Source organism: Stegodyphus dumicola, chromosome X1, assembly GCF_044657685.1.
Source record: "Stegodyphus dumicola isolate Sdum_Otavi_A_Nest chromosome X1, ASM4465768v1".
In the NCBI taxonomy this organism is placed as follows: Eukaryota; Metazoa; Arthropoda; class Arachnida; order Araneae; family Eresidae; genus Stegodyphus; species Stegodyphus dumicola.
In genome coordinates, this window is record NC_140780.1 from 222,234,778 (window position 1) to 222,509,650 (window position 274,873).

The window sequence follows — 274,873 nt, forward strand, 5'->3', positions numbered from 1 at the left end:
CTGTGATGTCAGATTTTTATTGATGGCTTCAACTCTAGAAATCGCCAATTTTCAAGATAAGCCTTACAAGTGCCAAAATCCTTTTTCTTGTTTGGAAGTGAAACATCACAAACTTTGAATATATATTGTTTAAATAACTTCCCATCATTGAAAGCTTTATATTACTTTTAGCTACATTGTATGCAATAATGTAACTTGCATATCTAGCTGCTTCATGGGTACTGTTTCTTTTCTTAAAACAAATTTGTTGACCTGAGAAAGATTTTCTGCTTTTTGTTTCCTTTTGTTTTTCAGACATTGTTTCATAATTGGAATTCTTATGCTTTGAAGTCATTGCTTATGTTTGTGAAGTGACAGTAAATGTCACATTCTTTGAAGAGAGCTATAGCTTCGTTGCAGATGAGACACTGGTTTATCCTGGTTTTTTAGACACTTAAACCTTTAAACATTGGTTTTATAACTGCAAAAAATGCTTTCAAGTCCATTTATTTTTAAAAGCAAGACATACTTTTTTGGGGTTGAAATATTTTACGAATATCCACAATAACCATAACAAACCTATTCACAGCAACACTACCTGTCTGCCATCTTTTCATTCAACAATCAGTAACTCATGCCCACGGACAAATATAGGAAGACATTTAGTTTTCGCTGTGTGCGTGCCATCTCTTATCCTTCTTTATCAATATCTACTATTAGAATTAGTGAAGATGACGATTGTGAAATTAAAATTTACATGTTCATTAAAAAAGAAAAGAGTGCTTTTATTCATTTAGGAAAATTATCAATAAATATCATTTTCCAGAAAATTTTCAAGGGAAGATGTTGAGTCATAGTACTAGTCTGTCTGTACTCGTACCACAACAGAAAGGCACTGGGCAGAGCTTAAAATGCACAGAGTAAATGTCATTTTTGGTTTATTTAATTACGGCAAAGCACACTAGGACTATCTGCCTAAGGGGAGGGATGTCTTCATGGAGGACTTTCTAAGCAGTGTAAATGTCAATGAAATGAGACTACATGAACTTATTTTCCCACCGTTCATGATGTGACATCCCTTTCTGTTTTGATACAAGCTCTATAATAAAATATATATTATATCTTGTAAATATATAGATATAATTTAATTTGCAGTGGGCTGGGTAGAACTTTCAGTTGGGCAGGTGGCCATAGTTTTCCTGTGACTGGTCTAGCAGATAACATTGAATAATGTAATATCTCACTATTCTCTGCATTAAATAAATACTGAACACTACAAAAATAAGCAACTAATACAAACATTTACTAAAAAAAAAAACACATCAAAAGAATTTTAGAAACATGAAAAGTATTTAAACTATGAAGGAAATGTATGGCATAGTTTTTTCTCGGGTAGCATGTTATCAATCATTTAGATAAAAGGTGTGTTCAGCTTTCTGACAACCTATAGTAAAACTTCTGAAGAGCTAGTGCATGAATGACATTGTGGCGAATAACAGAGAATATTGCGAGTGAGGTACCTGCAAGTCACGGTTTCCAAGCTTTTATGATGTGTCACGCAACATGGCTCTAACATCACAGATGCAATAATTTGTTCCAGTTGACAGTACAACAAACATAACTCGCGACCAGTGTCGAGATTTTAGCGTTCTGCACTGTGTCTGTTGTCAGTCTCTCGATTTCATGAGGGCTGACAAACCAATGATCTTGTTTATCCTCTGATATCGTTCCAGATATAATGATAATCAGGATGTAAACTACTGCTGAAGAATTAAGGAGGTGTGGCTAAGTTTGAAGATTTTTTAGATCGGAACAACACGTGAGTATGCTCCCGAGCTCTCGACTAGAGAGACCCTCATTAACAGGTTCCTCACATCACAAGGACTATTAACTGTTCAATGCTATCCACAAATTATACGTATTTGTAAGGAGCTACTCGTAACTATAATAAATATTTTTTTGAATTCAAAATGCAGTTATTATTATGCAACCTCACAACTGTACCAATCATATACGGAGTCAGATGCGCTACCTCCCACTGTGTACACCATAACATTATTACAGCTTTATAAATTGCACATTATGCATATCTTTTCAGTTAAACTAATATTAAAATGTTACAATCCACTGGTATAAAAAATTGAAAAACTCTTCTAAATTATGTGCACATTAAATTTTAATTATTCAAGGAGGAATAATAATGAAAGGGAAATCATAAACCATGTATATTTAATTAGATATAAATAAATGGGTATATTTTTCCTTCTATGAGTTACCATATTTAGTGTTTGTTACATTAGAAGTTTTCTATAATTAAACGTTTTCATTAACAAGTCATTTACAGTTTCAAATTTTTACATTTTTTTCCCATGTGTTCAATTGCTGTATTTACATATTTGTTTTTTGGACTTAGCCTGCTCAAAATTAAAAGTAAGTTTTCAAAGCTTATGATATTGATGCTATAATTTTGCACTACTTACTATCATCAGTATGGGTTGAACTGATAGAATTACTTTTATAAGTATAAAAATTAAATTATTTTTCTGAGATTAATCATAAGTATTAAAGCTATCATGATTTTTTTTGTCTGTTGGTTCAGAAACGTTATGTTTGCTTCTTTCGAAACACCTACGCCCCGATGACAATGCTTTTTGATTTTGGAATATTTTGTGTTTATCATGCAGTTTGCCACTGTGCTTCTGGCTTTTTGCATATGGTTTGTTCTAGATTAAATATGGGATGGATTTTAAATACACGCACACAATGAAGAGTCAAAACAGTATGACCACCTATTTAATGTGTTGGCATGAAACAGCTGCAACTCGCCTTGGCATGGATGCTACAAGTTCTTGGTAGGACTTGAGACAGGTTGTACCAAAATGTCTAAGCACTGGTCACACAAAGCCAAGGTATTATGACATGGCAGTCTTTGAGCTCCAAGCTGCCGCTCTATTGAATTAAGATCTGTTGAATTAGGTGGCCAGGATAGGATATTAACCAGAATTCATCCTTATGCTCTTTGAACCACACACAAACAATTCGAGCCTTGTCCATTCCATTTTCAGTTATTTTTTATAAATCCACAGTTTTAGAGAAATTTCTGTAGAAACTATGGAGAATTTGTAGTAGTTGGTATATGTGCGGTTAAACCTTTTGTAAATAAAATTTCATATAGATATACGAGTCAGGTTGGTAAAGTAAGTTCTTCAAATACACTCTTAGACAATCATCGAGAAGATATAAAGCAAATTGGACACAAATTGATATGCATACAGGTTTCGACGGAAAATGCAAAATTTTTACATTTTGGCTGCCAATGAATGAATGGTTGTCACCCATTATGTTGCCCTTCATGTCACGCCACCCTGGACTTGCATTCCATCAAGATAATGCCCACCTCCGCACTGCACACGTTTCTTCTGCTTGCTTAACATAACCTTGGCCAGCAAGGTCGCCGGATCTCTCTCGTTTGGAGCATTATGGGCAGGGCACTCCAACCAGCTCGGGATGCTGACGATTTAATGTATGAGATTTGGACTGAATTTGGCACGATATCCCTCAAGAGGACATCCGCAACTTCTATCAATCGATGCCAAGCCGAATAACTGCTTGCATAAGGGCCAGAGGTGGACAAATGCGTTACTGACTTTGCAAAGCTCTATCACTTTAATAAGTCATCCAATTTTTCTCAAACTGTAATCATTTGTTTTTCTATACATGTACATCACTTCTACTGATTTTTGTCTCATTCGGATAACTCTTTCTTGGTGTGTCCTTTTTTTGACCAAGAGTGTATAAGTTTCTTTTTTAAAAATATCAATGTACTAATGTCAGAGAAATTGAGGATGTTGACAGAAACGTTAGTGACATACTGATGATGTCTAGTTTTTCTGTCAAAAGGGTTAATCAGCAAAAATCTAAAAATGTAAGTAAATGTATGAAGTAAGAAAAAGTATGTTACAATGTATATTAAAAAATTTATTTTAAAAAACAGGTACTAAAATAAAAATTTACAGATGCATGTTGTCAAAGCAAACACAGTGAGCATTAAGAAAATGATTATTCCAATTCATCCCATGATATATCTTCATTCACATGTAATCTCTGGGACAGCATAGTTTCCTAAAAGAAAAATGAGTATAATAAATTAGTAGCAATAAAACTTTGGGGTATAAAGCATGGGACCATTACAATGCACCCATGCTCCAGTATAATGTAAACCGTACAAAATACTTTGTATATTTCCAATTATTCACCAAATGAATAACATATGACCTGCTTAATTACAAATGATAAAAGTTAAAAAATATTAGTTACAATACACTTATTTCTTTTCATATTCTCCCTTATTTTTTTCAGTGCCATTTTCTAAAAATTTAAATATTCACGTAATGTTCCCCTGCTATGAATTGAGAAGATGAGCTCTCCTAAAGCTCTGAGTTTAAGATGGATTCGTGTATGTAGTGATTGTTTTTGTATTACAAAGACAACCCCTAGCAAACTACTTGCAAAGGTAATGCCAAACCTCTCCCAAATACTGACCTTTATTGCAGGTGTATACAAGTAATTACCAATACAGTTAAGCAAACGTGAACTGGCATTCACTATACATTCACCACCTCTAATTATTAATGGATTATTCAAGGCCTAAAGAATAGCAGAGACAATAAGAAAGGGCGATATACAAGTTACAGGGAAGTAGAAATGAAGATATGTTATTAGATATTGTAATTCTAATATTACTGTGTTGGAATGTAAGTTTCTTTAATAAAATAGTATTGTGATAGTTATCTGTGGTTTATTATTGACTATTTTTCATTTGTTATGTTCTTAGTGTAAACGTGACCATCAGAAACTAAATTATTTGCTTAATTTTCCCCTCTGAAATTTCAGGATATGACGAGAAAAAATATGTGAAGAAATACTGTACAAGTTAAAATCCATTAAAATGCATCAGGATATTTTCAAGCATACAAAATTTCAGTTTTAGAAACAAAGCATTCACTGGCAACTAAAGCTAAGAAACATTAAAATATGTCCATTAAAATACAGACAGAACATAGAAATGGGCATGCTATGAATTCATACATATTTGTGCTAGCAGATATTGATGCACAGGTACTGAATGTTAAATTCATAAATGAATCAAAGAATTATACCTATGTGTCTTTGAGTCTTGATTAGTGAGTAAAGAAAATTAAATCCACGTTTCTTACTGAGCTTTAGTTTTTCCAGACTTTCAAGCCATTACAGACATAGTTGAGTACTCTCAGTAAATCTGTAAATTAAATTCTTTCCACTGCTGCAAAGATATGAGTACAAAAAAGCATTCACTTCTGATGTGAACATTAAAGCAGGATAATGTCTGCAGCCTCTCATAGTGTTTTGATAAATAAAAACTTTATGTATGCAATCAATTTACTTTAAACTATAGGTAAAAACTGAAATAAAGTTGTATTCATTTTTATATTGTTCAAATAAATGTGTTAGATTACATCACTTGTATGGTAAATATGGAACATATTTAAACATAGATTTTGTACTATATTCATCATAAAGAGGGATATTTTCCAATCAGATATGCCATATTTCTCAAATACACTAGAGCTCTTTGTTTATCTTGAGGGTTTCATAATATAAAGCTGGGTTTCCCAGACTGGGTCATCACAATCATTAATGCCCCCCTATCAGATAGATGCTTTGTTGTTCACAACAAAAATACTCTCCTCTCAAACAAATTCAACTGGATTATTCGCTTATTTCATCCTTTGTATAATTTTCAGCCAAGCATTTTAGCACTAGGTTTCGAAATTGTTTAACTACTTATCTAATTTTCAGCATTTGCAAGGCATTGAGAAAGACAGTTGTCCTTAATTTTAAAATAAATTTGTTCAAAAAGTGGTTGTTTTCATATTACTAATTGATTTGCTCATGCATTTTGGATGCATCGGCTCTGATGGATGAAGCAATGATAGAGAACTGCTTCAAGAAAATGGTCAAGTTCTGAAGATCATGACACATGGCAAACCAGACTGAATAGTGCAGATTTTGCAAGTATCCTCATTTTTTATAGCATTCCCTATTTAGGACTTCTTTTGTTCATGGAAATTGTGTACATCTTTTGAGCACACATCTTAAGCACACATAATTCAAAAGATGTGTACATCTTTTGAGCACACATCTTGGGAAAAAAAGTAAGTTAGAAGAAATACATGGCACGAATATGATCGGAAATCTCGAGTCTCCTGGGTACATGGTTTCTACATAAATTAAAATTCTCAAAAAGTGGTCCTTTTTCAATTCTGTGTTAAAGACCTTTAAAAAGTCCTTTTTTCTGGATTTCATCATCATCTGAGTGAAATTGAAATCTTTAGAAAGTCCTTATCTTTTAAAAAATATTCTTTGTTCTTTTCTGATGAAAAAGTTCAAGGAAAGTAATCTAAATGTTTTTTGAAAAGTACAGAAGCATTAAGATTGCAAATTCTTAAGAACTTCAACAAGCACGTGAAGCTCGCACTGTTTAGCTATGTCAGAAATGTGAGAACTGCTTTCATTAGTATTATGTGTCTGATGTGCAGCTGATGACCTACAGTTGCAATTAATGCATACTGGAGAATTAGATCAGGATGTTTTCAGATAAATCTATTGCCATGTGCATAATGATACATGAAACTATTTTTTAAATGGTAATGAAATGAAAGCTAATGACTTCAGATGCCAGAAATCCAGCTTCTTGGGTGAAAATAATGAATTCACCTGAACTAAAAATTTAGAGAAATTTTAGGAATTGGAGAAAATCCGGAAAATTATACTGTGAAACTGAACAGGGAAGGGTTGGCATACCTGCAATGTGATGGTCCAATTTATAAGATACTGAGCACCGCCTGAGATAACCACTGACCTGACTTTGTTGTAAAAGTCTTACAGTGTTAATAGTCATCCTGGCAGAAGGGAATATTTCCTCCGTGTAAAAATATAAATATTACATGGGCATACAAGGCCTGTGAATAAGCAACATTGTCTTGTACAAGTTACATATGACAGTTATATAAAATCATGACAGCTATGTGTACATTTAAACATTATCTGAATTCATATTTACAATACTTTTACTGACATAATCTAAGTAAACTTGTAATTCATTTACACACGGACTGGATTTTCAATATCATTTAAACTGCTTTACAATATTATTTTTATCAAGTGCATAGACACTGGATAGTAATATGCTTACATTACAATAGTTTTGCTCTTACAGTCCTGTTACTATTCTATTGGGTGAGCTATTTTTCTAGTGTTGATTTTCAGTTGTTATAGTATTTTGAATTGCTATTAAAATTATGCTGCGAAGATACAATTCTCAAGGGAGGGGGAGAATTTCTTAGTACCTTGCTGAGCATACCCCGATTATCTCCTCTATTTTAGTTTTCGTCTGCTTGTTGTCGCAGATATTCTCTGCCTATTGCGGCCAGTATTCACTGCTTAGCATTTTTATATGCAGTTTATTGGTTTGTGGGCAGTTGAAGAGAAAGTGATCTGCACAATTCTGATGCTCGTTCGCCGAATCTCTTAAGATAATGTGGGAAGGGACCATGACCAGTGTAGAACTGAGTTTGTGCTCCGCTGTATGTATTAACTGAGCATGTAACTTTCGGAAAGAACTTGTAGGTTCTCCTCCCTTTCCCTTTCCCATCTTTTTTGCCATTCTTGTAAAAAGGCTATTGAGCATGATTTTTTTTTAAAATAGGACTGCGGAACACTTACTGCGTTTTCCAATCTACTGGAGTCATTGGCTGCAGATTTCGCAAGCATGTCCGTCGCTTCGTTGCCAGTGATACCAACATGAGCTGGAACCCAGATCAGGATAGGACTGTCACCTGGTGGGATACTTAAAAGAATTTTCTGAATATCTTGCACCAAAGGACTCCTTGTCTCGTGCCCTCGGATGGACTGCGGCAGAGTCGCTATATATGTTGACCTTTATTCCTAATTGATATTTTGCCAAATAGATGGCTGTTTTCAATGCAAGAAGCTCTGCCTGAAAGACCGTATTTTTATCTGCCAGTCGTTTTCCCCAAGTTTTAACCAATTCTCGTTCTTGGAGTACACAGTAGGCGAGCATGGTGCCTTTCTCTGTCTTTGAGCCATCTGTATAAAGCTAATGCTTTCTCATTTGGCAAGGTGTATTGCATGTGTATTGTGTGCGATGATAAGATACTAACATATCAAAATTTAGATAATTTAAGCTGTCAAAAACAACAACATGATGACAGATACCAAAAAAGGCAGTTTAACATTGGAGCATCTATGCGGGTTACAATGCATATTACTTTGAAGATGACTTTATAAAAAAATTATTTCCACCAGGACTGTCCAATAAACATTTCCAATTACTTTTTAACGTATTAATATTTTTCTGCTATCAGTTATAATCAGTTAATAATTATTCAACTATTCAGTTGAATTTGTGCTATTCAAGATGCAATTCAACCTGACAAAGAAACATAGTTCTAATTTCGAGCTACAGCAGAATGCATACTTTCCAAAAAGCATTGTGCTATTTTTTTATATTTATGTATTCAATTATATAGCTTATATAGAAAATTTTAAAATAATTTTCTCAAATAATATTGATTAATATTTACAATGATATTACTAGATAAAGCTATAAAAAATCTTTTACCTTTTCCTGCTTTGTATTTCCAGTCATCATTTTAGGCTCAGCCTTACTTTTATATAACCTGCAGAAAAATATAGAAAATGAAACTTGACTGAATAGAAAAGTGCAATGTTACATTATCAGTAACACATTTTTAAAATCAAGCTATATAATTTAAAGGTTTGCACATAAAGATGTATTACAGCAAGATAACGTACCTTGATCTTCGTAATGAAAGTATGCAATATTTTGTGTCATGATTAACTTCCAGAACATGACACAAGATAAATCTTAGTTTCTGATATTTTGTTAGCAAAGGTTCAATAGGGGCATCACTGTCTTGTAACTCTTTCAGTTCTACAACACCATGGTAACCATGAGGTAATTTCAAAATCAGACCTCTATCTGCACAAGCAATTTGTACCAAACCAACTACATTCTTGCTAGTGTCTGGTATACTGATTCCTGAAATACCAATCATTAAAAAAATTATATATACATAAATAAGCAAAAGTGTGTTGAAATAGATTACAGAAACACTAAAGCTTTCCAAATGTTTCCAGAAAAACAGATGACAAATACAAGTATTTTTTACCAGGCCTTAGAAGTATAAATTTTTCTTCTTTATTGACTAACTTTTCAGATTCTGATATTATAACCTTCAATGAGAATCCAGCTCTAAGTTTTTTCTTTAATTTTCTCAAGACCTGAAATAAAAATCAATACCTTACAAAAGGAAAATTTTAACTATTATGTGTACAATAGAGTAATTCAAAGGTTTGGTGGCCATTTGAAAATGGCAAAGCACATGAATGCTAACTCTCTAAGTGAAGGGTTATCTCTGCGGAGAATTTTCTAAGGAAAGCTGGCTCATATTTACGTTACACATAGGGAAAATCAACCATGCAACCAGCCATGAACCCAGACTGAATTCCCATCATGTAGCAAGTCTTAGCCACTCAGCCAATGGAATAGGAAAATAATTGAAAGATCTCTTTTGGAAACGAATTTCCTTCCTCTAATAAAAACCAGATTGAATAAAAAATTAAATTCTGAAATCATTATACATTATAAAATTAAATATATTTTAGCGTATGGCTTTCATCAGTAAACTTTAGCACTGAATAAATATGCTTAAGACTGGTATCACACATAAATTTGTTTTGGACAGATAACTTTTCTACCTGCTTTCACAAAAAATGTACAATAACCACTCAGCTTTCAGCATCGCCATCATCAACCATCACTTGTAATGGAGAATTAGTTTCCCTTTTACATGGTGACAAGGCAAAAAAGTCAGTTCTGAAATATTTTGAATGCATGATATGACCTTAAAGGCCAACTTTTCCCCTTTCTGCCAACAACAGAGACATAGTAAATAAAAAAATATGGTGCTTTTAATGCATCAGCAGAAATATTTACATTTTCCCCACAGCTGTTCAGATCTTTTATTTGTTATGGAAGTTCAAATTTAAAAAATGTAACTTTATAAGTAAAATTTAAGCAGCATGTTGATGGCTACCACTTGCATGATTTGGATTCACATGTAGAAATACAAACTTGATAGCAAGTGCCCCTCAATTACAGCGATGATGATCAGCAAGAGTTTTTTAAAATGGAAATTTCTTTTGGAAGCGTCCTCGTGGAGAAGAATCATCATTCACCACCTTTTAGTTAGGGCACCAATGTAGAGACATTAGGTAATTTCGAAGCATGACATATGAAAAAGGAGGAATGCCCTTGTCTGGACTCAAACTACGCGTCGAGCGTGCTGACCACTACACAACGAAGGAAGGCTAAGAAAGCGGGAGAAATACCTTATAATGCATTTCATATCTTCCAACAGGATGGCCATATCAATATATACGTGCAGTGTAGATACAATGTGCATTGCTTTTCCACTTTATCTGGTTTGTTTCAGTTTTCTTTTAGCAAAAGTAAATATACATAATGAACCCTTTGAAAAAATGTAAAACCTGTAATGAATGTCATGTGTTTAATGGTTAGGTTTAGTTATTTAATTATGGCAAAGCCTTGAGGGCTATCTATCTGCCTAAGGGGAGGGATGCCTTCAAGGAGGACTTTCTAAGGAAAACTGGCTCGTATACATGTTACACATGGGGAAAACCACGAAAACGCTCATCCAGCCCGTTCGCGGGATTCGAACCTTGGGCTGAACTACCAGTGTTCAGCGACTTTACTGCTTGGCCGCTGGCGGGTGCATGTGTTTAATAAAGAATGGACAAATAGATATTTCTTTGGTAATACAGGGAATAACATAGCATGTTTATTGCATTATGAAACGATAAGTGATTTATTTAAGTAGCACAATTTGAAACAAAACAGAGATAATTTGACTGGAAACTTTCAAAGGAAGAACACAAAATAGAAGCTGCAGAGTGTGTGAAAAGGCTGAAGAAGCAATGGATATTATTTACAAAGCAATCAACACCTCAAAAGGGCATTACAGAAGCAATTTTCATGGGAGCCTACAACCTTGTTAAACACAATAAGGCTTTTTCAGATGACAAGTTTATTTAATGTATAGTAGAGTGTGTAAGTGCATTATGTCCTGACATGAGAAGCAAAATAGAAAGCATTTCATCATTAAGGACTTTAGTGTAGGCACTGACTGAATTAGAACAGCTGAAGTCTGTGAGCAAAAGATTTGGTTTGATTTGGTTTTGCAGTTGTATGACAGTGCAGAAATAAACACATTGCACAATTAATCATCTTTATTGGTGGAATTAATGAAAATTTCACTTTCACAGAGGAATTACTTAGCCTAGAATCAATGAAAGATGGGACCATTGGTCAGGACTCGCTTGTGTGTGCTCTGAACTATGTAGAGAAAAGTGGTTTGTTTTGGAACAAAATGGTTAAAGTATTAAAATAAAATGATATTCATTCAAGAAAAGAGTCTAATTCACCACTCCAACCTTTTAATTTTGGACTCCTGAAGAACTTAAAGCATTGTAAAATTAATGAAAGTAGCACTAAAAAAATTAATTTCAAACGTTTTCTCAGGTCTCACATGAAATGAACTTCAAGTTTAGTAAGTAAATTAAGAGTAAAAATTAAATACAAGAGAATTTTTGGACGGACAATATACATAGTACTGTTTCTCATTAACAGCAACATATCAGCAACTAAATGTAAGTTATTTGAATACGGCGAAGTACATAAGGGCTATTTGCATAGGAGGAGAGATGCCTTCATGGAGGGTTTTATCTCAGAAAAAAGAATTGGCTCATATTCACATTACACATGGGGAAAACCAACCAGGCCATTTACCTGGGATTAAACTTGGCAACAGATATACATATATTGTAAACCTATTAGACATAGGGCAAACACATAAAAACAGGCCATGCAGCCAACCAATTTGCCTGGGATCGAACCCAGCAACAGAGATATACACAAATTATAAAGTTATTAATATTAGTTTACTGTAGTACAATGTACTTCATATGCAGCATAATATATGTAAATTGAAATAAATATAATAACTGAATTATAACTTAAGACTAACTTCCTAAATTTACTCTATCACATATTATCTGTGAATTGCAAATTGGACAGTTAAATAAAAAATATGTTAAAACATATAAAACGGAGGAAGGGGAAAAAAAATAGATTTAAAACTAGGAACTTCATACCTTAGGTTTTTCTGAAAAATGCAAATACTCTAAAGTTCCACTCTGATTAGGGGAAAGCCATAAAACTGCACAGACATCGTGGACCTAAAATGGTAAGTGAAAAAAATATACTTAAAATGCCTGAAGAATTTTTTATTGCATCTTACTAAAATAAAAATATCAACACTTACTTCTTTTATAAATCCCATAAGTGACTGACCTACATGAAAATTTGCAGGTAATAAAACTGGTGGAGGGTAATGAACAGCACATTCTAGAAACTTAATCATTTTTCTATGGGTTATGAGCAGAAAATTACCACATTCTCTTTCACTCTTTCCAATAACATAAACTTTAAGCTTTTGCCCCACGTGAAAGCATTGCAAAGGGTTAATACCCTGTTAATAAAAGGAGAAAAAAATAAAAACACTGAATAAAAAAAAATCTATGGAAAAGCTGAAAAAGTATATAAATAGCACATAAAAGTGGCTAATACATATACTTGTAGAATATGAAAATATTAAAACTTTGAGACATTCCTATTCCAAAACTTTTAATGTACAAAAATCCTGAAACAAAAGTTTTTCACCAAAACACTCAAATTTTCACTCATACAGCTGGCTCACCCATTTTCAGCTGGTTTATAAAAAAATAAATAAAAGCAAAACAATGGCTCAGCCGTTTAAATTCAACAAGTAAGCCCCTGATTCTCTATCAAACTGAATAAGCGACTCATGAAACTACACAAAAATGCTGATGTAACAGCTAACACTGGAAATAATTAGTAATAAATAATAATTAAAGTAGGTAACTCATTCTTTAAAGCTCACTCACCTCATAGCACCTTAAAACTAAAATCAAAACAATTCATAGAAGGCAAATCATAGACTTCGATCATAATAATAAGGTTTATAACATCCTACTGATTGTATTATTGGAATTTTAAAATTCACAATTCAAAATATATGAAAATACCACTTTATCTGTATTCTAAAATAACTTAAGTCTTAAAAATTACATTTCCACTTTAAATTGCTTAATAAATCATTGCCATCCTTTTTCACATCTCCAAATTGTAACAATTTATTACAGGTGAAGATATCCAGAGCAATTTGGATATCTTCATCAAGTTATATCTCAAATGTATATAATATAGCAAATACATACAAACGGTGACCAGACAAAAGCCCACAAAAAAGAACCCACTGTGATTATTGCCCACGTGAAAAATAACCACACTGATGAAAGCCCACATAGCCCACGCTGATAACAGCCCACACCGGAATATATATGTTATGTTAAAATTAATAATTTTTTCTTTTTTTCTTCAGCTGCACAAAGCAGATTCATGAATAAAGATAAAATAAAAAATAAATTAATAATAATAATTACTAAAAAACTGTAAGCCACTTTCGTGCATTTCAGGATTTAACTCTACATATAAATACTTATGAATTTTAGTTGAATGGGCTAAAAACATTTATTTAGAAGACAATTATATGATAAGATGTAGTTTTTATTCTTATCAATAGAAAACAGCACTAAACAAAATCTGAAGGCTTTCAGATTTTAAATTACGTCCAAAGGGGCTTTTTTTTTAACGTTTTGTGTGTTATCTTTATTTACTAAATATCATGTTGTTCGCACTTAAACCATAAAATTCAGTTCAACAGTAATGTCACAAAATAATTTTAAAACGAGCATATCTTTAGAATTTCCGATACACAGTTCTGTGGGTTGGAGATAAAAAGGTCCCCCCCCATAGAGTGTTGCCATTGCTCGCTTTTAAATCATTTTTGTTAATAAAAAATTCATTAAAGTTTTACAAAATATGAAACTGATAAAACAAATTCGGCTTTAAGATGCCCATATTTGCAGTAAGATAACATCATTAACATTGGCTCTGGGACAATGCAAGAAACATACACACATTTATGCAAATTCTTCAAATATAATACAGGGTAATAGTATTTGGTGGCAATGATTTGAAAAGTGATACAGCCTTTAAAGTTTTCAATGCAAAATTGCAAAACGAAAAGATCAGTCCTTCAGGGACAAATCCCCTTTGAACTAAAAAGTAATTGAACAATAAATTTAAGTAGCGGAACACATTTCATTTCGGGCTCCAGCTGAATTAAAACCCTGTATGTATATAGAACAGTAATTCAATCAAAATAATGTAATTAAAAACATAAATGCATGTGTAACTCTGCTATTATATTTACACGACAAAGGGAAGTGACTGCGTATAAGTCGGACAAAGGAAGGTGCAAGGGAATACTGGCGACACTGGTTCTTTTAATTCTATTAAATTATAAGGATAATACATTGTATGCTAATTTTCATCATATATATAGAATAATTTATGAATAATTTAACAATTAAAAAAATGTTGCATATAATGAATTTGCTATGGAGATTTAGAGCTAAACTTTAATTTCATCGAAAGAGATAAAAGTACCGTATTCTATTATGATTAAGAAAACATTTGTATGCCGTATCATCAATACTGTTTTAATAGTGAATTAAAAGCATGGTTTCAAATAATTAAGTTAAGTTTTGACAACTTCGAATTTACATACATCAATTTCATTCACAACTGAAATTTTATTTTTAATCAAAATAATTATTATATTAATAATTATTATTTTTAATTAAAATAATTATTAATTTATTTTTAATTAAAATAATTATTATATATCAAAATAATTATTATTAGCGTTTTTCAGAAAGTTATGAACTATTTTGGATTTCTGAAAATGTGTGCTGCTTTTAAGCGGGCATTCGTCATGAAGTTTTCTAACTGGCCACTGGCTATTCAGGCAGGAAACCATCGTCCTTTTCTTTTGCCCCGAGTTGAGTGAAAAGCAGTTAAAGAGAGGACAGCCTTGTTTAATTGCTTTATCCCTATCGAACCTGGAGTGCCAAAGAATAGCCTCAGAAGGGAGAGGGTGGTGAGAAAAAAATTTAAGAGAATTTTAGATATTTTTTGTTAGCTACTAGAAAATAAAAATATTGAAAATTCGCTTGTAATAGAAGTTAACCCCTTTCTTGCATTTCCTTTAGTCTAATTCTTGAATAATTTTTATCTAAGGTAAATCCTTAGATAAAAATTCCTAGAATTTCAATTACTTTAAAAATTTTCAATAAGTGGAAAATGAAAGGAATTCAATATTAATGAAGATGATTTGAAAATATTTTTAAACCATTTTAAAGGGATAATTCATTGTTTTTGCAGTAAACCTGCAGAGTGGAAAAAGATGCTAGTTCATGATTGGATAGTGTCTATAACAACTGTTCCATGAACTAATTAAACATGTCTGTTATATCAAAGCAAAACCATTGTTTAAAAGTAAAACTATTGAACTATTTCTAAAAAATAAAATAAATTACATACATTAAAATTTATGTAAAAGTAATATTTTTCTTTTTAACTTTTGTATGGTTGAAAATGGATTTAACAATTTGAATAATTTAAATAATGAAGGATTTATTAGCAAGAACAAGAGGATTTATTAACCATAAGTCCAGCGTTGTAAGAAAAGTAATATTGGACATTAAAAATAAATCTTATTTCAATAAAAAATGTTATGTTACTCAATTAACTGTAAATGCTTAAAAAAACAGTTCATTTTACTTTACCATAATTATTTATATACAGAAACTTTCACTGAGGCAAATTTAAAGAGCATTTAGAAACTGAATTTCACTGGAATTCCGGGATTGAATTTCACTGTTTAACACTTCTTTTGTGGGTTTTATGCTGTAATTGCATATTAAATATTACTTCGCGTAGATTAAGAAAAGAAACGCATATAATGTAAAAATTTATTATTTAGAAATATCAAATTAGGGTCATTTTCATCATCTTGAAATGCATTGTTTTCCTTATACGAATTTCATATTCTGACAACACAGAAATAGCGGCCACATAAGTTGTAGGAGATATTTCTTATAAAAATCATGTGTTGGTGATCCAGTAGAAAAAAAATGTGTGATTATTGAACTACGTTTTAAATAATTTTTTCCCTTACTGAATGAGTTCAGAAGTCTGTAATAACTTGTTTTCTAGCATGAAATGTTTCACCAGTTTTTAAGGTTCGTTCCTAAGAATAATTTATTAAACAGAAGTTAGTAAGAACAAGTAAGGTATAATTTAAATTTGATCTCTTAGGTTTATTAGGTCTGGCTACCAAATAAACGTTTTTGAATTCAGTATCAAATTTTTTTTAAATCTGTATCTTAATTTTTATTCTAAAAAATATGCATGCAATCTGAAGTTTCATATAATAAAAGTTAGTATAAAAAAAAAGGTATGACAAATTAAATTATCTGTATATTCAGTCACTATTAAAAACCAATTCAGTCTAGACTATGGGTCCTCAATCAGGAGGAATACCCCTAAGGGGAATTTCATAGTTTAAGGGAGTAATCTAGTTACCTTTTGTTTACCTGTTAAGTATTTAGTTTTAGTTTATGAATATAAAAAAATCACTTATGACCACCAAATTTAAATCCTAACATATTAGATGTTATTCTTAAATTTCGAGAACATGATATCGCTTTTTACGCTGATATAGAAAAGGCATTTCTAATGATAAGTATTGCCGAGGAAGATCGCAAATATTTAAAATTTCTTTGGTTTCAAAATGACAACAGTGAATCGTTCAAAATTATGAACATGACACATTTACCATTTGGTATTAGTACCTGTCCATTCATTCTAGCAGCCACAAAGCACCATATTAAAAAATACATCACTAAAAATCCTGAAAGTTATGAAATGTTAAATTCATCTTTATATGTCGATGATTTGTATTATGGAACGAGTACAGTAGAAAAGGCCTACCAATTCTCATTTGATGCAGTTATGATTTTAAAGCACGCGAATATGAACCTACGTAAATTTAATTCCTACTCTAAGGAGTTAAAAGACATGTGGTTAAAAAACAGTTTATCAATGAATGATTCCTTTGCGCAAGCTAAAATTTTAGGTTCTTGATTGGGATACAGAAAATGATACTATTAAACTAGATTTAAAATCTTTAGAATTATCGTCAACTAGTTGTGTGTTATATACTAAAAGAAGAATAGTACAAGTTACTGCTAAAATTTATGATCCAACTGGATTTATATCACCATTCGTGATCAGAATTAAAATTCTACTACAGAAGATACGGGTAAAGGGTCTTGATTGGGACGAACAGCTTCCAAATGATATTGAAACTGAATTTAAGAAAAGGCTTTTGGAAATAATTCATTTACAAGAAATATCGATAGACAGAAAATATTTTCGAGATATTGATAAGCAAAATAGTGACATTTCACTACACATGTTCTGCGATGCGAGTAATAACGCATATGGATGTGTAGCACATTTCAGATATACAAATAAGTTTGATGAAGTAAAAACGAGTTTCGTTTTATCAAGGACCAGAGTAGCTCCTCTTAAAAGCTTAACATTGCCCTGATTGGAACTGATGAAAGACAGCTAGAATTGCAAAATATCTAACTAAATTATTTAATCATATTTGTCAACAGATATATTTATGGACAGATTCGCAAATCGTATTACACTGGATCAAAGAATCTTCTAGCAACGGGAAACTTTTCGTTTCTAATAGAGTTGCAGAAATTCCAACCTTGACAAATCCCAATAACTGGAAACACAGTAGTGGTAAGAAGAATCCTGCTGATTTATTAACCAGAGGTTTGAGTGTAAATTCTCTGAAGACTTGTTCAATTTGGTGGTTTGGACCAGAATGGTTACAAAACAAACGTATAAGCTGGCCAGTTCAACCACAGTTTGATGTGGGTAACAATGAACAACTAGAACGCCGTAGTAAGATATCTGTTTATGACATTGTTGTGAAAAGAGATGATCAACTACTGGATATAACAAAATCCAGTAATGTGCTGAAATATCTCAGAATTGTGGCATGGATTAAACGTTTCGTTGCTAAGGCAAGAAAACTGACCACTAATAGTGGAACATTAAGTGCTTCTGAACTTCAAGACGCTGAAATATTTTGTGTTCGTAAAGCCCAGATGGATATCTTCACACCTGAAATTAAGGCTCTTCAATCTAACAAGTCAATTGCTTCAAGCTCTAATATATTCAGTTTGGCACCGTTTCTTGATGAAAATAAAATTTTTCGAATTAAGGGAAGATGAGAAGAAACTGAATATTCAGTTCACGAGAAACACCCAGTTCTTCTTCCTAAAGATTCCAAATTTACTGAATTAATTGTAAAAAGGGAACATAATAACGTTCTGCATGCGGGAGTCGCAGCAGTTGTAGCCAAACTACGAGAGAAATTTTGGATTCCTAAAGGCCGTCAGTTGGTAAAGAAAGTCTTGGGAAACTGTTTAATTTGCCAAAAATATGCAGTAAAACCAGTGAAACAAATGACAGCTCAGTTACCTAAAGACCGAATTGTTGAAACCCCACCTTTCTATGTTACAGGTGTGGATTTCACAGGTCCTGTTTACATCAAGTCTGGAAATGACATTCAGAAATCATGTATCGTATTGTTTACTTGCGCGGTTACACGAGCATTACATCTCGAGCTCATTTCCAATATGTCTGCAAAGAAATTAATTTTGGCTCTCGGACGTTTTATTTTGAGAAGAAACTGTCGCATCTTTTATTCGGACAACGTGAAAACTTTCAAATATGCTGCCAAAGATTTACAGTATTTTTACAGCATAATTAAAGGTGCAGACTTTCAAAATTTTCTAGCAAACGAAGGCTTGACTCGGAAATTTATCGTCGAGCTTGCTCCATGGTGGGGAGCTTTTCATGAACGCCTTATGAAAACCATATAAAGGAACCATTGAAAAAGATATTAGGCAGAGCTCAACTGAATTTTGAAGAATTTATGACTGTGTTGACAGAGGTCTTTCGCCGGCTGATTTTCTATTGATCGGACATAGAGATGTATATCCATACAACTTTGCTGAGATCCTGAACAGCTCTCCAACAAGAACGAGTCTAATAAAATGAAAAGAATATCAGAGAACAGTTATAAAACAGTTCTGGAAAAAATGTAGTTGCCTTGAACTAAAAAGCATCAGCTTTGTATAATAACTTTATTGCTATTCTAAAAGATGAAATATTTAAGAGAAAAATTGCCTGCAGCGCAGTGCGGCTAAGAACGCTATTCTACTGAAACATAAACATGAACAACTGTTGCCACTCACACAAACTTAATAGTAAATAAAGCACGTTGCCAGTAACAAGATTATTGCAAAAATCATAACATAAAATTAAGCAGTGAGGAAATAAAATATACAAAGAAAAAAAAGGAATGAAAATATTAGATATGCATCCAACATTAACTCCCACCCTTGCCATTGCATTAACAATAGATCATTCCCGATGCAATGGCAATGGTAAAAGTTTTACTATAGGTCTTTTAAAATAACCATTAACAGTTTTTACTGTAACAACTCTAACATTGCCATCCTTTCCTGGATGGATTTCAACATTGCGACCTAAAGGCCAAACACCAGGAGGCATGTTGTCCTCCTTAATTAATACAATATCACCTACAGACAAATTTGGAAGTTGTTGCTTCCATTTGTATCTTTGTTGTAAAGAATTTAAATACTCCTTATAATATCTCTTCCAAAAGCCTTGTTTCATTTGTTGTAATAATTCCCATCGTTTTAATAAAGTGGGTTTGAGAATATTAGAAAAATCCTGTTCTGGGATGCTAGTAATAACATCCCCAGTTAAAAAATGTGATGGAGTCAAAGCATCTAAATTACCTACATCATTGTGATTAGTTTTAGATAAGGGGCGTGAATTTAACACAGCTTCAATTTGAGTTAGTAAAGTAGTTAATTCTTCAAATGTTAACTTTGTCTCTCCTATCATTCTTTTCAAATGAAATTTTATGGACTTGATCCCTGATTCCCACAAACCACCAAAGTGGGGAGAAGCAGGTGGAATCATTTTCCATTCCATAGTATTTTCAGTCAAATAATTTAAAATCAATTCATTGCTGTTAAGTGAAAGTAGCAGAGTTTGCAATTCGGACAATTTTCTTTTTGCACCAACAAAGTTCGTACCATTACCCGAAAATAAGCATCGAGGTGTACCACGCCTCGATACAAATCGCCTAAGAGCAGCAATTAAAGAATCTGCAGTTAAGTCGCTAACTACCTCAATATGGTAAGCTTTGGTAGCTAGACATACAAACAAAGCTATATAACCTTTAGTGGTCTTAAAGCAACGACCTTTATAACATTTAAAAATTACAGGACCGGCATAATCAATACCTGTGCTAAAAAATGGTCTCTCAAGTGTTACTCTTTGTTTTGGCAAGTTTCCCATTAACTGATTATTAGATGACAATTTATATCTGTGACAAACAAATGGATAAAAGACTGAATAAGTTTCTTACCATTTACAATCCAATAGCTTTGCTTTAAAATGTTAGCTAGTAAACTGGGCCCTGCATGCATATAAGTTACATGATATTGTTTAACAAGCAACAAAGCAATCCTGTGTTGACCTGGTATAATTATGGGATGCTTAGCATTGAATGACAAGTCAGAATTTTGCAGCCTACCTCCCACCCGTAAAACACCATCATCATCTAGAAAAGGAAAAAGTGAGCTTAAAACACTTTTAGGACTTAAAGATGAATTATTTTTGAGATCCTTTATATCTTTATGGAAGTGCACAAACTGGATCCATTTAATGATCAACTTCATAGCTGCTTGCCTTTCATTAGATGAAGGTACTACTGCAGGACTTTTTAACCTATTATCTTCCGAACCAAAGACCCGTTTTTTGCACTTAGAAATAAATCTTAAACAAAAAGAAATTACATTAACTATTTTAGATAAAGAAGAACAGTTCTGAAATAAATTGTCCAGAGTGTCATTAGTCAAATAAGCTGTTGTACAAAAAATTGATTTTGTCCTTTGTTCAGTTAAGACAGTTGCATCACTGTTAGTCTCATTACTGACAGAACATTGTAGAGGCCACTTTGAACTGTCGAACGCTAAGAATGATGGCCCATGCCACCATAGGGATATGTTCGGTAGAACTTTAGGATCGATTCCTCTAGAAGGAAGATCGGCAGGATTTTGTTTCGACGAAATATAGCTCCACTGTTGATAGGAAATAGCATCTAATATTTCTGAAGTCCTGTTTGCCACAAAAGGCTTCCATTTTCGAGGATGAGCTGCTAACCAACAGAGAACAACCTTAGAGTCAGTCCAAGCGTGAAAGGAAATTTCAGTACTGGAGAAGGCTTTACAGACAGCTTTGATTAATCTGGCAAGGAGCAATGCACCTAGGAGTTCCAGTCTAGGTATGGACACTTGTTTAATGGGAGCAACTTTGGTTTTAGCAACCACCAAATTGACTTCATTTCTGTCGTGAGATGTTGGTTGAACACAGTAGATAACAGCAGCGTAAGCAGATTCTGACGCGTCACAAAAACCATGCAGATAGATGTGGTTAGACGTAGTTTGAAGCCACCTCGAAATTTTAACATTTTTGAGAGCCTTAAGATCTTGAAGTCGCTGCAACTTCTCTTCCCATTCTTTAGGCAGTGGGGCATCCCAGTCAAGTTTTAAAAACCACAATTGCTGATAAAACATTTTCAACTTGACTGTACATGGTGATAGCAAGCCAAGAGGATCAAAGATTTTAGAAGATTGAGAAATGAACCTTCTTTTAGTAATTTCAGTCCCCAAATCCATAGAAATGTTAAATAAAAATACGTCTTCTGTAGAGTTCCAAAACAGCTCTAAAGTCTTGGCACATTCATCTGAGTGAACTTCCAGGTCACCTTCTTCATGATTATCAATGGATAAATTTTCGAGAAGCTTTGAGCAGTTTGATCTCCATTTCCTTAAATTAAATCCACGTTTCTGTAATAGCTGTAAAAGCTTAGAACATAGGTCAACTGCTTCCTCTAAACTGTTTGCTCCAGATAAACAATCATCTACATAGAAATCATTTTTAAGAACGGAGGATATATGAGGATGATCCTGTTCTGCATCCAAAGCAATTTGCCACAAACAGCGTGTTGCTAAAAATGGTGCAGATGCAGTGCCATATGTAAGTGTACATAATTTATATGTCTGCATTTTTGAATTAACAGATTCTCTCCAAACAAGTCTTTGTAAATGTTGATCCTCAGTATCTACTAAAATCTGGCGGTACATTTTTTCTATGTCAGCAGAAAAAGCTATTTTATGTATACGAAAGTTGAGCAATACTGAAAATATATCTCGTTGTAGTGTTGCACCTACCCCTAAAACAGAGTTCAAAGAAACTGAATTTTTAGGTTTACATGAACCGTCAAATACTACACGAAGTTTAGTGGTAGAGCTAGTCGGTTTAACAACAGCATGATGCGGTAGATAATATACTTGCTTATTTTCTTCATTCTCAACAACTGGAACCATATGATTTAAAGTTTCGTATTCTTGCACGAACTCCTTGTATTGCCTACAAAGTTCTTTATCTAAATCAAATTTTCTTTCCATGGATAGAAGACGAGAAATAGCCAAAGGTTTGGAGTCGCCTAACTCTTCAGCATTACTGAAAATGGGCAGACGGACAACAAATCTGCCATTTCCGTCTACTCGATAATTTTCTTTAAAATGATTCTCACAAAACTCTTCTTCAATCGTTGACTTTAAATAATAGAACACACATTCTGCGATGAACAAAATTTTAATTGATGATTTCCGAAACAATTGAAGCATAATAAATTCTTGCGAATGATATTTTTCCTAGTCGTAATATCTGCACCTTTAAATTTATAACACTTTGATAAAAAATGAGAACCATTGCAATGCTGACATTTTAGAACAGAATTTTTATTATTACGTGAAACATTCTTCGAAACAGAGCATTGATTTTTATGCGATACTCGCTTTTCATTATTATGAGTGTTTAACATTTCAAGTGAAACACATCTTGAGTTTAAGAATTCCAAAAAACATTCTAAGGTAGGAAATTCTTCTTCACCATTTTTTGTGACCATAAATGGCGCGTTTCCGGATCGACTTTTTCTGACAAAAAATAAATTAGCCAAACATCTCTAGACGAAGCCTTTTCGCCAAGAGATTTTAATCCACGGATAACTTCATCAGATGTATCAGATAGTTTTCTTAGATTAACAGAATCAGCGCTAGTAATTTTGGGTTGCTCAAGAAATGTTCTGACAAGCGACATTACAATTTGATTTTTTCTATCATAACGATTCATCAATTTGTCCCAAGCCTCATCGTATGTAGTTTCGGAAATCGGAATGTGCTTAATAATAGCAGCTGGTTCGTCTTTTAAAAGTCCTATCAAATATTGGAATTTCTGAATTTTCGCTAATGACTGATTGGTATGAACTGTCGCCATGTACAGATCTTTAAAATTAAGCCAATCCGTATATTTACCATTGAAACTCGGAATGTTTAAACACGGAAGTATAAAGCTAGCCTCAACTGCAGTGGGATTTGAAATCAAAACATTTCTGGCCGTTACGGATTCAATGGCGGATTGATACATTACTTTCGTTTCAAAATATTTAGCTTCGAATTCAGCAATTTCAGAAGCTTCTTCGGGTAAAGCAGCATCATAGTGATCAAATTCTTTAAATATTTGTTCAATTCTTTCTAATCGTGCTTTTAATTCCGTTAAACTTAACCGATTACTGTAACTATTGTGAAGCCGCGTTAAGGTAGATTTCGTTCATCCTCTTAATCTTTTAAGATCAGATTCACTTAATTCTGTCATTATTACCATGAATAATGATTAATAATCACAAATAACTTCAACAAGATACTTAAGCAGCAAAAATATTTCCGCTTATCTTTCTGACGTCACGCGGAGGATTCGCAGTACCAGTACTTAAAAGTTCGTTAAACACAGTTCTAAAGCATATAATAATAACACATTAAATAGCATTAAATGCCTCACCTGGGGAACCAAATAGTTGCCTTGAACTAAAAAGCATCAGCTTTGTATAATAACTTTATTGCTATTCTAAAAGATGAAATATTTAAGAGAAAAATTGCCTGCAGCGCAGTGCGGCTAAGAACGCTATTCTACTGAAACATAAACATGAACAACTGTTGCCACTCACACAAACTTAATAGTAAATAAAGCACGTTGCCAGTAACAAGATTATTGCAAAAATCATAACATAAAATTAAGCAGTGAGGAAATAAAATATACAAAGAAAAAAAAGGAATGCAAATATTAAATATGCATCCAACAAAATGGAAAAGTCGGTATCTTATTGATTTAAGAAATGCTCACTTCTTCGATACACCAGAAGCCAAGAAAAATCTTAAAATTGGTGATGTAGTTTTACTTGAAGGAACAACTAAATCTAAGTTCTTCTGGGATTTAGGTCGAGTAATTCAAGTTTTTAAAGGATGGGATGATCTTGTGTGGTAAAAACTAAAAAAGGGGACTTTAAGAGATCTGTGCATTTGATATACTCCCTTGAACTATCTGACTGAAAATGAACTAATTTTGAAACTTTTAATTTTATTTCTTATATTTCATGTTCACTAATATTAATTTTAGATAATTAATTTAGTTATTACTAATAATTTACTGTTTGTAATTCGAACTAATATTTACTTATTGAGTAACATTTGAATTGTATGCTGTTAATTATATTTGTTTATTTTATAGAATTTCCTTTTGTTGTTTACGTTTACATCAGGTAAATGTACTTGATATTGATATGAAAGTTGCTTTCGTACATTTGAATTATTTTGTATGCTAAAATAATGATAATTTTTGCAAAAATTATCAGGTGGGGAGTGTTGAAAAATCACAGAAACGATTTTTGTATTGCCGTTAGAGGGCGCTTCTCTTCTGAGAAAAGAATGTTATTTAGTTCAGTTTGTGACATAGTAGATAAATGAACCATCGGTGCAATCCAGGTTGTTTGTAAATAAAATGATTATTTTTGTAGATTGCTGAAGTATTGGCTTGAATTACATTTAAGTATGATCAGCTCTCTTAAGGAAGTCAATATAATATAAATATAATGTTTTTTTATAGGTGTGAGCTGGGTTAGATAGATAACACTTATCACATTACATTTGAATACAATTCTGCCAGTAACAATCACATAAGAAACAGTCAAAACGGCTTTTCCTTTCTTCCAATACCAAATTTAAACTTTATAAATGTTTTACTTCTTATAATTTTATTTATTTATTTTTTTTATTTTCTGCCATTACTAAATTTCTTGTGTGTTCTTGAGTAAGTGAGCACATATTCCCAGAAGCATACATACTACAGCTTTTCAAGAACAGCTGCACTGGATGATGCATCATAAACGTAAGAAAGTCTGAAATACAAATTTATGTATATAATTTAATTCTAACAATAAAGTAAAATGTCATAATAATATATACAAAATAACTCCAGCATTAAACTTTCAGAAATTATGAATTGCAATAATTTTTTGTACTGTTCTGTTATTGGGACTGGATTCAGAAGTGTATGAATGTATGCATGTGTGTATGTATGTGCCAAGTTGAACCTCTAATATTATCTTTGTTTGGCATAATTTAGAAAATTACATATAGCAACAGTGGAGGCTTTCTATATTTACATTTTGAGCTTGTTCTTTTTGTGAGAAAAGGAGAAAAATTTCTTTGAGTTGCATTTCACACGTATTTTGAGAAATTAATGAGTATTATGTCATTTATATTTTTGAGCGTTGTTTTGAGATGTTGAAGCTAGAGTTGTCACTTATTAGATTCATACATAAATGGTTTGTGTTGTAACGAGATGTTTCATTTAATAATTAATTAATTCATTTCCATTACTAACTCTTCTAATGTTTGAAGGCAAAACGAGACATCATGGCATTAGAGGACAAGGCACGGATGTTTTTTACAAGTGAGTAAAAAATATTTTTATATTTTGTTTTTAATCTTCATTCATTATGGAAACTGTATTGAAAGATAGAAAACAACTTGGAAGGTTGTTTAATCAAGCACGTAATTCTTTTGATGAGGAAAAAATTAAACTGAATTATGTTGGGAAAATTAATAAATTAAAATGAATTGAAGAGAAAGCTTTATTAATGATAGCACAGGGTTCGTACACATTTCTGCACATGGAAATTAAGCACTTTTAAGGACATTTAAGGTCCATTAATGAAAAAATTAAGGACCTACGAGCAAATGGGAACTGAATAAATTCAACTAAAAATATTATCTATGCCTGAATTTCGCTTTTGTAATACCATCCTAAAAATAAAATAGATTCCTAAGTAGTATGCATTATTACTAAATATGAATACACAATTATTAATAAGTTTGATAATAAAACAAACTTTATGCAATTTATCAAGTAGCATTAAATATTTTACATTTGTAATAGTTGTACATATTTGAAAGCAGATAAATGACATTTACGTTTTACTAATAGTTAGCTTTATGTTGATTTTTTTATGTCTCATTTTGTCACATAGTTGGTCAGTCTCATTTTGTCACATTTTTGGTCTAGAGGTTTAGTAAACAGCAGGTAGATTTTATGTCAAACTGCATAAGTTAAAATAAGAAGTACGATCATAATCAGCACGATTCATAACCAATAGACTGAATGTTGTCACCGCTGCTGCTTTTCTAGAGAGAGACCTGCTGATTCGAACAAACCTGAATGGCTTGATGTAGGCACAGTTGGAAGTGCCGAAAATCAGTCACGCTCTGTTTGATGCAGTTAGTGTCGTAGCTTTGTGCTGAATTCCAGGGGTTGTAACCCAGTCAATATAATTCCAATAAGCCGTTAATGTACCAGCGGTGATAAGTTGTTTTGTATTATTTTAAGTCTCACTAGATGCAAAGAATAAGTTTTACTTGAATTTTTTACATTTTTGTATTTTATCTTGTGACCAACAGTGAGTATTAATGAAAGGCAATTACTCGCTTTAATATGTAGAGATAATTTTTAAGGGTAAACATTTAGTTATCAATAATTAAATTAGGTAGTTTAATAACATTATTCATTACGGATTTACATGGCCACTATTAAATTTTATTTTTTAATAATATTAATGTTTAAAAAGCCCTATTAAAATCACAATATAATAAAATTTCACAGTTTAAAATACATGTAATTTATGACATTGATTCTTAAACGATATTAGGATAATTACACATTAAAAGCTACAAAACATTTATGTTTTGTAACGACAACACTCAACAAAATATTTATACGTCATTTTAATTTGAAGCCTTCCCAGACATTTTGGCTAGTTTATATCGATTTCCTTCTCTTTAAGCATCTTGTCTCTATATGGAAGTGGTAAGTTGAAATTAAGAAGCGATAGGAAAGGGAGTTTAACTCAAAATGTAACTGTTAATAAAATTAATATAATCCTTATAAGGCACTATGCTGTCGAATTTAGGATCCACAGAGATTGCATTAGATGGGAAAATGCCTAGTGGCAGCTCTGTGTATGATGCATAAAGACATATTAGACGGATCTTTTAAATTTAAGTTTTCAATTTCTTTATTAATAAAAAAATCCCTTTCTATAATGCCTGCCCAAGTGATAAGATTAGAAGCATTTTTTTATATTTTCCATGCTTGTGTCTAGTGAAAAGCAAAGAAAATAAAGGGGAAAACAGGTTAAGATTCTAGTATCAGAAGTAAAACATTCAAATATTATATTTTCATTTTTCTTCCAGGCGTTCTCCAAAAAGTAAGAAATTCATTGCAAACTTTCTGTAAAATACATCCATTACATGTTGATACCATGGAGACATTTTTCATTTTGTCACATATTTCTCGAATCTTCTAGAATCGTAGCTCTATGAATCTCGCCTTCAAATCCTTCTAAACTTTCCAAGCTGCAATGTCTAAAATCCTAATGAAAAATTATCCCTACCAATTCTGTAATAGCAAAAGGCCAGAAATATCTTGGAAAAAAAAAAAAAAAAAAAGGAGGGAAAAAGTGTAAAATTAATTTTATAGAGAAAACTAATGCATATTCTGAGACAATTGCATGAGAAAAGTTCTTACTATGAAAAAATTAAAAAAAGAAGACATTTTTAATTAATTACACAGCTAATTTTGTTTTTGCTAAGAGCTGTTTCATAAATTGTGCTTTATCGAATTATACCTTGTTTATTTTTCAGATTCAAAATATTGTATAATAAGTTGCCAAAATGAAACTTTATAATGTGATGGCGAAAAATAAAAATGCTTTATTTTAATGTTATTTTTTAATATAATTTCAATATATTACCATTATTTTAATGAAATTTAGCAATGTTACAATGTTTTAAAAAAAATCGTCGAAAAATTCTCAGATCTCAGAATTAAAAATTTTCTATAGAAACCGATCTTATATCGCCAAAATGTTGATAAGTCGCCAAATTTAGAAACGTTTAATAAAAGAATTCACATCCCCAAAAGCGAAAAGTTTTTTAAGAGTATTAGAAATAGTATCAAGTATTACAAAAAAAAATTAATTAAGCTATGCTTATCTTTCACTTCTTGCTTAGAGCCTCGAGTATCCCATCATTTATATTAGAAATAGAAACAATTTATAACCCATGAACCCATTCAAAAGGTAACCCATACACGTCCACAAAATAACAAAAATATTCCTCCCAAATGCTAATTCACACTCAAAATGGCAGTCGTAAAAACAGATAGAAATTTCAGATGATTAAAATTAAGGACCTTCTGCTGATTTTGGCCAAAATTAAGGACTTTTAAGGACCAAAAATGGATTTAAAAAAATCTAAGGACTTTTAAGGACTCTTAAGGACCGTATGAACCCTGTAGCATATGAAGATAAATATAAACAATTGTTGTATTCTGAAAATACTTCTGATACCGAAATAGAGAAAGTAGTAGATGAGTCCGAAACATACATAAATCGCTGGAGATCTTTAAAACTAAAGCTAGAAACATTAATGGGCAAACAATTATCTTCTAAGATTGAAAGTTTGAATGTTATTTTTCAGCCAAAAACTTTATTGCATTATCCAAAAATACAATGACATACTTTTGACAGTAATGTATTGTGGCTCTACTTTTGGGGGCAGTTAAAAAAAAAATTGACGAGAACATTAATATTGATTTTCACGATAAATTTTCCTATCTATCTCAAGCAATGGACAAAGGCAGTGCTGCCAAAGAATTAATTAAGTGTCCCCTTGAGGTGGTGATAGTTATGGAAAAGTTTTAAAACACCTAAAAATGAATTTTGGTAGAGAAGAATCATTGATTCAAGTATACATCAGAGATTTATTAGCATTAGCTCTTCAAAAACAGAACTGTCCTAAATATTCATTAAGAAAATTGCTTGATCAACTTGAGAGTAAACTCCATTCATTTGAACTATTAGGGGCTACTAGGAAAAGTATGTTGCCATGTTATTTCATCTAGTTGAATCATTGTTACCAGAAGAAACTCTTGTTGCTTGGGAGCGCTATAGATCTGTTCATCGTAGAGTTCGAGAAGTGAGTTCAGATGATTCAAATCAAAGTAAAACTATAATTGAGAAAAGTGATTTAGAATGCATTTTACAATTTTTACAAGATGAAGTTAAAACTGAAGAATGCATTTTTTAGCCTCTCGAAGTTTCAACACTTCAAAGTCAAAAGCAGAAGTAACATGTAATAATTTTACAAGTGAGAAAAAAATGATACATAACAAATTTAAGAGTGGAAAATTTTCAAATGTACCTAGTGCGACAGGCCTTCTAATTTCATCTCAAGTGCCAAAGCAGTGCATATTCTATTCTAATTCACATGATTCTGGAGATTGTCCAAAAGCAAGAAAAATACCTTTAAAGCAGAGGGAGTCACTTGTTCAACTACCTCAGAAATGTTTTTTATGTTTAAAGAAAACTGTTTGCTTTTGTTGTGGTAAAAAATACCATATTGTTCTATGTAGAAAAATGCACCAAATAACTGTGCCCAAACACGAAGAATCACCGGAAGTTGGAAAAAAAACTGAGATTAGTGCTGATATGGATAGCTCTTTCCAACTTATCTTCTACTCCAGATGTAATGCTGCAAACATTCAAAGTTATAATTAGAGGTAATAGGAAAAACATGCTGCAAGAGCTATTATTGATACAGCTTCACAGCGATCGTATTTATTAAGAAGTACAGCTGAAGAAATGAACTACAAACCTCAGAATTGGGAATATTTGCAACTCTTTATTTGGAGGGAAAAATTCAGGGCAAGCAAACACGACTTTGTATTTATCAAGTGTGCACAAGTATTATAATTTTAAAGTTCATAGGCAAAAAATTATTTGTAAGTCAGTGCCATCTATGATCAACAAACTTTGTTTGAAGGAGTTAGCTATTTATAAATATTGTGGATGATTGTGAAGATCCTATTGAAATCCTTATTGGGGCTGATGTAGCTGGAAAACTTATGAAAGGTGGTTGTCGTGAGATACCTTGTGGTCTCGAAACAAAACTTGGATGGTCAGTTATGGGACGAATACCCAATACTTCGAGAAGCGAGTGTACATCATCATCATTTGTTACGTCCCTGTTGTCTACAGTGGAGACAATAACAGATTTATGGACCTTAAACACACTTTGAATTCCTGACCCATCAGTCAAGAAAAGCCAGATTAAACTGCGAGAAGCTGCTTGATTACATTTCTTAAATACAGTCCATGCAATAGGTCATCATTTTGAAGATCATCCACAACTGCCATATTATTTTGATTTAGCCGATAGGAGACTGAACAAAACTGTTAAATGTCTTAAAACTGAGTCCAATTATGAAAATGTTTTTAAGGAATGGCTAGAAGAGGGAGTAATTGAAGAGATGAAGTTCTTTACCTTCCTCATTGAGAAGTTATCACAGAGAACAGTACTACAAAATTCCAATTGATGTTCGATGCTTTGGCCAAAGTAAAGGGGTTTCCTAGTCTCAATGACTGTTTAGTAAAAGGTCCAAATCTAATAGACCAGATGAGTATTTTTACATGATTTCGAAACAAAGAGATAGGTGTTATTGCTGATATACGAAGAGCCTATAGTTTTTGGTGTAGCAAGTAGCCCTTTTCTTCTAAACTCTACTATTCAGCTTCGCTTACAAACTGCTTTAAAGAACTAGTGAATCCTCATATGCAAAAAGTATCATTTAAAAACTTATGCATAGTTTTTATGTTAACAACTGTGTCAGTTGTGTCAAAAATAAAAATGAACACAATCTTTTTATGAATGTATCAACTGAAGAAATGGCAGAGAGAAAATTTGACCCTAGAGGGTGGGAGTTCAATGATATTAATGATGCTTCTGCTGATATGAATGTGCTCAGTTTAATATGGAATAAACAATCTGACACTCTATGAATAAATGCTAGTAGTATTAAAGAGTTATGTTTTGAAAAAAGTAACTAATCGGTTAATCTTATCTATGGCTTATAGACTGTTTAATCCTCTTGGTTTATGTTGTCCTGTCATCCTTATGCTTAAATTATTGCTTGAAGAAACGTGGAAGCAGATGATAACGCGGAATGAAGAAGCCGGTAGCTGTACGTGAACTGCATTTTTAAAATCGCTGAAAGATACTGACTATCTAGAAAAGATCCGTTTTTCCAGACATTCTGATTCAAGGACTATAAGTGAAAATACTGCAGTACATATTTTCTGTGATATCAGCAAGCATGCTTACGCCATGCCCACTTTCATACAAATAAAAACTTTTGGTTCTGTTAAAGTAAAACTGATAAAAGCCAGGAGTAGAGATGCACCAACTAGAAAAGAAAAAATTACTGGAATAACTTGCTACTATAGCATCATGACTTTCATCCTCAATTTTATCCGAGATACAGAGTGAAGAAGTTTACTTCTAAACCGATTCTTTCACTGCTTTAGCATTGATAGCGAGAGAAGAAGCCTGGAATGTCTTTGTCTATAATAGAGTGAAGGAAATAAGAAGATTAACATATAAAAATTCATGGACACATATTCCTGAATCCGGCTGATCTCCCGAGTAGAGATTGTTCAGCTCTAAATTTATTGAAATCTAACTTGTTGGCTGGTCCAAGTTGGCTTTACTTGCCCGAAGAAGATTGGCTGAAATGTAACTTAAAGTTTGATGAGACAGATTGTTAGAGAAAAGAAAAACAGCCCAGTTTCATCTGTAACAAAATGTTTAGTTTCTGCATGTTTGGTTATCAAGAGAGATTGGTATTAAAGTACAAAAAGATAGTTAATCTAACTGCCTGGATCCTAAGATTTGCCTACAATTGTCAATCTGAACAAATTGAGAGAAAACATGGAAACCTTGATTCTGATGAAAATTTCGAGGCTGAGAAGTTATTAATCAAAATGGTTCAAGAAGACTGTTTCGTGAATGACAAGGAGGAGAAATCAAAAACTTCAGGAGTATTCAAGGATGAAAGTGGAAATCATAGACCACGGGTATCTAAAGTGCTGCACAAACACAAATTATAAATTATTTAAATTCACACATTTTTATTAAAAAAATAAATGTTTAAATTTGATTCATATATAATCGATTCATTGACAATTATTTTAAAATAAAAATATCCTAATATATCATGATGTATTAAAACCTTCCATGTAGGGCTCCCATGCAATTTCCACAGGATGCAAAATCCGTTTCAGAATAGTTGTCACGTGAAAATAACATGCGCAAAATTATTTTTATTTTCAATACAGATCCCTCTTTTTCTCCGTGTAGGCTAAGAATATTATAATATTCATATTTCATGTTTTGTTTTGCACCTAGATGGCACTACAGGTTTATATCATTGTAAGGGTTTGCTATTGCTTCTTTCATTCTTGGCGGGAACTGTCTTTGTCATTTGCAGGACCAGAATTTCAGATTTATAAGTAATAATAAGTAAGTACAAGTAATATTATTAGCTATACAAATTAGCATGTAGTTAAATTTATACTTTTGCAATTCAAAAATGTTCACAACTTGTAAAATATTTAATTACATTCGAAACCGTTCTATGTGGTATATTTTAACACACATGAGAATTATGTTTTCAATTATGTGTGTATTCACTCACTTTTATATTTTCAAAAATAATCAACCGTTAATTGTCAATGTCTTTTTGCCATCGTTAAACTTCCAACTTAAGTTCTTAATTCTTGTATCAAATTCTTAAAAATGTATGAATAATTCATATTCATTATGAATATTTGCTTATAGAATCAAAATATAGAATTTTTTAGATGGCCTCTATATCATTAAAAAAACAAGCAGAACATAAAAAAAGAAAAAACTGAAGATGAAAAAAAAAAAAAAAAAGAGTTTTTAATGAAAACTGGACGGAGATACTTTTTAATTGAGGAGAATAGTAAAGCAGTTTGCTTAATTTGTAGGGACTTTGTGCCAGTTTTTAAAGACTACAATTTGAAATGACATTATAATCAAAAGCATGCCGCAAAATATGATTTATATCTCAGAATTTACCGTAAAGATAAAATAATAGAACTAAAAAAAGGGCTATCGTCGGAACAAACTTTTTTTTTTTAAAAAAAGACAGCTACTCAAAATAATAGTATTGCAAAAGAATGTTATGTCATAACAAATTTAATAGTGAAAAAATCAAAAACCTTTATTGATGGTGAATTTATAAAAGAATGCACGGAAAGTGTAGCAAACATAATTTGCCCTGAAGAAAGTTGGATTTTTCTAAAATCAGCTTATCACACCAAACTATAGCTACAACAATTGAAGAGTTGGGGAATTCAGTTGAAAAGTCTTTAAAAAGCAAATGCATCAATTTCAACAAAATAATTCGTTAGCCCATGTTAATAATTGTTAATAAATTCGTTAGCCCATGGAATCAATTGTTAATAAATTTGTTAGCTTATGGACAAAAGCACTGAAGCTTCCGATATGGCAGAATTGGCAATCTTTGTCAGAGGAATCAATGAACATTATAATATCATGGAAGAAATGGTTGCTTTTGTATCGTTAAAGGACACAACCAAGTCTGTAGATTTATTAGATGCATTAAAAATGACGATGAAAAGATTTTCCTTATCTATGAAAAATATATCAGCTATCATAACCGATGGAGCCCCTGCCATGATTAGCAAAAATGGGGGACTAATTAAAATGGTTAACCTACCATCCCTACTGGTAATATGATCTTAATGGCATATCATTGTATTGTGCATCAGGGTAATTTGTTTGGACAAATTTTAAAAATGGAAAGTGTAGTAAGCATTGTTAATGGTTCAGTAAGGGGGAAATACTCAAAAGATTTTATGATTTAAGAACTGAAATAAAACAAAAGGGAAACCTGTGGCTGAATTTGAAGATAAAGATTGGGTTTTAGATTTAGCTTTTTTAGCAGACTTAACAGAACATTTGAATGATTTAAATTTGAGACTTCAAGGAAAAAAATCAACGTATTAATAGTATGTTCCAAACAATAACAGCATTTGAAAGAAAGTTAAAATTTTGGCACAATCAAATAAAAGTAAGATTTGACACATTTCAGTACTTTGGCTGCACATAAATCTGTGAGTTGCACAAGATATGTAAAATATGCTGCATTACTTTTTGATTTAATTCAAGAGTTTGAAAGTAGATTTCAAGATATTCAAAAAAATTAAGAGTATTTCAATATATTTTCTACTCCATTTTCTCTGGAAATAAGTAAATTACCTTCAAATCTTCAAATGGAATGCATTGAACAGCAAAGTGACATTCAACTAAACGAAAAATTTGAAAATGTTTCTTTACTGAAATTTATAAAGATTATGTACCCCGCGATAAATATCCTAATTTTCACAATCATGCTTTATATTTCTGAACAATTATTTTCAAGAATGAAGCATACAAAAAACAAAAATAAGACAAAGATCACAGACAAACATCTTTAAAATGCATTAAGAATTGCAATCTCATCTATTGAACCCAATATCGATTTGCTAGCTCAAGAAAAGCAAATTCATCCATCTCATTAATTTGAGAAAAATATGTAATTCAAATTTTAAAAAATAATAAAAAGTTAATTTATTTTAATAAAACAACATAGAGCTAATTTTTATTTCAATTTGTTAAAAAATATTGTATGTGTGGCCCTGCAATTTTTTTTTTCTTTGCAATGCAGCCCTCAAACAGTCATAGTTTAGACACCCATGCCTTAGAGTGAAAGCTAAACTTACCTCTCGTGAGGATAACAAAGACTTTAAAATGCCAGCAGTTCTTCCATCCAATCATGAAGTGGTCAAGATTTTAGTGTGATATTATCATAAGAAAAAAATGCACATGCTGGCACTGAAATTTTGATAAATATTCTATAAGAGAGATTTTAGATTTTGAATGCTCATAAAACTGCGAGATCTCTCGTTAATTGATACACGATGTGTAGAAGATTTTCTGCAAGAAACTTATACTATGCCTCCTCCAGGAGTAAGATTACGAGAAGCAGCTTTATTCGAAATCTGTAGAGAAAATTGCTAAGACCAATTCAAAGATTACACCCACTTGAAGTATCCAACAATAATCCTATTACTGACAGATTTTCAACTGAGAAGGTTCCAACCTTCTTGTGAAAATTTTGCCACAGATGATGCACGTGAACCTGAACCTCAGATTCAAGAGCAAGTCGTACAATCAAAGTACCTAAGAGACTGGACCTACGAATTATTTATAATTTTCTTTTGCAACTTATGAAATATTTATAATTTTCTTTTGCAACTTATGAATAATTTTATGAATTATTTAAAATTTTCTTTTGTAACTTATGAACTATTTATAATTTTCTTTCGTAAGTTAAATTTTTAAGATAAAAAGTTAACTTAGGTGGAAGGATGTCCAGTTGAACCTCTATCTAATATTACCTGTGTTTGAAGTAATTTAGAAAATTACGTTAAGGCAACAGTGGAAGTTTTTTATATTTACATTTTCAGCTTGTTCTTTTTGTGAGAAAAGGAAAAAAAAAATGGCTTCAAGTTGCATTTCATACATATTTTGAGATATTAATGAGTATTATCTTACACCATTTATATTTTTGAGTGCTGTTTTGAGATGCTGAAGCGAGAGTTGTCACTTATTAGATCTGTAAATAAACTGTTTGTGTTGTAACGAGATGTTTCATTGAATTAATTGATTACACTCATTTCCATTATTAATCCTTCTGATGTTCGAAGGCAAAATGCGACAGGATATGCATATATGCGTATATGCAAACACACGCTACCCAATTTTCTTTACTGATACAGGGCATTAAAACATTAATTATTTATTAAAAAAGAATTGACATAAGAGTGGGAGGGGGTACTGACAGACTCCCCTAAAGACAGAACATTATATTAATAAAAATATTAAAAGATATAAAACATTTTCAAAAATCAACATCACAAATCTAATTTTCTCTCAATTGATCTTCTAACAATCGTCTTAATCCTGAATTTCTTCCAAAATTATTTCCTAAACCTAAAAGATATTTCATGTAATTCAGACACATTTTGTTAACCTTGTTAGTTTCTCAAATTTTTGTGCACTTAAAATTTAAACAATAATGGTGCTAATATGAAAGATAAACAATACAACTTCAGCAGAATTATCACTGAAATAAATTCAAGAGCTTTTATTTATTCCAAGTGCCCAATCAGTTAATTAGGCATGTATAGGACTTAAAATCCTTTTTGAATAATACAGGAATTATAGAATTTTTTTTCAGCATCAGTGAAGCATTGTAATGTGTTAAATAAAAAAATTCAAAATTTATGTTTAAAGTCGCTTTCTACTACTAGGTGAGGAAACAGAACTGTAACTTAATATCAATTAAATTTACCATGTTGTTTTAGATATTGCAAAAGATGTTTCTAGAGATACTGATATTGGGGATCAAGGTAACACAATTTTAAAATTTCGTTTGCTTAAATTCTTTCCTTAGTTTATATTATTATGAAATTTTCAACAGTATAAGTAAGCAAAATGATGCAGAACCTAAAATATGCAAATTTTTAGAATCTGTGAGCCTTGCTAAGAAGGACCAAAACATTAGTATTGCAAACAAAATAACAAATAATCTCAGTATGCATTCTGTTTTCTAACAATATACAAAAAAGAATAAAAAAAGAATTGGCTATAAATCATCAAATATGGTTAATGATGATGATGCTAAACAAAACTTTGAAACCCACTTCACTCAGTTTTACATATCACACAATGAATCATATCACACATATCACACAATGAAGATTTTAGACTTATCCATAGCAAAAACAAATCAAAAGATTAAGGTGATAATGATTCATTTGAACACTGCTAAGATTCATAGTTAAAAATGAGCAGCTGTAAATATTCTAATGATTGAAATATAATGGTGTGGCTTGAGCTGAGGAATTAAATTTTTGTAAAAGATCTCACACGATGTTTTAAACTATATAAATAAAAATAAATTATCAAATACTTTTTGAATACATTATTATTGAACTACAGATAAAGGTAACATTAAGTAATATTAATTACTAATGTTATTTCTACCTGCAGCTCCAGAGCAAAGCCATTTTCAAAACTAAAATTAATAAAATATTAATTGAGATCAACAACATCAAACTTAAGTGTTATACATTTGTCAATGCAATAACAATAGGAAATGATAACAGACACTTTAGACATAAACAGATCTTTTAAAAGATCTGATTAAGAATTCTGCAGCAGTTAAAGAAGGAAGAAATAAATGCAATGAGTGATATATTATGTAAACTAGTCCAAATTTCTATTTTTTTGGTGATAAATATGTGAAAATTGTTTTTTAGGTGATTTATATGCATATATATAGATAGATATAAATGAAAGCTTCTTGGAATAAATTTCAAATTGTAAATTATTTTATTTGATAGAGATGCTGAAATACAACCATGCACAAGGGTGTCTCTTACCTCTGTAGTAGTCCTGACTATAGGACAGAAAAAATGCATCAGTCGTACCAGGTAAGCAAGCTTATCTCAAGCCTTTTTTAAAAACAAATTTCAACTGTTTGTATTTGATCAGGGATGCATCACATCAGAATATCTTTTACACAAAGCGAATGTGTTGGCTTAATGGTTAGTTTTCGTGATTTACCTCATGTGCAATGTAAATACAAACCAGTGTTCTTTAGAAAGTCATTCACAATTGCATCTCATCTCTTAGTCAGATAAGGCCTTGTGTGCTTTGCCATATTCAAATCATCTAACTTAACCAATATGGAAGTACTGATCAATTAAATGAACTATGGAAGAGGGAACAGGTACTTTTGCCGAGATGGATATATGTCTTGATCTGAGACTTTATCAGGGTAAAGGACAGTTTTTATATCATACACTGGGAGATTCAGATGCAGTCAGTGATTCATGTCAGGAAACGAACCCACTGCATACCATGTTTCATAGCTTTAATGTGTTTCACAACTAATAATTTTTACGATACCTTTTTATCGAATGATATTTGTTTCATTTTTTTAAACTAATCTTACTGAGAAAACTTACCACACATCTATTTTTTTAAAATTTCAGTTTAATACATTATTTTGACTGAAAAATGAAACATTTTAAAGAAACATTTATCCTTCCAACATAATTTCGATTCATCCAAATTATTCAACACAGCAATCAATATATTTCAACACCATCTGAGATTTTCACATAAAACTTTCAGAAATATTTAAGATAGCTTGCAGAATACATACCTCTTCAGAACAACCAACTTCGGTAATATGAACACGACCCCTTGCTATACCATTCACAAAAATATTCAGTTGATCTTGGGATTTTTTTTTAATCCTGAAAAAGGGAAAATGAGCTTAGAGCAAACACTATGAACAAGGAATTTTATTTAGCACTTTACACGACAAATGTTAAGCTCGGAAACAGACTTTATACATATAAAGAAGGATCAGATTATTATTTTCACAACCGATAAATTTTCATGTCCAGTAGTTGTCATCATTTGTAACTGATCTATTATTTTTGATACTAAAGTATCCTCTTAAGATGTACATGTTTAGTACCTTCGGCTAATCTTTGGAATATGGTAACAGGTAGTTTGGTGAAATTTTGGTAAGGCGATAAAGGTTACTAGCTAGTACTTTAGCAGTGTACACGGATAAAGTCAAGAGTGTGCGCAATGCCAATTTTGTGCAATTCTGAGATCTTTTTTTTAAGTGAAAATAGGTCGACGTGTACATGGATGATGCCGTGTATGTGCAATTCTTAAAAACGCAGCAAGCAGTTTGTGGTTCTGCACTTTGTCCTAATTTTGCACCTAATCTTCGTCATGATTAAGCATTTTGTTCCATAAAAGTTCTAGCATAAGCATAATTCGGCTAGCAGATTGTTGGAAAAGAATGTTGAGTAAAAGAAAAATGCTTTTACTTCGTGAAAACAAAAACTAGCAGGTTGCTGTAGCAGGGTTGGTTGCCAAATTTTCGCCAAAAAAATTGCCAAGTTACCATAATCCAAAGATTAACCATACCTTCTTTTAGCTAAATGCTGCATGCTAATGGTATTTTAAATAAATGGAAAAAAAATACTTTTTATAGCATCGTCACATAACATATTTGTTCAAGTGTAAAGTGATAAATTGAGAATGATTGTATGCATGAGTATGATTTTAATTACCTTTCATTTCAATCTTAAATATGTATGAGTGTAAGGTTTATGCCAGTGGTTGGCAAATCGTGGCTTGTGAGCCAAATGTGGCTCTTCCACAAAATAGCACGTGCGGGCGTGTTATTTTGTGGGATAGCCAAGCTCACTGTAAAAAAAATCTTTCTTGTTATCATCCTTTTCCTTAGTTGGTACACACACAATAACAATAGAATGGTTCATAAAATTTCTTCTTAGACATAAGAGCACAATCTCAATGAAATGTCTCGAAAATCCATGACCAAATCACTGACTTTTTTGCTAAGGATGAAACCAGTCCCATATAATTTCATGACAGCTATTAAAAAACAGGGTATGTTTTGTCTGCTCCCAAACCCCACTACCAGTCCATCATATTTACTGGATTGTCAATAAGTCTAACCCACAAGAATCCATTTGTTCAATACACATTTGTAGAGTTTTACTCTGATAAAGTGCACACATATTCCAGAATCCAAAAGTTTAGTCCTTTGATCATTTACCAGTCAAATGTTGCAAAGGTGATCCAGTATTTGCTTCTTTAGACTTCATAAGAGGATGTTTTACAAGGTAAAGTTATTAGCCCTACGCCCAACCCCCATCTCAAGAAACAGACCCGTGATATAATGAGCAGGGTACTCGGTTATACCCCTGCACCCTGAGTACCCATTTTAGTCACCTTTTACGACATGCACGAGCTACACTGGGTCTATTCTTTCAATCCTGCACACTATACGGATGTTTACATAACATATGTAATGCATAAACCACTTATGATTAAATAAAGTCAATATTTTTTTTAAATTTCCTCTAATTTACATGAATTACACTGAAAAATCAAGCAAGAAATGAAGACTACACATTACAAAACAAAATAACTATTGCTTTCTTAATTCTCATACAATTAAAATACTATTTGCACATTTCCATCAGCATACAGAGGAAAAAGTTTAAGTTATCGGTATTTAAGTTAAAATATACCTAAATTTCATTTCATTTCACAGAATATTTTAATGAATGGACGGTTTTCTGTGATTAACCAATTTCTAAACAGCTTGTCTCTATTCTTGGTTTGCTGGGATTTTTTAGAATGTACAACTAAAAAATTTGACTGTTAACAGCTATTACTACTATTTTCGTGTTCTATACTCAGTCTATTCATACTCCATATAATATATATTTTCCATACAAAATAGCCAGTAGCTGATCTGGAAGATATACATAGTAGGCATGGTAACTCTTTTCAAATATTTTCTCCAAAGAAATCGACAAAATATTTAAATGTGAATTTTATAAACTGAACTACAAACATATTTCTCTTCTGAAAAGAAAACTTTTAACTCACTTCCAGAAGTACAAATGAATTTGTGGAAATAATTGTTTTTGAATTAAGCAAAACTCTACATGTATTGTGTTTCAAAAGTGTATATCTCTTGAATAGTCATGGACCTGAGGCTTCAGTTTCAGAAATAAACCTGAGATTTTAAACTAGAATAATTTTGACAATATTTTGGCTTAAGAAAATAATTTACATACTTTTAAATGATTAGAAAAATTGGAAGATTTCCTATGCAGACATATTTCATTTGCCATCTCTTCAAATTTGAAAATGTACTCTTGAAAGCAATATTAAAAAATTGTATGCCATAGCAATTCACTTCATACCAGTAGTACTTCATACCTAGTAGACGCAATTTCGCGTCTACTAGTTAGTTTTAATTTATGAATACAAAAACTACTTTCATTCAAGTTTCGGTACGTATCAACATCTTCTATTCTTTTCCATTTAATTTATATAGTACATCAAAAAATATTCTTAATTTAAATAAATGTACATGTATTTTTCAAGTTTTAGAAAAGAAGGGGAAATCATTGTCTAGCAATGGGCAAAGGGATGTGCATGGGGCAAAAAAGGGTGAGAACTAAATAGAGATTAACTAACTAAACTGTTAAAACTAAATAAAAATACATCAGAAACAATTGCTAATACTTACACTGCTTTATAAGGTTTACTGGACTCTCTTATGGTATCATAGTGAGTGTCACAACCTTCTTTGTTTATATATATTTGAGATAGGGTGGATTTCTCTGCAGGTAGTTCTTTTACAGAATTACTACTTTTCTCTAATGCAGTTCCAAAATAGATCTTACATTTCTTTCCTCCTAGATGTCTTTCCTCCTCTTTTGAGTGCAATCCAATATCCTGCATTAAAATTTAAACAAAATAACATATTACAGTTAAAAAAAATAAAAATTTCTTTTGCATTTTTGATAAATACGTAAAAATGCCTTTTCGAATCAAAAATCAATACCTCGATAATAGCAAACTTAAGAATTTTATTAATTGTAAAATGAGGCAATAATTAAAATCTCTGATGCATGGGTAACAAGTGTTGTAAAAATGATGTTATATGCTTATTTTTACTATGGAGAATATGAAATGAATCTATTTTGCTAAGACTCCTGCCATGAATTGCTACATATGGAAAGATAGTATAAAATAACATTACATACATGGGGAAGAAAATATACATACAGCCAGAACTGCATAAGGAGCAAAATTAACATTGTTCAGTGGTCTTAATCCCTATGCTGCAGGCAAGCAATTATAGCAAAAACTTTAATTCTACATAACAGTACACATAAAATGCTCTCTGATCTGTTAAATAAATATCAGAAAGTTGAGCAAAAACGTCAGAATTAGTGAAGAATGTATAAACTCAAAAGCATTTGCAGTACCATGAAACCACATGCTAAAAAATGTCAGCACACATATGTATTTTATTGAAACTTATTTTCACTATAATTTGCATAATGACCAAACACAGTGAAGATTCAAAACCAAGTGGATAAATATTGTAGGCATATGACATTTACAACTAGATTCTTATAACATTATAATTAATCAGTTTATCAATATATATAGAGAGTACTTGTAACAAAGAACCTGATACACCTGAAAAAACATCTTAAAAGCCTGACGACATATTAACTTTTAGTTTCTATGCAGTTGCAAGACTAAGAACAAAGTACAATTGCAACTCATATTTTCAGATGTAACTATTAAAGTTAAAGAGTTTTGACAGAAATTGTATGCAAGAGCTATTGAGTTTCACAAATTCTATATTCTTGGAAAATAATTCAACAAAACAATGTGCAAATCTTTTGGAAAAACAAAACTGCTGCAAATGGACATTTTTTAGATCTATGCTACATACCTTTAAGCATAATTTCAGTCTCTTTTTTAATGGATTGCAATGAACTACTTCACAAGTTACAGTTTGTCCTTCAAAAAACACCGAGGATTTAGGAATAAGATGAGATGAAACCATTCCCTAAAATAATAAATAAATGTTATATCAAAGCAGTTTCACAGAAAATTGTAATTAATAATTGCACAAAAACATTTTTGTATACTAACATAAAAATAATAATTTTATAGCTATGCAGACAAAATTACAGGATCAAAAAAACAAATGCATTGAACTTCATATCCTCATACATATCTAAACAATAAAATCTTAATTTATGCATTTTTCCATTTTATTTACATTCATCATTTATATTTAATTTTATTCTATTTTACATTTATCATTCATTTTTTATATCCATTTCATTCAGATTAAAAATATATAGAGGGTATAGTACAAAGCAGCATACAATGAAAATGTACATATTTCATATGTTTATGCAATCACATTTTAAGAATAAGTCTCAATTAAATTTCATGCACTTTTTTAGTGGGGAGGCAGGTGGGCTCTTTGCAATGTGTTTATAATCAGTGTCAATAATACACGTAATTTTCTTCAGGTTTTTTTTTTAAAACAAAGGGAAAATATTTCATATTAATAAATCTTTTCTATTTTAATCCACTGTTTCATATAGTACATTATAATATTTAAATAATAACATAGAAAAGACTCTCCCCCAACTACCTCAACCATTCAGGGTTGGCAGCCACATTTTAGTTAAAAAAATAAGCACTTATAAGCACTTTTCAAGCACATTTTAAGGAAAAAAGTAAGCACCTGTCTATTACACTATACACAACTGCATAACCTTAAAAGAAAAATTACAATTCTAATTTAAAATATGGGAAATTCAGTATTTATTAAGAGAGAATGAGCATTACAATTACATTCTTTTTTATTTTATTTTAAATAACAGTTCAATTTACAGAACTAGTTTACAATGAGATGGAGGAAAACTATGCAGAACTAAATTATATTACAAGATTTAATGATGAAATTTCAGTTCAAAATAGAGAAAATAAATAATAATAAGTCATATTTATTATATTTGCTTGGCACCTAAAAATAAATACAATTTATTTTTCCACTCATATTAATATTTAAATAATTTAAATCAAAATTCTGACCATTTTCTAAATTTTTATTGTATAACAGTTTTCCCTTAACAGATATTGCAAGCAGAGTAATTTAAGTAAAAATAAGTAAAAAGAGGAACATTTCTGAAATCAGAAGACGGGAAATTGTTTCATGCAGTCATCAGTTTATTGTATAACAGTTTTCCCTTAACAGATATTGCAAGCAGAGTAATTTAAGTAAAAATAAGTAAAAAGAGGAACATTTCTGAAATCAGAAGATGGGCAATTGCTTCATGCAGTCATCCTTTAACAGTAGGAGCTTAACTAACCGGCACACTCGGAAATTGCCGAATATATGAAAATTCCAGATAGTTGAGCGTAACAGGAAAAATAGGAGCAAGGGGGGGGATTGTAGTTGTTCTTTAGATTTTTCGGTGAAAAAATGCTTTTGACATTTTGATATGTGCATCACATAAAAATGGCCCAACGAAACTGAAAAATATTCTGCTTAGCAAGCACAGTAAAACTCTTTCATAGTTCTTCAAAAAGTGCTCATAAACAAATATCAGACTGAACATCAAAATTAAGTATCGGTGGAAAATATCGCAAATGTTATTGCACAATTTGCGCACCTTATTTCTTCCATGCCTGATATTATGCAATCAGAATCAACAGCAGCTGGTATTCAGAGAATAAAGAACTAAATAAAAGAAGAGACTTAACAATCTGGGGTGTTTTTCATTCTAATTTTGAACAGCCTGCGTTAAATTTCCGGTATAGGGGGGGGAATTCTGTTGCTTGTTTTGCTGTGAACTGTAACCATTTTAATATTCAAGATTTTGCGAAGAAAGCGGAGGACTCCTCTCCCCAACTTTCCTACCGTGTAATGCACTGGGGGAAAAATTAAACTAATTTGATTATTCAATTACTTTATTTAAGCTATTCCAAATATTATTCCTTAGAAAGCTAATCTGTGTTACACACTTACCCATTTTTTAAGTTTATATATACTTCGGTATAGTTTATAATAGTATAGTAAATCTATACTATACTATTATGATCATATGTTTGAATATTTATAATGATATATTTGCATATATATACTATATCATATATATACAAATATATCATTATAAATATTCAAACATATACTCATAATATAAGCATAACGATCATAAATATGAACTGACCATGCGGAACGAGAATGCAAATTATTAAAATCTTGATAGAAATGTAAACGTATGTAGTCTTGGGTGGGAGGAAAACAATATGGAATGTACCGGAATTTTCTACCGCTTTTGCAATTCCTTGACCAAAGGACGACGTGCACCTGTACTCTTTGCATCAAAGGTTACATTAATGCAGAGAAAGGGGGGGAAAGCTATTTCCAGGAGTATGATTCACCATCTGACGTTCGAGATAAAAAAGAAAAGTGTTTTTTAGTTTCAGCTTTGGTATGGGGAAAAATGTGCTTAAAAAAAAAAATAATAAAAAAAAAAACCAGTAACAGCAAAAAAATAAGCACAAAAAAATTAAGTGCTTTAGAGCAAAAGTAAACACCTATAAGGGCCTTTATATTTTATTCTCAAATATAAGGACTTATGAGCACTTGTAAGGACTGCTATGAACCCTGTCATTGTTCTTTTTTAAACCAATCTAATCTTAACTTGCAGTTACTTCCACCTATAAAAACAATTACATGCTTCTCCTTTAGGGAAAAAATTGATTCATTTCACGACTTCTTTTAGAAAAAAAGGTGCGAAATCTTTGCTAGAATGCAGTCCCATAGACAAGGGACTTTTCAAGAATGAGGAACTTACATTAACTTTGGCTGTCTGCTGTAATAAATCTACCCAGAGTGACCGTACACAGGAACCCAATACAAAATGCTTCAACTTCCAGAGTTCAGGCCCTCTCTGTTTGGTTCATTTAAATATGACAAAGCTCTGTTTGATTTATTTAAATATAACAAAGCACTTGGAGGCTATCAGCCTAAGGTATGAAATGTTTTCGCCAAGGATTTCAAGACAACTGGCTCATATCTACACTGCACATGGAAAAAACTACGACACACTCATGGAGCTAGCGCATTCGCCTAGAACAGAACCCAGGTTAGAGCATTGAGTGTTCAGTGGCTTCTCCATTCAGCTACTGATGGGCCATCTATGATCAAAATAAGTTTAATTAATCCCATGCATTTAGATTTTATTTATTTGTATATTTTGATGGTTTAAGTAAGAAAATACCACAAATACTATTTATAAGGCCCATAAAATCAATCAAGAGAAAATGCATAACATATAAACAGCTCTATAATGTTTAGAAAATACAAAATCTGTAAACACGAATAGAAAAAAAAAAAAAAAAATTATGCAGTATAGAGTCTGAAATCTGGATGCAAAATATCCAGATCACCAATCCAATAAGTAAATAAATATTCTCTGCCATATAACAAAATTCGATCTTTACTTATTTTCATAAAACAAAATATAAACAAGTTAAAACGTATCTTCAAGCATTCATTACATACCGTAATTTCCGGAAGAAAGGCCGCATCAGTGTAAACGCCGCACTCGAGAAAATTGGCGGGAAAAAAATTAAAATTACACAGAAACGCCGCAATAGATTAAATTGCACGTCACATCATCGTGGGCCGTATAGATGAAAAAACTCAACCTAAGTCCTGATATATGACATACCAGTTAAGTTTTTAATAATGAACTATAAATAATATTTTTAATTATCGATGTATTGTTTTTTAAAAGATTTACAAGTCTTAAGCTTGCGTTCTGTTGTGTTAAATATATTCTCTTCATCTTAAATCTTCTGAAGTTTAAATAGATAAACGCGGATTATAAAGGTAAATTGTCTATTTGCCCTCTATCAGCAAGCCGAAAAAACTGCCTAATATTTCCCTTATGTAACCGTAGAAATTAAGGCAATCCACCTTAGCAATTTTTTGAACTTCCAAATGTAAGCAAACATATAGTCCACTGCCGTTGCATTCCTCAGAAAACCATTCTAACTCCCCTACTCCCCTATGAAAATAATAGAATCGTCTCTCTCGTAGGCTGCCGTTTTGGGATGTAGACGCTAGTCTTAAAAACTATCCAACAAGTACTTGTACCCAAACTGATGGGATCTGTATCTGGCAGAATGCCAAAAAAAATCCATTCATGCTGAAGGGGAAATACGTCAGAGTTCGTTATTGCGAGGCAGGTGGAGTCGTGTCCGCCTTTGAAAAAAATTGCAGAAAAGGCAGGGGTGGGGAGAGGATGGGTCCCGGAAGATTCATCGAATGGCAGAGGAGAGAGACTATTCGAACTGATGAGAATGTTGATTTGAAAGGGGGAAGAATGTTATTGTTCTGAGATCTCGTTTAGGGTGAATAAGGCATGTAGGTCCGTTCAAGGGAAAAAATGTAAACAAAATAACGTTCGCAAAAAGCAACTGAGTGGTCTTTTGTGCGGGAACAGCACCAGTGTATGCACAATGACCATCATAGAAAATATTTTATTTTTAGCGCACCTAAATGCCGCATGGGTAGAAATGTCGCACCCGCTGAAAATTTAAGTTTTAAACACGTAAACACCGCGGCGTTTCTCCCGGAAATTATGATAAATTTATTCACATACTGCTGTAGAAAATACTATTTTCTTTTACATTTCTTAACCAAAATCATAGAAGTGGAAATCATGGCATGGCTGCTAAGTGTATGAAACAAATTAAAAAGTATTCTCAAGCTTTATTTACATAAATTTGTTTCAAATTTGGAATTTATTCACATACTGCTGTAGACAATACTATTTTCTTTTACATTTCTTAACCAAAATCATAGAAGTGGAAATCACGGCATGGCTGCTAAGTGTATGCACTAGAAGTCACAAAAATATGATGCACAAAACTTATAAAATATTTATAACATTAAAAAATATAGTTAGATGAAAATTTCCTAACCTTCACATTATTGAAAAATAAGACAATAATATACTTGTCTGTAATCTGCACAATAACACCTTTATAATGTTTGCCTTCATGAGCATCTTCATATGACTGCAGAATCTCATCTTTTGGCAGATTTACAAGACTGCTTTTACAGGTCAAATAAAGCACAGAAGTATTATCTGTATATACAACCTAAAAGAAAGAATGGGAATGAACCATATTACTTATGGGAACATCAGAAACTTCTATGTAGCTTATGTTATTAACTCCTCAAGAAACCCCGAACAGTTAACAATGAAAATATACAGAAATACCTTATTTATTTATTATTTTCAGTAGAACCACATTCCATCTAATATAATACAAGCAAAAAGAGGTTAGTTTAATGAGGTTTAACTAATCACATTAATTTCTTTATTGTTGGCATTACACTGAGCATGATGTAGGGTATAATTTCTAATTATATTAATGAAATATTTGTGATCTTTGTCCTTAATATGATTTCTTGTCCAATATCTGTTATATTTTGGTACCGTATGATTTTATTTCTTTACAGCTCAGTCAGCTGGTATTCTGGCTAAATAGCAGAATATATTACAATATGATTGCCAGAAACTTAATGAAATGTGTATCTGGGTAATAATTTTTCCTAGCATTGCAAATCAAAATTTTATAACCTGACATACTTATTGAAATTCACACTGCAATATTGCACAGCAGTATTGTAATAAGGTAGTAACTTAAAACTAGTTATGTCAATAGCACAACATTCCTAGAAATGAAATAATTTATGTACCATAAATATGCTTTGCACTCCATGATAAGTCTTGACATTTACTCGTGAATATGACATTCTTATTTTGCATATTTCTATGATATATAATATACTGGTAGGCATCTGAAATGCAATATCGCTTAGGAAGTACGCCAAAGGAAAGGTATGCTTGGTGTACCATGTACAAATCTTGATACAGCATGCAAAAGATTACTATTGCAGCACACATGAAAACAGTAGGTGCAGTAATGACACATACAAAAACTATAAAAAGGTATAAACAGTAGGTTAAATATTAGAATTCTGGCCTTTTTCCAATGCTTCTCTGCATGAGCAGCTTCAGTGTCACTCATTGGGAAAAATGAATGCCATTTGAGAAGATTCTGATTTTCACTTAGAAAGAGCATAGCTTATAGAGAATGCAGATTATCATTCATAGAAACTGGTGCTCCTCTTTAATCCGTTCAGGACCAGCATCGTGTATATGCGATGCAACGATTCCACTCCTAACAGTCCAGCATCCTGTATACATGACGCAACAATTGTGCTCCTACGAGCCCACGTCGCATACATATGACACGGAAATGGAACGATTTATTTGAATTTTTAAAAGCCAGTAAATGGAGCTAAGAGGTAATTGTTGTCACATGGATTTATTCATACAGCATTTGCTCTTCATGTACTGGCATTAGTTTCTGTTTTGTGCTTCTGGTTGTGAAAAATTTATTGAAATAAACAAACTGGAAATCATAGCTCTTTATAAGTATGCCTGTGAATTAAAGGGGCACAGGCATTTTTGTCTATTTTGTTAAGAATTTTTTTTTGTTTTGTTTTTCCATTTATTTTGAAACTTAACATAAGTTTTCTTGGTTAATTAAAAAGTAACAACATTATTACAGAAGAGGAAAGACTGTCAGCATTCTTGACGCGTAATGCGTCTTGCTCGCATTTTTCAGGCAAGAGGTCATTATATATGATACAGGCGTTATATTTTGGTATACAATGTATTTACTTTTAAATAATGTAATTATATATACAGTACTATGTCCGTAATCTGGACGTCCATTATCCGCAATGATCTATAATCCGGACCTCAAAGCCACAAACTTACGCATGCACGAAACGCGTTTATGCATGTGCATTTGATGCGCACTTCCACTTCGCATGCGCGTAAAGCATTTACCCATGTGCACTTCCAACGGTGAAGAAAGTAACAGAGAACGTTATTGAAAACAAAAAAATTTCGTTTGACAAGTTAGTCGGTGTTCTCGACACAGCAATTATAGGATTTGAACAGTGGAACTTTGTAACTGAACAAGAAATCATGTCTGTTTATAGAATTAAAAAGAAAGTATTAGCACAAAAAACAAAGTAACTTAAACAACTTACATTGATAGAAATGTTTACTAAATAAATAAATAAATATTAAGCTTTCTTTTTTTTTTGTAAATTTTGATACATTTTATTTAGATCATAATTGCTCTTTATTTCATAAATTACAGTTTCATATTTTTAATTGTATAATTTCTGCATGCCATCTTACCAGATTTAAATTGATGATCTATAATCCGGAAAAACCCCTAATCCGGAATCGCCGAAGTCCTGACAAGTCTGGATTACGGACTTTGTACTGTAATGTATATCTTGACGTGATCAGTAATGGATATCCCACCAGTGGGGGGGGGTCTTTCCTTGATCGCTTTCCGGTCATCATGGACATTGTATTCGATTTAGAAAAACAAGAAGTTATCTAATATAAATCTGATGTCACACAGGGTTTGAGGATGAAATATTTCTGAGTGTCTTTTGAAGAAGTTTTGGGACATGTGTCGGGGTTATATTTAATTTCATTCCGTTAGCCATGGCTAAGAGACTTTACTTAAAAACTTAAAAATTTGTCAAAAATCACCGGACACTATACCTTTCCATCTAAGTGGAAGACAGTTTCTGAAAATTTACTTTGACGGAAAAGTAATAAAGGTAGGAGAAATGCATTGTGTGCCCGAAAAGCGAAAGCAAACGACGTATTTTGAGTGCGAAATATACAATATAGGACTGTGCATCGATCCTTGTTTTGAGTTATTTCACACACAGCAGAATTTTTAAACTGGAATTTAATTACCTACAGGTAATTGTTTTTTTTTTTTTTAATTTCATTTTTTTAGTTTTATTTATAATATTTATTTCTGCATGTATAGTTATGATTTTAGTATTTTGCCTGTTTAATTTATTTCTATTAATGTCATATTCTTTATATTAATACCCATTAAAAACTAGTACATTAAATACGCAACTTCAAAAATTGAAGTCATAATATCAAAATGCTGATTTTATACGATTTTTTTTGTAAAACTAGGCTTAACTGCTGAAAATGCACAGGCTGCTAGCGACGATCCATTTCCGTGGGACCGGTCCCGTGACTGTGATGTCAATATTGAATATGAGGACACAGAGGGAATACATCAATTGACAGAAATGAAAAAATATACCTTGTCAAACCCCCTAATAGAAAACGGGCATGTTCTGAAACCAAAATAGTAAATTTATGTCAAGAGCTAGAGTTCTGTTTAAATATAAATATGAAACTCACAGTAAATTCACAGAGTATATGGTAATTTGTACAAGGCCAGTACTAAACCAGTTATGCCTGAAAAAATAACAGAACTGTTGCTGAAGCAGATAACTCCTTTTTGCAGTTACTTCATTAGAGACGGGAACATCAAGATAAATTTTATGTTAGGAACATTCTTGGGAAGAACTGGGCACTGAAGGGCCATTTGACAGTAAACTATGTGAACCATGTGTTTAAGGTGAAGCACACAATTTATCGCTTGGCACAAGAAAAATCCTGCAAGACCAGTGAATTTATTTCAGCTGACATTTGAGAGCCTTTCACTGATGCTTTCCAGAAGATAGTTACATTTAAAGACAGCTATACAAAATTCAGTATAGATATTTTATCATGGAAAATCTGAAACTGCGAATATATTAAGGCATTTCTCTTTGTACATGCTAGGACCTTGGGCCATTCAATTGAAGAATTTCATAGTGAAAATAGATGCGAGTTTTACACAAACAGGTATGCAACTTTGCATTCTGAAAGAATCGCTCAAAGACTTAACCTTCTATCAAAATTTTTCTAGTGAACAAGATATGCACAAAATAATCAAAATTGGTAGAACATTTAGGAGCCATATTCAGAAGTTCATTTTTCTGCATCATGGACTGAATTAATTACCACTGCCTTATATATCTATACTAAACAGAACTGGAAAATCCTTATTTTTCATAAGTTCTCCAATAGACTCATACAATAGCTCATTCAGAAAGAGGTCATACAAGATATAGATTAAAGAAAAAAAAGGAACGAAGTTTAAGTAGACTATCTTTACATAATAAGTTACGTTTATTATGCCCATATTCTTATAAAAAGAAAAGAATTAGATATTAAAGCTATAAAGGCTTATTTAATTTGATATGACGGAGATGAGAATTACCAACTGAAATGAATAGCTGTCTCAGGATTAAAAAAATCCATCTTCATTGACTTGAAGTGTATATTTTATGTTAATCTTTTACCCGTAATAAACTTTTAACTCTTTAAATGAATAAAATTAGATGACATGGTGACTTAAGAAAAAGAACACTACTAGTTTATTTTTAATCAAATCAAATATAAAAATCTATCAGATGTTGCTGCGTAACAATTCTATGTTGCCATATTATAAAAATTAAAATGTACAGAAATTAAAAATAAGATGAGGAAACATAGAGGGCGCTACACACTCAGTAATTCCCAGTGAAAACGATTATGAGACATAATCCTTTAAATGGGCAGAAACCTGATGGTCCTTCCACTGCATGTGGTATAGTTGTAATTGACTGACAGTGAAATTATCCCCCAAGGTTCGCATTGTGTGTGTGGATTTGTATAATCCATGTGCCTGTAGGTTTCAAGAGGCTACTCATCTTTGTCTTTTATGGCAAAACATGGTTTCAGTCTACCAATTGAAATTCTTTTGACAGTTCCGTTATATTCATAGTTAAAATACTTTGGTGCTCGGTGTTTGACAACATAAGGCCCAAGATAAACTGTTACAAAGATGATGTTGCCTTATTATTGTAGACGAAAATATGTGAGCAATTCCAATGGTGTTTTGAAATGAATATGTTTGTATTGTCATGGGCAGTCATTGCAAAAGATTTCATGTTACAGATAATACTTTGTAGCCTTCGCATGAACTCTGTGTGTGACATTAGAGATTGTGGTGATGAATTCTCTGGGTAAACAGAGGGGACTTCTGTAAAGAAGCTCGGCTGAAGAGTATCCTATATCTTCTTTAAGTTCAGAGCGTAATCCGAGAAGAACCAGAGGTAAAATGTCTATCCAAGATTCGCTTTGTTGTAAACGACATTTCAGGTTTGCATTTATAATCCTGTGTTGTCGCTCAATCAATCCATTGGATTGTGGATGGCATGCTGCTGTTCTGGATTTTTGAAAACTGAAGTATTTGTTCAAAAATGAGAAGAGTTGACTTTCAAACTGACATCCTTGATCGGACATAATACGTTGTGGTATTCAAAAACGAGTAATCCAGGTTGAAGTCAACCCCTTTGCAACTGTTTCTGCTGATTGATATGCCATACAAAGAGCTTAAACCCATCTTGAAAAATATTCAGCCATTGTTAGTAAGTATCTGAAACCCTCACATGAAGGCAATATCAATGTGAATGCGTTAAAAGTGTTCAGGTGGAACCTTGAAGTCCATAAGAGCTGACTTGGTATGTCTTTGAACCTTAGATCGTTGGCATTCCATGCATTCCCTACACCATAACTGACAATTTTTATTGGTATTTGGCCATATGAATCTTTTCATGATTAATTTTCTTGTGCTTCAAATTCCTGTATGATAGGGTATGAACAGAAGAAAATATTTGTCAGCAAAAGTTTGAGGGGATGTATGTGTGGTTACTGTTGGTGGAGACATCACAATTAATTTGTCGGTGCCTGAAATGGGAATCTGAAATGTTCTCAGCCTTGGGTTGTTTTTTAAAATTGTTAATTCTTTATCATCTTGAAATTCTGCAATAGTTGCATAATCAATTAGAGATGGTATTAAATCTGGAAAGAGCATTTCCAACAAAGTTTTCTTCTCCCTTGACGATAACAATATAACTCAATTATCTTGCTTCTTTGGGAGAGACTTTGTCTAAATTTTGTTGGAAAGTGAAGGCGATAGGTTTGTGGTCCATATAAATGTTGAAAGACCTTCCCTCTAATAAGTGCCTAAAATGCTTCATTGTAGCGTAGATGGACAAGAGCTCTCGATCATATGCACTGCACTTTCCTTGTGTGCCAATTATGGTGCATGAGAATAAACTTAATGGAAGGATCTCTTTATGATTCATTTGACGAATGACAGCCCTGATAGATATACCTGAAGCATTGCACGCAAGAGATATAGTAACATCAGTTGAGGGATGAACCAGCATAGTGGCATGACAAAGTGCATTTTTGAGGTTTTTGAATGCATTGCAAGAATCTTCGGTCCACATTAACGATATTTTACTATTTTTGCATCTTCCACTAAGTAATGAGGTTAGAGGTTGTTGAAGCTTGGCACACTTTGGTGGAAGCGGTGATAAAAATTGATCATCGCTAAGAACCTGCACAAACTGGTGGATGATGTGGGTTCGGGTATGTTTTGTATGGAATAACTTTCGTCGGAAGAGGTCTTATTTCTTCAGTTGTGATTTTATACCCCAAATGATTAAGTTTAGAAGTGCCAAATATATATTTTGCAACATTAATGCATAAGCCATAGTCGTTTAACCTTTGAAAAACTGTCTGTAAGTCCTTACGGTGTGACTCTTCGTCTGGAGAAGTCATTAGTATGTCATCTAAATAGCAGAATAATAACTCTAATCCTGAAAATACCATATTCATACCATTTTCATGAATCGCTGAAATGTCTGTGCCGCATTGCGTAAACCAAATGCCATAAATGATAATTCAAACAGCCCAAAAGAAGCCACTTTATAAAAACTAAAAATTCATAATAATAAATTTTATAAGTAAGTTTGAAAACTTAAAATTTTCACAAAAATTCATAAAAGGTGGAAGATATGCACTATTCTTAAATTCAGAATCTCTCCCTCCCCTTTTTAAAACGTCCTATTCATGTCTTTTATTCACGCCTTTGATGAATTTTCTAATTCATTGATAAAAGTGGAGGGAATCATGATAAATTTTATGAAAATGGTCCACAAATCTTCACTTTCTCCACAGCATGTTGAAGCACAGTTGTAAGCTCAAGGTTCAAAGGCTATAAAACTTTCTCCCCAATGTTTGATAAATAACTAAAAAGGCATCCCAAAAATTTCACTGTGCGATGGCTGATTGTTTACTTACAAGGCTAATTTGTGCTCACCCCATTATGAGCCTTGTCGTTTAAACTTCATATTCACCTAAAATGACACTCAAAATGGTTGTTTCTAAGTGTCATTTTAGGTGTCATTTCAGTCATAGAAAAGTAATATAAATGTCAAATAAGCAAAATTAAAGACCATTGGCTAGTTTAGAACTAAATTATACAGTTTTATGGACCAAAAATCATTTTAAAAGAGACCTCATGATTTTTAAGGACTACACAAACCTGTTATAAGACACTAATTTTTTTATGTTCTATAATTTCAATCATGTTACTTTATTATTTTGCACTGTTTGCCCTGTAAATCTGATTCTGACAGCTTTTGTTGCTGATGATATGCATTATGTATGGCCAGTGGAGTACTATATTCATATATTTCTGCTTTCTGTCATTTAAATTAATATTACTATCTAATACCATTATTTAGTTCCACAATACAGTTTCAAAGAAAATGATGGAGGCAGTGTATGAATAATAAATATTCTGCAGAATGCTTAAGACTCAAGAGAGGTAAAATGCAAATAAATCATTTATAAAGTAGCAGAAAACTAACTCACCCTACATATTAATTTTGATCCTACAGGAAATAATTTTTCAGGTTTCGTTACATAAACATCAGACATGTGTACATAACGTATGTATCCATTTAAACCAGGAGAGACAAAAGCAATCATTCCACCTTCAAGATGCCTTTTCACTGTAGCCTATACAAAAATGGTAAAAACATATGCATAACAAACAATAATAATTCTCTTAAGCTGTACAATTTAAGGATCTGAAACTTTAAAAACATTTACAATAATGAAAGGTCACACATTTATTTTCCTTACTTCAAAAACATCCCCTATTTTGATTTCCTCTATTCGTTTTATATCTATATCAGTTATATACCTAAAATAAATTGAAACTTTAAAATACATAGGAACAGCCAAAACTTTTAATATTTTCTAACATACTAAAAATCAATATATATACAGTGGTGGCCAAAATTGTGAACACTTTTGGAAATTTTTATGTTTTTGAACTTTGTATGCTTACAGAAAACGTTACGTTTCACAAAATGCAAACTTGTATATATGATTTTAAAGAGAATTTATTACTGAATTCAATACAAAACACAAAATTCAATTGTTTGCAATACAAAAAAGTTAAACGATAATAGTTATCGATATACATTAGATAGTGATGATTGCAGTGAGTTATCAGTACCTAGTAGGGTACCCTTTATTTTTTATTACAGCTTCACATAGACGTTTCATTGAGCTGACAAGAGTTTTAAGCACTTCTTTCATTATTACATGATGCCAGGAAACAATTATAGCCTCAATTAGATCCCTTTTATTTGATGGGCGCCTCATTCGGACAAGAGTTTTCAAACAGTGCCACAAATTTTTGATAGGATTGAGGTCAGGACTGTTTCCTGGCCACGACAACAATTTAATGGTCTTTGTACGAAACCACTCTTTCGATATTTTGGCCATGTGGCAAGCAGAATCCTGCTGAAAAATAAATGAAACGTTGTTGGGAAAGAGATCTCTGATGGAAGGTAGAAGTTTTGGTTCTAGAATAGTGTCAATGTATTTTCTGGCATTCAGTGTCCCATTGATGACATGAAGGCGAATAATACCATCTGCTGACATGCATGACCAAATCATAACACTAACTGGGTTCTTCACGCTTGCTTGAATGCAGTCAGGATGTAGCTCTTCTCCTATTCTACGTCTTACATATTTTCGTCCTTCACTACTGAATGACGATATCTTAGTTTCATCACTCCATATAACTTGTGACCACTGATCATCTGTCCAATTAAAGTGTTTCTTTGCCCACTGTAGTCTTTTTTTCATTGCTGAAAATTAAGATACGGCTTTTTTCGTGGAATTCTACCTCTCAGTCCAACATCTGTTAATCTTCTCCTGATTGTTCTTGAACTGACAGAAACACCAGCATTATTCAGATCACTTCTGATGGCTGCTGAGGACATTTTTCTATCTTGGAAACATAGTCTTTTTATTCTTCTGTCATCAATAGATGTGGTGCACTTTTTTCGGCCTTTTCCTTCTTTGTCTCCTGATATCGTAAACAAAACTTTTAGACTCCAGATATAGTCACTGAACCACCCTGTCTTGCAATTTCAGGATAGGAAAGACCACTTTCTCGTAACACAATAATATTACATCTCTTTCTAGGTGTGCAATCTACTCTTTTATTTGATGCCATTGCTTTTTGACTAAGTATTAAAAATTTTTACAAAAATTCCTACTTGTAATTGAAGTGTATAAGAAACAGGTCATCCTTCTACAGAACAAAGCAAAATAATGAATTGTTTCAAGTGTAAACATGATGTCAGCTTCTACTGGCAGTTATTCACATTTGATTGGTTCTCAGAACAAGAACAGTGATTGGCCAGGAAAGCTAGACATTACAAACCACTACATAACTGTGTTTTTTATTTATATTAAAGTACATATAACTTTTTTGTATTGCAAATAATTAAATTTTGTGTTTTGTATTGAATTCAGTAATAAATTCTCTTTAAAATGATATATACAAGTTTGCATTTTGCGAAACGTAACATTTTCTATAAGCATACAAAGCTCAAAAACAAAAAAAATTTCCAAAAGTGTCTACAATTTTGGTCATCACTATATATGAGTATCTGTTTAATAAAAATAGGTACTTACGGTTTCAATGACAGCTGTACAAGATTGTCAATATAATGCAAGAAAACTGCACGAGCTCTGAAAGCAAAAGAAAAAATTCCAGACCTAAATTACATACTCTTTTAATTAGGAGTTTATAAAAAAATTATGTTTCAATAAATGAGTGTTAAAGGGGAAAAAAGGCTGCTGTAGATTTCAATGAGCACATTAATCATGTTCATGACAATAAAAAGATTCAGTTATGTATTAAATACTTCTAATAAAATCTAAATTATATTTAACACATAAAATAATATAGGTGTGCCATGTTACAACATATAAAGGGAAAAAAACTGATACAAAAAATACTTAATTTTTCAAAACAGAATTTTATTTTTATGATATTAACAATAAATATTTTACTATATTATATATCACTTAACATTTTACTCATATTGAAGTTTTACATTACTTTAACGCTAAAAATGCTTCGTGATATTACTTTAACAGTAACTGCACACAACTACATTAAAATACCTTAATACATTAAAATATGAAATTTATAAAAATGTAGTACAAAACAAAGTTTTAAAATCTATATATACTCTACATGCATTTTTTGAGCTTAACCTTCCAGCACGCGAGCTCGGCAATTTTATATGAGCACGTGCGTGTCATACTTTTTACGACATCCGTTATTTTATTGTTTTTGCCACGAAAAAAAAACAGAAATGAGTGAATATTGATAATAAATTTGTTAAGAAATAAGATATTAATCTTATTATTGCAAAATACATTCAAATATAAGTAAATTATTTTAAAGTTCTTAGTGAGATGGAAATGCAATGATGTATTTCATTATAGAAAATTTTAATTTATTATGTAATGATTATATTTTAAAATCGAAGCTAATTTTAATATTCATCAAAGATAAGTATAGACAATAAAAAAGGAAAACACCTTGGTAGGGAAAAAAGTAAGTTTAGCAATACTTACTTCTGCAAGGAAATTTACTTCTTACTATTTACAAAAATGCACTTTAAACCTAATTTAATGTTTTTATTTATTTCTAAAAAATAGAAATAAAAGAAATAAGGAATGGAAATCGCTATTGTTCTCCCACCCAAAGATTTCCTTGTCTTGCTTTTCTTCATCAGATAATTCCTGAAGATTACGAGCAAAATCAGCTGTTTGCACATATGTTTTTGCCATGAAAACTGATATAAAATTTACAGAGCCAAATTTATTCAAATTAAAATAATACACGGCAATTAATAACACAAAATTAGAAAATATTTGAGGAAAAAATATTTTCCAAATTTTTAAAACACGATTATGCGCATGACGTAAATTTTGCGAAAAAGCTGCCACGTAGCACAAAATCTCATTTAAAAAAAAAAGTCAAATGACTTTCTGCTGACACATTCCATGATGTGGGGAAGGGTAGAAAGGAGGAATAGAAATGACCTTCAGACGTCTCAGCTTCGATATGCGAAAAAAGTGCATTAAAAACTGAATTTGTCGTAAATTTTGCACATATGCGCATGCTGGAAGGTTAACCAACCTACTCCCCCAATTTTCCCATTGCATTTTATATTTCATAGAAATCACAAGTATTGCTTTTAATAATCATCATCTTTGGTAGTTATTTAGAAACCTCAAAACTGCAACCATAAGACAGAAATTTCTAATTGCAACATAAAGTTATACCTTAAAAAAAGTAATAACTAATTATATCTTTATATAAGCAGGAATTGCCCGAAAATAGCAGGAATTGTCCGAAAATACAAGACAACACCAAAAAAAGTATGACAAAGTATCACATCTCCACAGTCCAGTTTAAACTCAGAACTTATTTCCCTCAATACGTCAGACACTTCTTTCATTCCAGATATAAAGTTTCCTACCTGAGACATACTAAACATTTTTACCTGTGAATCTTGCACTGTCATTAATTACTAATAGTAAATGCATTAACTCTGTTTACAGCTCTTGCCTTCTCATGCCACCTTACAATGCTCAAAAGCCTACATTCAAAATTATATAAAATTTCAGATGAGAAAAATTTAGACATCAGCCATAAAAGCCAATGTATTTTGTAGGTCTAAAACATGAAAGTAAATCATCTATCAAATTACAAATTTCTGCTGAACGTGAAAGTTGGCAGAGATGTTGCCAAACCTGCACCAATAATTTTGGCAGAAGTGTTAATGGACCAGGTCATTCTTTACATAAACAGTAATCAGTAACCTCAAACATTAATCATTTTTTTCAAAATGTGATAAAAAACAGAACATATATTCCTGCTTACAGAAGTTAAAACAGGCTTACCAAAAAAAAAAAGGGTTTACATAAAACGAAGGTGAAATTCTTACAAAGCATGCTATCTATTTCTGTTGTAAATTACACTATTTGGCAACAACGTTTATGTGCTAATAAGATTTATAATGATGTTAAAAATGTCTCATTTATTTAACCTTTTGATGGTTATGAGATTAAGGAACTCCTTCTTACCAAATATGTGCTATATCTGTCAGTAATAACTTGGTTATGCTTGTTAATTTGTACCCACTGTGGTGTGTAACTGGAATGTGAGCTAAGCTCATTTCATGACCATCAAAGGGTTAATTTGGAAAGGGGAGATTTTTCTAAAATTCTTAAATATTCCAGTTACTTCAGCTCTCCAGTTAGTTGAATGCCAGATAGTTAATCTTTCACTGTTATTTCTATACCAACAGATTATTACACTGTAAATATGCATCCTGAAAATTACAAGCTGCATTGACAAAGTTGCATTTTAGGAGCCACGAGTTCTGATTGTTGTGCATAGGGTATTGCAAGTATAAGTATCTGTGTTTAGAGGACCGTGGCTTGAAAAAGTTTAAAAACTGATGTAAGCAGCCATCTGCAATTTACTTACTATTAGCAACAGCTCATTTTTTTGGATAATTGGCTAAAAGATTACACAAGGTGTCCCACAGTTACATGACACAAGAGCGTATGGCAACTTTCCACCAATACTTCCCAGGACATCTCATTTCATGAGATGACACATTAACTGGCTAGCAAGATCATCAGACTTATCACCAGTACACTACTTCCTGTCCAGTTCCAAGAGTATATGCCAACAAACCATTAACAACTGATGTACTTAAGGAAGAAATTAGAAGGGAAATTACAGCTATTCCATTTGACATGCTCCACTGCACCATTCTGCAGCTGTTTTCTCTTGCACAAATTTACAAATATTAATTTTATGTTTTATGCTAATTTTGAATTTCATCTCATGTGACATTCCAAAGTTTCTAGGAGGTATTTTAATACTTTTAAATTGAAGATAAATAACATAATTTAAAGATGAGAACTTTTCTTCTGCAAAAAGAGCTGCTTTTTCCAAGAAAGCTTACTGAAAAGCAAATAGTACATTAAGTCCAAAAATTAAATTGCACAAAATTCTATTCCTGAATTTCAATGACATATGTTACTTTAAATAACATACACTATTCACAGATAGTGTATTAAATACAGTAAAATTAATACAAAGTCAGGTATCCCAAGTAAGTGGGTGCATCACATAGAACATAATCAGGAAATATTTTGCCATAAACAAATCATTGCAAACCATCTTTCTTCTATGGAATAACTTCGGGATCTTTTACTTGAAATTTATGATTTTGAATGGTTAAATTTGCTATTTATCTTACCACCTCTTCTCTCCACTCACGCAAGATTATGCTCTGTATCTGGTGGACTAGCCACCAAGTGGTGCAATCCTGACAGGGTAACAAACCAACATGGCAGGCCTGTACTCGCAGCAGCTGTAACCCGTGCATCAGGCACTGATGCATAAAGAGCCAGCATTGGTCAATCGTAATGGAGTACTCCTCCTCCATGACAATGTGAGGATGTATGTGGCTCAGGAGGCCAGGGACAAAATCCAACGACTGGGCTGGGGAGATAACATAACATTTAATGACGCTTCCTTCTTATGAAAAGAAGGAAAAGAGTTTAGGCAATGGGCTGGGAGATACTATCCCATCCACCATACTCCACAGACCTTGCACCAACAGACTACCTACCACCTTTGCCATTCTCTGAACGTGACAGATTTCATAGTGGCACATGTGTCCATATCAAAAATAATATACCACATAGAAGAATAGACACCCTGAGCATGAGCAAACTCGAGGCAAGGATTATTGAAATTTTTATTCAAAATTCACCGTCCCTAATGCTGATCTCTGATCTTCCCCCAGTAGGTAAATTACATGTGGAAGATTTTACTAAACTGCTCACTATTTCAAATAATTTGATTATTGCTGGTGATCTAAATTGTCACCATCAGCATTGGCGTTGTCGTAGATCAAACCCTGCTGGTCGGGCGTCCTAAAATGGGCTCAGTGCGCCCAAATTAAAATTATTTCGCCGGGAGCCCCTTCATTCATTAATTTGGCTCTATTTTGAAACATTCCTTTTGAATATAACGTGACTGTGGAAAATTGTTTATAATCAGATCACAACCCCGGTGATCATTGACCTTAGCTGTAATCTTATTAACCCAAATTCTCCGGCACTCGTCTCTACAAATTGGGAAGATTTCAGATTTAAACTTAAAAATAAACTTCCACCCTCCCTTGAAATAAAATCCAGCCATGATATAGAAACGGCAGTTGATCAATTAACGTCCACTTTAACAGATACTTATAAAGAAGTATCAAAACCAACACTTAGACCCAATTTTCGTAAACTTCCTCCTGAAATTAAATCCAAAATTAAAGAAAAGAATAAAGTACGAAGACTTTGACAAAAATGTAGGAATCCTAACTTAAAATTACAACTTCGTACTCTCCAAAATAAGATCAAGGCATCATGTGACCAATTCTACCAATGACAATACACGAATTACATTCAGTCTTTAATGACCAATGACAACAGTCTTTGGCGTGCATCAGCCAGACTAGTGCGCAAACAAAAATCAAACATTTCGCCCTTAGCTACGGATGCAGTGGTGGCGCATACAGACACCGAAAAAGCAGAATTAATTGCTGACTGCCTCCAAACTCAATTCACACCACATAATGAAGGAATTTTTGTGAACAACGCTAATTCTTTCCAACAAGATGTTGAACATTTCCATTCCTCTCCTTTTGCGAGAGAAATACAGTACACAACCATGAGCAAAGTTACTGAACATATTCCTAAGTTCAAACTCATAAAAGCACCTGGATTGGACTCTATCTCTAATCGTATGATTAAATACCTGTCCTCCAATTATCTATTTTTCTTAGTAATGCTTATAAATTATATGACTATGCATTTCTATTTTCCTCATAGCTGGAAGAGAGGACTTATTATAGTAAATAGTAAATGGAATTAAATAATGGCAGCAAATAATCAGATTTATTAACTTGTCTAAATTGCCTTATGGTCCGAAAAAAAAAAAGACTGGCAGTTCTACCAAGAAATTTCCTTTTGAGATGAATCTAATCTTAAGATAAAATTTCCAGTTCTGGAAAAAGCACTAATGACATATATAAAATGCAAAACCTGGCCAGAGCCACTCTAAACCTCAAAATTATAGACTTATCAGCCTCCTATCTTCGTCATCCAAGATACACAAATTTGTGCTACTTAAACGCCTGAATGATTTCTCCAAAATCACAATGTTCTAATTGATGAACAATTTGGATTTCGAGCAAAACACTGCACTATGCAACAGCTGCTGAGGACAGTGAGAGTTCATTCACAAACGGTTTAGTAGCAAAATGCTTACACACTTTTTCTCGATACAGCCAAAGCATTTGATAGGACTTGGCATATAGGAATTATTATCAAGCTCATACGATTTGATCTTCCAGCCCATTTAATTCACATAATTAACTCGTATCTCACTAATAGATCTTTTTCTGTACGAGTTAATTCTATCATTTCGACTCCCTGTCCAATCTTTAGTGATGTAGCTCGGGGTAGCTTTCGAAGACCTACCATCTTTTTCTGAAAATAAGACATCCTCCGAAAATAAGCCCTATCGTGATTTTCAGAACATTTTGTAAAATAAGACATCCTCCGAAAATAAGCCCTATTGTGATTTTCGGAACTTTTTGTAAAATAAGACATTCCTTGTAAATAATCCCTAGTTAAAATAATGTTACAAAAAGAATTCGTTAGAGAAAGTGGGTTGATTTTATGCTGCCATCACTGTTGAGGGGTCAGAATAGAGGTTTACTAGTTTGGGATTCAGCCAGTACTCACCACGCTAAAGACATGAAAAACTTTCTTACTGAGAGGAAGATTGATCAAATAATGATTCCGGCAGGAATGACTGGATACCTCCAGACACTTGACATTGCAATAAACAAGCCATTCAAGGATCATTTGTGGATAGAAATCAATGAATATATTGAACACAGAATGGTGAGAAATCATTGAGGTAATTTTGTAAAACCATGCTTACAAGAAGTTGTGAATTGGATAAAAAATTCATGGGACAAAATAACTGATAGTGATGTTTTCAATGCACTACAAACAGGATACTTAGACAAGAAGTATTCATTTAACGACAGCTATATCGCAAGACATGAGAGATTCAGACCAATGATTCAACAGGAAATGGATTTAGAAGAAAATCAGAATATAATTCAGAATTTTATTTATGACGATGTTCCAGAAGAAGATGACATGACTGTAATTGAATAAATTTAAATTTCTGTATTCTGTGTAAAATAAATATTAAATAAAAATATATAAATATAATTTTATTTTTGCCCTTCCCCGAAAATAAGCCCTAGAGCGTATTTTGGACCAAAACAGAAAGTAAGACAGTGTCTTATTTTCGGAAAAAGACAGTACTTTGTTCAACATCTTTATTAACGACATACCAAAATCACCTGATATCACTCTCGCACTTTATGCATATGATACAGCAATCCTACCTCAAAACAAACACCTTGAAAACTTGGTTCACAATATTCAGAGATATCTTTCAAGCCTTGAGCTCTGGCTCATTACTTGGAAAATTAAAATTAATACTGCTAAATGTGCTGCTATGGATTTTAAAAGAGGCCCCCTCCCGTACCCTACCATTAATTTAAAGTTTTTTAATGACTATATTCCCAGGTCAAATTCTTACAACTACCTAGGAGTGTTAGCTCGAAAGAGCCATCTGTCAGTTAAAAACAAAATCCTTCTCTATACCTCTGCTATAAGACCTATATTTTTGTATACTTCTACTATCTAGGGTACGGCTGCAAAAACTCGTGTGAAAAAACTTCAATCTTTTCAAAGAAAAACACTACGTATAGCCCTGAACGCTGCCTGGTACATCCGTACAGATATGATTCATTCGGACCTAAACGTTAAACTTGTGGATTATTAAAAAACTTAGTCAAAATTTATTCAACAAAACTGAACACACTTATAACCGAGCATCGCAACAACTAGCAGAGTATGACCCAGCAAATTGCAGCTTGCGGAAGAGACCAAGAGCCACCATTTGTCGGGACTACGGAATCTACACTCCAACTAAGAAGCGTAGACACACTCCTATAACTTCAGTTCCAGACGCTGCGCCGTGAAGGAAGGATGTCTCTTCAGAAAGCTGCCTATGAATTGGTATATTTTGTTGGAGATATGTCATCATCCTTTCCTGCAACCTTTGCATCTTGCAAAATTATCATTCTGTTCACCATAGAATCACAGCTCTTGCAGAATGTAATTCTGCCTTGAATATTTTCTTGCGGTACCTTAATTATTTGCATACCCATATTACGCCACATGCCAATGAGCCTATTAATCATAAAATCTTTCCTCTCCGCTTCTTGTTTTAGTATAGAATTGTGTTTATAAAAAATATAAAATACCAAAAAAATTATTAAAAATCTAAAAATTCTCAAGTTTTATAAATTCTTGCTATCCCTAACCTTTCTCAAGCCATGGGCTTCCTCTAGAGAGCATCAAGTTTAATACTTATGAAATTTTCCTATTTCTGCTCGCTTTTATTTAATTATGATGAGGAGGTACATGGTTTTGAACCATAGGCACTACATAACTTTTAATATTCGGCATTGGCCCTGAACAATCATCTTCGCGAGAAATCCTTCAGCAACAGCCAGACCTCAAAAAGGGCCTCAGAGACTTCGTGTCGACGACTCCTGAGTTTTACCACGATGCCATCGCACAGCTAGTCACTCGTTGGCAAAGGTCACTGGATGCCAATGGTGATTACTTTGAGGATTAGTGGTGATTATTATTTGTTTTATGACTCGTTCTTTCTGACTGTCCAAAACAGCAAGAACGTTTTTGGTTACCTTGTACAATCCAATGTAGTGTAATCCAATTTATTTTCAAAGCAGCGGAAGTACCTGATCGCAGTCAAGTTAGATTGAGAGTAGTGAATCTAACAACAGAATGATACCGCTGTAATTCTTCTCTAATAGTGATGCAAAAAATGATTCATGGTCACGCATTTTTCTGTCTGATGCGATATGGAAACCACATAAAAAATTTCAATAGAAAAATAAACTAATTCTCTCTCATTACATCAGCAACAATGGCACGCAGTTTTTAATGATTTGTGTCTTTCTAATCAAATGGTGGTAAAAGCTCAAGTTCCATCCAATATTTCACTTATATTCAATTTCAGTCAATTAAATGTGGCAAAACACTAATCATAATTAATCAGAAATCAATAATGCAAACAAACACACAAACATTCTTCCTTATATATAGATTTTGTAAAACATACAAATTTTTGATTAACAAACTCTGTGATTTGAAAGCGAGCAGTAGCAACACTTTTCGAAATAAAGAAATCTTCTCTCTAATGCGAGAGACTGCTGCTACTCGGAAGAATAAGTGCGAAAATTAATGATTTTGGAGTTTTTAATTAATATCTTGGCTGATTAAAGTAGTACGCAGTTGAAATGGCTTACTGCGAATTTTTAGAGTCGGGGAATAATGTATTTAATGTTTGGCAATACTATTTACATTTCATTGTAAAACTTAGAAATTTTTTGTTAACAAACTCTACGATTTGAAAGCGAGCAGTGGCAACAAGTTTCAAAATAAAGCAGAGTTTCATATCCAACTTGCGAGATAGTTGCCACTTGGAAAAATAAGAGCAAAAATTATCGTTTTTCTGATTTAGCTACTTTTTTGGGGGGGAAAAGTTGAAGTCGACCTTTTCCAGGGCCCAGAAAAGAATTGTAGATAAAGTTTGGTGACGATAGCTATAGTAGTGACTGAGTTATTAGCAAACAAACACAGACTTTCTTCTTTATATATGTAGATGACTGCAGAAATTTTTATAAGATGTATTCATACTATAAGTAATTCTGTAATTTTTCATACCAGAAATATTGAGAGTTCAATGTTGGAAGATCTTTCTTACACCATTTTAACATACAACTGTAGCCTTTAAAACTTAAACAGTACGAAGTTCGAAATCTGGACATCCAATATCCGGACCTCTAGACCAGTGGTTGCCAACTGGTGGTCTGTGAAAACTTTTAGATGATCCGCAGAAAAATTGGGACATTATTTTTATTTTATGAAGATTCAGTTTAAAAAATGACGAGTAACAAAAACCTATTATGGAATATGGATTATACTTTTTATTTCCTTGTACGAAGCAAAAAGGAAGTATTGTAATCGCGGAAAGTTTCAGGCAGCATATTTCAATGAAAATATCCATTTTGACCGCTGTTGAATGCAATTTAACGATGTTTTTGCGTGATATCTGTACGTAAGAACTGAATAAAAGACTCATTTCCTTCAAAAAAAATTATAAAACTGCTTTAAAATTAAGTTTGAAGAGAATTTTTCGTGGCATCTGTACAAACGTATGTACGTACGTATCTCACATAACTCAAAAACGAGTAGCCTCAGAACGTTGAAATTTTGTATATATAACTGCTATTACATGTAGATGTGCACCTCGTATTTTGGTTGCAATCGGCCGCACCAAACGCATATAAATTACGGTTTCATATTTTTAATTTTATAATTTCTGCATGCCATCTTACCAGATTTAAACTGATGATTTATAATCTGGAAAAACCGATAATCCGGAATCGCCGAAGTCCCGACAAGTCCGGATTAAAGACTTTTGACTGTATAAATATGTTTATATATATATCCACTCTGTTACCGGCTCAGTGATATCGGTTTCTTTACTCTTATATGTTTGTAAATTGTACATTTTTTGCTTATAAAAGGATTGAATTATGTTATTCTTATCTTCCAGCTAAAGTTTTTATGCCTTTAGTAAATCTGTATGCAATATTTTTAGAATTATCAACAATTTTAAAGTTATTTAAGTGCCCCTAAGCCTAATAATTTTTTAATGGCGGCCATTGCTTGTTTACATTTGAAACAGCAGACTAGTGGATTTGTTGCCAATCAAGAGAAACTTAGCTTCGCAACAACAAAGATAACGCCTTCATTTATTATTGCGAATTAAATCATGCTTGATCTTTTCTGGAATTTTTTCGAGGAAACAAGTGTTTAAGATTTACTTCGTAATTTTTAATACAGATATTTTGAGTTTTTATGTATTTTTGCCTTCTCGCAAAGTGAGAACTGAATTAATTGAATGAGAAATACTCAATTGTCTGTGAAAAACTGTTTCTTTTTTGTTTAATTTGCTTAATTTCTTTTATACTTCATTCTAGCTTTATTATAGTATTTGAATAGAACATGTGGCAACGATTAGGTAATTCTATTCTTTAAATGATATAAAATTTATGCATTCTGAGTTATAATATGAATGAAATATAATACTGTTAAGTGAATCTAGCACCAGAGTGTCGCTATGGTAAACAAATACTAGAGTGAATTTTAAAGAATGCATTTATTCTATTGTGGTTTATGCGCTGTCGGTGAAGTAGATTTAATTAAATCTAATAAGTTTAAATGAAATACAAGAAAAAATTTGCATAATTTAATATTCCGTACAAGGAAGTCATGTCGTGTACACATGAGATTTTGTTTTTAAAATTTTAGCTACTACTTTTAGCGAAATTCCTTCTGAATTTAGCGACTTCTAAGCTACTTATGCAGGTGTATCTAGTGACATTTGAAATTGAGAGTTGGCATCTATGGATACGCTGCTGTTATCAATAATAGCACAAACTGCAATTCTCTTTCCTTTTGAATTACAAACATATGCTATTGTAGTCATTAATAACACTGTTTTCCTCCATATGAATAGGCAACTTGATGGATTTTTAGGAGAACCATCTGCATTCTTGTTTATAATCGCATCACTGGAAGTTCCGACTTTTGTTTTGTCTACCTGTTGATTGATGGTGCCATTGCTGAGTAAGAGATGATAATTATGTTTACAATAATTAAAAATTTGCGGCATAGCACTTTCAGTTTATTGATATTGCTTTGTGTTTGCTAGTTTGGTCTTGCTTTTCATGAAGTTCCTTTACAGTGATATGGAGAATTGAAGCTTCCTGTACAAAAAGGTAAGATTTTTTTACTTTTCATGTAATTTTTCAATGTGAATGAAATATGTGTATCACTGAGATGTTAATAGTGTTTTAATTATTACTCATAATCAGGGACATAGCTTGAATTTCCATAAAGGCATGCTGCTGCACACCAAATGTTTCGAAAATTATATTAACCAATGAAAATTAGAATTACATGTATTGAAAAGTTGAATATTGTTAATTTAGTGCATTAATATGTTGTTTTTAAGGTCAACTTAAGGGGATTTTTAAAATTCATATTAGTGGTTCGCCAAATATTAAAATTATATATGTAGTGGTCTGTGATGGTTGACGACTGTTGCTTTAGACCACCGGCCACAAAATAAATAAAATAATGTAAAAAAATCGCCTCCCTTATAAAATCTAGGATCAATGCAGAATATAATTCACAAAAAAAAAAAAAAAAAAAAGGCGTGCGAACCATAAATACAAATTTTTTGTCATTTAAAGTGACATTGTTGCATTTCATTTTTTAAATAGTGCTGGCTAGGACTAGCACCATAGTCAATAACAATATATTGATTAGTGCTGTGTTTGATGTTGGCCAGGATTGTTTTCATCCTGAATAGCTGTGTGTTGGGGAGGGGGCTAACATACACATTTTGCTGCCTCTCTTGAATTTCCTAAATTTCTCTATCTGGCATTGTACACAAATTCAGAAAAATCCCCCCCAACATTCTGCTCCTCAGTGCCTCTCCTTAATTAAACTGCCGCTAAATTTTTGCAGTCTCGTCATTTCTAAATTTCTCTATCTGGGATTGTTCAGAAAATTTAGAAAACAAATTCAGAAACATTTATCACCCCTAAATTCTGCTGCCTAATGCCTCTCCTTAGATAAAAAATTTTGCCGATCAGTGCTCCACAAAATTCTAATATTTTTGCTGCCGCTAAGTTCTTCTGCCTGTTGTGCCCTTACTGGCTCTGGCACTATTGAGATTTAGCAGCCTTATATGATCGAAATAACAAGCGAAGCCCCACTATTGCCATGTTGGTGTCATTTTATTAGATTTAAACTCACAATCTAAAATTTTGAAATTCCTGAAATCAGGAATAACCAAAGTCCCAACAATACAGAATTTCGGACTGTGTACCGTAAAAGCATATCTTTACTCAAAAATCTCACAAGTTGCATGATGCCCCTTCCCCCGAAAAAAAGTAAGTTGCAAAATGGTTTAAAAAAATTTATATGATGAGCATGTTTTTCAGAAGTGATTTCAATTCCACAAAAAAGTGATTTCCCTATCAAATTTATGCAGAATGTATTACTTTGAGAATACAAGATTTTGAATGCTTACACTAAAGGTAGAGTTGTTGTTGATTCAACAGCATACTAAAATAATGCACTTTATTGATGGCAAGAAACATTTTGATGCATGTGTAATGTAAATACCAAAAAAATCAGAACTACGCCGAGACTACCCGTCAACGGTTGTTCTGCACAGGTTCTTAATATACTATATAAAACTTAATAATAATTAGACACAGTGAGTCTACTATTAGAATATCCGTTTACAATTTCAATATTTATAGAAAAAAGAAATAAATCTTATCTACTTAAATTCTGCACATCTAGGAAATATTCTTGACGAATAAACACTTTTATTAATAATCGACATCAGCATTTTCACAGTTTCTTTGAAGTAAAGCAGGAACTAGGATATTATTCAATAAACAGAACACAAATACAATATAATAATTCAATTCAATTCATATCAACATTAAATTCATAGAGCACTTCTATCACTAAGCAAACAGGGATCAGAACGTGCACGGCAACGCCGAAAACTGATGCCATCCACCAAAAAAGGATGCATAAAACTCGCATCATTAAAACATTAATACATTAAAAGTCCCATGTTCATTCATTAAAGTTATTCACAAAACAGTCTCGTGGATATCTTCCAAAGTTTATTGACGGCATTACGTAACAGCATGCATATGCTCAAGTGTATGGAACCAATTTTTGCATAGACTACAGCCAGCTAATATTTGATTTCAACAGTTGCATGATATGGACAGTAGAAAAAAAATTACACTGTTAATAACTATGCTTACACACGACATAGTTAATCACAAAACCAATTCTGGAACGTATTGTGTAATGAGAAGCTACAGCTAATCTTGAGGTTAAGAAAGAACTAGGAAGAAGGGGAAAAGAGGCAAAGGATATTATTCACACACATTTTTTTAAGTATGATTACCTAAGGAAATGAATCAGTGCTTGCATCACATGCAATGGTTAACATTTCAAATTCATAACACTATTACCCACAATTAATAAAGAACACATATTTAAATTTAATTAATAAAATATTTACTAATCTAAACTTCATGAAAACTAATGCCATGCTAAATCAGATATGAATCTTTCCTTAAAATTAACGTTATTATTTACCTCTAATGTTCTTTTGTTTCAAAATATGCAAAATCACAGGAGAGACAATATTCAGTAGTTTATTTATCACAGAAGTATTTTCATGTTTTAAATTCAAAGAGAAATCCTAGAAGAGATGTCACTAAAATGTCTAACATTTTCATCTAGTAACATGTGAAATTTCCATGACAAACAGAACATACTGTGATGTGAAAATGACTAGATTTTCAGTGCACTCATGCAAAGCAGGTAGCAATAGTAACATCTACAGTGTGTATAAAATCAGAGACAGCAGTTTTCTCGTACTCAGTTCACATTTAAATGTTGTTTTCGGATAAGAAAATTTTAATGCCTTATGTAAGAAGAAATGTCTATCAGCATGTGCCTGACTTTGACAAACAAAGGATTATAGCCTACTGGGATTGTGGTTTTCCATACTTCAATATTGCTGCTTGACTCAGTTGAGGTCCCACTACTGTCCACAGAATATGGAATCGATGGACTCAGGACAGTCATATGGAACATCAAATTAGTGCACCATCACCAACAACTGAGAAGACAGCATATAATCTTACTTGCATGGCCACAAAGGATCATACAGCCACATTATGAAGCCTGCATCAAGAAATGGAGCCTGATGCAAGACAAGTTTTTTGCTTGAACGGATGGATAATGTTTACAGTAGCACTGTGACTATGGCCTCCCTAACACTTTATTTCAGCTGGACAATGAATGACTGCATGTTGTCTATACTGTCCTTACCTTCTTCAGTACAGAAGGTGTTTATTCTCCTGACCTATTACCAACTGAAAATGTGTGATTAATGGCTGCCAAGCATTTGACATACCACCACTCACCATACACTACTGTCAATAAACTGTGGCACAGTGTTACAGCTACAAGGACTGCAGCCCTCATACATGCATACCATCTCTGTTTGACTCCCTGACCAGGTGGATAAATGCTGCCAGAGCTGTCTGCTCCGAGTATTGATTTCTCATAATTTATGTCCTAATATTCTGTAAATTTAATCACTTGTCCTTTCCACTACAATGTATGCATCCAACATGTCAGTTATTTGTGTTCCTTCTAGGTGAAGCATTTTAATGGCAACTAGTACAGTTTCTAAAGCAGTACTTCTTACTAACCCTCAAACAAATATACACATCTAATGCAATTTTTATAGCTACATATGAAATACAAACTATAGAAACAATTTAAAACAATGTCTACGACAGTTCTTACCCAGCTTTTATTTTTCCAACCGCTGGACATAGACATACACTTATAAAAATATTTGAAGTGGTGCAAAGATACATGTCTTCGCACTTTTAAATTTAAAGAAATATTTTTTTTTTAATTATGAAACCTAAATTTTTATATGTTCTGGTCCCTGTACTTATACTCAGAAAATTTTATACTTGTTATAAAAAATAAAACGAAAAAAGTTTGACTCGTGTTTAACAAAATTTGAAGGAGATATTTGATATAGAAATTGAGGCCTATATTTAGGGGGCATACGCAAATTCAAGAGCCATATGTTTGCATATGCACATAACTAAAAATATCGTTTAGGAAAAAATTTCTGATGTAGCTGTTTATGTGATGAGCATTCTACACTCTTAAATGTGAAAAATATTAGTCAATATAATGTTTTCAAAAGAGAGATTTTATTCACAGAATACTATGGAATTTGCATTCTAGAAAACACTAGTAGGCTTTAATATTGGCGCATAGCCATTTTGTAATATTATCTGTATCAATTAAAAATGAAAAACATATGTAATTTAATGAATTTTTACTATGATTTACCAGATTAAGATTCTAAAGGAATATAGCCTCATGAGAATATTAGCAATGTAATTCCAGATTTTAAAAATTAATACAGTACTAGGTGAAAATTGTTTTAATATAGCAAAACAACTAAATTATAAATTAAAGATACTAACAAAATAACATCACTGAATGGATTTAAGGGGGGAATCTAATTATCTTTATTTATTAACTGACTCCTCAACGCAAATTCAGAATGGCCTTAAATGTCACAAATTTTGAAATTAAATATCTGGGTCAATTTTGTCATTCAAAGTTTTTATGATTGTTTTTATAATGAATACAAAAATGTCCCGATTATAAACATAGGGAACAGAAGAATGTGTGAAAAGTTAAGATTTCATATTTTAAACAAACCTAATTTAAAATATAAAAACATGATTCTTTGTCATTTAAAACATTCTTATATGTAGGAAGTATAATATATCTACCACTAATGGCTGCAAAAATAAAGGCCATGTAAGGAATGCATATGCTTGATAATCATAATAGAATATTTAAACAAAATTTCCAAAAGAAGATAGCAAAAGTAAAAATTTTAAAATACCTAGGTATTACGCAGTCCTTTGAAAGATGGTTCATCAAATTACTTTTATCGTTTGCATTATCTTCTTTCTGAAAAATATACTAACATAAGATTTAAAAATTTCTTTATCAGAATATTTCCTATAAAACTATAATTTGATCTTACTAAAAAATCAGCTAGAGCATTCCATAAACATAACAAATTCATACAATTAAATTTTAAGCTCTAGACTTTCAGTGCATCTATAAAACTGAAAATGTTGTAAAAACATATATACATTCAACTACAGCAGTGATTTAGAAGCTTTTTATGATTGGAACCCCATTTTAGATGCTCAAGCTATACTGCAACCTCATATTCTCAGGAACATGTATTTTAAAATATGTTTGAACCCCTATTATGCAGTTTTTCAGCAACCTTTCAGTGCCTAAAATTTTTTTCACAGCCTCTATCCTGAACTACAGCATTCGTTATCTTCTAACAAAGTACCCTGCAGCACTCTTAAATGATATTCCCTGAGACTTGTTTGAGCAAATAAAATCCAGTTCTTGTTTCCCAGATACCAGAGAATCTACAAAATGATCACTGTCTTCAGTCTCAGACACTTTGTTAATGCAATAGGGCAATTACAATCCACTGAACTTTAAGGTACATTATTTTTTTAAATAGGTAAAACAATGTCTTTATTTAACATATCAAGAATAACTTACTCCAACTTAAATTGAAAAGATGATTATTTTAATATTTTTCTTCCTAATAAAAGCATAACATTTTACTATGACAAAACTCAGAGCCAACCCATAGCAGATTATGTCGGATAAGCAAATGCATCAAAAATCATGAAAAATTGACTCAATGAAATTTGGGTTAAGAGCAAATAAGATGCTATATTACAGAATAAAATCATCAAAGTTAACAAAAATCAGTTGCTTATATTGTTATTGAATATCTAATGACTGATCTACACTTTTATATATATATATATATAAAATGAAGTGGGAGAAGGAATAAAATTATACATGTTTGAAGAGTGCTTAACATTTTTTACTTTCTCATAAAATTTGATATTCAAAAATGAAATTAATCAACATTTTGGCATAGCTTCAAATTGTTTCCATATCTGAAACACCATTCCGAATATGTTCAATGTGACTAAAAATAATCTCAGTGGGGGGAGGGGGAAAACTAATTTCTTACTTGTCATACTTCATTTTCTTCTTATTCATATGTTTGATATTCTTCAGTTCAAAATGACATATCTCTTTTCACTTAATTATATGAAACCAAAATTGGGCAATATCATTACATCTTTTTTATCCAGTTCACTAAATTATTTTCAAACTGTACTGGTTTCTTTAATGATGCTATTAATTGGGTAATTAAACCTAACATAATCATTTACAAAATATAGTAAAATTTTAAGAGAGAAAATATCAAAAATAAATATAACTGATTTATGCATTAAAGCTATCTTTCAAGAATGCAATAAAACTGGAGATTTCATGAATGTCCTGTCAGCTTACTCAACCATACTAATACCACAATTTTACTACCAAATATGTTAATGAACAAAATTCACACAACTAGAGCTTTCACATTGTGCAAGATTTATCAGCAGGAATCTGAATGGCATATTAATTATTTCTCTTATTCATTTTCCTTTGACTTTCTACTTATCCTATCAGTATTCAGACAGTTATAATTTTAAGAATGGCTGCCTAGATGAAAGAGAGACAATTTAGCATCAATGCTGGATTTAGATATAAGCTACAGGTTAGGGTATAGCAAGCTATAGCTTACAGTCCCCCCCCCAAAAAAAATAGTAAATAGTCAGTAAGTGTCAGTTTATACTTAATGTACTACAGCATTATTTGTCCCAATGCAGCGTGTCTGGGATTGTCCCACACTACTTATTTCTTTAGCACTATACGCATTTTATGATTAATCATTTTCTATATAACTTATAAAAATTTTGAATTCTCAACAATTCCATGCATTATATTACTTTTAAATTCATGTTTATAGTTATATTAAATATTCTGCCCACAGTTTTTTCAGATGGCAACCAGAAGTTATAAAAGTGGAGCTTAAAAGAAGAAGCAGGGAATTGAAGAAGTGATTAGCACGTTAACAAAATTAGACAGTATCTGAACAAAAATAGATACATGGCCAGATGAATCCAAAGCATCATCCTTTTCCTGATACAGAGCCTCATATATCTAGTTGGATTGTATTTACTTCCATGAATGAAACAACAAATATTAAGATTTACAAACCATAGAGTTGTACAAGCACAAAAGACTGAGCATCAAAAAACAGACAGAATGATGTTCAGCTACATGGTCATTTAAATAAAAATGAAACTTTATTCTGGGCAGAAAAAAGTCAGTGAGCTCGTATGAAAAATCAAAGAATTTTTTGTTTCCTTTTACCATAGTTTGTTATGAATAAAAATGTTAAAGATTTATTATTTCGCTATCAATATATTACTTAATTGTATTTCCATTTAACTCTATCTAAAAATAATATTTATCCGACATAGAGTACCTCGGCTTATAAAGGGCTCCATATCTTAAATAGCTTAGTATCACATAAGTCTAAATATGGTCCTCCCTAGTGGCAGTTACAATGGCATCTCTCATTTTAACATTATTTTTAGGCACAGGTTTGTCAACTGTTCTTTCAAAAATCCTTGTAGACTGCAGATTATTTTTTACATAATTAGTACTGTACGATTTCTGTTGATGCAAAAATTGCGTTGAATATGTACTATTTTTTGCAGTTCTGTAAATCTTACTTCTAACTTCTCGGATGTTAGCCATATAATCTGTGATCTCAACAAAGATTAAGACCCTATTTATACTTTCAAACATTTATTTTCTTAACATTACTCTAGTCCAAAAGTAATTTCCATATGAATTTGAAGCTAATAGCCACAGTTTATGAACACTGTGTGATAGAGAAAGTATTTAGTATCCTCAAGCATGGGTTAAATGGCGTTTGTTATACACCAGCTTGCCTGAGCTTAATGCACTGCCTCTACTCAAAGAAGTTTACAATTTCAAAATTGATTCCAAGATTAACTAAGTATAGAATTATTCTAGAATTAAATAAAAAGAAAGTTATATATATTATGATTTCCAACATCCTGTAGAGCTGATGAGATGGTGAAAAATTTCTCCTGAACCTGAACTGTTGTGAAATGAGGAGGATGTATTTTCAGGAGAAATGCTTAATTATATTGCCGTATTTGACGGCATATAAGACGCACTTTTTTTCCTAAATTTGGTCTCAAAAAAGTTACCTGTGTCTTATATGTGAAGGACACAGGTTAACTTTCAATACTGAATGCTATTTTTAGCCCGGTTAAAGGTCTAGACACACATAACTTTTTCTACATCTACATGTGTGTGGCCTTCTAAATAAGGGTGCGTCTTATATGCCGTCAAATATGGTAATTCACAAGCTGACTGAGACTGACTGGATGATACAATTCCGAACCTAAATCAGGCCTGTTAGGCTTTAGAACAGGCGTAATAATAGCAGTCTTCCATGCCACTGGGAAATACTGCCACCTACGAGCAACACTGAAGATATTCATCAGCTTGAAAATCAGCTTAACCACCTACTCAGAATCCAGTCAATTTCAGGACTTTTCTTAGGCTTGGGATTTTTTACGTCGCCAAGAACTTCCGATTGTCAAACTGGAACAATGTTGTTCGAGAGAGGGTTTGTTTATAATCCAAGTGTAAGTCAAAGACTATGCATTCAACTGATGTGTCATGAATGTTGTTAGTGCAAAACTGAGATTCCAGATGCTGCGCTAAAAGTTCTGATTTCTCAGTCTTGGTACAATAGATCCTGTTGGGGCCTTTTAGGGGCAGAAATTTATTGCAGCATTTTTTAAACCTAGAAACGGCTCTCCAAATGGAGTTACCATCTGTGGACAGCAAATTTACGCAGTTAATCCAGTTGAGTTGTAATTAAGCCATAGTAAGAGACCTGACAGCATAATTAAAGTGATTTAATATAAACTTGTCATCAGCATGCCTGGTGCATTGGAATTGCCTTCTAGCTGCATTTCTCAATTTTGGATCTCCTCCTTCTGGGGCATGCATATTCATTACTTGCGTTATTTAGACAGAGCTAGCAGAATCAGGAAATTCTTTGACCAAGCTTTCAATGACATCCTCCGAATGTACAGTTGGTAGGGTTTATGTGATTATGGCATATTCTCAAGGATTTTCTGCCTAGGGGGATGCCTTCACGGGGGACTTTCTAAGGGAAAATGGCTCATATGCACATTACACATGGAGAAAACCATGAAAAAGTCCATGAAGCCATTCCAGTCATGGTATTCGAACCTTGGACCGAACTACCAGTGTTCAGCGACTTTACCACTTGGCTGCTGGTGGGCCACAGTTGGTAGGGTGTACTGAATATTGTTTAGAATTTTGGCATATCCCAGTCAGTAACAACTGTTCTTTTGTCTGGTGAAATATAATATCAAAATAATTCTGACCAGCTAATGGTCAGAAAATAACTCATCCAGCACCCAGTGTATCACTGCTACTTCTGAGCAGGAAGAAGTCAACAATTCTTGTAAAGTTCAAACAACCTACTCACTGAAGTATTTTTCTTTTGTTAAATTTTAGTAATTTCATACAATAGTCATTTATTTATTCTGGTCTCAGCTTATGAAATGCAAATTATCCAGTAAGTGAACTTAAAATTCACTGAAGCAATAGTAAATTATTAAAATATACATAAACATGAGATGATATAAACATACAGAACAAAAAAGCATGTACTTACAACATAGGACAGTATAAAAATTAAAAGTTCCTTTGATCACATTACAGTTCCTTATTAAACTTCACTGGCCTTTACTCTAAGTTAAATTGCATTCTGTTCATGCTTTAATATTTGCTCAGACCAGAAAATTACACAAAACAAAAGGCAGGAGGGATAGTTTAAAAGTAGGGTATCAATCATGGGCCTGCAGGAGCTTGCACTGCTGCCATACTGCATGCTTAAGTCAGCTGTAGTTAGTAAAGGAGATTCTGAGAAGTACCAGGCCTACTTGCTAAGTTACGTAAGATTAGTTACATCCATTCTGACCCTAAGTATTTGTAGGTTTGAGCTTTAGTTTACTGTTGCATATCTTTAAATCTCAGTATCAATGCAATCTGCTCACTTTGTATGAAAAGAGCTTATTTTAGTTTGCATTACCTTTTAAGTTTTTAAAAACACACCATGATATAAAAGGCTGTTTTAATTTTACAGTTGTGTTGCATACATCGTTAAGAGTACACAATTATTGGCATTAACTTTCCAAGTACCTAAATAGATTTAGATGAATAATTGCGAAGAGCTGTTAGATGGCAAGCTGAAGTTTCAAAATTTAAGTGTTTACTACCAGCATTTTAATGCATTTTGTTTTAAGTAAGAAAGAAAGAAATGAAAGAGAATTAAAATTTGCATACTTACATTAAAAAATCCAAAAATGTTTCGTTGAATTTTACAGTATCCATGATTACGATACCAAAACTCAAATTTACTATTCTGGATGAGATCAAATTTTTTAATATGAAAGAAGGTAGAAAATGAGTTTGGTGTTGGTTTTGAACTTAATAATAAATAAATAATATTCGAAACTGGTTGAATATACAGTACGGTCCCAGATACCTAAAACAAATGAAATGAAAGTAAGTAAAACTCAAAACATTTAAACACAATATAAGTGAATACTTGGGATTAATTCAGCAAGTAAATAAAAAAATTAAGGCTGTCAGATACATATAATTGATTACCTGACATCTATGGGTCTATATACAGAAATTAAAATTTTATCCAGGCATCCTTTAAAAATGTCAGTCAGAAATTATATTTCCATGGTGACATAAGTCAAAATGGTCACAAACTCACTTCTCGCATGATCAAATTACACATTCTTGAATTAAAATTTTAAGAGTTCATACTGAAGTATCACTGAAAACATGTCAGGTTCTTAAATGTTTATTTTCAACAAAAAAACTTTTATACCATAGTGCCAAACTTAAAATATGAAAAATGCAGAATTCACACTGCACAACGATGGCATTCAAAAAGATCTCCAAACTGGCATAAATTCAGTTTATAATGTATGATTCAGGTTATGGAGCTATTTATAATATGATTATGATATAAAATATATAAATAATTAACAAGGTACTCTAACTGTATATTCTTTGGTTAAATCAATTCTGTAATTTTCATGCACTTTACGCTTAAAAAATCCTGAGCATGGAAGAAAAGCTTTCATTTATCAAAGTACTTGCATACAGAATGAAAATAGTAACTAAGTATGTGCTACTTATGGATGAACTTAGTAATGTGTTATTGACTGATGTAAAAAAATTAAATAAAGATATTATTTGATCAAACGCTGGTTGAGTCTTGATAAAAATCAAGACAATTCATATCATTATGCTGCATATGGAGTGGAGGGATGAAGTTTGTATAAGTTTCATTTATTAATGGGAAACATTTTTCTTAGTAAAGGCTAAAAATCAAAACCGGGAGACTGGGATATGTGATGAAAAACAACAGTTTCCAGCTAAAACCCAGCAAGCTAGAACTGTATCACGCCATGACAGCATTCATATATACATATTAAAAAAAATCTGAAAGGATTCAGAACGGTCACCCAAAAAAGGCTCAAAATGAGGTTTAATATGGATCATCAGGACAGATTAACAATAGAGAAGGCGTACACAGAAGAGTGAAACATTATACATTTAGGCTAACACGCTAACATTATATAGCTTCTGCATAATTGAAAAGTGAAAAATTACATACTGTAATTTCCTAAATATATTTAATGTTTCTAATTATATATAGATATCATAAATTAAATTCATTTTTATTTTAAAAAATCAGATTAAAATGTAAAAAAATTATTTTCTTATGAAGTGCATCTATTGTTTTTAAAAAGCTTAGTTTATTAATCTATTAATATACAGAAATATACAGATTAAATCTCAAAGATAAATATTTTACATTTTGCTAAATGGCAATGGACTTAAATGAAAAGTGAAACAATGCATTTACAGTGGATGACATTTAAAAGTGAATTAATGCAAAACTGTGTTTTGAAACTAATATCCTTCAGAGCTAAAACATATCCCCCACTGTAGAAATGTTAAAAATTGAAACCTTTTCACATAGTTTCTATGATCTTTCTACTATAGCTTTCATTTAAGAGAAACAGTTTTCAGTCACATAATTTCCATACATTTTTTTTAATAATCAGTTTGCATATTAGAAAAAACAGTTTTCCCTCTAAAAATGTTTTTATTCCGATTTAAAAATTCCTGACTCGTTTTTGCTCTTTTAAGCAGAAAGCCTGGATGAAAATTTAAATTTCCTTAGTTTTTAAGGAGGGACATGAAAAATAATTACCACTGATGACAATCTCACTTTATTCAATATAATGTCAAAATTATACACCTACATGCAATTATTCAGAAAATATTTTAACAGGCAATCTTTTCCAGGGTTGTTACTCAATTAGGAGAATGGAATTCCTCAATTCTTCCAGGTGTTTTAAGAAAATTACAGTCTAGCCACATAGTGCACGTAAACTGTGGTGAGGGTAAAATAATTATGGCACCACTTGAAAATAAAAACATTTACCAAATACATATTATTGGGGGGGACTTATTTTTGAATCCCCAAAGCGTTACAGTTACAACTATAATGGTTGATTTCTCAGTACTTTCAAATTAAGTTTTGCCAAACTAAGAAAACTGAACCTAATTTGTAAATTATGTGTGCAAGTCAGATAAATATTTCCATTTGGCCCTATTATGTGAACATAAATTTCTTGAATTCTTTCAGTAGGTTCTTGATATCTTTCAAAACCTGATTTTGTTTGATGAGAAACTGTTTTACTGGCAGGAAATACATGCTCAGGTTTTAACCTGCCAGCACGTGCACCAAAATTACGAACACGAGAAGGCGCACTGGGTATGTCCTACCCGAAAGCAATTAACACGTTTTAAATTACATTAATAATATAAATATAAGTATAAATGTGGATTAACATAAAAAACAATGAACTTTAGAATATTTTAAAGAATACAGGTATAATAAATGAAGTACTTAACATACAATTATTTTGCACATCTCTGGCAGACTGAACACATATGCTCGATACAAATACTGACATTACATTTTTCGCACAGAAACCGCGTCTTTTTGTCCTTGTTTTTAGGGCACTCAGCGCATCGTCTGTAAACGTTTTTCACCTTTTTAGATGGTGGTTCCATGTTGCAATTTCCTGAAATTATTTTTTCTTTTAGTTTCTAAGGGAGCATGATTTGCTGCCGCCGCTAATTTGAGTAATCTTCCACTTTCGAATAACTAGTATTTCCTAGAATTTTAAAATAATTAGATAATGCTTTTAGAACTAGTCCTGACATTCGTTCAGAATTTGTTTTTCTTCCATTACCAAGCCATTTTTACCAACATAATTTTCATCATTTCATTGATTTTCTAATTCACTAATTCAGTGTCTGTATCACTGTCTGTTGATGAATTATAATTGCTGTTGTGTTCTTCATCTATTAATTCTTCCTCCTCTTCTCTAAATGTTTCATCATCTGTTGAAATGGTTTCTAGCATATTTTTCAACCTTTTCCATTTCTTTATCATAACTTAGATGCCACGCCATGCTGACTAAGAAAGTGAGGGTGGAAATCTGAGGGACGCGAGAAGGCGTGCGGAAGTCACATACCCAAATGGTACCATTCGTAGAAAAGTATTCGAAGAATCACTCCACGGATTTCCCAGCTTCATGAATGTAACCTTGAATTCACCTACAAAAGGTTTCGACCATTTTCAGGAAAGGGGTTTTGAGATAAGGGACAAAGAATATGCCCCTCAGTACGAGATACCTGGTGCGCATACTCGTGGGTTAAGTTTAGAAGAATGAATTTTGAAGTTATAAAAGCTTTACTAATGATTTCGTTCCTGGGTGTAAAAATGAATAAATATTTTCATTCAATATTTCTTTGGTATATAGGGTCTAAATTGTTGTGGACGATATATCACACCATAAATTTTTTCCTGAAAGTACCATATATTGTATAAATTTTAATGAAGTTGAATTTTGTAAATTTTTTTAGTTCTTGGCCATCAGTCTGTTATCTCATCGAAACTAATTTCTATTATTTCTTCTATTCTTGATAACGTGTCAGCTATTATATTGTTTTCCCCTTTACTATGGTTGATTTCTGTTGTAAACTGTGAAATATATTGTAGTTGTCTGCACTGTCTGGTTTTAGTTGAAAATCATACAGCAGAGTCTTGTGATCAGTAAATATGGTAAAATTTCTTCCTTCTAAAAGATGTTTACAATATTTTATAGACATGTAAATTCCAAGCAATTCACGGGCATGTGTACTATAATTTTGCTATGCAGTATTCAGATTTTTCGAAAAGAATGTCATTGGCTTCCATCTATTTTTATTCTAATTTTATAAAATTGATCCAATAGCCAAATCTTAATCTTAATCTATAACCAAATCTTAATCTGTAAACAATGCCAGAGGTATTTGGGTAGGAAACAATGCAACATTAACAACATCTTGCTTATGCTTTGCAAATCATTTTAATACCTCTCATATTCCCCTGAATGTTTCTCGTTTTTTTCCGCTGAACCTTTCAAGCAGCCATGTAAAACAGCTTTTTGCAGCATCTTTTAAGTAACGATGATAAAAGCTGATTGTGGCAAGAAATGCTCAGGGATGGTTTGGGGTATTTTGCAATTCCATATAGGTCAATATATGAATTTGCAATTTAGTATAGGTTTTTTTTTAGGTAATGGATGAGAACCTTTAGGTGTCAGCAAATACCCTAAAAATGCTATATTTTATTCCTCAAAAGTTGGTTTTGACAAAGTTATTCATTAGCCATACTTTTTTATTATTAAATTTAATCATTCAAAAACTAGATTCAGGTGTTTCTAATGCTCTTCTTCATTACATAATGCATCAATACATTATCTAAATAAGCAAAAATGAAACCTCTAAAATCTTCATGGATGAATCTTTGAAATGTTGAAGGTGCATTTTTCAAACCAAACTCATAACATTAAATTCATATAAACCAAATCAGGTTATTACAATCTCACATTTATCCTCTTCTGCTCCTGGTACCTGGATTTCAGAAAAAAATTTTGGTGTCTTTTAAAATGTGGTGAAAATCTCCAATTCTTGGTATTGGGTATTTATTAGACAGTTTTGGAAATAACTTCCCTGTAATCTCGGCATGGAAGATATAATGGCAACTTTTGCATTTCCATGTGAAATGAATGGCATGCTTGCCAACCTATGACACTCAAAAATCAGGTGATTTTTTTAAGAAATCGGGAGATTTTTCACAATGTTAAAAAAGACTTTTTAAATGATGAAAATATAGTTTTTAATAATGAATTAACTATAAATAGTAACTAATTCTTAAATGCAAGCAACACAAAAATACCTTGCACATAAAAAACATTATTATTTGCATCGTTTAAGGGGCGGAGAAACACTTTAATCAGTTTTCGTACAAATGTTATAAACAGTGGCAGATTTTGCTTTCTTTAAGAAAGAAGCCTCATAATTTTGTTCACAGCAATTGCCACATACGCCTGCTTTCGCTAATAAAAGTTTTTCTTATGTGTCATCACTAATATTAGATCTAAATTTAGTCCTCGTTTTCCCAACAACACTGAAAATCCTCTCACACTCTGAATTACTATGGGAAACTGTCAAGATGGCCAACATAATTCTAGACAGTTCACTATATTTTAAAATTCCATCAGCATCTTTCAGTTTTCCAATTAAACTCCACTGGGTGTCAATCCTAGCTGATTTTATAACTTCATCCAAGTTTTCTAACTGTAAACTGCTGTTGTGCAGCTGTTGGAACCGTTTCAACTTTTCCTTCCTTTTAGAAATCCTTTCAAGATAATAATAAATATCAACAATGTGTTCATCCACAGTTATTGGTAAAGAAGCTGCCCCTTTTACAGCTGCTAAATTTAAGAGGTGACAGGTGCACCTCATAATCTGCAAATCTGAATTTTCCTTTCTCAAGATGCCTGCAACACCAGTTTTCAAGCCTACCAATACTGGTGCATTATCGGCACCAAGTGCTAAGCAATTATCCAGAGAGAATGCATTTTCTTTTAAAGTTTTAATAATTAGCTGTGCTATATTAAAGCCTGTCAAATGTCCTTCTAAAGCGGGGACAGAAAGTAAACTGCACTCAATTTCTGATGACTCTGGATTAAAAAAAGAAACGACAATTGGATACAGTTTTGAATCGGTATTATTGCTTCCATCTGTAGAGAGGCAGAACGGAGCTGTTTTAATGCAATTAATAACTGAAGATTTATTTTTCAAATCCATTTTTTTTAACAATTGCACCTGTTTTGGTTCTTGCACTTGAGTATTTTTTAGCGATTTCACTATTGGGAAACGTTTTTCTAAATAAAGCTGCAGCGTGATCCGATGCATTCAATGGCAGGTTGTGCTCCAGTAAAAAGGCAGAGAACAGACATTCTGCAATAATAACTTTTTGGTCCTTTGTTTCCGAAGAAAAATTTAATTTTTCGTTTTTTTCAAAACAACTCATGTTGTCCTTGTGTTTTTGTGTACGCACATGTTTGAGAACATCCGCTCTTCCACCATGCAAAATCGCAAAATCACAACAACAGGCAGTACACATCACAAATTTATTACATTTCCTTGAGAAAATAATGGAAGGAAAGTCAACTGTGTACGATTTTTGAAACGTACACAAGTATTTCACCTTTCTGGCAGAATTAATAAAAGATGATAATTTCTAAAACTATTTCCCGAAGGCATGTGTACTCACACAACTCAGGACAAAATGACCGAAATAACTAAAGAACATCCAAATAACAGCTTGCTTTGTCCTCATTGGCTAATATATGCCAGATGACACGCAGTGGAGCATGATGACCATTGGAGAACTCGAGAACGTTTCTGGATATGTATATATATGCTCTCACTCACAAAGCAGAAGTTATCTAATTCGCAAAGTTTTGTTTTAGATATAATCTAGAGAAAATTCAATTTCAATTTTCAATTTCTGAACCATCTGCAGTACATAATTTAAAGTCAAAAAAGTTTTCATCTGTAGCTGCTGGGATTATGCTGACATCGGCTTCAGTATTCGTAAGAAATGCCAAATTCGATTTTTTATCTTTTTTTTAAATACATGAAATTTGTGACAACCCTTTAAGTTGCACGAGAGCTTGTCACCAAATCTACTCGAACATTTAGTTTTTTTGATTTTAATGTTTTCCCCCCTTGACATTTTTCTGGCATGCATTTATATCCAAATTTAAAATAAAAATTACAAAATTTTCTATTAGCATTGTAGGATGCTGGATTGAATACATGAGCAAGAGCAAGGGCTATTATAGTTCGTTCTTAATCTGAAATTTATTTCAACACACATCAAATATTTTTGTATACGGATTCGTATTGTTGATTTTATCTGCCATTATAACAAGTTTTGAAATGTCTTCTTTGCTCACTAACAGTATGTGTTTTTCTCTGGTAATTTTTCAAGCCAGAAGGTTTTAATCAGATTTTCTGATATGTCAATTGTAACAACAAATTTTAATTTTCAAAATATTTCGCTTAGTTTCATGTTCCTCAAGTCAATGTCAGTAATTAATCTCTCTATTCAGACACTTTCACTTTCCTTAAATAGATTTAAAAGGCCTGTTTTCAGCATCGGTAAATTTGTTGTTGGTATTACTACTGAAAATGTCCCATATGTTTTCTACATATTTAGGTGTCAGTTGGTAAACAAATAATTAAACTTCAACTTTCCAACTTTTTGAATTGTGCTTAAAATTGAGAAAACCAGATTTTAGGTTTATTGATCCAGTTCAGGCAATGCATTTGCTAAGTCTTCATTTTTATCTATTTTCGAAATCTAGTGTATTCTCCAAGTCACCAATTTTTTGTAGTCACAAAGTACAGATGAAAGAGAAAAAAACAAAATCAATACTAATGACATATAATGACTATTTCTATTAAATAAATAGTCGACTATTTATTTAATAGAAATAGTCATTATATGTCATTAGTATTGATGACTATTTCTATTAAATAAATATTTACAATTATTTACACTTTCTGAGGACTTAAACATATTTTAAATCCATCCATTAAACTAGCATTCAATTAAAAAAAATTTTTTTTGAAAAATGTCACCATATCAACAATTTAAAATAAAATTTATAATTTTGTTTAGTTAAATTTTATACTTTTTAATAGGTCTCAATTTAAATTATTTTTTTAATATTACTATTGATTGAAACTATTAATATTAAAAAATATTTTAGACCTTTTAATATGTTTGTATGCCTACAATAGAATGTTAGGTAAAAGTATATTTAAAAATATTATTTAACAATATGGAAAAGATTACAAAGTTTAACTTTTCAGATAGAGATACTGGAGTTAACAACAGAAAAACAAACTCTCTAAACAAAGACGGAGAATTTTCTTTTGTCCAACAGCCACAGATTTCTTGTCCTTAGCTAAAACACGCAAGTCTTCCTCTTCTTCCAGCAATTCTAGAAATTGCTGGAAACCAAAGATGCTGAAAAGCTGCTTTGCCTTTCTGAAAGACAATGTCATTGGCAATGTGAAAACTGGCTCTATGCCATCTGCTAGAATGACTCTGACATGATACGTAACTCTTACTTTTTGTGGAATCGCCATATGAAATTCCCCAACTTTTTTCAGTTGCGTGGCAAACATGCTTTTCTGCTCTGTAACTTCTAAATAAACAAATCAAATAGAAGCCGACATTTACGAGCCAGTTCAGAGAAACATATAACAAACGAATTTTAAAGTTTGACAACCTTGAAAATTGGAAAATTTTGACAGCAATGTAAACTTTTATATTATAAAACTGTTTTATAGTTTAAACATTAAAGCTAAAAAATTTATCTACAAGTATTTCATATTGTGCTTGTAAGAACACAGTGTTTGAACAAGGTGACTGATTATAAGCACGACTTATTTGGAAACTAATCCTACACATATATATCTAATTACAAATTTTCTAAAAATAAACCTTGATACAACTAGTAGGGTGATATTGTTAATATAATAGTCTTCAATATGGAATTCACAGAGCAAAACTCCAGCTGGCAAAATACTGATCGTATATTACCATGTTAAACACAAGATCCGAACAGTTCCACAAATTTGAATACAAAATTTACAAATATGCATAACTATAATCTCTTAATGGAGTGAGTTATAAATTCAATAAAGTTTACTATCTTATCCAATAAGGAACTATTAATTGCTAAAAGATCATATTTCATATGTAGCTTATAAATCTGTTCAAGAATTTCCAGTTTTGTTCAACGATATGTTAAGTCTTTGAAGAGATTGGTTGGTTACTGTTAATGGCAAAGTATTTAAAACAACACTGCCTTTAAGGAAACACTGCCTTCATGGACAACTTCCTATTAAACACTGGTTGATATTTAGGTTATGTATGTATAAAAACCAAGAAAAGAGAGATACAAATAGCATGTTTCCCATTATTCAAAATCAGATGGATTTATCAACTTTCAACATGCAAAAGGTTAGGAAAAAGTTCCATACAAAAATACTGAGAAAGTGTATTTAACAAAATTAAATATATTAAATAAATAAAAGTATTGTGGCACTCTAGTTTGGCAGCTAATATTTTGTACAACTAAAATAACCAGACAAAAACACAAATTCATTTCATTCCTGTCTTAACCCTCCAAGCAGGCAAGCTGTATATTCTATACTATTAAATATATTAAATAATATTTGTCATATCTCTTAAGTACATATATAAGATCTCTTAAGAGCACCTTGAAATATCTCCTGATAATTAGGGTAGTATATATATATATATATATATAGGTGATGATATACATATATATATATATAAAATGGAAGAAAAGGAGTCAAGATACAGTGTAAAGGTCATTTTGGAATTGTACTCAAGAAAACATCATCAACCCTTTTGAGAAGTTAAGGGTTTTGGGGTCTAAACATTGGCTTCTTGGAGGGTTAAACTTAAAATCTTGGACAACAATCTCAATACTAAATTCTGAGCATAAACTCAGCAACATACTATAAAATTAACTAACAACATTAAAAAATCAGTTTCTCACACATATAAACTGACAACAGAAAACACTGATGAGTTAAACGAAACAGCAATGAACCAAACATGACTGAAAACTAAGTCAAACAAAAAATGAAAAATAAATAAACAAACTGCATTACTGAGAACTGCAGAATGATATAACCTTTCACACAGATGCTGAATTTTCAATACAAGTACTTTACAGGTGTAAGATTTTAGCCCTTACCTTCCCAAGATGAACTTTCTTACTGGAGCAACCAAGAGATAAAACATTTGCACATCCTTCAAAATTTAAGCAATTTAAATATGCAAATGGCTTTTTAATCTGTAAGAAAATTTCATTATTATTAAATTATTGTCATTGGAGTTACATTTCCATTAATCGTGATTTTGTACAAAAGCGTCTATTTCATACATCTTACATTAAAATATGCATTTCTTTTATGATTTTGCACCTGCATAAAAACTAATATAAAACATAATACCCCCAAAATTAGAAAAATATTTCATAATACTTAAATTAAGAATTCCTATTAAAAACCTGCAAAAATATATGGAAAATATCTTTTCTTAGATTTATAGAACTTTAAAGGAAAATTCTTTAGACTAACATTTAGAAGATACACAATGTTAGCTGTAACAAGCAGCATTAAATCAATACCTAACAATAATTGAATAATTTTTACAGAATTAAAAAATTAGACAACACAGGAAAATTAGTTGATACACATATTTTCAAATATTGTATCCAAGACATATTTTTGACTGGAGAATTATTTTTTTAAGTCTTCTGAAAACACGTGAAAAAAATTTTAAGTTTCTGAAACCTTTAAACTAAGATTTTTGTATAATGTACAGACGTGTGATAAGTCTGCCCGTTTCCAACTTAAGAATTTCTTTACCAGCTAAGCCATACTACAGTCAAACAAAAGTATTAAAAAATATCCAATTTTTTACCAATAACTACACCTGTAACTAAATTCAATAAGATATGAATTGTATATAATGTACAAAATATAATGTACAAATATAATGTACAAAATGGAATACAAAATGGAATATAATGTACAAAATGGAAGTTACTATACAGGGCATACTTTCTGTACAATATGTTTGTCAATTTTGTAATGTTTTCCGAACAAAATGTAAAAATCTTTAATTCATTACTAAACAACAGACTAGACATAATTAATGCATACTTTTTGTTAATGAAGGATACATTGCTTCATTCGTCCAAATATCATATTTCCAAATACTAAATTATGTATTTAAGACCTATCTTCCCTTTCAGAAATTTTTCCACTACTTGCTAAATTGCCAAACAAGAATTGGAGTAATGAAATTGATATCCTCAATCATTTTGCTTACAAAAGCAAGCAAACTAGATGATTTCCAGCATTTTAGAAAGTTGGAGTTAAAGTTTAGCTTAAGAAAATAAAATGCTTTCCCTCAATTGTCATCATTTTAGATAATTACATTAAATTATGTATTTTGCAGTTTTGTTGCTTTTTGCATGGGTGTTGAGAGGAGGCAAAATCGAAAGCCATCTCAGGCAGCACAAACTCTGCTACTAGTTGAATGGTTAATGAAATTGAATTGCTAATAAACTCTGTTTGTCATACTTTGCTGAGATAACTAACCTCAAAACTTTAAATATGTACTTCATTCATTAAACTTTATTTGTAACTTTTTAATGTACATAAATGTACATTACTATAAAATAATTAACAACATACTATACGTAGTAGTATTTTTAGAAGTACTTTAGATTGTATTCCATTAGAGACAAATTTAGCTTTATTTAAAATTTTAATATTTAGCAAACATTTTTTTCTTGCAACTCTTACTTAAAGGATTCGTGAAAGCGCAGCTTATTAAAAATTAAGATTCTTTCCGGTTTCTGGTTTGAGGAATTTACGATTCAACTAATCTAGTTTATTCTTGCGAAAATTTAAACATACTTTAAATACCGTTGAACAAGATTTCAATGCATCCTAATGCGAATGTATTTGTCATTCAAAAATAATACAAATAATACAAAAGGCAGCAGTGCTTCAAAATGAGGAATACAGTTGAAATTAAATTTATATATACAAACAATGGATTTGTCACAGAAAATTTAATTAGAACGATAAAAGCCAAGTTTTGCGAGCTAAGTATAAATGAATAGCTGAACACGCAAGATGCTCAGTCATAAAAAAAAAAAAATATCACACTTATGTTCCTAACAAAATTTCTTATACCTAGATCACTGGCTGGCACCATTTATGGTTAGAACTATGTCGGTAACCTACATGGGCAAAGCTCCAGCCCACCCAGCTGGATTTTGGATTTATCCGGACGTATGATTTTTAGGGCAGTAGGGAGGTTTTTGTTGCCTTCATGCCTTCAAACCTCTTAACTTTCATTTTTGATTAATAGAAATATTCTTTGGCAAATGCTTTCGCAATACTTAATCTTCCAAAGATCCAAGAATTTCCCATCAAGCGTCGGAATATGAATGTTCCCATCTGTCCCATCAATCATCACTTCGTTTTCTGAAAACCAATAATATAGAACTGAGGTCCCCTTCCATTATTCCATGCACCATTATTCAGGTGTCAGGCTTGGTTTTGCAAATGTTTACTATTGTAAACATTTTCTGATGTATTATTAATGATTTAACATAATAAAAACATTCTACACATCTATGTTGGAGGATAGGTGCTGGCACGATGTTGTTAATGTATTATTCTGGAAACCACTCTAATTCTATTCATACGGAAATTATCTTCTTGAGGTAATAGCAATTAGAGAACTCAAGAAACTTAATCTGATGTCACCTTCACAAGAAAGTTTAGCATACATGGTTCACAAATATTAATTAACTTCCTGCTTCCACATTAGTTAGCGAGTGAAAGAAACTTAAGTGTGGACTGCATAAGAAGGATGTTTAATATAATTAAATATTTGGTATTTTAGAAGTGTTGCACATCAACTGAAGATTGAAGAATTTTGCTGTTCATGCATAATGTACAGGATGATTACAAGTTTCACTTTTGAAAAGCTGAAAAAGAACCACTGGTTAGAATGACCTGAAATTTGATCTCAATATACATGAAGCAAAAGTTATTTGTCAGGAGAAAGAAAAAATCAGTTAAAAAATTTATCAATAAATGCTGTTGTACTTGTTATAATATGATACTTTAAAGATGAGACATGTCTACCATATATCTGGCTTAATAAAAACATAGAGTACATGCAGTTCCCATTCTGCATCTCAAAAATCTGTCATGACTCTGATTTGATTTATTTGATTATGGTAAAGGATGGATCATGGGCTATCTGCCTAAGGGAAGGGGTGCCTTTGTGGAGGACTTTCTAAGGGAAACTCACTCATACAAACGTTACACATGGGAAAAAACATGAAAATGCCTATGCAGTCAGCCCGTTCATCAGGATTCAATCCCCAGAATGAACTATTAGCGTTCAGTGACTGTACTACTTGTCATGACTCTGCCAATGAACGATCGGCCTCTACTAATGTTTTTTTTTTTTTTTTTTTTGTAAGAACAGTGACTGTGCTTCAACTGCCCTGAAGAAGTTCAGGCCATTAATGGATATAAGATTCGGCTCTGGTCCAATATCTGTGAAGGGTCCGTGGAAGATTATTCATAAATTTAAAGACACCAGCTCATTTTACACGAGATCTGCCAGAAAGTGGAAAGCACTTGCTTCGAAGTTAATGGAAGATGTAACTATAGCATTGCAGGAACAGACAAGAAGTGGTGTGAGAATGTCCAGCAGAAGAACTGCATGATCTTTAGACATGCCTATCAGCACACTTCATAAAATTTTGCAAAACACTACGATGCTATCCATTCACCCTGTAGAGATATGAAGCCCATTTTACACCTAAAAGGTTCTGTCAATACTCAAAATTGCAGAATGCTGCAGATACTGCACCAAAGCCATATCTTATACTCATTAACATTCAAACTTTTTCAGGGCAGTTGAAGCACTGTCATTGTTCTTGTAAAAACGCACTGTCATTGTTCTTGTAAAAACGCATCACAAGCAGAGCACAATCCTTTATTGACAGAGTCATGTTGAGCTTCTCAGATGCAGAATACCAGAAACTGCACGTACTCTGTGTTTTCATTAAGTCTAATATGTGGTACACATGTCACATCTTTTAATTAGGATATTATGACAAGTACAGTGCCTTCTATTCATAAAATTGTGAAAATTTTTCTTTTACCATACAAATTTCCATTGCTTCGTGTATATTCAGGTCAAATTTGAAATCATTCTAAACCGTGCTTCGTTTTTACAACCTTTTAAAATTGAAACTATAAACACTCTTTATATTATCCCCACCCCCATATTTTCAGTCTGCATTCCCTAATGTAGTACTCATATGTTAAATCTTTTGTTATAAGCTTGCTTGGTGTTGAATCAGCTGGTTTACAGAGTTCAAGGCACTACTAAAGATTTTCCTATGAATTTTGATGGGCATGCTTCATACTCCCCATAATCCCTGGTAGCTTTCACAGTGAGATACGTTGTATACATTAGTATTCTTGCAATTCAAAATTTCAGCCAAAAGCAAGCACCTATTTGAATTTCCTGAGCACTTATTTGAGCAACATAGAGTACATACAGTTCCCATTCTGCATCTTAAAAGTCTGTCATGACTCTGATTTGATTTGTTTGATTATGGTAAAGCACTCATAGGCTATCCTAAGGGGAGAGGTGCCTTTGTGGAGGACTTTATAAGGAGAACTGGCTCATAAACGTGTTACACATGGGAAAAACCATTAAAATGCCTATGCAGTCAGCCCGTTCATCAGGATTTGATCCCCAGAATGAATTATTAGTGTTCAGTGACTGTACTACTTGTCATGACTCTGTCAATGAAAGATCGGCCTCCACTTATCTTTTTTTTTTTTGTAAGAATAGTGACTGTGCTTCAACTGCCATGAAGAAGTTCAGGCCATTAATGGATGTAAGATGCGGCTCTGGTCCAATGTCCGTGAATGTCCGTCTGTGTGGTCTTTTTTACAACCTTTTAAAAGTGAAAGTATAATCACTCTGTATATTATCCCCACCCCAAATATTTTCAGTCTGCATTCCCTAACGTAGTACTCATATATTAAATCTTTTGTTATAAGCTTGCTTGGTGTTGAATCAGCTGGTTTACAGAGTGCAAGGCACTGCTACAGATTTTCCTATGAATTTTGATAGGCATGCTTCAAATTCCCCACAATCCCTGGTAGCTTTCACAGTGAGATACATTATATACATTAGTATTCTTGCAATTCAAAATTTCAAGCAAAAGCAAGCACCTATTTGAATTTCCTGAGCACCTATTTGAGCAACATAGAGTACATTCAGTTCCCATTCTGCATCTCAAAAGTCTGTCATGACTCTGATTTGATTTATTTGATTATGGCAAAGCACTCATGGACTATCTGTCTAAGGGGAGGGGCAGATAGCCATGAGTGCTTTGCCCAAATAAATCAAATTATTGATTACACATTATCCTTATTACAGTCCTACACATTATATTTTTGAATTCCCTGAAATATGTGATGAGTGTCTGAAATGGAGTCTGTAGTCTGTTGGGGACTGACTCTTACAATCAAAGATTTAAGACTTGAAAATTCAAAGTTTTAAGGGGTAAGACTTCAATAGAGTTTGACTGCACATTACATGAAGCCTGTGATGATCAGGCAGTGGAATATAATACAGTTTTCCATTAGACCATTCACTTCCATGAAGAACATGACAGGGATATAAGATAACTGAAGTCCAAAAAGAGCAAGACGATCAATGATGAAGGAAATGTAACATTTGCAAGGAAACCTGGAAACACGAGGAAATATCACAAATTACACTGACTTCACCAGCATTAGTGTTCTGTATTACTGGCAGATGCTTTGCCAAAAAAAAAAAAAAAAAAAAAAAAAGTTCAGGCCCATAGGTTCCTAACTGCTTGACTAAACTTTATTGAAATAAAGACCTCCTGATAAATGCAAAACAATTCTCTTGAATTATTACTATCGGTAAAATATGGATTACAGATTTTGAAGCAGAGTTTGAAGAGAATTCTAGCAGAGAAGTCCATCTTATCTGTTATTTCAAAATCTTTGACATGCACAGTAACAGATGAAGTAAATGATTTTTGCCCGAGATTACCAAAGACGATGAAAGAAATTCCATGATAAAAGTATGACGGCAGCAAGCTATTGTGATGATTCAGAAAACTAACAAGTATGGCATTGCACAGTTATGAAAAGATTGTGTCAGAACTGCTTACCACGAGCAAGAGGAAAGTTTTAACTTACCCAAAATAAAACCTAAATGCAAGTCAAATAATTAAATGCAGATTTCCTATTCTTCTCCAAATTGAAAAAGCCACAGAATGGACACCATTTTTCTGTGAACGATGTTTCTTTCAGTAGTTATACAAACTAATTGAGGACTGAACTGGTGAACCCTACAAACAAATGTTATGAGACACTGGAATGCAGCTATGGAAAAGCAGAGGAACTATAAGGATGACTGCAAGGAGAAACTGCTTGAAATAACAAACAAGACAGAAAAAAATTATGGTGCATTAATTATAAAAGGCCTTCATAATTGTCTTTTGTGTTATCCAAATGATTAAAGCCTAGTTAAAAAGTAACCTCACTATAGTAGTAAAATGCAAAAAAAAAAAAAAAAAAAAAAAAATTATTTGTCGTTTTGTTTTTTACTTGGTGATTAATGCATTGGTGATCATCTGAATTCAATTCAACTATTACTATTCACATAATGTAATTTAAGAAATTAAATCATTGTTTGATAAAGATGCATGATTTTTGTTATGAAATTCAAAAATGAAATTACTGTTTGTGGCAAAAATCACATTTATGGAATCAGACTGCTGCAGTTCAGCCATGCCTGTCATAATCTTTCCATTACATTTTATGCAGGATTAAAAGTAGAAGTTCTTTGTACTATAAAAATACTTAATTCATGCATATAAATTTAAAAACCTAAATAATTATTAAATAAATTCCAGTATGACAAAAGTAATTTTACAATATTATTTGATCTGAGATATTTATTACAAAAAAGGCAGAATTCACCCATGTCCTCTTTACACCTGTATCAATAAAAAATTCATTAGGTGTTCTTAATTCCGAAACTAATACTGTTCAAAGTCCGAGATCAAGACATCCAATATCTGGAATGATCTAAAATCCGGACATTAAAGCCACCAACAAAACATTTTTAGGAATTTTTTAATGCTTTATGCATGCAAATCCCCCCCTCGTTAGAAAGTACATGGAGAATCCAGATTCTTAATTTCACTTCAGTAGTGAATAAAATAATTCATTATTGAAGAAACAATCATTTTAGCATAAATTTGTGCAATAAAAAATTTGGCTCCGTAGCTGCATATCTGCTTTTCCAATTAACCCCTTAACTGCCGCGGGCGTATATATACGCCTTGCTCAGCCGATGCGTTAACTGCCCCAGATGCGCCCAGATGAACAGCCGATGCGTTAACTTTGCGAATAATTTTAGGTGTAGCAGCGCAAAGCAAATGATAGCAGTTTGGAAGGACGTATATATACGCCTGGGGCAGTTAACGCATCGGCTGAGCAAGGCGTATATATACGCCCGCGGCAGTTAAGGGGTTAATGGATTTTATAAATAAATGTAGAGAAGAGGTAATAAGTGAAGATGATATAACAAAAGTTTCTCATTGTGATGGCAATGTTCCAATCATCAATCAATTAACGGATGGCGAAATCTGTACTATGGTTCTAGATCCTGAAAATACCGTCATCGATAATGAGGAAAGACGAGAGGTTAATGAAAACGAAAAAATTTCGATTTACAAGGTAATAGTGACAAGAATGCTACAGTATATTCTTGAAGTTCTTGAAGCAGCAACTATAGGGTTTACACAGTGGAACTTTGTCACTGAACAAGAAATTATGTCTGTCTACAGAATTGAAGAGAAAGTAATAGCAAAATAAATGAAGCAACTTAAACAATTTACATTCAAGGAAATGTGTAATAAAGTAAACAGAAAAATATTAAGCATTTTTGGTAAATTTTGATACCCTTTAGATCATAGATGCTTCATTATTTCATATTTTTAATTTTATAATATCCACATGCCAATTTACAAGATTTAAACTGATGATCTAATATCCGGAATCACCAAAGTCCGAGTCCACATCTCGGACTTTGCAGTGTATATGATAAATAATTAAATTTTTAAAATATGAGTTCAGTTGAAGTATATAGTTCAGCTCAAACACACTACTTTTTTTATTTAAGTATCCCAAAGCCATATGCATTCTACAGAAATGCACTATATACACACATTTGATTTAAATATTAATTTTAAAATGCACATAGACATCAAAATACTTATCTGTCAATGACACATTTTAACATATTTTTCTAGCTAAATTTACATTTGTTCCCTGTTGAAGGAAAATTACAGCTTCATTAACCAGCTCACCGTTGGGAAAACTGCAAACATTTCGTGCCATTTTTCCGAGTCCAAAGGTAAACTTTTTGTGTCTAAAACTGGGCTCAGAGTATTTCTTTCCCCCTTTCACCAGATGCGAAAACCTATTTAGAAATTCTGTTCAAATCAGATTGAACAGCATACCTGTCACACTGAAAAATGGTGAATAACGACCCCCTAAGGAGCAACATAAAAGACAAAGACGAGATATTTTTCCCTTTGCACCCAGACCCACTTCCATTTCCTGTACCCAACCCCAAATCTATTGCAATTTATTACAATGTAAATGTAATTTTTTATTGTCAAGTAAAAGATATATTTAAAGTAAAAATAAGTGCATTAGCTAGTATTTGAAATGTCCTTGAATTTTTTTAAAATTATTTTCTTGATGACCTGTAACAAAAATAGTAATTGAATTATTTCCCGTATATTTTTAAATATTTAATTAAAAGATTTAATTTCTTTATGTGATAAAATTTCTTTGGCTTAGATATTTAAGGTTCTTATTAAAAATTGCAATTTTTTAATTTAGAGTTTTTTTAACTTGTATTTCTTCTACAGCAATGAAGGTATTAATTATGTGAAGTGCCTATTTCAAAGTGCAAGAAAGTAGTAAAAGTTTTTAGCAGTTCTTGTTGAATATATTACTAGACGAGTGCACCTTCTTTTGAATAACGGACTGAAAATTCACCAATGTTCATAAATAAAATCAAGCAAAAAATTTTTGATCATTTTTAATTTTTTAAATTATAATTGTTGCCGCTATCTTTATAATGCCATTAATATTCCCTTTTCCTTATTCTAGCCTCATATAAGTAAATAAATTCAAGAAATATATCCAGTATAGGTAGGTTAAAAATACACTGACTACCAATAAGTATTTGGACACCTATGCAAATGACGATATCTGAGGTCCTAAGGTAAGTCAGGGACTCTGCCGGTATATATCGTGTAGGAAACAGCATCGGCTTTAGTCGCTTGCAAGATGCCTCGCAGTTCGGAGCTCTCTGATTTCGAGAAAGGTATAATTATCGGGTATCACAAATGTGGCCGATCCTTAAGGGACATATCTAGCAATCTGAAGTACCCAAAATCGACAGTGGCCTATGTGATTAAGAAGTGGAAGGTGAGCAGTGATTGTCAGAATGTGCCCCGAGTTGGCAGACCAACGAAACTGAGAGATAGAGACCGACAAGTGCTGTCCACAGAAATCCGGAAGAACCGCACCCAGCCGATGGCCCTCATCCGCAAGGAGTTTCAACAGGCATCCGGGAGTATTGTTTCAATGAATACCATCCGTAAAGAAGCACATCTTCTTGGTTTTTATGGTTGTGCTGCTGCCCATAAGCCTTTGATCACAAAGTCCAACAACCACGCTGCTCGGTTAATGCGGTGCAAAGAACATTGAAATTGGACCGTAGATCAGTGGAAATGGGTTCTTTGGAGTGACGAATCAAGGTTCACCCTTTACCGTTCGGATGGCAGGATCTGGGTCTGGCTTCTACCTGGAGAACGTCTCCTGCCAAAGTGCATTGTGCCAACAATCAAGTTTGGCGGGAGGTGGAATTATGGTCTGTGTGTTTCTCCCGTTATGGGCTGGGACCCTTGGTCCCCATTCATGGTAAGCTCAACTCCAATGCCTACTGCACTATTTTGGATGACAATGTGCTTCCTATGTTGTAGCAGTTTTACGGGTTGGACGCCTGTTACTTTCAGGACGACAATGCCAGTTGTCATGTTTCGACGTTAACCAAGGCTTGGTATGGTGCCACTGGAGTTCATCGAATGGACTGGCCTGCCCAGAGTCCAGACCTGAACCCTATCAAGAACATCTGGGACGAGTTGCATCACCGAATTCAGGGGTGCACTACCCATTCAAAATCGGTGAAGGAACTTCTATGTCTTCTCCAAGCCGAGTGGAAGAAAATAACATTAGCTGTCATACAAAGACTTGCGGAAAGTATGCCCCGGAGGGTCCAAGCTGTAATTACCTCTCGTCGAGGCTCGACCAACTATTTATTTTGAATAAAGTTAGTTTTTCTTTTCTATCACTGGTGTCCAAATACTTATTGGTAGTCAGTGTATGAAGCACTCATATTAAAGCTTGTATATTTTAAATGATATGATTATGTATAGAATTAAGTTTTTTACTTTGTTTTTAAAATTAAGTGTTGTTTCGAATACCAAATTTTAACTGTTAGCATAAGTAATAAATACCGAGAAAATGTAACACTGCGTAAAGAGTCATGTATAAATGAGATACATCTGCATTTCATTGTTTATTACAATAGTAGTTATTTTCCAACCGTTATAGCCATTTTCCCTCCTTATTCTTTTTAGCTTAAAAAATTTCCTTTACCAGAGGCTAGAGTAAACATTTTAAGAAATTCTCTCGGACCTCTTATTTACACAGATGTATTATATAAAACATATGATCTCACAGATAACTATAATTCCCAAAGTAATATTTTATGTCAAAAGTGTATTTCAGTTATTCCACTCTCAAATATAGTTCTGTCATACTTTCAACTAGGGGACCTTCACAGGAACTTCTTATACATTTTACCATACAGCATATACGTATATAATTAAACTTATCTTATGCAACAGTACATTTTTTCCTGTCATCACATCAATACTATCCTTTCAGTTTTGTTTGAAATAATGTTTAAAAAAGGACATTCTCATTTTAGATAATACTTTCGCATTAAAAAATAATAACTTGCTTATATCACAAAAAAAAATTATTTATGAAAATTACTCTTTTGTAACCTACATCACGTTTTTTTAAAATAAAAACTGAGTTTTTTCCTTTATTCTCTTATTGTCAATGTTCTTACGGCAACAAATAAAACACCATAAAACCATAAAATTCAGTTCAAGACCATTAGCACAAAATAAATTTTAAATGAGCATATCTTTAGAATGTCTGATACACAAACTCGCGCGCTGGAGATAAAAAAAGTTTTTTCTGTACAACGTTGCCATTGCTCGATTTGAACGGCTTCAGTTTGTTAATCAAAAATTTGTATAAGTTTTACAAATTATGAAATCGATAACAAATTTCAAATTTGGACTTCTAGATGCCCATATTTGCAGGAGGATTACATTATTCAAAATTGAATGGCTCTAGGTACCATTGTTTTATCACAGTGCAATAAACATATATATATTTATGCAGATTCTTCATTATTTAATTTCTTTAAATATAATACAGGGCTTTAAATATAATACATATTTGGTGACAACAATTTGAAAAGTGAAACAATGCTTTTAGTGAATCAACGCAAAACTTCAAAATGAAATTAATAGTCCCTCTGAGCAAATTGCCCCTTTGGACTAAAAACATTAATAGTGCAAGTTTTGAAAAATGAAATGTAACTTCGAAAACTTCAGTTCAACAACCCAGACAGCACGTCTCCAAAAATAAACATATAATTTTGGTGAAATAAGGGTATGGTATTTTTTGCACGTTACTTTTACGAAATTTATACGAATGAAAAAGGCTGAAGATACTGTTGACTCTTTATCGTTATTTTCCACACGTTATTTTTACGAAAATTATATGAATCTGAATGTACTAAAAAAAAACTACCGCCATAATGGTATATTTTATTCGTCACTTTTACGCATATTATACGAATCCGAATGTTCTGAAAGAAACTACTGCCTTTATGGTATATTTCATTCGTCACTTTTACGGATATTATACGAAGTCCAAAAAGATTGAAAATGAAGTTTATTAATTCAAAATATTTAGTGCATTTTTGACATTTCACTTTGTTTTCCTTTTCCACGAACATGAAAAAAGGGGCATTCATATATGAGGCTAAAATTTTTCTATAAATTTTAACATGTGAGCTAAATCTTTACGTGCATTTTTGCAAAAAAAATTATATTTTCTTAATTTAAAGATCTTCAAAATTACTTATTTATTTTCTTATATCAAATTTGTTATTTTTATTCATATCAACACTTACATTAATTTACACAATTTAATTTCTTTTATGAAAATCCTATTAACCATTTAACTGGAATAAGCTGTATATTAAATTTGTGTACTTACTGAGTTTGGTACAATACTCGCCTTATTTTATTTAGCAAATGTAGGCAATTAAATTGGAATAAGACTAGCAAATTTTTCATGTCGAGGAATAGAATAATAAATAGAGCAGAAGATGCTTGAAAATGTTTAACTTCTTGAACAATAGTTTAATGTAGACCAAAGGATCATTAATTATAATCAAAGATATACTAATATTTTTATTTAATAATAATAATAATAACTCTACGAAATTCCAAGCTAAATCCTGATATTTTGCATATATTTCAGTTCCTTTAATCTTTGTTATAAAAATCACATGAGGCTAACATTTTTTAATTTTGTTTACTCTACGGGAAAAATGATATAGCGATTTTAATAATTTTTATATGAGGAAAAAATAAATAAATAATGTAAATAAATAATTATATTATATTTTATATTTTTCCTGAAATAGTTAAAGACATTCTTAATATGGACATATACAGAATAAGTATAAGGGTCCAGTTAAATGAACTCAAAATTTACATAGTTAATTGTATGCTAACTTATTATAAAAATTGAACGGATTTACGATTATACACTGAGCATGCGCATAAACAGACATTTCTATTTTTCGTAGAAAAATTGAATTATTCCCTTAATACAGAGATGCTGTGAATATAAATTTATATAATGCAAAAGTAAGTTTATTTCATATGCTAATTTAGAGGCTTTCTTAATATGTTTAATTATGAAGAAGAAAAAAAAAAAAAGCGTTGCAATTCTTGTTCACTGACCAATGGCAAAGCAGACACTTTCTACTTCCGGTTGTGGCAGGATATTTGTGAAGTCAGCAATGGCGGTCGAAAAGAATAGTAAATTCGCAAAGAATACCGTTTGTTCGTGGATTGGCGTTTGTGACTGAATCCATCGATGTTACAAATTATTTGAAGAAAGTAAGTGAATATTTTATATTTTCAGTGTTTAATACTCGTACTTTCTTCACCTATATAAAATTTTATAAATAAGCATCTGTGTAGGAAATGTGATTTTCCATGTGTTGTTCTTTTGTGTATGTGCCTAATGATTCCTTTTCAGGATTTGGTACTGTAAATGACATAGAATACCAAATCAATAAATTGAAAAAATTTTGCACTAGTCTCTTTCTTACTGTTAGTGTCACTCCTGTTTTCTTACTGTATGTGTCTCACCTTTTTAGAGTTATATTACTTTTACTCAAACGTTTTAATACTTATCTTAAATCATACTGTAATTAAGCAGGAAATAGCTTTTAATGGGAAAAGAAAGGCAATATTAACATGACTAATTGTTCAGAAATCTGTTCTGGAAATATTATCTATTTTATGCCAAAAAATAAAGCATGTAACTTTCATTTATTTATGAAATTCAAAATTTTTTATTTGCTTAGTGTTTTCCCTAAAAATAATTTAATTTCTTATTTTTGAATTTAGTTTTATAAATTTGCTTTAATATATAATCTTTAACTCAAAGATATTGTGCTATTAAAACAGGAAATTTTATGCGATAGAAACACAGGTACTTTGTTCCAAATCTTTGTTCATTTTATTTTATATATACTGAATTTTCATGTACTTGTAATTACTGAAATATATCCTTTCATGAATAATAAGCAAGTCCTAAGTCCTTTCATGAATGCATTTTTTTTTTTTTTTTTTTTTTGATTTTGTTGTTTTAAAAGATCTGCCATAGTTAAAGAAAGAAAATAAAGTAAGAATGCTTTACATTCAGTTTTGAATAAATTTATTACTATTTACTGCAGATTCAGGTTTCTCCAAACATAATTTTCGAAGTCAAAACTTGATAGTTATGTTGATTATTAGACTTGCATGAAAAAATTAATTGAAAAGTTAGTATTTGATCTAAAATACCTTAAATTATTTGAATTATATTTTACTAAATCATGTATTTTGATATAACTAGATAGTTAAAAAAATGAAAATTGTAAATGTGCAGAAATGCTTATATAAAACTAAGAAATTGTTTATATTTTTGTTGCTTTTTCCCTTGTAAATTATATATATATATATATTACAATCTGGGGAGTCGGCACCCTGCTGAATTGTAGTAAACGAGACGTCCAATCTACTAGACCATCAAAGACGCAGATTTGGATATTCTATTTCATAGTTATTGAAATCATAATGGTATGTTTGTTTAAATTAGTACTGTTTATGAATGTGATAAAAATAAATTCTGATAAGCTAAGAAATGATTTATTTTCTATTAATTATGAACTGTAAATAATGTAGCCAGTTTTCTTCATAGTATTTACTAAACATTTTTTTTTTAAAAAAAGGAAGGTAGTCATACAATTCTTGCATAGTGAGATACCAAGAAATAAAACATTTCAGGAATTTTCACTCAGTATATCTTGATGTGTAAAATTATGTTGTTCAACGCCATATTACTTTTTCACAGGAAAGTAATTTTATTGATCTAACATCTGCATAAATCAAACTTTTTTAAGAATGATTACAGTTTCTAAGCTAACTTAAAATTTTCAGATTTAGAAAATATATGTTTAATGTAGCATTAGTTTTCCATGGAATAGAAAAGGTTTTCAAAATGTTCAGTTGTTAGAGGGAAATAATACAAATGAGACTGTCCTGATATAGTTTCAGCTGGAAATGAAACTGAATTTTCGGATAGTGAAGATGAAATTCTCTGCATTTAAGAATTCTAATAACTAATTAATGTAAATCCTACGATTCATGTAGGTATTCTTCTGTTATCAGGACCAGATTCAGAAATGTGTGTCTATATGCATGCATTTTTAAATGTAGGTGCCCGTGTGTGCATGTGTATATTCTTTATGTATGTATGTGTATACTCATATGCATACATGCATATACACATGCTTACATATCTACAGTGGAACCTCGAGATACGAGTTTAATTCGTTCCAGCATTCCTTTGGCTAAATGAAGTTTCTTAATTTCTTCCTGCTTCTTCAGAATAGTGTAGATTTTCGATGTTGAAAGGCCGCAAGTCTTCGCCAATTCCCTCACCATGCTTATGTTTATCTGTGATTTCTTTCTTGATATCGACGGCCATGTCCTCCTTATTTTTCTTTGCAGCACTATCTGAGGCAACAATCTTCTTGCGAGGCATCTTGAAATAATTATTTTCATGTTAAATGTCAAAACAATTAAGTTGCAAGTACACAAACACGTATATATAAGAACAGAGTGATCTGACGAGGGGATTCCCCGAGTTGAGCCGGATAGGAAAATGGCGCCACCCATACCGACAGCCCAGCTCATTGCTCGAGTGAATGCTCGTATTTTGCTCATACTTTCCTCGTATCTCGAGGTTTCATTGTACATTTCTGAATCCCGTCCTAATAACAGAGGAATACTTTTGCCAGTATTGCAACAGAGCTAGAATGAATTATTGTGTTAAATATGTGGAAAATGCATGCTTAAAGTACTGTTATTTTCTAAAAATATTCTGTATGTCGATTTTTTACAAGAAGAAAAAATAGCTAAAAGCTGTTTATTTATTAGTCCAAAGGGGCTTTGTCCATAAAGGACTATTGTTTTTGTTTTGCGTTAGTTCACTATAAATATCCGTTTCACTTTTCAAACTGTTCCCACAAAATGTTAAGAGTCCCTAGTGTGGGATTAATACTCTCTATCTTAGTACCCTCTATATCTATGTTAGGGTTAACCTGTATAACCTACAAGGATTGCCAGTTTAGGCAAGATATCTAGGTAGTCATAATAAGTACCTTATTTTTTATTATTTTTAAATTAAATTGAAAGTAATAAAAAGTATAAAGTATTTGTGTATTATCTGAAGATATGAATGCAATATTTGTGACATTAAACATTCATCTTCAAGGAAAATAAATCAACTTTGTAACTATTGGAAAAGGTAAGTTTTCTACAATTTCCTGGTCTATATTTAACAATTTTAAAATTTAGCACACTCATTCAAATAATCTAAATGTATGATGTTTACTGAATTTGGTAATTAACTATATTGTACTTTAGATAGAAATTAACGTAGGTATTCCCCGTATTTTACGGTACAAAAACTTATATATTTGGTAATAATTGACCTAAATCTTCCCTATGTTTTCTTTGCATATGCGAATGACTTTAGTAAAAATTTAGTCCGATATCTTCTCCTCTTTACTGTGTATAAGTGCACATTTTTGGTAAAAAATTTGTGTAAATCTCCAATTACCTATTTACTGCATTTTCCCTAAAATGTGCTTAATTTAATCTCATATTTTTTATATAAATCTATGCAAAAATGTTCTGCATATTATGATTAAAAGATAAATTGTTAATTTGATATCAAATTTTTACATATCCACCTTTTAGGTATGTACAGCAATATGGAATATATATAACTGGAAAATTTAAATGCAAAAAAATTAATTTCTATTCAAAAATTACATAACACTTAAAGGCTGAAAATCACTTTTAATATTTCATTTCAAAGTGACTACAAAATATGCGATAAATTTTGTAAACCTGAGTTCTATGTTTTAAATCAATTAATGTTATCGTTCATTTAAATGGCATAAGAAAATGTCCTTCGGAAAAGCAAATAATTTATTTAAAGTGTTATTTAGTAATAATGAATTTAGTAAATTTATGAAATGACTTCAGTAAACAAAAATGTAAATGAATGATTGCATTAATTGATTTAAAACATAGAATTGATGTTTACGAAATTTATTGCATATTTTGTAGTCGCTTTGAAATGAAATATTAAAAGTGATTTTCAGCCTTTAAGTGTTATGTAACTTTTGAATAGAAATTATTATTATTATTATTATTGCATTTACTAGTGCATTTAAATTTTCCAGTTATATATATTCCATATTGCTGTACATAACTAAAAGGCAGATATGTAAGAATTTGATATAAAAATGACATTTTACCTTTTAATCATAGCATGCAGAAAGTTTTTGCATAGATTTATATAAAAAATATGAGAATAAAATAAAAACATTTTATGAAAAATGCACTGAAAAGGTAACTGGAGATTTATGCAATTTTTTTACCAAAAATTGCATTTATACACAGTAAAGTGGAGAAGACATCGGATTAAATTTTTACCAGTCATTCGCATATGAAAAGAAAACATAGGGAAGATTTAGGTCAATTACTATCAAATATATACGTTTTGTACCGTAAAATACGGGAAATATATACGTTAATTTCTATCAAATATATACGTTTTTGTACCGTAAAATACGGGAAATATCTACCTTAATTTTTACCTAATATATACGTTTATATACAGTAAAAAATTGGGGAAATTTACGTAAATTTTTACTAAATATATACGCATACGTGAAGCAAAAAATTGAGATTTAAGTACAGTCAAAAGTCTTTAATCCGGACTCGTCGGGACTTCGGCGATTCCGGATTATCGATTTTTCCGGATTATAGATCATCAGTTTAAATCTGGTAAGATGGCATGCAGAAGTTATAAAATTAAAAATATGAAACCATAATTTATAAAATAATGAGCAATTATGATCTAAAGGGTATCCAAATTTACCAAAAAAGAAGCCTAATATTTATTTGTTTACTTTATTAAACATTTCTTTTAACGCGCGGATGCGTAAAGCATACCTTACTCATAGCCGAAATTAGAAAATTGCAACCAGAAAACTATGTGATTTGTATTCGTGATATTTATAATGACGAGGAATTTGATTTAAATCATATCAAAGACGGAGTACATCGAAATTAAATACTACATTTAGTAAGGAATTATAAGCAGACTAAAATAAAAACATCTGCGCTGAAGATAACGATAGTGTTGACAGATCAACTTCCAGTTCATTGAGCGCCGCGACGAAGAAAATTATACACAAATAACAAAAATCAGCATACCTCTGTCACATAACCAGAAACATTTGCACCAGGAAGAATAGAATCGAGCCTAATATTTTCATTTGTTACCTAAAAAAATACACATCAACTTCATTTAGCAATTCTGAAAGACAAAATGGCATATAAAATACAATTCCTAAACAGCTCTACCAATGTCAATAAATTAAAAAAAAAAAAATTAGAAATACATGAAACATCCAACATATAGCAAACTTAATGCTCATTGCATTAATTTAAGAAATAAGGCATAAAATTTTAAAAATTCATGTTCTAAATTGTATATTCTGAAACTTTCTCACCTACCACCCCCTTTTCTTAAAAAAAAGGGGGAGAACACCAGTTTCTCTTTTTGAAATCAATAATGTAACCCACAGTTTTCCATGTTTTATGAGTCATAGCCCACTTTTACAAAACAGTGAGTCGATGATACACCTTACGTAAAGTATACTACGTTATATATTGAAAAACAAGCACAGATTTTAAAAACTAGTTTCCTAAAAGATATTAACTTATTGTTGTACTGTTCAAAGTCTGATCAACAAATATATATAATTAAAAAATTAATATAAGTTTATTAGTAAGAGGGCAGAGCTTGGTGTAATGACACTAATTTTTCAATATTTTGTGCCGTATTTGTCATCAGCAATTGTATATCACCATATTCCACTACTAAAGTTTCATTTCTTTTTTAGTAAATTGCTTACTGTACTATATCTGGATTTGACTAAACATGATGACGGGAACACAAGGAAAAATTTCTTTCATGTAGCTCATGAAGCCAGGTATAATACTGGCCTTTGAAGCCAAAATTCTTAACATCCATTTGTCCATTTCAACTCTTCATTTGTTGGCAATTCTGTCATCTCTTCTGCAGTTATGATTCATCTCTTTTTAGGCCTGTTCTAGGACCTAATATGAGATGCTCATCCGGATAATATCCTGAAATCTACTTGCAAAAATCTTCCTGAAGTCCTTACAAATGCCCGCAAAATACTAGGTCTTTGAAATTTTCATTTGCAGCTGCTCTATCATGAAGAGATTCACAAAATAAATACTCTTCGGCAATCTGTTTACCTTTTTTTGAAACATATGTAAACTAATAATCGTACAAAGTTCGTTATATCACTTCATTCAATTGCAATGTGGTATACTCACTGTGTTTTATTTTTTGAATAAGTGTCATTTTCATGGAATTTGCCCATTTCTTTAATTCATCGACTTATTGAATCATTTGATAACGGAATATTATTAAGTTCATTAGCCACTTTTTTATTGAATAATGTTAAAATGATATCTTTAGCTGCTGATAATATAATGTTTGCTCCAATAGCATGAGCCTGCCCTGTTTTGGCAATTCTTAGGCTTACTGTGTAAAGTCATGAGGTTATTTTGAAGCAGGAGTACATGAAAAATGAGCACTGCCTTGACAGGACTCAAACCTGGACCTCTCAGCGCCAAGTGTGCTACCGTTACACCATCAAGGCATACTGGAAAGAGGGAGAAAAAACCTTATAACTGGGTAACTAAATTCCAATGCTTTTTCACTTGAAGTAACAAAACTTTTCATTACTTGTTTACTATTTCTGAACTCCGATAATTTCCTCTTAAAATATTCTTCAGACATTTTCTTTAAACTGACATGCTTAGATTAAAGACATTGGTTTCATACTTTATAGTTCACCACTAACAATAAACTGATTTTGAGGGTCCATTTCATCTCCATTCCAAGTAAACTCAAATGATAAATGACTTTTATTATATTTTCTATAAACAAATTTTCTTTTTTTTTAATATTATTAGTCTTAGTAGATTGTCCTGGATCCATCCCCTGTGAATCATTACTTTTCCGCTTAGTCAATCCTAGCCATTTTTCCATTTTGAAAGCTAGGTTTGTTTTTGTATTATTTTATCACAAATATTTCAATGCTCAGTATATTATGAATTCTTCAAAAAACAAATGACGATATTCTCAAATTGCGTACAAAAGTAAGAAAAGCAAAGCAACAACACAAAATATTGCTGTTAGAGCCAGCAAATCGGCGTAAAAATGATTTTAATTGAAAATACAGGAATATGAGCCCAGAAATGGTGGCAGCATAAATCGTAGATATGCTAATAAATCGATCAAAACTAAATGAATAAATGAAATACTATTACCTTTTTAGAGGAACTTATTCTTATTCCCTGCACAACACCCATTTCTATTAGTCCTTTTAAAAACATCATTTATGACAAATTTTATTATGTCTATGGCTAAAAGAATATTTGTGAAAATAAAAATAGATAATTTTGCTAAGTCTATGAGCAGCTACTGACCTTGAACAAAGTTCAGATCGCACAAATTTATGAGTGCTATAGAAAAAAAACCTTAAACAGGATGCTGGAGTACTTAAGTTTTGAATTTCATATTTAAAATTACTTTGTTTCTTTGTGTACCACCTATTTTTCTCTTGTGTACGATCAGTGGTACGCATACCACCAGTTGAGAATAGCTGTTTTAAACTATACTGATGTATCATTTAATCACACAATTCATTTCATCTACAATTTTTATAAACCTGAGAAAATGCCTAATATAATGTAAGAAGTAAAAGTCAAAACTGTTAAACATATCAGTTAACAGAAATTGGGATTCAGTACAAATGTAAAATTATATGTGAAATAACACTTCACCTCAAATCATGTATTTTTAGTACAGTATTAAATTTATAATACAATTTCATGCCTTCCGTGTTTGAAAATGTCATCATTCAGATATAGTATTAATCGAGGCTACATAATGCAGTCTCATGGTTAAGGAGAAATTATTCAGAGCAGGTTCATATCTCTAAAATGGCTCCCCTTTAATTTGCTCTGGAGATAAAACTATTACTGGACAGATTGTATTACTACTAGACAGATTACAGATGTATTACCGGACACTGAGATACAAAGTAGCCAAAAAAACTACTTTGAAGTGGCAGAAATGAAAGTAATAGCAAGCCCGAGGAAACCATGAAAGTATACAGAATATAACTTTGAATGTGCAGGGTAAAATTGAGCACCAGATGATGGTTTTGCATGTGTGACAGCCTACTTATAGCTTAGTTTATTGTAGGCTTAGACTACTTTATCTGTGTTTACATTATTTGATACTTATTACTTAATTTACATTGCCACAAGGGATAGTTTATCTGTAGCAAAAGTTCTCCGCTTTATGTTTAAAGTTCAGATTAAATAAAAAGGCTATTCAAACATTCTCGGGATTTTGGAATATTTCAGTCAGTGATAACTTACTAATTTGTCTAATAAGGTCTACAGTGCCTAACTTCAGGTTCTAGAACAATAGCTACCTCACGAGTGGAACATAAAAACTTCATGAACTATATCACAAGACAGTATTGCTTTTAGCTCCCACTCCCAAGACTTCAAGTTTCTCCAGCAGCAGGAAATCTGATGGAAGGCTTCAGTATCATCACAGACACTACATGCCCCTCATTAAAGCCATCTACAATGCAGCAATGGTAAAACTCCTAGATTGGTATATTTAGAACAATTAGAAATGCATTTTTCATTATATTCTGTTGCAGGTCACCATAGCAACAACTACTGCACTTCAAGGACAGTCTCTGAGCTAGTACAAAGATGTCAGCAAATTTTTATTAGGTGAACCAGGCAGTAAATACTATAAGTTTCAAGTATTTAAAAACTGCTCTTTTGAAATCATTCCCCTCATAGTGAAAGAAAGAGCAAAATTAGAGTTGGAACTTTTTGGTGAATATCAAACTAGGGGTGGAGGATTTACACTTTATTTGAAGGAAAATACAGGTAGTAAATTTGTTGTATTGCAAGAAATTCGATTCCTAAGTGATTCAAATTCTAGTATGCAGGTTGTTGCAACAGGTGTAAGATTTTTTGGAGATATGAAGCCATGGTATTAGGATAATTATTCGAAGTACCTGTAAAATTTAAAGCAAGCAAGTCTCAATGACTATGTGTATATGGGGAGATCAGAAAAGATTTAGCTAGAAATATCAGAAACAAGTAGCCGAATGCATGTCAAAGTTTGACAGAGCATGGCAGTTTCAAAATTGTTAGAATTTTTTGTCTGCAAATGGCGATGACAAAATAAATCTCAGGAGATGAAAAAGGAAGATAAAAAATCTTTAAACTAAGTAGGGGGTCTGTAATACGGAGAGGATAGTCACCCCAGATAGAAGAAAAACCTTCTGACATCCAATTAAATATCATAATAATTAAAAATTTATCCCTCCCAGTGTTTCAAGTTGTGTTAAACAGCATACGTCCACTTTTATGGCAGGAAAATTTTAGGACATGCAGACTGTTTGATGTGGCACAAATGAAGGTAATAGTGCTTCAAGGAAAACAGTGTGAATGCTTAGGGAGAATGAATATGCAGGTTAAAAATGAACACCAAAATGCAACCCCCCCCCATTGTGAGAAATTTATGGCATTTACAGGTAATACTGGGCATTATTATTATTATTATTATTATTATTTCAAAAATTCATTTTCAAAAAGATACAGTACAGGTCGATATAAATAAACTTACAGAAAGAGAAGTACAACCACCAGATTTGTACTTGAAGGAGTTGAAGTTAGACGACAAACTAAAATTGGAACAGTTTGAGGATACCCTAGAGCTGACCCATGTGGTCAATCCCTCAATAGAAAGAGGAAACTACTCCCCTTGAAGAGCAAAACATATACTTGAATACTGCTACAACAGGGTTAAAGAACATACCATAGAAAATAATACTTCATAAATGCTGAAAGTGTAAATAAGGTTAGTTAAAATTTAGGTTTTCCAGCAAACACTTATACAGTTTGTTAAGATTCTATACTGTGTATCTTAAGTTACAGTGGAATGTGAAGAATTTTAAGAACTAGTAAGTGAATAACTGCTTGAGTTCATGGGATAGAAAACAACGAGTGAGAAGGGTGAAATAACCCTTTATTATTCGAACTAAAATTTAACAGAACTCCGTCTTGGAGTTTTATAATAAAGCCGACACTCAGGCTAGAACTTAGGAAACTAAGAATTAAAACTTAACTAAAAAGATATAGCCAAAGCTATCAAGATTCTAATGGAGTTGGCCCCTTAGTGCTAATTGACAGTGAAGCTATTAGGGGCCTAAAGTACGGCCGAGAGTAATAATAGTTTAAAAGAGAGTAGCCTAAAAAGGCGGACGTATGCTAACCAGAATCTCTGGTTCTCTCTGACTAAGACAGTAGAACTTCGCGGTTAAATACTAATGTTCCTTAATTTGCATTCAAACGTGATTCAAAAACTACGTTCTGGCCAGAAGGGGTAAGTTGAAATTGAGAAGAAATAGGAAAGGAAGTTAACTCAAAATTTAACTGTTAATAAAATTAACATAATCCTTACAAGTTAAATGAAATTTAAGCTTAGTGCACTAGGTATAGATTATCGAAACAAGGTATTTTTGAGACCTAGATTATCTAAGCTATTAACTTTGTCAGAACCTGGCTAGTAGGTGGTTATTGAAAAACTGCACAATTATACATAACCTTTCACCCATTACAATGCTGGACAGCAGAGGTGAAAAAATCATGTTTAGAAAAAAAAAAAAAAAAAAAAAAGAATGGCTAAATGTTACGTGAATTTAAAGGAAAGGCAACCTAAAAAGAGTACATTTTAATATTTCTATGGCTAAGCTAATTTTTCTTCCAGATTCCTGGAAAGAGATATGACGTGAATAATGGTATAATATTGTCCAAAAAATCTCAAGTGTTTGAAACAATGTGGATTTAAAGTTTTAATCAGATGATTGTGACTCAGTGTGTTTGTTAGATCTCGAATTTAAAATCTTAGAAGCGTTTGTGATTATTTAAATTCTGGCAATTATTTAAATGTAACAAACTTTATGTTAATTAATCAGTTATAATCTTAAGCTTTACTATGACTTCTTCCTCCCTTATTCCTCACCAGAACTCAAATTAGCTTTAAGTATATATAAGCTGAGGGTTTTGAATTTTAAGACAAAGAGCTTCTGGCACTAACATAGTTTTGTTAGATTTCTGTTAACTCCATCTGAAAGTTATTATCCTAGCTTCACATTTTCACACAACTGTTCTTTAAATTTACATGCAAGTAAAATTAGTTGAGCTAATCTATAAATTAATTTATATAAGCCTATAACTTAATTTATTACGTGTTTGGTCTTATACTACAGATCAGTGTTTAATTGAATGACTGTTATTTCTTAATTTACATCACCACAAGTAGTGGTTGATCTGTAATATAAGTCATGCCTGTTATGTTAAAAGTTCAGACTAAATAAAAAGGTTATTTTAACCTTTATAGTTTTCATCATACTGTTTCAGAAGTATCGATAACTAGCTAATTTGTCTAGAAAGGTCGTAGGACTTAAATTCAGTATCCAGAACAAATTAACCTTAAAAGTTTTATATTAATGCTTGATCAAGACCTAAAAAATTCTAAGCATTGATAATTCACATTAAAAACAATTTTATCCTGAATGGCAAATTACTAGTATTACTGGCTAGCCATAAAAAAGAATACAGTTTAGAAGCATGTCAAGAAAGTTTGATTTTGCTCTCAGAAAAGAATGCTACTAGGGTTTTCTTTCTCTAATGAACACAGACCAAAATCTTCATGACTGTGATGTTAATAAAAGACTAATAATTGACCCTAATTTCCAAATAAACAAAATATGCTTTGGACAATGCACAAAAGTGTTCCTGGTGTTTTTACTATCCATAAAGGTTTAGTAACTCAAATAGGTTATTTGGTTCAGACTCAAGCATGCAAGAGTTATCCGCTTAAGAGGAGGAATGCCAACATAGACGATATATTAAATAAACTGTCTCACATCATACAGCTTGGCTATCACACATAGGAAAAATGACAAAAACTCCCATGCAGCCAGGGTTGAATCCAGATTGAACTTTCATTATTCAAATGGTGCTTAGGGAACTAATTTACTGAAAAATATAAATGTGCAAATTTCAATTTTTTTAATTAACAATTCACTTAGTTTCTATTAAAATTCTTTATACATACTGTATGATAATAAATTTTACTTATTTCAAAGATATTTGCGATCTTTCAAGCAACCAGTTTGCCTAAATCTCACCAAAAGAACATCAATTCTAATATACAAAATTGTTGTGGTCGTAAGTAGCAACTGCAGCAAGAATAACTTTGACACAATTATCTCAGCCCTTTTACTTTCATGATACAGTTTCAGAAAGATACAACTTTTAAAGGTCATTTTTTTTAATGTACAGATATTTTTGTTGATTTTGAGAATTATTTTATGTCCTCAACCTCAGTCAAGGATATTTAAGTTCCTCAATCAAGGATATTTAACCAGATATTTTATGCAAACTGCTCTCATAAAGTTATTTCTTTAAATGGTTAAAATACTTGAATTATTAAAATATTTAACTGCATCTCACAGTTGCTTGATCAATATCACTTTTTCCAACCAATAGCATCATAAGGTTGAAAACGGAATTTTTGATTGTGAAACCAATCTGTGCCTTTCTTATTCAAGCATTGTTACCTAGACAACACCACACAAGTTTGTCGTAGTCTCATTTCATTATTATTCTCACAAGCCTATAGCATAGTAGAATTTTATTTTCTTGGAATCTTACAGAACAGCACAATTTTCAGTCAGTGGCAAAGTTAATATAGTTAGATAAAATACATATTTTAAGAAGCAGATCGTTTAGCAATAAAATGTAAAATTTGTAAAATTAAGCTCGATTTGAATTTAATCTAAATACATATTTCATCTAAACACTAGTTTCTCTTAGACTAATGGATAAATTATTGAGCCATCTTTGCCTTTCAAATATAGTACATTCAGCAATGTAAAATAAGCAATTATATTAATGCAAAATCACTACATGTTTAGTTGTGTATCAATAGAAAGTTAGACAGGACTACCACTCAAACAGGAGAATGAAATTAGCTGACTTTTCCAGGTTTTCCAGGTGCGTTTTAAGAAAATTCCAGTCTTTCCGCTTAGAGTGCGTTGGCTATGCTGAAAGATAAATTAATTATGGTACCACTCGAAACACAAAAATTTGCCAATTATATATGACTTATATATAGATATATATATATAATATATATAATCCCCAAAGCATTACTGTTATAACAGGAGTTGTTTTCTCCACTGAAGATTGAGATTAGAATCTGCCCAATCTGGATTAAAAAAATGAATGAAAGAAAGAAAGAAATGTATTTAGTGATATTTTAAAATAAATTCATGTATTTTATATTTATTTAGCAGCATACATAAACAAAAAAATATGTGCATTAAATTTCTAACAGTATGTCATCATACTGCTAGAATTAGTTTCAGTATTATGCCAGAGAAAATTGCCTGAAATTTGAAAGTATTATTAAGTAATAATAAATAAATTTAGAGGGAACAAGCAACATTAAATGATACGAATAACATTCAAATAAAGTTACAATAATCAACGGTATTTTGGTGAATATAGTTATATTAAATAAATGATTAGCCTAGATGACTGATTACTATATTTTTTATTTTAGTGCAAAATGACAAATAAGACATTTATTTAAAAAAAAAAAAAGGAGTATGGTAAATCCACAGTAAATCCTAGTATATGCAACGGCCTTGGCACGATTTTGAAAATTGTTGCCAATACCAAAATGAAACGTTTACTGCTCATCATAATGTCGCCAAATCCCATGTATACCGTATATGCAGTAATAAGTACATGGCGGCTCTTCTAACCTACATAGTACCATATACTAGGATTAAACTGACTTTGTAACCATACGAGAATAGGAAGGTATGTTCTTTAGTTTAACGTGTACTGCACATGCCAGTATCTCGATTCTTGAAGTTACTGGAAACCAAAGTTGCTGGAAATTTCCTTTGCCTTTCTAAATGACGGAGCTGCAAAAATTGGCTCTATGCCAGCCACCTGAATGACGCTCACACAATACATAATTCGCCAAGAAAGCGATCGCTTCTAAAGTTGGTGCAAAAGTCACTTTTTGGGAGATTACCATACAAAATTCTCCGACTTTTCCAGATTTTGACTAAAATATTTAAATTGCCTGACTTTTTTGGTCAATTTTTGCATTCCCCGACTTTTTCTGGTTTTTCAGGTAGAGTGGCAACCTTGGTTAGAGAAACTAAAACATCAAAAATTTATTAATTTCTGCTTCTTTCATCCAGACAACAATTAAAACTAACAAACCAAAGTTTAAAAGACTAACACTATGATTGCACAATTCTATTAGTAGCTTAATTTTCAGAGACAAATTTACCAACAGTCCTCAAGGCAGAAAACAACGGAGGAGTACGGTCAAATATCCGCAGATCTGAAATCCGCCAACTCCTGAAATCTGCATTGCCTCTCAAAATATAAACATTTAGTTTATAGGTTCCGGGAACCGCAACATTGAGTACGAAATATCGAAGAAAAAATACTTACCGAATAATGACGTCATAATTACCGAATAATAATAAGTCATAACGGAAATACCAAATTATTGACATCATGGTAAGTTTTGTCTCCCTTTAATTTACATCGAGGTAAAAAAGCAGACGATTCACTCAACTCTTCTTTCAAGTTCACAATTCATGTTGTATTTTCTGAGCTTTGTTATTTCACGAGATTATTTGGCGCTACCTTCTTTTGTTTATCCGGTTATTTTGTGGATAAATTAAGAACATTTTAAATTCCAGCCCTTTTTAATACAATTACAGATAAGAAATGCACTCATGATTTTACTGCTTGCAACGTTGAAAAACGTAAACATGTTGCATTGACGGTAATGCAAAAAGTGCAAATTCTTCGAAAGATGGAAGCAGGTGCTACTCCTTGGTTTATAGCAGAATCATATGGAATTGCAATAATTGTGTATGATATATGGAAAAATAAAGAAAAGCTGTTGAAATTTTACAGCAACAGTGATTCTAACACCGGAAATCTTTGCATGAGGCGAAATTGGCAAACCTCGATGCTGTGTACATATATTAATACAATGAATAATATAATCAATTTATATATGTAATAATAATTTAATGCATATAATAAGTTATTGCAATAATGTATATAATAATTTAATTAAATGTATCTAATACGCCTTATTTATTTTGCACTTTGAGTCTGAATATTATGATTTATCTTTTCTGTCCTGAAATCCGCAAAATCCTAAAATCCGCACAACCTCTGGTCCCAAGCTCCGCGAATTTATGGACGTTTACTGTATCATCAGGGTCAACATTCTTTCCTTTACTTAGAGTCTTGGTCATACTTGAAAGTTCACTTCATTTACATGTTTTTAACATGGAAGACGAAACAGAAGAAGTGCAGCACAGATTTAACGTAAGAAATAATATGTTGATTAAAATAAACCTTACACAAAAACATAAAAAGCTAACCCATAAAAGGCAAGAGACACACATGAAGGAAACTTACGGGAAAATACGAGAGTTGCCGAATTAAAGGGCATTATTTTTACTGACGAAATACAAATTAAAAAATAAACATGCAATACTATTCTAATGAAGAATCAAAAATGAGAAGCTAACATATAAAAAGGTAGTAGGCAGATATTAAAAGAATATAAACATGCTTGAAATAAGGGTTGTTATGCCAAAGGCATACCAATAGAAGCAATTAATTGTAGTAGTCTTTAAGATACAAAAGAATCTTCAAGATTTACTGAAAATTTATACACATTTTTTAATACAAGACTTTAAACATTTTTTTTTTTTTTTTTTTAATTTCATATCACATCTATAACACTATTTCTTTGGTCTAAAATTAAACAAAAATAAAACTTCACTATACAGTAATCATTAAAAATATGTTTTTACCTCGGGAAATGTCTCATTAAAATTCAGTTTCCCCAAAACAACTGAATTTCCTGAGATTTTTGTAATATAGGTTGGAATAATTTCCCCTGGTTGTAATTTACTTTGATCATCTTCTGAAGTAAAAGGAAGAAAACCTCTCACACCTTTAATCCCAACATCCACAGTATACCCATGATCTTCCATACTATGTATCGAAACATGCAACACCTATAAGAAAAAAAACTCAAAAGCTTTAATATTTCAAGATATAAATCAAGCACACATTAATCTCCAGAAATATTCATTTCAATTAATAATAATGTACTGATTAAATTCCATCAGAATAGCTAGAAAATTTCATAACATAGTAATATGAACAAGGTGATATTGGTAAATACCTGAGCAATGTATGTATCAGAAATAGAACATCTAATAAATAAACCAAAATTTTTCTACAATTTCACAGTTTCAGTGAGCATATTGAGCAATTCAAGATAAAATGAATGTTAAAAGGATACAGCAAATAACTGAAAAAAAAATCAGCTATTTGAACCAGAAACAGAGGGGGGGAGAATATCAGAAAATACATTGAAGCCAGAGAAATTTTTCTGGAAGTAGAAAGCCAAAAAGAAGGATTATTTATAGTAAAGCAAAAAAAAAAAAAAAAAAAAAAAGTTATATATTTTAAAGCTATTTTTATTTAAATTTCTGCATTTTAGATAAACAATGTCGCAATTTTTAACACTGATCACCGCATTTTTATTTAAAACACATTTTAAAGAATTCATAGGCAATGGGGATGACAATAATGAGAATGATTTAATTTGAAATGTATACGAAAATTTATATAGTACGAAAGCTAAGACCGGAAACTATCAGGACTATTGCAGTTTCTGCATTTTATATCATCAGTCTAAATCTAGTACGATGATATGTAGAAATGATAAAATTAAAATATGAAATAATGAATCATTTATGATCTTAAGGGAATCAAAATTTACAAAAATATATATTTATTTTATCAACATTTCTATCAATATAAGTTGTTTAAACTATTTCATTTTTTGTGCCAACACTCTCCCTTCAATTTTATAGACAGACAATTTCTTGTTCAGATACAAAGTTCAACTGTTCAGGTTCTGTAATTGCCATGTAAAGAATTTCCATCAAATTTCAATCGAAATCTTTTCTTTTCAAACATATCTTCACTTTGTTTGCTATCAGTAAGTGATTTTTTCAGGATTTAAAACCATAATACAGACTTTGTCATCTATTAGATAATTGCTGATTAGGGCATTGTCATCACAACAGAAAAATTTCTGATATATCAACTTCATTTACTACCACCACTCTACATTTTTTCACAAAATTGAGTAATCTGAAAATTTTGCCTTCTGTAAGAGCCTTCAAAAATCTATGGCAAAATAAGGTTGCTGTTTTGCCTAATTTTGAAGTGCACATTTATAAGCCCGAATAGTGACAACACTGTTTTATCTCATCAAGGCCACTATAGCAGGCAAGTTGCAAACACACGTTCACTTTGCAGATCATGTTACAGCTTTAGAATTAGATTCTTTCTTCAAAATAAGTAAAAAATCAAACTAAAAAAAATAATCACTTGGATCAAATTAGAAAGTTTAGGAAGAGTATAATTTACTATGTTAATTGAGCTTAAGTTTTTCAGATTCTAATTTTACCCCCCTTTCCTACTGCTATGCCAACAAAAAAAAAGGGGGGAGAAGAAAATACCAGTATGAGCAACATCCCACTCCAACTATGTCTTAATTCATTTACTGTTTTTGTCAGACAGAAAAATGTTAACATTCTGCCTCCACAACCAGTCAAGGGCCGAAAGTGTGGTCATAGTTGAAGTCAATCAATATATTGTCATTATGACTCCCTAGCCAACAAGCTTTTGTATATTTCGCATGTTTGTTTACACAAGAATCTTAGTTGGTCATAATAAAAAATCGCTTTTATGGCAGATCTTTAATAATAACAATAATAAAAACTCTTCATTCCTAGACTTTCAGTCTTTTTCTTTTTTGGCTTGTGGTTAAGTGATTAGATACCAGATCTTTCCAGATAATGGAAGTCCCGAATTTGGACCTTTTACAGTAATATATATTAAATCTTTTAATATTTTACTTAAATCATATTATTCATGCATAAAGCACAATAGTTGACAGTACAACAATTTATATGCAGTAAAAGATCGACTATCCAGAAAAATTGGAAAATGCTTAATATTATACACTTAAAAGTTGCAGATAGTTACGCATATAAAAAGCGCTAGTTGCAGCAGAAAATTTGCTAAATAAATAAACAAACAAAAAAAAAAAAAATTCTGGTTCATCTTTTTTGTTATCAGCTTGAATATCAAATTGTCTACATACAAGAGATTTTAGGGCAAAATACCTTTGAAACATAAAAGTTTATGTAAGAAAATAAAACAGCCTATTAAGCAGCTAATTATGAAACACCATTAACTATGAAAATTGGTAGACAACCTGCCAAACTTGTACAAATCATTCAGGAGAAGTTTGAAGGAAGAGATAACTTTTTACTTAGACACAAGTTAATACAGTTAATATAACATACATCAAGACATACAGGTATAAAAAATTTAAATAGCCTGTCAGTTTTTCATGCTCCATGTTAGCATTTATCCATATTCAAATAAATGACATAACACACATTTTTCTTGATGCCAGCATCCCCTAACTTTGAATATATTTCACTGCATGCAGTTCCGCTGAATGCAGATCCCAAAGTTAAATATCTTTTTTCAAAATATTATGAAAAAAAATTGATAAATGGTACATATTTTAAGCCATTCTTCACAAAATTAAAACTTGCTTATCAAGAATAATCATGTTTACATAAAACTAAACCAGAAATGTTATGACAGTGTTATCTGTTTGGCAAGCCTTTGTTTGTTGACAAGTCACTCGGAAATAGTCAACATTAAATATAACTCTGACAATATTTTCGCAAACTGCAAACTCAAAGCCTGTCAAACTTCTGAAACTCTAATATACTTCGACTTCCCTTTCTAAGAGGAATACCCAACTCAAATTCTTGGCATATTACTGTTATAAGCACATGGGTTCATAATGGATTGGATGCACACACAGAACTGATGATAGTTTTACATTTTTGTTTTCCCAAAAGAAACACTTGACAGTTCTAGAACTTTATACAAAAGTAATTGTGCAGCTCTTCTCAGTATGACAGAACACAATGATCAGTTATCACTTTAAACTACTCAGAACACTTAACACAATGCAAAGTTTATCTAAAGGGTGAAGCTTGCACGTAGATCTCTCAATATTCCGAACTCAACTCTGAAATAAACACAGAACCCATGTTCTCTCCGGGCTTATATAAGTTTTTCGCACATTGCCAAGAAATTTCCAGTATCTTTGGTTTCTTGAAATTGCTGAAAAGCTACAATTACTTAAAGGGCCTGAATACAATTACATATATGGCTGGACACAGTTACAGTTGCATACCAGATCAATTACAGTTACACACAAATCGGACCAAATGTCGCCAGATGGTCATCAAGATTAGCAATCTCTGACGATTTCTCACCAGATTTGGTGAAAACACTAGTCACCAAGACCACTGACAGCTTGGCGATAGCCATTTACCTCAACATTAAATCAACCTACCTCTGTAAACTTATTTTTCTGAGATAGCTTCGAATTCTCAAGGTATTTCATGTTATATTATACAAGAGATACTATGATTTACACATAATGTTACTAAAATTACTTACACAGACACAAAATTTGTAACACTACAAAAGATAGCATGGTGGAAAAGGGAAGTGATCCACATCTGAAGGTGAGTCATACCCTATGTTCACATTCTAAATGGTATAAGCAGGGTTTTGAGTAGTAGTCCTATATGTGCTTCATGATAATTTTACAAGTTTCTCATTTGCTTAATTTTCCATTAACCCCTTCCCGCCGACTGTCATGTCTACGTGCCAGCAACGAACACACTCACTTCCCGGCCGACACGCAGGCGTGCCAGAGCATTTTCCCTATCAGCCCCGAATGTCATGTATTTGTGCTAGTGTGTTTTAAAAACTATAATTTCTGCCACAAGATGGCACTGTATGTCCATATGGTTTCAGATACATGTACATTAGACCTTCTACTCGAAATGAGAGAAGCATGACTCACATACATGTGTTTTTGATTATGTAAACAAAAGGGGAAATAAATGTTTCCGAATGGCGTGATTTATGACGTCTCTTTAAATTCGCATGTAGTAGTTGTTTATTGTAAGTAGAGAAGTTTTATTTTCACTAAAGCGTTGGATATTTCGGTTTGCAGTTCAGTTTTTAGAAAATAATTAGATCTTGTTAGACACGAATTCTTTCTGGTTCACCGTTGCAATGTCGAAGCATCGAAAATGTTTAACAGAGCATGAAATAGCAGAAATGATGCCAAATATTTCAGATATGGATTCTGAAATTCTGATATTGATTCTGAAAGATAACTGAAAGACATTTTCCAAAACTTTGTTCAGAAGAGACTGATAAGAAAATGAGACGACGATGCTTCGTTTGTTCACATTCCCGGAAAAATCCTCCAAAACGGCACATGAGTTATTACGACTGCAGGGAATGTAACGTAGGACTGTGTATAGATCCCAGTTTTCAAATTTTCATACGAAAAGAGAATTTTAAGTAATATATTTAGTTTTCAGATGTATAATGTTAAAAGTCATAAAATGGTGAGTAATGAAAATAAAATGTGTAAAATATGCATTTAAACAAGAAATAAGGTAATTAAAGTATACATAAAAAATCTATAAAGCATAAGCTGTTTAAATACTCTATAGAGCATTATTAAACAATGCATTGATACTTTCGAAATTTCATGGATTTAGGCTTAATAGCAAAAAAGCCCCCGGCCCTGGACAGACGCTCGTGTAAGGCCTCCGCGATAAGCGCCCGTTTGCGCTACCCGGCACGAAGGGGTTAAAAAGTTCTAGATTTCAAAAATATTCTGGCTACTGATCTTTTCAATTAGCTGAATGTTGAATAGTCAGGCTTTTACTGTAGGTCTCATAATTTTAAATAAGTAATTCACAATTTTTAATTCATTACCTTTTCTATTAAGGAGATTTTTATACTGCTATAACTAAGAAACTGTTTAACCACTTGTGCTACGACTAAACTTCACGGTTGTGGTGCCATGCACTACAATATAACAAGCGGTAAAGTGTCTCATTTACACCGCTCCGCGTCTGCAAGTGCGATCTAGAGCTGTAACTTAAGAAATAAACAATCTCGTTGTTAGGCGACGCGTGCACCACGTTATTTTAATTTTTTCGCACAGTTTGACACAAAAGTATCTCGACATGCGTGGCACGTCTTTTTAGCGCAAGTGGTTAATAGCAAATTATATAAGAAAATGTTTTATTATGTTAGTTTATTAACAAATACAATTAAATATTATGCTACATTCATCATCTATAAAATACAGTACATAATAAAAACTAAATATTCTACATAAATTTTTCACTCAACTCATTTCTATGCTATAGAAGGACCTGAGCATGTGAAAAGAACTTCCAGGAATGAAATTTCTTTTTTTATTAAAACCAAAGAAGGGAATAACGACAAATCAGAGACAAGTTTCAAGAAATAAAATCATTGATTTCTACTTATCATTTCACTGATGTCAGTAGTTATTTCGCAGTTTTAAAAATAGATGTACAAGAGAAATTACTGATTTCATTACAAACAGAAATTGTTAAAACATCAGGTGAGATGCTTGATGTGTCGAAGAGAGTGTTTAAGAACATCTCAAAACTCTTGCAAGAATTGTACAGCAAGGCACAATTATGAATACAGAATGCATTACAAGACACAGAGAAGTGTTGAAGTTGCTACATCATAAATGTTATTATTATTATTATTTTTTTCCTGTTTAAGAATAACTTTACACTATTCTATTTAAAAGAAAACATTTTATTATTCCCTTTTTAAAGATGTTCTTTTTAAAACATCATCATCATGCTACGACTATTTTCATTTCTTTAAACATCTTAGGACTTCCCTTTTTAAAACAACATCATCCTAGGACTATTTTCGTATCTACTGTTGCCACTCACACTCTACATAAAATTGTACAAAAGAATAGATTGTATACAATGTGTAGAGGTTACAGAAGTATACAAAGTAGGATGTTCAATGAATTGGGTACCTTAGTGCAACTGGCTATCGCTACACATCTGAGTAACCTATCACTTGTAAGTCATAAAGGTAATGATAACCTTAGAACAACAGAAAACTTTCCTGTCACAGATATTAGCTAATAGAGTCTTAAAAAAGCATGCATTGTCTACTTGCACTATGCATATTAAAATAAGCACACTTTTGACAAGAAAGTGTTAAAAAATGACTTGCTTTGCTTAGTTCCCTGAAAGATTAAACATTTTTGGATATCTTCAATTATGTTAAACTAATTTTTATATATATATGATTTTGGATATCATGATGCATATTAAAAAGTCAATAACTGAGAATGAAAGAACTTAGCTTTCAAAAGGAGAAAAAAGTAAAGAAGTAATGATATTGAATGCTAACAATTCTGAAAAATTGTCCCTTCTAAGGGACAGTTCTGCCCCTAGCAGTAAAACGACATGGAATGTGTCCATAAGGCAGAACTTTATGGACTAAAAAAAGGGGATATAAAACCTTCAAAAATGTAAATTTTATTAACTTCTGTCCCTAGCAGTAAAACGACATGGAAGAAAAACTGCATGGTTTCAGACATAAAAAGAAATATAGCAAGTAATTTTATTCAGTATTTCCCACTTGTACTCTTTTCTAATTTAATGACACTCAGCAAAACAAAAGTGGCATTTCTTACTGCTAATTAATTAAACTTTAGCTTCTGGTTTTCAGTATAAATAGTTGCATGGTCACTATGGGAAATCTTTCAGAACCCTAGAGAATCTTAGTTAATGTTTCCAAGGTGAAATATAGTACCTAGTCAGCAACACCTGGATTTAATATCATTCTCATGCTCCAGTCATCATGGAAATATGTAACTGAAACTTGCATTACAAATTTTTTCCAGATAGACTATTTTTTCCAATTAGAAAATGAAAGTGAATGTCTATAAGCAGCAGTATCTCAGGAACAACAAAATGAAATTTGTTTTGATGGTTTGATTTAGTTATGAAGAATAAATCATAAAATGCCACCCATGAAAATGTGAAGGCAGTAGGCATAAGCAATGTTTAAAATATCATCAGCAAATTTCCCAGAGGACACTTATAATGAGAGATACTAAAAAGATTCTGGTATAAGAGATACTGAAGGTAAAATTAAAATTTCAACTTTTGTTAAAGCAGTATAAGCTCTTACCTTTTACAATCAATTCTTTATCATTTTAGAAAGCTATAAGTATAATATCAAAATTTTTTGAATTTTTTAAGAATTAATCACACATGGTAAACATTTTTTTTCCCCCAGGACATTATTCTTATGCTGTTACTATTTTCAAACTTAATTCTGGTTTCATATACACTAAATTTCATTTATGCCCCATTCACAAGAGCAGTGGTGACTCCTGTAGAAAACCAGTTTTTTGAATTTGCCCCATGTAGACAGTGAAGCCCTATAAATAGTTATCAAACTGCAGACAGACTTTTCTGATTTCTTAGGAACAGGGCAAAAGAAAAACACACTGCAATTCATAGTGCATTTATTTTGCAAGTCACTGGGTGTTAGCAGTAGTGCTAAGTATTACTAGCAGTACAGTTTACAATCCATTGCTGAAGTGCCACTAAAATTAACTTAGATTGATATTTGGGGATAAAAAATGTTCCATAAAAGTTTAACGGGACTATCCCACATAAAATTCCTTTTTTAAAAATGCACTAGAAACAAAAACACAGGTATAATGAAAGCTGAATCATAAAAATATCAATTGATGTATTCCAAATGCTTGAAATGGAAAAGTACCTACATCCCAAAACGAAACTAAAATAAAACCTTCAAAAATGTAAATTTTGTAGGAAACTATTCAGAACAAATATTATGAAAAAGTATTGTAAAGTGGAAAAGCCTAATGATAATGATATCCTAATGATCCTAATGACAGAAAATCTATTTCTGGTTATGCAAGTGCCAGAAATGACAGTCCTATGCTGCGGTGTTTTAAAAAAATTCCATAGCTTTACCTACAATGGAAATTGAGGTTATCGTCATTTAAGGTTTATCATAATTTTCCAACAGTTAATATTTACTTAAAAATGACTTTCCTATCTTCCTTAACCTTCTAAAAGCGGGCCGAAATTCTCATAATATAGCCTTCAGACCGGCGCGATCCGAAACAGTTTTGCCCCCTCTTTGACATTTTCCTAATGAGAATAGTCGTTAGTCCCCCTCCATGGATGAAGTAAAATTTACATGTTTGTCGGGCGCTTACGTCCCATAGTAGAGGGGTTGCTAGATTTGCAAATTTTTCGATGATTATTTTGCTTTCATTTAAATGAAGTTCTAAATAGATAGTGCAGAAATAAATATGCAGTACTGGATGCATATCCAGTGCACAATTTATTTAGAACAAAATGTATGCACTGTTTATATTTAACTCACTATTTCTAATCAATCTCGTAAATAATTTATGAATTTTTTAACTTTGTTTTCACTCTTCATTTATATTTGTGTATTTTCGTATTAGAAATTAGAAAACAAGAACAAAATTTAACAAAATATAGTAAATACAGACTAGCTTTGTAAGTCTGCAGACTGGAATGCGATTTTTAATAACATATTTTCATTAATAAAATAATGGTAATGACTAATTTAATGAAATAATAATAATAATTATTATTACCATTAGATGATTAGAATGAGATTCAATACAATTAGATTTTGAGATGAACTTACAGCAATAATAAAGCTTTACATAACAATAACAGAGATTTAAATCTGCTTTTTTCGATAATTTTGTTATTATAATATAAAAATCAAAATCCGAGATACATTGGTTGCGTTTCATCATTTAACTTTAACAAATATTACATTGGACTATCAGGCAAAGGAGGTATATCTTTAACGAGAATTTTTCTTTGTAAAATTGGCTTTTGTTTATGTTAGCAGAGAAAAAAAATCCGTGATCTATACATGCAATCATCAAAAGAATTTTGAGAACAGTTTTAAATGTTCATGAAGAATTAATTATACGTCAATTTCTTTTCATAGGTAGAAATTTCGTCTAAAACCATCGTTATATCCAAAGGTTGAAGTCTATTTCATTTTCAACGAGTATTCTATTTGCACATAATATATTTTCTAATTTATTTTAGAAAGAGTAATCTTTCACGTTTTCAAAAGAATAAGGACATACTGGGTGTTGACACAATGTAGTAAATCTGTTTTTCATATTTCTTCCAGTAATGAAAACGATTACCCTGGAATATTTTCAAAGCAAAATTAAAGGTCAGTTTACACCTGTCAGAGCGGCTCGGAGCAAGTCCCTCCTTACGATTACTTTGACAATGTAAATGCTTACTTCGACGGAGTACAAACGTAGGGGAGATGAGTCAGCGCTTCCATTTCTACTTTGAACCTGTTGAAAAATCTCTCCGGGCAGTTACTCCAAGCAGCGTTCGCAGGGATGTCGTTACAGTGAGTTCTATAATCCGAGATAGCCAAACCATGGCATTTTTTAATGCATATGCATCTTATGAAGTGTTTTACTTCTATAATTATGTGAGCTTATATTCATTTTTCTACAAGCATCCCTACATGAGGATGCAATAAATATATGATAAACTATAAAAATAAAAATAAAATTTATGAAAAAGATATGTAGATCTGTTTTATTGGGGATATTTAAATTTCTTGCTTTGTATAAAAACATTCTGGGCTATAATTTGTTACAATTCAGCTTGGATGTGAAAAATGTTCAGCTTGGATGTGTGAGTGCAAGTACTGAAGGCGTATTAAGGTTTATACAAATTATGCTAGATGAATTCTAATCTTCTTAAACTATCCGTTTTAGCATTTTAAAAGTAAAGTATAATCACTATATTTACCCATTATTAATTTTGTTGATATCACTTTGTGTGTTGTCCAGAAACACAATTTCAGTAGGATCCAAAAGTAACAATTTGCGATAAATATCTTCCTCTTGGAACTATGTCATAATATATATATATTCTTTTACCTGTGGTAAATATATGTAATGCTCCCAAGTTTTTTGCTACTTCTTATTTATTTAAGATTTTCTGAATAATTAGGTAGATATCATACAGTTTACTTCTGTCGTGTTAATGGTAGCTTTGAATAAATATTCCATGTGTTAATTTTGCATTCTTCTCTAGAAATAACACAGTTCCAGTCAGAACTCTGCATAATTAATTCATGCACAGAGAGCTACTGATTCTGTGGATTCTGGATGAATAAATATATTCTTTCTATTAATAAATAATAAAACACATTATTACTTTTACATTATTTTGTAAATCATTAATTAGGTGTAAATAAACAGTTGTATATAGTAGAAAAACTTAGTTAATTTGACTTTCAGTAACCACAGTTGACAAAATAACTTCTCTCAAACTGAATTTCTTTTAAATTCTTGTATCTGATAAGCAATAACGTTTTTGTAACTTTGGACATTCTCATCCAAAATTCATTTAATAGTTCATTTGATACTCCTAATTCATCGCGGCAAGCTACCCAATCACGTACCCATTTTTTTTCCCTTCTTTTTTTTTTTTTTCCTCCCAACAGCAGAAATTAATTCATTGGAAAAGGCTTCACAGACTTCAAGCACTGCAGCCTAAGAACATCTATGTATGTTCAATGCATATTCTTTCCTGCAGCTGCGACGTGGTATCCATTTCGTAAACAAACGGAGGCAAGTTGTCAGTCCACTCTGATTGGTGTAAACAATCTATCAGAGTACAGGCCCGTTCACTCGGTTCTAAATACCCGGACAAGCGGCTCGCTACGAGCAGCTTTGACAGGTGTAAACTGGCCTTAAGAAAACCGTTTAAGCCAAATTTTGCATAAAGTATCTTCTCATGTATTTTTTTATTTAAAGTGTGAAATTTTCTCTTTGAAAATATAAAAAATCATGAACGGAGCAAAATTAATTCATGAGAAATAACTTTGAAATGCAATAATTCCATCGTAATATGAAATAGTGGAGAAAAGTGCAATACAGTTTATTTATTCACGAATAATCCCCTCATATGCGTAATTTATGTACTGTCGATTGAGAAATATAGGTTAGTAAATTAAACCGGTTATTTCAATACTTTTCCTTTATCAATATTTTTACGGGCTCTTCAGTAGACAGCGGTAAAGGTGGCTGAACACTTGTAGCTTGCTTGGGTTTGAATCCCAGCTAAATAGTTAGATTCATGGTTTTTGTGTAACGTAAATGCAAGCCAGCTTCTCTTAGAAAGTCCTCCGCGAAGGCATAACTCCCCGTATACAGGTAATTGTTGTGTGCTTTGATGTAATTCAATAAGCGAACAAAATTAATCCAATCAAACCCGAAGAACGGGTTGATTACAACATGTGGAGTTTTCCAACAGGGACGTAAATGCTAGCAATTTTCTCTTAAAAAGGTTTACACGAAGGCATCCATCCCCTTAAGCAGATAGCGTTCGCGTGCTTTTCCGTAATCCAATCCTAATTTCATACATTTAATAGTAAATTGGCATACACATTATTACAGACAAAATAACAACCTTTTTTAAAGATATTTTTTTATTAACTTGTCTGAATTCCCTTTTATCTCTTGAGGAGTATAAGAATTTCAGCAAATAAAACTGGCCGAAATTTTATACAATGTAACTGATGTTTTGATTCAATTTAGAAGTAACGTGAGCTTTACTGATATTTAAATACTTTTTGGCAGATCTCATCCTAAAAGAGGGTTTAAAGATAAATTGATTTTATTTAATTTACAATCAATGAAAATCATTGAAAGCAATCACTGAATGAATGAAAATCACAAAAACTATTATGCATACAATTGTCTCTTATTTATCTTCTGATAAATCAGACAAAATTGCCTACATAATAGAAGCACTTTGAAAGAGTTAACAGTTCTTAAGGGTTTTATGCACTCCACAAAAAAATGTCAAAATAAAATCTTATTATTCATAAGTATGAAAAGGAAGTAAACGAAAAAAGCGGTTATACCTATTTTCTAGAAGGGCATTAAATCTAAAATATTAATCTATTCTTATTTCCTATGATTAAAAAACATTAAATATGCTAAGCTTAAAGAGCGTGCAAAATCGCTGACGTTTTAATCATAGCAAAAGTCAGTACTAAAAAATTTAGCATTAAATTAGCATTTATGAGACAGATTGAGAGAGAGATGGCCTCTATTTGATTTTCAAGTATATTGGCACGAGACGAAACCTGCGGTTTTTGCCAAAATGTAGCCAAACTGATAAGAAGAGGGAAATAATGCGTAGCCAGCGGCTACTCTGAGCAGCGACAATGGACCACCCAGAGATCTACAGATAGGCGATTCTCTAAAATAGGAAGGGCATGGATGGTACGACAGTTGTACCAATGCTGGCGTCTGAGAAAGTCATTCTCCTGGTACAACTGCTGTACCAGCCAGCTTCAGAAAGTTAAACATTTCTTTCAGTGTAAGTTGTTTAAGTTGCTTTTTTGTGCCAATATTTTCTCTTTAATTCTGTAGACAGACATAATTTCTTGTTCAGTTACAAAGTTCGATTGTTCAAGTCCTGTAATTGCTGTGTGGAGAATTCCGACTAACTTGTCAAATTAAATTTTTTCGTTTTCAATAACCTCTGTTCCTTTCTTCACTATCGGTAGCGGTATTTTCTGGATCCATAACAATACTACAGATTTCGCCATCCATTAATTGATGAGTGAAGCATTGTCATCGCAATGAAAATTTCTGTTATATCATCCTCATTTATTACCACTCTTAAACATTTCTGTACAAAATCCATTAATTGAAAAATTTCTCTTTTGGTCTTCAATATCCGAAAACCTTCTCATTCATGGCTATAATATTTATCATCTTCACCACGAAATATGACAGCTGGCCATAAATTATGCCAATCATTTTTTAAAGTATCTGGAGACACGCCCTCCCACAATCTTGCGATGCTCTACAAAGCAGATTTTATGCTAAAATATTTTTTAAATTCTTGAATAGTGCACGTCCATAGGCTTTAGATCTAAATTGCAAGACTGAATTTGCTCTCATTCTTAAAGAAACTAAGTGTTTTCATGCGCTATAGAAAATGTCATCTCCGATGGGTGGGTGTCAGTGGTGCAAAGTTTTTTAAATAAAAGGGGGAAGAAACCTGTTGGCTGTGTGATATTTGTTACCCACTAATAGTACATTTCATGTACTTTCCAATTTATGCCGAGTCTCAGCTGACCAATAAAATAGGCTGTCATAGTGGTCTCAGATGAGTTGTGAGTGGAATGCACAATCTAAAGACAGTTGATGGTCCAGATTTTTTTTTTTACGATATAAATTTTATTGCTAAAATTAAAAAAAAAAATCTTAAATTTAGCTTACTAAATATTTATCAAAACATGCTTAAACAATAATAATAATACTGCAGTAGGGAAAGAAAATCAAATTTATAGACTGACATTTCTTTCAAATAATTCTAGCAGGCTTAATTAATCATCATGTAATGTACTTTAAATTAAAAATAAACGAAACAATAAAACATAAGCGATTTCTATGAAAACTTTCTAAATTTTCATAGAAAAATTGATCAGATGGGATAAGTTAATCGAATATGTATCTTTGAATAAGACTTATATCATATTGTGAATTACTTAGCTTCATTTATTGATTTTCTTCTGCATTATTCATGTTAATTTTTAATGAAAATGAATATAATATAAACTCGGACTTCAAATAACTAATATTTTGAAATCTTTTCAACAACTTACAACAAATATGTAATTGAAATGCTTCTGCAGGCTGCAAATTTGAGACCACTGGTATAAGGTACAGATCATCTGTTGCTGTGGCTGTAAATAAACAGCCACTACTAAATCTTGCTAAATCTTGCCACTACTACAGCTATGCTGAATGACGTTTTGTCAAATTAAAAATTTTTGACTGTTATTTCTGTCGTTCATAATGTTCACATTTATAATGCAGCGCTGTGTGAATCCTCAGTGATGCTCATCACATTTTGACCATCCTTTATCTTTCCAATGGTTCAACCTTGGGGAAAGCTGTCCTGGTGATGTCTAGAGTATTTCTATAACATAATCAGTCACACTGCAGCAACAACTAAATATACCTCAGACTTATGTGCTCTGCAGGAGTTTTGAAATGTTGAACTTATGCCATCGTTATGCTTTGTGCTCTTTCAATGCATTTACCACGTCATGCTGTGCATGTGCACATCCTATTCTAATGGACCTTAGAAAATATCCTAAGTGATATTTTTATGAATTCTGCATGTTCATCCTTGATTTTGCACACCAGTATAGATACTGTTTTCTGCTGAATGCTGCTTTAATTTTTAAGGACTTTTTTGACATATTATCAGCAGCAATAAAACTGATGAGGCTCTTTAATTTTGATGGGGGGGGATGGAGCAGAGAAAGAAACATAAACTTATTTTCCATGTGGATAATTTATATATTTTCTGATGCATAAGTTTATTTACTTTTACATGAGCTTTCATAGTTACGTGTAAAACACTACCTATGCATTTGTAATGCGGTGCATATTTACTTGACATGTTGAGAGTTTGCTGCTAATTTCAGGGTTCGTACAATGCTTAAAAGTCCTCGATTTCTGCCCAAATTGTTAAAAGATACATACTTTTATTCATCTGACGTTTTTCTCTGTTTTTTGTAATTGCCATTTTGAAGGTTAATTAACAATGTTTTTTGATTCATTAACAAATATATATTTGGTTATCATTTGAATTATTTTCTACTTAATTCGGCACAAGGCCCCTACCTTTATTAAAACATTTCAAAATTATTAATTTTTTTAGAATTTTAGTAAATTATTACATCAAAAACTCCTTTCCCTTTTTTAGATATGATTTCTTTTCATATGCAGTACTACATTTGAAGATTTCAATACCAATTTCCATTCAAAATTTTTTATCCGGATATTTTCAAATTTTTGACTTTTTTTTACAAGTGTAACAAAATTGTTAAATATTGTTATAATAGTAATATATTAAAATTGTAATTAAGAAATAGCATTAAAATAAAACATTTTTTATTTTCCCGTGTCGTATTTTTAAATGACATTACTTTCCATTTTGGTGACTTCAGAATATTTTGACTCTGAAAATTCTGTGCATGAGTTTTCTCTTAAAAATTCCCTTTACACTTTTCTTTTCTGACTTTTTTATTCAGAAGCTGTCTGGGTAGTAGTAAGAGCTTTTACAGAGTTGGCAGTGATAATTGTTAGACCTTGCATCTCGGAAGATCTAGAAGGATTTGAAAGCATGATTTACAGACCGGTGATTCTAGAAAAATGTGACCCAATAAAGATGTTTTCATGGTATTAACACATAATGAATGTGTGTTATAGGAAATCTCTGATGAGTTTATTTTATGGGAAATTTTTTGAAGTATGGTAGAAACAAAGTTATTTGAATTTTGTGCTTTTGTCGAAGAAGTCTTACTCTTTTTTGTTTTCTCATCTTTTCACTAGACACAAGAATGGAAGATTGCAAATATAGTTCTAGTCTTATCACATGGACTGACATCTGTAGAAAGGAATTTTTTTGTGCATAAATAAATTGAAAACTGACAGTTTAGAAAATTCGTCTTGCATGTCTTTCTGGACCATACAAAAGGACATTTTGCCACCTGCTGTGCTCTCTATGGATCCTAAATTCTTCTGCCCAGTGTATGTCCTAAATTCTGAAAATTTTGCAGTCCTAAATTGTGTTACCCATTGCTTCACTAATTTCTAAAATTTATGATGCCATATTCTCGAATGCTCACCCAGATCTTGTATTATTTCATATACATTTGTGGTACTATTTATAACATACTATAATTTCAATACTATTAATCAAGTTATTGAAGACCTTCCTGGAGCAGTTGGATTTAAATTTCACCCATAAACCAGCTACAAAAAATCACGATAGCTACAACGAACCTCAGAGGTCAAGCTCTCAGCTGGTACAAGGGAATTGGCAAGTTCTTGTTGGGGGATTCAGGTTCAGAAATGTAGAGATGGGAAAATTTCAAGACAGCATTATTGAAAGCATTTCCAATTGTGAAGGACCATGCGAAGCTAGAAGCAGAACTGTTTAGCAAATATCAAATGCGTTTCAATGAGTTAACAGACTTTATCTTGATGAAAATTCAAGTCTTTAATCTTCTGTACAGGAAGAGGCCCGATAGCGAGCTTATTGAAGTGATTTTACCCCGTCTATTGCTGTCAGCTCAAGACTTTCTTGAAGTCCGGAATCCGCAAACACTAGAAAACCTCTTCCAGCTTGCGGTGAAGTTCCAAAGCAAAAGAAGTGTGGAGAATGCACATGCAAATCAGTTTCGACAACATTCAAGGTTTCCTCCACAGAAAAAAACCACAAGTTCAGCAGAGTGCGTATCGGCAGACAGGAAAAGGTGGAACGTCCAACAGCAAAAACACTGGTAAATCTAAGGCTTTCGGATAGAAAAACCACCAAACAGAAAGGGCCAGAAAAGCAAAATTAAAATTTTCTAGCGATTAAAGACCTGCTAACGTCAGTAATATTGGGGGTTGATTCCTTATGCGCAGCTAGCACGAATCTTAATTTCCAGAATTCTATGTTACAGGTACACATGGACCCCATGGAAGGAGAGGAAGGGTCAATGCCGGAAACAAGCCTGGAACACCTAAAACCCGAAGAGAAAGAAAAAAACTGAAAATTCGGTAAGAAAATTTATTTCTTTATTTGACAACAAACCGGGTTTCTCTCAAGTTGTGACTCATTGATACAGGTACTGCCCCTCCAGTCCAGTCTAAACATTGTACCGAGCATTAGTCCGAACGCAAGTCCAGTGATCCTTTGCAGAAAGAAAAATGGGCTGCCGCCCGATCACCTGGACTCGAACAGGTTTGTGGTTTATTATCGCAAACTCAACAGTGTAATGAAATATCCCATGTATCCCTTACCGATAATTGATGAAATAATCAAAAAAAAAAATCCAGTCCGCTAAATTCATGACAACCATAGACGTAACATCAGGCTATTTTCAGATCGCTGTGAAACCCAAAGATGTCAAAAAGACAGCGTTCATCACAAAATCAGCCATTTATGCCTTCTTAAGAATGCCGTTTGGTTTAAGCAGAGTGCCGGCTACATTTCAAAAAGACATGGATATAGTTTATTAGGCCAGTTTTGTGTAAAAGCACAACAATTTACCTAGATGACATAATAGTCACCAGCGAAACGATACACGAACGCATTAAACATTTGGCAGAAGGTTTTGCCTTGCTAAATGAGGCTGGCTTCAAAGTAAACCTGAAGAAATGCAAGTTACTGCCAAGGAGTTGCGATACCTTGGGTACAAGATCTCAAATATGGGCATCAAGACCGACAATTCCAAGATTTTAGCAAGCTACTCTTACCCAAACACGGCTAAGAAATTATCTTCCTTTTTGGGCTTGTGTTCTTATTATACGGTTTTTATTATAGATTTTGTGAAGGTATTCGAGCCTGTATTAGTCCTTAAACGAAAGAGAAGATTTTCCTGGCCATCCAATGCAAACACAGCTTTCGAACAAATGAAAAGTGCCCTGATTAATGCCCCAATCCTCAAATTCCCAGAAGGGGAACAAAATCTAGAGATTGCTGCAGATGCATTTGATTATGCAATTGGTGCGGTTCTTTCCCCAAAAAGGGCAGCCGATAGCTTTTTTTTTTTCTAAAACTCTTAACTCATCTCAAAGGAACTACTCTGCAACATAGCAAAAAGCGCTCGCTGTTTTATTAGCGGTTCAGAAATTTCGCATTTACTTCGGAAGTTCTCTGATAACAGTATCTCTGGTAACAGTACAAAAACAAACATCCATTTTACAGTTTTTCCTGAAAGTGCAATTCATACTTTTAATTAAAGTTTACTTTCTTTATTGCTTTTTAATGTGTCAATTTTAGATAGCATAGTATAATATATTTTTCTGGTGTTATACATACTGGGAGATTTTTCTTCGTCAGTGATACACTTTAATATTATATATACGAGTTATATTGTCTCTTAACATCAAAAAATCAAACTTTGCATATTTCTCTTTTTCAAGAACCTTTGAGTCCGAATTAATGAGCATCTACTGTATATTCTGTTAGATACGTTAGTTAACAGTCAAAGAAGAAAATCGTTTGAAAGCAATAAATAGTTAACTTTATGCAATGCACTGTTGTACACATATACCAGTATACAGTAATTTTGAGTTTTTTACCTGCATGACTAGTTCAGCATATTTAACTCATAATTAACCCACGAGCACACGCGGCTGGTATGTCACACCCATGTGTTTTTTTTTTTTTTTAATTTCTCTCCCATTCTTTCATAAAAGGACGAAACTTGATGTAGCTGAGTTCAAGGTCACATACTTAAATGAGCGAAATTCCTGAAGTGGCGAGTGCAACGGTTTTTTAGGACCAGCATTGTTCGGGCATGTCATACCCGTGCGTGTAGTGGCGTTTCTCAGTCAGTCACTTCGCACTTCTTGTTTTCAAGCTTTTAGTATAAGTTTTTCTTGAGTTGTAAGCATGCCACCATATATTCCTTACGATGAAGTGATGAAAAGATTGAGAAATTTCCTTGAAACTGTTTCTTCTGATGAGGATTCATTTAGTGAAGAAGAGGAAGATGTTGATGACGAAGAATATAATTAGTAATCATGATTCATCCATATAGAGTAGTGATTCAGATACAGAAACAGAAAATGAAACTCTGGAATGTAGCAATGAGTTTTATGTTGGTGTTGGTGTATTGAGGATATGGCAAAGCACACTAGGGCTATCTGCCTAAGGAGAGGGATGCCTTTCGTGGAGGACTTTCTAAGGGAAACTGGCTCGTATACACGTTACACATGGGGAAAACCACGAAAACGCCCATGCAGCCAGCCTGTTCGTGGGATTCGAACCTCGGACCGAACTACCAGTGTTCAGCGATTTTACCGCTCGGCCGCTGGTGGGCTAGTTTTATGTTGGAATAAATGGAGTAAAATGGAACAAAAATAAATTCCGGACTAATGTTAGAATCGGTGCCAAAAATATTATGACTAAACTCCCTGGAAATACAAAGTATTCTAAAGACGTCTCAACACCTCTAGAGTACTTGTCATTGCTTATCGATGAAGATATGTTAAAACATGTAGTTGATAATTCAAATATTTATATTGATTCAATACGAGAAAATTTCACTCGTGAACGGGATGAGTACTTTTCTCAAAGCCTTAGGGATGCAGCTAAAAAATATGTTCAAAATGAACGACGACGAGCTTCTGTGGTTCCTGATTCTGGACGAACACTAACCACCGATAAACATGTTAACAATGGACCGCCCTCCAAAAACCTAAAATGACTTACAAGAGGTGTACAGAGTGCTCCAAGAAAAAAGATAGAAAGACTAGATTCATGTATGTATGAAACATATGACATCAATTTGTAAACAATGTTAAAAAAATTGTAAGTAAATAATTTTTCCTCTCCTTATTGTTTCCTATTTTGTCTAAAACGAAGTATTAACTTGGTTTTACAATTTAATTTATTTTAAAAAACCGATTAATTCTTTTCGGCAAATTTTTAATTACAATTTTTTTATTTCGGGAATGACATACCTGGGGCGTGTTCTCGTGTTCGTCGGATCGGTGCGTGTGCTCGCGGGTTAAATTTATAAATTTTAAGCAGTTAAAAATTGCCGTGTACATGGTAAGCTTTCAAACATATATTTTTGTTAAAAGTAACTCTTTGATGCAGGAAATCAATGGGTAACAAGTTTCTGTAACTGAAAAACATAATTAAAGAAGCTGCCCATTTTATGATGGAGCTTCAAATTTATTGTGTCATGAAGATGAACCTACTCATTTTGTTTGATTCAAAATATATATATATATATAATGTGTAACCATCCATCACAAATTTCCTTTCAAATTTCCTTTCAAAATTTGTGATTGATGGTTGAATCACAATTGAATTACAAAAATGGACGGTATTTTGACGAATATAGATATATTAAATGGTTAGCTTAGATGACTGTTTATTATTAATTTTCTTTTATTTTATTGCAAAACGACAAATACGGAATTTAAGAAAGAAGAAAAGGTTTAAAAGATTTTGTTTTACACGAGAATGGGGGTAATTTACTTTCATTCAACATGCATCACACAAGTGAATCTCTGGATTCTCAAGGTTACTGGAAACCAAAGATGCTGGAAACTTGCTTTGCCTTTCTAAAAGACAATCTCACTGCGAAAACTCGCTCTACGCCAGCTGTCTGAATGACATTCACGCGATACATGATTTGCCAAGAAAGTGATTGCTTCCGGCGTAGGAGCAAAAATCACTTTTTTGGGGGGAGGGGGATCACCATATGAAATTTGTTACTTTCCCTTTCATAACCTTTTCAGATGCCAAAGTAAAATGTAAAATATGTGCATTTCATCTCTAGGTCCACAAACCTTATCAAAACCATGACTGGAAAATATACTAATCTATCCATAGATATAAATAATGTAAAATGTAGGCATTATAAACAAAACCAAACATCCATTTTACAGTTTTTCCTGAAAGTGCAATTCATACTTTTAATTAAAGTTTACTTTCTTTATTGCTTTTTAATGTGTTAATTTTAGATAGCATAGTATAATATATTTTTCTGGTGTTATACATACTGGGAGAATTTTCTTCTTCAGTGATACACTTTAATATTATATATACGAGTTATATTGTCTCTTAACATTGAAAAATCAAACTTTGCATATTTCTCTTTTTCAAGAACCTTTGAGTTCGAATTAATGAGCATCCACTGTATATTCTGTTAGATACGTTAGTTAACAGTCAAAGAAGGAAATCGTTTGAAAGCAATAACTATTTAACTTTATGCAATGCACTGTTGTACACATATATCAGTATACAGTAATTTTGAGTTTTTTACCTGCATGACTAGTTCAGCAAATTTAACTCATAATTAAATTTATAAATTTTAAGCAGTTAAAAATTGTCATGTACATGGTAAGCTTTCAAACATATATTTTTGTTAAAAGTAACTCTTTGATGCAGGAAGTCAATGGGTAACAAGTTTCTGTAACTGAAAAACATAATTAAAGAAGCTTCCCATTTTATGATGGAGCTTCAAATTTATTGTGTCATGAAGATGCAAGGTGCTACCATTACCCTTGCAAACCTACACATTTTGTTTGATTCAAAAAAGAAAATATAATGTGTAACCATCCATCACAAATTTTGAAAGGAAGCCCAGAAGACTCCGATACCACAGTAAATGCAAAAATGCTTACACCAGCTGCCCACATGCTTTTCTTCATCCCAACTCTCATATGTAAATATTCCCTTGCATCATGAATCATTCAATTTCTTTCAGGAAATGTGTAGTAACCCTCAGATCCACCTTCATACATTCATCTGCTTGTTCAAGTTCAGATACAATGATTATATTAGATTAGTTGAGTCTCACATCATCCAAAAGATTTTCACAACTTTTAAGGATTCCATTTACTGACAGTTTTTTTGTGGCATAATAGTTTTTCCATTTACTGTGCCCAACCTTCTAAAAATGTTGATCAGCTTGCTTCCATTGGCTAATAAAAAGTAAATGAACACACACTGTTGGCTTATCAAAGACTTGCAGTTGAAACAAAATCACAAACATTAAATACGACTAGTGAACTAGTGTCTCACACTGCATGACTGAACATTACCCTTCTTTGCTGCATAATCACAAAACGTTTTCACTAATAACTACTGCTGTTAATTTCTATACCCTTGCAGAGCAAATTTTTAGCCCTGTCAACACTTTTTTATTTGATTAAATCAAATATTTAACAGATTTTGTCACAACAGCAGTAACTTATTCGTTTCCTTCTAAACTAGTACAGTGGTACTTATATATTTCCATTTTATTAATATATTTCCAACCTGGTATATATACTGTTTGGACGGGAAAATAGTGATTTGATATTCAACATTTATTTGGAACATGACTGTAGTTTATTACATTCCATTGCACTTGTTTCGAGTGAACTGCCCATGGGCATCAGAAATGCTTTTTGCTACAATTCAGTAAACAATCTGAGATCTAAATCCGAATTTTCAAGTGGTTTCACATTTTTACACATAAATGTTTTGTGAATTCATTAACAACGAATTTTAGAAAAGTTAACGAGAAAAGTCAAGTAAGAAAGAAAACTATTAGGATTACCATGGACATGAAAAAAGACTGTTAAAAAGTATGAAATTGGCAAGCACATCCAGGGCTTGGCTACTGCATACCGTATGCCAAGTACAATGGTGTCTATAATTGTGCAAACTAAAGATGCTACTAAATCAGCCAATGTTGCAAAGGAAGTGAAATGAGTTACCAAACAAAAATAAGAGATGTTAGAGAATGTTTAAAACTTGTTTGATATGGATAGCAGAAAAAAATTATGTATGGAAAAAATTATGTATTATAAAGTGCAATGCTTCACTTATTAATATATATATCAGGCATGGCTAAACTACAGCTCTTCGACAGCTTAACTGCAGCTCACGAGCTACTTGTGGCCTCTTAAATGCAATTTGCTTGCAACAAATAGTTTAATTTTCAAAATATAATTGCGATTTAAAATATAACACATACAGTGACACAATTAAAAAAATAATGCTGTCTAATACTTTTCTCTTAAGCTAATTTTCTTTCAGACTGTTCCTGCTTACATTCTTGTGTAACTCCTTTAGCTTCACAACAATGTGATCCAATCTCTTGAAAAATATGATCTTCTTTGTATGGTACTACTCTTATTCAGTCTTTGAATGGTTTGGGTAACTAATCTTTCAAAGAGGAAAATTGTTCCCACACAGGGTCTGTTTCAGCTTGATGAATAATTTGAAAGCTGAGGATTTGGTTGGTGAGGTAAAACTCCCTGCTTGTACTTGGTTAGGATACGTAGCACAACTTTCCCCACGTACAGGTGTCTTCCAAAATTTATTCCTCTTTCCTAAGCAAGTCAAGTTTATTTTATGCAATTCTGTCGCAATATTCACAAATTATACTACAGTTTTTCAGCATAGGCAGACATCATCATTTATTTCACAAGTGTTTGACCACCATGAAATTTTGGGGGTCATGGGGAAAAATGTACTTTTCCACTGAACTGACAGCAATTTCAATTATAGTCCAAGTTTTAATTTGTGATTTTTTAGTTGCCATTATTGGAGATAAAAATCTCTCACATTTATTACAGAATACCGCTTGTACAGAAGTTCAACTCAATGTCCTTCAGACCCTACTAGACTGAGAAGCGAATTACTGCTGCGGCCTGAATTCAGATGTCAGTCCTAGAAAGATTAAAATAACCTTTTTACTAAACTCTTAAACTTAACAGAAAGCAGTACTTGTGCAACAAATTAACCTTCACTACTTGTGGATGATTAAAATAACATACAATGAAGTTATATTCAATTTAGGTAGTGTATTCTGTGTCTATACACAAAATAGACTACTTAAGCTGGCTCAAATATTTAATGGCACATATTTAAACGTCAACTAGCAAAATGGTTAAAGCAGGAACACAAATCTGGCAGAGCTTGTGATAATATATAACTGCACGGCGAGGCTGCCAGAAGATATAAAAAATTCAAACTCTCCTCTTAAATACTCAACAACTAAATCACATTCTCATAAGGACTACAGAAAGATGTTAAAAAAGGTTCAGATCCAAATAACTGGTTGATTAACATAAATTTCTACATTATCAGCAATTATTTGTTTCGATAATAATGTTGCATCAAGAGATCAACTGGCACAAACACCCTTCTTCTGCAAGGTTTTGTTCAAAATGCAGCATACTGATGCTGGTGAAATCGCTTTAGCTTATGATGTTTTCTGGTGTGTTGCTTGAAAAACTTTGTCTAGCTCAACACAAATACAGCATTAAATAAAAGCTGGTTTTTGGCTTTTTATCACCCATTACTTCAAAAACTTTTCTACTGTTCTTTCTGTTGCTCAGTGCAGCTGTAAAGTTTGCTCAGGCTCTGGTGCCATCATCATACTTCTTTAATCTGTTGATATTTTTGGCCTTCCTAATCTTCAATCGTTATACACACCTGACATGTCTTTAATGAAGGCTTTGCAATCCAGTGGAAAACTGTACAATTCAGTGCCTGATCACTACAAATTTTACACAATGTAATGTGAAATTCTGTTGGAGTTTAAACTGTGAAGTTTCAGTTTTGAAGTTTGATCTTTTTATTTTCTAATGTCACAGTACCCCCATATGCTTACAGACTCTCTTTGAAACTCCATTTCAGCTTTATTTTCTGTACACAAGTTGTGTAACAAGGCTGATGGTTAAAACAATAAATAAGATTTAGTTTAAACTTTCTTCTGAATTGATTATTTTATTTCGAAATTTAAGATAAGACTAAGTAATTTGACTGCTTTTACAAGTCCAGCCTGTTAAGAGTTAGAATGGGATCAGCCTGTACACCAGCATGGCAAGATCTCAAGAACTAAACTACCGTGTAGACGTCTGACATGCTACAAAGGGCGTTCACATCAAACATGTATAAATGTCCACAGAAATTCGAAGAGTTCAAATTACATTCACACTCATATCTGTATTTGTGGAATAAATTCATTGATTACTGTACCATTAGTCTTGATTTACCCTGAAAAACAGCTCAAAATTAATGGCTGGACTTTGACTGTAGATTGTTCGAATATGTGACTGTTGCAACATGGCATGAGTTGCTAGATTTATTAGTAATAGGTATCTATGTTTAGAATTAATGGTATGATTCGAGAGATAATATCAAGAATTTTCAATGATGTGCAGTGTACTTACTTATTGCTTAAAATTCCTGGCAGATTTTGACGGATGCCATATTGCAAAAGTATAGCATTCCGAGTTGCCATGAGTGATACCACTGATATTGCAGTCATGTTCATTTTTTAATTAATTCTTCTATACTAGACATCAGGAAAACCAGTCATTCTAAGGTTCTGAGTTAAAATGCTTAATGATTTCTAAGCTTATGATTCAAATGATTTGAATAATCAAAAAAGCTTTAAGTTTTGAAGATTGGAATTAAAAACCTTTCTGAAGATTCCCGAGATCTATAGATTCGAATGCCCTAAACTTAGAAAAAACAAGGTGTGACTTATAATCCAGTTTGCATCTAATGAATGAATTCAGTTATTTAAAATTAGATTTGATCTTAATATGTTGATCTTTATGTTAACTATATGCAAAAACAAAATTATTAATTTTTATGCTTAAGAAGTTAATAGCTTATTTTTAAATAATTTTTCTTTCTCCAGTAGCAGTTTCTTTGCAATAAGCACTCTCATGTATCACTTATTTTATTCTTCCTAAAAGAAGAATCTTTAAATGCCTAGTACAAAAGTTTCCAACTTTTATTTTGTTGGCACATATTTTTCTGAATACAGAGGAGCTGTAAGTTTTTTGTTTATATTTATATGCATTCATGTTAATTGCATGAAAAATGTGAAATTCTAGATAATTTACTTCAAGAGTTTCTATCTATTTAAAACCTGACTCATTTTTTTTTAAACGATATCAGTATGGATTAGCGGCTCTTGAAAATTCAGCAGCAGCTCCCAAATTTTCATGCAATCCATCAAGCTGCTCCTATCTTCATGAAGTTTAGCCACCCTTGGTATGTACATAGTATATAGTAGTATATAATTCACCCCATGTATTTTTTATTTTAGTATTAAACAGCATTATAATTAAAACAATTGGATTTTTTTATAAGAATAGATTAATTGTTTTTCTTTATTTCTCTTAGAAAAGTTCTTTTGGTTTACATCCAAATCTGGAATGGATTAATGACATATACTAACATCCCACTATATAAAACTATAAAACTACTGAGCTGCTGATCTGCATTTTATTTTAGTACTGTATATTACATTCACTGCCTTATTCTTATGAGCTATTCTTCTTTTTTTAAAGTAACCAACAGAACTGTACACAGCATTTGAAATATATGATCAAATTGTGCATAATCTCTCAAGCTGTGCACAGCATTCAAACTGTGCACAGCATTTGCAATGTATGATCTGAATGAACGTACACATAAAACCAAACCTCTGTGTGCATGTGCAAAAGGCAGAAAAATTCAGAGGGAAAAGAAAAGCTGCAATTCTCAGATAAATTTTCGGCTAATCTTTGGAATATGGTAACAGGTAGTTTGGCAACATTTTAGTAAGGCGACAAAGGTTACTAGCTAGGACTTTAGCAGTGTACATGGATAAAGTCAAGAGTGTGCACAATGCCATTTTTGTGCAATTCTGGGATGTTTTTTAAGTGAAAATAGGTCGACGTGTACATGGATACCGTGTATGTGCAATTCTTAAAAACGCGGCAAGCAGTTTGCGATTCTGCACTTTCTCCCAATTTCATACCTAATCTTCGTCATGATTAAGCACTTTTGTTCCATAAAAGTTCTAGCATAAGCGTAATTCGGCTAGCAGATTGTTGAAAAAAAATGTTGAGTTAAAAAAAAAAGCCTTTACTTCGTGAAAACAAAATGGCTTCCAAACAAAAACTAGCAGGTTGCTGTAGCAGGGTTGGTCGCCAGATTTTCGCTAAAAAATCGCCAAGTTACCATTATCCAAAGATTAATCAAATTTTCTTTTAAAAAATATTTACAAAGGAAAAATATCCCTCTTAACACCAAAGAAGTATGGTATACTTTTTACAGTAATCAAATACATACATGAATTATATTAAAAAATTTTTACTTTAATTGCATCCCTCACCTCTTTGTAATAAATGCCCTTTCTTCCAATCAATAGGCAGTACATAAACGCCTCTGGTCGGAATTTAATTTATTCTTAATATTCTTAAGATGGACAGTTTCTATGAAATATTTTATGACCCTCGTATCATGCTAAAATAAATTTTTTGCTCTTGTTTTACTTCTACTTAAATGTTAACCATATCAACTAATAAACTCAATTCAAGCCACTATGTTTGCTGCTATACATTTATCAGGATAAAAATTTCTCAAAGCTTGCAACAGGAATTCAGCGGAAATTGGATTTTTTTTTTTTTAACCTCAAAAAAAAAAAAAAAAATATCTACACGAGAGAACAACAAACACCTTTCTAATACGACTATTATTTATGAGTCTTGAATAACGCTGATTTGGTTGCTGACCAAAATGATTACCTAAGTACAGTAATTTCGCGCGTATAGTCTGCGGACTATCTGTGTTTAAAATGCGAATTTTTGAAGCTGCAGACTATCCACCAATGCGGATAATACGCTGGTTGTTCACGGTTAAAATCGTTGAAATTTAAAAAACATGCTGTCATGAACTGCTGATGATCAAATATAAAAAAAGCACGAGATTCCAAGAAAACATTCATATGTATCGTATCGATAGTATTCATAGAGCATAGTGCAGAACGAATGAGTAGTAGCAAGTAGAGGTCCTAAAATCCAGGCTGGCGCATCAAGCGATGCCGGGATATGAGCCAAAGAAAGTCTTGTATGAGCACTCACTTAGCGCAACCAGTCTTGTATCCCAGTATCCTTCGCATTGCTTTAGCGCAACTGCCGGGAGGGGTAAAAGTAGTTGATGCGTCAGCTCGGTTTTTAGGAGCCATAGTAGCAAGTACCTGGAGCACGAAAAAAAGCACAATTCATTTACTTATAGCGTGGTTTGGCAACACCGAGTGAGTGGGGTCGAAGGTCACATTTCATTACCACTTATCACGAGGATAGCACGTTGCACAGTATTTTGTCTTTCATCTTCGATAATGTTGATGAAACATCACCGGAGTTTTACTGCTGAGTTAAACTCAAGGTAGTTGAGAAAGCTGAAAAAGATGGAAATAGAGAAGCGGGCCGTTATTGGTTTAATCCTAGTATCTGGTGCACACGGGATTTGACTACTTTTGGCGACTTTATGATGAGCAATGAAAACGGGACATATACAATGAGTAGTTAACGGGTCATTCAAAGAAAATATATAGTTAAACATAGTATATACCATGTATATAGTATATATACTATGTGTGTATATACATATACTATTTGTGTATATACATATATTATGTGTGTATAGTATATATATAGACGTTCTTTGCAGAGTCGTAGCTAGGGTTTTCAGCGCCCAGGGACAACTGAAGATTTCACGCCCCCTACTGCTTGACAAGGATGGAAAACATTTAATTCTAAAATGCCATAACACTTTGGCGCCCCTTGGATTCTGCGCCCGGGGACAGATGCCCCCCTTTAGCTACGTTCCTGGTTTTTTGGATCATTTTTGGTGTTGGCGATAATTTTCAAAGTCGCGCCAAGGCTGCACCGTATACTAGGATTTTACCCCGTTATTTTGAAGTGGACGAGAAAGTGGTGAGAAATTGGCGCAAACAAAAGGATGTGTTTAAAAAGCATGGGAATATTGCCGTATTAAAAAAACTTAATTTCGGATGTATAGTCCGCGGACTATACGACGATTTTTGAAATTTTTTTTATATAAAATCGTGTCTGCGGACTATACGTGCGAAATTACGGTAATTGCAACCAGTAAATACCCCGAGGTAGGGTCATTTTGAAATTTATTTTAACATGCTATACAGCACACTTTTTTTTTTCCACTACTACTATTTTTGGTACTTTTTCTAAATAGCAGGGTGCAAAGGTAAGAAAAAATACCATACAACCATATTTATAAGTGCCTAAATGAATAATCCTTTAGAACAATGAACTAGTTGCTACATTATTTGAACCATACAATTGGTAACATTTCACACTATATATAGTGGTTCTCCAATTAAAAGTGATAGAGGGATTTTTAGGGGGAAAAAAATAGTTCAACATTTAAAGAAATTGCACACATTATCAACACTCCGGTTTAGAAATTCTTCAGTCTTAATTCTGCAGACGAGAAATGAAGACAGTTTACTTCTGAATGTGTTATAAACAGCCTCCTTTTCACACAAGTGAATGGAATACTAAAGAACTCTAGATGTAAGTGGGACTTTACATCCAGCAATTTTTGTCTTGTTCCTTGGACAAACATGTGAGACAGAAATGACTATGTTAAAGTGCTAATGTCAGTTGTGTAATATTATTATAATATTAATATGAGAGCCTTACAGATTACATTTTGACTTGAGCAGCAATTTTGTACAATTTACATATTTGTACCATTAACTATATATTAATACAAAAACAAATACTCTTAATAATTTTGCTACAATAAATTTCATAAATATTACGATAAATTCCCAAAGAAACATTTAGAGATAACACCCTAACTGAAAATGGACTCCTGAAATGAAACGAATTAATTTTTGACATGAATAAAAACTACTCATTAAACAAATTAGAAACACAAACAATTAGGAGCAAAGTTTCACAGAAATAATCCTATATTTTATCTTTACATGAAATAGTTATTCTTAAAAATTAATATATACACACATTTTCTTAATATACAAATGTGCATTCAGAAGAACCAGCTACCAATAAAGATTTTGAACTGCTTGTTAATTTTCAAACAGATTAAACTGCTTGCTAATTTTAAATATCCAGAAATATAGCATTTAAAAAACATGAAGGAGGAGAAAAAAAAGAATTTACCATTTTAAGATACAGAGACTGAAGTTTCAAATGACTATGAATATCTTCAGGTTTTATTGACAATGTAATTTTAGGTTTCCGACCAGAATTTCTTTGTATTATTTCCAAAACTTTACACGGCATACACATACCTAACTTGATTACCGAATCCAAAGACAGCTGGAAGAAGAAAAAATAATTATTTTTGTACAATTCATTTCAAATACATAAATATCATTCAGTGTAATTTATTTAAAAGATAATAAAACTTTTTTGATGAACAAACTGAATATTAAGACTGAAATATAATAATCGTAGCAACATACTTAAAATGAAATATTTTTAACTTCTACTATTAATCACAAATAAATTTATGAAAAATGTTAGAGGTATAATGTAATAGAAATTACGCATGAATACTTTTAGAGTTCAAAAACAGTACAAATAACTGCTACGAGGGTATTTCCAAAGTAACAGAAATGTGATGAAAAATCTGCATGTGAATTTTTTTTTTCTGTGGAATTCACTAGCTAAATCTGCTATCCCCAGCAATATGCCATGAAAAAGAAGGGTATAGCATTTTTTGCATATTATTTTTACAAAAATTATTGTTGATGCTTTATCACATTTACTACATGATATTTTTTCAAAAATTTCATGAATCCAAATATACTGGGGGGAAAGAAAAAAAAAGCCCTCTCCATCCTTCATCACTTTTATGAATATTAGGCAAATTCTAAAAAGAATGAAACTAAAAATTATAAATTCAAAATATCTAGTGATTTTCTGGCATTTTAAATTTTCCCACAAACATGAAAAAGGAAAGTATCCAAAAAAAAAAAAAAAAAAAAAAAAGGTTTTTCGCCCTCCAAACAGCATTTTAATATACCTTAATTACATTTAAATCATTTGTCAGTTTAAAATAATTTTCCCCTTTAAAAAACTTCACAAAATTGGAAAAAGAATCCTGCTATTTTATCTAATTTTAAATTACTTTAATACAAAAACAAATACTCTTAATAATACAAGATCACATACAAGACTAACATTTTTAATGAATTTTAGCATGTGGGAGAAATTTTTATATATACCTGAAAAGAAATAATTATGCCTATTCTTGATTTAAAGATCTAGGAAATAATTTAATTTTCTTAAACAAAAGTTAGCCTGTTTTATTCATATCAACAATTAGGTTACAAAATTTATATATATATGTGTGTGTGTGTGTGTGTGTGTGTGATGTATCAGCTTTTGTCCAGAATAAATAGATCGTTGAAGAAATATAGATGTAGTCGTAGCTTAAATTATCAGACGATAAGTTTAAAAAACAGGATCCATTTATTATTATTCAGGAGAAATAGCAGTTACAAAATCAGATATCCGGAGTAAATAAAAAGAATTACTAATAACTTTTGTATGAAGTTTACTGCATCGTTGCATTAAAGAAAAAGCCCCCGATATTCTTTTGAGAGTCCTTTTATAGTCTCTGGAAAGGCGGAGCTTCCAAGAAATGACGTCAACCTCGTCAGCCAATCCAGTTCGCTTTAAATATTTCCAGAACATTCTATAACTGTACGTGTAGAAAAGGCTGGAAAAACAACTTGACTACGGGGCTGTGGATTTAATTCCACATACTTTCAAATAAGAGAACGTCACCATTAAAAAAGAAAAAAACATACAGTTAGAATTTTAAGTGTATTCTTGACTATGGAATTTTATTATTACAAATATTTTCCCCATCTGAAAAGGCTTGAAGCCGGGCGCCTCGACCACAAGACATTTCAGATAGTGAAAAAATATCTTAAATAATTGCTTAATTTGTTTGAAGAACTCGCATCCAGAATTCGAGTTACAATAATATTAATCTTAAATAGACACTCTCACTATAACACAGTTAATAATAATATCAATATATAAATTGTAAATAATAAACCTTAATATATTTGTAATAATATATATATATATATATATATATCAACATTTTCAGAACATTATTACTCAGTTTCTGAAATACGACATTTTACCCTAAGCTTGCCATAAGGATACAAAATGCACGAGGTCTCTGCAACACTTGACCTTCCTAAAAATAACTTACGAGACATTGTGAGATGTAAGGCTAGCCTGAGGGCCCTCTTGCATATGACAAAACTAATTTTTTACAATTGTTCCTGCGTCAACAGTATTTCTTTTTTACTACGTCTCCATAACCAGCAGTGGTTTTTTATTTTAATTTTCAATGACCGTATTCAGGATTTTCGTCTTTCAGCTAGGACTTTGTGCATTAATGTTTCATATTAATGAGCCTTTGGCAACATTTCCAAGATGCTGGTTATAGCCATGCAGGCTGATGCCAGACCTGCAATTTTGATAATGGTAATGTTAATGGTTAAAAGATAGCAGCAATTGCACTATCTATAGATAGCAATATTCAACGATTCTTAAGTTTCTGACTGTAATAGTGGATTTTTATAATTTTTCACATATTCTGAGGTAAGTGTGCTTTATCTCTTTCCTATAGCTGTATTTGTTTCATTATTTTTAATATATGCTATTACTATTATTATTACAGTAGAGCTCCAATTATCTGGGCTACAGCCATATGAAATTCTGCTATTTTTACTGACAAAAGAATGTTTTGAGTTTTCTTTGAGGGAAAGTTAAATGTTTTACTTCTTTTATACTTTACAATCTCTAGTGAAACAAAGTCTGACAAGTAAAAAATTTCTTCACTTGCTGAATAGCAAGTGTATTTTTAGCCTACAGTAAAAAGTTTAAAAAGAATTTTACTGATTTTTTTATGATACAGATGGGCTCTAGTCCAACTTGTAAAGATAAATTTAGCTCTAATACACAGCCTTGATCAAATTATTATACATTTCATAAGACCTTATTCCTAATAACACAGTGTTATGACTCAGAGCAATATGTATGGTATGAACCATTATCTTTTAAAAAATTTCACCTTGATAAAATCGTACATTAAGTTGTGGAAAGAGATGTTTTATCAAGATCTTGCACTTTTGTGAATTTACACTCCCTTTCACTATTTCAGTGTGTCCAGTACCGTAAACAAGTATGTGCTCCAAATCATTAAAGATGCAGTGTCTTTGGAAGTGTTGGTTTGAAGTGTCGTTCTACACAACCTTTTGGCAAAAACATGTCAAAAATATGAAAAATATTTCTTGGAAGCAACAGAGTGAAATGTTTTTAAAAATAAGCAAATTTATTTTGAGCATGAAAAATAATAAAATTTTGAACAAATAGCCTGCTCCAATCCTGAGAACCCCATTTGGCATACATATGGGTCTATAAAAAATGTTCTTTTTATCACAGAATGTGCCAACCTTGGTTTTCTATGTGGTCTTCTTCATTGGCTTGACAGCCCAGGATAGGCTCTGGCCTTCTTGACAGATCTTCTACAGGCATCTCTGCTTTTGGCATCTTTTTTCCAGTATGTTACCTTTAGTATGTCATTTTCAATGCAATCAATCCATCTCATTGGTGGGTCTACCTGGAGGTCTGGTTTCCACAGGCTTCACCAGAAAAGATTTTCTTACAACACATATCTTTATGAATTCTGGCCAGATGACCATTCGCCTTGTAGCCAGAAGAAAAAGAAAAGATAGAAGCATTGGAAAATCAAAGTGAGAATGTGAATGACACGAGGAGCAGCAGCAGCATGCAAACATGGATGAAAATGCCATCTTCGGAAAGAAAGGCAATGACAAGCATATAGTGGAACATGCAAAGAAAGCCAGAAACCAAATGCAAGCAAGGAAGCCAAAGGGGCCAACGCGCAGAGATTGAAGGAGGCAGCGGGAAACACCAAAGGACATACAAAGAATGAAGAACGGCAAAAAGAAGTTCAAGTCTCACACTCAAAATATAAAGAGGAATCCGATGTCAAGATGGCTAAGGAACAAACGTTCAGCCAAACAAGCTGCAGAGACATGAAGGAAAATCCAGCTTTTTCGACTGTGTGATTGAAGGAAGGAAAGATCAGCAAAGAGTTTGACAAAGAAATAAGTGACTGACCTAGCCAATAGCCGCCCACTCCGAAGAAAAATGGGACAGCAAGTAAGAGGAAGTTCAACAAAAAATTGCAAAACCAACGTTGCAAATGACTGTAGGTCTGCCAGATAGAGGTTTATCCCAGCTGGAATGAATTCCTCAAGAAACATCTGGAGAAATAATACAGATCCAAAAGATAAGTGAAGTTTAATTTTCATCTTAGTAAAGTTCAGTTTTATTTTATATTCAGATGTCCATAGTTGCTAAATTCAATTAAGTTTTACCAAGTCTGGTTATTCTAGTTCATTTCAGGAGCAAAACAGCTTGAAAGCTAAATTGTACCTATCTGTTTAATTTAATGTAGTCGAGAAATAAGAATGCAATTTTAGTCTGAGAGAATACTTTCAGAAACCAGGAGTGCAAATGTTAAGAATTTCAAAGCAACTCGTGTACCTCAATTTAAAGTGCAAGCTTAATTCTTTAGTAAAAGGTTTATACAATGCATTTGGTTGTATATTGTGTTTTGTTGTACAAAGTATTAACTGATATATGTTTTGTTTAATAAGACTTGCCTGGTTATAAGAATTTAATTATATTGTATGAATGAAATGTGATGTGCAAGCTATCAAATTGAGAAAAATTAAGGTTAGTAAAATTAGCTGTGTTCATGAGTTAAGTTAGGCTCTTCAGCCAACACTCAAGTTTAATCACACTCTTGTTAGCACATTAGGTGCAGTTCTGAAAATAGGATGTCTTTGAGGTCTCAAGTGTCAAGTAATATTAACATGCAGATTGTTGGTTAGTTGGTAGTGTCTGTAAAGACACTTACAAAAGACACTGTTTTCACTACTACACTCCAGTTTTTCTGAAGATCAATAGGGAAAGAGATTTAATTGTGGAATAAATGTGTGGCACGAAAATGCAGAGGAAATTTAACAAAAGATTTTGTGAAAATTATATACAATACAAAGTCGGAGGATCCAGACTCGTTGAGACTTCGGCGATTCCGGATTTGGGATTTTACCGGATATTAGATCATATGTCATTATTTCACTAGATAGTAAAATGGAATGTAGAAATTATAAAATTAAAAATATGAAATCATGATTTATGAAATAATGAAGCAGTTATGATATAATGGGTATCAAAATTTACAAAAAAAGGGTCAATATTTGATTGTTTACTTTATTAAACATTTCTTTGAATGCGAATTGTTTACTTCGTTTTTTTGTGCTAATACTTTCTCTTTAATTCTATAGACAGACATAATCTCTTGTTCAGTTACAAAGTTCCACTGTTCAAGTTCTGTGTGTTAAGAATTCCAACTTGTCAATCAAAATTTTTTTGCTTTCAATAAACTCTCTGTCACTTTCTTCACTATCGGTAGAGGTATTTTCTGGATCTAGAATCATACTACACGTTTCACCATCCGTTAATTGATTGATGATTGGAACATTGTGATCGCAATGAAAAATTTTGTTATATCATCTTTATTTATTACCACTTCTCCATATTTCTTTACAAAAATTCATCAAATAGAAAATTTTTCCTGTGGTGCAATATCCGAAAGCCTTCAAATTCACGGCCATCATCTTCATTATCCTCACAATGAAATATCATAGCTGGTCATAAATTAAGCCAAGCACTTTTTAAGTATCTGGAGGCACATCCTCTCACAATCTTGCAATGCTCCACACGGCAGAATTTACACTAAAATATTTCAAAAATTCTTGAAACGTCTTGCCAATATTCAAGAAATTTAACATGCATTTTAGAAATGCAACTTCATATTTGCACTTCAGTGTGCACAATATTTCGATAGCCATAGGCTGACTAAAGGACTTGGAGGAAAGAATTACACGGATACATTATCTTTCGTTAAAACTTTACATGAAATATGCGCTGAACAGTTACCTACAATCAGGACAATTTTTGCATCATCAGTCAAATTCAAATTTTGCCACATCTCTGGTATGAAATGATTTTCAAACCAATCATACATTAATGCTTGTGTCATCCGTGCTCTTTTATTTGCATGATATATAACGGGAAAATCTTTACTCTTTTAAATGCTCGAGGTTGCGCATTTTTTCTGATTAAGAAAAGTTTACACTTGTGCTTTCCTACAGCATTTGTGCCTGCTAAAGTCTGATAGTCTAGCTTATTAGTCTAGCTTTGCAATCTTTGACACCAGTTGAAGTCTTTTCTGTAGAGGTTGCCAGGGTATTTTGTGGTACATATTGCCAGAAAGGCCAGTTTCATCAATGTTCAAAATTTATCCTCGAGACAACGTTCCCAACAATGAAATCAATGTATTCATTTGCAACAAGTTCAGCAGCTTTAGCATCAGCTCAAACATTTTCAACTGAAATTTTTGTTTCATTTATACCACAACAATTTAAAAATTTGGTTAACCAGTCTATCGAATATGTGCACTCAGTTTTTAAGTTCATTTCTTTATGAAATATTCTGGCTTGAGCCCGTCAAATGCACGCTCTCGCTGCGTCTCTGTCTAACCATTCAATCATCCCTGTGTCATGATCGTCACATTTAGCAAAGCAAATAATTTTTCTGTTATTAATTGCGAGTGGGGTGTCAGAACCCACAAAAATTCATAAAGTTCTTTTTTTTTTTTGTTACACCATATACACTTGACTTTCCGATGCCATACTCCTTGCATAATTTTGGACGGATATACCTATATCCATTTTTTGAAGCAATTCCACTTTTTGTTTAATGGACATCAAAACATGCTTTCACTTTGTAGATCCTGTTGCAGCTCCAGAATTAGAAACTCTTTTCGACATAACCGAAAGTTCAAACTTTAGTTTTCATAAAATTGCTGTAATTATAACAGCCTACAAAAAATAATAAGCTGGACCAAATCAGAAAGTTAAGGAATAGTAAAGTATAATTTTAGCCGAATTTAACAGCATCCGCTATACATGATTGGCTATGTAGCATGCCAATGAAATGTTCCGTTAAATTTTGCCTTCCTTTTATCACGCACTGCGACAAGCTGAATTGTATTAATTTAGTTATTCTTACTTATTATTATACTTATGTCTAATTCTTGCACATGCTTTTCTGAGTCCTGAATAAATAATTTTCTACATATACTCAAGCTTACTGAGAGCAGGAGCTAGAAATTTTGCCGCTTAATGCAATCTCTGCAAATCCTAAATTCTTCTAACAGGTGCCTCCCTAAGTTCTAAATTTTTCCTGTCCCTCAATTTTGGGTCCCAGTGATTTCCCTAAATTCCAAAAATTTCATCGACCTTTAATTTTGTTACTCAGTGCTTCTCTGAATTTTGTCTTCCCTAAATTCTGACGCCTGGTATGGCCATATAAGTTCTGGCTCAGGTTCTGGGTGTATGTGAATAAAAACACAGTTATTCCTAATTCAAAAAGGAGTAAATCTAATCTTTTGGCCTATGAGTATCATTAACAAAATCTATTTTTAGCACATGGAAAGATACTTTTGTTAAATTTTTCCTTGTGAACAATTATCGCATTTAACTCAAATATGTAATCATCACCAAGCGTAATGTCAACATAAAAGGTTTCCATACTCTTTGCTATTCAATTACTAATATAAAAAAAAATTGTTTAGGCATTGCTGCATGAGTCATTGTTCAAGTTGTCAGGTGTTGATAAACATACGGGGCTGAAAGCAAAATATAATAAATAATGATTCACCAGGTTGGCTTATATAATTGAGATGTATGCCAAGTAGATATGCAGCTCCGGAGCCAAATTATTGATCACATAAATTTATGCTAAAATGACTGTTTCTTTAACAATGAGGTGTTTAATTTACTGCTGAAGTGAAATTAAGAATCAGGATTCTCCATGTTTTCTTACAGGAAACAAAATCAAATGTGCATGCCTAAAATATAAAAAAAAAAAAAAAAAAAATTTGTTGGTGGCTTTAAGGTTTGGACTTTAGATCATTCTGGATATTGAATGTCCGGATCTCGGACTTTGCACTGTATCATTTTGGTAGAACATTTTCCTAAAAGTACTTTTCCTTCCAGATTTTCTGGAAAGATACGAGCTGTTGAAAAATTGTACATCTGACAGAGAATGAAGATCGTAAAACATATTTTTCTTTTACATTAAATTACATTCAAAATCTAATCTTATTGTAAGAGGTGAGCTCTGTTGTTGTTTCTTATGGTCACTTGCCTGACATAGTAGGCCCAACCCCCACGAAAATCCTCATGGCAAGCTCTAGAATATACCTGCCATTGGCAACAGCCTTGAGCATATTTCAGGTGATAGTGCGATTTAGGTCAGTTCCGCCCCCAATTTTGATGGAGAGTACCCCCGGGAGATGGGTCTGGGGGTCTCCCAACCCCCTCTCACCTTCCACCAAGACAAAGGAGAGGACTTTCTACTCGCATATTTAGAGTGCCGCTATGCCACACTGACACTATACATTTCCGAACATCTAAGCCTTCTCCGGGATTCAAACCCAGGGCCTTCGGCATGGCAGTCAGCGACACTAACCATTATATCGGTTGGGCAGCGAGGTCAGCTATGGTAAGGTAGGTAGTTTAAATAGAATTTAAGTTCTTAATGAGCTCATTAAGGACGTCTTTTTCATGTACTTCTGGCATGGAAATATGTACAGTTTAATCTATTTATTTTTAACTAATAGTTAATTTTTAGTATTTTCATATCACCCTTTTTTCACCCACGCTTTTCATGCCAGAATTTAAATGAGATAGTGTTTATTCAGATTAAGGGAGAAAAAAGTGCTATTTAAATGAATGTTATGCAAGTTATTTTTAGAGCGTGTTCTGCTTATTCCAGGCCATGCTGTACCTTGACTATTAGCAATTTGATTCTGTGGCACTGAGCGCTTCTAGCCATTTGCTTGTCTCACCGGTTTTCTACACACCAGGGCTTTTCCTGTACTTTTAAATTACCTTGTGAGCTCTTAGGCTGATCTATCACATTTGAATTAGTTCAACATTAAGTATTTAAATATGTAATGTTAAGCAAGAAGTGTTGGCTTGTGTAAACTCAAGATGGGTCACTGTTATTTTTTTGTGTTAAAATAAAAGGGCTATTTACACCATTCTTCTGACTTTGCCTGTCTATGGTTTAAGACAAGAGGATTATTCCTCTGTAGACTTTCTAGAACTGACTAGTTTATGCTACTAAAGAAAGTGAGACTTTATAACACAATAACAATTCCTAAGCTGCAATTTGAAATTTTCATATTCTTTTTAGAAAATATATTAACAGCCATTAATTTTCTATCTAATACAAATAGGTAGCAATGCAAAGTGTAGCAAAAGACTTTCAGTTATTGAAGAGCTGGAATATAAATGAAATTGCCCTTATAATAACTTCAGAAGGGAGTGAAACTATGATTTTGGAATTTGAAAAAAAAAAATAATGAAACAGAATTTTCAGAGATACACTCTTTTGCAAAAAAAAAAAAAAAAAAAATCGAAGCACCATGAAGGAAATGGTTGTTTTTGATGAAATTGAATATGTGTATAGCTCATACACAGATAATAAAATTATTAAAACATCAAGATCATAGTACCTGTTCACTGCTTGCAATCACCCATTGAGTGTGCAAATTAGTAGTTGGTCGAATTGCCCTTGGTGGGAATGCATGCTTGAATTCGTTGAAGCAAGGAGTGATAGAGGTTCCTAATGTCATCCTGCGACACATTCTGCCAAGCATTCATCAGTTGTCGCTCCAGATCTGCGATACTTTGTAGTGACCAAATCTAGCAGCCTACTATGTCCCAGACATGCTTGATTGGTGAAACAGCTTCAAGTAACCCTACAATGTTTAGTTGTCTGTAAGGTCTTCAATATCATCATAATGGCATCTTCAGTTGCTTCTTTACAGAATTACATTTGGCAGCAACAAAAAAAGATAATTTTTCTCTCTTTGTTACTGGTTTTATACTTTGTGAATTGCACACTAGAAATGCACGCTATGATCACAATTCCTGAAGTTCATTGAAACTTTGATCATTTGCATGTTCGATCAAGATGTTTTTGCATACCAAATTTTGTCACGATAGCAAAAGTCCTTCTTGGTGCTTCGATTTTTTTGCAAAAGAGTGTATATAAAATTCTTCCATATATCTAAGAATTCCAATAAAATTCTGATAAATGTACATCACTTCATATCAGATATTGTTAACATAATTGGAATGATTATTGTTTGTATTAAATATGTTTATGGAAAAAAACATAATGGTTAGCTAGCACATAAAAAGCATATCAAATTTCCTCTTAATTTCAGATTTAACAAAGAACATATTTGTCCTCTTAATTTAATTTTTGCTAGCATATATTTTTTAGTGAGGTAATAGCAAAATTCCTGTAATGTTTTATAAAATACTTTTGAATTATCTCTATACAGTATGCCCATAAAGGTCCATGCAGCCTTTATTTTCACAGTAGTTGTAGATTTGTATTTCAAATAATAAAAATGTTTTAAATCATGCAAATATTCATACTACGGTACCTTTAGATTTAAAAAAAAATCTACTTTGAAAAAATTGCAAAAGTCTAATCTTTTTCAACATTCCCCTAGAGTCCTTACAGTTATATTCAGAAATTTATACTCATTCTAATAAATGAAATACAAAAAGTTGGACTTCTGTGTGACAAATATTGGCCTAGATATTCAATTCCAAAGTCTGGAATTTTTCTCTGGTCTCACAAAACCCTCCTTATCACATTTTCTGAGGGACTGACTAAAAAATAAATTAAGATAGTATGAAATTGATAGTTTTTCCCTTCACTGTCATATGGCAACATTTTGTGATTTGTTAATATTATTTAATTTAAAATTTGTTCACATTTCATTTGATGAAAGCATTTTTATACAATTGTAAGTTTTCATATATTAATTATATATTAGTAATAATTCACATGTAGTTTCATTACTTTACAATTACAATCTAAGAATAATAGAAAATTTCACTATTTTTCCTTTCAAGTTTATGCAAGTAAGGTTACAAATTGGCTATATGCCAAAATTTGAAATCTGTTGATGTTTTCTAGACCATAGATTCTACAAGATTCCATGAATAGGATTTTCTTGAAAAAATTTTATTCATCAAAACTTTTCATGAGTCTGCATATCAAAGCTTGTCAGCTTTGATATGCTTTGCTTGCATCAACTGACCTCAGAAACCTTTTCCTAAAATGATACTTCATTTATAGTGCAATAGAATCACATTAAAACAAGCATATTACTTGACATTTTTTATGGAAATTTTAATTATATTTTTTCGTTTAACAAATAGCATTCAGAATTTTCATTTACTAATTATGCAAGATTTAGAGGCTAATTTATGAACGATCCCACACATAACTTGAATTTTTATTGTGAATTATGTTTACCAAAATGATTATTCACTGCTTGCAATATTAACATAAAAATAAATTACTTTTAACAGAACTGATAAATTACAAAATTTTTAAATTATTACACACCATAAATGGTTAATGTCTTAAATTTTAATCATACGATACCAACTAGGAGATAATGAATTTTCGTCTACCAATTTAAGTTTTAATTTACCTATGCCATAGCTAAATTTTTGGATATCTCATAGACTTCAATGCATGTAGGGTGTCCAAAATTCAAGTTCCCCTACGAAGAGCTGCCTAAAGCCATCATCATTCATCAAGAAAAGTATGAAACTGTGTATAATATTCAGATGGAAAAGACATCAAACAAAAAATTTATTTAGTTACAAATATCATCACTTCAATGCAAACTACTGTGAAACACCCATTGTTCATATTCTTTATTACTATTAAATGGAGAAAAAGTATACTCAATGCAGAGGAAACAAAATGAAAAATCAAATATTTGAACTACCTTGGATTCATAATAATGCACATATATATCATAAATCATATATTACATATCAATATGTGCATTAAGGACATATAGGACTGAAAGAGCTCCCCACAGCTAACCCCTGGGCTAATTATGCATAGACATAAACACTGGCATAAAATACAACTAGATGGCGGCAACCGGAATGATAGATAAAGCTTCATGGAAAAAAAAATAACCTGTAATGACAGTAATGCATAAATAATCAAGCATGTAAACAGCAATCTATTTAGAAAATAATAATAATAATAATTATGCAAATTTGGCATTATGCACATTAAATGTTCATGATGTTATACACATAAACACTGGCACAAAATGCAACAAGATGGTGGCAACCGGAAGACAGATTAAGCTTCATGGGGGAAAAATAACCTGTAATGATAGTAATGCATAATAATGCAATAATGATCAAGCATGTAAACAGCAATCTATTAAAAAAACTGTGCAAATTTGGCATTATGCACATTAAATGTTCATATGTTATACATACAGGCTACCACATTTGGTGCTTGGTGCCCCGGTATATATTTGGTGACTGATTTCCTATTCAGTCATTAATACAAAAAAATTAATTATTTTCACTCACCTCTTCAAGACCTTCTCCAGAAGCATACTTTGTAATTCTCTCACTAAATTTTGTTGAAATATTTGTTATTGGTACAAAACCTACCAAACAGCCAGGTAGAGACATCAAAAAACAATCTGTTCTGGTTTCTATTACACATCCTAGCAGCAGCATCTCAGTCATAACAGTCTGTAACAAAAGGGCAATAAATACATGACCTATTATTTTATTCAAATAAATGCCAGAATTACTGAAAAAAGATTAATAACTGTAACTTGTACCCATGAAATTCTTTAAAGACTTAAAAATTTTAAATATTAAATAAACTGCTGCAATCACAATGCATTGCAATGAAGAATGAAAGATAATAAAACTATATTTACAAATATCCTACAATAGTTCTTAGTTAGTTATAAAATTTCAAATAGTTTTGATACTCAGAAAGGTAGGTATCAGTTTTACACCTAACTATACTGGGCAACAATAACAGCACAGCTATATGGCTAGCACAGAATGAAAAAAAACTTTGATGACAGCTTAGGTTACTGCTCTCCATAATGTTTCAGTTCTTTATAAGTTCTCTTGTAGCTACCAATAATTACTGCAAGCCAACTTCTGTGCAAAGGTGAACTGAGAGCCACCTTGTGTGTGTTCAGGCTGTACCCTGCATAAAGACACCTGATCAGAAAGGGTGCCTATTCAAGGTGGTACATGATAATCAATTTTTATTTTAGGTTGTTTAATTAAAAACGGAAACTTCTGCAATACCACAGGATTAACACCTGATTAAAGACCCAGTAATTAAACCTTAAAGGATCTTAAAAAAGGAGAAATTAATTCAAATCTTTATGGGGCACCATTCATACAAAAAAATTAGTTTAAATAAGCTGTTTTTCTGATGTTACCATGTTTAAGGCACCAGAGGTTTCACAGCACAATATCTTAACCCTCTGAGCGTTATGACCGGGTTTAGGCAGTCAAGATGGCCTACCTCGAAAGCATTACTGACGCTTCTAGGCGGTCACTGGAAAAGTGTTCAAAAGCGTTACTGACGGTTCTAGGTGGTCAGTGGTGACGACCTCAAAAGCGTTATGACCGCCTTAAAGCGGCCGTGCAGATGTCTCCCGCCCCCCCCCTTATTTCTGGAACCCTGGAGATCTCTAAATGACAACTCTCAGTAGGAGTTTAAGAGGGTTGCTCTTCTTCGTTTTAGACCTCTATGTTTTAATGCCAAGAAAGTGTTTAGACATACGACAAACTGTCGTGAACATTCTTCACTAAATAAATAAGCAGCATGTAACAATTTCCCAATACTATGTTTAAGCAGATAACATTTTCATAAAATATCCTTTAGATTTCAAACTAAATGCTCAGAAATATGCAAAATGCTTGCCAATTCAATTAAAAAATAGCATTTCAAAATATTTGCATTATTTAAATAAATTTACTTATGATTATGTAGATGCATAAAACCGGCAAGTTAAAAACTTTCAATTAATTCGCACGAACCGAATAATACTGCATTCAGATAACCTGAATTATATGCAACTGCATATAAAGAACAACATTATTTAAGCAATAAGTCATATAAAAATTAGAAAATCAATAGTCTATTTTAATAAGTTATAATAAGCGTATTCTTGATAGGGGTTTATAAAACACAAACTAATTTAATAATAAATATAATAATAGCGACTTAATTATTCTTTTTGGAACAATACTCGTCGCTTATACTGGTTTAGAGAAGTTTTGTTCTAATGCATTTTAAATCGTCCAATGCTTTTAATGTACATTGATATGAATGTGATTTTTATGAGAAAAAATTTTAATAAGTTTGATTTTTTGTGTGCTCATGCTTCACGTAATATATATTACATAAATTATTAAAATACTATACAGCGTAACATCTGAGTTTCCGAAATGTAACCTGCAACTTTTCTAGGAGTTACAAATTTGAATTTAAAAAAAAATAGCAGTAATTAAATAATAAAAACTAAATACTAATAAGAAGAAAAGCAGGAAAGTTTTTTTTTATGTTTGTTTAGTTTATTTTATTGTTTTGGATATATATTGTTGGCGAATGGTGAAGTTGTTGTTGGCAAAAGACACATAATAAAGATAATAAAGAAGAATGATCTGTATTATTTATTATTTAAAATGCATATAAATTTCTTCTAAAATAGTATCAGTCTTAGACTGAATGTTGTCTACACAACTGCAATGATATTTTAACTTGATTAAAATATCAAATACAGTTTCCTTTCCGATAACTTCGTCAGCGATCTGAAGAACCTTTTCGACTCATTAGACGATTTTAAATAAAACTTGGATTAGTCCAATTAAAAAATATTTAGAATTACCAAAATAATAAAAGCTAATCTCATTTTAATTTCTTTATCAAAGTACTACATTATTTAGTCAGCGAGAACTGATCATAAAATCTGAGCCTTATGCCCAATATTGATAGGTCTAAGCAGTAAAAAAAGCTTGTCCTTCTAGAGAAAATCGTCACATATTATGGAAAAAATTTTGCAAGACATCATTATTTTAGACAAAACACGACTTTTTAAATTTAATCTCAAGTATTTTACCATAACTTTGTTTTCACATATGCAGATGATCGCCGTGTTTTTAACTTCCATAGCTTAAATTAAAGAAATACACATAGCAACTTCAACCATGAACATTTGACTTAAGAGAAATTTTTTTTTTGATATGTTACATGAAGGAATGACTAGATATTGATTGATTTTACATTTATGTTAAATGACAAGGATTAAAAAAGAATAGCTGTAGATGTGCAAAAAACCTGTACATGTAACCTTCTGTATTTCTAAAGGAAAGCTTAAAATGATTCACAATAACGGATGGCTTTAATCGTTCTGTAAAGTCATCGTAGGTACATTCAGTTTGTGGTTTTGAAGAACTGCAGCAGTTCAGATTTGTCGCCTAAGAGTAATTACACCCCTGGAGGACTGCTTTACTTACGGAACATAAAAAAAGGTTTTTAAACATACGCATACAAAAGACGTACCTTTTCTCACAACATAAATGGCAGATGTGATAATTTGAACACATGCTTTCAATCAGTTGCTTCCTCCTAACAAATGTTCCTAGCAAAGCCTTGTACTGTTTTAAATATGCTGTGTTCGAGCATTGTGAATGCTTCCATTCATTATTTTTAATTTGAAACAATATTAAGTTGTAATTACTGTTTAAAATGGCTTAAAATAAATTGATACATTATACGAAAGTTTGTAAAAATGAAAACTGGAGTCACTTCCTTTCACATAACTTCTGACTAGCTCTTCCAAAATATTTTAAAGCTTACTTTACAACATACTAGAATAGTCTACATTTTGGAAAATTCATTTGCTGTTTTTAGTTAGTAGTTTTAATTGGGGTTGTTATGTAAGAAGGCATTTAATCGTTGTTGCTGTGTTACAGTGCTTATTTTATTCTATAAGTACTTGTAAGGCAGCAATAACGCTAATATTGCTTTATTTGTTAATATTATAATGCATAGAGGAACTTAAAAAGGAACAAAAATAATTTTTCCTTTATAATATGTCCTTAAAGGGTTTCCAATAAAAGCATAGATAACTAAGTAGTAACATTAATAACATTATATCAATTAATTTACTAACCGAATATGATAAAAATTTCAAATTCAAAATTCGTCTTTTTACTGAGTACTTTTCTCAGAAAGAAACATATCTTCAAAAGATCTATGCTGTTAATACATTTTTGGATAACTGCCTGAGAGGAATTTATTGATAATAATAATATACAGAATCCATTAGGTGCTTAAAGCCATGAAATAGGTAAACTTAAAAACGCACTCGGCAGGCTCACAGTCATAGCCGGTTCGGTTTTTTAAATACAGGAAAGCTATGAAGACTATCTAACCTAAGAGGAGGGATGCCTTCGTGGACGATATTCTGAAGAAAGCTAGCGTATTACAGATGAGGAAAACCATGAAAAACAACCATGCAGTTAGCCCGTTCGCCTGAGATCGAACTCAAACCAGGCCGACTACCAGTATTCAGATTCAGAGGTCTTAACTGTTCGGCATATTGATGAGGCCTTGAACACAATCATGAATCTTCAAACTTATTTACTGGACGTGCTGTTAATTCCATATATTCTCCTCTCTTAAAGACTGAAATTCGAATCATAGATCTTTCAGTTTACTAATTGGACCTGCTACTACTTGCACCACCAGGGGACGCAAGGCAAAAAAGGGTAAGTCTTTATAAATGTACCAGCACAACAGCATTATATGATTTGTTGGACATCTTAACTTCTAAAATTATATGGATTGTATTTCCAAATGGATATTATGTTCGATTATTTTTTAACTTGTTGATTCGAAACCGATCGTCACCTTTTCAATCCAAAAAAATTTCGTATTATATCTAGATGCTATATAAAGAATATAATGAGTTTCAGAAACTGTATTTACTATGATTTAAGGCTTTAAAATTTTAATATTTATAACAAAGATTTCAGGAGGCGTCTTGGCATTGAAATAATGGAATACTAATCCTGAATTCTTAAAAAGTCCTCCAACGAAGGCATCCCTACTTTTAGGCAGATAGCCCTAGAATGCTTTACGTTAGTCACATAAGCCAAAACATACAGTAGCTGTAAAAAAATATTGTATTTTTCTTACATAATTTTGACTGCAAACGTTATATTTGTTACTACGGAAAGATTTTATTTTTGTGCTAAATTCTGAATGCTTCAATTTTTATAATACACAGAAACAGAGATAAGAAATATATAAAAAAATATTCATAATTTACTAGGATATATAAACAATATAATCATTGTTAAATAGATTTTTAATAAGAATATTTTGGAAAAAATAAATGATTAATGTATACTTTACGTCGTACTTCCTAAAAAGCTTGTTTGTTTTAATTGAAAACGATGAAACATTCTTGAATCATCTGACTAAGAAGTGGAATGCTTTCGTAGAAGATTCTGAAAGGAAACTTGGCTCATAATTGTATTTCACACAGAGAAATCCTAAAAAGTTCCTATGTAGCCAGGCTGTTTGCCATGATTTGAATCCGTATCGAAGGACCTGATTTTGTGGTCTTATCGAGTCGGCCATCAGAAAACCCAATATCGTAAAAAACTACAAGAATCGAGTCATTAAAGAATTTGCTATTGCGTTGCATCGGCTAAATAATTTGCATGTCACATAGATTTAAAAATTTAACATAGCACGCAAAGTTACATTTTCCTCAATAGATATGGACTAGCCAATGGTCGGGTGGTAATATCGTTGAACACTGGTAGCTCGACCCGGACTCAAGTTCTGCCAAACAGGTTGACTGCATGGACGCTTCGATGATTTTCCTTCTGTGGTTCAATACCAGCCAATTTCCCTTGCGAAGTTCTCCACGAAGTAATAGTTTCATTAGTAAGATAACACTTTCTTACTTTGCCATAATCAAATAAACTAAACTAAACCTAAAATTGTCATATGTTTTGCCGCCTTTTTAAAGGAAGTTTCACATTCAACATCCCTTACAGTAATGAGATAATTTTACTTGTTCACATATGCCATATTGACATATTTTACCCATTCAAATATTCAAGAGGATAATTATAACTCTATTTTGGCTGATCATAGAATAGACAGAAAAGGATAATAGAATATATGGAAATAGACGATAGAAATGGATCTTTACGTAGATCTTGTGCAGTTGTTATATTGTGTTTTAACTGAATGCTTATAAATACATTTAGATAAAGTAACTTAGAGAATATCAAATTTATGTATAGAAATATTGCTTTAGATGAACTATAGAATGAATATTACAAAAAGTATTTTTCAGAAAGACAATTTAAGACCGAAATTATTGTGTGATATTCATTTTAAAACAATACTTTCCTCCTTAAAGTTATAAGGTATTTTCTCCCTCCTTTCTGCATGCCTTCGTGATGTAATGTAGTGCATTCGGCGTATATTCGAGAGGTCCAAGGTTCGAGTCCCGGCTAGGGCTTTGTTCATTTTTTATGTGTCTCCTCCACAAACAACCTAATGTTCTACAGTGTCGTCCGAACTAAAAAAAAGGGGGGAAGGATGATGATTCTTCACCACCAGGATTTGGCAGTTGGGTCTCCTAATCTCCAGTCGGTCTTTAAAAAGCGGAGTATATAAGGTATTTTTTAACTTCCCATTGCATCTTTCGTGGTGTAATGGTAGTAGCACTCTCGTCACGTATTCAAGAGGTCCAGGTTCGAATCCCAACGAGGGCATTGCTCATTTTTCACGTCCTTATCATCAAAAAAACCTAATCACTCTACGAATTGTCTTTCTGAAAACAATATCTGGTTTCATATATAATATTTTACAAAAGGTATTTAAAGAAAATTTAATCAGTTATTCTTTAAATTTCGCTTTAAAAAAAGTGTATATAATGTGTTTCTCTTCAAGATATGCTATTTAGTTTACTTCTTACCTTTCCTGTAAAATATTTACAAACAAATAAAGCTCATATATTTGAGATCATTTGATATTCAAAACATATATTTATTTATTTTGAAACATCTTAAAAAATCTGATGCTGACATCTCATGACTTCCTTGTACACCAAATAAATTAAACACATTTTTTGCTAAACTTCATTTAAACCTATTTTGTTTGAAAATGAAATAGGCTCTTCCATTTCAAAATGCCCATTTGGAACTGACGATTACAATAAAAAGGGAGGTGCACAACTAGATGTTATAGCAATTGCATACAGAAACTTTCAACATTTTACGCTTTACCGTTTTTGAGTTATGCGATATACATGAATACATACGTACGGACACACGTTGTGCTAAAACTACTCATAAGTTCCAAATATAAAATTTCAGCATTTTATGGTGAAGTTATGCGACATACGTACGTGTAAGCGTCATGATGGACCTAATCAAAATTGAAATTTCCTTTGAAATATGAAAATCGAAATTTTTCGCGATTACAATACTTTACTTATTTCTCACATGTCAAAACGATGTCATAAATTTATGATGCAATCTAAAGAATTATTGAAATCTAATACTTTAATCTGGAATAAACTTAAAATATTTGAAAACTAAATATAAACATAATATTAAAATAATTTGTGAATAATTTGTATTCAAAAAATTAGAACATGAGGGCAAAAATTTTCACAAATTCCCTTTGTATATTAAAAAGTATTTTCTAAGAAAATAACTGTAAAGAATGCAAGATAAATTTTTCACCATCATCGAAGCAATTCCTTAAAGAAAGTGGAAATTTAAAGCATTTTTCGTAGCTTCTATTACTGATGCATATTTACTAACTTTCTTATTTGGCACATATCTTGATTAAAGTACGAGCAATATACAGCATATGTGTTAGTATGCAAACTTTATCGTAGCCAAACAGGAGATAAAATGACATTTTAGCAACCAATCCTGTGACGAAGATACCATAGGGAGAAAAACTAATTTCACTCGCTAAATTCAACGGAGGAGAGAATTAGCTTAATTATATCCACATGGCATTTTGTCGAAGGCATAGAACAGCTTGAACTGAAGTCCGTTAGAGATAGATGTAGATCTTGAGACGGAATTTGCGATGGTGAAGACACATTCGCTCCAGTGGCTTCTGGTGTCCAGATAAATGCCGCTTCAGACGGTCGATACTAACAACTTCTTTTTCGTTGACCAAAATTTTAAGTGTTTTTTTCATTTTGAGTTAGCACTTGATGGGGCCCTGAATACTGTGGTGCGAGAGAAGACTTTAAAGCATCACATCTGAGAAAAACATGAGATGAGTTTCTAAGTTCTTTAAGCACAAACACAGTTTGTTTGCAATGAGCGCTGACAGGAACTGGTTGCAATTTTGACATACAATTTCTAAGCTGATGCATGAATGTAACAGGATTTACGTTGCAGGTAGATGGATTGACTGAATGTACGAAATCCCCACACAAACGTAGATTAGTACCATATACCAGTTCGGCAGAAGAGGCATTCAGATCCTCTTTTAACGCTGATCGAAGACCTAGTAGTAACACATCAGTCCACTGTAATGCAGTGGGGCATTGAATTTATTGTTTTAAGCAGTGATGAAATCTCTCGACAATTCCATTAGAACTTGGATGGTAGGGGCTGGTTCTCACTTTGTAAGTGCCCAAATAGTTAGTGACGTGAAGAGTTGAGACTCGAACTGACACCCCTGGTCAGTAGAAATCTGCTCCGGAACTCCAAAGCAAGAAATCCAAACGGTGTAAAACGCCTTTGCCACTGTATCAGCTCAAATATCTACCAAAGGAATGGCTTCAGGCCAGCGAGTAAATCGATCAATGCAAGTAAGAATATAGGAATATCCATTAGAAGGCAGCAATGGCCCGACCAAGTCGAGATGCACTTGATTGAAGCGAGATGAGGGCAAATTAAAATTTTTAAGTTGGCTGGTGGTGTGTCTGACAATTTTAGATCTTTGGCACTCCAAGCACGAACGTGTCCAGTTGGCTATGTCCTTTTGCATGCTAGGCCATACAAAACGTTGCTGTATCAGTTTCCTCGAAGCCTTGATGCCAGGATATGACAGACGATGGAACTGACTAAAAATGGCATGGCAAAACGGGAGGGAACATAAGGTCAAAATTTTGAATCCTGAGCATCACAATAAAGTGATTTTCCAAGTGACAGCTGCATAGGCTGCAAGTTTAGATTGGTGGAAGATTTGCTTTTCAAGAGGGTTTGTAGTTCTAAGTCCTGGTGTTGTTCATCCACAAGGGCAGCAAAGTTTATTGGTGAAGGAATGGCTAGTTCTTCAATACAAGACAAGGTGTCTGCCACAATATTCTGTGAACCATCAATATAACGATATCTGTTGAAAATTGCCCTATGAAGTCTAGGTGTCTCATTTGACGAGGAGAACCTTTATCCGAATGTTGTTGAAAAGCATAGGTTAAGGGATTGTGATCTGTGAAGATTATGAAAACTCATCGCTCTAGCATATGTCAAAAATGTTTGACAGCTTCATAAATTCCTAATAATTCACGATCGTAAGTGCTGTATCTGGTTTGTGCTGGTGAGAGTTTTTTTATTGATGCGTCAACGTAGAGTGATAATGGTTTAGATGCTGAAGGATACTGCAAATTTGTTGCCGAAATTAAATCTTTTTTTTTTTTTTTTTTTTTTTTATTATCGCTGCATGAGGTAAGAAACGTCGATAAAAATTGAGCATAGCAAGAAATCTTCTCAAGTCCTTCACTGTAGATGGTTCGAGCATATCGCGGATAGCGGTGACTCTATCTGGAAGGAGTCAAATGCCATCAGCAGAAATTTCATGACCAAGAAAGGATACTCTTGGTTGGCCGAAAAATGCATTTGGAAGGATTAAGACTGACTCTGTACTTTTGAAAACGTTCAAAAATTGTTCTCAATAGTGATAGGTGTTCTTGCTCTGAAGAAAAGGCGATTAAGACGTCATCAAAATAAGGTACACAAAAGTTTGAGGCCAATTAACACCTAATTCATGAAGCGTTGGAACATTTGAGCAGCATTACATAGGCCGAAAGTCATGACCGGAAACTCAAATAGTCCAAATGGCGTAAAAAACGGCAGTTGTTAGAATATCAGCTGGGTTAACAGGCACTTGGCCTGCTCAAGATCAAGGGTTGTAAAAATAGCTTTTTCCTCTAAAACTTGCATACAGTCTTGAATGTGTGAGACTGGGTAACAATCAGGAATTGTAGCTGCATTTAACCGGCGATAATCGCCACACGGGCGCCAGTTACTATTCCGTTTCCGAACTAGATGGAGCGAACTGGCCCATGAACTTTTTGAAGGACGGCAAATTCCCTGTTCCATCATGTATTGAAATTCCTCTTTGGCGGCTTTAAGCTTGTCCGGAGGTAAGCGTCTTGGTTTAGAGGCAATTGGAGGTCTGGTAGTTTCAATATAATGTAGTACATCATGCTTGGGTTCAGAAATACCTATAACTGGGCACGTGATTGTAGGAAATTCTCTGAGAAGTTGATGCCATGGGGAGTTACCCAAAATCAGTTTAATGCTCAAATCTCGACTATTGTGAATTACTCCTGGATAAGTTAAGTTGGTTGTGGAATCTATCAAATGGCGATTCTTAAGATCGATAAGCAAAGAAAATTTTTATAAGAAGTCAGCGCCAATAATAGGACTTGAAACAGTTGCAATAATGAACGGCCATTGGAAGTTGCGACGCAGTCCTAAACCAACAGATATCAGGCATTCACCAAAAGTTTGAATAGGGGCTCCATTTGCTGCATAAAGTTGTAACTTTATGTAGCAAATATAAATAATTGGTAAGGTGCTTTTTTTCGTGAAAATGTGGTGGAACGACAGAAACATCAGCCCCGGTGTCTACAAGAAACATTAAGCCCGAATTTTTATCGATGACGAAAAGGCGTGCAAAATTCCAGCTGCTGTCATTCACGACTTCAAGCGACGGCCCTTCTCGTTTCGCTGGTCGTTATAATGACATGGTGGGCACCATTTGTTTTCCTTGTTTCCAAATTTGTGGTGGTAAAAACAAATACCCAGAGGATAGCTTTCATAACGTTATCTCAGTGGGCTACGACGTGTACACTTGCGCTGAAAAGGTTCAGCTTGGATGTCTACTAACTGAGCAACCTGTTTGGACAAATCATTAATTTGTAACACCACAATACCTAGATCGGGAGTCTGCACTGCGTGTATTTGCACTGGAATGGCCAGCTCATGAATTTGATCAGCGATTTCAAATAGATTTTTAAGTGGCTCGCTAATGGCTGCTAAAATGGCTTGCATGTTAGATGGGAGTCTACTCATCCATAATATTTTTAAAATGTTATCCTTAGGTTACAGGCGGCTAAGTCTGACATTTTAGAGAATTGAGAAGGCATCATATCACCCAAATGCAAATCATGAAACAGCTGCTTAATTTTAAACGTCTCAGATTCTTCATAAACAGAAATTAATTTTTTTGAAAAGATTTGTATTTGTCCGTCACCGGTGGATTCAAAATTATTTCACGAGCTGATTGCAGTACCTCCGATTCTAACGTAGCGATCGCTGTATAAAATTGAGTTTCGTTGCCAGTAATGTGACTAAATTTAAACTGCACATCCAATTGAATGAACCATAACGATGGGTCTTGGCGACAAAAAGGCAGTGGCTTAACTGCCACTCGCACCAATTGTGAAGCAGCATCGTTGTCAACCATTTTAGATCAATCAAATATGCACAATAATAATGTGTATAGAATATGCACAATAATAATATGTATAGAATATGTGCAATAATAATATGTATAGAAAAATAATCAATATGTATATAGTGACACAGTTTCTTGGTACTTGAAATCAAAGAAATTGGCGGCTCAAATGCAGCAGACGATACATATATCCGCTAAAATGACAAAAATATGTTGACTCACAGTAATACGCCACAACGCTTGAAATCGGAGGTGAAATGTATTACTTGCACCTCATCACACTGGCTAACTTACTGTTGCTCAGAATTTTGATATTTAAACTCCACATTCGTGCAACATTGAAGGTTGCTATTCATAATAAATACAAGTCACCAATTATGGTAATACAATTTTTATTATGGTAGTACAATAATTGAGACAGATTGTTAATAATCATAACAATAGAATAGAATACATATTTTTGTCTTTTTTACTATGGGTTACCAGACTGGCAGCATTGAGTTGTAGTAAGCAAGTCGCCACAATCACATATGTGATTTTCTTTCCTTCATATTCATATCATCCTTTCCTTCATACAAACAGTAAATATTTTATCATAAATTCTGCAAAGGATAGAAATACTCCTAAGTTTCGATAAAACACATAAATAATGCATCCCACTAAATGAAAGATGTATATTATGCAGACACGTGTAACATAAATACAAGCAGTTTCCATTAGAAAATGCTCTTCAAAATCGCCCCTCCTCTCAAACAAACTTCCATATACCTTGTCATATTCAATAACCTAAACAGCAAAATGCCTCAAAGGATTTTCTACATTAATTTTGATTTCTTCAAGAATTTCTTGGTTTAACTGTTTGAATGAAGAGTTACGACTTCACTTTGAGTACTCACTTTCTTTGCATTTCATTATTTTTACTTTTTTGTTAGAAGTAAAGGAAGTATTGCACTCATGATAAATGTCAGGTATAATATTTCCACAAAAATATCCATCTTGACCACTCCTGAAACCATTTGGTCCATTGATGTTTGTATATACAGTCAGGAAAAAGGACTTTTTTCTGAAAACTGATTTTAAAATGGATTCAGAAGGGATTTTTCTGTGAAGCTTGTACATACATACATACCTCAAATAACTCAAAAACGATTAGCCATAAAACTTCAAAATTTTATATATGGGACTGCTACAATATCTAGTTGTGCACCTCCTTTTTTTACTGAAATCAACCACACCAATAAATATATCTACCCTTAACTTTATCCAGCTTTTATTTTCACAATCATTGATCGTAGTCATATAATTCTAATTACAGAAGTGTTTTAAATGAAAAAAATATTCATATTTTGACTACATGAATTTTTATTTATTAAGCTAATTTTTTACAGATGATGAAATCTAAATTTTAATGCAATCTCCCGATTCCTATTCTTATATTACCATAATCAAAACTTCCTTTGCTGTAGGAAATGTTCAATACGCCAAAAGCAAACTTTAAATTAAATAACTGCAATTTTAAACATTAACCTTAAATAGCTCAGCTAAAGAGAATTTTTTTTCCTCATAAAATAAATGTATAATTAAATACATATAATAATAATATATGATAAATAATTCAAACATTATTTTTATTACATTGCATCAAGATAATGATAAAACAATATTCAAAGCTATTTCAAACACACAATAATAATATTTTAGCTACTGCACTTATTTTTACTTCAATGAACAGACCTCCACTTGACAATTAAAAATTGCACTTGCATTGCAATAGATTGCTACAGATTTTATTCTTTTTGCTATGAGATGTAAATTAAAAAATCTAAAAATACATAGGATTAGATGAGAGGAATACGAGTTATGAACAATACTTTTTATTATTAATTTAATCTCCTGAATAAACGTTGTATGTATATATAAACAACATAAACAAATGTAAGGAAGGACTATTAAGAATCCTGCTCCTAGGCTGCAATGATTTAGTTAAACATAATCCTAATTAAAGGGGAATACTCCTATTATAATCTGTATATTTCAAAGTGAAATTAAGAAAACCAATTAAGTAAAAGAATTACACTTTGAAGTCTAAATTAAATTCCAATTTACATATTCATAATTTTTAAGTAAAATTTAAATGCAATAGAAAAATTTTAATTTTTAAAAATTTAAACAGTTTTGGAATTTTTTAAAAAAATAATTGAAATAGTAAAAGAAAACTGGCAGATGGAAAAACTGTTTTACAAGCAAAGGTTCTCTCATAAGATATTTTTAATTAAAGCATTTTCTGCATGGATATAATTTTATCATTTATAAAATGATCTATGATATATTGCACTTAGAGTTATTTATATGTTTAAAAATGTATCTTTTCATTTTAAACTCCCTAAAACTACATTGATATCTATGCTTGCTGATATGAATAGATTCCCAGTGACAATGCATATCTTGCAGTTACGTCCAAGACATGAAGGTCAAGAAGTGGGACACAATGAGAAAAATAACTGCTCTAATGCACCAGCCTTTTGTGTTTTATGGTCCTCCATAGGGTGCCTTATTAAGTGTCCTTGAGAGTGACAAGTAAGTGGTTCAAGTTGATCTGAACAGAACTTCTAAATAGGTCTTCGGGGCTGGTGAAAGGGGGAAGAAATATTCTGAGGCCAGTTTTGGACATAAAACGTTTATCTTTGGAGGAGAAAAATGGTAGAAAATTTAAGGTTTTCAGGATGATGAACTGGTTAAACAAATCAAGAAGCACTTGCAGATTTACAGCTGTAATTGATAAAATATCTACCTTAAAAATGGTTCCACAGTATTCTAAACCAGTAGTTCTTAATCTTTTTTCTTTTGTGTGCCCCTTAAGGAGACTTGATTATTACAAGTCCTGCTCAAGGAAATGAAGTATACAGTATTCCCAATATTCTCTTAGGAATCAATGACCCTCTGATTTTTCCTTCAATATTCTCGTAACATATCTCACAATGCTTTTAATACCATAAAATTAAAAAACTGCAATAAGTCAGAAAAGTATAAGTCCCCCCCCCAATGTTAATTTTGAGACTGCTTCAAAGGAATTTTCATTGATAGGTTCTGAAATCCAATTGTCCTTTCTTCTTTTTGGAGGCAAGTAATGTTTGAACAATCCTTGGAGACCTTAAGTGGGTTCTTATACTCTCTTTGACTTTGTCTGTAAATTCGTAAAGTGCCTCAAAAATTTTGGTCCAATTTATTTTCAATACATGATTTCCAGAAATCTGACTCTTTCCGCATACTGAGCACATAATCAGTTATGTTAGACACACTGAAAACAGTTACGAAACTGTTTCATAATACTAAGCTCAGTTTATTTACTTTTGAAAAATACTGAACAGTTATACAAGTCCTTGAAGCTATTTATCATTGCGAAATTTCAAGCTTATTTGAAATAGGTGGTTTCCCATAATTTTCTTCATGTAGTTACCAAATCAGAGCTATATCTGGCAGTAGTAATTTCTGTTCTGTGCAAAGATCTGTTTCTTTATTGTTTATTGATTTTTATATCAACATTTTACAATTCCCAACTTTAAAAAACAAGAATTTAAAACAACACTTCAACTGGTCTGCATTTCACAATTTTAAGAAAGAAAGCTACATAACGGGCTTGATGATTATCCTCTCTAAATGCTGAAAATAAAGCCACCATATATGATACGTTGTTACAGAACAAGAAAGAGAATGGCTATATATGATGTGTACGGAATCGAATAATAGGGCAAGTGGCAGCGAGACTAGTTATAACTTATTATATTCCTTTTAAGTGCATTTCATATAGTAACATTCGCATCAGAATTAATTAAAATGATTTTCTTTTGAATGAATGTCACATTTAAAAATTCCGGGTACTTTGATTTTTATTAGCACTTATAACACTTACTTTCTGCTGTTACCAATAATTTTTCTTGCACACCCTTACTATGCCATAATGTAGCATCAGCCATCAAATACCAGAGGCAGTTTAACCTCTTTGTCGTCCGTACAAGTGAAACTTCCAAGGGTGGCCGTAATGCGCCTCAAGCGTTCTTCTACATTTTAAAACTTTTAAATGTTTAAAATGCTTTCTAAATGTTTACTTGTTTGAGCTTTTATTTTTGTTTGTTCTAATACCTCCTAGAGGGCAGCACTAATCAGACATTCTATTTGTAGGGTATTTATTTATTTTAACTAACATTTATTTTAAGCTATATTTTCTGTCAAGCCTTACTTTCCCCTGGAATTGCAAATGCCAAAGTATGTAAATTTTAGTAGAACGCTCAAAGTATTCAAATCTTTAGCAGAAGTAATTTTGAGTTAAATAGAAGGGAAACGAGTTTGTAGGTGTGCTTTCTTGGTTCATGAGCGTGAAGGTTGCTAGGTGGAAATTTAAGAACCGCGCGTTTCAGCCTGTGTGCTTGCCTCGGCAGATAGTTGAATCTTTCAACTTAATATTCATAAGTTTGCTGAAATATCAGTTGTATCTTAGAATGCGGTTAGGTTAGTTACGTTTAGAGAGCCTCGTAGGTAGTAACTTGTTATTATTCATTTTTAGTTTCTTATTTTTATTTACCACCGGGTCGGCGTAGTTTGTGAGCATCAAGTGCATGCATCTGTAACTTCTAAAGTGGAATAAAAAGGGAGTTAAACCCTTCTTAAGAGTTTGTGTACTTTCCAGTTCATAGCAGTCACTACTATTGTTGCGTGCAGGTTGGGGCCGCACAACACCACATTGGCGCCCGAACACTTGTCGAATTGAAATGGCCGAAAATTGGATGGAAGCTCCTGGACAAGTCCAACAAGAAGAAATGGCAAGCCAATTGGAAGGATTTCGATACCTGGTCCAGACGATGAGAGCATCAATCAAGCCAAACGTCAATTTCGACGGAAAAAATTCGGTGGCGATATTCTTAGAAGGTCTCGAAAACCATTTCCAGCTCTACCCTGTGCCTGAAAGACAAAAAGCTGCCATTGCCACATCTGCACTAAGAGGACAGGCCACGCTATGGTGGAAGAATATAGGTAAATTTTTATCAGAGGAATTCGGAGGCCAAACATATACCTTTGAAAATTTCAAAAAATCATTATTAAAGGCCTTCCCCATAGTGAAAGACCAAGCAAAGCTAGAAGCCGAACTATATAGTTTTTATCAACGGAATATAGAAGAGTTGACGGACTTTATTCAGCGAAAAATTAAACTGACGGATATGCTGTATGGGAAGAAACCCGAAGCGGAGATTATTGAAATAATCTTACCAAGATTGCTACCTGCTGTTCAAGATTACTTCGAAATTCGAAACCCAAGCACATTGCAGGAACTCTTCGAGTTGGCGGTCAAGTTCCAAAATCGCAGAATAGCGGAAAAAGCTAGAGGGGTATCGTGATCTCAAGGTCTCCGAAGGCAATCTTCAACTGAACAGGCCAAAAACACAAATCGCTATTATGGGGGAAAGAACTATCAAGCTAACTCATCGAAGCTCGAAGCCCAAAAAGGAAATTTGAAAATAACCGTCCGCGTACCCAGAAGACAGAAGTTGAAAGGAAAGCTTTAAACGAGTAGAGAGGCCTGTAAAAGTGAGGGTCCAGACCCCGGAAGAAAAAACGAAAAAACCCTCAAAAAGATACTTAAATACGGTCGTCATAAAAAACTCACAATTACTGATTATACAAGTTCTGGTTGGCGATGTACCAGTAGAAGCCCTCATCGATACAGGAGCAGAAGGTAATTTTATGAGTGATACTTTTTTTAAGAAGAATTTTAATAGGTTACGATTATTTAAAAATAAAAACACAGAAATCATAGCAGCGCAAGGACAAACTTGTCAATGTATTGGCAAATTATCATTACAGGTTAAAAATGAAAGCCTTCAAGTATTAATTTTTGTAGTAAAAAATGTGCCAATTCTACTTATTTTAGGTATGGAGTTTTTAAAAGCCGCAAAGGCCAAACTGAATTTTCAGGAAAGTTCTATTGTGCTGGAGATGGACCAGAGGGTGGTGGAGCCAGTGGAACAACCGCAAGTCGACCTTAGAGCCATTTGAATGACCATGAAAGTCAAGCCATCCAACAAGTGGTGAGTACTTTTTTGAACTTATTTTCAGAATGGCCTGGTAACTGTCAAATTGTTACACATGATATATAGTTAACTGCCCACAAACCCTGTAGGACTAAACCTTACCGGTATGATAAGCAGAAAAAGCAAATCATCGAAAAACACATTCAGGAAATGTTAAAGAAACAGATAATAACGCCCATAAATAGTGAGTATGCGAGTCCAGTCGTACTATGTAGGCAAAAGAATGAGTTTCCTCCTTCGGATAAAAGGGCTTGGAGGTTTGCTATTGATTACAGAAAGCTTAATAGTGTTACTAAATTCCCAATTTACCCTTTGCCGGTTATAGAGGAAATTATTAGAAAGATTAAGTCTACGAGATACTTGACTACGTTGGACTTAACGTCTGGCTACTATCAAATAGCTATGAGACCCGAAGACATACATAAAACCGCGTTTATAACAAAATCGGCCCCTTATGCATTTTTACGCATGCCCTTTGGGTTGTGTAGGGCACCGTCAACATTCCAGAGAGCTATGGACATTGTTCTAAAGCCTGTCCTAGGAAAATTGACTTTAATCTATCTAGATGATATAATTATAACAAGTAGTATGTCGGAACAACATATTAAAGACTTAGAAGAGGTTTTTAAATTATTAAAAGAGGCCAGTCTTACAATTAACGCATCAAAATGCAAGTTCGCAACTAAAGAACTTAAATATCTGGGTTATAAAATTTCGCAAAAGGGTATAGAAACTCAGGATTCAAAAATAAAAGCCATCAAGAATTTCCCACCTCCCAACACCACAAAGAAACTTTCTTCTTTCCTTGGGTTATGTTCTTATTATCGGTCGTTCATAAAAGATTTTGCAAATATTGTTGAACCCTTGTTAGTAATTAAAAGAAAGAAAAGTAAATTCACGTGGACAGCAGAAGCAAATACTGCATTTGAAAGGTTAAAAGAAGCGCTCATCAATGCCCCTGTTTGGAAATTCCCGGAGGGGGACGAAAACCTGGAAATTGCAGCAGATGCGTCGAACTATGCTGTAGGTGCTGTTATCATGCAAAATGGCCATCCTTTGGCATTTTTTAGTAAAACTTTGAACCCTACACAAAGGAATTCTACAGCTACAGAGAGAGAAACATTAGCCGTATTAATGGCTGTAAACAAATTTCGAGTTTATTTCGGCAAAGCGCCAGTAACAGTCTTTTCGGATCATGCAGCTGTTGGTAGACTTTACTCGGGGAAAAACCTAACGCCCAGGTTAATAAGATGGGCTTTAAAACTTCAAGAGTATAACCTCATAATTAAATATAAACTGGGTAAGGAAAACAATGCAGCTGACGCACTATCTCGTATAAAACTGGACGATGAAGGCAATGAACTCAATTGCGCTGTGTTGACTTCAAAAATTTTAGATTCTAGAGAAACAATTATTGCTGAATTAAAAGCTGATCTGGAATTTGGAAGTATCTATGCGTATTTGAAAGACCCCGAAAGCTTCGAGCACACAGATATCGATGCGATAAGAAATAGAGCAGAAAACTATGAAATAATAGATAATTTATTATTTTATACGAAAACAACAAACGAAAATTTCGAGTATAAACCAGTCATCCCAGCCTCGCTTCGATTAAGAATTTTGAAGGAATTACACGACGTGAAAACTGCGGGTCATTTAGGGGTCAGAAAGACTTTAAAAAGGGTACGCGAGGCGGTATATTTCCCGCAATTATACAAAATAGTAACTGCGTATGTCAGGTCCTGCAATCAATGTCAGTTAATAAATGATATTAATTACAGCCCGGGCGGGTACTTAAATAGCATTCGCGCTACATTTCCGAATGAAATTTTAGGCATAGATCTTCTTGGTCCTTTCCCCCAGAGTGAGTTAAATAAAAATTATTTTCTTTTAGTAATTGTAGATCATTTTTCAAAATGGACAGAAATTGTTCAACTTAAACGCGCGTCAGCCAAAACAGTCGCAGATGCATTCTTACACAGATACATTTTAAAATATAGTGCACCGATAAAAGTCATTAGCGATAACGGTAAACAATTCGTTAGCCAAATATTTGAAAACATTTGCACTGGACTTGGCATACGCCATATCAAAATGGTTCCGTATAGACCACAGGCAAACATAGTAGAAAGAGTTAATAAAAATATTGTAAAAATAATTCGAAGTTATGTTAGCACACATCACAAGTGCCGGGATGGCTACATAAATGAGTTAGCTTATGCTTTAAGAACAGCAAATCACGATACTACGGGGAAAACTCCAGCAGAATTATTTTTAGGACGGAAGTTAATTACGCCATTAGATAAATTATTCTTTGTGCAACAAAGAGAGCAAGAGTTCAAACAAAAAGATGTACAAAAAATCATTGATCAGGCGGTTAAAAGCTCGGATACGGCAAGAAATAGACAGAAATTCTACTATGATAGAAAACGCCGTGAAGCAGATTTTAAAGTTGGGGATAAAGTGTTGAAGCGGAAATTTTCTTTATCAAGTGCCCCAGACAATTTTACTGCAAAGTTAGCTTCAAAATTTGAAGGCCCATATGTAATTCAGGAAATCAAGAGAGTCGTTTTGTACCTTAAGAACGAGAGAGGGGAAATCTGTAAAGCAAGTCGCGACCAGGTGAAAAAATATTATAATCAAAATGATTTTGAAATCCTTAAAAGTTTCTTGCAGGACTCAAGCGCAAAAGAAGTGGAAGGTCCAGAAGTAACGTCACCTGCTCCCCCACCCAAGAAGCAGAGAACAGAAGAGGAACCTAGCCCTTCTAAAAGTGGTGCTACGGTCCCGAAAAGAAGAAAGGAAAATGTTCAGACACCAGCATTTAAGAATTACAAGAAAGCAAAGCCGCCATGTAAAGAATCTTTGGTAAAGAGGAAAAGACCAGTTACAACGCACCTCAGTAGAAATTATGCGTCGAGAAAACCACTTCCAGGGCCAGATAGTCAGGAGCAAACAAGGCCGCCGTTCACGAGAACAAAAAGACAGCAGGAGAAACGAAAAGACCACCACCAACAGAAGAAATTCAAGCACGATTCCAGACCGGACGCCACCAAGACCAGCCATCCAGGGGCAAAACGGAAAAGACAGGAACCCGACGACTACCACTCCAAGAGGCCAGCGCACAGAGGGCGAAAAATTAACATGGACGAAACTCAAAGAACACAAAGGAGACGACTGACTTCGAAGAATTCCATAACGTGGGAGCAGTTCTGCCAGAAGAGGATGTCGGAGTTCCAATCATCGAAAACTCAAAGATATGTTAAAATCTTCTATAAAATTTTTCTTTTGTTCCGAAATGTCATGCGTAAATACGAAGTTCTATGTTTTGACGGAAGTCAGTTTGTCTCGGTTGAGACTTAGTTTTGTTTTACTTTATTTAGCTAAGGCAAAAAGTATTATTTTCTTTAATTATAAAATCTAAGAACAAGCAGTTCCTGTTGGTTGAAAGGCTAATTCTGTTATGTTAAAGCCAAAATTTGGCCAAAAGTAAAATAACTTCGTATTCTTGTATTAATGAGAAATTTAGTTTCAGTGCCGCCAGCTTGGCGAAGAATGCATGAAGTACAAATTTATTTTTCTCTTATTCATTTTATGGTAAATTGTAAAAATCATATGTATTAGAATTTTGTAAATATACGTAAATACTTGAAAGTTATGTAAAAGTAGAATTTAGTCTAGAAGCATAAAATTTTAGATGCTAAAAGTAAATACTCGAAAGAAATAAATTCAAATTTAAGTGTTAAACTGTAGATAAAATCATGCTTTAGAGCGAAAGCCTGCATGTCTAAAGATGAATGAGGGGGAAATTAGAATGAATGCGTTTTGTAGGGTTCTCAACCTACACTTGAATTTTAAGAATGTTAATCATAGCTCATCGAGTTTCAGAATGTCGATTAAGGTGTGTCTATTTGGTCGCTGAATTCTAACAAATCATTGTGGTTAGGGGAAGTGTTGCAATACTAAAACACGAATATTCCCGTTTGACACCACACATGGTGGAGAGCCAGGGTAAAGTTAAATTCATGTTTGAATACTTGAATGAATGTGAATTAAGCAGTTACTTAAGGAAAATAAAACAATAAAAAAAAACTTTATTCAGAGTCAAGAAAGTGTAAATTATAATGTATTTAGAAAGATACTGATACTTATTCCTTCAAGATGCTGGAAGGAAGAGAACAGATTGATTGCTGAAGTCCAGGAAAGGTTGCTGTAAAAAGAGAGGGTAAAATGATTATCTACAGAAATTTATTCTAATTTGTGAGAAAACAGCTTGTTTTATGTAAACGAGGCTCTTGAATTTTAGTTCAGAATATGGAAACTTTTCAACAGGTCGTTTCTAGGACCTGCTACCAAGTTTACCAAATTCTGGCAGCGGCAAATGTAGGGTTTTTATTTATTTGAACTAACATTTATTTTAAGTTTAAGCTATCTTTTCTGTCAAGCCTTACTTTCCCCTGGAATTGCCAATGCCAGAGTATGTAAATTTTAGTAGAACGCGCAAAGTATTCAAATCTTTAGCAGAAGTAATTTTGAGTTAAATAGAAGGGAAACGAGTTCGAAAGTGTGCTGTCTTGCTTCACGAGTGTAGAGGTGGCTAGTTAGAAATTGAAGAACCACGCGTTTCGGCTTGTGTGCTTGCCTCGGAAGATAGTTAAATCTTTCAACGTAATATTCAGAAGTTTGCTGAATTATCAGCGGTATCTTAGAACGCGGTTAGGTTAGTTACGTTTAGAGAGCCTCGTAAGTAGTAACTTGTTATTATTCATTTTTAGTTTCTTATTTTTATTTACCGCCGGGTCGGTGTAGTTTGTGAGCGTCAAGTGCATGCATCTGTAACTTCTAAAGTGGAATAAAAAGGGAAAAAGGGAGTTAAACCCTTCTTAAGAGTTTGTGTACTTTCCAGTTCATAGCAGTCACTACTATTGTTGCGTGCAGGTTGGGGCCGCGTAACACCACATATTTCTAATTGAATTTGCCCCAGGTTTTATGAATATTCGTGCCATTTTACATAAGATAAAAGACAGTGAGAGATGGCTTCAACGTCTACTCAGCAGAAAAAGAGAAAAAATGAGGTTGTGAATTGGAAAGACAAGAAGGATATACGTTTGATGAGTACAGTCCATAATAACTCGATGATTGATGTTGGAAAACGAAAAGAACTCTGTAAAAAAAAAAAAAAACAATAATTGTAAAACATTACAACAACAAAATGGGAGGAGTGGACCGCCTGGATCAGATGTTATCAAATTATCCTGCTGTTAGAAATAAGTTAAGAGATATTATTATTTTTCCATTATGCTTTATTTCCTTATAATTTTACTTAATATTCATTGACATTCATCCACTACAAAAGTCATGTATGGAAAGTTATGATGTACAGAGAAAACAACATTACACGCTACAAAAAACAGACAGCCGCTGGGGGGGGGGGAATTTTCGCCGACAGGAGAGGACGGTGAAAGGGTTAAAATCATATTCAGAACTGCAATAACATTTATATTCTAAATGTAATAATTTTATTTTAAATTTTACCTATTACTGTTTATTAATTATCAATTACTATTGTTACTACAGTTTTTTACTGCTGTTTATATATAGCCACAAAAATTATACAAATCAAACAATGTGAAAATGTATTTACCTGGTTATTTAGGAGTTCCCCTGCATTTTCATCCATTTCTTGTGAAGTTCTTTTAGTTTTCCCGCATTTATAGTCCTGTAAAAAATTCCAGCATGACATAAAACCAAAAATTCCTTTGCAAATCAAATTTAAAAACATTTTTAAAGAATAAATTCATGTAATAGCACTTCTCAAGCAAGATCTAATATTCAATATGACATAAAAATCCCTTCCTGGAAATACGTGATGCCACTGGTTGTGTCTAACTCCCTAAGCAGCATAACTGCCTTTATCCAGTCATGACATTTTTGTCACTTAACCTTTCTGGGACTGATCTCTCTTGAGTGCATTTGCCGCCAACTATATCACAGAGCCGTATGTGTCACATACGAATCACCGCTTAAATGGACTGTTAGGATAGGTGTACCACATACGAATAACCGCTTAAATGAACTGTTAGGATAGGTGTACCACATACGAATATTTAGACAGATGTTTAATTTGTATCTTTTTTTAACATTAGATGTAGCCCTATATTTAGACAGATGTTTAATTTTTATCTTTTTTTAACATTAGATGTAGCCCTATACCTGTTACAGTGGAATTCACAGACTGCAGAATGATGACCTTCATTCCATAGCAGTATTTTTTATTTTTGGGATTTCATTTTGGAATTAAAGCAGAAAGTGCAAGTTGAATAATGTAAATAAAACAGAGCTGACTATTTACTGTATTAGATAATATAAATACATGGGGATGTTCTTGATGCTTCTGATTGGTGATATAAATATACATGTCCTATCGTTTTAGAGGTTTTATTCATTCTTCTTAGAGTCTGGCTAGTCTTGAGGCAAATGTCTTGTTATCATCTAGCAAAACATTTTCATACTTCAAAAGGCAAAAAAAAAAAAAAAATATTATGAAAAATTCTTCATATTAATTATGATAACTGTTCCTCTCATAATGTGCCAAAAATTGGAACAATTGGACCACAAATTTAATTTATGTGGATTTTTCACCAAAGTTAGGCAAGCTCAGCAGTCCAAACTTCCCCACTGCAACAAGACAATGCATCCCAAGATAGCAGTTTGTTGACTGATATGCCCATCACTAAAGAGTTTATATATATTAGATTATAAGTGAAAATATTTTGCTTTCTTACTTTCTTTCATAATGCAGATATCATCTTAATGAATGGAAGTATATAAAAACAGAAATTGAAATTAGTAATTGTTGGAAAATATGACTTATTGTAACCCTTTTACTGCATCATCTCTCCTCCTTGAAATGTTTATTTAGTTTAGTCCTTATTTTAATGTAATATAGTAGTTACTTCTACTTCTTTTTCTTGCTGCCACTGTTTGCATTGAGAACGGACTGTTTCAACCTAAGTGAGATGCAAAAACGAACATCTTCAAAACGAACATGATGTTACGTCATCTGGAAAGTCGAATCGTGCCGATAGCTGACTGGTTGCCGTGAGATGACGTCATGCCTACTTCTGGTATAAGTACCTCACGTCGCTCTGGCTCAGCCCTTCTAGTTCCTGCTTTCCTGGCACTTAGGTGTGCGGTTTCCAGCCCCTTCAAAAGGATGCGTGCAGTCCGGTGAATAAGATCCTTGGTTCCTGTATACAAGATGATTGTTCCAGAATAAGTTCCTTGGTTCCTGTATACAAGATGATTGTTCCAGAATAAGTTCCTTGGTTCCTGTATACAAGATGATTGTTCCAGAATAAGTTCCTTAGTTCCTGTATACAAGATGATTGTTCCAGAATAAGTTCCTTGGTTCCTGTCCACAAGATGATTGTTTCAGAATAAGTTCCTTGGTTCCAGAGGCTACCATGTGAGTGACTGCCGTGGGCGGCATCCATGTTCTTCACGAAGGTGGCATTTAAAATACGTTAGCGGCGATTCCTCGTGTTCAACTAATGCAAACGGAGTTAGGCCGGTTTTAAGTGCTTTCAAGAACTTGATTTAAATTTCAGGTGTTTTCTTGACCACTGATCATGGACTTATTGAAAGTGTAGCCAATTTCACGTGAGGCCGCATAATTACTGTTTAGCACATTTTGTTTGTATTGAATGCCAGTGTTTTTGGAGACCAGGTAAAAATATTATTTGATGAATGATGGTTATATTATATTTTTCCTAAGACTCTGATATTGTTTAAATTTATTTTCTGTGTTTTTAATCTTTATTATATTGTTAATAAATTGGTTAAGTTTGAAACCTTTTTATTGTCTTCAATGTCTGCACAACATATTATTCCAGGGAGCTTTTATTGCTAAAAGTGTTTAATTTTATAAACTTTAAACTTTGCTTTAGCATCATTTTGGTTATGGGCAAAGCCCCTGAGTTATTTTTAGTGCAGACTTTTGAAGTTTAAAGTTAATTTAGGACTTAAGAGATTGGGGGGCGGTTTTTGTTAAAATTCAAATATGGCTACTGTTAGTGTCATACACAATATTGCTAAACTTGATGCATGTAATTATTTTACATGGTCTAAAGATATGAAGTTTGTCTTGAATGAAAAAAATGCAGTGCTTTTGTTCAAGGGTATTGAAAAATGCCCTGATTTAAATGATGTTAAGGGTATTACAAAAGAAATTATTGCCGACTATCAAAATAGAAGTCGATTGGCATTATCTTTAATTTATATGAATGTAAGCCCTGAATATAGAAGCTTGATAAGTGAAATTGATGATCCGGTAGTGGCATGGAATATGCTTGCCAAATACTTTCAGCCAGATTATCGATCAAGACATATGTCTTTGTTTTCAGAGTTCTTAAATTGTAAAATTAAGCCAAATGAAAGTATTAGTTTCTTTTCTTCTAGATTAAAACACGTAACTGAACAGTTAGCTGATATTAATCAGGCTGTAAGAGACGTATATATATGTTTCCAGTTTCTTAGGTTCCTTCCAGATAAATTTGATCAAGTAGTTCAGAATGTTTTGAGGTGGCCATATGAAAAGTTCATTTTTAAAAATGTTGAACTTGAAATACTAGCAGAGGAAATGCATCTTGGTTTAAGAGAGATAGATAGGAAAAATTCCAATAGGACTATAGAAGTCCAAAGTACTAACTGTGAACACAAATTTAAGCAGATTAAAGGGCTCAAGTGTTATAAATGTGGCCGTCCAGGTCATATTAAAAAATACTGCAGAATGAAAGGTAATTTTTCCAGATCACCCTCGCCTGCTTCTTCTGTTTCCTCAGCTGTATCTAGTAGTAATAAAGCATCTCCTAAGTGTAAGAATAAACCCAAGTTGAGTAAAGGTAAAAATAATTCCCATGCTGAGTCCCATTTTATAGCTCAAGTTTATGTTAACAATTTGGAGGAAAATGATGATAGTTGGATTTTTGATACTGCTGCATCTCATCATTTTTGTAAAAATCGTGAATTGTTTGATACTTTTTCTCCTGTGCAAAATGAGAATATGCTAGTAGCTATTGATGGGGTAACTTTTCCAATTCATGGGAAGGGTACTGTTAACATGAAATTTGGGGATACGGTTATTTTTCTTAAAGATGTTTTATACTCGCCTGAACTGAGACGAAATTTAATATCTGGACCTAGGGTGGATATCAATGGAGCGAGATTTTATGGTAAAAATGGGCAAATTAAAGTTACTGATGATGAAAATGAAACTTTTTACAAAGCTAAGTTGATAGGAAGTAACTATCATGTATTCCCGAAAATAGTCAAAAAGGAGGGCAAATCTGTAAAATTTGAGGCATCCACAGTTCAGCATAACAATAGTGAATTATGGCATGGTCGGTTTGGTCATATAAATTATATAAATTATGGTGCTATTGTCAGGACTAGTAAAAGACATTCAGTTCGAGGTCTTCCTGTGTTAAAGCACTCACCTAATTTGTTTTGTGAACATTGCCAAATTAATAAGCAAAGACGAATCTCCTATAGACCCTTAGAAGGTATTCAAGTAAAGAGGCCACTTGAAAGGGTTTTTTTCTGATGTATGGGGACCTATTAACATTCCAGGTAGGAATAGTAAACGTTATTTTGTTTCCTTTACTGACAAATATTCTCGTTATGTGGTAGTGTACCCCATTGTGGAGAAAAGTCAGGTATTTGAAGTATTTGAAAGGCATATAGCACGTGCGGAAAGATATCTGAACCTTAGGTTGAAATACTTTAGGACTGACAATGGGCGAGAATATGATAATGATCAATTCAGGTCATATTGTAATAAAAATGGTGTAAAGCACGAATTTACAGATGTATATACTCCAGAATAGAATGGAGTTTGTGAGAGATTTAATCAGACAGCACTCAACAATGTACGTGCAATCTTACATGATAGTGGAATGAGTTCCGAATTTTGGTCAGATGCAGTAATGTATTTTGCATATTCATTTAATAGAATTTGTCATAAGGGCCAAGATAGAACCCCATTCGAATTGTACACTAAGCGGAAACCATCAGTACGTCACCTTAAGGCATTTGGAACGATTGCCTATGTGGGAATTCCAAAGGCTAAAAGAAATTCTAAGCTTGATCCAAAGGCAACGAAGGGCCGATTGATTGGGTACAGTGTACGAACAAAAGGGTACAAGATTTGTTTGGAAAATGAGCAAAAGGTAGTAGAAACCCTAAATGCTACTTTTAAAGAGTCAATTGGAATGCAGAAAAGAGGCAGTGAAGCTACACTGGGCACCCTTCCTGATATGGAATCTGAAGAAAGGGTAGAGTTCCAATCTACTGATACTCCAGTTGGCTATTTTCCTGAAATAGAGGAAAGAACCGATACCAATGTACCTTCCTCTACAATTGGCACTGACACTCAATCTACATTGAGACAAGTAACTTGGCTTCGTAAACCTGTTCCAAGGCCAGACGGCACTCGTACGGAGGTGTATTATTTTGAGAGGGGGTCTAATCAAAGACTGCGATCACCAGATGATGTAGAAAGGTATTGCACTGAACATAATATTCAGTATGATCCTACCTTGTTTGATTTCAAGGGAAGCAATACTTATAGTGATGAAATCGACCCAACTGGCACTACTTCAATGTCATATACCCGAGATAGCTGACTAGAGGTTTCAATTACAAACACTTATATCCAGGCAATGAAATCCAGAGAAAAGCTTAAATGTATAGAGGCAATGGAAGAGGAAATGGCCAACATGCGAAAGCATAAGGTATGGCATCTTGTTCCACTTCCTAAAGACAAGACTCCACTAGGTTGCAGGTGGATTTTCAACATTAAACGTGACGAATTTGGAAACATTGTTCGTTTTAAAGCTCGTTTAGTGGCTCAGGGTTATCGGCAAATTAAATACGATACCTATGATGAAACCTATTCTCCTGTAGTTAACTTTCAGTAATAAGGCTCTTTTTCTCCCTTTTAGTTGCACACCTTGGATGGGCAAATATACAATGCGACGTAAAAAGTGCCTATCTCTACGCTCCTTTATCAGAGGAAATTTACATGTCCCAACCTCAGGGTTTTGTACAGCGAGATAAACTTTTGTGTGTCGCTTAGATAGAGCCTTGTATGGTCTGCATCAGAGTGGGCGATTATGGTATTACAAGTTGGATAGAACACTATGTAACCTAGGGTTTATCAAGTTTGAGTGGTGTAATTGTGTCTATCGTTTTAAAGATTTTGTCATTCTGTTGGTTTATATTGATGATATAGTTGTGTTTGGAAAAAGTGAAGTTCAGGCCAAAAGAATATTAAAAGTATTGAATTCACATTTTGATTTGAAAATTTTAGGTAAAAGAAGAAAGCTTTTGGGTGTGGAATTTAAATATGAGAACAATAGTGTTTTAATTCATCAGCAATTATATATAGAAGACATAGTTGATCGATTTAAGTCTTTTAAAATACAAATTACTTCCCTTCCAATAGTTAAAGGTGTGAAATACTCAAAGTCTCAAAGTCCCAGTACACAAGAAGAAACGACTGAAACGATGAACTATCCTTATAGAAATGTTTTGGGATGTCTCTCGTTTCTTTGCAATCGTACTCGTCCAGATATAGCTTATGCTGTTAATATATTTTCTCAGTTCCAAAGCAATCCTGGTAAGTTTCACTGGGAAAATTACTTAAACTTTTAGGATACGTTTCCAATACCAGACAGCACAAACTTAAACTGGTATGCAAGGAACTGAAGCTCAATATATATTCAGATTCGGATTGTGCTTCAAGCAGGGATGATATGGTGTCTATTGGTGGACAAATAGCTTTGTTGGGAGAATCACCTGTATCTTGGCGTACATTTAAAGAAAGGGGAGTGAGTTTGTCTACTATGGAGGCTGAATTTATCTCCATGACTGAATCAGCAAAAGAATTAGTTTGGTTTAAAAATATTTTGGATGAATGCATTCAGTTTAAAATTGCAAGTAACTATGTTTCAAGATCAATATTGTTTGCTGATAACATGGCTGCTATATGTTTTACAAAATCACCCATTGAAAACTCAAGGACAAAACATATAGATGTGAAACTATTTTTATTCGTGATCTATTGAACAGGGAAATTTTTGATTAAAAATATGTTCCAAGTAAAGATAATCTGGCTGATCCCATGACAAAACCGCTGACTAAGCATAACCTGATAAGATTTTGTGGAACAATTTTCTTACGAAATTTGTTTTTGTGTGTATTTAAATTCAGAGTTTTGTTTATTTGAAAATAATGTTATAAGTCATATTATGATGGATATTAGGTAAATGTAAAACTGTATAGTGTAGAATGTTGTATGAGTGACCAGGGTCCTGGTTAAAAGTATTGAATGTGTATTGTTTTGTAACATGTTGGACTTTCTTGTTATGGTAAAATTTTGAATAATGGGATAAGATGTTCCCAAAGGAAAATTTTTCTTAAAAAATTTCTGAATTGAATGAAATTGTGATATTTATTTATTCTTGTTTTGAATTTTTGTAAAGATACTGGCGTTCAGTTTTATTTCAGGTCGGAGATGATGATGTGGGGGGCATTTCTTGGAAAATATGACTTATTGTAACCCTTTTACTGCATCATCTCTCCTCCTTGAAATGTTTATTAGGCTTAGTTCTTATTTTAATGTAATATAGTAGTTACTTCTACTTCTTTTCTTATTGCCACTGTTTGCATTGAGAACGGACTGTTTCAACCTAATTAAGATGCAAAAATGAAATGTGATGTAACGTCATCTGGAAAGTCGAATCGTACCGATAGCTGACTGGTTGCCGTGAGATGACGTCATGCCTACTTCTGGTATAAGTACCTCACGTCGCTCTGGCTCAGCCCTTCTAGTTCCTGCTTTCCTGGCACTTAGGTGTGCGGTTTCCAGCCCCTTCAAAAGGATGCGTGCAGTCCGGTGAATAAGATCCTTGGTTCCTGTATACAAGATGATTGTTCCAGAATAAGTTCCTTGGTTCCTGTATACAAGATGATTGTTCCAGAATAAGTTCCTTGGTTCCTGTCCACAAGATGATTGTTCCAGAATAAGTTCCTTGGTTCCTGTCCACAAGATGATTGTTCCAGAATAAGTTCCTTGGTTCCAAAGGCTACCATGTGAGTGACTGCCGTGGGCGGTATCCATGTTCTTCATGAAGGTGGCATTTAAAATACGTTATCGGCGATTCCTCGTGTTCAACTAATGCAAACTGAGTTAGGTCGGTTTTAAGTGCTTTCAAGAACTTGATTTAAATTTCAGGTGTTTTCTTGACCATTGATCATGGACTTATTGAATGTGTAGCCAATTTCACGTGAGGCCGCATAATTACTGTTTAGCACATTTTGTTTGTATTGAATGCCAGTGTTTTTGGAGACCAGGTAAAAATATTATTTGATGAATGATGGTTATATTATATTTTTCCTAAGACTCTGATATTGTTTAAATTTATTTTCTGTGTTTTTATTCTTTATTATATTGTTAATAAATTGGTTAAGTTTGAAACCATTTTATTGTCTTCAATGTCTGCACAACATATTATCTCAGGGAGCTTTTATTGCTACTATTGCTAAAAGTGTTTAATTTTATAAACTTTAAACTTTGCTTTAGCATCAGTAATTATAAAAATTGAGCTGTTAGAAGCAGTTTAAATGCAGTACTTTATAAGCAGTGTCACTCGGAAGGTTAGGATCCAGTGACATGTCATATGAAAGTACATATTTCAAGCTAAACAAATCACAGGTGCTTTCTAGGTGCTTTCTGATTACCCATACCTTCACTGAAAAATTGCCAACTCGCAGGCAATTTTAGAAAGCTTTCACAAATTTACTGGCAACTCATTTTTCATCTAGCTTAATACTTCAATAATTCAATGTGCCTATTATCCCTTATTATAGATACTACTATCAGTACATGTCTTATAATAAATGCCTATAAATGTATGTTGTATAAATTATCTTTTTTGTACAATCGATAAGCTCACAAGAATATAATACAGTCAAAAGTCGTTAATTCGGACACCCATAACCCTGAATGATCTATAATCCGGACCTCAAAGCTACAAACTTTCTGCATATGCGTACGACTGCGAATATGTGGGTGCGTAAAATATGTTTACGAATGCGTGTTTAACATATAACAGACGGTATAAGCTATGCTAAAATTATCTAATTATCTATTTCAGTTAATGTTGCAGATTGCGTTGTTCCTTAATCTTCGAATTGGATCCGGTTTATTATTTTTTCCAGACTGTTAGAGCAATTTTATGAAAGTAAGCTTGAACTTTCGATTATGTCAAATAGGACTTCTGATATATATTTACTAATATGTAAAGGATCTACAAAGCGAATGTATGTTTCGAAGTCCATTAAACAAAAAGTAGAATTGCTGCAAAAAATGGATAAAAGCATATCCTTTGTTTACCTAAACTTTAACGTTTGTTTATCTAAACTTTGTTTATCTTTAACGCCGCGGCCTGCAATGAATTGGAAGTTGATCTGTCAGCACTATCCTTATCTTCAGGGCAGATGTTTTTATTTTATTTGGCTTATAATTCCTTACTAAATGTAGTATTTTATCTCGATGGATTCCATCTCTGATATGATTTAAATCAAATTCCTCGTCATTATAATTCGCTTCCGATAGCGAAGAAAGTGACAGAGGTTATTGAAAACGAAAAAATTTCGTTTGACAAATTAGTCGGTATTCTCGACACAGCAATTATAGGTCTTGAATAGCGGAACTTTATAACTGAACAAGAAATTATGTCTGTTTATATAATTAAAGAGAATGTATTATCACATAAAAAACGAAGCAACTTAAACAACTTACATTGAAAGAAATGTTTAATAAAGTAAACAAATAAATATTAAGCTTTTTTTTGTAAATTTTGATACCCTTTAGATCATAATTGTTCTTTATTTCATAAATTACAGTTTCATATTTAAATTTTATAATTTCTACATGCCATCTTACCAGATTTGAACTGATGATCTATAATACGGAAAAATCGATAATCCGGAATCCCCGAAGTCCTGACGAGTCCGGATTAACGACTTTTGACTGTATCATTTTGTTTATTTCTATTAGTTGTGACAAAATTTTTTTAAATTTATATTGTAATTTGATTCCTAGTTTTCTCAAAGAGCTATGTATCAAAATTTTTATAACTAAGGCAATTCTTTAGTGCATATACACGATTATCCTGTCTAAAGTGGTTATTAATTTTTCCTGTAAATGTGTTATGTTTTGTGAGTACAGTCAAAAGTCGTTATTTCAGACACCCATAATCCAGAATGATCTATAAATCCGGACCTCAAAGCAACAAACATTCTGCGCATGCGCATAGGCGTTTACCCATGCACGTAAGACATTTACGGCTGCGAATATGCGTGTGCACATTCGCATAATACGTTTACGCATGTGCGTTTAATGTATAACGGACGGTATAAGCTAAGCTAAAATTATCTAATTCAGTTAATGTTGCACATTGTGTTGTTCCTTAATCTTCGAATTGGATACGGCTTATTATTTTTTGCAAACTATTAGAGCAATTTTATAAAAGTAAGCTTGAACTTTCGATTATGTCAAATAGAATTTCCGATATATATTTACTAATATGCAAAGGATCTACAAAGCGAAAGTATGTTTCGAACTCCGTTAAACAAAAAGTGGAATTGCTGCAAAAAATGGATAAAGGGATATCCTTTGTTTCTCTAACCATTCCGAAATCTGTTTATCAATTTCACGATGGTCTGGGGGGGGGAACGCTGCGACACGCAATGAATTGGAAGTTGATCTGTCAGCACTATCCTTATTTTCACGGCAGATGTTTTTATTTTATTTGGCTTATAATTCCTTACTAAATGTAGTATTTCATCTCGATGTACTTCGTCTTTGATATGATTTAAATCAAATTCGTCGTCATTATAATTCGCTTCCGATGTGAAGAAAGTGACACAGAGGTTATTAAAAACGAAAAAATTTGTTTGACAAATTATTTGGTATTCTCGACACAGCAATTATAAGACTTCAATAGCCGAACTTTGTAACTGAACAAGAAATTATGTCTGGTTATAGAATTAAAGAGAAAGTATTATCACATAAAATGAAGCAACTTAAACAACTTACATTGAATGAAATGTTTAAAAAAGTAAACAAATAAATATTAAGCTTTTTTTCTTTTTTTGTAAATTTTGATACCCTTTAGATCATAATTGTTCTTTATTTCATCAATTACGGTTTCATATTTTTAATTTTATAATTTCTGCATGCCATCTTACCAGATTTAAACTGATGATCTATAATCCGGAAAAATCGATAATCCGGAATCGCTGAAGTCCCGACGAGTCCGGATTAACGACTTTTGACTGTATATAATTATTACAGTTCTGCTTAAATGTGGATTTACCATTAATTAAAAATATTGTATTTCAATTAATATGAAAAAAGATGTAGAAATCGGCTGTTGATGAAACTAGAAAGATTGAATAAAATATCTGTAAAGTCAACTTCTGACTTTAATGAATTAATATAGTTTATTTGTATTTTGTATTAACTACTGTAAAATTATTCTAAATATTTCATAAAGGAAGAAGAAAACATGTGTAAGATTTCTTGAAAAAGGTAAACATTTTATTTTTCAGATTATCATATAATCCTTATTTAATAGCATTAAGTTTTATTTAATGTTGCTAAACTATGTTTTGTTATTTTGATCATTTCTGCTGAATTATGACAAATATCAGTATACTAGCAATCTTTCAAAAAGTCACCAAAATCACCAACCTGCATCCCGTAAGTAAATTTAACATCTCACTTAATTCTCTTACAAGTTCTTCAAAATTACCAATTACATTTTTTCAATAAAAGAATTTGCAAGTTTGCAAACTACAGTATAGTTGTACCCTCCACATGCAGTTCACCTAAGAGGAGAAAAGTCCTCTGAAGTTTATAAATGCATGCTAAATGATAAACAGTCTATAGACAAACACAAAACATGCTAATCTTTGGAAGGTGGCAACAGATGATTTGGAGACTTCGGTGTTTGTTTTTACAGTGATAATGATTGTTAGTTGAAATCTGAATAAGATCAGCAATATGAAAATTTTGGGGTAATAATTTTACATATAACAAACTATGCTATTTTCCATAACTTTTAACTAATTTAATAAAATATATTCTATAATTTAAATTTTATTTATGTAATGTTTGCATTATGAATTTCAGTTTTTTTAATTTAATTATTTATTTCATAATTATTAATATAGAAAACAGGGCTTATTTTTTATTCTAATTTCTTTTACAGTTTGTTAAATTTATTTTATACATGAATATCTACTTCATCCTTGAAAAGGACACATATACAAAAAAATAAAAACAAATGGTTCTAATGTATTATCCCGTCGACCATGAACGTTGGCTACCATCGAACCATGAAAGCTGATGTTTTTGTACAATTTGGAACGAAAGGGGGAAAGTGTGTAAATGACTGGTGTGTAAATGAAGGTTTACTTAGTAGCCATTATAATGTCCTGTTTGTAGGAAGGAATTGTGTATTGTTGAATGTCGGAGAATATCAGCACTACGGAAGATATTCTTTACTCTACTTTTGTGAATTTAGGTGGTGACACCGATATACACATTCTCGTTCAGATAATTTTAGAAAGTTTTCTGATGCTGTTAAGGAATTTTGTGTGCCACTGACTGAAGGACTCAAGAATTTCTAAATGAGGTAAGTGGATATTTGTTTTGTGTAGTGCTTAAATGCATAAGATGAATTTCCTTTTTTATGTTATTTTATTGTTTAAAATGTAGTTTATTGAGATTATGTATTTTTTGTTTAGCTCTACAGTAGAATTGGTGCTCCTTTGACTTTTTAAGCGAATATTGATCGATGTTTACATGGACAAAGTAAAGAGAGGAGTGCACAATGCCAAGTTTGTGCAATTCTTTGATATTTTTTTTTCACTGAAAATAGGTTGATGTGCACATGAATAAAGTCAAGAGAATGTGTAATGCTAAGTTTGTATAATTCTCTGATTTTTTTTTAAGTGAAAATAGGTCAAAATGTACAAGGATACCGAGTTTGTGCAACTCTTTGACTTTGTGTATCGGCGATTTATGTTCCGATTATACGAGGGCCATCCAGGAAGTAGATTACGTTTCCGTCTGTGTCCGCTAGGGGCGGGGCTAGCGCGGCCATCTTGGGGTCAGAGCGTTGCGCAGCTCAGTCTGCATCTAGCTGTGCTAGTGAGAGGTTCGTGCTGTGCTCCGTTCAGATACTGTGACGGTTTGAAATGTCTGCGTTAATTGAAAATCCCGCGAGCTGCGAGGTGCGCTCAGTAATAAGGTTTCTGACTGCAAAAAACTGTAAACCGATAGAAATCTATCGGCAGCTTCGTGAAGTGTATGGGGACAACATTATCACTGAAGGTGGAGTGCGTCAGTGGGTCATAAGATTTCAAAATGGCCGAACCAATGTTCACGACGAAGATCGAAGTGGGAGACCCAGCATAGTGACCACCGAACTTCTCGAAAAAGTCGATGCTAAAGTCCGTGAAAATCGAAATTTCACAATAACGGAACTTTCTTTGAGTTTTCCACAAATTTCGCGAAGTTTGTTGCATGAAATCATCAGCGAAAAGCTTGGTTACCACAAGTTTTGTGCAAGATGGATTCCAAAAATCTTGACAGAGGACCACAAAAATCAGCGAATGGCTGCAGCGTTGAACTTTTTGGACGCTTACCATAAGGACGGTGACTCTTTACTCGATCGCATCGTTACTGGTGACGAAACATGGGTGAAACATGTGAACTGTGAAACGAAATTGCAATCAATGCAGTGGGGGCACACAAGTTCTCCCCAAAAACCCAAGAAATGCATGCAAACAATGTCAGCAAGGAAGATGATGGCGACTGTTTTTTGGGACAGAAAAGGTGTAATTTTGGTGGACTTCCTGGAAAGAGGCACTACAATAAACTCTCAAAGGTATTGCCAAACTCTCCAAAAACTCAGAAGAGCAATTCAAAACAAGCGCAGAGGAATGTTGAGCTCTAAGATCTTGTTGATTCACGACAACGCCCGGCCCCACACGGCAAATGTCACTCGTAAAGTTCTTGAATCTTTTAAGTGGGAGTTGTTTCCTCATCCGCCGTACAGTCCCGACCTGGCACCGAGCGACTTCCACCTATTCCCAGCAATGAAGAAGTGGCTGGCTATGCAGCGTTTTGATGACGACGCACAGCTGCAAGAAGAGGTAACGAAGTGGTTGAAGGCGCAGGCGGCCGAATTTTTCGACGAAGGAATTTCCAAGCTCGTACATCGCTACGATAAATGCCTTAATTTGTATGGTGACTATGTACAAAAGTAGTATTTGAGTGTGGCTTTCATCTGTATATAATAAAATTTGTTTCCTATACTTTGTTTATTTTTTTATTCCAAAACGTAATCTACTTTCTGGATAGCCCTCGTAGATTGGCGCTAAATCGCACTACTTGGCACGAGTTTCGAGGTCGATGCACATTTAATTAATTAGATTAAATTTAATTACATTATTTAATTACATTAAATTACATTAAATTTTTAACATTTTTTAACAGATTAGAAAGGAATAAAATACAATGAAAGTTTTGATAAAAGTGGAGTTAAAAAAAGAATTCAAAGTTTTCATAAAATATTTAGAATAAAGTATCTGCTATGTAAATATTAAATTGGTAAAACTGTGTGAGTATTGCAGCAGCTCAGAAAATTTATTCTTTACCATTGATATGACAGTTTATCTTTCTCAATTTGTCAACAAAAAAGTGTTGAGCAGTTTTATAAATACAGATCTACTTTAACAAACTGGATAGCAATGGATGAGATTTATATATTTAAAATATGCCAAACGTCTGAAGGATCAATCAGTATCTGGAATTTAAAAAATACGCATTAAAAGATTTCTCTTCTTTCAATAGCACAAATATGAAATTTTTACATAAATAAGCAGAATGTGAGTTCGCTTAAGGCAGTTAAACACTTTTTGTCTTTTCATGGTATTTCTCAAAAATATCAATGCAATAAAATACCAGTGCGATAAATATATGTTACGGTTTTTGTATTGATTCAGCTAAAATTGTTTTATTTCCTCGTGCAATGCTGTGTAATTAATTTAATTACATTAAATTTTTAACAATTAGGCATTTTTATATGGTTTTTTTTTTTTTTTTTATTTCACAGATTCGCCATAATTTCACTGTATTTTTGCCAAAAATTCTTTTAATTCATGGTTATGTTTATATAAATGTCACATATACAAATTTATCCTAGAGAAAACAGATTTCAGAACATATTTGTTCCATTATTTCAGCAAAAACCTCAATAACAATTTCAGCTATCAAGCAATCTAGGAGAAGTATACTTTGGCTCAGAATCAAAACAGAAAAAATACTATCTTACAAACGACGCTCCCCCACCCCAAATAAAGTGGTTTTTTTTTTTTCCATAATTTCAGCCAAAATTTCTATCTCTGTTTCGGAAAACAGGCATTAAAAAGGTGCTACTTTGGTAGACGGTTGCACGGATTTTGGCGATTTTTCTTTTGGCGAGTAATACGACTTATGATAAACCCACTGCTGGATAAGTTATTTATGGTAACCGATACTTTGTTGTCATTTTATTTAAAAAATAATGCATTTTATTATGCATAAATTCCGTGTTTTAAATATTATTTAATGGCTTCTAAATATTAAAAATCAATTTAATTCTGCATTTTTTTTTAATAAAAATTTTATTGATTATATTTTATGAATTTTATATTGTGGATGATGTAATCAATGACGTCACCTTACTTTAAAAGTAATTAGTTTTAATATCTATAAATTTAATCTAATGTTTTAAACATTATTTATGGTTGTTAAATATTAAAGTACAGTTTAATTTTGCGTTTTTTTTTAAAAAATAATTTTATTATGTATGATTATTTAAATAATTTTAATTCTAGGCATGATGTAATCAGCTCTCTGATTGGTTATAGAATATTTGTGCATTAACGAGCTGTAATCAGCTCCCTGATTGGTTACTGAAAATTTGTGCATTACCGTGCCATTTTAAAATTTAATTCATATCTTCGAATTCCTTCAAAGATGAATGTTGTTATTGGTTAAGTACCAAGAATTATTGGTATCGGAATAAAAAATTGTCCTTTGTACTTCAGGGAGGGGCGGTTAAAGTTTCTTCGAAATCTTAAAAACAATACCTATTATAGGAGTTTTTTTTTTTTTTTTTTTTTTTTTTTTTTTCCAAATTTTTTTGTTACTTTTTAATTTTTATGATCCATTAATTTGGCTCTAAATTGCTTTATCTATTTATAATTTTTTTTTTAATTTTTTTTATTCTTGCCCTTGATATTACATTTTTTAAATTTTTTGCATTGATATCTAAATTATGATTCAGATTTTTTTTGTGGTACTTATCAATAAATCACAGGTTAAATTACTCAAAAAAATGTAAGTACATATTTTTCTTTTACTTTATAACTGTATACTTCAATTTTTGTTAAAAAAATTAATACACTATTTTCAAAAATTTCTGAGATAATTATTGTCACATATGTTTTAATGTTAATTATATTCCATATAACATATTTTAAAGTACTTGAATTTAGTAATATTTTAATTCTTTTAAATGTTGGTATAAGGTTTTTAATTCGATATTCAATTTAAGTAATATTTTAATCTAATTAAACACTGGCACAATGTTTTTATAATGGTGTTTTTATTCTCTTCTTTGCTATATGAAAGTAATAATAACCTTACTTTAGTATTTTATACTCAAAGTAAATGTATTTATTTACACTTGCCTGCCATCTTAAAAAACGACATTTTCAACAAAAAATTAATCCATTACTTTTAACGATATTTTTTTTTTTTTTTTTTTAAATTTCAAATACTTTACTATGCGTAAAAACAGCATTTTTCAAGATGGCTGATGATTGTAAAAACTGTGCCAACGTAAATCGCTAAAAATCCGTGCAACCGTCTATCAAAGTAGCACCATTAAAAAACATATAGCATGTATTTTCCATTCCTTTTACAAAGCTAAACCATTTCTGTTCTGCTAAAACAATAAGAAAATAAAAAGATTTTAGTGGAAATGTAATATGGCAAACAATCAAACTGAGAGAGATGGCGGCTAATCTTTGGAATATGGTAACAGGTAGTTTGGCGACATTTTCGTAAGGCGATAAAGGTTACTAGCTAGAACTTTAGGAGTGTACATGGATAAAGTCAAGAGTGTGCGCAATGCCATTTTTGCGCAATTCTGGGATTTTTTTTAAGTGTAAATAGGTTGGCCTGTACATGGATACTGTGTATGTGCAATTCTTAAAAACGCGGCAAGCAATTTGCGATTCTGCACTTTCTCCCAATTTCACACCTAATCTTCGTCATGATTAAGCACTTTTGTTCCATAAAAGTTCTAGCTTAAGCGTTATTCGGCTAGCAGATTGTTGCAAAAAAATGTTGAGTTAAAAAAAAAAAACTTTACTTCGTGAAAACAAATTGGCGTCCAAACAAAAACTAGCAGGTTGCTGTAGCAGAGTTGGTCGCTAAATTTTCGCCAAGTTACCATAATCCAAAGATTAACTGAGATGGCATTAAAAAAAAGAATGGGTTAATGTTGGAATGAGGCTTCTCGGTTTTTGCTAAGTTATCATAAACCAAACATGAACAAACAAAGTCACAGAAAGTTTTTTGTGAAACACAGAAACAAGCTAATCACAATGCAAAATTCAAAATATGGACATCCAATATTTGGAATGATCCAATATCCAGATTTAAGATTTATATATTTTTGAGCTGGCAGAAGAGACTGCCAGATCAAAAATATATGGCTGATCTTTAGAATATGGTAACTGGTAGTTTGGCAACATTTTGGAGGCGATAAAGGTTACTATCTGGGACTTTGGTAATAATGTGAGCAGTACTCAGTTCCGATTACGCATTATTTTGTGTGAGGGAAATGAGAGATCATGGGATATGTCATGTGATATTAATGGACGAATTACGGTTCTTTAATCGGAGAAGGGGGGAAATCTGGAAATTTTGTATTTAGCTTTATTCTGTGTTGTGTGAAACAGTGTTGGTTAATTTTTGGATCCCATGGCCCTAACTAAAGTGAATTCGAAATGGATATTTAGTGGGATTGAAAGGGGTAGTAATAAGTGTTTTTTTAAGGTTGTGCGATATAGAAGTAAACATGTTTTATTAAGTTATTTATTTTACCTGGTAACTTGCTGTGAACAACTATAAGTATGATTTTAAAGATCCTGAAACAGGCGCACATACGCTTGCTTTTTATTTAGCAGAAGAAATAGGGTTGATCTTTACATTATGGTAACTTAACGTTTTTTTGGCGAAAATTTGGCGACCAACTCTCCTACAGCAACCCTCTATTTTTTTTTTTCCTGCCGCCATTTTGTCTTCACGAAGTAAAGACATGTTTCTTTTCTTTTTATCTACTGAACACTCCTTCCAACAATCTACTAGCCGAATTACACTTATGCTAGAAATTTTATCTAACAAAACTGCTTAATCATGACAAATATTCACTGCAAAATTGGGAAAAAGTGCACAATACCATACTCCTTACGCGTTTTTCAAAATAACACATACACATAAACCATGTACACGCCAACTTATTTTTACTTAAAAAAACATCCCAGAATTGCACAAAAATGGCATTGCGCACACTCTTCACTATATCCATGTACACTGCTTTTTTCTCATAAATTAGAAAAATTTCATGAAAATACATGACAATTTTCTCAATCTTTAAACCCGGTAAAAAGAACATATATGAAATGACCTGATCGCAAAAAAGTATTTACCCTTTCCAAATATGAACATTTCCACATATAAAATAAATAAAATATCCAAAAACTTTTACCTCTAAATCATCTATTACATTATACACGTCACCAATGAATTCATACCGCAAGCATTACGAATACTTAGTATCAAATATTTAAATTATTTCCATGCACGTTTATTTCAACTTAAACGTATACCAAATTCCTACAAACATAAAATTCACAAAATAACTATCATTTAATTAAAATATCACTAAACCATGTACACGCCGACTTATTTTTACTTAAAAAAACATCCCAGAATTGCACAAAAATGGCATTGCGCACACTCTTCACTATATCCATGTACACTGCTTTTTTCTCATAAATTAGAAAAATTTCACGAAAACACATGACAATTTTCTCAATCTTTAAACCCGGTAAAAAGAACATATATGAAATTACCTGATCGCGAAAAAGTAATGAACATTTCCACATATAAAATAAATAAAATATCCAAAAACTTACCTCTAAATCATCTATTACATTATACACGTCACCAACGAATTCATACCGCAACCATTACAAATACTTATTTTCAGATATTTAAATTATTTCCATGCACGTTTACTTCAACTAAAACTTATACCAAATTCCTACAAACATAAAATTCACAAAATAACTATCATTTAATTAAAATATAATTAAATTCAAAAACACTACTTAAAATATAAATGAGCACATACATTAAATTAATACATACATAAAAACCCATTTCGAATTCACTTTAGTTACGGCCATGGGATCCAAAAATTCACGAACACTGTTTCACACAACACAGAATAAAGCCAAATACAAAATTTCCAGATTTTTTCTCGATTTCCCCCCTTTTCCGATTAAAGAACCGTAATTCGTCCATTAATATCACATGACATATCCCATGATCTCTCATTTCCCTCACACAAAATAATGCGTAATCGGAACTGAGTACTGCTCACATTATTACCAAAGTGCCAGGTAGTAACTTTTATCGCCTTCAAAATGTCGCCAAACTACCAGTTACCATATTGTAAAGATCAACCGAAATAAGAAAAGTTTATCAGCCACGTAATCAAGATCCTGAAAAAGATTAGGTAAGTTAGTATTTTTAATTATTTGACGATATTATTTTTATGGTATTATTGGAAAATTGTTATTAGCAATGATTTAGTTTAAAGTAATTAGGATTGTAAGCTAATTTTTATTAATTTAATGTATGTGCTTATTTATATTTAAGTAGTGTTTTTGAATTTAATTATATTTTAATTAAATGATAGTTATTTTGTGAATTATATGTTTGTAGGAATTTGGTATGCGTTTCAGTGGAAGTAAAGGTGCATGGAAATAATTTAAATATTTGACACTAAGTATTTGTAACCATTTGTAATGTTTGAGGTATGAATTCGTTGGTGACGTTTATAATATAATAGATAATTTAGAGGTAAAAGTTTTTGGATATTTTATTTATTTTATACCTGGAAATGTTCATATTTGGAAAGGGTATATACTTTTTCATTATTAGGTAATTTCATATATGTTCTTTTTAACGGGTTTAAGGATTCAGAAAATTGTCATGCATTTTCGTGAAATTTTTCTAATTTATGAGAAAAAAGCAGTGTACATGGATATGGTGAAGAGTGTGCGCAATGCCATTTTTGTGCAATTCTGGGATGTTTTTTTAAGTAAAAATAAGTCGACGTGTACATGGTTTAGTGATATTTTAATGTAATGATAGTTATTTTGTGAATTTTATGTTTGTAGGAATTTGGTATATGTTTTAGTTGAAGTAAACGTGCATGGAAATAATTTAAATATTTGACACTAAGTATTTGTAATGCTTGCGGTATGAATTCGTTCGTGACGTTTATAATATAATAGATAATTTAGAGGTAAAAGTTTTTGGATATTTTATTCATTTTATATGTGGAAATGTTCATATTTCGAAAGGGTATATACTTTTTCGGGATCAGGTAATTTCATATATGTTCTTTTTACCGGGTTTAAAGATTCAGAAAATTGTCATGTATTTTCATGAAATTTTTCTAATTTATGAGAAAAAAGCAGTGTACATGGATATAGTGAAGAGTGTGCGCAATGCCATTTTTGTGTAATTCTGAGATGTTTTTTAAGTAAAAATAAGTCGACGTGTACATGGTTTATGTGTATGTGTTATTTTGAAAAACACGTAAGGAGTATGGTATTGTGCACTTTTTCCCAATTTTGCAGTGAATATTTGTCATGATTAAGCAGTTTTGTTAGATAAAATTTCTAGCATAAGTGTAATTCGGCTAGTAGATTGTTGGAAGAAGTGTTCAGTAGATAAAAAAAAAAAAAAAAAACATGTCTTTACTTCGTGAAGACAAAATGGCGGCGGGAAAAAAAAAATAGAGGGTTGCTGTAGGAGAGTTGGTCGCCAAATTTTCGCCAAAAAATCGCCAAGTTACCATAATGTAAAAATCAACCAAAATTTCCTCAAACCCTTATAAATACAAAATTGGAGAATACAATACACAATAAAAAGAAAAAGAATTGCTATAAATATTATTTTTCTCTCAAAAGATTCCGGTATGTCACTTTCAAACACCTACTTGCTACTGAGTCTCACCTTAGCCAATAAGAATACATTGAATGGAGTTGTATTAATCTTGGCCAGGATTGCACTTTCTACCCTTGGGCAGCAGAGCTGGCACTGCCACCCTGTGTAGTATCTGAGGGTCCTAAATATTGCTGCCCAATATTTCTCCTAAATTCTACAAATTCTGCGATCTAAATATTTCCTGCTTCCACACTCCTCTAAATTCTAAAACTTTTGCCACCTCTGAAATCTGCCTCTCAGTAGGAATGTACTGGTCCTTCTAGAGGTTTAGTATTTTTCTATCTGACATAAATGGCAAGCAAAGCCTTAATGACACGCCTGTATGTTATGTTACTACATATAAACCAGTGGTTTAAAAATAAGAAATTTTCAAACTATGAAATTGCTGAAGTTCCATGAATTCCGGGTCTGTACTGTATTCTCATAATAATCCCTACTAGAATGAAAAAATTTTACATTATTGCTTTAACAATGACACTATGTTTGGGTAGTACATACAGTCAAAAGTTTTGAATTCGGACACCCATAATCCAGAATGATCTATAATCCGGACCTCAAAGCTACAAACTTTCTACGCATGCGTCGCATTGACGCACGCTCGTAAGACCTTTATGGCTGTGAATATGCATGTGCACATGCGCATAACACGTTTACACATGCCCGTTTAATGTATAACGGACAGTATAAGCTAGGCTAAAATTATCTAATTCAGTTAATGTTGCAGATTGCGTTGTTTCTTAATCTTCGAATTGGATCCAGCTTATGGATCCAATTCGAAGGATTATTTTTTGCAGACTGTTAGAGCAATTTTTTAAAAGTAAACTTGAACTTTCGATTATGTCAAATAGAATTTCCGATATATATTTACTAATATGTAAAGGATCTACAAAGCGAAAGTATGTTTCGAAGTCCATTAAACAAAAGTGGAATTGCTGCAAAAAAATGACCTAACCATTCCAAAATCTGTTTATCAATTTCACGCTGGTCTGCGTGGGGGGGGGGGGATGCCGCGGCGCACAACGAATTGGAAGTTGATCTGTCAGCACTATCCTTATCTTCAGGGCAGATGTTTTCGTTTTATTTGGCTTATAATTCCTTACTAAATGTAGTATTTCATCTCGATGGATTCCGTCTTTGATATGATTTAAATCAAATTCCTCGTCATTATAATTCGCTTCCGATAGCGAAGAAAGTGACAGAGGTTATTGAAAACGAAAAAATTTCGATTGACAAATTAGTCGGTATTTTCGACACAGCAATTACGGGACTTGAACAGCGGAACTTTGTAACTGAACAGGGAATTATGTCTGTTTATGGAATTAAAGAGAAAGTATTATCACATAAAACGAAGCAACTTAAACAACTTACATTGAAAGAAATGTTTAATAAAGTAAACAAATAAATATTAAGCTTTTTTTTGTAAATTTTGATACCTTTTAGATCATAATTGTTCTTTATTTCATAAATTACGGTTTCATATTTTTATAATTTCTGCATGCCATCTTACCAGATTTAAACTGATGATCTATATAATCCGGAATCGCCGAAGTCCCGACGAGTCCAGATTAACGTCTTTTGACTGTATTTTATTATTTTTTAATATTCATAATGTCTTACTGTGTCAAATTTATCACTTAAACTGTATTGTACTGGATAACTTGTTTCACATAGTATTGATTGTTATTTGCGATATGTCCAGGGGCGTAGCTAGTTTCCAGCGGCCGGGGACAATTGAAGAATTTGCGCCCCTTTCTCTGTGTGCTAAGAATAGAAAACATCTCATTAAAAAATTCCGTAGCATGAATATGACACCCCTTAGTTGCTGCGCCCGGGGACTGAAGTGCCCTCTTGCTCCACCCTAGCTACGTCCTGGAACAAATTACAAGGTACAATGGACATACTACTATAACTCTTCATGTCTTTGATAATAACACTCAGAATCAGACTTTCAGCTTCGAATGATCCTTCCTGTTTTCTCTTTAAACTAAGGTTGATGTTCCCTTTCTAGTTTGAAGAAAAATTTTCAAAAACAAAAGTATTTTACATTTTTTTGCCTTTTTAAAAAATAATTATAAATTTTTCAAAGAAACGGAAATGGAATTAATGTGAGCACTAGGAAATAAAGCTCAAAATGATGAGAGAGCAATTCATTTGATGAGAATATATAATTTAGCAATCACTTAGGTGGATAGCCCTAACGCAATTTGGCACAATCCGTCTACCAATACAGGCAAATTTAGCAATTTATGTAGAAAAAGACAGCATCATATACACGATATTTCAAGATGCCTACTTATTTAATGTTAACTTCTGAGGACTTCTCACATCCATTGTGTTCTTACCCATTAATTGCTTCCTCTAGTGTTGAAAAAATTCATGAAGCAGTCTGATACATTTATTCTTAAATGCTCTTGACAGTTTCACCGGAAAACCCACTCATACCACCTCTGCTGTAAATGCTGCTGTAAACCAAGGATACATGCAAAACTATAGCACTTCTGATCCGGATTTTATTTCATACCAAATAAGCGGGATAAAGTTCAAACCACAGCAGCAAATTACAGTTAATGAATCGCATCAATCATTTATTAAATGAAATATTGCAAGACTTAGGAACTCGCATGTGATAAAGCAAAACCTATACCATATAGAGAGAAATACGCATAAACAAAAACATAATCAATCCAACACACAATTTAAAACATAAAAACACGCTCACTTAAATAATAAGCTCACCTTTTCACAAAATGTAAAAAATTTCTAACGCAGATACTCGAATAAACTCTTTGCTAGTTCCGTATGCAGCACTTTCCACTCGCAAATCAACCGGACCAAGGCCAACTTATACTCAAGGCCTGCCAGACTGAACGAAATTCCGGTTCCCAGTTTTCAGTGGCTTTCGCGAAATCCACCACTAGGTGGCGCTCACATTCTGCTACAATTTTGCTATACGCTCATTGTTTGTAACGTGGCTCGTTATTAACAAAAAGTGTATTTTATGTCTAGCTGCTGTATATTTAAGGACTATACTTATCAAGCTTGGTTTTTTTTGCGTAACTTTATATGCATATAGGTTTAAAATTGTGTATATACCTTATTGAACTCAGTTCTGAAATTCCTCATTCTGCTTATTTAATTCTGAAATCTTTGTGCATCTAATGCTGTTATTTTCAAAACTTTGTAACTTCTGATTAATCTGGAATGGGAATGGTACACATGGATTTATGTCAGGTAGTTACATGTAGGTAATGTATCAAGATGGCACTCATGTGTGTTTAATAGTGATAATATTGTTTTGTGAAATTCAGTAATTTTATTTCATGTATACATTATTCTTGATAATGAACTATATCAGTATCTCACGCTGCCAGCCATAAAATTTTGTACACATGTCATTCTGATTAATGTTGCATATGTGTAAAAAATATCTAGCTGCTGTATATTTAAGGGTTATACTTAATAAGCTTGTTTTTCTTTGCCTAACTTTATATGCATATAGGTTTAAAATTGTGTATATACTTCATTGAACTCAGTTCTGAAATTCTTCATTCTGCTTATTTAATTCTGAAATCTTTGTGCATCTAATGCTGTTACTTTCAAAACTTTGTGTGGAACTTTCTTCTGATTAATCTGTAATTTATGTCATGTAGGTAATGTATCAAGATGGCACTCATGTGTGTGTGTGCTTAATAGTAATAATATTGTTTTGTGAAATTCAGTAATTTTATTTCATGTATACATTATTCTTGATAATGAACTATATCAGTATCTCACGCTGCCAGCCATAAAATTTTGTACACATGTCATTCTGATAAATGTTGTATGTGTGTAAAAATGTCTACCTGCTGTATATTTAAGTGATGCATTTAATAAGCTTGTTTTTTCTTTTGGCCTAACTTTAAATGCATATATATCTAAAATTGTATATATACCTCATTCTATTTAGCATTATGGGCATGTATGAGGGATATATTATTTATATTCAGCCATTGCAAGTTTTCAAATTTTATCCTTGATATACAGAACTGAACGTTTTCTTAAGTATATATTGTGATTATGAGAGTTATTATTTTTTTGTGTGCTGTTAAAATATATTTTATGATGTCTGTGTCTCTTTTATTTATAACAAACAGATTGATTTGGTCAATAACTTTATCAAAAATTTCATTATTTTCATTTGAAAAACTGAAGTTTCTCTAACACTGAAAATGTGAATTGCTGCAATGCACTTAATTCAATTACTAGTTTCTTAATGTTAACATCAATGAAATTTAGAATACAAATGAAAGTGAAGAAAAACACACCTGTGTAATATTAAAATTAGTCAAAAAAAGCAACTTTAGGTTTGAGTTCAAAATCTATGCCACAGTAAGTCTTTTTTTTTTTTTTTTTTTTTTTGCCTAATAATTTTAGAATATCATCTGCAATGCAAATACTGCACAGAGATCAAAATCTGCATTATTTAAACTTTTATTGTTTAAGATTTCCTAGAAACAGTTATTTAATAATTAAAAAATTCTTCAGTATGTAAAATTTAATCTCTTTAAGTAATATTTTTACTTTAATCTCTTTGAGTAATATTTTTACTCCAATGCAGTGGAAACAGATATACAAATTTTAGAACACGGTGTATTAATATGTTGATTACATCTTTGATAGGGGAATACTAAATTATTTTTTGGCTCAGTACAGCCGATAGAAATATTTTGAAAATTTTTCACTGAAATAGTACATGATCTGAAGCTATCTGTTAACTTCTTACTATATAAATAATTAAAAAATAAGGTGTATACTCTGAATTACCTTTAAATTAGAATAAATAGTTATAATGCGTACAATTCAGAATAGCGAATGTCTAAAAGAAAGCAGGAATTAAAATCGAGATCAAATAGCTGGTGTTTACGTGTGAAAAAAAAAAGGTGAGATAGCTTGAAATTCCATGCTTTCCTTCTAATTAAAATATTTTTACTAATAAGAAATCAACAATTTCTGACTACTATGGATTAATCGTTTTTCAACTTTGCATATAACAAGACAGAATTCGTTTTTGGTACTTTCCCGATTTTTGTAAACATCGCAAAGTGTAGCAGAATTGTAGCGCCATCTTGCGGTCAGTAGGAATATCACGCAGGCAACCGAAAACACAAAAGAATATTTTCACACAGGCAGGCCTTGAGTATAAGTTGGCCTTGACCGGACAAAACGGTAAATAATAATAATTAGAGCTGGAGCAAACCGCATGTATTCGTTACTGAGTAACGGGTACATGGGTTGACTCGAAGTACCGATTCGGTACTCACAAATTCATTTCGTTACTCGCATCTGTTCGTTACTCGCGATGCGGTTTATTCGAGTACGAATGATGCGGTTGCTATGCGAATACGAATGATGCGGTTTCTATGCGAATGCGAATGATGCGGTTGCTATGCGAATACGAATGATACAGTTGCGTCACAATGCGCTCATATTTTTCATAGATAATTTTTTAATTTTGGGGGGCATCGGGCAAACTCTTGTTTACATTATGTGTTTTAGTTGAAATATTATTTAGTTGTTGATATTTAATAAGATGAGCAATTTTGATAGCGTGAAGCGTTATTTTGTATTTGCTTTTTACATTAAGATTTATGTTTGTAATTTGAAAATTTAGATGATTATTTGTTTTTTTTTTTTTCTTCTTGAGCGTGCCATAGTGAGATTTTATTGATTCGAAATATTTATATACTGCACTTAGGTATTCTTTATATAAGAATATGTAGGTTAATATAGGTTCTTTACTTCCTTGTACGAAATGAAAAGGTAGTAAGTATTGTAATCGAGAAAACTTTTGGGTATCATATTTTAACGGAAATATCCATTTTTGACGATTACGGAATGCATGTGAATTATATTTTTGGCTGACATGACTCTAAGTTGATACTTGAAAGGGATGTTTTCGTGATGTATAAGTATGTATGCATGCATTTCGTATAACTCAAAAACGATTAGTTGGATTAGTTGTAGAACGTTGAAATTTTGTATATGGGTCCGTTATAACATCTAGATGTGCACCTCTCTTTTTATTGCAATCGGTAATACTACCAAACGTAAATATGTATATATATATATATTAAATAAATTATAATTAAATGTAAAGTACATATATTAAATAAATTATAATTAAATGTAAAGTACATATATATATATATATATATTAAATAAATTATAATTAAATGTAGTCAGGACTTAATTTTTAAAATTAGAAGTGCTGGAGCTCTATGGAAGGCCATCAGGAAAGATGAATGAATAAATAAATAAATAAAAATAAAAAATAAATAAAATAACTATTAGAATAATAAAATAATTAGCAACTAGAATATTAAATTACTATTATTATAATTCAATAAAAATTTAAAGACAAATGAAAATTTAATTAATTCTTAAATTAATGATGAATAACTAAGTAATGAAATAAAATACCAGACATCGTCTTGTTTGGGGGCTGTGGCTGAAATTTCCTGAAAGGTGGCAAGCATTAGCTAAATGTAGGCTTTTGATGAGCAAATAATGTACTGTTTACCAGAGTATGGATAGAAATTTGGTTATGTAGCCCATTCTTCTAAAACGACGTTTCGTCGGTGCCTTCCACCATCAATTCCGTTTTTTTTTTTTTTTCTTTTTTTTCTTTTTTTTTTTTTTTTCGGTTTATTCGGTTACGGCAAAGCACACTAGGGCTATTGCCCTACGGGGAGGGTTGCCTTCGTGGAGGATTTTTTAAAGGAAACTGACTCATATACAAGTTACACATGGGGAAAACCACGAAAACGCCCGTGCAGCCAGCCGTTAGCCGGGAATTGAACCCCGGATCGAACTATTAGTGTTCAGCGACTTTACCGCTCGAGCTCTGGTGGGCTCTTTTTTCGTTTCATTCGCTGTTTGAAAAACAAGTGTTCACTTTGCGATAAAGCAAGCACCTGTTTACTTCAATTAAAATGGGTTAGACGATATGACTCTTACTACTTTACTCTCACTTAGCTTTTGATTTCTATTATTGATTCATATTTTCTGTAGACAAAGTATTCTTATTAGAATAACGGATTTCAAACATGTTCAAAAGTATCATGTTGTGTATCTGAATATAATTAGGTTTTTATAACATAGGGTCCATTTTATTAGTTTCACATATTTCTAAAGCAAATGAACCACAGTATCGCTGTTTTGAAAGAAAGTAAAAATGTGACAAATGTATAATGAACATTAATATACATTAATATACATGAATATTAAAAGTAGTCAGCCTTTTTAAACGTGACCGTCTATGCTATTAGAGGATTTTGGAGCTCTGTGCATTTGCTCTGGCATCTTTTAAAGTGATGTTCAATATCAACGTATGTTTATGTTCTCAAAAATACAGGTCTCTTTCAAAGAGCGACCACTTAGAAGTCATCAATAAATGGTTCAGTGTAGTTATTTTCTAATAGATAATAGAATAAATTTATTTTAACGTCAATTTAAAAATGGCTGCTTGTACTAAGAGTTAAGAGCAATAAGACTCTGATTTTTATTTCGCAATTAGCTGTTATGCCAGCTGAATTGTTTTCTGCATAATCTTTATTGTGTATAATTGAAATATTTAGCTACGCATTCAACAAATATACAATAAATGTAAGACCAAGCATTTAAAAAATCAAAATTTCAAACATTAATAATAATTTTTCTGTTATACATAAAATATTATTAATGAATGATGAATTTATATCATATTATATTTAAATCAAAATTTAAACTCCTATTCCTTTACAATAAATTGAAGAAAAGCTATAAAGTGAATTAATTTTTAAAAACAAAACGAAAATTAAAAAAAAATTGTTATATACCTAGAATCTAAAAATGACGAATACTGAATTTTACGACTCATATAATAATAGATGCATATTCATATTGTAACAGAAATTTTGTTAGAAGTCTAGCATATGTATAGTTATTTGTAATCTTTTAAAACTGTCGTAACATAATGCATATTAATGTCGTAACATATCGTGACCCAAAACAGCATGCTTTACATCCTTACAAATATACGTGATATATTTTAATATTTATTTCTGCATATACTTACGTTTCCCAAAGACACGAAAGCAAGTTAAGCAGATTTTTGTTGTATTAAACAGACTTAAGTTCTCTGTTAGCTAGTGTAACATAATTTCGGATTTTATAAGCCTTCCAGAATTATTAGCAAAATAGTGGAAATGTCTTTACAAAGTGTTTTTGTAAGTAAACAGCAGATGTACACTGAGCAGTGATCAACTGATATATTTCTTAAATGATTTGGTTTAGTTGATTATGCCAAAACACACCGGGCCTATGTGCCTAAGAAGAAGAATGCCTTCGTAGAGCACTTTCTTAGGAAAGCTGGCTCGTATGGTACGTGGTAAGCTGTCTTGTAAGCTGGCACGTGGAAAAAACCACGAAAACGTCCATGAAGCCAGCCCGTTCGCCTGAGATTGAACTCAGGTTGGAACTACCAGTGTTCAGCGATTTTACCGTTCGACCGCTGGTGGGCCATTTCTTAAATGAATAAAGCTATACTCATAATATTATGAAATAACACTGATTGAAATATTTACTGCTTCACTATTATCTCTAATAAAGTAACATATAAATTTCTAAATTTCTTTCAAGTTCTTTCTTAATTCGTACTTAACCTATACGTGTGCTGATGTTTTTATCGATCATATTGTTAAGTGTAAAAAAGCAAGTTGACATTTATAATATAGCATTCCTTGTATTAACAAATAACACTCTCAACAAGGAGTTTTTGGAAAGGGGATGAATCGGGCAAAATTCACCCTGGGGGGAAGCAGCGAACGAAATAACAAATAACGGACAAATAACGAAAGCTAATCTTTAATGCGGTCTCACAGTTTCTGTATTTGTATTTGGCAAAGTTTTATGGTTATTATGAAAAAGTGAAAATTTGATATGGATACCACATGACTTCCTTCTACGACTATTTAAATTACGCTTATTTTTGCTGCACTTCATTTAATCTTATTTCCCCGAATTATTCTAACTTAATTAAGCGATACCCGAAGGCAAGTTACAAATGACATCAAACATTGCAAATTTTGAAACTAAATTTCCCGGTCAATGTCAATCTTGTCCTACGGGACACAAACTTCTTGTATTTTTATTTTTTCATAACGAGTATAAAACTTTGCCAGCTATAAATATAGGAACCAGAAGACAACATTAAAAGTTGGATTTCATAATTTGTCCAAAATTAATTCTTTTTAAAATTTGACATTGACAAAATATGAATATTTTCGTCATTTAAAATACTTCTGTATTTTTGTTGCACCGTATTTAAACTTGCTTCTTCTAGTTATTGACATTAAATTACATTAATTCCGTTATCTACTAGAAAATAATTATAGCAAATCATCTAATTACGACATCTCTAAGAGGTCACTTTCTAAGAGATCTGTATTTGTGAGAACATAAACAAACATTGGTAGTGAACATCACCTTTTTAAGACCACGACATGTAAAATCCTCTAAAAAGCATGAATGGTTGCATTTAAAGAGGACCCATTACTTTTAATAAAGAATGTAACATTAATGTTAATTATACATGTTTTTTGGTGTGCGTGTGCCAAAATAGTGATACCGTGGTTCTGTTGCTTTAGAAATGTGTGAAATTAAAAAAATGGATACTACATAAGAAAAATATTATTATATTCAGATACAACACCTTCTGAACACGTCTGAAATTCATTCTTCTGCTCAGCATAATTCGTCTGCATAAAATAATAAATAGTATTAGAAATCAAAAGCTAAGTCGAAGTAGAAACAGTCATCTCTTCTAAAGCATTTTAATTGAAGCAAACAGACGTTCGTCTTATCCTAAAGTAAACACCTATTTTTCAAACAGCGGATAAAACGGGAAAGAGGGAATTGGTGGGGGAAGGCAGCGAACGAAATGACATTTTTGGAGCTCGGATGAAATGAGAAAGGACGAAAAGTTACTAAGCCAATAAGACAAGGTCTGGTATTTTACTTTATAATTTAACTGTTCATCATAAATTTAAGAATTATTTTAATTTTTATTTGTCTTTACATTTTTGTTAAATTTTACTTATAAGTATTTTATATTTCAGTTGCTAATTATTATGTTACTTTAATTATTCATTATTTTAATCACTATTTTTTATTATTAAGTTTTTTAATAACTAATTTTTTATTATTTTAATTACTAATTAATGTTATTATTATAATATTTATTTTATTTTTTTATTTATTTTTTATTTTATTTTTTCCTATTTTCCTGACGGCCTTTCGTAGGCGCTTCTGACTTCTGACTTTTGTGACACCACAAAAGGAGGTGAATTATTTCTATCCAAAAATACGACGCAAAACTCCCTATCGCATAGGGCCGTATACTGATCCCTAGGGCGGCATCGCTAGGGCCGTATACCGATAAAATAGGTTCAGGATACGAATACCGATCGATTTTACCGAAAGTAACGAGTAACGATACGATAGTAACGAGTACTGGTTCACTGAGTAACGAATACATACGGGTACACAATTTCTCGTTACTTCTACAGCACTAATAATAATACACAACACGTGTTTTTGTAAAGTTTTGTTGCCAAAAAATGTCGAAAATTTGGTGGTATACGGAAAAATTATAAAAATGTTTATCAGGGCGGGCGGCTAAAACCCGATGGGAACTTAAGAAATTCGACCAATCAGAATAAGCCACCGCCAGAGACTGCTTTTGGTGACCAATTTTTATGCAAAGGACTACCCCACGAAGTATAAATTCCGTGGATTATACTCCGTGGACTACCCATAGACACAAGAAGCTAGACTCCGCGCTGTACCCTCATGTAGCTAGCCAATTAAATTAGACTTCTCGATGACATCAGATTGGGGCGTGGTCTTCTGTTACGTGACGCAAGGGTCCATTTTAACTATTGACTATCTATCTGATAGTTGTATGTTTTGGTAGTGACTGAATGCGTACGGCATGTCTTCGGAAGAGTGTGTGCTTTGCATGTACTGCCAAAAAAGTTAAAAAATAGGTTGCAACTACGGAGTATACTTTAATACTCCGTGGGTGCAACTTAGAAAACATTTACGCAACGTACACAAATTTTGAAGTGAGCTGAATCACATTAAATGCGGAGAAGAAAGTTGTTTCGAAGCTTCTCTACAATAATGAATTATAGAGAACAATCTGCAAAATATAGAATCTGCAAAAGTATGAAATTATAAGTAAAAGTTTAGATCTATCATTCCCATCAAGACAAGGTTTGTTACACCGTACATTTATTTGAGTACGCAGTAGATGTATTACTTTAATTTTTTTCTCTCATTTTAAGGAAAATAAAATTATTGAAAAAGTGCTATTTTCTTCTTTTCTATGCTTGAATTAATCGTTGTTAAACTTTTTCGGATCTTAACGATGTGAGAAATATTATAAATCTTGCTCTTTATCTTTTATTATCTGTAATACCGAAAGACTTACCGACATTCCACTTGCAAATTACAAAATTATTGAAACATTAACGTACCACTTAGTCTTTTCGCATCTCTTGCATATTTATGCTCCTTGAAAACTACGTTTATGACATAAATTCATCACTCAATACATAAATTTTAATAACACTGTATATTTTTCAGTTTCGTTGTCTTAGTTTTTAAAAATTGGGTGCTCCTCTATAATTGGGATCAGATTCAGAAAGGCACATACATACATACATTTCTGAATCTGATCCCAATTATAGAGGAGTACCCAATTTTTAAAAACTAAGACAATAAAACTGAAACATATACTGATAAATATACATACTGTATATACAATATATACAGTTATTAAAATTTATGTATTGAGTGATGAATTTATACCACACACATACAGTCGGTCACAAAAGTATTCGAACACCGGTACCCTATCAGAAAATGACAAGATGGCGTTTTTTTTTCTCTTTCTCTCTGTGTGTCGTGTTATTCCGTCCTAGGTTTTCTTCTCCCCCCATCTTGGAAAAAACTGGAAAAAAAAATGGTCACGATCTCTTTTTGAATGGGGAGATGCCATTTTGAGAAAACGCTGACGACCCCATCTTGGAGAATGAACATGACCGCTCTACACACCCTTTCACTCTCTCTCTCTCTTTGAATTGGGAAGCCATTTTGGGAAAAAGCAGACGACCCTATCTTGGAGAACGGAAATGAACGCCTCTCCCTCTCTCTTTGAAATGGGAAGCCATTTTGGGACCCTCTATTCTTGGGGAGGGAGAAAACTGAAGTCTGCACCCTGCTGTCTCTGAATGCGGAAAGCCATTTTTGGGAAAAGCGGACCCTCTTCTTCTGATCTTGGAGATCTGGAAATGAACGCTCTACACGATCTCTCTTTGAATTCAGAAGGTATTTTGGGACCTTCTAATGTTGGAAAACTGAAATGAACGCTCTACGCCTTTTTTCTCTCTCTTTGAGATGAGTAGCCATTTTGGAGGATTCTCCACCACCATCCTAACCTTGGAAAACTGAAATGAACGCTCTACACCTTCTCTCTCTTTCTCTGAAATGGGTAGCCATTTGAAAACTCCCTACCTTTGGAAAAAACAGAAATGAACGTTATACACCATCTCTCTTTGAAAATGGGGGGTGCCATTTTGAGACCTCCCTCCCCTAAACTTGAAAAAAAAACTTAAATGAACGCTCTACACTCTCTCTCTTTGGACATGGGTAGCCCTTTGGAAACCCTCTCCTCTTGGTAGAAAAAAAGAACTGAAGTGAAGGCTCTACACAATCTCTCTTGCAATGGGATCCATATTTCGGGAAACGTGGAGCACCTCATGCTGGAAAACTGAAGTGAACCACCAAGATTGGATCCTATATAATATTTTTTTTATTGACATCATGACCCTCCTCAAATTTGTTCTTAAAAAAATTGTTCTTTTGTTTTGGTTTTTATCCCATTTCCGATGTGATTTCAGAAATGCAATTCCATAACAGTTCAATTTCATTCGAGGTTAACTGATCTAAACAATCTTTGACCCACCCATCCGTATGATTATTTTCTTCTTCTTCCTGTTCCATCAAATTTTGTAAGTCCATATAATCATTCCTTACGGGAAGGGCTGGATCCTCACAAGGCTGTCTTGAAACACTTGGAGTCTCTTTGGGATGAGTGGAGGGATCTAGGATGTCTGGACCCGGCTGCGATTCTGCCTCCATGATGATTCTGGACCCGTTGGAACTTGTGGACCCGGCTGAAATCCTACCTCTACGATTTCTGGACCCGTTGGAACATGTGAACCCGGCTGTGATTCTACCTCTACGATTTCTGGACCCGTTGGAACTTGTGAACCCGGCTGTGATTCTGCCTCCATGATTTCTGGACCCGTTGGAACTCGTGGACCGGGCTGTGATTCTGCCTCCATGATTTCTGGACCCGTTGGAACTTGTGGACCCGTCTGACATTCTACCTCTACGATGTCGGGACAGGTTGGAGGAGAAGAAGAAGAAGAGGATACTGGAAGAGGTTCTGTCTGTGAGGAGTCCGAAAGAGGCTGCCTGTTTGAACAAGTCGGCGAAGAAGAAGAAGAAGAAGCTTCTGGGTTTTGAAGCGGATCTTGCAAGCCAGGTAGGTTCCGGTAAGTCGACCGTTTTTTAAGAGGTAATTTTTTTTCTTCCTCCTCATCTTCAATCGTGATGACTTCAATTTCATTCCGTTGCCGGGTCGATTTTGTTTCGGGCCATGACGGTTTGGTCCAGCTCCTCTTATCATCTAAGGAAGGGATGGGTAAAGGTGGCGGGGGTTTTCTTCTTCTTCTTCTTCTTGAAACACCATCGGCGATTGGAAAGAAATCTCCTTTTTCAATTGTTTCCAAAGCGTCCACGAGCACCGATCGACGAGAAAGAGACTCTTCTGGGTCGTGACGATGAGATATTGCGTTTTCGGGGGAACGACATAGTTTTGAAAAGGTCTTAGAATATATTTCTTATATTTCATCCTGTCGCTGACTTTAAAACTTCTTTCCTTCAGATTGGGGGACGATGATTCGTAATAGGCGAGAGGAGCGGCTGTGGTTTGAACAATATGAACTTCGTCCTCAGCCGTCGTTCTCACTCCAAACGTAAAGTATCGTTTCGTGAGAAAAATATTCTTCCACCGAAAACTCGTGCGCGGATCCTTATATCGCCGGTCTGTTTGAATGGGCCGTCACAAAGCTCGATCCATCCGATTCCAAGAGAAGGGAGATTCCTCTTTCGTTTGTTGCGATTCGAATAAATTTCTGTATATATTCTGAAAGAGCAGGTTGGAGGATTCGACATCTTGGTTTAAAGAAACGATCGCTTGATGAGGTGGTAAATGCGGAATAAATGTCGCACAATGACACGCCAAAAAGATTTTCAAGTTGGAGATTTGCTTTAGCGTCTTCAAATCCTCCCCGTTCGAAATCCGTTGAGTTGGAAAAACGTCTAACAGCGACATGGCTCCCAATGGAAAAGAACTCTCGCCTTTTTATATATAGACACACACAGACACACATAGAGGCTCTATGACGTCCGTTTTATTTGTTTTTTTTTTGTTTCTCTCTCTCTCTCTCTCTCTCTTCTTTCCAAGAAATCTTATCTCCATGACCTCTTTTTCTTTCCTTAAAAGATGAATGTGTGTGGGAATGAGGAAGTGAAAGTAATAATTTAATAAACAAAAAATTATCCAATCATGACCTTCTTTTTATAAAGTCACCCTTTCCATCCCAAGGACGTCCAGAGATAGAGGAAGCAGGGAGAGGAGGAGGGAAGGGAAGGTCACACTCTCTTTCCCTCTATAAATAAAAGGGGAGAGTCCCAAAGTCGTATTTTTGTCCAAGTGGATCATGAGGAGGCATCCCCAGCTCACCACGTGTATTCCTTTCAAATGTAAATATGTTGATCTTTCCTTTTATATCATCCAAGGAGTCGTTTACTTGAAAGCCTCCGATTTTTCAAAATGTGCGGGTTATCATACCGTGGGGAGTTGTCAAAAGATGCGGGACGAATTTTTGTCCGACGAAAACGTGTTGATGGCTCGTGACATTCAAGCTTTGGATGCACAAATTTTGTTAATGAAACGAGCCAAATATGTTTACACGTCCACTTTCTAACCGTCTCGCAAATGAATAGGATTATGGATCGTCTTGAGAAGACAAAAGGGATTCTCGTTCATTTTAGTGAATGGTTGAACAAATGTCTGCACGAACCTCTCTCGATCGAGAAGACTGGGAAGAATACCTATTATATTCTTCTCGAGGACTCTCCTCCTTCGTCTCATCTTAAGGAGGCCACGACTTTTGAAAAAATCCTCGAGCAAGAAAAAATAGAATGGTGGAACAACTACCCCATCCCTCTCCCCGAGCATCAAGAGGAGCCTGTTCAGAAGAAAAAGAAGAAACCTTTCCAAAAGCCTATCCTCATCCTCCTCGATAATGATGGGGATGAGGAGAAGCCTGTTCAGATTCCTCTCCGTTTGTCAAAACCGTCGAGGATGAAAAACCTCTCCCTTTCTCAAGACCCCTCGAGGAGGTCGAGAAGGAGAGATCTCTCCCATTGTCAAACCTCCTCGAAGATGAAAAACCTCTCCCTTTCTCAAGACCCCTCGAGAAGGAGGGACATCTTCCTTTATCAAACCTCCTCGAAGATGAAAAACCTCTCCATTTATCAAGACCCCTCGAAAATGAGGGACCTCTCGATTTGTCAAGAACCCTCGAAAATGAGGGACCTCTCGATTTGTCAAGACCCCTCGAGGCTAAAGGAACCAAAACTCCTCTCTCTTTCTCAAGACTCCTCGAAGAGCAGAGATCTCTCCCTTTCGAAGAGGAGGGACCTCTCAATTTGTCAAGACCCCTCGAGAATAAGGGAACCGAAACTCCTCTCCATTTCTCAAGACTTCTCGAGCAGGAGGGGAGGAGAGACCGCTCCATGTCTCAAGACAGGACCCCCCTCTATCTCTTGAGGATCCGAGGGAAACCATTCCTATTGAAAAACCATCTATCGACGATCCTCAGAAAAGATCTTCGGAGGAGACTAGACTTCCATGCAGAAACCGAATCTGCCACAATAATAATAATAATAATAATAATAATAATAATAATAATAATAATAATAATAATATACCCACCCCCTCTCAACAACAGAATCCTACAACATTTGCAGATAAATGCATTCAAACCAATCCCTTTATAGTAAACCTTTTGATTGGAGAACCCGTGCATTAGCCTCAAAAAAAATGAGATTCAAGACTGTTTCTATGACCAGAATATTAAGCCAATAGATAGGTCTAGCTCAGAATTTTTCTTTTTAAAAGAAAATAAATAAATAATCCAAAGACTATTCGTAAATATAAATGGTAAAGTCTCGAGTCGGCTGGAAAAATATTTTCAGAGCTGAGAAAAAATTCTCCAACTCAAAAAAAAAAAAAAACTTTTTGTTAATTTTTATCATGTCTAAGATATGATAAAAATTAACAAAAAGTTGTCTAAGACATGATAAAAATTAACGACCCCCTTCCCTTTTCGTCTGGGAATGTTGTCTCACTCTTTTGAAAAACAAATCGTGATTCATTCATGGAATGATTGCCATTAGAGAAAGGATGAGTCATGGTCTATTCTTAGAAAGGGTGAGACATCCTTCCCAGACAAAAAGGGAGGTTCATTAATTTTTATCATGTCTAAGACATGATAAAAATTAACCAAATGTTTTTCTTTTCTTTTTTTTTTTTTTCGAGTTAGAGAATTTTATCTCAGCTCTGAGAAATTTTTTTTATCCCAGCCGATTCGAGACTTTACCATTTTTTTAAGAATGATTTCTCCCTGACCTATTATTTCAAAATTCCAAGTTTCGCTTCAGAACCATCTGTGCTGTTGAAGAAGTAACGTGATATATGTATCTTTTTAATGAGTTCTGTCAAGATTGAATTGTGCAGGATCGACCTTGCGAATTTCTTCTCTGTGTCTTTAAATAATAATGATACCGAACCGCTTTTTGTAGAGCGCAATGGAAAAAACCTTTTGTATGGTTAGGACAATTCATGTGTTCGATCCCATTGTATTTGAGAATCTCTTGCGTCGATCCCGAAATGCAATAAATGGATCTTTGCAACCATTTCTCTAAGAACCGCCGTTTCATTTCTCCTCGCACCCAAATCATGGAAAAGGTTACCGTCAACATCGTTAACACCCATGGAAAATAACTGTACGGAATTTCTCCTTCGTACCACGACAAGCCGTGATAATAATCACTCGCCCACACAGCGGTTCGTTTTTCTTTTTCGGTGAGCATTTTCCATGGAAACGGGGGTTTAAAAACAAATACCCCTCGAGAAGTACCGTCCAATGTGACGTAAGCCAATTCTTTCACAATAAAGGCTCCTTGAGAATCGTAGAAACCTTCAAAGTCGAGCACGAGTTCCATGTTTTTTATTTCTTTTTCTTTCCAAGGTGACCTTTATTATTATTATGATGGATGTGTATTGAGATGCGCACGATATTATTCAAAAAAATATATATACGAATGTGACCTTTCCCAGAATCCATACGACCTATCACGTGCAACCTTCTCTCTCTATAAAAGAGGAGATGGCGAGAGAACGCTATCCATTTTTTCCTTCAGGACACACGCAGCGAGAGAGAGAGAGAGAGAATTTTGTTTTTTTTCTATATTGAAGAAGATGGACATTTTGAGTGCCAAACCTCTCAAAGATTCCTACATTGTTCTGGACATGGAATACTTTCACTGTCATGATACAAAGACGGGAGATATATGTTTCATCTTGAAAGAACTGGGCTACATCACTTGCGATTTAACCTTATGCGGATCCATGATTTTTCTCCCTCCTGTCCATTACGATGACTTATCGTCCCGCAATCAAGCTGTGGTCAACCAGACTACAAATAACCGACACGGCCTGTAATGGACCGAGGGTCGTCTTTCCTACGAGAATCTTCCTACGATCCTGAAAATGCTGACCGAAAATGTGGAGGCGATCTACGTCAATGGATACGATAAAGCCGAATTTTTTAGCATGCTCTGCCAGCGATCCGTTTACGAGTTTTACATCCCAGGGAAAACCGAGTGGCGGAACAAGTCGAAATGTACGCGACACCAATATTTCCAAAAGATGATTCATTGTGCCGAGAACAAGGTGAGAAATTTTCGATACCATTTGATGGAGGGTAGTTACGTTTTCCGGAAATTACATTGTTACCCCTCCGAGAGCAAAGCCGTCTAAGACGAAGAGGAGGCGGAAGAATCTCCCCAGGAGAACTCGTGCGACGATGAGGAGGAGGAGGAGGATGAACTTTCTAAAAATAATATTAAATGTTTAAGTTGGGATGCTTTAGAAAGCCAAGAATATTGGTCTCAACACTTATCTCACCTAGACCAGAAAGAGGATCCTCAAGTGTACTCTTTGTGGTCCTCTTCTAAAATTTGGTCTTCGAGAGATCCCTTGAATGTTCATGAATGGAATGGTATGTAAATCCCTAGAGAAAAAAATAAAAAAATTTCCTTTTTTTTTGTAATGTGTTGGTTTCTTTCCAATCCCATTTCTTTTCCATAACTCCACCCCAATCGACGAGAAGAAGAAGAATCTTCCAAGTTACACAAGACGAATCTTCCAAGTTACACAAGACGTAGAAAGATTTCACAACGATTTATGAATCACACTCTCCCACATGATATATGTATAGAGAGAAAAAGACCCTCTGTTCTCTAGCCAATACGTCAAGACTTCCCTAAGAGAGACCATGTGTACCGAGGAAACCTTAGCAGAGCAAGTGGAAAGACTTCCAAAGAGATTAGAAGAGTTAAGACGGGATAGATTTACAGTTCCGCCGACTAAAGAGGAAATTATCATCGATTTCAACAAACCGCTGTACTTTCATCCCCTACCCCAAAGAACGAGACGAGTGGACTCGCCGTTGAACAGTTCCAATGAGAAACAAAACGTCACTTATTTGAATAGCCAATTTCAACACATGAATATTTCATAAGTATTTTTTTTGTTTTTTTTCCCTAAAGCGTAGGGAAAGCGAATCAGTAGTTTTTCCCTTTCCATCGTCGAAAAAGATTGGGAGGAAAAATCTTTCTCAGCTCTCTCAGAAAAATTTTCCAGCTTTAAAAAAAAAAAAACTTTTTGTTAATTTTTATCATGTCTTAGACATGATAAAAATTAACTCTACCCCCTTTTGTCTGGGAATGTTGTCTCACACTTTCTAAAAATAGACCATCACTCCTCCTTTCCTAAAGAATAGAATTCCAAGAATGGTATCTGGTCTATTTTCAGAAACGGTGAGACTCCATTCCCAGACAAAAGGCGGGTAGAGTTAATTTTTATCATGTCTAAAGTTCAGGGTCCATCCATCTTCTTATGTAAAACGGTGACCCTGACGAGATCGAGATAAACAAGTCCTGTGAGTTGTTTTGTAATCTTAAGGCGATCCAAGAAAGACTTTTTTTTTTTTGAAATAGGCGGGGAGAGAGACAAAATGTTCTCACGACCCTCAGATATCTTTTCATAAATATATTTTTTATCAAAGTGTTTCTTTCATCCTGATCCTTTTAAGAAAGAGGTTGGATTGACCCTGACATTTAGATGGGGTCGCCGTCCCCACACATGTCGCGCGAGTATAAAAGTGTGTGTCCTCCGCGAGATTTCTTCAGAGAACAGAAGAAGACGTGAACTGAGCTGGTAAGTCCCTTTGGTCCTATGAATATGGTTATCTATAAAATTGATTTGATTCTTTGCTTCTTTTTTAATAATCATAATAATAATAACTTCATTTAAAAAGAACTCTCTTCTTAACCGTTTGAAAAGAAAATGTCTCTTTCAAGACGATGACTCTAAAACGTTTTATTGTTTTTTTTTCCTTTCTAGATCTTCCCTGTTATATAGATACTTTTTCGATTCTTTTTTTTTTTCCTGTTTGTGGGAGACATCACCGTATTCATCGCCATGGCGTGTTCAGAAAACTTTATCGTGCTCGATCTAGAGGGTTTCCAGTCCTACAACCACAAGAAGGGTGAATTTACCTACGTTTTAAAAGAATTGGGCTATGCGACAAAAGATTTTTTGACCGTGGGATCGTTGACGTTTGCTCCTCATCATCCCTTCCACCAACTGAGTGACAAAAACCAAAAGACGAATGCCTGGCTGACGAGAAACCGGCACGGGCTTCGTTGGAACGAGGGCCATATTCCGTACAACCATTTAGGACGCATTCTTCAATCGCTCACTCACAGCTTTTCCTCGATTTATGTGGTGGGATGCCAGAAAGCTAAATTCTTTGCTAAAGCCTTGGATTATCAAAAACCCGTGGCGGAAATTTATGTGCCAGATGGAATCATTTGGAAGTATCGGGGAAAAGGTGCCCGACATCATCAAAGGAGGAAATATTTCCATTGTGCCGAAAACAAAGTGCGCAACTATCGGTGGCATATTACGGAAGGAGATTTTCATATCAATCACGTCTATCCAGACGGAACGGAGAAAGAGGAGAGGATCAAGGAGGAAGCAGACAATCCTCTGCAAGCTTTTGATAAGGCCTACGATCAGTTAGAGAAGGATCCGTCCCCGAAAGCGTACGATGACCTCCTCCAGAAATGGGATAATCTGTCCTGTTTCCAAGTGATGGAACATCCGGATGAGCATACGCCTTTCCACTTGATGGGCTCTTCTTCTTCTTCTTTGTCGTCGACTTCCTCCAATAACTCGAGGAAGACGGAGGGTTGGGGAGACATACCTGAAAATATTCCCCATTACGATCCAGCAGCCTGTTAGGACGAACCTTCCAAAGAATCTCCTGAGACCCCCAAAATATCTTCAGAGGATCCAAAGACAAAATCCACTGAGACTATGTCCACTGAGTGTTGGGACGATGAACGGACGACTCATGCTCCAAAATCCACTAAGACTATGTCCACTGAGTGTTGGGACGATGAACGGACGACCCATGCTCCAAAATCTATTGAGACTATGTCCACTGAGTGTTGGGACAATGAACGGACGATCCATGCTCCAAAATCTATTGAGACTATGTGAGAGTGTTGGGACGATGAACTGACGACCCATGCTCCAAAATCTACTGAGACTATGTCAGAGTGTTGGGACAATGAAACCGAAAAGATGACAGAGAATTGGGATGACCGTTCTCAAAAGTATTTGAATTGATATATACATAAACTCAGGAGAAAAAAGAAAATATTTTTAGAAATAAGTAGGGAAAGGTTCTCCGCTTTCCCTATATTTATGGAAATGGACTAAAAAGAGAGAGAGACGAATCAGGAGACCAAAAAAATGGGTCTTGGAAGGAATGAGTGCAAATGCATTCTATTCCTTCCGAGACCCATTTTTTGGGGGTTCCTCTCTCATCCAATCTTGGAAAAGAACTTTGTCCTATTTTGCTAGGTCCATTCAAAAACAAATGACTCTATCCATAAATTTTCTTAAAAAAAACAAAAAGATCCTTTACCTCTTGACGGCCCAAAGTCGGGAATCTTTGAAAAAGTCATCCACTCTCCATCCAGTCAAGCTTCTCTGTAGAAAATCTAGTAGATGCATCTGCATTATTGAACACCCGGCAGTTATTATTGGACGCGAAACGTCGAATGCTGAAATAGTTAACAGTGAGCCCATTCTTAAAGAAACGGGGACGTTTTATTCATCCAGTCGAGTGGGAAAAAATTTTTGAGAGCCGGAAAAAAATTTCTCTGGCTGAAAAAAAAAATACCCCCTTTTAGTCTGAAAATTGATGACTTCAATTTTTCAAAATTGATGTCTTCAATTTTTCAAAAATTGAAGACATCAATTTTCAGACTAAAAGGGGGGGGGTAATTTATTTTTCTAATTGCATCCAATGTAAGATAGAGTCACGGTTTGTGTTTTCAAAAAATTTGAGACATCAATTTTCAGACTAAAAGGGAGGTATTTTTTTTTCACAATGTATTAACATTTTTCATCTTTGAATATCGTGAATGTTCTAGATGTGACTTGTAAGCGCTCCGTTTAATTACAAGATGGAACTAGAGAGTGACTAAAATTTTCCGAATATCCTTTACCATTTCATTTATACTTCTGTGTGCATCAACAAGGTAAACATTTTTTTCTTTAAGTAAAGTTTTTTTATTGATTTTTTAATTTGGTGAGATATTCTAATGTAATATTACGTTCCTCGGATTTATCTCTCCCCTTTATTCGTTTGTATGCCTCCAAGCTATCGACTTGTAAATAAATATAATAATCCACATCGTACGTCAGGGATTTATATAACTCATCGTAAATATCCATGGTCGGTTTATCTAATATCAATTCGCTAAAGACGTGTCTCGATGTCCAGGGACCACGTTCAACAATGATAAGACCAGGTATATCTTTAAAGTTTTCTTTCTGATCAAACTGAGATAATAAAACTTGAAATTGAAAAGCCTTCTGGTATTTTTGAGGTTCATCATAGAAATGAGATAAAAGCGTAAATTTTTCAATTGGTTCTTCAAAACAGAGATAGTTGTTTTTTAAACGTTTCATGATACTGGATTTAGCAGCTCCAATTAAACCATCTATACATACAATCATCTGCTTCATATTTTTATTTTTTGGGGAGTACGGGTAAATCTCATGAAAAGCCAGAATACCCTTGTTGCTACTAAATGTAAAAGTTTGGCTTACCTATTCCAATAGTAGAGGATTTAAATAGGCAGACGAGAGTCCATTCCAGAAAGAATTAAATCCTATCTTGTCCATTGAGTTGGCTGGGAAAAAACTCTGAGGGCCGGAAGAAAATTTCCTAAAAAAAAAAAAAAAAAAAAAAAAAAAAAAAAAAAAAAAAAAATACCCCCCTTTTTAGTCTGAAAATTGATGTCTTCAATTTTTCAAAAATTGAAGACATCAATTGCATCCAATGTAAGATAGAGTCACGGTTTGTGTTTTCAAAAAATTTGAGACATCAATTTTCAGACTAAAAGGGTTTTTTTTTTTTTATCTAACTTTGAGCCACAGAAATTTTTTCCGGCTCTAAGAAACTTTTCCCAGCCGACTCGATGTGAATAAAACTTTACTGTTTTTTAAGAATGTTATTTAATGTATCGATTTCAACCTATCGAGTTTCGCTTGAGTTCCGGCCGTGCTGTGGGCCCACCTGGATACAAGTTTTCCCCTTTTGGAATAGAATTTCCGTCAAGGTAGGCTCGTTTTCCTCTTTTTGCATTTTTCATGTCATTTCATTTGTATTACAATATACTGAAAACGGGCGTTCGAACTGATTTCTAGGCTATTTCTATACAAATGGAGCTCGATCCAAGAAAGAAATGATGTCTTTTTTTTATTTTGTGGACTGCCAATTTGTATTGGAATATACTGAAAACGGGTGTTTGAGTCGGTTTTCAATATATTTCAATACAAATGGAGCTCGATCCAAGAAAGAAATGATGTCTTTTTTTTATTTTGTGGACTGCCCTATTTGTATTGGAATATACTGAAAACGGGCGTTCACGTCGGTTTTCAGTATATTTCAATACAAATGAAGCTCGATCCAAGAAAAAAAAAACGATTTCTTTTTTTTATTTTGTGGACTGCCCTATTTGTATTCGAATATACTGAAAACGGGCGTTCACGTCGGTTTTCAGTATATTCCAATACAATTTGAGCTCGTGAGTGGAGTGTGTGTGTGGAGCTCGATCCAAGAAAAAAATGATGTCTTTTTTATTTTGTGGACTGCCCTATTTTGTATTGGAATATACTGAAAACGGGCTTTCGAGTCGGTTTTCAGTATATTCTAATACAAATGGAGCTCCATCCAAGAAAAAAATGATGTCTTTTTTTTATGTTGTGGACAGCCAATTTTGTATTGGAATATACTGAAAACGGGCGTTCGAGTCCTTTTTCAGACTATTTCTATACACATTCCACTATATCAAAATGACGTCATCGTTGAGTCCAAACAGAGTCGTCCCCGGACAAAGTCGTCCCCGGACAATTTTATACCGAATTTGTATAGAAATATACTGAAAATGGGCTTGAGAGCCGCTTTCTAGTATATTCCTATATACATTCGGTTGCATTCAGAAACAAAAAGAATGTCTTTTTGAATGGACAGGATGACTATGGAAACCGGATCTCTCTCTCCCAAGATTGGATGAGAGAGTGATTGAAGACATCAATTTCAGACGAAAAGGGTTTTTTATTAATTAGTAACACTGAAACATCAATTTTTAAACAACTCTTTCACTATTCTGTATCTTTTTCGTTTGTCTTCCCATCCTTACCTTTATCTATTATTACAAACTCGGGAATTTCTGATTTATATTCTTGTAAACGATGAAAATAAACCAAAGCTTCCTGAAAAGCACAATATTTTGTTCGGCCTAAATGTTTAGAACAGAACGATGTGTATGTATCTGTACAAGATACACTCGTTAAATCGCATAAATTTTCCTTTGAATCAGATAAATTTTCCCTCTCTGATCGAAAATTCACTATAACTGGACGAGCGAGAGTCTCAGATAAAAGATTAATCTTCCAATAATCAGGACAATAAATGGTTTTATATCCTCTAGTTAATGAAATAAGGAATGCTTGTATTTCATCATATGGTAAATGTCCTTCGTTCCACGAAAAGCCATGCGTGCTGTCAGCTAAAGGTAAGTAAATGGAAGTGAAACATTTTTGAGTAGAAGATAATTGTGTCCATGGTATAGGTGGTTCTACATAAATGATTCCTTTCGACTGGTCACTTGTTATATAAGCCAGTTCTTTTATTATGTATTTGGGAAGCTCATTGCTGCAAGACATGTGCAACTCTTTGAGAGTTTTTTCATTTTCAATTTCAAAACCTTCGTAATTAAGAATAATATACGATTCCATATTTTTGCTATATATATCTTGATTATTAAAAAAAAACTTAAATTTGAATACATCATTTTTAGACAAAACGTTTTTATGTATTCTTTCGGTAAGATGTAATTTTCATGGATCTCATAATCATAGTATAAGGATTTAAATTTCGATTAGGAAAAAATGTAATTCAATTTTCGTTTTTATTGGGACAGAAATGTCATGCGTGTTTTGGGGAAAATGAGACCACCTGGAATTGACGCTAAATATTCGTACAGGTACCGATTTTTTTTAAATCTGATCTAGAGATCTTTCTTCCGGCCCTAGAATTTTTTCCCAGCTAACTCGATGGACAAGATAGGATTCAATTCTTTCTAGAATGGACTCTCGCTTACCCATTTAAACCCTTCAAGTTTCGCTTCAAATCCCTCTCTGTTGTGGAAACAGTTAGTAAATGATTCATTTCTCAAGTCATTGCCCCTCAGTTCGCTTTTTATGGGGGTTGGGGATCTATCCAAAAGATTTTGTGTAGGAAATTTGGATTCTTAAAGATTTAGCTATCTATATATAACATTATGTTTTCTTTTCAGAAAAAAAAAATCCAGTCTTGATCGAAATGGACTTTACGCACAATTTATTGTGTCCCCCCTTTCCAAGATTGGCTTGAAGAAGTGATAAAAAAAAATGGGTCTGTAAGGAAAAGAGTGCATTTCGAGAAAAAAACAAGAGGACCCTCTTTTTCTCGCAATGCACCCGTTTCCTTCCAGACCCATTTCTTTTGCCTCCTCAGAACTCTCTTTCTTTTCTCCTCCCTCTCTCTCTTAAGAGGGATTGAAAGAAAGAGGCTAGATGGAAAAGTTTCTTTTTTTTCTTTCGAGAAGATAAAAAAAAATTTGGAGGAGGAGCAAATTTTTTTGGGGGTGGTGGTGGTGGTTTTTTTAGAAGGTGATGACTTTAGTGACATTTAAAGAGACCACCAGAGGATCCGTTTGAGTCTCGGCGACCTTTACTTGACGGGGGTCTGTCTGGCAATAAGCGCTGGCATATTGTTTAGGGTAAGTAGAAGAGTCCGTCATGCCTGGATGCGGCGGTATGTAGCGCACTCCCAGATTAAAGAGGGTGATGAAGGGAAATCTCTCCCCCGGATAGAGCAGTCGGTAAACGGGTTGATTGGGTACAACTCGAACCAGCGGCTGAGTTAAAATGCTATACACCCAGGCCAGAAGCTGATTATTTTTAGGATTCTTTTCGGCCAGATGTAACATTTCTTCGCTGGAGAGGACATATCCCTCTTGAGAACTGCCGAGACTCTCGAGATCTTTTATTTTCCTGAAGACGTGGTGTTCGTCGAAAAACACGGAGAGAATGTCCCAGGTTCTTTTGCTGGAAGTATGAATCAGAGGCAAAATGTCCGTAGCGTTCCAAAACAATCTTCCGTCATCCAGATAACAGCGAATGCTCACAAACTCATTATATAAGACGCAGATTATCATCTTAAGTAGAAATACGGTTACGCACAGCAGTCTCTCTCTGGGAAATAGAGTCTGTCTTCCACTCGCCTCTCTATATATACGAGAAGACCACGTGATGGGCGACGTGACGGTTGACTTCTAGAAAAAAGAAATCAACTTTGTCTACCTCTCTCTCTCTATGACCTTCTATTTTTTTTTCCTAAAGGACACCCCGTCACCTTTTCAAAGGTCATGGGACTGAGAGGAACGAAAAAAACAACCATCCTTTGTATACTACCTATGACCTTCTTCTAGAGACCCCTGTCATTTTCTTCTCGAAAGCTACGTGATGACAGCTTTTTTTTTATTCTAGAGTTTATCAACTTTGTAGACACATGACCCCGTCACCTTCTCAAAGGCCATGTCGTATGGAATGGGACCCTTTTGGTTTTTTTCTTTTGAGGAAATAAAAAATAAAACAATCATCTCTCTATGACCTTCACAAACACTCATGTTTTATCATTTTTTTTATTTTAGGATTCATCAACCTTGTTCCTCCTCCCTCTCTCCCTCTCTCTCTGAGGAGTCTATATAAACGGATCGCCAGCGAGCTCTTGTTCATATCAGACGAGTGTTTCGCCTTGAGAACGGAAAAAACAAAAGCCATGCTGCTCAAACTGGAATATAACGATGACTATTCCGTGCACGCGTATGTGGATCTAGGATTCCTGTACTGGAATGCCAAAGATATCTTGACTCTCTTGCCTACGAACGTCTCGCATACGACGAGTGTTCTCCAAGTCTTTTTCCCCAATCGACACCATTTTCTTCGACTAGGCGATTTGGACAACTACTCCAAAGAATGGGGTCATCCGAACCAGATTGTCCTCACTTCGAATGAAGCGGCCTTCGTCGCTTCGAAATCCCTGCATAACAAGTCGCTCTTCCCTTGGATGTGTAAAATATTCATGAGACCTCTGACGAAAATTGAGGAGGACGGGGAAACGTATATCACCCTCCGAGAGACTGTGCAAGTCGAACAAGAAAAGAAAAAGAGTCCTCTCTTTTTCATCACTCAATTCGGGATCCATCACCTCCCCAAAATCATCCAGAGACATCAAGCCTTCGTTGAAAAGTATGAGAAAGAGGATGATGATGATGCGCTATGGTCTCCAGTCGCTTAAGAAAGAGGAAACGTTCTCCGCTTTCCCTATTCCATAGGCTGGAGAGTTGAATCAGGAGACCAAAAAAATGGGTCTTGGAAGGAATGAATGCATTTCAAGATGCATTCGATTCCTTCCGAGACCCATTCTTTGGGCCACTCTCTCCTCCAATATTGGGAGACAGAGAAAAGAAATTTATCATCTCCTGTCCACCCAAAAAGAAATTATGTATTTTTGTTTTTCTGGATGCGGCCGAATTTGTAGAGGAATCGTCCAGAAACCGGCCCTCAAGCCCATTTTCAGACTATTTCTATAGATATTCGGTCATCAAGATGGTCCGGGGACGACTTTGTTTGGACTCAACGATGACATCGTTTCTATATAGATGGTGGAATTTGTATAGGAAAAGTCTAGAAACCGACTCGAACGCCTGTTTTCAGTATATTGCAATACAAATAGGGCTGTCCACACAATAAAAAAGACATCATTTTTTTCGTAAATAGAGCTCCATTTGTATAGAAATAGTCTAGAAACTGACTCGAAAGCCCGTTTTCAGCATATTGCAATACAAATAGGGGCCGCTCTCTCATCCAATCTTGGGAGAGAGAGAGAGAGATCCGGTTTCCATAGTCATCCTGTCCATTCAAAAAGACATTCTTTTTGTTTCTGAATGCAACCGAATGTATATAGGAATATACTAGAAAGCGGCCCTCAAGCCCATTTTCAGTATATTTCTATACAAATTCGGTATAAAATTGTCCGGGGACGACCCTGTTTGGACTCAACGATGACGTCATTTTGGTATAGTGGAATGTGTATAGAAATAGTCTGAAAAAGGACTCGAACGCCCGTTTCCAGTATATTCCAATACAAAATTGTCCACAACATAAAAAAAGACATCATTTTTTTTCTTGGATGGAGCTCCATTTGTATTAGAATATACTGAAAACCGACTCGAACGCCCGTTTTCAGTATATTCCAATACAAAATAGGGCAGTCCACAACATAAAAAAAGACATAATTTTTTCTTGGATGGAGCTCCATTTGTATTAGAATATACTAAAAACCGACGTGAACGCCCGTTTTCAGTATATTCCAATACAAAATTGGTTGTCCACAAAATAAAAGAGACATAATTTTTTTCTTGGATCGAGCTCCACTTGCATTGGAATATACTGAAAACCGACGTGAACGCCCGTTTTCAGTATATTCCAATACAAATAGGGCAGTCCAGAAAATAAAAAAAAGACATCATTTTTTTTTCTTGGATCGAGCTTCATTTGTATTGAAATATACTGAAAACCGACGTAAACGCCCGTTTTCAGTATATTCCAATACAAATAGGGCAGTCCACAAAATAAAAAAAGACATCATTTCTTTCTTGGATCGAGCTCCATTTGTATTGAAATATACTGAAAACCGACGTGAATGCCCATTTTCAGTATATTCCAATACAAATAGGGCAGTCCACAAAATAAAAAAAAGACATAATTTTTTTTTTCTTGGATCGAGCTTCATTTGTATTGAAATATACTGAAAACCGACGTGAACGCCCGTTTTCAGTATATTCCAATACAAATAGGGCAGTCCACAAAATAAAAAAAGACATCATTTCTTTCTTGGATCGAGCTCCATTTGTATTGAAATATACTGAAAACCGACTCAAACACCCGTTTTCAGTATATTCCAATATAAATTGGCAGTCCACAAAATAAAAAAAGACATCATTTCTTTCTTGGATCGAGCTCCATTTGTATAGAAATAGCCTAGAAATCAGTTCGAACGCCCGTTTTCAGTATATTGTAATACAAATGAAATGACATGAAAAATGCAAAAAGAGGAAAAGGAGCCTACCTTGACGGAAATTCTATTCCAAAAAGGGAAAACTTGTATCCAGGTGGGCCCACAGCACGGCCGGAACTCAAGCGAAACTCGATAGGTTGAAATCGATCCTTTAAATAACATTCTTAAAAAACAGTGAAGTTTTATTCACATCGAGTCGGCTGGGAAAAGTTTCTGAGAGCCGAAAAAAATTTCTGTGGCTCAAAGTTAGATAAAAAAAAAAAAAAAAAACCTTTTAGTCTGAAAATTGATGTCTCAAATTTTTTGAAAACACAAACCGTGACTCTATCTTACATTGGATGCAATTAGAAAAATAAAGTACCCCCTTTTAGTCTGAAAATTGATGTTTGAAAATTGATTGAAATTTCCTTCCGGCCCTCAGAGTTTTTTCCCAGCCAACTCGATGGACAAGATAGGATTTAATTCTTTCTGGAATGGACTCTCGTCTGCCTATTTAAATCCTCTACTATTGGAATAGGTAAGCCAAACTTTTACATTTAGTAGCAAGAAGGGTACTCTCGCTTTTCATGAGATTTACCCGCACTCCCCAAAAAATAAAAATATGAAGCAGATGATTGTATGTATAGATGGTTTAATTGGAGCTGCTAAATCCAGTATCATGAAACGTTTAAAAAACAACTATCTCTGTTTTGAAGAACCAATTGAAAAATTTACGCTTTTATCTCATTTCTATGATGAACCTCAAAAATACCAGAAGGCTTTTCAATTTCAAGTTTTATTATCTCAGTTTGATCAGAAAGAAAAGTTTAAAGATATACCTGGTCTTATCATTGTTGAACGTGGTCCCTGAACATCGAGACACGTCTTTAGCGAATTGATATTAGATAAACCGACCATGGATATTTACGATGAGTTATATAAATCTCTGACGTACGATGTGGATTATTATATTTATTTACAAGTCGATAGCTTGGAGGCATACAAACGAATAAAGGTGAGAGATAAATCCGGGGAACGTAATATTACATTAGAATATCTCACCAAATTAAAAAATCAATAAAAAAACTTTACTTAAAGAAAAAAATGTTTACCTTGTTGGTGCACACAGAAGTATAAATGAAATGGTAAAGGATATTCGGAAAATTTTACAGTCACTCTCTAGTTCCATCTTGTAATTAAACGGAGCGCTTACAAGTCACATCTAGAACATTCACGATATTCCAAGATGAAAAATGTTAATACATTGTGAAAAAAAAATACCTCCCTTTTAGTCTGAAAATTGATGTCTCAAATTTTTTGAAAACACAAACCGTGACTCTATCTTACATTGGATGCAATTAGAAAAATAAATTACCCCCCCCTTTTAGTCTGAAAATTGATGTTTTCAATTTTTGAAAAATTGAAGACATCAATTTTGAAAAATTGAAGTCATCAATTTTCAGACTAAAAGGGGGGTATTTTTTTTTTCAGCCAGAGAAATTTTTTTCCGGCTCTCAAAAATTTTTTCCCACTCGACTGGATGAATAAAACGTCCCCGTTTCTTTAAGAATGGGCTCACTGTTAACTATTTCAGCATTCGACGTTTCGCGTCCAATAATAACTGCCGGGTGTTCAATAATGCAGATGCATCTACTAGATTTTCTACAGAGAAGCTTGACTGGATGGAGAGTGGATGACTTTTTCAAAGATTCCCGACTTTGGGCCGTCAAGAGGTAAAGGATCTTTTTGTTTTTTTTTAAGAAAATTTATGGATAGAGTCATTTGTTTTTGAATGGACCTAGCAAAATAGGACAAAGTTCTTTTCCAAGATTGGATGAGAGAGGAACCCCCAAAAAATGGGTCTCGGAAGGAATAGAATGCATTTGCACTCATTCCTTCCAAGACCCATTTTTTTTGGTCTCCTGATTCGTCTCTCTCTCTTTTTAGTCCATTTCCATAAATATAGGGAAAGCGGATAACCTTTCCCTACTTATTTCTAAAAATATTTTCTTTTTTCTCCTGAGTTTATGTATATATCAATTCAAATACTTTTGAGAACGGTCATCCCAATTCTCTGTCATCTTTTCGGTTTCATTGTCCCAACACTCTGACATAGTCTCAGTAGATTTTGGAGCATGGGTCGTCAGTTCATCGTCCCAACACTCTCACATAGTCTCAATAGATTTTGGAGCATGGATCGTCCGTTCATTGTCCCAACACTCAGTGGACATAGTCTCAATAGATTTTGGAGCATGGGTCGTCCGTTCATCGTCCCAACACTCAGTGGACATAGTCTTAGTGGATTTTGGAGCATGAGTCGTCCGTTCATCGTCCCAACACTCAGTGGACATAGTCTCAGTGGATTTTGTCTTTGGATCCTCTGAAGATATTTTGGGGGTCTCAGGAGATTCTTTGGAAGGTTCGTCCTAACAGGCTGCTGGATCGTAATGGGGAATATTTTCAGGTATGTCTCCCCAACCCTCCGTCTTCCTCGAGTTATTGGAGGAAGTCGACGACAAAGAAGAAGAAGAAGAGCCCATCAAGTGGAAAGGCGTATGCTCATCCGGATGTTCCATCACTTGGAAACAGGACAGATTATCCCATTTCTGGAGGAGGTCATCGTATGCTTTCGGGGACGGATCCTTCTCTAACTGATCGTAGGCCTTATCGAAAGCTTGCAGAGGATTGTCTGCTTCCTCCTGGATCCTCTCCTCTTTCTCCGTTCCGTCTGGATAGACGTGATTGATATGAAAATCTCCTTCCGTAATATGCCACCGATAGTTGCGCACTTTGTTTTCGGCACAATGGAAATATTTCCTCCTTTGATGATGTCGGGCACCTTTTCCCCGATACTTCCAAATGATTCCATCTGGCACATAAATTTCCGCCACGGGTTTTTGATAATCCAAGGCTTTAGCAAAGAATTTAGCTTTCTGGCATCCCACCACATAAATCGTGGAGAAGCTGTGAGTGAGCGATTGGAGAATGCGTCCTAAATGGTTGTACGGAATATGGCCCTCGTTCCAACGAAGCCCGTGCCGGTTTCTCGTCAGCCAGGCATTCGTCTTTTGGTTTTTGTCACTCAGTTGGTGGAAGGGTTGATGAGGAGCAAACGTCAACGATCCCACGGTCAAAAAATCTTTTGTCGCATAGCCCAATTCTTTTAAAACGTAGGTAAATTCACCCTTCTTGTGGTTGTAGGACTGGAAACCCTCTAGATCGAGCACGATAAAGTTTTCTGAACACGCCATGGCGATGAATACGGTGATGTCTCCCACAAACAGGAAAAAAAAAAAGAATCGAAAAAGTATCTATATAACAGGGAAGATCTAGAAAGGAAAAAAAAAACAATAAAACGTTTTAGAGTCATCGTCTTGAAAGAGACATTTTCTTTTCAAACGGTTAAGAAGAGAGTTCTTTTTAAATGAAGTTATTATTATTATGATTATTAAAAAAAGAAGCAAAGAATCAAATGAATTTTATAGATAACCATATTCATAGGACCAAAGGGACTTACCAGCTCAGTTCACGTCTTCTTCTGTTCTCTGAAGAAATCTCGCGAAGGACACACACTTTTATACTCGCGCGACATGTGTCGGGATCGCGACCCCATCTAAATGTCAGGGTCAATCCAACCTCTTTCTTAAAAGGATCGGGATGAAAGAAACACTTTGATAAAAAATATATTTATGAAAAGATATCTGAGGGTCGTGAGAACATTTTGTCTCTCTCCCCGCCTATTTCAAAAAAAAAAAAAAGTCTTTCTTGGATCGCGTCAAGATTACAAAACAACTCACAGGACTTGTTTATCTCGATCTCGTCAGGGTCACCGTTTCACATAAGAAGATGGATGGACCCTGAACTTTAGACATGATAAAAATTAACTCTACCCGCCTTTTGTCTGGGAATGGAGTCTCACCGTTTCTGAAAATAGACCAGATACCATTCTTGGAATTCTATTCTTTAGGAAAGGAGGAGTGATGGTCTATTTTTAGAAAGTGTGAGACAACATTCCCAGACAAAAGGGGGTAGAGTTAATTTTTATCATGTCTAAGACATGATAAAAATTAACAAAAAGTTTTTTTTTTTTTTTTTTAAAGCTGGAAAATTTTTCTGAGAGAGCACAGAAAGATTTTTCCTCCCAATCTTTTTCAACGATCTACGCTTTACGGGAAAAAAACAAAAAAATACTTATGAAATATTCATGTGTTGAAATTGGCTATTCAAATAAGTGACGTTTTGTTTCTCATTGGAACTGTTCAATGGCGAGTCCACTCGTCTCGTTCTTTGGGGTAGGGGATGAAAGTACAGCGGTTTGTTGAAATCGATGATAATTTCCTCTTTAGTCGGCGGAACTGTAAATCTATCCCGTCTTAACTCTTCTAATCTCTTTGGAAGTCTTTCCACTTGCTCTGCTAAGGTTTCCTCGGTACACATGGTCTCTCTTAGGGAAGTCTTGACGTATTGGCTAGAGAACAGAGGGTCTTTTTCTCTCTATACATATATCATGTGGGAGAGTGTGATTCATAAATCGTTGTGAAATCTTTCTACGTCTTGTGTAACTTGGAAGATTCGTCTTGTGTAACTTGGAAGATTCTTCTTCTTCTCGTCGATTGGGGTGGAGTTATGGAAAAGAAATGGGATTGGAAAGAAATGAACACATTACAAAAAAGGAACTTTTTTTATTTTTTTCTCTAGGGATTTACATACCATTCCATTCATGAGCATTTAAGGGATCTCTCCAAGACCAAATTTTAGAAGAGGACCACAAAGAGTACACTTGAGGATCCTCTTTCAGGTCTAGGTGAGATAAGGGTTGAGACTAATATTCTTGGGTCTCTAAAGCATCCCAACTTAAACATTTATTATTATTATTAGAAAGTTCATCCTCCTCCTCCTCCTCATCGTCGCACGAGTTCTCCTGGGGAGATTCTTCCGCCTCCTCTTCGTCTTCGACGGCTTTGCTCTCGGAGGGGTAACAATGTAATTTCCGTAAAACGTAACTACCCTCCATCAAATGGTATCGAAAATTTCTCACCTTGTTCTCGGCACAATGAATCATCTTTTGGAAATATTGGTGTCGTGTACATTTCGACTTGTTCCGCCACTCGGTTTTCCCTGGGATGTAAAACTCGTAAACGGATCGCTGGCAGAGCATGCTGAAAAATTCGGCTTTATCGTATCCATTGACGTAGATCGCCTCCACATTTTCGGGCAACATTTTCAGGATCGTAGGAAGATGCTCGTAGGAAAGACGACCCTCGGTCCATTGCAGGCCGTGTCAGTTATTTGTAGTCTGGTTGACCACAGCTTGATTGCGGGACGATAAGTCATCGTAATGGACAGGAGGGAGAAAATTCATGCATCCGCATAAGGTTAAATCGCAAATGATGTAGCCCAGTTCTTTCAAGATGATAGATATATCTCCCGTCTTTTGATCATGACAGTGAAAGTATTCCATGTTCAGAACAATGTAGGAATCTTTGAGAGGTTTGGCACTCAAAATATCCATCTTCTTCAATTGAGAAAAAAAAACAAAATTCTCTCTCTCTCTCTCGCTGTGTGTGTCCTGAAGGAAAAAATGGATAGCGTTCTCTCGCCATCTCCTCTTTTATAGAGAGAGAAGGTTGCACGTGACAGGTCGTATGAATTCTGGGAAAGGTCACATTCGTATATATATTTTTTTGAATAATATTGTGCGCATCTCAATACACATCCATCATAATAATAATAAAGGTCACCTTGGAAAGAAAAAGAAATAAAAAACATGGAAGTCGTGCTCGACTTTGAAGGTTTCTACGATTCTCAAGGAGCCTTTATTGTGAAAGAATTGGCTTACGTCACATTGGACGGTACTTCTCGAGGGGTATTTGTTTTTAAACCCCCGTTTCCATGGAAAATGCTCACCGAAAAAGAAAAACGAACCGCTATGTGGGCGAGTGATTATTATCACGACTTCTCGTGGTACGAAGGAGAAATTCCGTACAGTTATTTTCCATGGGTGTTAACGATGTTGACGGAACACTTTTCCGTGATTTGGGTGCGAGGAGAAATGAAACGGCGGTTTTTAGAGAAATGGTTGCAAAGATCCATTTATTGCATTTCGGGATCGACGCAAGAGATTCTCAAATACAATGGGATCGAACACATGAATTGTCCTAACCATACAAAAGGTTTTTTCCATTGCGCTCTACAAAAAGCGGTTCGGTATCATTATTATTTAAAGACACAGAGAAGAAATTCGCAAGGTCGATCCTGCACAATTCAATCTTGACAGAACTCATTAAAAAGATACATATATCACGTTACTTCTTCAACAGCACAGATGGTTCTGAAGCGAAACTTGGAATTTTGAAATAATAGGTCAGGGAGAAATCATTCTTAAAAAAATGGTAAAGTCTCGAATCGGCTGGGATAAAAAAAATTTCTCAGAGCTGAGATAAAATTCTCTAACTCAAAAAAAAAAAAAAAAAAGAAAAAAAAAACATTTGGTTAATTTTTATCATGTCTTAGACATGATAAAAATTAATGAACCTCCCTTTTTGTCTGGGAAGGATGTCTCACCCTTTCTAAGAATAGACCATGACTCATCCTTTCTCTAATGGCAATCATTCCATGAATGAATCACGATTTGTTTTTCAAAAGAGTGAGACAACATTCCCAGACGAAAAGGGAAGGGGGTCGTTAATTTTTATCATGTCTTAGACAACTTTTTGTTAATTTTTATCATATCTTAGACATGATAAAAATTAACAAAAAGTTTTTTTTTTTTTTGAGTTGGAGAATTTTTTCTCAGCTCTGAAAATATTTTTCCAGCCGACTCGAGACTTTACCATTTATATTTACGAATAGTCTTTGGATTATTTATTTATTTTCTTTTAAAAAGAAAAATTCTGAGCTAGACCTATCTATTGGCTTAATATTCTGGTCATAGAAACAGTCTTGAATCTCATTTTTTTCGAGGCTAATGCACGGTTTCTCCAATCAAAAGGGTTACTATAAAGGGATTGGTTTGAATGCATTTATCTGCAAATGTTGTAGGATTCTGTTGTTGAGAGGGGGTGGATATATTATTATTATTATTATTATTATTATTATTATTATTATTATTATTATGATTGTGGCAGATTCGTTTTCTACATGGAAATCTAGTCTCCTCCGAAGACCTTTTGTGAGGATCGTCGATAGATGGTTTTTCAATAGGAATGGTTTCCCTCGGATCCTCAAGAGATAGAGGGGGGTCCTGTCTTGAGACATGGAGCGGTCTCTCCTCCTCCTCCTCCTCCTCGAGGAGTCTTGAGAAAGAGAGAGAAGTTTTGGTTCCCTTATCCTCGAGGGGTCTTGACAAATCGAGAGGTCCCTCATTTTCGAGGGGTCTTGATAAATGGAGAGGTTTTTCATCTTCGAGGAGGTTTGATAAAGGAAGAGGTCCCTCCTTCTCGAGGGGTCTTGAGAAAGGGAGAGGTTTTTCATCTTCGAGGAGGTTTGACAATGGGAGAGATCTCTCCTTCTCGAGGAATCTCTCCTCCTCTAGGGGTCTTGAGAAAGGGAGAGGTTTCTCCTTCTCGAGGGGTCTATCTTCCTCAAGGGGTCTTGAGAAAGGGAGAGGTTTTTCATCTTCGTTGGGTTTAGACAAACGGAGAGGAATCTGAACAGGCTTCTCCTCATCCCCATTATTATCGAGGAGGATGAGGATAGGCTTTTGGAAAGGTTTCTTCTTTTTCTTCTGAACAGGCTCCTCCTGATGCTCGGGGAGAGGGATGGGGTAGTTGTTCCACCATTCTATTTTTTCTTGCTCGAGTATTTTTTTCAAAAGTCGTGGCCTCCTTAAGATGAGACGAAGGAGGGGAGTCCTCGAGAAGAATATAATAGGTATTCTTCTCAGTGTTCTCGATCGAGAGAGGTTCGAGCAGACATTTGTTCAACCATTCACTAAAATGAACGAGAATCCCTTTTGTCTTCTCAAGACGATCCATAATCCTATTCATTTGCGAGACGGTTAGAAAGTGGGACGTGTAAAAATATTTGGCTCGTTTCATTAACAAAATTTGTGCATCGAAAGGTGGAATGTCACGAGCCATCAACACGTTTTCGTCGGACAAAAATTCGTCCCGCATCTTTTGACAACTCCCCACGGTATGATAACCCGCACATTTTGAAAAATCGGAGGCTTTCAAGTAAACGACTCCTTGGATGATATAAAAGGAAAGATCAACATATTTATATTTAAAAGGAATACACGTGGTGAGCTGGGGATGCCTCCTCATGATCCACTTGGACAAAAATACGACTTTGGGACTCTCCCCTTTTATTTATAGAGAGAAAGAGAGTGTGACCTTCCCTTCCCTCCTCCTCTCCCTGCTTCCTCTATCTCTGGAAGTCCTTGGGATGGAAAGGGTGACTTTAAAAAAAGAAGGTCATGGTTGGATAATTTTTTGTTTATTAAATTACTACTGTCACTTCCTCATTCCCGCACACATTCATCTTTTAAGAAAAGAAAAAGAGGTCATGGAGATAAGATTTCTTGGAAAGAAGAGAGAAAAAAAAATAAATAAAACGGCCGTCATAGAGCCTCTATGTGTGTCTGTGTGTGTCTATATATAAAAAGGCGAGAGTACTGGGCGAGATCATTTCTTTTCCATTGGGAGCCATGTTGCTGTTAGACGTTTTTCCAACTCAACGGATTTCGAACGGGGAGGATTTGAAGACGCTAAAGCAAATCTCCAACTTAAAAATCTTTTTGGCGTGTCATTGTGCGACATTTATTCCGCATTTACCACCTCATCAAGCGATCGTTTCTTTAAACCAAGATGTCGAATCCTCCAACCTGCTCGTTCAGAATATATACAGAAATTTATTCGAATCGCAACAAACGAAAGAGGAATCTCCCTTCTCTTGGAATCGGATGGATCGAGCTTTGTGACGGCCCATTCAAACAGACCGGCGATATAAGGATCCGCGCACGAATTTTCGGTGGAAGAATATTTTTCTCACGAAACGATACTTTACGTTTGGAGTGAGAACGACGGCTGAGGACGAAGTTCATATTGTTCAGACCACAGCCGCTCCTCTCGCCTATTACGAATCATCGTCCCCCAATCTGAAGGAAAGAAGTTTTAAAGTCACCGACAGGATGAAATATAAGAAATATATTCTAAGACCTTTTCAAAACTATGTCGTTCCCCCGAAAACGCAATATCTCATCGTCACGACCCAGAAGAGTCTCTTTCTCGTCGATCGGTGCTCGTGGACGCTTTGGAAACAATTGAAAAAGGAGATTTCTTTCCAATCGCCGATGGTGTTTCAAGACGAAGAAGAGAACCCTCCGCCACCTTTACCCATCCCTTCCTTAGATGATAAGAGGAGCTGGAGCAAACCGTCATGGCCCTAAACAAAATCGACCCGGCAACGGAATGAAATTGAAGTCATCACGATTGAAGATGAGGAGGAAGAAAAAAAATTACCTCTTAAAAAACGGTCGACTTACCGGAACCTACCTGGCGTGCAAGATCCGCTTCAGAACCGAGAAGCTTCTTCTTCTTCCCCGACTTGTTCAAACAGGCAGCCTTTTTCGGACTCCTCACAGACAGAACCTCTTCCAGTATCCTCTTCTTCTTCTTCTCCTCCAACCTGTCCCGACATCGTAGAGGTAGAATGTCAGACGGGTCCACAAGGTTCAACGAGTCCCGACATCGTAGAGGTAGAATGTCAGCCCGGTCCACAAGTTCCAACGGGTCCAGAAATCATGGAGGCAGAATCACAGCCCGGTCCACAAGTTGCAACGGGTCCAGAAATCATGGAGGCAGAATCACAGCCCGGTCCAGACATCCTAGATCCCTCCACTCATCCCAAAGAGACTCCAAGTGTTTCAAGACAGCCTTGTGATGATCCAGCCCTTCCCGTATGGAATGATTATATGGACTTACAAAATTTGATGGAACAGGAAGAAGAAGAAAATAATCATACGGATGGGTGGGTCAAATACTGTTTAGATCAGTTAACCTCGAATGAAATTGAACTGTTATGGAATTGCATTTCTGAAATCACATCGGAAATGAGGTAAAAACCAAAACAAAAAAAAACAATTTTTTTTAACAACAATTTGGAGGAGGGTCATGATATCAATAAAAAAAATTATATAGAGTCCAATCTTGGTGGTTCACTTCAGTTTTCCATCATGAGGTGCTCCACGTTTCCCGAAATATGGATCCCATTCCAAGAGAGATTGTGTAGAGCCTTCACTTCAGTTCTTTTTTTTCTACCAAGAGGAGAGGGTCCCCAAAGGGCTACCCATGTCCAAAGAGAGAGAGTGTAGAGCGTTCATTTCAGCTTTTTTCCAAGTTTAGGGGAGGGAGGTGTCAAAATGGCACCCCCCATTTTCAAAGAGACATCGTGTAGAGCGTTCATTTCTGTTTTTTCCAAAGTTAGGGAGTTTTCAAATGGCTACCCATTTCAGAGAAAGAGAGAGAAGGTGTAGAGCGTTCATTTCAGATTTCCAAGGTTAGGATGGTGGTGGAGAATCCTCCAAAATGGCTACTCATCTCAAAGAGAGAGAAAAAAGGCGTAGAGCGTTCATTTCAGTTTTCCAACATTAGAAGGTCCCAAAATACCTTCTGAATTCAAAGAGAGATCGTGTAGAGCGTTCATTTCCAGTTCTCCAAGATCAGAAGAAGAGGGTCCGCTTTTCCCAAAATGGCTTTCCGCATTCAGAGACAGCAGGGTGCAGTCTTCAGTTTTCTCCCTCCCCAAGAATAGAGGGTCCCAAAATGGCTTCCCATTTCAAAGAGAGAGGGAGAGGCGTTCATTTCCGTTCTCCAAGATAGGGTCGTCTGCTTTTTCCCAAAATGGCTTCCCAATTCAAAGAGAGAGAGAGTGAAAGGGTGTGTAGAGCGGTCATGTTCATTCTCCAAGACGGGGTCGTCAGCTTTTTCTCAAAATGGCATCTCCCCATTCAAAAAGAGATCGTGACCAATTTTTTCCAGTTTTTTCCAAGATGGGGGGAGAAGAAAACCTAGGACGGAATAACACGACACACAGAGAGAAAGAGAAAAAAAAAAGCCATCTTGTCATTTTCTGATAGGGTACCGGTGTTCGAATACTTTTGTGACCGACTGTACATACATATGCACATGAACACATGCATGCATAGATACATACATTTCTGAATCTGGTCCCAATAACCGAAGAGCACCAAAAACTGGTATCGATGCATTAAATTTCCCTGCTAGACATGATGCAGGGAGATTTAATTGTATTAATTCTTTTTTTGCTTTCATTCACTAAAATGTACATACCATTTTACATTGCTTCACAATTTTCTTATCTCATATATGTTGCTTTCTTTTAGATTGTTTACTTATTTTGAATACCTAAAGCTGATCATACTTAGACTTTTGTCATCTGCATTAAATATTTTTCAGTATATTTACCTTTCAGTTTACATAACATGTGGATTTTAAAGAATCAAACTGAATAGATATTTTCAAAAACCATTTATAGGAAATTGGAAAAATGGTCCTTTTATAATACATGCTTTTTTCCTTTTATTATTACAAATGTGAAGTTAGTGGACTAAAGAACTTACTGTCTAACAAACTTTCCCCCCTTCATATTTGTAATTAAAAACTGAGTTTTAAGTAATCTTAATCTTTAGCATATTTCTAAAATAATCTTTAATGAAAGAAAAATGAATGCTTAAGTTTTCTTTCAAAGCATTCTTCCCATTTCCTTATTATTATAGTAAACACACTGAGAACACAAATTTGCTTATATGCATTATCTTAATTGTATCAATTTAATTTGTCCAATGTGAGAATTCCAATTACATGCAGCATGTTGCGGAATATTGGCAGCATTGCAATAGTTTTCTTTAATGATTGGTTTGAAAATCCATTCATTAAAAAGGCAGATATTACATAGAATAACAAAACCTGAACTGTGATGTTCTCCTCTCTTCACCAAACTCAACTCCCTTAATCCAAACAATGGATCAAGGAATTATAACAACATTCAAAGCGTGTTACATCAGGCACGTTTACATCTTTTCAAATAAAGTACTAGACGAAAGAAAGCACACTAATGGCATTTTTGGAAGGAATTCAACATAAGTGTGTGTGTGTGATTATGGAAAAACCTCGAGGGCTAAATGCCTAAGGGGAGGGTTTTTTAAGGGAAACTGGCTCGTATACAGGTTACACATGGGGAAAACCATGAAAACGCCCATGCAGCGAGCCCGTTCGCGGGATTCGAACCTCGGAACGAATTACCAGTGTTCAGCGACTTTACCGCTCGGCTGCTGGTGGGCGAATTCAACATAAGACACTGCATAGAAATGATTGAAGACCCATGGGAATATGTGAATTCATCAACCATGATTGTTTTCTGGCTTTTGCTCTGGCCAATGAACAATTTTAAAAGATTTCCATCGAGTGGAAATGAAGCCAAGGAAATCATACAAACTGCAAAAGGAATATTCATATATGGAAGGAGAAATAGAAAAATTAGTCAAGAATGAGAATTCTGAAATAACAAATTAAGAACTGAATGATTTTACTTCGTTATTGACTGAACATCAGTTGAACTGTGAAAGCAGCAATAGAGGGGAAGATGAAATGCTTTTAATGTACAAGAAGTTAAACAAATTGTTAAAAAAAGACACAGGAAATGTCCGATTTTGGAATACAGATTGACCGAAGTGAAGAAAGAAAAAAACACTTTGAGAGGAATTCAAAAACTACACTCCTTACCACAATATGTTTAATAAGTTGCATCAAGTATTGTCCCAAACAAAAAATCAAAAGCTATTTCAAAAAATAATTGTATCATGTATCTACTTATTAAGCAGTAATAGAAATTATTTCAATTACCATTTGTTTCATCTTTGCCTTTTAATTACAATAATATTAAGGTTTGTATTAAGTATTCATGCTTTCTTAATCTGAAATATACCTAACCCGTTTTTTTCCATAAAAAGTTGGTCTTTGCGGAATGTAATTTTGCTGTATGTGCAGTATGTTAATGACATAACCCCTGTCTTTGGCAAAGCTTTAAAGTATACATATACAATGAACCCTCTGGAAAATTACCACCCATGGTCCCAGATAATTTTTTCTTCTGTGTAGTTGTCTGAAAGAAACAATGTTAAATATAGATATTGCCCTCAGAAATATTCAAAAATCATTTTTCAGGATTGATCAGATAATGATAAAGCACATTAGGACTATCTGATAAAGGACAGAGATATAATAATGGGGGCCTCTTAAGGGAAGCTGGTTGTATTCATATTACACATTTAGAAAATTACATGAACAACTGTGCAGTTAGCAATTTTGCAGGGATTTGAACTGGATCAAACTACCAGTGGCTACTTGGATTTATAAATAGAGAAAAGTTCTTACTGTTGAGTGATAACTACTACCTACATGCCTCTTGAAACACATAACAAAAAATCAGGATACTTGTTTTGCATGTTCTGGTTCATCTGCCTTACATCTTAGACAATAACATTGCATTAAAATTTATTTCAGTACTTCTAACATTTCTTCTGTGTACATAACATTCTTCTGTGAAATATTTTGAAACATGTTAAACAGTATATTGAACAATATTTGGCTTCTAAGTCACCTATAAGCTGATTTCCAGATGAGAAAATGTGAGAATGATAGCGATTACATAAGTGATCCATTGTTGGTGCTTTCTAAGTAATTTTAAATTCAGCCACTAAAAATGACAGAATTTTTTAAATGATCCACTATGTTAAAAACAACTATAGACTTCCTATTCTTTTTTAACATATACAGGTTAAAATTGGTTTTCATAATACTACATATATTTAACAAGATGTTGATTCAAAATTACAATATATGTTTATTACATATTATGAAATTAACATATTGTTATTAGATAAATTTTTACTGTCTAAAATTTTGTAGAAATAATGGATTATAAATTGCTTTTAATTTTTTATAGAGCTTTTAATGAATGGTTACATGATGAGGAAAGAAATACCAGAACATCCTTTGTAATAAATAGCTCATTGGGGAAAAAATTCAAAATCCATTCTTCTCTAACTATGACAGGTAGCCGAATCTGAAGGTTATAAATCTGAAGGGAAAAGAATATGGCAACTAAAAGTTCAAGGTTTAAAAAGTGTGGACAGACATGTACAGCTAGCATAAATATTAAAATTTACGAAAATAAAATTTCAATACAGTACTACAACACATACTACAAGCACAATTTTAATTTAGGTCATATTCTTATTCCATCACCTTGTAAAGTTGCGCGCTTCCAACCTGCACACAACAAGAGTGGTGACTACTGAGAACTCGCCCTACAAGGAGGGGGGAAGAAAATCTAACAAGGGTCGTTTTCAGGACAATTTTGGTTCACTCTAAATGAAAAAAAAAATTGTAAACATGGTTAATTTTTACTGCAGTTTTCGAGACGTAAATAGATTTGAATGCGAGCCGCCCGGTGGGTTAATACGTTATACAATACACATATATTTTTTATTTGGTATCTATTTTCATCATTGGTTTGGTTATTTATTTAATTACGGCAAAGCACACAAGGGCTACTGCGTAAATGGAGGGATGCTTTCGTTAAGGACTTTCTAAGTGAAACTGGCTTGTACCAGGCTGTACATAGGAAAAATCATAAAATCACTCATACAACCCAAAATACCATTCGCTGCTATTCGAACCCGGGTGGAATTACCAGTGATCAGTGATAACAGATGGCCCACCAGCACCGCACGGTCGTCGGTGAGCTAATCTGCTAACATGTAACGTGGTTTGTATTCGAAAATGGATTGTTAAAGACGCCGGCAAATATTCAAAGCATTTCAACATTGGAAACCATCTCTGAACTTCAATATAAATCAGAAAAATTCGTAATTTTTTTAATTTATGATGTAAAATTAAGAAAAATCCTTAAAATTTGCGGAAATTCGCTCAGTAATAAAGTGAGTCTTGCGGAAGAATTCAAACAACGGGTAATAACTTTGCGGGTATTTTGTCTGCTTTATCAGCTCTTTGATTGCAAATCATCAAATAATAATTAATGGTAAAGCAGATGAAAGGTCTTTACCTAGGTAAGCATAGTTACCTAAATTTCAATGATTATTTCGACTTGTCTCTGTATTTATTAGATTTAGATATGCGTGAACAGTATTTTCCTATATTATCATCACTTTTTTAAGATATTGTTGCGTTCTACGACTTCGTGGATTTGGAGTGACTGATGATGACTTGATGAAGGATGAAAAATGTATATAAAATATATGGTGGTATAATAACAAAAAGCTAACAGGAGTAATTTGTAATAGTTTCAGAATAATTGTTTAAACTTTCTTAATGTTATTCCAAATAAAACCCTGGCATTTTTAATTGAAACTGTTTCTTCTTCTGTTTGTAGTTTTTAAACATACGAAAGCTGTTTGCCTAAAGAAAGAAATGCCTTCCTTCGAGGCTTTTTAAATGGAACTGGTTCGCATCCACATTACGCATGCGGAAAAATCATGAATACTCCCATGTAGGAATATTTAAGGATTTGAACAATGGTCGATCTAGCAATTTTCAGCTATTTTGCCGTTTGGCCGCGAATGGGTCTTAAGACTTGTTTTAATTATTAAACAAATTCCAGTTGCAATTGAAAAATTGACCATCAGGTCATTAGGCGACGAGCTCTCCAATACTTTTAACAATGCAATCAGAATTATTTAGTGCACAACACTCGCCCAGATAAGCATCAGTCACGCCTTTTCTGGAGTCATACATCACATATCCAGGGGAATTATTCAGTTAAAATCGAAATAAATAGGTACTAAGATAATCAAATCCGGTCTAAAGTCCAGAGTGGTCCCCAGCGGCAGATCCGGAACACTATAAGTACTACAAAGCACATCCCAGGGCCACCAGCAGCGATCGCCGGTTGCAATACGATAATGAAGCGAGTATAAAAAAGTGGAAACTGATTTCAGAGTTCAAATCCAAGGTTATTTTCCTTCTGTATGCTACGCAGATATTCATGCATAAATAGGTATTCAATCTGTAATACCTATTTATGCATGTTAGCCACCAGGTGTGTCCGCCCTTCATTACTTGTCACATGTAAACTCCGCATATTCTAAATTTAATAATTGAAAGTTAATTTAAGCATACAACCACGTTACAAAAAAAGGGGAGGGGTAGAAAGAAGGAAGAAAAAAGGTGGAGATAAAACTGTAATCCTTGAACGAATAACAAATGGAAATTATATATGTATAAAAAAAATTACACGAAACTGTAATAGGTTTGTGTCAGGTGTAATTTTATTGTTTGCTTCTCATCTAGTGTGCTCGCAAAAATGAAAAGAACTGTATAAAAGCGCTTTCTGTAGGTCAGTTCTTATTTCATGGAAGAAAATACTTTCCTCTCTATGGTTTAGATACCTTACACAGCTGTAAAAATTATATCAATTGTCAATCTATTACTCCTTTTGGAAGAGGAGGAAAGGGCAAACAAAGCAGCTTTTTCGGTAAGCGAAAGTGTTTTTGCTTATCTCTAAATGCCCCGTAGGTACCCCATGGAGGTAAGAATGAAAGGAGGGGCCAGCCCCGCACTGCGAGTGAAGCATTGCTCCCAGGCTTTTGTCACCAAATTTTTTGTTTACAACTAGAGCTTCCCTAACAGCGCTTTGTTAGTATTTCCACACGCCACAGTTCCGTACAAATCAAATTTTAAACTGGGTAAAATCGCCAAAATATATTTACTAGAGAATTTGAATTTGATAATGAATATATCCTGAAACGTGTTTTAAATCAAAAGTTTGAAACTTGATGTCTAGATGTAAATATAAAATTAACCATGTTAAACTATTTGTAATTAAGCACATAGGTCAGTAACATAAGTCAGCCACATAGGTAAGTTTTTTATTAAATAGGGTAAGGCATGCAAAGGCTGTCTGCCTAAAGGGGGGAGAGATGCCAACGTGGAGGAATTTCAAAGGAAAATTAATTTTGAGTTGGTATTAAAAATAATGCATGTAATTTTCATTGAAATTATGTTTATGCATATTTCTTATGTAAATATTTCTGATATATGCTAAATTATTGTAAATTACTTTACTCGAAAAAGATTGTAAATGCGCAGAAATTAAAGATTTGTCCATGCCGAAAATGAAAAATGTTAAATATATATGGGTATTTATGCATATGCTTGCAAAAAGCATGTATCGTATGCCTTTAACAAAATACGTAAATTTTCATTAAATTATTTATAAATATATTTGGAAATGAAGGATTTATTTATGCATAAACTCCTGTAAAAGTTACTGTGAAGAATTTAGTTATTAAATACATCTAAATTTATAATGATTATAAATATTATCTAAATCTATAATAAATTTAACATGTAATTGTAAGCATAAATTGAAATTCTGTTGACAAATAAGTTTGTGAAACTATTTAAGAAAGAATTGTTCGTACTGGAAAGCAATCTGTTAAAAGGTATTGTAAAGTAAATTCTATGAGATGCGTACTTAAGGAAAAAGTAAAAAAGAGTTTTTAGAATATGTAGTGTTGAAATTAAGGGTAAAAAAGGGATAAGTATTAAAAGAATTATTTCTTTACATTTTATAATAACTCAGTTACATACTCAGTTTGATAAAGATACAGATGTTCGTTTTATAGATGAATAAAATGCCTTCCACCCATTAACGTTAGTTTAAATTACACATTCATTTGGTTTATAATTCAATTCTAGTATATGTATGTGCAGTTGTAGAAGTAGTTCCGCTGAACTAAAGGCGCATTCTGAGTACTGATTATAACGTCATCAGCATATACTGTGAATGTGAATTTGTGAGTATGCCGTATGTCCTTCGAATAATAAGTGAATAGAACATGACTTAATAAGACCTAAGAGGAATGCGGTCAGAACTGTTAATTAATTTATTATAAGGGTTGAAAATAATATCCCGTGGTGAGATTGCTTTGCAATCCATTAGATATGAGTTCAGGTTGGTTGGCTTGATTAAAACATGTTTAGTGCTAATATTTAAGTTTCTTGATTTCCTAGAGAATTTTGAAAACTTTATCTACTAGATAAAACTACTTTTATAAAGATAAAACTATTTTTATAATTCACAATAGATAAATAAAAAGATCTTGCGATGTTCTAAATGCAATTTCAAGTAACAGTATGGGAAGACAAACTTTTGCTCTGCTTTCTTTCCGCTAGACTTTGCCATTCTGAGAGGACTCATTGTCATAAGCTAAGAAAGAACATTTTGCTTCAGAAACTGACACAAGTTTATACCAGGCCCGCGCCGACAATAGGTGCAGGGTCGTGCTGCGCACGACGGCGCCATATCGAAAAGGTGCCGGGCAATTATTAAAACAAGCAGAACGTTTTGATGTCTGTCAGGACAAGAAAATTCTAGCCTTTTGTTGACCTAATCCGACAAAAGCCGCTGGTAACCAGATTCGCCTGGGCTAACTATGTTCGGATGACCACCCCTGGGGGTCGACTGGGACTGGCAATCCCAGCGTACTGGCTAGATGAATATCTAGACAGCTTCGACTTTTGGGGTAAATAAACTGTCTTCACAGTGACTAGAACCATCGTTTATTTGTTGTCGCATTATTTTTTGATTAAATTAAGTTCAGGCTCGGCAGGGACCGTACTGGTACTGTCTTCTATGTCCTTTGGCTGTGAGGGCGTTACATGGTAAGATATCGAAGGTTGCCTTTGAGGATTGGCTCCCGTTGGTCAAAACTAAGCGATGGTTGATGTCCAACTATGACCATGTTCTATGTGAAACATTTAAATCCCCATGCGTAAACCGGGGGGAATGGCGCCTCTTCAGATGGTCTGCAGAGGCTGGGGCGATTTAACCGTGTAAAGGCTGCCTTATGCATGCCAGGTCTGGATTCTCCTTCCTTCTGGTGCACTGTCTTATTTAAACGTCTCCCCAGGGGGTCGACTCAGGTAAAAGCTGGTATGCTACTGGTTATAATCTGTACCTAGGCAATCACGGCCTTCAGGGGTATAAAATCAGTCTTCACAGGTCTAGAGTCATCGCTGGCGATGGCTAGTTCAGGCTCGGCAGGGACCATATGGGACTGTCTTGTCAGTTCCGTTATTTGTGGTGGAGCTATATAGTCAGATATTCATTGTTGTCCGGAGGAAAACACTCCCGTCGGTGGAGTGGTTCAGCGAACCTTTAGACTGTTTGAGGTTTTCAGGGGCGCCTGGAGCCTCAAACCTGCATATTTATATTCTTCCTTGGTTCCCCCTTGGGGGCGTCAATATACTATGACGTAGTGTTAGCTGGCCGGATTGGTGGCCCGGTCTGTCTAATAGTGTTTAAGTGACTTCGTTTTGTTGTTCGGCGTTGGGGACCCTGTTGATGGCAGATGTTTTTACTTTCCCTCCAGAACGGGGACATGGAATGTGAGGTGCTGAGTATTCTTGTCGATTCGGCTTAGTCCTGGTACTTCGACTCGATCGATAGGTTAGTGACCCTTGGATCTCCTTTAGGTGTTGGGACGTTTAACTACGTTAAGGCAGCTTCGAGCTTGCCAGGTCTCGATGCCCCTTCCTCCTAGCGCACTCTCTTATTTGAACGAAAGGTAATAACCAGGGCAGAAGTTCGTCTGTGGTGTTCTTTTATGTCTTAAAAATACAACATGAAGATTTACTACTGGTTAAGCATGATAATGGGAATAAAATGATTTGTCAAATATTTAAATTAATACTTAACTTCTTCAAAATACCTAAAAAATACAGAATATATTTATCTTACTATAAAGAAAAATCAAAATCATTTATAATTTAGATCATACTATCCAGTTTTTAACTTTGGCGCCAAATAACAGATTTGGCGACAATACATCAGAATCAAAACATAGAATGCTACTTTAAATCACCAATCGTACAGTAGAATTAAATAAAAAAAGAACATCACTTTCCTATGTGCTGTTTACAAAAATAACAATTTTACAAACAGTATAAACTATTCATGATAATAAAAGGAACAATAACATCACAAACAGTATTAGAAATATTTTACTGCACAAACAGACACATTCCATTATTGATTTTGTATTTATAAAAATCAGATGATCGTCAATACGTGGCAGTTAAACGGGTGAATCTTTACATTATGGTAACTTGGCAATTTTTGGGCGAAAATTTGGTGACCAACCCTGCTAGTTTTGTTTTGGACGCCATTTTGTTTTCACGAACTAAAGGCATGTTTTTTTTAACTCAACATTTTTACTAACAATCTGCTAGCCGAAATACGCTTATTATAATGTTACGTAAGGCGTTACGTTCGAACAATGGTTAGCTCAGAAGGGATTCATAAGTCATCTACCCGATGAATTAACAGCTATCTTGTCATAAAAGGAGCACTTCAAAACATTTAAACTTAAGCAAAAAGGTTTATTTACACATAGGTACAAGTTAAATGAATAAGAAATATTTATCTAGCTACAATATCTATCTAACTACATCATGCAAACATCGTCCTTAGCTATCTAAACCGCAACTATTCGTTTTTCTCTGGCGTCCCATGACGTCAGTCTCTCTCTAGCCTTTGATTCGCTGGCGTAGTGATGCCATTCCCAACGTCCTCCCCCCTTTGAGTTGCTGGATAGATACTCAAAACATTCAAATTTATCAAGCTCAATCTAAGTGACATCTTAACAGTTCTACCAGATCTTGTCTTTGTTGTCTTAAAACTGTCACATACATCGGAAACATCAGTGGGGTCCGGAGATCGGGGTGACCCAGAAATTTCTGAATAATGAGAGGTACGCAAGTCGTCTCCACGATGAGAAACTGAACACTTTACAACAGATTGATGTTTATGAGGATCACTTGGATGACATGAACCTGACAAATCATCATCTTGGATTTCTAGAAGAAACACTCGTTGTATCGGACGTACTAAATTGCTAGTTTGCGTTCTTAATCTAATTGTTCTCACTTTACCATCTTTTCCTGGAATCAGTTCCGTAACCCTGGCTAAAGGCCAATTCAATTTCTTTTTGATATCATCTCCTATCAACACAACGTCATTCACTCGAATATTTGGAAATTGTGAGTTTTGCTGTCGTTTCTGAATAAGTAGTCTTAAATATTCCTTTCGAAAACGTACTCGGAGATCTCCCATTACTTTTGCACGAAATCTGATTCTTTTCCTGAGATGATTGGTGTCTACTGTGTTTATATCAGTTACATCTAAATTGGATCTATCGGTCAAAAACATGGCAGGTGTAAGTGGAACTAAGTCTTCTGTATCTTCGGACAAATATATCAAGGGTCGCGAATTTACTACCATTTCACATTCGCACATAACTGTTTCCAGTTCTTCATAGGTAAGAACAGCTCTGTCCAATGTTCTCCTAAGGAGTTCTTTGACTACTCGAACAAGTCTTTCCCACCATCCGCCCCACCAGGCAGCAGTGGGGGGGAGGAATTTCCATTCGATCTTCTGTATTTCTGTTTGTCGAGTTACTTTACTCCAATCAATTTCTAACAAATTATTATAAGCTCCCCTAAAGTTTGTACCGTTGTTTGTATAAACCACTCTAGGCCTTGCTCTTCTAGCAACAAAACGTCTAAATGATAACAGAAAAGCATCAGTGGAAAGCGATGTTATTAACTCTCAATGAATTGCTCTATAAAGAGCACACGTGTAGAGAACCATCCATACTTAGTCTCCACGTTTTACAAATAGGGGACCAGCCAAGTCAATACCAACTACTTCGAAAGCTGCTGTATTTTCCACTCTATCAGCAGGTAAAGAAACTGGTTCAGTGATGAGAGATTTAGTTTTATATCGTCGGCATTTAATACAGTCCTTCAGAACACTACGTATCGCTCTTCTTCCTCTTGTAATCCAGTATTTTTCACGCAATATACTTAGTAATATCTGGGTTCCAGCATGACAGTTTTCTCGGTGAAAATATTCAATCAGTCTTTGAGTAAAAATACTTTTATCAGGAAGAAGAATAGGTCAAATGAAGAAAGGCTTATCTATGCGTTCAGTAATTCGAATTTTAACTTTGATAATTCCGTTCACATCTTTGAAAACACACAAGTTCCGAATAGAGGTTTCACTAGGAAAAAAATGAGCTTGCACATTACGAATAAGCAGAATTTCAGCATTTTGAATCTCCTGCATTAGAAGTTCTCCCCCCCCCGTCTAGTATCATGGCATGATCTTACATTACTGATAAATCTGAATATCCATGCAACCATTCTAACTATTGAATGGAAATCTGAGAATTTAATGGCATACCTCGGGACTTTCTCTTCCGACAAATTAATATTATATAACCTAACCTTTCTCCTTTCAAGTGTTATATTTCGGGTGTTTCTGTTGTCAATATCTCGGTATCAGGCCAGTTGTCTGTTATTTGCAACAACCATGCCGGGCCTATCCACCAGCAGGATTCTAACAATTTCTTAGGGGAACACCCTCGCGAGATCAGATCAGCGGGATTCATTTTCCCTGGCGCATGTCGCCATTCATTATTAGGAAACAGATTATTTATTTCTTTTACTCTGTTCGAGACAAAAACTGTCCAATCACCCTGTTCTTTTAACCAGTATAAAGCTACCCTAGAGTCGTTCCAAAATATTGTTTTAATATCATGGGCGTTTAATGCTTGCTTCACTGAATATGCCAACCTGGCACCAATGCGACAAGCCATAAACTCTAACCTAGTGATCGTTACTTTCTTCAAAGGTGCAACTCTGGTTTTTGCTCTAACAAAGTAAATTTTTACCCCTTGAGAGGTTCTCGTTCTAAAAAAAATACAGGTGGCATATGCCTCTTTGCACTCATCTACGAAAACATGCATCTCAGTGGAATCATTTCTTTCAACATAACGTGAGATTTCTATATCTCTTAATGCGTCTATTTCTCTAAACCATCTTTTAAAATACCGGGTGGCCATAATTAAACTGACAGTGCTCACAGTGTTCTGTAGCGCGATCTATTTGCGAGAATGACGCCACATTTTGTAGGAAGATTAAACAAGACGGGGGACGAAGGATTCCGCGAAAAAACAAATTAGTTCCAAAAGTCACCGCTAGGGGAATATTTGGCGCTGTGTAATAGAAAATAGAGTGTTAACAAATGCAAATCAATACGGAAATTACCTTTTATTTTGCATTCAAATGAGGTTCAATGTGGCTGCCGTTGTAGTGGACCACATATTGCATTCTGTGCACAGTATGCACCACAGCAGAAAGTAAGAATCTCCCGTACAGTCCGTGATATGTTATCCTTCAACGTAGCCAGGTCCTGGACCACTCCTTGATAGACCTTAGATTTAAGGTAACCCCATAGCCAGAAGTCGCATGGTGTAAGATCAGGCGACCGAGGTGGCCATGCAGTTGGAAATTAGCGGCTAATGACTCTTTCTGTTGTGAATTTCTGTCGTAGCATCTGTTGCACCCGTACAGCAACGTGTAGAGGGGCTCCATCTGGCATGAAAATGATTTCCCCCAGGCATTGTCTTTGCTGAAGTGCCGGAATGGCAAAGCTGTCTCCGGTAACAGAACATGTTTCCGGTCCTGTCGGGGTAATCATCAAACAGTTACCTTTGGTGAATGTAAGGGAATTGCTGTGACTGCATGTGGTGGTTTGTCATCCCAAATTCGGCAGTTCTGGGTATTCACAGTTCCATTCAGGTAAAAGTGGGCCTCGTCTCCCCATAAAATTTTCCACGGCCAAGCATCATCCACCTCCATTCTGGCAAGAAAGGTGAGAGCAAAAGTCAATCGCTTATCATGGTCGGGGTACAATAACTCCTGTACACGGCTGATCTTGTACGGATAGAAGTTCATAATCATTCGTAAGATTTTCCATACTGTACTGTAAAGCATATCCATATTGCGAGCTACTCCACGAGCGCTAGAGGTGGCAGCAATATTATCTGGTCCTCTGTCGACATTCGCCGTGGCAACTACTTCGATTGTATCCTGTGGTACAGGTTTTCGTCCTCTGCCTGACTGAACGTTCAGAGAATCTGTTATCTCAAATGTCGCAACCATTGCTTTTAGCCTATTAACTGACACAGGACCGTTACCTTTACGCTTTTTTTGTGTGTTCTAAAAGCACGAAGAGCGGCTGACGCGTTGCACTGGTTGAGATAAAAGAATTAATTTGACCAGTAACGCACGCTCGACTAAAGAAGGAGACATTGCACATAAACTTTCAATCCGATTGATTCGAACCGGAACACATTGCCTTTTAAAAGTAACACATTAAACGTAACACATTTCCTTTTAAATCGGTGTTTATGTAGATTTTTACTCTTTTTTAAAAGTGTTGCCATATTGCACTTGAACTAAATCAGAAAATGTGCCTAATAAAAGGTAATTTTATTCCGTATTAATTCGCATTTGTTAACACTCTATTTTCTATTACACAGCGCCAAATATTCCTCTAACGGTGACTTTTGGAACTAATTTGTTTTTTCGTGGAATCCTTCGTCCCCCGTCTTGTTTAATCTTCCTACAAAATGTGGCGTCATTCTCGCAAATAGCTCGCGCTACAGAACACTGTGAGCACTGTCAGTTTAATTATGGCCACCCGTTACATTTGAATATCATCTGGTAAGGGAGTATCCCACTTTAGATTTAAATTTCACGTTTCCTGCAATAAAAGCTTAGGTGGTAAGATTGCAGGACTCAACAGACCTATTGGATCAAATATTTTCTGAACTGTAGCTAAAATGATTCTCTTAGTAAAATTCTGATCTTCACTTACAAGGTCAAAGTTTAAATTACACTTAAGAGTGTCCTTATCAAGATCCCACAAAATTCCCAATACTTTCGTGACACCAGTACTATTAGAAACGTATTTACATTTTACATTACTCTCCCAGTTTCTTAAGTTAAAGCAACCCCGTGACAAAATATCTTTTGCATTTACAATAAAATTTTCTTCCTCCTCAATATTTGCAACACCAGAAACACAATTGTCTACGTAAAAAGAATGTTTCAGATTTTGTGCTATAGCATCAAATTCAGATGGTACATTATCTAATAAATGTGTAATTGAGGCTGCTAATAAAAATGGACTCTAACCCAAATACTACTCTGCGATGTCGGTAAACAATCTGTTCACTCTCGGACGGATAAAAAAACCGCAAGAAATCCCTATGTTGAGGGGCTATACTTAGCATCAGAAATGCTTTCTCAATATCTGAAGATAATCCTATTGGATGAATTCGAAACCTATCAAGTATGTCTGGAATTATTTCTAGTAAGTTCGGACCCTTATACAAAAGGTCGTTCAAAGAGCATTTACCACTTTCTCGGGTTGACGTGTCAAAGACAGGTCTGATTTTTGTAGTGGTACTGTCTTTAATTACTGGCCGATGAGGTAAAAAATGTCCCGTCTTAATATTATCAGTTAGCTTTTCAATTATATTCAATTTTTCCCATTCCCGGAAAATCGTTGTATATTCTTCTAAAAATGCTTTATCTTGTGCTCGCTGGCACATCCTTTTATGCCGCTTCTAAGTAAAATCTTTATTTGTCTGCAAATCGGCCACATCAAATTTAAAAGGTAAACAAAGTTCATGTCTACCGTTCGAAAGAATTTTCACATTATTTTTAAACTCTTCCAAAACTCTAGTGTTGTATCTCTCAATAGAATTCTAAAAAGGTAAAAAAAGATCTCTTACCTTTTCTTTCTCCCGGAAGTCGAGCTTGTTCCATTCCAAATTCTTATGACTGACACTTCTGTATAAATAAAGATATTATATTTAGATATATTTATACATTTTATATACAATTATTAGGTTACATAAAAATTATCCGTTCTCCAGCTAACAGTCATTCGAGTTCGGGTTCAGAGTTCTAACTACGTTCTTACGTAGGATTCTTCTCGAGTGGTAGTTTAGATATGGTAGCGCTGATAGTCCGGAGTTTAGATGTAACATCACCTCCCACCATTGAGATCCGACGATGCGGAGGAACTCAATACACACAGGTCCAGTCGATGAGGAGGCCGAACAACTCGTCCAGCTCTGGTCATCACTCGAGGACTTGAAGCAGGTTCTGGAATACTAGCAGCCTGATCAGCCTGACCAGTTGCATGGTCGTTTCTATTTCGAGGTGCTCTGTCGGGGAACGGAGGGCCAACGGATTTGGAAGTAGAGATCTCCAACGGGAAAAGCCGGGGCACTGGACGAAGCAGAGTTCCATTTCTTGTCTTGACCCTCGCTAGTCTAACTATCCCGTCTTTACTGGGTAAAAGCTCGACTATCTTGGCTAAAGGCCAATGTATGCGTCGTCTCTGGCTGTCTTCCAACAGAACGACATCGCCTACTTGCAACTGTTGAAATTTTCCCTTCTTTATTGCCTCTTGTCTCAACTGACCAAGATATTCATTACGAAATCTGTTTCGTATATCATGTCTTATTCTCTGTCGGTACTTGGCTCGGCGGTTTAGTTCATTGGAATATACGTAGTCCATATCAGGAACTCCTGATGACGGCAATTCTTACAGGAACATCATACGGGTCAGTGGTGATGGATCTTGATTATCCTTTGATACGTATGTGATAGGTCGCGAATTAATCACTTGTTCACAGTCACATACTATAGTATATAATTCTTCATAATTTAAGGACGTTCGACCTAATACTCTTCTTAAATTTTCTTTCACCATTTGCACAAGCCTCTCCCACCAACCTCCGCACTAGGCGGCTGTCAGAGGGTTGAACTTCCATCGTATCCTTTGGATAGAAGCAGCTGAACATATGGCGTTCCAATTAACGTTTTTAAGAACACTGTTAGTCCCTACAAAATTAGTTCCGTTGTCGGAATATATCACATAAGGTCTACCTCTTCTGGCAATGAATCTACGTAAAGATTGGATGAAAGTTTTCGTAGATAGAGAAGTAACTAGTTCGAGGTGAATGGCTCTATAAATAGCACACGTATACAAGACTATCCACGCTTTAGACCCCTCACGGAGATAGAGAGGACCCGCTAGATCTACACCGACGACTTCAAAAGTCACCCCTTCTCTGACTCGGTCTTCGAGTGGAAATCCTGGCTCGACTTCCACTCTTTGTGTAACAAATGTTTTACATCTTACATATTTTCTGATAATATTTCGAATACTTTTCCTGGATTTTAATATCCAAAAGTTTTCTCTAAGATTTGTCATTAAAGTGCTGACACCAGCATGCTGAAGTTCTAGGTGTTTCTCGTAAATTAGTCTCTCAACAAGAAGGTGTTTTGAAGGTAAAATGATAGAATATCGGAAATTTTCATTATCTTGACGCTGTAGGACGTTCGTTTTTAAAATTCCCTTTCGGTCTGCGATTCGTCTCAGCGCACGAATAGCAGGATCTTTTATGCCTGTAAATGATTCTTTCTGTACCAATCTACAAAGTGCCTTTTCAGCATTCTCCAATTCATCAACTGAGACATCAGGAGTGAGGTTTTTATCTTTGTTCTTTAAATCGTGATAAAACCTGAAAATCCAAGCGATCATTCTCACGGTTTTTCTATATGAAGAGAAGTATTTGTAGTACCAGTCCAAATTGTCTTCATGATCTAGAAGAGTCAGAATGGTTTTCCTTTTTTCTTTGTTTATAAGTTCTTCATCAGGCGTTTCTTCCACATGGGGCCACTCGTCTGCTGGTAAGTAAAGCCACGAGGGACCCTCCCACCATGCCGATTTCTGTAATTGCTCAATAGTACATCCTCTCGATGGGAGATCCGCTGGATTTAAACTTCCAGGTACATGCCTCCAGTCAGATATTCTGGTAAGCGATCTTATTTCTTGTACTCGATTATGAACAAACGTACCCCATGCTTGATCTCTTCTTATCCACCCCAAAGCTGTAGAAGAATCACTCCAGAACACTGTTCTACAATTCTTAAGTTTCAAAATCTGACAGAATTGTTTTGGCAAGCCTGGCACCTATCAGACAGGAAAGAAGTTCAAGACGTGAAAACGTAAGTTCTTTAATTGGGGCTATTCGACTTCTTGCGCTTACTAACTGAACCTTTACACCTTCGATGGTTTCAGCTCTTAAAAATGCACATGTGGCATAGGCTCTTTAACTAGCATCCGAAAAAACGTGGAGCACTACGGTATCTTCGTTTTCGTAATCAATATTTAACCAACGAGGAATTTCAATCTGAGATAGCAGAAGCAATTGGTTCAACCAAGTCCCAAACTGCTCACTTAGGGGAAGAGGAAGATCTTCATCCAACTTAATCTTCTGGTTCCAGGTTTCTTGCAAAATTAGTTTAGGAATTACAGTTATCGGTGCAGTAAAGCCAATGGGATCAAAAATTTTCTGAGTAATTGACAAAACGTTTCTTTTGATAATAGGTTCCCTCAAGTTAAATGCTTCTTCGATCTTGCAAATCAAACTATCTTTTTCTAAATCCCATAATAATCCTAATACTGGGACAACTTTCGTCTTGCTCTCTATATCATCGATCGTGTCAATGCGAAAATTTGATCGCCAACATCTTAAATTGAAATGCCCTGAAGCCAAAATCAATCTCGCTTCTTGAACGAAATTTTCGGCTTCATCTACGTGATTTAAGCTAATTAACGAAGTATCGAGGTAAAATAAATCCTTCAAAATATTAGAAGTTTCTACAAACTTTGCTGGGACCGTAATCATAAGGTGACTAAGTGTAGCGGTTAGCAGAAACGGACTTAATGTGAGTTCAAAAACAATTCGGTTATTTCTGTAAATTTTAAACTTATGTTGATTATCGAACCATAGAAACCTTAAAAATTCTCTATCCTTTTCTGCTATTTTGATTTGACAAAAGGCCTTTTCGATGTCAGATGACACTCCTATGCGATATTTTCGAAAGCGATTCAATATACGTGGAATAATTTCTATTAAGTTTGGTCCTTTACTCAAGCAATCATTGAGAGAGGGTGAATTCTTAGAACGTGCAGATGCATTGAAAACAGGCCGCATCTTTGTAGTTTCGCTAGACTCCTTTATTACAGGTCTGTGTGACAAGTAGTGCACTCCTTCCTCTTTTTCCTCATTTACTACCTCAATAATGTCCTTCGCTTCCTACTCATCAAATATTTCTTCGTAATCTTTTCTTCTGCGCGTGTTAATTAGTTTACTTTCGGTTTTGACGAGGTGTCTTTCTGCCATAGTACGGTTACTGGATAAGACGGATTTATCTAAAATAAAGGGTAAAGTTACTTCATATCTCCCTGAGCTATCTCGTTTTACACTTTTTAAGAAATGTTGAGTTTCTTCTTCCAAGACACTTTTCGTTTTGTTTTCCTTACTTGAAATCCCCAAGGTGTCTAAACGCCAAAGAGTGGACAAATTTGTATTGGAAACATGTAAGGATAAAGAAAAAAACGGACAGGGAACTCGAAGTATTCGCATTCTCTTTAATCTTGCCCATTAAAGTCCAGCCTAACTTGGTCTCAAAAGCTACGTATTCCCCCGCAAAACGTTCAGTTCTTTCAGTGAACAACTGTGCTGCGGTGTCCACTCCTAACAATGAATGATGAATCGCTTCCGGATTTTCTTGAAACAGACAGAGATTTCCATTCTTATGATTGTCGTTGATAAGGATTCCTCTTTTTTCCATTACTTTAATCAACTTTTCGTCTTTGATCTAAGGTAGTGACGAACAAATTTTCCTCTGGTCTAGTGCTTCGATTTTACACCTGTACTTTCCATCCAAACTAGTTAAATCTATTTGATAACGATTATGATCTTCCGAAACTTCTACACCCCCAAATAACCCATGTTTAATTCTTTCAGGTCCTATCTTTTCTAATTTCAACGTTTTAGCAGCATATTGACTTATGTACGTGTTCTGACTTCCGGTGCCTATTAGCAGTCTTAAATAACCCTTTAAGGTTTTCCCAGCTACTCCTACGACCAAAGTTTGTAAATAAACTCCAGAACGGTTACTTTGATTCGAAAGTACTTTATTTTCAACTTCCTGGACAGTTTTGATCGCTCCCTTTTTACTCTCGGAATTAATTCTGTTACACATAATCGTAGAATGTTTAGAGTGACAATGGGAGCAAAAAATGTTAGAATCACAAAATTTGCTGATGTGACCCTTATTTTGTAAACACCTAAAACAAATGCCATTTTTGCGTAGTATTTCAACCTTTTCGTCATTCATTAGTTTCTGGGCAATACGACATTTATGGCTTGAATAGGAAAAATCTCCGCAAAAAACACATGCCTTAATCAATTTTTCTTTAATATCCGTAGACACTAAATCAGAAGCAGAAGAAGCTTTCGTTTGTAATTTATTGCTCTTTCCATCGCTGAAATGACGAGTGTTTATTTTCTGGCCTGCATACGCAGACTGACGGCGCCCACTATTCGCTGTAGAATGCTCAGAATTCTTATTTATGACTTCCGCCCTTTCGCGTGAATCTAAACATTGAGCTATAATCAAGCACAGGCTTTTAAATTACAATACGCACTTCCATTACTCATTCTGTTAATCTAAAGCAAAATATCTTGGGGAAGTGATTTCAGAATTATTGGACATAACACACTTGATAAATTTTCGAGGGACTGACCCAAATTTTCTAAACACCTTAATTCGATAGAAATATTATCATAAAATTTTCTAAAGCCCCGAACATCATTCGAGACTTTCAACGGTTTAGTGTTCAAAATATTATTTATGTGAGTGTAAATGAGCACATCTGTTTTCGCAAATCTTTCTTTTAGAAGATCAATTGCGGAATCGTAATTAGCAGCAGTAATCGGTAATCCTTCGACTGTATTTAAAGCAGAACCACCTAAAGGAGCTTTCAAATAATTAAATTTGTCTATTTTATCTAATGAATCATTTTTATGAATAGCAGACTCGAAACTGTTCCAAAAGGTTAGCCAGTTGTTTATATCTCCGTAGAATTTCGTTAAAGTTAACTTAGGTAATTTAATTCGAACAGACTCGTTATGTTTTGTTTCGTTTTGACTGTCAGTACTGAACTGGTTATTTACTACCGTTTCAGTAGATTTGCGTTTTAATTCGTCGATTCTTTTTGAGGTACGGAAACTGCATTTAACGACCTTTTGACGATATTCTTCACATTTTTGGAATTCAGCATCAAATTCTTCGACTTTAAAAAGAGGTTCTAATTCTGTATCGACACTTTTAAGCGATTCGAAATTATTCTTTAATATTTCTAAATTTTCTTCCAAATCATGATTTTTCGGATCAATTTCCGAAAGCTGCGATTCCAAATCTTTAAGCGATTTCGTTACTGATGTTCGGAGAGCTGCACGCTTCTTTTTTAACTTATTTAAGACCTCTTCAGACATGTTCTTAACAGTTCAAAAATTCAAAAAGTAATCAATAATTGTATTCTTAATCTTTATTGTCTAATTTAAATTCTTATTCTTAGCTCGGGCATCCCGGCAGGGATGCCAAAAAATTGTTGTATCTCTCAATAGAATTCTAAAAGGTAAAAAAAGATCTCTTACCTTTTCTTTCACCCGGGAGCCGAGCTTGTTCCATTCCAAATTCTTATTCGATGAAATATCTAAATAATTCCAAGCTTTTGACTTAATGACTGACACTTCGGTATAAATAAAGATATATTTAGATACATTTATAGATTTTATATACAATTATTAGGTTACATAAAAATTACGCGTTCTCCAGCTAACTGTCATTCGAGTTCGGGTTCAGAGTTCTAACTACGTTCTTACGTAGGATTCTTCTCGATTTTAGATGTAATGGGGCTGATAGTTCGGAGTTTAGATGTGGTAGCGCTGATAGTCCGGAGTTTAGATGTAACATCTAGAATGTTCTAAATTCTTTCTATTATTTTCAATGGGATCTGAAATACCTATGGATTCTAAAGACCATAAATCTTTTATCGAATAATTACTAACATACAACAAAATTGCATTCAAAACACTGCTATCTCCAAATGACTCATGCTTCCCAGTTAATACATGTCCCAAACAAGTGTCAATCAAAAATAACCCTGATTCCAACCGAACAGATTTATTAGTAAATAAAGCGCCGACAATATCCGCTCCCAAAAGCAGATCAATCTCACGATCAGAAGAACCTAAATCAGACAAACTGACGCCTCTATATTTCAGTTCATTAAGAATTTCACTATCATTCACTTTTGGCACTGTGCCACAAATTTTGTTCTTCGATAGTGCTTCGATTTGAAAGGAGAAAGTTTCATCTAATGCCGAAATCAACAAATTATAAACATCGTGAATTTGCGTTCGCGTTTCTCTTTCCCCGAATAACGAATGCTTCAATTTAATTTGCCTTAATGGTTTTAAATTTAAATTCTCTACTAATTTTTTACTGACATACGAATGCTGAGAACCTGTATCCAGTAATGTGCGTACTTTAAGCTCAACATTCTTAAATTTAATTTTAACTATTAGAATCATTAAATAAACATTTTCTATTTTACAGTTATTAGTTAATGTACTGGTTTCAGTTACGTCTTTTCTAGACTTTTTTTCTTGGCGATAGGGACACGTTAAAGAATGGTGATTTTTATTACTGTACATGCAAGAATTTTTTACTCGACATGTTTTACAAGTGTGTCCCAGTCTGAAACATCTAAAACAGGCCCCTTTTTTAATTAATATATTTTTCTTAGCTTCTAATGTCATATTTCTAGCAGAAAAACATTCTTTAGTTGGGTGCCGTTTTTCACAAAAGAGACAGTTAAAATTTCGCTTACCTAGGCTCTCTGAATTTGATGTACTTACTAACGCGGCTGCGGTGGCGGATTCTAGATTTTTATTTAGTGTATCCTTTTTCTTAGAAATATGATTAGAACCAAACCCAGTGCGGGCTAACACGACCATTTCTTCTCCTTTTACTTCTTGTTTCAGAAAATTCATCAAATTTTCAAGGCATTGGTCATCAGGCTGAGGTGCTTCTTTTAAATTTCTGTTTCTCTCCCAAGCAATTAATACTTCTTCGGGCAGGCAGGATTCAACTAAAGGCTTTAAGAAATCACCATATTTCTCTTGCGTTCTTCCAAGACTTTCTAAAGCTCTAATCTTGGTTTCTAAATCATCCTAGAGAGTGGGAAGATCCGTCTTCACATGTCCACTGCTTGCATTACGCATAACCATGCTTAGAAGATCTCTGACGTATATCTGTACAAGTAAGTCTTCTCTTCCAAACCTCTCTCGAAGCTGGGCGACTGCTTTCGGATAATTCGACGCCGTTGCCGGAAAACTCTCCACTACCCGTGCGGCTTTGGACTGAGGAACAACTGCTTGCAGGAGGTACTGGAATTTATCTTCATCTGGAATCGTCGGATCTTCATGGATCTTCGAAAACTGGCTCCAAAACGTCAAAAATTCTTTTGCTTCGCTGTTGAATTTCTTTAGTTCGATCTTCGGCAGTTTAAATTTGCGCTTCTCTGGTAATTCAGTAGGTAAAGGATTCTTCAACAGCTTTTCGAATGAGAACACAGTTCAAAATATTTATCTCTATAAGGCTCAGACGAAATAAAATCTTCTTCATAGAGCTTTTCAGCTTCTTTAGATTGTAGAATTAGCGACGTTACTTCTTTTTAGCAAATTTCAAGTCGATTAAACTTGCCTCTAAGCTGTTGTTCCAGAATCGAAAGTAGCTTCAAATCGTGAATATCTGATTTCAGTTCTGCATCAATTTTGTTTGCTCATGTGGTAAAAGATGTTCTTAGACATTTTCGTTCAGTTTTCAGCTGTGTAAGCTCCATTTTCAATTTATTTTAGCTGTTATCGCGCCCCACGTCTTGGCACCACAAATGTTTTGTTACATAAGGCGTTACGTTCGAACAATGGCTAGCTCAGAAGGGATTCATAAGTCATCTACCCGATGAATTAACAGCTATCTTGTCATAAAAGGAGCACTTCAAAACATTTAAACTTAAGCCAAAAGGTTTATTTACACATAGGTACAAGTTAAATGAATAAGAAATATTTATCTAGCTACAATATCTATCTAACTACATCATGCAAACATCGTCCTTAGCGATCTAAAACGCAACTGCTCGTTTTTCTTTGGCGTCCCATGATGTCAGTCTCTCTCTAGCCTTTGATTCGCTGGCGTACTGATGCCATTCCCAACACTTATGCTAGAACTATTATGGAACAAAAGTGCTTAGTCATGACGGAGATTAGGTGCGAAATTGAGAGAAAGTGCAAAATCGCGAACTGCTTGCCGCGTTTTTAAGAATTGCACATATACGGTATCCATGTACACATCGGCCTATTTTTACTTTAAAAAACATCCCATAATTGCACAAAAATGGCATTGCGCACACTTTTGACTATGTACACATCGACCTATTTTCACTTAAAAATCACAGAAAATTGACAAAAGTGCAATTCTTTTTGCTCTTGCAAAAAGCGCCAAACAAATAAGTGGGCGATTCTGCACTTTAGCAGCGAAATTGTTTCTAAGTGCTTATTAGCTAAAATCACGGTCGAATTTTCTGGAAAATGTCACATTACATGTCTCATGATGTCTCATTTCTCTAAGACAAAATAATCTGTGATTCGAACTGTGTACTTCTCAGATTATTGCTAAAGTCCTAGCTAGTAACCTTTATCGCCTTACCAAAATGTCGTCAAACTACCTGCTACCATATTCTAAAGATTAGCCGTTAAATGAAAACATACATTTTGAAGAAATACGAATAGTAATTTTTCTAACATTCTATGGAAAAATACGAAGCTGAACTCACCTCACAAATATACGCTCCTGGATCGGGAATCCATTGATCTCGACAAGAATTAATTATCCATTTTCTTCGTCTTTCTTCATTTCTCGGAAAAAGAAATATCCTTACGTTATTTTTAGATGACTGGAACAATTTGGTGCAGCACATTCACCTATGTTTCTCAAAATTAGGTCGAAATCAACATAACAATGCTGATCCAATGGCTGATAGCAACAAGTATGCTATCATTATTTAAATTTTTGTAGCCTAATTTGTTGGCTACAAAATGGACTATGAGTCAGCGCCCTTTATAGAAGCCTCGTACTTTATAGTGTTGGGCTGTACATCAACATTCTGTGATGATGTAGGCAACGAAACCTTGATTTATGTATACCACTGTATTTTCCACAGAGTTCCTTGCTACTGCATGCTTTTGATTATAATTTTCTGCTATAGTATATGAAGAGGGATTTATATGTATGGTGTCAAAAGTCAAAGTTCCAACGAATAATCTGTATCACTTGAAATACTAAAAAATAAATATATGGAAATAAAAATTCCTTGTACAGGTGGGGAAATCTCATACCAGATTTCAAGAAGAAAAAAAAATTCACCCATTACATTGCAAAATCGTTTTAAACTCATTAATCTGAAAGAAAAAATGCATAATTTTTAAGTACAACAATTTGAAACATGGAAGATAAAAGTCTATAAAGGAATTGTCTTTTATCTGCATTTATTGAGAACACACAATTTCGTTACTTGCATGTGTATCTAAATGCATATAAATTAGGTACATTTCATGTTTAATAAAATTTAGTAATCTATTTCTTTCACATTCTACCAATATTTTAATTACTGCTTACTGAAAAAAAGGGTATGGGTAACTACTATAGAACTAAAAATGAAATCATACTTTTATTAACATATATCCACTCGCCTGTTGATACTGATAATATAATACTTAGTATAATATACTGTATAAGAATACTAGCACATAAAAATTCTATTTATTTATTATTTCTATAACAGGATATAAATAATCCATCTATAATCTGAAAGAATAATATTATAACAATAATATTAAATACATTCTAAATGCAGACAAAATTAATCAAAACTTGCTATAGACAGAAAAATTGGTACTCTGTTGTCGGGACTGGATTAAGGAATGTATATATGTACGCATGTGTGTATGTGCATATATGTGTACACATTTATATATGTATGTACATATAATATACATATACACTCATTTCTGAATTGAGTTTCGATAACAGAAGAGTACCAAAAAATCTTATTTCAGGATTACAAAAATTGAGGACGTATTGATAACTGACATTCAGTTTCTTCCCCTGTCCCTGAAAAATGCTTATTTGTGCTTCATTTAATTTCTCAGAATACAAATATGTTTGACAAAATGTGCTTATTTCCTTCCTTAAATAATTTTATTATAAAATTTTGGACACGTATCTATAAGCCAATAGTTTGTCCCTCCCTGCAGTGCCAAGAAGTTATGAACTGCACTCTGTCTCCATAGGAACGTGTCATGAACACACGAACATTTTGCATTTATTGCCAAGATCTTCATATTATGATCAGAAACCTGCAAAATATTACTGTTGTACATAAAGATCTTATCTAAAGGCTTAAACAAGAATAAAGGAAATATATGCTATCAATAACAGGAAATATAATGTTTATCAGGATTTTAGAAATACGCATGTTTGATAACTTTTAAATGTTTTGAAACTTATTAGCTAAATGATAATAATCTACTTAATATGAAACAATATTCTACAATACAAAATTATCGAGGAGTGTTAATTAAAATCCTTGGGTTTACTAAGAAAATAAATTACATAAGCATTATACAAATCTCATTTCAAATTTATGGAAAGATACATGTTTATAACATAATGAAAGCTGAGTTATTATTAAAAACTAATCCTACTTCAGAAAATTCTCAATACACAGTTTTATAGTTTTACATATATGTAACAATTACAAGTACAATCTCATAAAAATATATTAACATATCCTTCTCATTTGTGGTGTCAAAAATCAAGATTCGAAAGAGATTAAAATGTAACAACTACTGATTGTTTTTATAAACTGTATTAATCTATCACATGAGAAACTTGTAATATTTTCACATGATGCTTTTAAAATAGCATAATAATATACTGGTAAAGTAAAATGGAGAAAAGAATACTCTATTTTCAAACAATTTCATAACAACATATCCTTCATAAGAAGAAACAGGGTATTTTACATCAACAGGTAAAAAAATTCAATCCCTTTTCACATGAATTTTTAAGCACTATAATTAGATAAAATATTAACAGATGACTTCAAGAATAATATCAAAATCTAAAATCCCAACAAACACTGTAATTCGTTTCTAAATAATACTGCAAATGAATTCAACTAGTTATCTTTTTCAGATCCTGATTTTTGACAACAAAACATAAATGAGAATGTTATGTACCAAAGATGTAATTTATTATGAAAACCAGAGATAAATTTAACTAACATATTCTTCTCTGTTTACTATTATATAATTCGGAAATTTCCAATTAAAATTTTCGAATGTTTCAGGTGATACATAAAAAATACTAAGCAGAAAATTATTCGAAAAGTATAGACGAATTCATAAAAAATGTTTCTACAACTGAAATTGATCGGAAAAACAAAAATCATGACACATGTAGAATATATAAATATAAATTATAGAATAATTGATTAAGTTATTTACAATTTTAGACTGAAATTTCCACAATTCAAATAAGTAACTTACTCTTAGCTCAGGCGGCAATCCAGTAAAAGGTAAGAGTCTTGGAACAAAAGCTGTTAGTTCAGAACAGAATTCAACTGTTTATCTTCCCTAAATAACTTTATAAACTGCTTAACAGATAATGCAAACGCATCCAGTCTGCTTCGGAACATTCTTCTTTGAATTGAATTACGATGATGTATTCAGTTTAAAAGACATATCGCTAAACATTTAGCCGACGCCATTACTTTTCGATCGCATGATTTTTTTAAACGGTTGCACATAAGCAGCCGAAAACCAGACGATCGCTACGCCTCACGAAATGGTTTCGATCGGGGCTCGAGGATTGCAAATTGTCGCTCCGCACGAAAAACCCGTCATATGTGACGTCACTCTCGTATCGAGATCTCGTCGCACGCAAAGAGGATACGGCCCTAGGGCCCCTATTGGTTCAGAATTACCTTTAATTGTCGCTGTGACTTGTGCAAGGAAGTCTGTAATTGCGACATTTTTTTTCATTTCTTTTTTGAAGCATGTCAGCTTGTGTTGCATATGGATGCACAAATAGATTTTCGGAAAAGATTTCTGGGATTACTTTTCACGCGTAAGTATTGATTTCCTTTTTTTATGTAATTTGATAAATACGTTATAAAATATCACAGTGTCATGTTGTTTTCTTTCCAGATTTGAAAAAAGAAAAAGGACTTCATAATAATCCAAATATGTTAAATACATTTTAATGTTTCTGTTTATAGCTGGTATCTTCGTTCCTTAACATACAATGATATATGCTAGGATTTAAATTGTATAATTTTAACGTTTTAGGTAATTTGTTTTATAATTTTCATGGAAAGTAAGAAATCAATTGTTACTATTTTTATGAATTGTAAAGGTGTTAAATAAAGTAATACTTTTATTTACGTATTAATTATTATTCATTTTTAAGTTTCGTGAATTGTTATGAATATAATTTGTGCATTTGATGAAGATAAACTGTTCTGTTGTTAAAAATTGTTTGCATAAATTTCTGGGCAGTATAGCGATAAAAGTAAGTAAAATATTAGCACAATTGAACATGTGGAAAGACGTATCCAAGAATTTATAGAGGTATATTTTCTGTAATTCAGCTTAATTCAAGGCAATTTCTATGAGATTCATAATTATGAAACACGGATAAACTGATATCATTAAATTCACATAAATCTGTTTTATTTTATTAATAATTATTTTCTTGTTGTTGGCTCTGACAAGGATATATTTAAAACTTTCATTATAAGAAAATGCAACCTGTGACTATTTTTTAGATAATTACTGCTTAAATATGTGAATTTCTGTTTTAGTGTATTTCAGCTTATATCTGAAGTATTTAAGCATACTAAAATAAAATAACTTTCTTTTCTATCTCTTAAACTGTATATGAAATAATTCTTTAATAAATTATGCTAATATTGTGAATAAATCAGAAATATCACTTCTTAAAGGAAAAACGAAAAAAGTACACCCAACAGGTTGCTAATAAAACCTAAACAAATCCTTGAAATATGCAGAAACATAATTTTTAAAGGATTTAATGTTATACATATGCATTTAGATTTCGAACTATTTCTTAATAATTTTCTGTTCATAGTAAATTATGGATATCATCTTTATTACTTTAAAACAAAAGTTTAACAATAGCAAAGCATTTCATTATAAATTTAACATATTTTTACTGGAAAATCACATGCACGGAACAGCTTAGAAACATGTACGTTTCACTGCCGTAATGCAATGTTTTGAAGTTACAAACATGGACGCTGCTTGTTCGGTGGAGTTTCTGAAACTGCGAACCCATCCTCATTCTATTCTAACCTCCTTGAGTATATCAAACATTAATGCTCCTATAGGTTTAGACATGGAGGTAGGAAAGGGAGGAGGGGCCAACCCGCGCTAAAAGTGAAGCACTGCTTTGAAGCTTGGGTCACCAGATGGGGTGTTCTTTGTTTACATTCAGAAGCTCGCTTGACAAGATTCTGATAGTATTTCGACACACGACAGTTCCATAGAAATCGAAAAAGGGACACTTTCGCATGAAAGAAACATTCATAGTGTGATAGATAAGAGCAATTTGTATAGTTTAGTGACATTTACGCAAAAATCACATCTTGGTTATTTTTCGATAACTAACAACAGCGATTTTGATTATGAATTTGTTTTATAAAATTCTAAGCTGTTGCACTACAAAAATATAGATTTTAAGAAAAATGTTATGCTTAAAGAATGAAAAATACCTCACGGCACATTTAAAATTGTATGCGTCTTTCGATACCCTTGATAGAGTATTCGCTACTTTTATTTTATTTTCCAAACGTCAAAATGTTTTAAATAAAACAAATTTTTTTCACATCCATATATTATTGTAACATGTACCTTTCAAAATTTCTTAGAGGAGAGGCTTTACTGCTGCTCATTTTAAACCCATCGTTTTAATTTTATGTATATGAAAAATAATCACTTTGGGCTTACACGTTTTATAAATATAAAATAATGTATGTTAAAATTTTTGTAATTAGGCACATAGGTCAGATTAAGTTTTTATTAAATAGAGTAACGCATGCAAGGGCTATCTGCCTAAAGAGAGAGATGCCATCGTCGAGGAATTTTGAAGAAAAACTGACCTTTGAGTGGGTATTAAAAATAATACTTATAATTTTCATTCAAATTATATTCATATATATTTTTTATGTAAAACTTTCGGGTGTATGCTAAATTAGTGTAAATTACTTTACACGAAAAATATAGTGAATGCACAGAAATTAGATTTGCACATGCCGGAAATGAAAAATAGGAAATATGTATGGGTATTTATGCATGTGCTTGCAAAAAGCATGTATCTGCCTTTGACAAAATACTTAAATATTCATTAAATTATTTATAAATGTATTTGAAATGAAGAATTTATTCACTTATAAACAAATGTGAAAGTGCTGTGAAGAAATCTAATTATTAAAGGTATCTAATTTATAATGATTATAAATGTTATCTAAATATATAATAACCTTAATATTGAATTGTAAACATAAATTGAAATCCTGTTGACAAATACGTTATAAAAGTATTTAAGCAAGAATTTTTTGTATTGGAAAGCAATGTGTTAAAAGGTATTGTAAAGCAAATGCTATGAGATGCGCACTTAAAGAACGTTTTGGAATATGTATTGTTGAAATGAAGGGTAAAAAAAAATCTGATAAGTATAATTAAAAGAATTAATCCCCTTACATTTTATAATAACTCAGTTACAAGTTTTAAATAATACTTAAAAAAAAACTTAT

General features: G+C 33.4%; 1 protein-coding gene across 4 annotated transcripts; it reads right to left on the reverse strand.

Moving 5' to 3' along the window:
* Nucleotides 1-3,936: 3,936 nt before the first annotated feature.
* Nucleotides 3,937-207,697, reverse strand: LOC118194921 (protein RRP5 homolog). Of its 4 annotated transcripts, none has more exons than XM_085808577.1 (23): nucleotides 207,561-207,670; nucleotides 202,718-202,845; nucleotides 183,969-184,043; nucleotides 161,045-161,212; nucleotides 148,572-148,730; nucleotides 118,759-118,965; nucleotides 107,894-107,962; nucleotides 89,675-89,773; nucleotides 79,720-79,917; nucleotides 74,251-74,318; nucleotides 58,041-58,097; nucleotides 56,187-56,247; nucleotides 55,914-56,060; nucleotides 48,163-48,342; nucleotides 43,097-43,213; nucleotides 41,873-42,081; nucleotides 38,942-39,035; nucleotides 12,468-12,674; nucleotides 12,298-12,381; nucleotides 9,234-9,345; nucleotides 8,857-9,103; nucleotides 8,663-8,720; nucleotides 3,937-4,101 (listed from the first exon to the last, which is right to left on the reverse strand). In XM_085808577.1, exons 3-23 carry the CDS (start codon nucleotides 184,002-184,004, stop codon nucleotides 4,039-4,041), a joined length of 2,640 nt encoding a protein of 879 aa, XP_085664703.1. In that variant the 5' UTR covers nucleotides 184,005-184,043; nucleotides 202,718-202,845; nucleotides 207,561-207,670; the 3' UTR covers nucleotides 3,937-4,038. The 4 variants fall into 4 exon arrangements, with proteins under 4 accessions (XP_085664703.1, XP_085664704.1, XP_035222026.1 ...); XM_085808578.1 differs by lacking the exon at nucleotides 202,718-202,845 and adding an exon at nucleotides 182,473-182,534 and having other exon boundaries at nucleotides 207,561-207,602; XM_035366135.2 differs by lacking the exon at nucleotides 202,718-202,845 and having other exon boundaries at nucleotides 207,561-207,697.
* Nucleotides 207,698-274,873: the final 67,176 nt, after the last annotated feature.

Coding starts and splice junctions, on each gene's coding strand:
- LOC118194921 (XM_035366135.2), bottom strand. CDS start 184,004: ATGGATGAAAATGCAGGGGAACTCCTAAATAACCAG. Junction 161,213..183,968: donor GGGAACTCCTAAATAACCAG/GTAAATACATTT, acceptor CTTTTGTTACAG/ACTGTTATGACTGAGATGCT. Junction 58,098..74,250: donor AAGGACTGCGTAATACCTAG/GTATTTTAAAAT, acceptor TTTTGCTTTCAG/AGCTCGTGCAGTTTTCTTGC.